This window comes from Lemur catta, chromosome 4, assembly GCF_020740605.2.
Source record: "Lemur catta isolate mLemCat1 chromosome 4, mLemCat1.pri, whole genome shotgun sequence".
Classification (NCBI taxonomy): Eukaryota; Metazoa; Chordata; class Mammalia; order Primates; family Lemuridae; genus Lemur; species Lemur catta.
Window position 1 is genome coordinate 31027224 of NC_059131.1, and position 275293 is coordinate 31302516.

At 39.4% G+C, this 275293-nt stretch overlaps 3 protein-coding genes and 1 long non-coding RNA gene across 7 annotated transcripts; 1 reads left to right on the forward strand and 3 right to left on the reverse strand.

The window, feature by feature from the left end:
- Nucleotides 1-6407: 6407 nt before the first annotated feature.
- LOC123636431 lies at nucleotides 6408-8092 on the reverse strand. Its single transcript, XR_006734532.1, has 3 exons — nucleotides 8071-8092; nucleotides 7257-7310; nucleotides 6408-6676 (listed from the first exon to the last, which is right to left on the reverse strand). It is a non-coding gene; the product is annotated as an uncharacterized LOC123636431 (long non-coding RNA).
- A 57705-nt stretch (nucleotides 8093-65797) lies between these two features.
- On the forward strand, nucleotides 65798-214119 carry EML4 (EMAP like 4). Of its 4 annotated transcripts, XM_045549473.1 has the most exons (24): nucleotides 65798-66093; nucleotides 137061-137237; nucleotides 148717-148843; nucleotides 152093-152266; nucleotides 154142-154270; nucleotides 154830-154855; nucleotides 155057-155089; nucleotides 164793-164916; nucleotides 166184-166333; nucleotides 168920-168989; nucleotides 170226-170336; nucleotides 172626-172721; nucleotides 177779-177913; nucleotides 178035-178170; nucleotides 181991-182142; nucleotides 183943-184068; nucleotides 184153-184284; nucleotides 185018-185085; nucleotides 196502-196590; nucleotides 198208-198305; nucleotides 206546-206633; nucleotides 207161-207259; nucleotides 210459-210589; nucleotides 211299-214119. In XM_045549473.1, the coding sequence occupies exons 1-24, from the start codon at nucleotides 66069-66071 to the stop codon at nucleotides 211770-211772; spliced, it is 2970 nt and encodes a 989-aa protein (XP_045405429.1). In that variant the 5' UTR covers nucleotides 65798-66068; the 3' UTR covers nucleotides 211773-214119. The 4 variants fall into 4 exon arrangements, with proteins under 4 accessions (XP_045405429.1, XP_045405430.1, XP_045405431.1 ...); XM_045549474.1 differs by lacking the exon at nucleotides 155057-155089; XM_045549475.1 differs by lacking the exon at nucleotides 210459-210589 and having other exon boundaries at nucleotides 211299-211877.
- Nucleotides 107192-107365, reverse strand: LOC123636623 (60S ribosomal protein L39-like). Its single transcript, XM_045549083.1, has one exon. The coding sequence runs from the start codon at nucleotides 107363-107365 to the stop codon at nucleotides 107192-107194; it is 174 nt and encodes a 57-aa protein (XP_045405039.1).
- Nucleotides 214120-231914: 17795 nt separating the features above from the next.
- LOC123636840 (cytochrome c oxidase subunit 7A-related protein, mitochondrial) lies at nucleotides 231915-243505 on the reverse strand. Its single transcript, XM_045549477.1, has 3 exons — nucleotides 243358-243505; nucleotides 234297-234425; nucleotides 231915-232785 (listed from the first exon to the last, which is right to left on the reverse strand). The coding sequence occupies exons 1-3, from the start codon at nucleotides 243427-243429 to the stop codon at nucleotides 232645-232647; spliced, it is 342 nt and encodes a 113-aa protein (XP_045405433.1). The 5' UTR covers nucleotides 243430-243505; the 3' UTR covers nucleotides 231915-232644.
- Between the last annotated feature and the right edge of the window lie 31788 nt (nucleotides 243506-275293).

The following is a 275293-nucleotide window of genomic DNA, read 5'->3' on the forward strand; positions in this document are numbered from 1 at the left end:
CCAGCCCCTGTCTGCTAAGTAAGGTGGCTGTGCCCTTACATTCCCCAGAGAGAGACTAGATAAACAAGAGGGGGCAGGGGAAGAGGGAGAGGAGGGAAGGGAGAGGTGTTGATTTACATGATTCCGTGAGGTCTCTTCCAGCCCTTGGGTGTCCTCTTCTGAGTTCTCTGGCCCTTCAAAGGAGAGATGGGGAAGCTCCTGATGCAGGACCCAGTTGGCAGCCCCACAGTCGGGAGCCTGGGACACTCTAAGGCTATCCAAGAGTGACCACTGATCCTGGGATGGGGTGACGTGGACCCAATCAGACCTCAGGATGGGGGCCCATGCTCAAGCAGCACCCAGCTCCTGGGAAGCACTCAGAGGTGAGCCGCTTCCTTCTCAGGGATTTCTTACAGGACAGGAGGCAGCAGAGGCCCAAGACCTTGCAGTCAAGGGCTATGGCCCTTGTTCTGTGATAGGAGCTCTGCAGGTCTGTGATAAAGTATGTGAGGTGGGGTAGTAATTGGTCTGATTATTGGTTTGCCAAGTATTTTCAAGAACATATGGGAATGCAAAGATAAGCAAGACCGAGATTCTCTGAGAGTTTGTGATTTGCAACAAGGATTGTGGAAGAGATTGGGAAGGATCGCAAAGGCATTTGTTAATGGGGGGTGAAATAGGATCTGTAATTAAGGTCTGCAGTGGAGTCTGTGATGGGATTGGATTTTGGGGGATATAATGGGATGTTTGGGGGAGTAGTCCATCAACTGTAAAATGGGAAGATACTGGGGTGTGTGATGGTAGGTGTGTATAGCAAACAGGGTATGTGAAGGGCCAGGAGGTTGTTAGGATGGTTCACTGACAGCAGCTTTTCCAGACAGCCCAGAGGAGATCAGAGTCTTCCTGTTAATAGGGCCTCATAGCACCTTTTATTTGTCGCTATAACACTTACCACCATTGGAATGAGTCCACTGTTTTGCAAGTATTTGCTTAATGTCTGTCTCCCTTACTAGGCTGTAAGGGCTGTCGCGGGAGTTGCCGTGGAGGGAGCATTGGATATTGCTCACTGCTGTACCCGATCCTGCTCCCTACCCCAATTCGTAGTAAGCTCTCAAAAATCATTGGTGGAGGCAGGATCTATAACGAGCTTAGCTCCGTGGTGGTAAAAGTGGCCAAGCCCCTCCCCAAATCCAGACCCAAATCGTGCGGGGCTGCTCAATGTCCTCAGAAGCAGCAAGGACTGTGTGCTGTGACTCCCGCTGTTTGAAGGGAGGTGTTGCCATCTGGTGGCCAAGTGGGAGAACTACGCTGAGGAGGCTCCCATCCGGCTCCAGTTCTAGTAGTCTCCACTGACCCAGGGGCCAGCGTCCACCAGCCACCCCTAAGCCCCACCACACAGAAATCAGCCCCAGGTTTCCCCACTGCCTCAGGAGTCGAGCAGGAAGAGTCCAGAAAGGAGAGATCATGCAGGTCCCGTGCTGGACCTCCCCTTCATGCACCCCTCCATCTGCATGGACACGGACCCCCGCTGCCCGCCCTGGGCGCCGCCCCGCTCCTCTCTGGCTTTGAACCCACCCCTCTTCCTGGGAAGCAAAGAGCTCAGTGTAGGGGCGCGGGCGGCAAATGAAGCTTTGACTCTACGGTTTACATATGAGAAATTTCTCATCATCTCGGGTTTTACTTGGGGTTTGACCAAAACATGACCAGAAATAGGCGCGGGGACAATTTCATTGGGACTCTTTACGTCCAGCCGGGCTGCTGCCGTATCTGCGTGACGCTCACTGCAGCGCTCTGGGCCGTGGGTGCCGGTGGGGACGTTCCGGGACACCGGACTTGTGTCCACATCATACCCCCTCCTTGACAGATGAGCGCATTCCCCAGCAATTAACCTTTTCCTCCTCCTCTTCCACTCTGTCCTTGAAACCAAAGGGTGGCTCACACTGCAACTGGGCCCAGACTTTCTGAAAGTCCAACTTTCAAAACAAGCTTATAAAACAGAGAAAATGGAGTTTTACGTGTGATACAAAAGGACGAACTGCTTTGCAGTGTGAGTCACTACAGCTGCGCTGATTCAACAGATATCGGTGGCGCCCTCCTGGGTGCCAGGCACGCTTCTAGCCCCGAGAAAATCAGCAGGGAATGAACCCCTGCCCGGGGGAGCTTCTTTCACCACGGAGCTCCTCATCCTGTGTCCTCGTCTGTAACCTGCAGAAACCGCATCAGAGAGCAATATGCGTGTGAGAGCTGGAGGAGAGGATCGGACACGGAAAGGACTGGTGCGCAGGAACACAGCTGCTCTGTAGATCGAGTACGTGTGTGGCCTCTGTGTTTATATCGTCTTTCTATTTCCATGCAATATGTTTTATTTGCACTGTTGCACTTGGGTGGGGGACAGTGGTAGTGCCCCAAAGCCATCTCATGGGAGCATGCCAGCTGAATGCCAACAGTGCACTGGCTAAGTGAACCCGGAGGCATGGCAGTCACCTTGTCACCCCCCAGTCAGGAACCTAACACATTCTATATGTGAATTCTGAGGCTGTCATAGCCGGGGGTGTTGTCCCAAGGACAATGGAGCATCTCCGAGTGCCCTCCAGCAGAATGCTGCTCCCTCAGGGTACTGCCTACATCCTGGGCACTTCACAGAGTCATTGCAGACTTCCTCGGGCTCCCACAATCCCATTCTCTGCTGGCACTCAGTGCGGCCAACGCACAGCTCTTGCCAAGGTGAGGAATAGTTACCCGCCCCCCCCCCCCCAGCACTATGGCTCTCTGCATTGATCTTCCAAGGGATGGCCAGATTCTTTCAACTTCACTAGAGTAATTTCTCTTCAGTAACTTTTAAAATGTTCCCCCAGGGCAAAGTTGAAGGGCATAGAATACTGCCCACTGATAATGGCACCTTAAAAGTATTCCCTGGAACAACCTTGAGGATCCTAGCACCTTGATCCTGCCTGCCCTACCTCGGGGTCCGTGCTCCCCAACCCTGCTCCCCAACTTGGAGCAGTTGATACCAAGAGAGGCTTCCTGCAGCCTTGACCTCCACCACCTTCATTCTGTTTGGTCCTCATCATTGATCCCAAATTTTTTGTCACTTTTCCTCCCAGAAGGCCCATGATTTTTTTTTTCCAAGACAGGGTCTCCCTCTGTCATCCAGGCTACAGTACAGTGGCGTGATCACAGCTAACTGTGACTTTGAACTCCTGGGCTCAAAGGATCCTCCTGTCTTAGCTTCCCAAAGCGCTGGGCCGAGGCCCATGATATTTTATCCTTGTATCCCACAATTCTTACCACACATGGATAGAGTCAGCCTCCCCAGGGACATTTACTGTAAATAGATAGTCAAGATACAGGGAGAGGATCTTTAAGTAAGTTATTAGTATCAATAAATAGAGTAAATCACAATAAAAGAAAAATTGGTAGATTAACAAAATAATGCACATACTCATAGTCCTTTCTGTAATAAAAACGACTGAAAACATAAAAGTGAACGTCCTATGTGTGTTCTAAGGTGAAAAAGCTGGTACCATTGATAGGAAAAGCACTTTAAGGACTAAAATCGGAGGGAAGAAGCCCATCAAACAATCCTGGCTACAGTGCTGTAGGCAAGCCTCCTTCAGACCCCGCCATGGGGTTAGAATCTGGTGCAGATATCATCATATGTGAATGTAACAGAAAGGCGGCAATTACATTTCTCAGTTGTCCTCTCAGGGAGGGTATGTGGTTGGAAAGAACACTCTGAGAAGCTGCTTGGGTGGAGGTATGGGCAGAGGGTCAGAGGAGGCAGACCACTGAGGGTAACAACAGATGCTCAGATGACAAAGGATAGAAGACCAGCTGTGCTCTAGGGAGACAGGTTTTTTTTTTTGTTTGTTTGTTTTGTTTTTTTTTTTTTTTTTTTTTTTCAGACAGAGTCTCGCTCTGTCACCTGGGCTAGAGTGCCCTGGCCTCGGCCTAGCTCACAGCAACCTCAAACTCCTGGGCTCAGCCTCCCAAGTAGCTGTAATTACAGGTACGTGCCACCACACCCAGCTAATTTTTTCTATTTTTAGTAGAGAAGGGGACCTCGCTCTTGCTCAGGCTGGTCTTGAACTCCTGACCTCAAGCGATCCTCCTGCCTCAGCCTCCCAAAGTGCTAGGATTACAGGCTTTTGTTCAGCTCGGTGGATGTGCACATTTGGGGCCAGGGTGCAATTGCTCAGGACACTGGAGGGGAGGCTAGGACTGCAAGGAGGAAGACCAGGGAAGGAGCCACTGGTGGGGTGTGCAGGAAAAAAGAGGGAAGGCCCAGGGTCTGGCAGGTAAATATCTAACAGGGATTGGCTCTTCTGCCCAGTAGCTAGAATACTTGAAAGAATATTGTTCCAACCTTAATAACAAAAGAAAATTGGATAATCTACAAAATTCATAACTTTTCTTGATCCCACCAGGGAGCTGGGGTTGCAATACACCTGAATAGCCTGCAATCTAAGGACAGACAGGTGCTTCCAGGGAGAGAAGGGTGCCCGCATGGGCTCACCTGCAGCAGAGCAAAGGAGGAAGAAGTGTCAAGCACCACACAAGCTGGCAAGAGTTCAACTAATTGCCAAATTTTTATCAAATTGCGAAAGGCTGAGTGTGGGAGAGTATGTGAGTAGAGAGCTTCAGGGAGCTGCACAGATAAGAGGAGTCTGCACCCATTCGTAGGCTTCTCCCCATGGGCCTCCATCAGATACTCACAAGAACAACCAGGTAGGGAAGGAGATGTGAGAAATCCTGCCTTAATTGTGCAGGCCCAGAAAAAGTTGGTGCTGCAGGAAAGGGACACAGCCCACCCAAACCGTGTTTCTATGGAGATGGAAAAAAGCCTTAAGCCACTGGGAAAGGCAGCAAACCCTGCTATTCCTAGGGCACAGGCAAAGACCCATTCTAGCTAGGGGAAGGAAAAAGAAAAAAAAACCACCAATATTGTCTACACCTGGGATAGGGGCAGAAAACCAACCTGGACCCAGACCATTAGAGGTCCTTCACAGCCGTAAGAGGGGCTGGATGGCTGACAAAACTCTGCCACTGAGACCCAAGGACACAAGGCTGCCTGAGCCTGGGGCTAGACCAGGCCAACAGAGAGGAAGAAGCAACAGAGGTCCAAGTCAATGGGGGCATGGAAATAGGTCCCCTCTGAGGCATAGGCCAGTAGGGAAAGCTGAAAGGTGAGGGTAGGTCAGAAACATTGAGAAAAACCTTTCAACAACCCAGTACCTGCCCTAAGCGCAAAGTAACATGTAGAGAAAGTAAGGCAGCAGAAGACATATGCCCACTGAAAGGCATAATATGATTTACCTCAGTCTTCACTGTTCTGAGACACACCCAAGAACAAAAAAAATAAGTGTCCCACTCTAGAGAGATGAAGCAATCAACAGAACCAGATTCCAAGATAAGCCAGATATGGGAATTATCAGACAAGAAATTTAAATTAGCTGTGATTAATATGTTAAATGTTCTAGTGGAATAGACAGATGACATGCATGAACAGATGGAAAATTCCAGCAGAGAGATGGGAACTACAAGAAATAGTCAAATGCAAATGATAGAAATAAAACCATAATAAGAGAGATTAAAAATGCATTTAATCAGTAGATTTGGCATAGCCAAAGAAAGATTCAGTGAACTTAAAGATACGTCAATAGAAATTACCAAAACTGAAACACAAAAAGAAAAAAGACTGAAAAGTTTAAAAAGAATATAGCCGGCAAGAGCTGTGGGACAGTATCAAATAGTTTAAAATATTTGCCATTGGACTTCCAGAAGGAAAAGAAAGAAGGAAAAAAAAAGAAATATTTGAAGAAATAATGGCTGAGAATTTTCTAAAACAATAAAAGATATCAAATCACGGGTCTGAGAATATCAGAGAATCCCAACCAGAATTTTTTAAAAAACAAGAATGCACCTAGATAAATTATATTCAAACTGCTGAAAACAAGAGAAAATTTTAAAGGTAGCTTTATATACACAGGAATAAAGATAATAATTATAGCAGACATATTATCATAGACTATTTATGCCAGAAATCATGAGTTAGGTGGCTCACGCCTGTAATCCTAGCATTCTGGGAGGCCGAGGTGGGTTGTTTGAGCTCAGGAGTTCAAGACCAGCCTGAGAAAGAGTGAGACCCCCATCTCTACTAAAAATAGAAAGAAATTATATGGACAACTAAAAATATATATAGAAAAAATTAGCCAGGCATGGTGGTACATGCCTGTAGTCCCAGCTACTCGGGAGGCTGAGGCAGGAGGATTGCTTGAGCCCAGGAGTTTGAGGTTGCTGTGAGCTAGGCTGATGCCACGGCACTCTAGCCTGGGCAACAGAGTCAGACTCTGTCTCAAAAAAAAAAAAAGAATCATGAGTTAGGATTACATCCAGATGCACATAACACAAAACAATTTGCAGTGGCTTAAACACACAGTTTATTTTTCTCACATAAACAAGGAATCTAGAAGTAGTATCATTTGTTCAGCTGCTCCAGTGGGGTCAGGAGCAACATCTTGGTTATTCCTTCATGGTTGCAAAATGGCTGCTGCAGCTCCTCTGTACACATTCAGGGCAGTAAGGAAGGAGGACAGGTGGCACCAGCCGCAATTGTCTCTTTGAACAGGTAATGAACACACCCTCCCAGAAAGCATTTCCAAATATTTCTCACTGGCTCTAACTGTGGCTCCCTTCCCTGAAGGGAGAATAGAAAATAAGGAATTTAGGGCATGCAAGGCAGCAAGAACTTCTGGAGTTCTGAGCTGGGGAATGACATTGTCAAAGAGGGTTTTAGGAATATGGAGCCTACGGACAATGAAAAAAAAATGGAAAGGGAAGAACTAGAAACAGAGTTAAGAGGAAATTGCTGAAGTGGAATGAAGACCTAAACTGGAAGGAAGACAGCAGAAATAACAAAGGGCTTAATTTAAGGGACATGTCTACTCACAGCTATAGGCATAGAGATGTGTTTCTGTGCTTTCATGTAACTGTGCACCATTCTCACAGAGAAATGAAAGTCAGTGTGCATTTCTGTGTATCTTCCTAACTTCCTTTTGTCCATGAATGTGTCATTTATTCAGCAAATGCTTAATTGAGTCCCCACTTGGTACGAGGCATTGTGTCAGGCAGTATAGGAGAACATGAACATGAATCAAACACAAAGGAGATTATAGATTAGAAAGGGAGAAAACATATGTTACCAAATAGCTAAAATTCAAGTTAGTAAAATGATAAATATCACAAAGTTATGAAAGTTCAGAAGAGGAAGCAGTTACCTTGGCTGGAGAGAAAGGGGTGGCTTCCTGGAGAAGGCAGCACTTGAGCCTGGTCTTAAAAATTAACAGGACAAGGATGGGCAAGTGGAATATGATAACAGAGCTTTCTTGGCTAATTGGCTATAAAGGGTGGTGAAAAATAACCCTGGAATAAAGTGGAGCTAATGGATTTTATTTTGTAGACTAGCCAGTATTTATTGGACTCCCACTAAGGCAGAGGTACTATGCTAGATCCTGGGTTCCTACATGTGATTGTACCCTGTGTTTTCATGTATGTGTGCCTGTTTTGAACGTGTATGTTTCACTATGTGTACATAGCTGTGTCTATATATGTTTTAATAGTTGGTGTCTTAGTGGGTAAATTTATTAATACATGGAAGTCCATGTGTATGTGTCTACATGTGGCCAGAAGATGGCGCCACAAAATCATAACTAGCAGGGAAAATTCTCCCTCTTCCAACAGAGTAGCATCTCAGACACCATCGGGCCTGGGAGAGACCACCAGGCCCTTGTAGGGTCTGGGGATCCGTTTATCTACTTCAATCATAAGCATTATTCCCCCATTGTATTCCCATGCCGAGCACTAGCTGACAAATTGAAGATACTCAGTATGTCTAGAATGAATTGGTGAAATGCTAGCATGCCCCATGGGAGAAATGGGAGCTAGGGACATGCGGGAAAGGACAGAAGTATGGACAAGGTGGCCCATCAGCAAAAACCCCACAGGAAGTGGGATTTCACAGCACACTCAGAAGTCACGGAGGGGTCAGGAGGGGATGTGTGAAGAAACAGTCAACAAAATGGGGTGTCCGACCTGATCCTTTCCTTCAGGTCGGTGGACTGCTATTTAGTGCCGAGTGAGTACCAAGACCTGTGCAAACTGCTACCTCTGCCCTGCAGGAAGCTTACAACCTAGGTAGAGAAATAAAGCTCATAGAAAAGTAACAACCAACACAATGCTCTCTGCGTATTGCTGAGAAAGTTCCTTCCTGCCCCACATGAGAAGTGCTCTGTTAAGGACAGAGCCACAGAGCCAGAGGAGGGTCCAGCTGGGTCTGCTCAGAGACCTTTTGGTCCAGAGGTCTCTGCCCAGTGCCCCCCTGGCCCCGGGCACCACCTCCCCAACCCCCTCCCACCCCACCTGACTTAGGAGACTGTCTCTCTCTCTCCTCCATCAGCATGGCTGGGCTAGCCCAAGATCTCGCTCCTTTTGGAGCCCAAACTTGTGATCTCTCCCCCTCCCTCTCCCCATGCCAGGGCAAGTAGCCTTCACCAGCCTGGCCAGGAGGATGAAGGCGTCTGCTAGCCCATAGTAACTACTGCTCTGGCCATTTCACACAGGAACATAGATACCATCTTCAATATTCTCTTTGCTCCCATAGAAAACGGAAGCTCAATTTTGCAGCAAAAACTTTGGACCAACAAAGCCATAGTCAATGGGACCAATTTCAGGTCAGCTGCACACTATGAGGGGCTGGGTCTGATTCAGTTGTTACCATGGTGGGTCTGGCTGCTTCCCTGTCTCTCCCCAGGCCTCCCCATTGCCTCACTCCTTTCTCTGAGCTTCCAGCAGCCTGTGGTGATGGATCTGTCATGCCCTTGCTGGTCAAGGCCTCCACATAACCCCCCTGATGAATTCCATATACCTCAGTCTGGTGCTCAGGGCCCTCTGCAAAGTGGACATACCCCCTGCTCCAGGAATTTCTCCCATTACTCCTCTGTACCCACTTGTACCCTACACTCCCAGTTCCCGGATATACTCACACATTCCCCTGCACCTTTATTGACGCCACTCCCTCCCCCCCCAATGTCCTCCTTCCCCATCTCCACCTGACAAATGACCATCACCTTTCAAGGCCGACTTAAGATGCCATCTTCTTCCTAAGGCCTTTCGTGCTCCACCCCAACCTGATAGGGCTTCTTCCCCTCTCTCAGCAATTGTTATCCTTAGCTTCATCATCTTAATGCTTTATTATTATTTGAATACCAGTTTCTTCTATTCCACTCTAAGCTCTGCAAGGGAAAAATCTGTTTCCCATTCACCCAATATCCAGCAACGGGTTTGGCATGTAGTAGGTGCTCAAAAAATGCAGAGGTGACACTACAGCCGAGTTTGCTGTGAGTATACACGGCTGTACTTCAATGCTATGAGACACAGGTCCAAGGAACCACGAGTTCCAACAGGTACACAACACTGACGTTCTTTCCTTAATAAGATGAAAAGAACAGCTACACTGAGTGCCTACTAGGTGCCAGGTGCATCCTGGCCCCAACTCCACCTGCATTAAGCTCCTGGCCTCCTCGATCCTCAAGGACTGACCACGCAGAAAATCTGTCTCCTTCTTCCCTCCCCTCTCCTCAGCCCTGCCTTTCCCCCTTCCCCTTCCCTTCTTTCCTCTGCTATTCCATAAAACCCTGGAGCAAAAATAGAAGGGCTGAGGGAACCCAGCCCCTTGTGAGCACTGTGATGAGGAAGTGATTATCAGTGGTCACTGTCTTGGTCAGTTCCTGTTTCTCGAGCAAAGATGCCAAAATCTGTTCCTTTTTCTTGTGAAAAATGTAGGGGTTTTGACTTCCAAAATTCCCAGAACCAACACTGTCACTGTGAGCTGGCTGTTTCCATCTGCCTGTGTCTGTATAAGGGGTCTGCCAAGGCTTCCTGAGCCTGCTCCTCGTGGGTGAGTGTCCAGGGTCAGCCTTGGAAATGACAACTCATTCCCCCCCCCCCTCCAGTCCCACAGACGCCCACCAGGTCTGTCTGAGAAGGTGCAAGTGTATTAGGACAAGCCTGGCTCAGGCCTCCTGTCTCCTCCCAGGGCCTTGCAGGGGACTTACTCTGAGGAGAGTCCCCCACCCAAGCCTAGGTCTGACTACTCAGAAGCCCCTGGAGAGGGTGGAGATTTAAGCTGGCCACTTGGACTCCAGTCATGTGGGTCAGTTTGGGAAATTCTGTCCCTGCTCTGTATCTGAGCTTGAAGCCATCCTACTCTGGGGCCAGCAGACACAGCCACCACCTTTCCTGCCCCCAGCCTTGGGCCAAGGCACTACCTCCCAAGCCCAGTCTCATTTGGAATGGCTGGCCTGCACCACTTCATATGGAATCAGAGCCTCCTAAGCCCTGGGCTGAGAAGCGAGGTGGGCGTGGAGAGTATTGGGGGTGGAGGTGGGGCAAGGGTGGGCTGGGGAAGCAGGCACATAGCAACCAAGCCAAGTTCACAGCTTACAGCCAGGTAAGGAAGAGAGTGAGAGTGGAGGTTGGCCTTAAGGTTAGGGTCAAGATGTGAAGGTCAGAGTGGCCTGCCTTAAGGTAGCAGGTAAGAAGAGGGCAGGGTCTGGCTAGCAGGTTCTCTGTGTATGCAGGAAGCAAAGATTAGAGCTTTCTAGCAGGATCCACACCTGGCCTGCTTTTCCTCGGTTCTCTGCTTCTGTTTGTACTGTGCCTGCCCAATTCCTTCCTTTCTCTCATTCATTTGTGTAACAAACACTGAAGTGTCTTTGCTATAAGGCAAGCACCATGCTAGACAGTAAGTCCACAAAGATACATTAGATTCAGCCAGTCCTTGCCCTTGCGGTGCTATTGTTGAACTGGGGAGATAAATTTATAATCAAGGTGGGTCTCATTTGGAACTTGAAAAAAAGTATAAGGAAATATTCACAATCCAGTGCAAAAGGTCCAATAACGGTGCTGTAGAAGCAATAACGGTGTCATAGAAGCAGATAGAAGGAGCAGAAGATGTGGAGGTCAAGGAAAACATCATAGAGAAGACGTGTGGGCTAGAAGCCAGACTCGCTAGCCAGAGGAGAGAGAGAGGGCCTCCCTGGCTCAGGAAAAGCTAAGCAGGAGAGTGTGCATGCAGCAGTCTGCAGTGGTGACAGTTTAGGGGTGCAGGCAGAAGATAAAGCCTCTCCAAATGCCATTCCTGATTGGATCAGGCATTCCAACAGAAACTAAAGGAGGAGAGAGATCCTGGATCCACAGCCCTTGTTCCAAGAGCCAAGAGCCACCCTGCTAACAGAGGTTGTATGGGTTGCAACTTACAGTTCTCCATCCACCCTTCCCCTTCCCAATTCTCTACCCAAATCATGTTTTTGCTTGTGTCCAAGGGAAGCTGGCCTATTTCTCAAGCTAAGCTGACCCCAAGAAGGTTTTCTATCCACTTCTCATGCCTCCACATCCCAGTACTCAGGCCCAAGTCATACCCTCCTCCGGCCCTCACTGTCCTTGCTCTCTCTCTCCTACCCTGCACCCCACCAGTCCTCCCCTCCGGCTGCACCACCTGGCAGCGACAATCTCCTGAGGGGCCAGCCTCTCCCTCACTGCAAGTCCCATCCCTCCAAGCCAGCTCCCTGCCTTGTCCTCAATGCCTGTGATGAAGAAAGGCCTACATGGGCAGTAAGCCTCAAGGCCTGGCCCTGGAACACTGGGGACATCAGTGGCCAAGGCTTTCCAAGAGCCAAAGCCGGACCTGAGGAGGCCTCACTGCCCGGAGCACAGCCCAGGTCCTCAGCATCCTTCGCTGGGGCCCACGCATGCCGTGCGCCACCCCAGGAGCCAGGGCCTGAGCACGGATCAGCAGGGGCGGCAGGACCGCTCTGCAGACGGGTGACCGGGCGCCCTGTCCACCGCAGGCCTGAGCCAGAGACCGGGAAGGGGGCAGGAGTCTGTGCCGAGCGGAGCCTGCGCCCCTTCACGTGCTCCCCTTCTCGAGCTTTTACGTGGCTCTGGAGATCCAGATGCTGGCAGTGAGGAGCAGGAGGCGCCCAGTGGGAGGTGCCCGGGGCTGGCGGCCGCGACAGCCCTCGCCAGCGTCCCGCCGGGGTCCCCCGGCCTCCCTCCGCGCCCCTCCCGGCCCGGCTGGGGAGCCCCGCCCGCCCCGAGGCCCGCGCGAGGCGCCGCGGGAGGAATTCCAGCCATTTCCTCTGCGCCGCGCGGTATGTGGCCTGCTCGCCGCCCGACCGCAGCGCGGGCCAGTCACCAGCCGCGCCTGGCAGCTGCCCCGGCCTCGCTGTGCCGCTCGGGACTCCCGGCCGGCCGCCCCCTCGTCCCGGGCCGCCGCACCGGCCTTTCCAGCAGCCCCGGGCCCGTGCGGCTCCGCCGGGCGCTGGCTCCTCCCCGCCCCGCGCCGGCCCGCGGCCTCGCCGCCCCCGCCGCGCCCCCTCCCCGGCCGCCGCGGAGGGGCAGAGCGGCCAGAGCGCCCCTGGAAGTCCCCAACATTCGAGTCGGAAACTGCAGTTGACGTCCCCTAGGGGCACGTCCCTTTGCCTTTCAAAGACTCAGTTTCTCCATCTGTGAAATGGTGACCTTAGCAGCAGTGCCTACCTCATCTGTGCTGCCCCGAGGTTAAATGAGAAGAGGGAAGAGCTGAACAGATGTCAACGCTAGGGTCGTTTCTCTGGGCATCACTACTGTCCTTTGCTTTCCGCGCAAGATCCTACCGCCCACCCTGCCCTTCGCCCCTTCTCCAGCCTCCGGGGCGGGCGGCGCAGCCACGGCGGGCGCTGCAAGCCCCCAGAGCAGACGGCCGCGGCCCGCAAGGCTGAGGAGTGCTTTCAGGTCCGAGCCTTCCTCGGGGGTTAGCTTCGCCCTCTCCTCAGTCACTAAGTTCTTGAAAGGCCCAAAGGACAGTTATTTACATTTTTTTAAAGTGATGTCATCGCAGTCTAAGAGCAGCCAGACACGTAGTGGTTAGAGGAAGTTGAAAGTGCGGACAGCAACGATGGGTTCGCAAACGTGGACTCGACCGTTTCGCGTCCGCAAAGAGGATCCGGCACCACGTGCTCTCCGGGCTCCTCTGTCCAAGGACAGATCCCTCGGGAGAAGGAACATGTTTTTCAGCCTTCAGCTCGTGGGAGGAACTGCGGGGGAACCGAGAGAGCCAGAGCCGGGGCGACTTGGAGGGTGGGACCCGCTCCCCCACCGCCCACACCTGCCTCGCCCCCGCCCACGGCGGCCGCAAATGTAACGCTACGTGGGGCTGGAAAGCCCCGGGCCGCACCAGGCCTAACCGCCGCCTGCTTTGCAGACGCAGCACCGAAAGCTGTTCTGCCTCAGTGTTCCCCCAGACGGCCCCTTGTTTTGATTTTGTAACTTCATTCCAGCCAGAATCCCCAGGCCAAGAACCAGCCCCTTGCAGCGGGAGGTGCCCCCTCATTCCCCACACACGCTGCAGCCACCGGCCCCATAAATCCAGGTGGAGACGGGTCCAGAAACACAGGTGCTATAAATATCCTAGTCCCGTCCGGAGACTGAACTTTCAGGCAGCCCCTCTCCGCCCACCCGCCGCCGATCCCAGCTCTTCCGGGCCCCGCAGCGCTGCGGGCGGATCTCCCCGCCCTGCGAGGCGCGGGCTTCGGTGTCAGAGGCCTGGCTTCTCCTCCTCCTCCCTGGAGCCCCTGGGGGCCCACCCTGGGGGTTGCCCTTTCCTCCGCTTCCATCTCCCTGACTCCCAACCGCTTAGCCCTCCCTCCTCCTCCTTCCCCCTCCCCACTCCCCTCGTATTTTTAGATGGCTTTTCCCAGGGACCCCACACTGACCGACTCCTCTTTCTAGATGGATGAGGGATGCTGCTTTGGGTTGGAAGGCAACAACCTAAATCAGATGTTTACAATTTAAAATTTGATTCTTAATTTTTAATGCACTTTTTGTTTGATTGAAAAACAGGCTGGAGGCAGAGTAGACCTAAAAGAGGGTTAGAGGAAGAAGCTGAACACATAGGCCGAGAGGGGATATAGCCCAGCTGGAAAAGAAAGGTGTTCTCCCAGCAGGCTTCACCCCAGAAACTTAGTGAGCCCAGTCTCCTGGGCCTGCGACTTAGTGGGGTGCAGTTCACTGAAGAGGAGCATGTTGGGCAGCAAGAGATTCCACTGAGAAAAAAAGTTAATGAGGTCCCACTGCCTGGAGCTAAAGAACTGGCACAAGGAGGGGTATTCAGAGTCCTGACGGCTTGGGGGAAGAGCAGAAGGAGCCAGGCAGGTTTGAAGATGGTGAAAGAAACAGATCTAAACCCCTAGTGTTTAGAAGTTGCTACAAAATTAAGCTTTGACTAAATAAATAGATCCCTATTGTGGAGGTGGAAAAGGTATGAAACCTTTCCTCACCCATCCTAAGGATCACTCCTATAACAAAAGACCAATTAACAAGAGAAAAGCACGATAAATTTATTTAATCAAAGTTTTATGTGACACGGGAGCCTTCAGAAATGAAGACCCAATGACCCAGGAAAAACTGTCTCATTTTAGATTTAGGTTTGGTGAAGAAAGGACAGCCGTGTAGAAATGTGATTGGACAAAAGGGTATGATCTAATGATGATAGACAGGGGGGAAACCCTGCAAGGCCTGTCTGTTCAGATTCTTCTTGGCCTTTCTGGGCAGCATTCCTTCCTCCCAGGTATGGGGCAGGAGCCCTCTGGAATGAGTGTCTAATGACCTATCAGACAAGGGAGGTCAGAGAATTTCTTAATGATCAGTTCCTACACAGAAAGGTGGGGGAAAACTGGAATACTCTTTCTAGGTTTTATGGCTTGCTTTGGGGGAAAGGGGTTCTATGTTTTATGACCTGCCTGGGGGAAGAGGAATTCTGGTTTCTGTGACTTGCTTTGGAGAAGAAAGAGGTTTGGGAGACATGAAGGCAGGAGAAGGTCAGAGAGAGAGAGTTTGCTTCTGAGGCCATCTAATGTCCTTTCATTCAAAGTACTTAGTTTGCCAAAGCACTGTACTTTAAGGGTATCATTTTCTGAGCCCCAACACTATTTAAAACATAGTGGGTAAGTCTTCTAAAAATGAAGTCACATTCCTTTTCCAGTGTGGGAGCTTATACTTTAGATACTGCTAAGGAAGCACTTTGCACGTTCTATCTCACTGTAATCCTACTTAAAAGGTACAATTAACTCCCTATTTTACAAATTAAGAAACTCAGGTCAGAGAAGCTAATTAACTTGCCCAAGGACACCCAGTTAGTGGAGGAGAGGCTAACCCAGGCATCTGATTCCAGAGGTCACGTGTTAAACCTGTGCTGTGGGATAATAAGCTCCACAGGTGTCTCTGATCATCTGATAAGAGATGGGCATGATTTCACTGCAGTCTTCAGACTTTCTTTCTTTCTTTCTTTGAGACAGAATCTTGCTCTGTCACCTGGGCTAGAGTGCCATGGCATCAGCCTAGCTCACAGCAACCTCAAACTCCTGGGCTCAAGCAATTCTCCTGCCTCAGCCTCCCAAGTGGCTGGAACCACAGGCACTCACGACCAGGCCTGGCTAATTTTTTCTATTTTTAGTGGAGACAAGGTCTCGCTCTTGCTCTGGCTGGTCTGAAACTCCTGATCTCAAGCAATCCTCCCGCCTTTGCCTCCCAGAGTGCTAGGATTACAGGTATGAGCTTCCTCCCCCCTGCCCCCAGGAAGACTTTCTTGTTCCACTCGCCTACCTTTAGCAGACCTGAGTGATTGCGTTCTCATTGAACCTGATGGTTTTCCTGAAGGACCCAGGGAACCTACCCAGTATATAGAGGAAGAAACTGTCCATAGGAACAGGATTCCAAATGGACAGGATCCAAATCACCAAGACCATAGTCAGCCCCAGACCAGCCCTTCTGGTGTGATTTCAGGACCACAAGGCAGTACACATGGCATTTTTGCTAAAAATCAACCATGAAAGGACCACTGTCCTTAACACAGAACCAGATGTGTGCTTAAATTATACAAGCCACTGATATTTCACCTTGCGCCAAGGGGACCCAAACATATATCTGCCTCTCCTAGAGGAGTTGTTGTTGTTTTAAGTTGAATTAATTAGTAAAAATTCAAAATCGAAAGATTGCACCAAAATACCTGGATTTTATAGCTTCTCCCCCTAAGTCTGAAGATCTGGCCACACTGACATGTATTCTGTAGTCCACCTCAGTCCCATCATGTCTCTTCTTCCCACTCTGCTGGTTGGCCCACCCCATCTCTCTCACTAAAATGCAAATAATCTCTAGAGAGATAACTATTGAATCTAACTAGTCACATCCCAGAATGGGGATCTTTTCCTGAGTGCTGGTTAAGGGAAATTAATTAAGGCAAGTTAAGGAGAGAAAGCAGGGCTCCCCCAGACCAGGGGCCAGGCCATGTCAGAACACAGCAGAGATTTCCAGGGTTCCAGAAAACCACAAGATGAGAAATTGGTGTTCAAACAGCTGTCGTGAAACTAGAGTGTGTGACAGAAACATCACCTGTTTCCCAAAGCTCATCCTTTCATTTCATTCAACAAACACCCAGCTTTTCTTAGCATCCCGGGCCCCCTTCCCTGCACCTCTTCCGGAAGTGCCTTGGGTAACAGAGGCAAAGCCTGGAGATGATTAGACGGCTGCCGACTCAGGCTATGAGCGAGCCCAAAGGAATGGGTTTGGCTTTAGACCAGGGCGGAGCTAAGACCAGAAGAGAAGCTGAATGAAGATGAGGCCCAAGTGATTAACTCGGGTCTGGGCAGCCAGGAATTGAAGCGAGATCTCATTCACCAAGATGGTGAGCAGCTGTGTTCTCTGAAACGCAGACCACATGAGTGAAAATTGTCTTCCCCGAATTTGGAGGCTCTTCCTGCCAAAGCAGTCTATCATGCAGATCCGGAGGGACGGAGTGAGGGAAGGTTTTATACGGAGATGTGGGAATGGATGAGAAGTCCTTAGGAGGACCCATCTGATAGACCTTGGAACGAACGGTGTCAACCTTCCCCAAAGGCTGGTCTGGGAGGGTTTCAGCTCTGTGCATATTTGAACTCAGACTTTTTTTGGTAGTAGCCCATGTGACAAGCGTGTCAACAGAGCCCCGGATGTGTACCCTGTTGTGGCAAGGGGGGCGGATATGATGAAGGACTTTTAGGGCTTTTAGAGAAACAGGAAATTCAGTAATTGGAGAGAGAAAAAAATCTATCTTTTAAAGCCAGTGGATAAGATGGCAGAGTCAGAATCGTCATAACTACTGGGACCAGCTTTTGGAAAAGGTGAAAGATTAAAGAACAAGAGAGGAGGAGAAAGGGCCCCTCCAGGGAGCTGCCAGGCTGGGTCAGGGGTTCACTCTATTCGAGAGCTTCCCCTAACCTTCCCCTTCACCATTTGGTGGGAGGAAGTCCCTGAAATTCTTCCTGAACCCCAGAACTCACAGCCTTGCTGGTATCATCTGTGTTGCATCCGAAGGAATTCACCTCACTGTGTCTTTGCCCCTGTCAGTGTCAGTCCTGAGAGGTCCCTGGCTCCCAGCTTGTGTCATCTCTAGCCCACTAAGCCCCAAAAGGCTTTGTTCCCTATTGTGTGGCTTTCTCCCACCCTCCCCAACTCCTGAATCTTCCTCCATGCCCTCTGGAGTTAACAACCCATAATTAGCAAAATCTCCTTTACCCTCAGGGACACCTGGCTCTCCCCCAAGCTCAGTGCCCTTTCCACTGCCTTCTCAAGCAGGGGCTGTTTTTCTCTCACAGGTCTGTCGCCAGACCTGGAGGTGAGAGAGGTGCCCTTCTCGCTCCTCATGGCCACTGTCAGAAGCATCTCCCTGCTGTTCCGTAGACCCTTGTACCCCACATTGAATTTCATATCATCAGATTATATAAATCACTACTGTCATCTGACCCCCAAGGATCATCTTTCAATTATTTTAGATCCTGGTTCACTGTTTCTCTCTCTCCATGATGTACTGTCTTAACCCTTGGTGACTGTAATATCCACGTCGATGGCCCTTCCAGTACCTGAGTCTCTCAGCCCCTCCATCTCTCCTCCAATGCACTTCCCTCCACTCCACTCGTAGTTGTGATCACCCTACAACTGCAACCTCCCTATGATCTCCATTTCATGCATCCCACTGTCTGACCTCCTGTCTTTCCAGTTCACCTCTTCACCCGATCCCAGCCATCCTTTGACCATCAGAACAACCATCGTCCACTGTTGTGCACCCCTGTGACGTTCCTGTGCCCCTCCTGCCCCAGTGTAAATGTCATTCTTTAGCCGCTATAATCGTCACCTTTTCTGAACACCGTCAAATCTTTGCTTCTGTTTTTCTCTGTCATACTCACCTGGCCTGGCATAGACTTAGTCAAATCCAGCTCTCTGCCTACTGCACACCTCCACACCTGCAGCTGAACGTAGCTAGAGAGCAACACACAGCCACATTGCTGATCTCACTTTAAACTCATGATGACAAAACTCAATCTGGCCTTTACTGCTGACCAACAGTCACGTTCCCTGGTCCCTTCACTCACCATTGCTCCTAGATGACAGTTTCACACCGTCTTTTCCCTTCTCAAACCCTTAATACTTCCTTCCCACCCTCACTGTCACCTGATAATTGGATTCTTTTTTCACTGGGAAAATAGCAACAACAGAAGAGAACTCCCACCACCACATTTATCCCGGACCAGCAGTTGCATCTTCATACTCTCCACTATTGCCCACCCGTCAAGGCCGACTCCTCCACCTGTGCACCCAATTCCATCCCTGTCACCTACTCAAGGACATTCAGCAATTCTTCCCTTTCTCTCCTACACCACATTGTCTCTCTCTACTGGATCATTTCCGTCAGCACACAAGCATGCTATTATTTCTCACATCTTAAAAAAACAAAGCTTTTTAATGACTGTACTTCTGTTGGCAGCCTCTGCCTCATTTGTTTGCTCCTGTTTAGGGCAAACTCCTCAAAAGAATCATTTATATTAACACCTGCTGTGTCCAATTCTTCTCCACTTCTCTCTTAAACCAACCCCAAAACAGGCTTCTATATCCATTTCTCCACAGAGATTGTTCTTGCCAAAGTTACTGTGACGTCTGTGTTGCTAGATCCAAAGGTCAATTCTCAGCTCTCATCTTATTGATTACTAGCACCAGATGTAATCAACCACTTCCTCCTCCTTGATATAGTTCCTTCACCGAAGTTCACCTCAGGACATCTCATTCTTTTGGTTTTTCCTCCTACCTCACTGCTCAGAGTCGTCTTGGTCTCTCTTCCTCATTCCTTCTCTTTTCCCTGACCCCTGATGCTGAGGTGTCCAGGGCTCGGACCTCAGTCCTCTACTCTTCCTTGTCCACCTCTTTTGATGGTCTCGCCCAAATACAGGGGTTTCAACACCATCACTGTGCCATCACACCTGACGGCAGGTCTGTTCTTCCAGGTGCTCAGGCCAAAAGCTTAAAGCCACCCTTGACTCCTGCTGTCCTCTCACATGCACATCAGATTTTGCAGGAATTAATGCTACCTTCAAAATACATCCAGAATCCAGCCACCTTGCCTCCTTCATTGCTGCTGTCTAGTCAAAGCCACCATCACCTGTCACTTGGGTTACTGCTATGGCTCCTGTCAAGTTTCCCTCCTTCTGCTCTTGGCTTCACGGCAGCCACCGTGATCCCTTTTCAATGTACCTTAGATCGTATTATTTCTCTAATCAAAACCTTTCAGTGTCCTCTCTCCCCATTTCTCTTGGGGTGACTCTTCAATAACTCCCATGTCTCTCTGTAAAAACCAAAGTCATTACAATCAGATCCTCCCTTATCTGCACTCTTCACTCACCACTCACGTCTCTAACCTACCTCTTCTGACCCTCTCTTCCTCATTCATTCCTGCCTCCTTGCTGTTCCTCAGACACACTAGGCACGTTCCTAGCGTGGGGTCTTTGCTCCAGCTGTACCCTCTACCTGAACACACTTGCCCCAGGTACCCACTTGATGAACTTTCTCATTCCTGCAATGTTCCCATCTCACCTTCGCAGTGGGGCCCACCCAGACCACCTGCTCTTTCCACTATACCCCGACACTCCTGATCACCCTTAATCTGCACAGTCTTGTTCTTTTGTGTCCCCATGGCACTTATTAAGTCTAATATACTGTGTATTTTAATATTTGTTATGGGTATTGCTGAGTGTCTAGCTTCCCCCTCCCTGCAAGGATATTTGTCTGTTTTGTTCACAAACATATACCCAATGACCAGAATAGTCCCTGGCACATGTAGGGAGACAATAAAATTTTTTTTGAATGAGTGAAAAGAATCTAGACACAGAGAGAGTTATTTCTTTGGCCATGAGAAATGGCTAGGTGGCCGGGGCGCCGTGACTCACGCCTGTAATCCTAGCACTCTGGGAGGCTGAGGTGGGAGGATCGCTTGAGGTCAGGAGTTCAAGATCAGCCTGAGCAAGAGCGAGGCCCCATTTCTGCTAAAAATAGAAAAATTAGTGGGGTGTAGTGGTGCATGCCTGTAATCCCAGCTACTCAGGAGGCTGAGGTAGGAGAATCGCTTGAGCCCAGGAGTTTGAGGTTGCTGTCAGCTAGGTTGACGCCACCACAGTCTAGCCCAGGTGACAGAGCGAGACTCTGTCTCAAAAAAAGAAAAAAAAAAGAAAAAAGAAATGGCTAGGACAAGAGCGAAGGGGAGAATGGAACTAGGATGAGCACCTACCTGGAGCTGACTATAAATGCATGATTCATGAGCAAAGTCAGGTCAGGTTGAAATGAACAACTGAACTGTGCACCTATAATTACCCAATCAAGAAAAAGAGAGAGAGAGTGTGATGAGATCTCCCATATGGTAGGTACATGCACATCAGATTTTGCAGATTTTACCACATAAAGGGTCATGAAAACCTGAGCCAATGAGACTGGCTACCCAATTCCCATCAATAACAATTCCTTTTTAGCTGCTCTCCCAGCTCTAAGTGAGCTAATTACATAGTTCGACCGAGAGGCACTGGAGAGAGCAAAGGCTAAAGGACAGGACCTCATGAGCAAGGTCTTTGCAAAAGATGATTCTCTTCTCCTGTTCCCCCAAGTGCCTTCTCAGTAGAGGACATGCGGTACTAAGTATTTTGAGCAGTGCCTGGGTCCATTTCCTCAGAGTCCTGCAATCCCTGGATGCAGATGGATTAACAGTTCTGCCTGCCGGCCCCACCATGGCGCTGTTACAGAGGTCTTCTGGAGGCCATGCTTTCCTTTCCCACAGGGATCACAGCCTCCAGGCCGACTGCCAACATATCCTGTCTCCTGGGATGCCAATGTTATGCAAGGAGCCTCTGCACTCAGCATAAAAGGAAGCTCCTAAAGGCCTCCAGACATTTTGGTTAGAGACCCCGAAATGTCAGGCCAGGCCACGTTGCTGCCCCCGGGGCTTGAGGCCCAGTAGGATCTGGGCCAGGAGGCCCTACCTGTCCCGAGGGAAACTAGAACCCCGGAGCCTTCATAGTCTCCTGGCTTCACTTCACAACATACCTAACCGACCCCAGGCATCTCATAGTTTCCAAAGGGCTTCTGGCAGAAGTTGCAGCAGATCCCTCTTGACTAGACATGATCATAAGACCCCAATTCACATGAGGGACACAAACCAGATAGCAGTGCCTTTTGCCAAGATGGGGGCAGGCTCAGCTGTGCCTTTCAAAGTAAGGAATGTAAGTGTATTGATGGAGGTGTCCTAGGGCTGAGAGAGCAGTCGGTAGGCACTGAGGCAGGGTAAGCCCACGCCATTTTCTCCATAGAATGGATAGGTTCATTCACAAGGAAGGTATTCATGTTTGTGCAACCCAAGCACAATAGGGAGCCCTGTGTGGTTCAGAGTAAGCAAAAAAAAAAAAAAAAAAAAGCACAGTAAAAGAAATAACTCTCTTGCAGGAAAATGCAATTTAAATCAGTTAAGATATTTACCTAGTCTCATGAAAAAAAGTCAAAGGGGTAAGTATAGTTAATACACAGTCTAATATCTCTTTCTTCCACTCATAGCTGCCCCATTTTGTTCCTCCTCACTCTCCCAAAACTCAGCCCATTCCTCCCTACCTGTCCTCTGCACCTGCATTTCACACACACACACACACACACACACACACACACACACACACACACGCACGCACGCACGTTTGTCCCTTTCCCAAACTCCTTTAGTTCCCAAGTCTGGAAAGAATCTGTGGATAAAGGAAGCCAGATACTACAGTAGTTAAGAGCACAGGCTCCAGGGTTAAATTGCCTATGTTTTGGATCCTGGCCTTAAAGACTTGGACAAGTACAAGTTACTTGCCGGAGCCTCAAGTTCCTTGCCTATAATATGGGTATCATGAGGATTAAATAAGATATTATAATACGTGTAAAAATGCTTGGCACAATGTACTCAATAATGTTAGCAACCTAAGTTAAGTTTTAATGAAAAGTAACTGATGGGGCAATTTGCATCAGCAGATCCAAATATTTTGATAAACTGGGCAAAACAAAGATGAATTGGCATATGGGCAAGTGTTCAGCTTGGTTCTCCAGATATCCCTGCAAATGTGGCCTGGGGTAGGAATTTTGGGGAGAAAAACAAGCCATAAAGCTCTTCTGACGCCAGCAAAGACTTAAGGGGTCATTTGGGCCACACTCGTCTTTGTTCCTAGAGATTTAATATCTACCTAACTATTAAATGGCTGTGATTTGGAGGAGAGAAGACAAGAAGAGGAATTGCTTTCAGCTGGCCCCTCGTCTTTAAATAACCAGGGGTACAAAATGTTTTAAACACAAAGGAGACCATGTGTAAAACATTAGTTAAATTCAGATATAAATCTAGTCTTTGACCAGTCCAGAGTTAATCAATATGCTTTTATGCTCTCTTTGAACTTCTGAGTTTTCTGGCAACAACAAAAATCCCAAACTCGATCCCAAACCATAGTCCAGACAGCCCAGCTTCTACACTCCCTCCCTCGTGTCACATACTGTTGACAGAACTACTCTCGTTACCACATTCATTCCAGTGGTGATTCAAATTCTTCTGCAGAAATGGACTTGAAAGACAGAAAATTGCCCCTGTAATCACGTAATAAGGAATCCTGGACGAGGGATACAGAGCTATGAATGTGGATTTACTCTCAGCCTTTATGGATGCCGGTTTTTTTTTTATTATTTTCATTGAAAATCATGATGAACTAATTTAAATAGCAAGGTAAACTGAGATGGAAAATCACCCATAATAAGAATTTCAATGAAACTATAGACTGGCCTGTTTTAAGCACATCAAGGATGCTTTGTTTAAATTATAAATATATGCATTTGAAATGTGTTCATTTAAATGTGTCAGTTTTAGGCAAAACTAAACTGTTCTAATCCTTTCCCCAAAACAATCAGGAATTTGATTTGGAAAAAAACCATGTAGTCTGATTTCCAAAGCAGAGGGAGAAGTAAATAGTGGGTGAACAAGACCGACCCAAAGGCTATAGCCAGCTTCCCTAGAAAGATTCATGACCACGCCTCAGTACTGTCCTGCAATTTGTTCCAACAGATTTTACTATGACTCTAAATCATTAGAAGCAACTGTTGCTGTTACCAGCGCTATCTTTGCCTCAAAAAGAGGAAAATTCAGAACATGCAATATAATCCTCTCCAGGAGAGAAATCAGCCCATTTGTCATACGGACTGAAAACATCAGCTAAGAAGTATACTAAACGTTAGAGTTTCATACCTCAATGTCATATATATTTTGAAAAATAAATACAGTGAGCACACACAAGAGGTAGTTGGATGCACCAAGTGGCTTAAGCTGAATTAACTGAATATAACCTACAAAAACCATTCTATCTTTTGCAAATTCTTTCCAGAAAAAGGTAAGAAAAATCCAACCAAAAGCATTTTTAAACATTCTGAGCTATTCACAGCAAGGGAATCCTCACCCTTACCAGATGTATAAACATTTATATAAGGCAGGGGGTTCGTTACTTGGAGAGCGTGATCAAAGGCAGTGCTAACACAGTGTTCTTCCCTTTGACTTGAGTGACCTCTTCCCTGTTAGGGTCATCATTGTTTCACAGTGTCCCAGGGACGAAAGGACTTTGAAAGGTCATTTGCCTTGAGACCTAACTGGCAGCATTGGCATCACTGAGAAGCTGGTTAGAAATGCAGAAGCTTGGGTCCACCCTGCTCTTACTGACTCAGAATCACCATTTTGACAGGATCCCCAGGTGATCCTTGTGCACATTCCAGGTTAAAATATGCCACTCTAGGTCACTCTCCTGTCTCTGCGCAAAACTGGGCATGACGGATGAGTACTCTTATTCAGCCAATTTTAAGTGCTTTATAGAGCGCCCTGTCTGAGTCACTGAGAGGAAAGGGGAAATATACTTGTTTAAGGAAGTCTTGCATAACTTAACAAAGTTAGTAAATTCTTCAACATAATCAAGTATGTATTTTTGGAAGCCCTGCAGATTAGGTCAAAGTAAAAAGCAAAAACGGAGCAGGTCTACAGAGCAAACTCCAACAAAACAAGGGTAGTACAGAAGCTGAGTCTATGAGGCATGGGAGGAGCAATTTCACTAAATTATCAGATACAAAATCGTCTCTGCGCTATGAATGATTTATAGCCCTGGAAGCTTAAAGGCTTGAGTCTCTTGCTGTATTTCACTTCAGATTAGTAATTTTTATCTAGTGCTTCCCTGTGGCTTAAAATGAAGGCCCTGGAACTACTAAAATGAAATTATCTGATGATTTGTGTGGTTATTCTGTAGTTGTTGGGTGAGTTTCATATTTGTAACAAGACTGGAATTTGGACAATAGAAAACTTTCTGTGGGTTAATGGCAGCTCGACCTGGAAGCCAAAAGCTGAAGGGCTTAGGATAGTTATATATGTGCATTCCCGTGGTTGTCAAATTTAGCTGCACCTGGATGATGTTTTTTAAAAACAGCTTTCTTGGAGTATAACTGATACGTAATCAACCAAACATACTTCCATGTACAAGTGGGTGAGTTTTGATAAACATCATACGCCTTTGAAACTATCACCACAACCATACTAATTACCCCCCAGATTTCCTTATGCCCCTTTGTAGTCCCTCCCTCCATCCTGCAACCATGGATTTGTTTTCTGTCACTATAGTGTGCATTTTCTAGATTTTTATATAAATGAAAGCATATGGTATGTACTTTTTTGGGGGGAAGCCTGGTTTCTTTCACTCAGTGTAATTGCTCTGAGAGTCATCCATGTTGTTGTATGTATTAATAGTGTGTCCTTTTTATTGCTGAGTAGTATCCTATTGTGTGGGTGTACACGTTTTGTCTAACCATTAACAAATGAACATTTGGGTTGTTTCTCCTTTGGGGCAATTATGAGTAACACTGCTATAGACATTCATGTAGAGAGATGAGCAAGTTTCCATTTCTCGAGATAAATACCTAGACATGAGTATAGTAAGTGTATGTTCAACTTGAAAAGAAACTGCCAAACCATTATCCAAACTGGTTGTACCATTTTGTTGGCCCACAAGAAATGTATGAGAATTCTAGGCCGGGCGCGGTGGCTCACGCCTGTAATCCTAGCACTCTGGGAGGCCGAGGCGGGCGGATCGCTCGAGGTCAGGAGTTCGAGACCAGCCTGAGCAAGAGCGAGACCCCGTCTCTACTAAAAATAGAAACAAATTAGCTGGCCAACTAAAATATATATAGAAAAAATTAGCTGGGCACGGTGGCGCATGCCTGTAGTCCCAGCTACTCGGGAGGCTGAGGCAGTAGGATCCCTTAAGCCCAGGAGTTTGAGGTTGCTGTGAGCTAGGCTGACGCCATGGCACTCACTCTAGCCAGGGCAACAAAGTGACACTCTGTCTCAAAAAAAAAAAAAGAATTCTAATTGCTCCACATCCTTTCTAGCAGTTGATATTGTCAGTATTTTTTTTTTTATTTTAGCCATTCTAATAGATGTGTAATGGTGTCCCCATTATGGTATTAATTTAAATTTCCCTAATGAATACTAATGTTGAAAAATCTTTTTATGTGCATATTTGCCATCCTTATATCTTCTTTGGTGAGGAGTTTTTCAAGCCTTTTGCTTATATTTTAAACCGGGTTTTGTTTTGCTTTGTTTTCTTAATTGTTGAGTTTTAAGAGTTCTTTATGTATTCTGGAAACAAGTCTTTTGTCAGATACATGACTGGCAAATACTTTCTCCCAATCTTTTTATTCCCTTAACAATGTCTTTCAAAGAGCAGGAGTTCTTAATTTGATGAAGTCCAGTTTAGTAATTTTTATGGATGGTAGTTTTGGTGTTATATCTGAGAAATCTTTTCCTAATCCAAGCTCATAAAGATTTTCTCTTGTTTTCTTCTAGAAGTTTTTTTGTTTTTGTGTTTGTTTTGTTTTTTTTTTTTTGAGACAGAGTCTCACTGGGTTGCCCCAGCTAGAGTGCCGCGAAGTCAGCCTAGCTCACAGCAACCTCAAACTCCTGGGCTCAAGTGATTCTCCTGCCTCAGCCTCCTAAGTGGCTGGAACCACAGGCACACACCACCATGCCCGGGTAATTTTTTCTATTTTTAGTAGAGACGAGTCTTGCACTTGCTCAGGCTAGTCTCGAACTCCTGACCTCAAGTGATTCTCCCACCTCAGTCTCCCAGAGTGCTAGGATTACAGGTATAAGCCACCATGTCCAGCCCTATTTTCTTCTAGAATTTTTATGCTAGGTTTTGTGTTTAGGTCTATGATACATTTTGAGTTAATTTTTTTATATAATGCAAGTTGTGGAATGAAGTTTAGTTTTTTTTTCTATGAATATCCAATAGTTCCAGGACCATTTATTGAAAAGACTGAACTTATCTACTGAATTGCCTTTGCATTTTTGTTTAAAGTCAGTTGACCATATGTTTGTGGGTCTGTTCTGGATTCTGGATTCTGTTTCACTGACATATCTTTATACTAATATCACATTGTCTTGATTACCATAGCTTTATTATAAGTCTTAAAATCCAACTTTATTCTTCTTCTAAGAAAAATATGCATTCTAGAATAAGCTTGAATTTTAAAATAAGTTTGGCGATTTCTGGGGGGAAAATCCTACTGGAATTTTGATTAGGATTGCATTGAATCTATAGATCAATAGAAATAGATCTATTTGGGGAAAACTGACATCTTAACACTGAGTCTTGCAATCCATGAACACAGGATCTTCTTTTATTTCTCTCAGCTATGTTTTTTCAGTGTTCAGGTCTTACATTTCTTTTGTGAGGTTTATCTCTAATATTTGACATTTTTATTCTATTGTAAATGCTATTATTTGTATGATTGTAATTTCCAACTGTTTGTCAAAACTATTTAGAAATACAGTTGATTTTTATATTTATCTTTTATCCTGCAGCCTCACTAAACTCACTTAGTTCTGTAGCTTTTTTGTAGATGCCATAAAATTTTCTACGTAGACAATTATGTTGTCCAAGAATAAAGACAGTTTTACTTCTTCTTGTCCAATCTTGATTTATTTTATATTTTTTTCTTGCCTTATTGCACTGGCTAGAACCAGTAAAATGTTGAATATGGTGACACAGTAGACAACCTTGCTTTGTTTGTGGTCTTAAAGAGAAAATATTCAGTCTTTCCCATTAAGTATGATGTTAGCTTTTGGTTTTTCATAGATGCCATTTCTTCAATTGAAGAAGTTCCCCACTTTTTCTAAGAATATTTTTTTCAAAAAATCAGAAATGAATCTTGGATTCTGTCAAATCTTTTTTATGCATCTATTGAGATATCCATATGGTTTTTCTTTTTCAGTCTGTTTTTTTGTTTGTGTTTTTTTAGAGACAGGGTCTCGCTCTGTCACTCAGGCTGGAATACAGTGTTGTGATCATAGCTCATCACAGTCTCAAACTCCTAGGCACAAGCAACCCTCTTGCCTCAGCCCCCTGAGTAGCTGGGACTATGGGCACATGCCACCACACCTGGCTAATTTTTTCTTTTTTTGTGTAGAGATAGGGGTCTCACTGTCTTTGCCCAGACTGGTCTCAAACCCCTGGTTTCAAGCAATCCTCTGGCCTTGGCCTCTCAAAAGTGCTGGGATTACAGGAGTGAACCACTGCCCTTGGCCTTCTATCAGTTAGCATGGTGAATTACAGTAGTTGACTTTAAAATTTTAAACTAATTTGCATTCCTGAGATACAGTTATAATATATTATCCCTTTTCTATATTGTTAGATTCTATTGGCTAAAATTCACTTAAGAAATTTTACATTTACACTCATGAGGGATATTGGTCTATAGTTTTCTTTTCTTATTATGTCTTTGTCTGGATTTGGTATCAGAGTAATACTAGTATTATTGGTACCAGTAATGCTGGTCTCACAATGAGTTGATATGTTTCCTTCTCTTCAATTTACTTGAAATGTTTGTGTGTGAAATCAGTATTATTTCTTTCTTAAATATTTATATAATAGAACTCACAATCTGGAACTGAAGTTTTCTTTATGGGAAGGTTTTTAACCACTAATTCAATTGCTTTAATTAATATAGAGCTATTCAGGTTATCTATTTCTTCTTGAATAAGCTTTGGTAATTTGTGTCTATGAAAAAATTTTCCCATTTCCTCTAAGTTAATAAAATTTATTGGCATAAAGTTGTTCTTAATATTTCATTATACTTTCAGAATATTTAGAATCTGTAGTGATGTCTTGCCTCTCTCATTGCTGACATTGGTAATTTGTGTTTTCTCTCTCTTCTTTTTCTTGTCAGTTTGGCTAGAAATCTACCAATTTTACTGGTCTTTTCAAATGTCTAGATTTAGTTTCATTGATTTTTTCTATTATTTTTCTGTTTTCTAGTTCTTCTCTGATCTTTATTATTTACATTCTTCTGCTTAGGTTAGGTTTAATTTGCTCTTTTTCTAGTTGCTGAATGTGGAATATGAAGTCATTAGTTTAAGACCTTTCTTATTTTCTAATATAAATGTTTAGTGCTATAAATTTTTCTATAAATGTCTTATAGTTGAACTCACAAATTTTGATATATTGTGTTTTCATTTAGTTTCAAAAATTTCTTAATTTCCCTTTTGATTTCTTCTTTGACCCATGGGTTATTTGGATGTGTGTAAATTTTTTCCAAATAACTGGATATTTCCCAAATATGTTTCTGTTATTAATATCTAGTTTAATTCTACTGTGGTCAGAGAAAAAACTTTGATTTGAATCTTTTAAAATTTCTCAAGGCTTAATTTTATGGCCTAGAATATGGTCTATCTTGGAAAATTTTTTGTGTGCACTTGAAAAGAATATATTCTCTGATGTTGAGTGGATGTTTTCAAATGTTAATTAAGTCAATTTGATTGATAGTGTTGTTCAAGTCTTCTATATCCTTACTGGTTTTCTGTCTACTTGCTCTCTCAATTATTGAGAGAATGGTATTAAGATCTCCAATCATAATTGTGGATCTGTTTATTTCTTCTTTACACTGCTAAACACCCCAATGCCAAGGCCACACACCACACCAATTAATTCAGGCTCTCCGAGGGCATGACCCAGTCATCAGTATTTTCTTTTTTTACTCACTTGAGTGATTTCAATGGGTAGCCAGGTTTGAGAATCACTGCCTTATGCATTCCATGTTACGGATTCAACAGATGCAGAAAATAAGAAGTAAGATCTACTAGATGCCAGAAACTGTGCTCGATTATTTTGAATTTGTCATCTTATCTAATATTCATGTCTGCCTTTAAAGTAGGCATTATTCACTCCCACTTTACAAAAACTGAAACTGAATCTTGGACACTTGTCTGTGTTCACACTGCTGATTAGAGAACGTAACTGGGATTTAAACACAGGTTCCCTAACTCAAAGTTTATTACTTTTTTTTTTTTTTTTTTTAGTGTATCACAGCTACTTACATTTTGTTCTGTGAGGTATGTTTATTGACTTGAATTCTATCTTTATTCCTCTCCTATCTCCCTAACATAGTGTTTTCGGTTGTGGGTATGAGCTCCATCTAACCCAAACCTTGTAATTTTCTCTGGACCTACCACACTGTCTGTACCCTGGAGATGATTCTAGGGTTTTTCTTTTTCCTCCTGAAAGATCTAAGTATCTGGGTTCATCTGACTACATAGTAGTCATCAATCTGCCTTTTTATGGTCCATCCACAACCTAAGTTTAAATCAGGGTGTAATTAACCCTGACACACAGGCTCCTCTCCAAAAATCTTCCCAGGCTGCAGACTGTCAGCCTGCTTCACTCCATTAATGCACAACATTGGCAGCCAGGGACCAGATTTTGCCCTGAGCTACCCACACAAGTTTAGAGCAAGATTATGGGAGAAGAACAGCTTGGGGGTGGATGCATCTCCTATGTGTAAATGCTATTTTGTTTGAGCAATTCCAAGCACTGGTATGCTAAGATTAATAAAACTTGGCTAAGGATTAATTTTTAAAAGTCAGGAATGATTTGAATCATTCCTCCTGGTGAGTTGCTCAGCTGCCTCCAGGGAGAGGATCAGTTGAAAAAAAGTGGACCATTGATGTTTGGGAGAAATGTACATTCCAAAGAGATAAAGAGAAAGGCTAATGCTGTGCCTCTTTAGTGCACTTGAGCTCTCTCTCTGCTTTCTTTGTTTTGGTTTGGATTTTTGTTCACACGTATCCTCAGCCTCAGTATGCACTAATGAATCCATGTGAGTTTGTTCCTTTTCATAAATATTCAACAATGCAAATCCTGCCCCAAAACTGTCTCCTTTGACCTATTTTCTATATGTTGTCTTCAGATCTCTTCACCTGACTTTCCCCATTACTGAAAAGTCACATTTTGACCTCAAGATTTCACAGTTGCTGATGTGACTTCCTCTATGCTTGGAATGTTTTCTCAGTTACTGCCCAAAGTAAAAAACAACCACAACAAGTTAGGGCTTGAGTATTTTTTTTAAAAAAGGAATTATTTGTTACTAAAACAAGTCTACAATAATACCAAAAGTATTTAAAAAGAAAAACATCACCTATAGTTCCGCCACTTCCTACAACCACTTTCTCTTCTCCCAAATTTTCTTCCCGTCTCTATTGAGATATGGAAATATTTTACATACTTATAATGCTTATATAATTTTTGTGTACCACTTTTTGTTTAACAGCAGCTAATAAACACTCTTTCTTGCCCTTGCATGGGCCTCCTAATTGTCTTTTCTTGTGGTTTTATGGTTTTTCATGGATATGCCATAATTTGTTTAACCATTTCCCCTGCTGCTACGCATTAAATTGTTTTCAGTTTTCACTGTATGAGTGATTCTGCTATAAACATCTAGTATATATGAAGACTTCTCCCCTTCTTCTTTTGAATTACTTCCTTGGTGGAAATTTCCAGGAGGGCTATTACCACGTTGAAGGGTTTGAATGATTTTAAGGGATGACGAGCCCTTAAAAAGGCAGTATCGCCGAAGTTCATAACCTCTATCATATCTTGATTTATAAAATTAACAATGGCACGGAAGAGCCAAGGTCCTTCCTAAAGCATCATTCACTGTCCACTCTCATACCCCAGAACGGTCCAGGCAATACCAAATAATTACATCTACATCATCTTATTCTTTATTCTACTGAAGCCCATTTAAAAAAAAAATAGCCAATTCCTCCCACATTTTAAGTGATGAGTGTTTGGAATAAGTCTTAAGAAACGCTAGAACAAAACCATGGAGAAAACCAAAGATCCACTTTCTGAGATAAATCTTATCTTAGAAATGAAATGAAGGGATACAATGCGTGTGGCAGGAGGGGCCGTGGGGAGGGGGTTCAGGTCAGATATGACTGGAACGCCAGTGTCACAGTTGTCTCCTGTGAGCTGGTCTCTGGGAGCTGGGTCAAGGCAGCCGAGTTAAAAGCCAAACACAGACAGCAGCTGTTGAGGATGTAAAGTCTCTGGGCAGAGTGGATAGGGAGCTGGGTGTGGTCACCCAGAAGCCAATTTCCACCCCACCCTACAGGCCCAGTGATGGGGGCTGAGAAGAGAGAACTTCCCGTGTTGCATTCCAGGCCTCTTTGCTGGGCTCAGTGAGAATGTGGGAGGTTGGCTGCAAGCTGCCTGGCTGCACGGCACACACCTCCCTCAGTGGTGTCCCTGCTGGAAGGCACTGAGGCTTCTGAGAATACCACATCCGGAGAGCCGGGAGGCAGGAGCTACAACTGCCACATGATCCCAGCTGTAGCCCTGGGTGTAAAATACAAGTAAATCCCACTAATGTCCTCCAGGGACTGAGTGACACTGCAAAGGGTTTATGTGGGCTTTTCCTACATTGCACAAATCGGCGTTGAGCTGCATAGGTGACACTGTCCCCTTCCGTGATTTCCCAGAACGTTTGTCAGGAACCCTGTGGGCTGCATCACTGAGCAGGGAATCTTCATTATTCATTTCAACATCACTTTTCTTGGAAACCCTGACTGCTCTACTCTCCAGAAATAATCCATCAAACTTTCCTCTTTGTTGAAGTCATACTGCAAGAACTCCCATAATCAAATTCCCCACATTAGGATCCCTGCTTTATTATGTAACTACAGAGTCAACAGGGAAAAGAGTGGATCAGACACTGACATCTTGTTTTCTCTCTCTCTCTTATAAGTTTTTATTATGAAAAATTTCAAACAAATGCAAAGTGAGAGACATGGAATAAAGAATCTCCATGTGCCCTCCACCCAGCTTGGACAATCGCAGGTGCCAATCTTGTTTCATCTATTGCCCCACCCCCACTACTATGCACACTATTTTTTTTTCTGCTGGAATTTTTAAAAGCAAGTCCCAGACACAGAGCCATTTCACTCATACATACTTTAGCATGCATCTCTAACTAATAAGAACTTTCTTTTTTAACATAACCTCTGTAGGCATTCGTATTTATTTAGTATCTGTTGGTATCTACTTAGCATTTAGTATTAGTGCAAGGCATTATAGTAAAATTCTCCATACCATATACTTCATGAAATCTCAGCTTAGCAGAGAAACACCCTGGAAATTCATGAACTCCCCAGGAGAAAGAAAAAAATGCCCCAGCCCTGAGAACATTGCTATTTGCATTTTACTCATGAGGAAAAGTGCTCAGCTAGCTCAGGGTAAGCTGTGGAGAGGCTGTGGGCCAGGAGCCCTCAGAGTTTACAATACGAGGCATGTCAGAGCCTGACTTTGCGCCATGCCCCCTGGATATTCAGGGTATTAGAAGAGCATCGCTTTCTCATCTGAAAACTACCTTTTTTCCCCTTAAACTACCTTATACTTATTACTTGAAGTTATATTGTCAAGGTAAAAACACACAGCTTCTTGGAAAGGTAGTGCCTTAAAAATAGACACCACTCAGCCAAAGTTTTGAAAAATCCAATTGACATTTGTACTAATGAGGCTTGTACACATATGGAGCAGAGGGGAAATGTTGCCTCACACAAAAGCAATCTCAGTATAAGTATTTCTGTTTGCTGTGTGCTCCTCCTTTGCAATCTCTGCACCTAATCTATATATCAAAGCTCAGGGGATTTAGGCAGAATAGCTACGTTGTGTTGACTTATTGAGTCATAAGTCATAAATCATAGCTTGGAGTGACCCTTTCCCTCAAGGAAAGACTGATAAGGCCATCCTGAGTCACAAAGATCCCACATAGCCTTTGGGCTGCTACCTGTGGCCAGGTCCTCTAACCCCAGGCTCCCAGATACCAAACCCAAGTCAGCCGGCATAGATAGTCACAACGTGCAGTTGATTTTCCCTTCAAAAGCTCTTGTGCCTTCTTATTCTTGCCCTCTCCCAGGTTCTCATCACTTTATGCAAGATTATGCCAGGGACTGGGACATGTTATGCAAAGGAGGTGCCCGGAGCTGCAGCGTGGGTGAGGGCTATGCCTAACAAGAGGGCGTTCACTAAAGATGAGCTGTTTGCATCTGCTTTGGTGGATGCTCCCTCCGCCTGGAACACCCTTTGGATGTCTGCTTGACTTGCCCCTCCGCCCACTGTGCTTTCAGCTCTCTGCACAAGTATCCCATTATCTGAGGGCCTTCCCTATCCCTGCATCAAAGGGCACACTCACTGCCACTCTCGAGCCCTTTATTCCCTCTTATTAGTCTCTGTCCCCTTTATCGCAACCTGATCCATATTGATTATTTGTTGTCTGGGTCATTGCTGTATCCCCTACACCCAGAACGGTGCCAGGCATATGGCACAGAGTCGATACACTCGTGCAGAATGAATGACCTCCTTGAGGGCAAGATCTCACCCTCTTTTCTACCGCACACGACTGATCCAAGTGGGCACTAATTACAAAACCCTCCTCTTTGGAGGAAGGCTCCACAGGAAGTCCACAGGGAGACACGAATGAGCTTCTCAGAGCCAACACCCCAAAAACCTAACTGTTCTGATAGGAATGCGTATTTCTTAAATCTGTATCCTCTGTGACTGCTACAGAGCTTGTGACAACCAGCTGATAACCACATGCTCTGTTCCTGTACTTTGTTCCTGGCTTTCAGGGTCTATGTGAAGCCTCCCAACAGCCTGATGCTAACGAACTTTCAAGCACGTACACTTTAAGAATAATATATCCCTCTCAGAAGGACACCACCGAAAGGTGTTCCTTCAACAACAGAAAGATTTATTATGCTCTTCCCCCACAGAAAAACCACAGGAATATTTCCTTCTTGACTGCAGCAGCGAGTTCCAAGTTTCATTAAAGAACCAGCCAGATGCTTCCTCCTAGCTTGTGTGGGAAGAAGTTAAGATAAAGAGCGTTTGAAACTCTACCTCTGCACACCTGACTCACTTTATTCCCTTCTGACAGGTCTTCTTCCTGTTTCCCCAACGTCAGGGACGTAGAGCTGTGTGACCTATCTCCGCGGGAAGCTGGGGCTTTGGAACCTGCCTGGCCCCTCTCCCTCTGGTATTAATAATAGATGGCTCTTAGCAAATTGCACATCTGCCATACACCAAGCACTGTGCTTTACAAATTGTCTCAAAGTCTTAACTCCCAAATTAGAAAAGAACTGTAACCTGAGTGTGTGCTGCCTGGACAGCCCCTGTATTCCTAGCAACAGAGTCTATCTTTCTGCCTCTCTCACCAAGAATCCCCTTTCTCCAGTGTGTTTGCAGAAAGAGAGTTGTTTTCTCATCCCCAGAGCCAGTCCACGGTGCAGCCTGTTCCTCTGCTTTCACCTGCTCCTAAACTCCACACCCAGCCAGGGCCTCTGCTCACTGGCCTACAGGTCCTGGCCTGGGACTCAGGGCTGCCACCTTCCCTTGCCTCAGGGGTGCAGTAGGCAGAGTAGTGAGCCTCAAGAATGTCCACATTCTGGAACCTGTGACTGTGTTACCTTACATGGGCTTTGCAGCTGTGATTAAGTTAAGGACCTTGAGATCGGGAGATTATCCTGGATTATCCGGGTGAGCATGATGTAATCACAAGGAGCCTTATAAGGGAAAGAGGGAGGCAGGAGGGTCAGAGTCAGAGAGGATGGAAAGATGAAAGCAGAGGTTGGAGGGATGCAGGGAAGGGGCAAAGGAACGCAGGCAGCCTCTAGAAGCTGGAAAGGGCAAGGAAACGGATTCTCCCCAGAGCTCCAGAAGGAATGCAGCCCTGCCAACACCTCGATTGTAGGTCTTCTCCCTCCAGATCAGGAAAACAATGAATGTGTGGTGTTTTAAGTCACTAAGTTTGTGAATAATTTGTTATACTGGCAACAGGAAACTAAGCAGGGACACCACGTTATTCCAGGTGCTGGAACAGAGCAGTGAACACAAAAGGCAAAAATCCAAGCCCTCCTAGTGCTTATATTTTAATGGGGCCCCCCTTCATGGTATCCCCACTCGACAGGGTTCACCCAACCCTTGTCCTTCTTTTCCAGATAGGATAATCCTGTAAAACACAGATAATCCACACCAATACATTTCTCGCAGTCTGAGTTACTCAGTTAGAAATCATGCCTTGCAGTTAGGTGATTCCCAGAATAATGCATGGTAGGCTTCATTTCTCCAGTTCGTACTCTTTTCAGCGTCTCTTTGCCAACATGAGGTCAAGATATCCCTCCTCATTCTTCCTGTGGTCTTCTGATCTCCTGTGAGTGGCTCTTAGATCACATGCACACACCCAAAGACAAGCAGTCTCAGCCTCAATCCATATTGGCGAGGGGATCTTCCTACAGGCAGCATATTCTGCCCAACTAAATAAAGATATACCTTTGCTGTTGTTATGCAGAGCAGCTCCAGCCCACTGTCCTCAGCCCCTACCCCACCTGTAGACTGTGCCTGGGACCCACCTGGCCCCAGAAAGGCTGCCCATCACTGTGCCTTTCTGCATAGAAAGATCTTTGCTTATGATCACCACCCCTGCTACCCAGAGAACTGGTACAAGCTGAGTGGATGTCCTTTTTTGATACACTGAGTTCCATCTAATTCCTACCCAAGACTGAATCGATGCCCCCTGTCCCCCATCCATAGCAAGCCCTTAAGAGTTCTGGGATTTTTCTTCTCTTAGTTACAGAAAGGAACCCCCAAGTATAAGTACCTCTTTTTAATCACTTATGAAGGATCCTTTCCTCCTCCTCCTCCTCCTCCTCTGTCATGCATGAGCTTTTCCTAACAAAGAACCAGGACCATTCCAATCAAGCACAGGCACCTCAAGTGAATACTTTTGATTAAAACAAACTTTAACTCTGGGGACTGAGGAATTTCAGAAAGAATATTTGTTGGCTGTAGAACCATTAGCTATATAATGCTGGTTTCAAAGTAATTATGGTAAAATAAAGAATAATATACTTATTATGTGTTTACCAGGTACCAGGGACTTTTACTAAATGTTTTACTTGCCTTAGCTCATTTAATCCTCATCAGTGAGGTTGGGACTATTATCCACATTTTACAGATGAGGAGATTGAGGCTGGGAGGGGTTAGGAATATTGCTCCAAGATCACACCGCTATCTGGTGGTAGAGCCAGAGCTCAAACACTGGACTGCCTGACAGTCCGACCCTAACCACTCTGCCACACTGCTGCTTTCACATGCTTTAGTAACTGGAAGGCTGTTCAGGCTGGTGCCTTCCACCTCCATGTCTATTTTAAACTGAAAATACTAGGAAAGCATTTAATAGGAATTAAATAGGAAAGGAAATTAACAGGAAAGGAGGGACAAGACAGGCTCATGACCAAATTTGACCACCATGAGAATTATAGAGAGATGAGAAGAAACCTGAAAAGCCCTGAACAAAACAACAACAAAAATTTTTTTTAATTATACCTAATTGAGCAATGGTAAGTTTGGAAATTTGTGGTTTACTGTCAAGAGTGGTGTAGGGACTGGTGGCAATATTTATTTTGAAAGTGTCAAGGACTGCCACCACCATTTAGATGCCTTTAATAAATGAGAGTCTAAAATACCGTAAAGAGAATCCCAGCAGAGACTGCAAGCCAAGAATCCTTGGCTTACAAAATAGTGGGGGCTGCTTCTTCCCAAGTTACCATGCACAGAAGCAAAACTTGGCAGAATCTGAAACAAAGGATTTTGATCCTGTTCCTACCATTGCTTCCAGAGAAGGAAGCAAAACAAACCACTGGTTTTATCTACTACAATTCCTGAGCACCAAGACCCTGCTTGGAAGAGAATCCCACCCTGCTCTCTGCCCAGAAAAATTAGCCCCTCAGGAGGCAGCCCGAAAAGACCTAAGTGCAGGGCCGGATTTTTCTACCTCTGCTTATTTTCTGCAGAGTTCTGTTTCTTGAGGAGACTTTCCACATACAATCAAGCTGCTACTCTGACACCATTTTCATTGAGTAATTCATGGTGATGTCACACCAGCCAGGCACTAGGGGAAACCCTGGTTTTTATGGGTTGGCTCTTAATTTAGGAATTTTTATTTTCTGACTTCCCTCCCTTTTTCACTGGACTCCACTGCTTTTGAGGCAAGATGCCTGAGTGGTGAAGTGTTGCCTGCTTTTGAGAAAAGGAATTCCTGCTGGTTGAGAGGCAAATGGTTGAAAGAGGCAAGATGCCTGTTTTGTAATAGTACATCTTAATTGGAGAGCCGGGGAAAGAGGAAGGATGTGTGGGGCTGCTAGGGGCTTGGTTTCTCGAGCTGAGCAGAGAAGATGGGCTGGGAGCATGAGGACTCACAGCCACCCCCTGAAGCCACAGTCCCCCGTACCTGGGGAGCTGACCACCTCCTCCCTGGCACCTGGGCAACCACATGCAACCCACATCCCCACTTTCCTGCCTTGCCTCTTTGCTGCTCTATGCAGCAAGACAGCAAAGGCGAGTTTGGCAAAGCTTGCCTGTAAAAGCCTAATCCAAACAGCATGTCCGCTGAGCTCAGCGGGTGACTCATGTGCAGTGATGTGTGAGGCCAGCAAGCAGAGATTAGGATCTGGCCCGCCCGCCAGCCTGCCCTGCACTTCCTTTGATCAGCTCTGATGGTTTTTAATTCTGCAGAAGCAGCTTCCTGCCAGCAGCAAGCAGCTCTCTTGGTGGAGGCTGGAGCCCCATCTATGCTGACCTACTTGTCAGAAGGGAGGGAGGCGTGTGCTGATGGCACAGGGACTGACATCCTGGGCTCACAGCCCGTGCGGAACCGAGAAGGGAGCTTCTTTCGCTGAGGTGCCCATGGTGACATCAGAAGCTTGTTCCTCAGCCAACACCGGCAAGGCCATGCGTGTGAGCAGCCCAGGCTCTGAACCTGCTGCTGGCATAGGTTAGAATCACTGAGTAATAAAGAAAAATGGGACTCTCCCTAGGGGACTTTTTTTTGGTAAGCTGGGGCATCTCTCAGGACAGCATCTGGCACAAAATGAAGGGCTCTCTGGGTTCTTCAGAAGTACTGTTTTACATCTGTTTTGCTCAAAGTGGAACACATTCGGAGTATATTACTTTCTTGAACTGTTCTTCCTCTGTTGGTTGGAATGTGTTTGCCTCTGGAGTCTTCCAAATCCTCTCAATGACCTCTGCCAAGTAGAGCACCTGAAATCTGGTCTCATGCTTTCTCATTCCCTCTCTTCCACCATCTTGCTCTCTCCTTTCTTTCTCTTTTCCCAGGAAGTACAGCAGTGATTTTGCCCTTAGCTGCATGTTAAAACCACCCTAGGAGGGGGGTGTGGTCTAAAAAATCCCTAGGCCCAGGCTCCACCCCAGAATAATTCAATCCAAGTCTTTAAGGGTAGGACCAAGCAGCAGTGGTGCTTAAAGTTCCCATTGTACAGCCAATGTTATGAGTCACTGAGATCTTTGGGTCCATTGGCATCAGCCATAAGCTCTAAGAATGGCCCTTCTCTCCTTATCTGTCCTCCCACTGCCATTAAGTTTGAGGGTTTGGGGACTGGTGTATACTTTAACCAGGTCAAGGTAAGATATCTGGATGGGATAACTAGCCTACACATTAAGAAGGATTTGTTCATCTGATTAAAAGTATTTACCATCCTGCTGAGACTTAGCACAGACAATGAACATGAGGGAATACAGAATAGAAGGGTCGTGACAAAGAAGTAGGGAATGATTCAGCACACAGAACAATGACTGATCCAGTGGGAATTTCTGGGAGGCAGGTTTGTCTATGGTAGTGAAGAGCAGTGGGCAGGGCTTCTAGATGAAACAAGGATCTGCTAGTTAGATTTTAATTTCAGATAAACCATAAGTAATGCAATATTTGGGACATACTTATATTTAAAAAGTATTAGTCATTTATGTGAAATTCAAATTGGACTGGAAATTCTATATTTCATTTGCTAAATCTGGAAATTCTAGCTTTGGGTGGTGGCTGGAGAGGAGAATCTCCAGCATATGAGGGAGTGGTAGGTCTCACTTGTATGGTCCTGCCCCCCAGGGGGTCCGGGGAAAGCATGGAGGCATTGTCCCAATGACTAGGGATTGCTACTGGTCCTTGGTGGATGGGGACCAGGAGGCTAAACATACTTCAGTAGGTGGGATAGTTCCAATTAAGAATTATCCCATCTAAAATGCCAATAGCATCCAGATCAGTCTCACGTACTTCACCATTTTACCGAGCACTGACGCTATCATCCTCATATAGTTGATCCCCAGAAAGCAATGTACCAGCTACTCAGAGAGGTTCAGAACCTGTCCCAACCAGGCAAAGAAAGAGTCAACCAGACAAAGTCTCAGGTACTTACCCCAAAGCCTCCTATCATCCAAGCCAAATCATGTAGCTGGTCCAATGATATGAAACCCTGAAACTGGCTCTAAGCCTTAAAAGATTACTATAAGCACCACCTCCTTCAGGAAGCCGCCTTTGACTTCTCCAGTATTCACTGACCTGTCTCCTCAATCCTTAAAACCCTTTTTCTTTTAATTTAATACTTGAACATATTCTGCTAATAGTTCCATGTGTGCTAGCCTGTAAGTTAGTGTCTCCAAGTAGCCTGGAAGTACGACAGTGATTCTAACCTTGTAAGAAAGTGAGATCAACTTCTGGGTGACCTCTGGTGTAACCGAAATGTGAAAATAGGCGAGACAGTTAAAGTAAAGATGAAAATGAAGATGAGAAACCATATAGAGGAAGGAGAAGACCAGGAACCAGAGATAAGATAATCTTGTCAATGGATGCTAAATTAAAGTCTGGGCTTCCTGACAGTTAAATCAAAAAAGGGAAACACAATTGGTTATGTCATTCACTCTTACTGTATGAAAAAAACGAAGCAATATCAGCTCATGAGGAAATGTAATCTTTATCCTCATGCTAAATTCTAAGTGAAATTTATCACACAGATCCTAATAGTCAGGACTCTGAGAAACATAATGGACAATGTCTTCAATTGAGTTTTCAGAAGATGCAAAAAACAGTGTTTTGTTTTGTTTTGTTTTTCTGATTATTTCTTATGATTACCCTCTAAGAAAGTCGGGACTACAGCATTGAACCTTGACTCGGTGAAGGCATTTTTATAAGGAGCTAAGCTAGCAATTTATTGGTTTCTAGTGATCTTATTCATAAAGGGGCACTTGGAAGTTTTCAACTGCCCAGAGCTTTTATGAAGGCTTCCTGTGTGGCTCTCCTGGGAGCTTCTGTCTGCCTTAAGGAGAAAGTGGGATGGGGTGAAAGCTAGGTTTGTGGTGAGGAGTAGAAGAAAGAATGGGAGCAGGCACATTCCACTTGCCACCCTCCCCTCCTCTCCCCAAGCTAGAATCAGTCAGGATTACGCACCCTGCTCAGAAGGTGCTTCTCAGCCACATCCCCAGGAAAGGAATAAAGGAAAACAGTGTGTCACCAAGGACGCACCCAGGGTAGGATCCTACGAATGACTTGAGGGACTGCCTGACCCTGTGGATTATCCTTTAATGAGTGCTACATTTTGGGGTTAGTTTGTCTCTCTTCCAAAAGCAGGGAACAAATAATTAGATGACTCAAGAAAGAGTTTCCACTTTTGGTTTTAATTGGAGCTCTTTTTTTAAAAAACCAACTTCTCTAATGGGTGGGAGACTAAAACAAACAAAAAACAAACCACAGATAAAACATCCCCACTGGACAACATCAGTGAGAGGAAACTTTGGCCTGGGGCTTTGAGGCCCAGGAGCTGTGGGTTGCTGATTAACACACATGTCCCCTCTCCCTGCCCACCCACCCCCATCTCAGGTACCAGCCCTAGCACTTGGTGGCTAGCAGTGGCAAGACCATGATGACCCATCATATGTCAGGACCCATAGATTATCAAAAGTCTAAGCAGCAGGCCCAGGATGAGAGGTCAAGGCCAAAGGTACAAATCTGTAGCACAAGCTTTTGTCTTTTCTTTTTAGATGGCAGCAGCTTCTATTTCTTTCCTTTTGGTGTGAAAAGGACAGCTAGAGCAGGCAGGGCTGGTCCAGGTGCAGGTGGGGAGACTCAAACAGCCTTCCCACTGCTCCTTCTCTCCTTACTGGGGATAAGAGGGGAATCCTGTGGGAGAGAGGGGGCCAGTCAAGGAAAAGTCTTTTCCTTCTTCTCTGCAGAGAGGTCAACCTGGTTGTGCTGCCCTTGCTTGCCTAAGGGGGTTGCTTCTCAGGTCAGTGGATACTGGGCTTAGTGCTGGAATGTGTATACTGAACTCGTTTCCAATTCTCTGGCCAGCCAGAAATGTTGACCCAAGTTCTCCCCATCACATGGGATTAGAGGAAGGGGGTTTAGGCAGGGTCATTTTTGACTACTCAGCATCTGAACTCCCATCCCATGCTTAGGAATTTACCACTTCATTAATCCTGGTGCCCTAAAAAAGAGCCCCAAGGACCAGATGCTTTCTTTTCCAGTCTCCTTTGTATGTAGGACATGGGCACATACCCAAGACTTGGCCAAGCAGATGCACCTGCTCCAGATGGAATCAGAATTACTGCCACCAATAAATAGGGACCCCTTTTGGGTGGAGGCTGCAAGGCTACAAAACTATACAGGCTCTCAGAGCAGTGGTATTCATGGCGTTATCCAGTGTCCAGGGCTGAAGACGGTGGCAGTACAAGTGGGGGTACAGCATTGGGCAGTGGTGGCAGTGGTATCCTCGTCTTGCCCTCTATGCTGTAGTTGTGCCCGAGGCTTTGGCTATGATCTTGAATTCCTGGGTCCTGTATATTCTAAGCCTTCCCCAGTGATTCTATAAGTTGCCCAATAGCATTTTAACAAATTCCTTTAGTGCTTAAATCAATCAGAGTTGGTCTCTGTTGCTTGCAGCTGAGAACTCTGACCCTGTCTAACTATAACTGGCTTCAGCCAGTCGTTTGCAGATGCTTTTTCTCTTTCACTGCCTGCATTCTTCATGCCTCTGCCCTCTTGGCAATTCCACAAGTAATCCAGAAAAGGAGGAATGAGCATGCAGAGAATTTAACCACAGCTGGGAAGCAAGCCAAGAGAACACTGAAGAACTTGAATATTAGATCCCTTACTTTGTTAGGTGGAGTGAATGCAGGATTAATGGGACAGAAGGCTGTGAGCTGTCCATCATCTTTTATTTTTTTTAATCTCTAACTTGGTTATACAATGATACAATGATTACCCATGGCATTTAAAGACCCACGAAGGCATGGACCAAGTCTGCCTCGTTTGCCCCAGTACACAGGTCATTCTAGGCACTCAGTAAATAATAGTAAAGGGACAATGATGGGAGTTTGGAAGAGGAACTTAATATATCCTCAATGTCTCTTTAAAAAAAGAATTGACTGCACTGAGTGGGAGCTAAAGATTAAGGCCTGTGAGTCGAGCCAACACTTCAGATATTTGGTGGTGTTGATTGAGGAGCAAGAGCCTGGAGCTTTAGCCATCAGACAGTCAAAGGCAGAGACAACACACTCCCAAGCAGGCAGAGCCTGACTTGGGTCTAGCCCAGACAGAATGTTGGTCCATTTCTTCTTGGAAAGGGGCCCCAAGAATGCCTGCAAGCTCAATTGAGATAGCTCTCCAAAAAGCGTTTTGAATCATTTTCAAATGCATTGGCAGTCCCAGAGAGTCAGTTTGAGTCTAGAAAACCAAGGGCAGGATCGTAGCTACCTTACCCATAAAGTGACTTCGATGCATCTCTTGTAGTAAGCCTGGTTTTGAGTGACACTCTTATTTGGGATTGGGTCCTCAAAGGTGCATTTGCTACAAACGGATTTAGGTAGTAATTCTTGTTTGTGGGATTAACTACTAAAACTTTACCTTAGACAAATCTCTTAACTAACTTTTCTAAGCTCTCATTTCCCAATTTTAAAATGCCTGGTTTTAAAATATAAGGTTTGGACTACCTCACTCACCAATTTCTTATCTAAAATGTGACATTTCTATCATTTCCCTTAAGGACAAGAGTCATGCATTCTTCAACATGCCTTTCAGCACAAGTACTTTACAGGCCCTCAGTGTGCCCATGTTCCAGAAACACCTACGCTAGATTCCCCCAGGAGCCACCCCAAGCCAGGACCAAGAACTAGCAGTGGTAAAGTTAAAAAGAGAAAATGCTGGCATCCTGTGACTTATAACTATCATCTACGTAACCTGTTACAGAACCTTTAACCCACTTTTTGTGCTTAGGTTTTGCTGCGGGAGCTGGATTTCCAAGGAACCTACTTCTAGCCCAGGGTGATTTTTAAATTCACAGTGAACAGGAGAAGATGGCTAAGGGTGACACTCCTCACACGGCCTGGGGCTGAGGGAGGAGAGAACTGTGAAATAGCATCCACAGGGATGTATTTTAAACCTGTGCTGTCCAACTCGGTTTTTACATGTGGAATCTATGGCAATTGCTTTTGCTCAGCGAGGGTGCTGCGACTGTTTTGGTCCTTGGCTTCGAGCGATAAGCAGATTTGAAGGTCATAAATGACAGCAGACAGGATGGTCCTCTTATTTCCTTTGCTTTCTCCCTGGGGAGAGGAAAAGAGAGACAAGACCAAAAACAAGTAAATCCCAGCAGGGGGAGCTGAGAGGAGAGACTGGAATGGCAGCAGACTTGGGAGCTCAGCCCGCCTGCAAAAATCTGATGCCCTGCATTGCTGGAGGAGAGAAGCCAAGTCTTCCCAAATCCAGGCGCCCCAACATGATTGCGAAAGCCACACCCATCAGCCCACAGAGAGCCAACACTGCTGCAGAACCAGTGAGAAATCTTGGGAAGCTGCCCAAGTTTCCGGAGACATCTTTGTAAAAGCTACCTTTCTCCCTGGGGGATGCTTGAACTCCAGCACAGGGGACCCAGAGCTGAACATCTTTTTTTATTTTTAAAGGAAAAGTTAATTTCAGAACTTTTGTCCTTAATTGTGTTGTAGGGCTACTTGCCAATTCCTTCTGCCACTAGCAGCGGGCAGGGCTGACTGAGCCAGCACATAGGGACTCTCAATGAGCTTTGATGTCAACAGAGGTAGGCAGGGCAGGCCCGGGTGGAAAACCGTGAAGTCAGCAGAGTTATCTCCGGCACTCCTCCCTTCCCCTTGTTTCCCCTTTCTCCACCCATTTCCCCCCTCTCCGCTTCCAGCTTCTTTTCCCAGGGGACCCTGTAACATGAAAACCCGCCGTCATAAGATACGAGGGGGCCAGCTCATGGCTCCAGCTATCAAAGTCTGCTTTTTTTCCCAAGTCTAAAACAAACAAAGGCGTGCATTCCATACATTTCCTAAGAAAAGAGAGTGAGTACAGAAACCTTGTCCTTTGTGCTCTCTCCGTGAAATCCCAAGAGTTTGGGGCCTCAACTTTGAAGCTGTCTTCCTGCCTCCTGGGGTTTTAAAAAATGATTCAAAAGTGTCTCAAACCAATACAGCTGCTTGGTTTATGGCTCAGATTTGAACCACAAATTATAAAATGATAAATCGCTGCTCAAGTCTCTTCCAGGAAAGACTATGTTGTTGAGATTAAGTTACAACCTCATGGACGTATGAGTGAGTCTAGCTGCTGACTAACTCTCACACTCATTTTCCTGTTGGAGACGTTTTTTTCTTCCTGAACGCTCACTGTTTCTGAAGACTTTAAACAAAGAAAATGACTGAAGGCAGGAAAAACATCAGGGACTTCTTAACCCACGGAGCTTTGTGCTTTATTATGTAATGGCTGCTTTCATTTTATGAGAATCAAAGGAAGTTTGAGAAATATCTTTGTTCTTGAGCATTTAACTGCCAGAGAACAGTGAGAAATGGCTTCACGTGGGCAGCAACACGCACTTCAAACACCGATTGGAATGTGAGGTGTGTAGTAAATCAAAGCTGTTTTAAGGAATTTAGGTCTTAAAGTATCTGTTCAGTGATTTGGGCAGGATTGCAACATGAATTACTGTATTTTGTTCCCATGAAAATCAATTCTTTGGAATTCTTTTACAGGGTCTCTTGCTGCAGAGGAGCGTAGCAAGTAATTAGGGCACATGCATGCTTTGCTGTAATGATGTGCCCTGCCAGAGCTCTGGCAGGCAGCAGGAGGAGGAGAGATGGAATACATACTTGTTTGAGGCAGCTATCTTGCCTTGCTTCAGGCTCCGTCACACTGACCTCATTTCAATTACCTGGGGCTGCAGGAGGCAGCTCAATCATCCATCGTGTTTCTCCAGTGCAGTACCTTGGTTGCACAACTATGACCCGGTTTCTCCAAGGCCACTCAAGCCTTGAGGACCATCAGACCATGAGTCATAATCACGTTAGCACTTACTCCTAAATTCACCTCCTGTTTACTTTACATCTTAGACCCTTCCATCCTCCCTTTCTTGGGGTACTCGGGTCCTGGGTGGCAGTTTTCATTTTGTGATGTCATTTCACTTTATTGACCCCCCACCCACCAACACCCAAGCCCCTGCAGGCCTCATCACAGCTACGCCTGTCTCTGCTTTCCTGAAATCAGCCCTGCCATCATTGCTGCTGCTTTTTCTGGGATACTTCAAGTTATGCAGAGAGTTCTTTTCCTGTGATTATAGCTCTTTCTTCCAATTTTGACTAGTCTGGCGTCTCTATGATTATAGCTCATTAGGACTCCCAAGGCTAGAGAGGCACTTTTTTTAAACCTCTGCCTTGTTTTTATTTTTCAAAATAACATTTATTGTAACTTATTTTTGCAGAGAAGTGTAAAGAAGAAAGCAATAATGGTCATTAATCTCACAGTCCAGATAACCCCTAATAATATTTTTTTTTTAAAAACGTAACACGTAGACATGAGGAAAAAATTAAAACAGTAAAAAAAAATGTATAAAAGGGGAAATAAAAGCTCCCTCTTCTGCCCTGAATCCCTCCCCAAAATATAACCACTATTAATATTTTTTGTGCATCCTTGTTACTACATATTTGTGTATGTCTTCTAACGAGATTTTCCATAAAAGAGATCTTACCGTGTTTATCTTCTTGCATCTTGATGTTTTCACCTAAAATGCCATCTCAGAGATTTTCCCAAACCTGTACAACAGACATGCTCCCTACTTTTAACGTCTGTGCCTTCCAAGTGAAAGGTACTCAATTAATGTCACTCCTGGCCGCTTTCTGTTCCTTTATTTCCTCTGCCTGTTGAGTGCAGAGTGACTGATCTGAATAACAATTTTTGGAGGGTAAGCTAGACATGCTAGGTTCAATTCTGACCTTTTCTTCTTAGGATCGAGTTGCCTAGAGGGAGGGCCTTCTGCTCCTCCAGAATTGGGCACAACTGGAGAATGTTCTGCCCTTTCAGGGTTTCAGTAGTAAGAAGGCCATTTTTCTCTCACTTAATACAAGATAGCACACAGTACAGCATCCAGCTTAGTCTTTATCAGAGATATTTCAGCCTGCATTTTTAACTCCTTTGATTTCTCATTTTGTTCGGAATCTGAGCAGGGAAGAAGGCTGTTATTTATTGGGCCTTTTCGGGGTCTTCAAATGTCATTCCATATTTGGATGTATCAAAATTTATTTAATCAGTTTCCTAATTATGGATGTTTAGGTGGTTTCTAGTTCATTGCTCAAACACTCCGGTGAATGTCTTTATACATATGCCTTGGTGCACTTTTTGCAAGCACATCAAAAATTTGATTACTTATAGTCGAATTGCTAGACCAAAAATGTGTATCTTTGTGTCCCAAATAAAAATGGGAGAAAAAGATTACCTCAATCTTAATGGAAGTTGGGAAGGGGATGCCTAGCTAATACACTGATAATTATAATGGCAGTGGTTGGGCACAGTGGCTCACACCTGTAATCCTAACATCTGGGAGGCCAAGGTAGGAGGATAGCTTGAGCTCAGGAGTTTGAACCAGCCTTAGCAAGAGCAAGACCCCAACTCTACTAAAAAAAGAAAAAAAATAGAAAAGTTAGCCAGGTGTCCAGTGCCCGGTTGTAGTCCCAGCTACTCTGGAGGCTGAGGCAGGAGGATCGCTTGAGCCCAGGAGTTAGAGGTTGCAGTAGCTATGATGATGCCACTGCACTCTGCCTGGAGTGACAGAGTGAGATTCTGTCTCAAAAAAAATAATAATTATAATGGCAGTAATTAATGTTGATCTATTTCTTGCTGTTTGCCAGGTTCTGTGCTAAGCACTTTATATATACAAATATTTTTTAATCCTCATAACCTTATGATGTAGTGACTATTATTATCTCCATTTTTTACAGTTGGGGATGCTGAGATCAAACTGTTAAATAACTAGCCCAAGGCAAAGTCACATAGCTAGTAACTAGTAGAGATGGAATTCAAGTCCATGTTTGTATAATTCCAGAGCCTACTTTTTTTTTTTTTTTGAGAGACAGTCTTGCTCTGTTGCCCAGGCTAGAGTGCAGTGGCATCATTATAGCTCACTGCAGCCTCAAACCCCTGGGCTTAAGCAATTATTCTGCCTCAGTCTCCTGAGTAGCTGAGACTACAGGTGCATGCCACGACGCCCAGCCAATTTTTTTCTATTTTTAGTAGAGGCAAGGTCTTGCTCTTGCTCAGGCTGGTCTCGAACCACTGAGCTCAAGCAATCCTCCCACCTCAGCCTCCCAGAGTGCTAGAATAACAGGCATGAGCCACCACACCCAGCTAGAGCCTATACTTCTAACCACCAGACTAAAGGGTGTTCCCCATGGAATAGGGTGGGTGTGGTAGCCTGGTCTAGCATTTGAAAATGTGTGAAGACCAATGGTTCAGCTCACATATATGTACATAAAATAGTAATTAAGAATACAGAATTGCGGCCAAACTGTATGGGTTCAAGTCTTAGCTTTGCCTTTTAGAAGCTGTGTAATAAGTACCTCAAATTCCTTATCTGCACAATGGAGATTTTTTTTAGGAGGATTAAGTTATTTAATATTTGTAAAGGAGTAGGAACACTGTCTGGCATCGAGTAAGTGTTTCATAAGTGTTTGTTAAGTAATATGAATTCATTTATTTTACAAATATTTTAAATTCCAAAAGCAATACATGAATTCATATTTGTATTATACTGAATAATTGAAACAATATACAAGTATATACTGAAAGTGAAAGTCCTCTTCATCTTAAGCATCTGCCACAACCAGACCCCACTGAATCCCAGTCTTTAGAAGTTAATGGTTAGTGTCTATGCTTTCAGGCCTTTTCCAAAAATGTATTTATCTTTATATGTACATAGTTTTAGTTGTACACAACTGGGATTATACCACCAGGAAAGCAGCTTAGCATGGTGATTAATAAATGGACACTGAAGCAAGACTGTCTGAATTCAAATCCCAGCTCATCTACCTTCCAGCTGTGTGACTTTAGACAAGTTTTCTAACCTCTCTGAGACTCAGTTTTCTCATTAATTTCCACAATGGGAAAAAAACAAGTATTTTCTTTATTGTGGATATGAGTTAATACCTGTAAAGTTCTTCAAACAGTGCCTGACACATAGAAAACACTCACTAAATGTTAGTTCTCATACTTATGCTTCCATATGCTGCACTGGGACTTGTTCTCTCTCGCTTAATAATATATCTCAGGGGCTATTCCACAGCAGCATATATAAATATACCTCATTTTAAAAGTGGCTACGTAATGTTCTATAGTATAACCGTACTGTAGTTTATTTAGATTTGCCCCAATTTGGGTCGTTTCTAGCATTCGTGCCCTTTCTCATCTGAGAATGTAGAGTTCTAGAGTCAATTGCTGGTCATCAGTATATTCTACTTTATTTATTTAAAAAACCCATATATCATTTACTACGTCAGCCAATGTCCTAACCACCTTATTCATTTAATAATTATATTGACATTATTAAAGTGGAGCTATTTAATACGTGTATTACAGATGGGGAAACTGAGGCACAGTGCAGTTTAGTAACTTCCCCATGATTCCATGGCTAGGAAGGGGAGGGCTGGGATTCCAACCCTGGTAGTCTGACTCCTGAGTCCATGCTCTTAGCCACCACACTCTGAACGTCTCTTCTCTGTTCTAAAATCTATGTCTGCACTTCATTAAAACCTTGAACCTCATCTCATCATATTTCATGCCCATATTACTGATGGGAATTCAGCATCTTTGGAATATACTTAGGAATAAACAAGTAATCTAAAGGGCAAAATGATTGCTAAATCAACTTGACCCATTAAACTACCAAGAGCAAGCCTGAGGACTGTCCCTGACAATAGCCAGGCAGCACTGGGAAAGCTCACCAGGGATGACACCAGCCCTTACCTTCAGAGGCCCCAGGTCTGGGCTCTCAACCCTGCATCTCTGTGCCACTCTGGCTCACTGAGCAAACTCACCATACAGGGCAGCAGACAGCCTTAAAATAAACAAACATGTTTGCGCTGTGCCCAGTTATGGAACAGTGTATATCCAGTTAGGCAGTACAAAACTCATGTAAATGATCTTTCCTTTTCCCAATTCCTGCTGTGTATGAGTCTTTCACAACGGACTCGGCTAACTCAAATTCCTAAAATGCTAAAGTTCAGAAAGCCTGGTAAAATATCAAACTCTCCCTTCTCTGTCCTCTACTACTGCCCCCATCCCTACCCTCAGGCTACTTTAGCTTGTAGACATGTGTATGAAATGCCCTTTTCTTTAAAGATATGGATGAGATATTTCTTTTGGAGTATGTCCAGACAATCTGGCAAATGCTCACCTGGCATTAGCCACAGGGAAGCATATTTTTTTTAAAAAAGTCACATGGCCGGGCGCGGTGGCTCACGCCTGTAATCCTAGCACTCTGGGAGGCCGAGGCGGATGGATCGCTCAAGGTCAGGAGTTCGAGACCAGCCTGAGCAAGAGCGAGACCCCATCTCTACTAAAAAAATAGAAAGAAATTATCTGGCCAAGTAAATATATATAGAAAAAATTAGCCGGGCATGGTGGTGCATGCCTGTAGTCCCAACTACCCGGGAGGCTGAGGCAGTAGGATTGCTTGAGCCCAGGAGTCTGAGGTTGCTGTGAGCTAGGCTGACGCCACGGCACTCACTCTAGCCCAGGCAACACAGCAAGACTCTGTCTCAAGAAGAAAAAAAAAAAAAAGTCACAGGAACAAGAAAAAAATTAAGGCAGACTATGGGCCTAATCTCTTCAGAAATCAGAATAGCTTTCCAAATGGAAGACTTTATGAAACTTGATGGGTTTTTAAAACATTTTCTTTGCTTTGTTAATGAAAAAAATATGTATACCTACACATTTTAATATTTTGGAAAGTTCTTATGTCAATGATAAGAGTTTATATTTTAATTTCAAACATGATTTCTCATTCCAACATACTAAAGCCTTCATTTTTCCTTTTATAAATAAACTTCTGTCTTTGGGTTATGTCCTTATAAAAAGTAAGTACTGCTGGGTATGGTGGCTTACACCTGTAATCCCAATACTTTGAGAGGCTGAGGTGGGAGGATTACTTGAGGCCAGGAGTTTGAGACCAGCTTGGACAATGTAGGAAGACCTCATCTCTACAAAAAATTAAAAATTAGCTGGACATGGTGGCACACACCTGTAGTCCCTGCTACTCAAGAGGCTGAGGTGGGAGGAGTTGGAAGCTCCAGGGAGCTATGATTGTGCCACTGTACTCCACCCTGGGAAACAGAGCAAGATGCTGTCTTTTAAAGAAAAAAAATGTTTTTAAATTAAAATTTTTAAAAAAGTTAAGTACTTAAAGCTACTCTTCCACCTATTCCAAAGCTTAACTTGTGGCTCAAGGAGCTTCCTGTCCTGTTCCAGCTATGACATGTCAAAAGTAGACCAGGAAATTGTGGACAATTCTCTACACTCTATGAGTCTTTGCTATGTCCCCAGCCCTTTGCACTTTAGGAAATAGTGAGGGAGAGGGAGAAAATGGGGGAAGGCTCTCATAGGAACAGGGAACAGGGCCTTCTCAGGGACTTCTTTCTACTCCTTTACTGTTCATATCATCCAGGGGAACAAATTGCCTACGCTACGTATGTTTAATCCATCTTCTCTCACAAGGAAGTAGTTAAGCAAGGAGAGGACTAGGTTGGGATGGGACAATGGGCTTGTCATACCCTTGATCACAGCACATAAAGCTGGAGATTGAATTCAGGAAACTATATCCTAGCACAATTGCTAAGACCAAAGACAGAGGTTGATTGCAAAAGAGGTGATCCATTTTTCATTAAAAAATCAATCACCATGCCTTCCTTCCCAATATCATTTAGTGAAAACTGCTCTAATTCATGGCCGCTGCCAAAGAAGTAGATTCAGCAGCCCTGTTTGGTACCATGTGATCTAGCTCTATGTTCTCAGGGTTGATTAGACCAGAGATGGGCATCTGATTCAAGGGCACTAATCCGTAGAATGGCTAGATTCCCATGACCTGTAGCCAGGTATGGAAACATACACCAGGTCAATCAGAGTCCCTCTCTCAGAGAGGTGGCATGAAATCAAAAAGAGAAGTTATCAGACAGAACAGGAAGGACTATGGCTGAACTATATCTATAATAATGAAATACAGTGAAGACTTACGAATTTCTAATTGCTGAAGTCTGTACAGCCATCTCAAATTAAGAACTAGCTTTTATCACTAGTTTCTCTGAAGGCAGCCCATTATGGTTTCTGTTCTTGGGTTTCTGAAAGCTTCCATTATCTTATCATGTGTTTTTCTTAACGTTCTTATACTTGAGCTAACTGGAATCAGTGTCTGATACTTGCAGCCAAAATAAAGCCAAACTAAAGCATATCAAATAGGCAGGCAAAGATGGAGCCAATCTAAAGGGCACTGAGGAATCAGGAAAGTCTAAACCAGAAGTAATAGAAGTAGGTGACTTTGTTAAGCCTCATGAGTTTGCAAATGATGTCACTGAAACTAACTCAAGTTGATGAAAGAGGAAGAAAGGAAGGAATTCATATATTCTTATGGAAGCTACTGAATTAGCTCAAAGGCAGCCAGGACTCTTAAAACTAGGGCCAGACAGTTCCTCAAACTGTTAATCATAGAGTTTTTACCATATGACTCAGCAATTCTACTCCTATGAAAATATATGTCCATACAAAAACCAGTATTCATAGCAGCATTATTCATAATAGACAAAAAGTGGAAACAACTCAAATGTCTATAAACTGATGACTGGATAAGCAAAGTGTGGTATGTCCATACAATAGACTATTATTTGGTTATAAAAAGAAATGATACATATTACAAAATGGATAAACCTGAAAACTTAATGCTAAGTAAAAGAAGCCAGACACAAAGGGCCACATATTGTATGATTGCTTCCATTTATGTGAAATGTCCAGAATAGAAAAATCCATAGAGACAGAAAGTAGATTAGTGACTGCCAGAGGCTGAGCAGGGAATGTAGAGTAATTGCTAATAAGCTCAGAGTTTCTTTTGGAGGGGATGAAAATGTTCTAGAATTAGATATCGGTGACGCACAACTCCAAATATACTAAAACCCACTGAATTGTACACTTTAAAAGGTTAAATTTTATGGCATATGAATTATATCTCAATAAAGTTATTATTATAAAAATAATATATATATCAAAACAAAACAAAAAAACAAATGCCACAAAGTAGAAAGCCAAAAAGAAACCATATAATTCTCCCTCTCTCTCCCCGCAATTCCCCTACCTTCTCCTTCACGGTGAACATCTATTTCATTCTTACCACTCCACAAATCAGCTTTCTTAGCTTTTCCAAGCACATACTAGACAGAAAATGGCTACCCCATAGTTAAAAATTTATGTGTTGTGACAGAGACTGGCCAAATGATCACCTACACATTTTCTCTTCTTTCTGGGTATAGGACTGGACTACATTTCCCAGCATCCCTTGTAGTTAGGTGTGACCACTTGATGAGTTGTGACCAGTGGAATGTGGGCAGAATTGATGCATACTATTTCCAGGGCTGACCCATTAAAAACCTCCTGTGCATGCCTCCAGCCTCTCTTTCTCTCTTTAAAGACTTAGAAAATAGTTAAGCCACTAGGTGACAGAGTCTGGGTACTTGATAGAATGTGGGGCATAGCATTTCCCCCAACTCCATCTTCCATTGACCTACACTGAAGTATGGTATGACTGACAAATAAACTTAAGCCACTGAGATCTGGGGATTGTTTGTTATAGCAGTTAGCTTACTCTGACCAGCACATATGTATCCTCTGTATAGGAGACTCACCCAGATTGACTGGGTTAATCTCAATTCCAGTTTGAAATCCTCAGGTGAGAAAATATTATTGGCCCAAAGTGAGTCAGATGGTCCTCTTTGTTCAGTCAAATGAAGCCAGGACTTGAGGTCACAGAACATGGAGTCTCCTGGCGGCCTATCCATGTAAGTGGGCAGCATTTCTTAGAAAAGAGAGGTCTACTATAGTGGTTAAATGTGCGGGCTTGTTGTGAATTAGGTAGACAAAGGTGCAAAAGTCTGGAGTGTCTATTGGTTTCTTTCCCCAACACACACACACACACACACACACACACACACACACGTTCTAGTTCCTAATTATAAAGGTAAAGTTCCTTTTAAGCAATTTGAAAAATCCAAAAAAAAAAAAAATCTAAGTCATCATTATTTAGTACCTTCTTCCCTCCTTACTTTCCGTTTCTTCCCTCCCTCCCATCCTGCAAGACAGTATAGTATAGTAGGTAAGAGTAGTTAAATCTCCAGAATGTGATGACCTGGCTATAGTCCAGCTTCCCCGCTAGACAGTGTTGCTATATATATTTTGAATATGTATATATTCAGGAGGGTGAGACAAGCTGCAGTGGCAGGCTGAGAGCAAAAGAGAGGCCCCGCCTGCCATGTGGGGAGTCCCTGTAAAGAGCCTTAGGGGGGAAATTCAGGAGTAGTGATATCTGGTACTCACTTTTAAATTTTCTTTTTCTGCACTGTAATTCCTTTATATAACCCTCAAGACTGTAAAAGTTTGTTAAAATTGCAGCCCTGTGTTAGCTGTGTTTAGGGAAACAGAAAGGTTTCCACACTGCATGTTGAGGCAGATGATAGAGAATGACAGTCAGCTAGAAAAGCCAGTCTGAGATGGCCAGAGGTGACTGGGGACCGGGCTGGAGCAGTGCTGCAGAGTGCACTGGGACCAGGTAAGCAGGATGAGTGGGGAATATGCAGAAACTTCCTGGAGAGTCTCAGAAATGCCTGGAGAGGATACCGGGCTGTTTGTGGTCATACAAGATGAAGAGTAAAGTATATGAAAGGTGATCCAGTAGGGCTGGGAAACCTGGAGAATCTCTCTCTCCTCCCTGCCCCTTTATACAAGTTGTGTGTTTGTGCGTGTATAGAATATATATCAACATTGGGTTTATAGTATTAAGATATAGATAGCTTTTATCCTAGTTTTTCACTTAACTTTATATCATGAGCCTTTCTTAATATTTTTTAATATTATTCAAGTATATAACAAATATATAATGAATAATGGCCTCTTAACCTATTGTATGATTATGATATAATTTATTTGACTAATTTCAGTTATGGGACTTTTATTTTTTTCAGTTCACTTTTACAAATAATATTTGCAGTGAACATTCTTACATATTCCTCTTTGAATATTAAAGAAATTATTTCTCAAGATAAGTTCTCAAAAGTATGTTTTCTATGGCAAATGGTATGACCAGCTTTAAGGCTTTTGATGTAGATTAACAAATAGCCTTGTAGAAAAATCATACCCAGAAGAACTCCATAACTACCTCCCACTCTGAAATTATATGGCTATACATTTCATCATATCATGGGGTTACTTGTACACTTGGGGGATGAGCTGTGCTCATTTAAAGAGGCTGAACATGATAGACACAGGAAGGCATTTGCTTATTTACCAAGGATTTCACCCAAGAAAATATGTCTCAATTTCCATGTCAAAAGAACTGCTTTTAAATTATTAACACAATCGTCTTTCTTTAGTAGTTTTGGCTGTGGAGAAACATTGATGTTCCTTACAAAGAGAGCTCTCTAGCTGACCTCACAGGGGACTTATTCTTAATCCTACTCTTTCTACTTTGGAGGCAAGGTGAAATAATCCACCTTTTGGCAACATGATTGAGGGAAAACCTCTCCAACTTTCTCAAATTTACCCTTGCAAGTAGGTATCCTGGCTTTAGCTAAATGCCTACTAGGGCTTACATATATACATATATGTATATACATATATACATATATACATATATGTATGTACATATATATACATATATTTTATATATGTGTGTGTGCGTAGTTTATTTGTTTGTTTTTTCAGTCCCACTCTGTCTGGAGTACAATCGTGCAATCATAGTTCACTGTAGCCTCCAACTCAAGAGATCCTCCCATGCCTTACAGGCGTGAGCCACCATGCCCAGCCTTATATAACATATTTACAGTGACAATGACTTTATGTTAGATGGCAATGGGATAGAAACCCAGAACCAATATTCTCACTAATTGTTTCTACTTTATATAGAATAAATGTCGTTATGGAAATACCAAAGGGAAAATGTGATAGGGGCAGGGAAACCATTTATGGTACCAGACTGACTTATCTAATGATGTCCAGTAGAACATGAAGGGTTTCAGGACTGGTTGGATGTCACGGCCATGAGATGAATGTTCCAAGTGATATGTTCACACTCACACCAGCTGTCCTGGCTCTCTCTTAAGTGCATACCTCTGTTCAAGGATAACTATGAGCAGCTCAGAGTCCCCCAACACCCCAGGTGGGCAGGAATGCGTAGGGCACAGTCCACTTTGAAACATCTACCCTGTTGCTGACCCCGCTTCTAAATGGGGGAAGTGTGGATCAGGGAAAATATCTATACAAGCTGCTCAATTAGCCTATTTTAGGGGAAGCAGTTTTTCTCTGACTTCACTAATTCATGGAAAGTAATTCTCAAGAAGTACATTAGAGCTCTTTTACTGTTTTTAACAATACTTTTCTTGACTACCAAAGTAATGCATGCACATTGTAGAAATAGAAAAAAGAATAAAGCAAAAAAACATCCATAATCCCAGAATCCAGAGTTAACCAGTATTAACATTTTAGTAAATTTTTTATTCTCTTATTTGTAGATCTATACACACATAATCATCTCTTTTGTAATCCTGAGAGCATACAGTGGTACTATTTTGTAACCTCTTTTTTTCATTTAATAAAATGTTAACATTTTCCCACATCATTAAATATTCTTTTACAACATGATTTTTATAGCTGCATAGTATTCTAACTTATGGATGTAGCATTATTTATTTAACCATGACTCTTTGATTGCACATGTAAGTTGTTTCTGGTTTTACACCATTAAAAATAATATTGTGAGGAGATTCCCTGGTAGATAAACCTTTTTATGTAGGTCTGATTACTTCCTTTCAGCTAATTCCTCAGTATGAGTCACATTTTGGGGGTATTGATAAATAGTACTAACTTGCCCTCCAGAAATGTCAACCGTTTTACACACCTGTATACGAGAGTACCTGTTCCCTGCCTCCTCCTCTAAATAGTTTTAAAAAAAGAAAAACTTTTCCAATTTGATTCCTGTCAAATGGTGTCTCCTCATTTTAATTTGTACTGCTTCATTCTTTCTTTTAGAGCAGTTTTAGACAGCAAAATTGAGAGGAAGGTACAAAGATATTTCATATATGTGTTGTCCTCACACATCTGTAGATTCCCCACTGCCAACATCCCCCTCCGGAGTGGTACATTTGTTACAATCAATGAACCTACTTTGCCACATCATTATCACCCAAAGTCCATAGTTTACATTATGGTGTTGTACATTCTGTGGGTTTGGACAAATGTATAACAACATGTATCCACAGTTATAGCATCAAAGTATTTTCACTCCTCTAAAAATCCTCTGTACTTTGCCTGTTCATCCCACCCTATCCCACAACCTGTGATAACTACTGATCTTTTTTACTGTGTCCATAGTTTTGCCTTCTCCAGAGTGTCACATAGTTGGAACCACACAGTATGTAGACTTTTATGATCGGCTGCTTTCTCTAGTAATATGCATTTAAGGTTCTTCTGTGGATTTTCATGGCTTGATAGCTCATTTCTTTTTAGTGCTGAATATTCCAGTGTTTGGGTGTACCACAGTTTATTCATTCACCTACTGAAGAACATCTCAGTTGCTTCCAAGTATTGGCAAGTATGAACAAAGCTGCTCTAAACATCCATGTACAGTTTTTTGTGTGTATATATTGCTTTTTAAATATTCTTGTTCTTGTATAGTTATGGGTGATTTGTATTTCTCCTTTTGTGAAATGCCAGCTCATGTCCTTTGCCGTGCCTACATTTCTTGACCTGTGGTCTGGGCACTTGATGAGCCTGTTTTTGTGCAAAATACTGGATGAATGAGACGACCACCTGCTCTTCAACAACAGGAAGATGCTTTTCCCACAACTTTGGCCCTGGGAGGACCTTGGGCTCTTCCACAGGAATATCTTCTTACTTGTGGGTGAGGACAGCCCATCTCAAACCATGGACTGTCTGTACCTGGGCCATGGTTCACCTCACGGGCTGGCACAAAAATGCTACCATTTTGAAATAAAAGTCTCAGTTCTGAGGTAATCTCATACTCATTTTAGTTTTATAGAATAATAGATTCATAGATTCTCCAAAACATCAACCATCACAGATTTAGATAAGGGAGGCCTTATCTGAAAATGCCATTCAGTTAAGTGCAAGTCTCCCAGGCACTTAAGAATGAAAGACTCCTATTCTGACTGGGAGGACTTTGATGATGAGCATCATTGGTTTATGCAACTGGAAATGCTCTGCTATTACAGGCCATTCACATGTTGATGGAACACTTGGTGTGGGCCAAGCAAAGTTTCAGGCTAGGAAAAGGGTGAGGAACCCTACAAAAACCTTTTTGACCATATGTCAGGAGACACACACCCCTATGTGCACACATGTGCATTCTGTTTGCATGTACATGCACATGCAATTATTTTAAAAAGAACCTAAAGGGAATGACATGACAAAAAGAAAATTATTCATTTTAAATTTCTTCCTGTTTTTTTTCCAAAAATAATTTCAGACTGTTTAAAGGCAAATTAATACAGTAATACTCCTAAGAAGCTTAAAGCTGCAGTGACTGTCCTGATGAACCTATTATGGGCACTAAAAGACTGCTTCCCTAAAGTCTGCAGGCAAAAAAGGAAACTGCTTCTTAAACTCATTGGAAAGACTTTCTGTGCTTTAATTACATCTACAAAGGACTATAAACTATGGGTGGGAAACCTCCAGGTCTTTAATCTTATTATTACAGTCTATGTGCTTCATTGCACTTGAAAACCACTTATGACTTCTTACATTTCTAGTGAAAATTGATTTTTAAATGCCTGTTTTTTACTCATAGAATTTTGACCCTTGGAAAGAGAAAGATTTAAAATAGAACAATAAATCTTACATTTTATGTTTATTATTGTTTAACTCAGAAACAACTTGATATTTTTATAAGACTTCTTTACAATGTTTTGATACTTTATCTGATAATTTGATTATTAAAGTTTGGTGTTGTAAAGGACCACAAACTAGTGAATTTCTTAAAATGTACAGTTGAGATATCATCTAATGGTACACCTGAAATTAACTTTCTAGTTAATCAGATTTTGTTTTATCAAATCATTCACAATAGCTCACTGAGGTTCCACTGGAGTATGGGACAAAATATATATAGATGAGGAATATTTGACTTACTGCTGTATGGGAGTTAAATTAGCAAAAGAAATAGACTTTTCAGAGAAGAACAAGACATGAATAAGAATGAGAAATTGTTATCTAGGGAATGGTAATTATATTAGCTTATAGTACAAACAAGCTAAATAATGGAGTAGTAAGGATGGCATATAAGTGAGGAAGAAGTGTCTAGTAGGTAACTAAAGAAGAGCCTTGGAAATCAGGTTCTCCAGCCTGTAGATATAGGAGAGAGGACTTGGTCACCCTTGCTTGCAAGCATACTCAGGTGCCCTCAGTTCTGAAAATTTGCTTCTTTATCATACTGCAGCTCAAGGTCATGTTCTGCTTCTGCTCTTCTTTATTCATTCCTTTAACAAATATTTATTGAGCATGGACCATGTGCCAGGTACTTTTCTAGGAGCTGAGAATACAGCAGTGAACAAAACAGACAAAAAATCCTGCCAAACTTCTTCAGACTGTAGCCTGTATTTTGTCTGTCCATGATCCCCCCACCCTCCCAGTCTTTACCCCTCTGCAACCTGATTTTTCCTCCATCATCACGATAAACAGCTCTCTAAAGATCGTTGATCTCCTAATCACTAAATCTAGTACTGCTTTCTCAGTTCTCATCTTCCATGGACTCTGTAGCATTTAACAGCATCCAAATTCCACCATTTAAAAAACTTTTCGTTCCTTTGGTTCTGTGATATGACACCAGTGCAATTTACCTCTGATTACTGTTACTGCTTCTTCCTGGACTCATTCTCTTGCCTCCTAAATATTGGAGGTCCCTCAAGTTCTACATTCTGCTCATTTCCATTTTCTCTCTCTTAAATCTTTTCCCTTGATGATTTCTCATGACTTAAATCATTGGCTCTAACTAGAAGTACCCAGCATCTATTAATATATTCCCAGATCCTACCGTCTCCTAAACCATAATCCCACATTTCAAACTCTGTGCTGGAGGCTTCCATCTGGGCATCTGGTTATAATGGCAAGCACAATCTATTTAAAACTGAAGGCGGCATTTTTACCATTCAGGGTTCTCAATCGCAAACAACAGAAACCTACTCTGGCTAATTTAAGCAGAAAATGAATTCATTGAGAGGATATCAGGTAGCTTACTTGGTCAGCAGGAAGACCAGAGGACCAGGAACAGAAAATGGGCAGAAACCCAAGCAGTCTGGGCTACAAAGGGCATGACTAAGTTCACCCCACAGGAGAATTCTGCCCTGGAGCTGGCTGTCCTCCTTCCTACCCTCACACAGGATCACTGCTGCTCTTCAGTCTCTCTTCAAGTATGGTCCTTAACTACTAGTTTTTGTGTTGGTATCCCCTCCAACCCACTAAAACACCTAGGTTGGAGCATCCAATTGGCCGCGGTCACATGCCTGGGCCCCAGCTGCCAAAGATGACCTCTGATTCCCTTGGCTTCACACAAAAGGCAATTAATCACCATATTTTCTTTTCTCTAGTCACATCAGTTCTTTAACTTCTCATTTTCATTTAATGCTGCCGTCATTCTCTCCATCACTGGGAGCTGAACTTGGATAACCTATTTCATGCCTTTCTCTTCCTCCACTTCTGAAGTAATCAGTCACCCAGTTCTGTAAGAGTTTTGTTTGTCAATCATTCATTTGTTGTTTTCCTTCACGCCATTTTTTCTTGGCCTTTCTGTAGCTTCTGTTCCAGTACAACAGTCTCTTAATTGGATTCCCCACTTCCAGTGCCTCTTCCAATTTACCTACACGTTAATCTTGCTAAAGTAACACTTGGATCATATATATATCACTTTGCTGCTAAAACTACATTGTTGATAAATATCTTGGTCTGGCATTCAAGGATCTCTACAACAGAACTCTAATGACACTAAAAGGCAACCTGGTGCAGTGAAAAGAGCTTAACCTTCAGATGTGGACTGATCAGCTCATAACCTGAGTTTCCCACTTTCTAGCTGTATATTCTTTTTTTTTTTTTTTTTTTTGAGACAGAGTCTTGCTTTGTTGCCCGGGCTAGAGTGAGTGCCGTGGCATCAGCCTAGCTCACAGCAACCTCAAACTCCTGGGCTTCAGCAATCCTACTGCCTCAGCCTCCCAAGTAGCTGGGATTACAGGCATGAGCCACCATGCCCAGCTAATTTTTTCCCTCTCTCTATATATTTTAGTTGGCCAGATAATTTCTTTCTATTTTTAGTAGAGACGGGGGGTCTCGCTCTTGCTCAGGCTGGTCTCGAACTCCTGACCTCGAGCAATCCACCCGCCTCGGCCTCCCAGAGTGCTAGGATTACAGGCGTGAGCCACCGTGCCCGGCCCTAGCTGTATATTCTTGAGGCTCATTTTCCTAGTCTGAAAAATGGGGAAAATGAAACCTATCTCTTAGGGCACTTGTAAATAAGAGCTTTGAAAGGTAAAATTGTGTTATATGTTGTATTTAGGTTGCAGCATCAACCCACAGATGCTTATAGTTGACAATATTCAATTTCAGACTTGTCTGGCTCAAAACCTTAAGTAAGGTTTTCATCAGTGTGGTTTTAACAGGGGCAGGTTAGGATCAGCTTGCTACATGTTTTAGGGGCTGAGTGGCAATCTAACCATCATTTATAACATTGTTCCTAATTTCCAACAGCTGACTTACAAATGACCTTTTGGAAGTATTTTATTTGCAAGTAGAGAACTTCCTGCGTTATTAAATTTTGAGAATTGAATTTCCCTGATTGGCTGCTTTCCACTCTAATATTGCTATTTAAAAGTATTTCGTTGCAGAATTGCAATTTTTTAAGAGGCTGGTATGAATTCTTCATGGGGAAAATATATATAGTTATGATGGACACATGACAATTATTAGTTATTATCTCTAAGGCTTGCCCAACATCCGGTAAATGTGATGAAGCCCTGGCACATAAAAAGAAACTTAAAAGCTGGTTCCATAATCTCAACAAGTTTAAACCTCATTTCATGGCATAAATTCTGGGTTGGCACTGGGAAAACTTAGCTCTGCAGCTGAGGCTGGTTCTTGTCTCTCTGCTGGTCATGGGTGGCACCATCAGAGCCACCAAAATTTGCCTCAGTGGGCATTCATTCACTCACTCATGCTTCCACGCAGCAAGTCCCTCAACTGATGATCCCCACAAGATAGATTTCAGTCTCTATAAGCTCTTGGCAAGAATTTACAGCACTGATAATTGCTTGATTCTTCTCTGAAGTAAGTCTGGAAAGTCTTAGGTGAAAGATAACAATTGTGCCAAGATTGGTAAAACAGTTATTTAATAAGTATGATATTTTAAACCAGTCTCTACAGATACAGTTTGTGGGTGAGTATGTGAGTTAATATGTACTGCAACATATTTTATATTTTTTGTTTTTGCATCTTTAATGGTCTTAAAAAAATCAACACATGCTGATATGATTAAAATAATATAAAAGTGAAATTCCCTGTATTTCTCCTCTACCTTTTTCTCCTCCTGCTTAATTTCATTTCCCAGGGGCAGCTACTTTTTGCACTTTGGGGTGTCTCTTTTCACACACTTTTTTTTCCTCTTGCGATAATTTTGAAGTTCACCCTAGATATTCTTGATGGTTGGAAGTTAGAACAACATTGCTATTTAACCTCTTACAGATTTTGGAACTCTTTTATACACTGCGTATGTTAAATGTATTATAAAACCAAAGAATCCTTTTTTTCCACTCTGATATTAATTTCTTATTTTGAATGCCAAAGAAAAACATTTGAGTTTTTTTCTCTATCATATTTATGCTTACATGGACTATAGGTTTATACAATCTACATAATTCCATGACTATAGGGTTTCATTTTTAAAATAACATTCAAATAATGAAATGAAAGGAGGTGAAAACCCAGTATATTAAAAACAACTTAATTTCTCCTGACACTTCTTTTAAAATGCCTGAGGGAGAGAAAAGCAAGCTGACATAGTTTATAGTTACTTTCCAAGGTCATCTAGTTGGTGAGTAAAACACAGAAATCAATATGGGAATCTTAATTGCTTCAAATGTTAGGTCAAGGCTTTGACAATAGGTGTTTCATGTCTTCACAAGTATTTTGAAATTCCTCTCACAATATCATTTTGACATAGAGGAGAAGGTAAGTATGTACAGAGTCAGTATTCTGTGTATAAAGAGAACGTTGTAATTTTTTATTATTTGATATAGCTATATTTAGGCTTTTGCAATAATTGGGCTCCTGAAAGATGGTGCATATTTTATCTTTGCCTGAATTAAATTATACTTAAGGGGTTCAAAGTAAAGGGCAAGGGTTGCTCTGTATTGATAATAATCTAAAGACAAATCCTTTGTTAAGGTGAAGAATCCAAACCACCATCCAGTAATTAGTAATTGTTTATTTAATAGTACATTTGGATTTTTGTGTGTTTGTTTGATGATAATGTTCAGCTATATTTCCATTTTGAGAGATTTATGTTAAATTCTATTTTATTATTTTACACTTAGTTTGTAAGATCTAATTTGATAAATATTAAACAGAAAAATTAATTCTGGCTGCTTTAAAACAGTAGGGCATTGGTTGTTGAAATAACATATTTAGATTGACTAGTTTTCAGAGTTCCTTTATGTTCATTATTCAGTAAGTGTATATTGACCAGTTGTTCTGTAATTTGCACTAAGTATACACTGGTGAGCAAAAACAAACACAGTGTAAGCCTACTTACAATAATAACACCAGCCATTACCAAGTGCTTACAACATAATGGGCTCTGTTCTAAGTGCTTTATATATATTATCTCATTGCATCCTCTCAACAACTCTATGAAGTATAGGAATGTTGCCATCCCCATTTTACAGATGAAAAATCTGAGGCACAGAGAGATTAGGTAATTTGTTCAATGCTACATAGTTAGTAAGTGGTGGGGTTGGGATTTGAATCAGTATGATCCCAGAGTCTGCAGGTACTTCTCCAAATTCTAAAAGCTTTCCTTGTAGTATACAGTCTAATAGGTGTGACACTTATTGAATAATTATTCAAGCAAATGAAAAATAACAATGACTCTGATGAATGCCATGAATGGGGAGTGTGGCAGAAACCATTTGGGTGTCACCAAAACATTTCTCTTTTTCTTCTGGATACACAGACTACATTTCTTAGCCTCCCTTGCAGTTAAATGTGGTCATGTGATTAAGTTCTGGTCAATAGAATGCGGACAAAAGTGACAAACAAACCTCCAGGTTTGGACCATAAAACAGATGTATACCAACATACGAATGCAAGTTCTCATTCTCTTAATTGACCTAAGGCAGGGAGTGTTACATGCAGACATAGAAGAGCAGCTATCAGCAGTGGTTAGGCTTAATAGAAACTTACATATATGAAAATACCAATAGCAGAAGAAACTTTGGGTTAGTCATTTAATTTTGAAGGAGGAAACTTTAGACACCATTTAGTCTATAACCTGAGTTTACTTTGGCTACCTTATGACTAGTCTCCACATAGTATTGTATTCAGAAGTAATACAGATCTAATATTCAAAAGAGAAAAATAATTTAGATTTTTAAGGATTTTTAAAAGAGGCACCAAAGGGGAGAATTACAGTGCAGGAATGTTGAACAATCCTTTCAACGATTTAACTACTATAAGCCCCTCTCATCATGACAGTTGCTGCCTTATATTTCTTATCTCCCTTCTTCAGTCTGTCACTCTTTCCTGGAATTCGCTTTAGTATGATTCTCTTATTCTCCCCTAACTCAGTTTGGTCCCTGAGCACCTTACATTCTCCTTTTGAACCATTACTCTAACGGGCACAACCAAGTCCCCCAGGAGGGACTTCACAAACCATAGGAAGGTCTTTAGAAGGAAGCTTGGGTTCTAGTTCTGCTCCATATCCTTGAGCACGTCTTGTGTTTTCTAAGGCTCACGTAGAAATGTCCTCCTCTTAAGAAAGGGTTGGGCAACATGAACTCTTGGGTCCTGTCCAGCACTAAAATTCCTCGCTTCTGCTCTGTCCTAGGCCCTGCGGCTGTGGCAGTGGAAGCCTCAAGCCAGTCAAGAAGCCTCGCCCTCATCCGTCTCACCCTACTGGAGGAGAGGGAGAACATTTCCCCCTTTGTTGCTTCTTTAGTGCCTTTGTAGGACAGATGGGGTGACCATCTCCCGGCAGGGTGGCTCCAGACTTGGGCTCCGCGGGCTCAGCAGGGAATGTGGGGGTAGAGGATCCTTCGATGCACCTGAGTATTCCAGGCCATAGGCTACCCTTCACCCCCACCCACTCGGAACCAGCTGCAAGACAAAGGTCCCCGGCCCTCAGCAGGGGCACCGCGCAAGCGCAACCACCAGCCCAGCGCGAAACAGACAGACTCGGAGGCCGAGGCAAGGTGAGAGGGAGGGGTCGGCAAGACCCCGCCTCCGTGTCGTCACGTGGGGGGCGGGGTCGGAAGCGTGACGGCGTGCGCGGGGCGGGGCTAGCGCTGCGCGCGGGCGCGGGGGCGGGGCGCGGCGCGGTGCTCGCTGCAGCTCCCAGGGAGGGAGGCCGGGCAGGCGGCGGAGCGGCGCGGCTCTCAACCTGACGGGGAAGTGCCCCGCGCGGACGCTGCTAACTATCCCGGGGCGGACGGACGGTCGACGGAGGCGGGGGCTGGGAGCCGAGCCGGGCGACCTGGAGAGCCAGAGGGTCAGGCTCAGCGTCGGCCACTCTGTCCGCTGAATGAAGTGCCCGCCCCGCTGAGCCCCGAGCCCGGCGTTTTCCCCGCAAGATGGACGGTTTCGCCGGCAGCCTCGGTGAGTACGGCTGGGGAATCCTGCCTCTCTTGCGCAGGGTGGGCACCTTGTTCCCTCCACTCACAGCCCAGGCCCTGCTCTCCACCCTGCCCCTCTGGGTGGCAGCAGTTCCACTGCACATGTTCCCTTCGAGGCTGCCGCCCCTCCACGGACTCCAGTGGACTGAAAGCCCCTCCCCCCCCCGCCCAGCCCTCCTCGGAGCCAGACCCTCCTTTCCTCCCAGAGCCCCCTCCGGTGCGGGGCCCTCCTTCCCCCAAAGTGAGAACTCCTCCTCCCCCTCTCAGAGAGGCCCCCAATAGCTGGTACGCCCCTCCCGATACACTCATGGCTCCCCCCACAGACTTTCCCTTCAGGGTTCGGACACCCCTTCTTCAACCAGGCCCCTCTTCAGGGTACAACATTCCTCCCTCCTTCCACATACCGAGCTCTCTTTGGGGGTGGGGACAACCTTTGCCCACACAGAGGCTTTCTTTTAGAGTAGGGGCTTCCATTCCCTCTTCAGGAAGGGAGCATTCCCCACCCCGCAGTCTTCACTTTAAATTTAGAGATGACTTTTAAGTATCCCTGTGAGTAACTGACAAGTTCCCTTCACTCCCCCGACTCTGAACATTTTGCAGAGGTGGAAAGACCCAGAACCCCTGAAGCATCATTTGCTTAATACAGGAAAGGAAGAGGTGCATCTGTGTTGGGGGACCCTCTTTAAGAGCGAAAGCAGAAGTGTTGTCTGGCTCTGCATGCGTGCATGCTGGGGAGAAGTAATTCTGCCTTATGAATCCATAGGAAAGGGGGCCTCTGTTAGGGAAAGAAAGGATTCTCCATTTTTGGAATATGTTGTCTCTGTGGAATGGAGAAGGGAAGAGGTTATAATTAAGTAGGCTGAAGTATCTTTTCACTGTTCCCTTTCACCTGAATAAAGGTAGTAAATTTTGTAACTGGCTAGGGGAATCAGAGCTCCAGGCTGGTACTCTGTGCCCTATAACCTGTATCTGGAATTACTGCTATTCTTTGAGGCCATTGGAATCTGGTTACAGTAAAGATTGAGCTCAACTGTTAAGATGGTGAGAGAAACAGTTTCTGCTTTGGCTGATACTGCAGTTATGTGATACCTGCTGCTGGATTTGTATTTTGAATATTTTGTGTGCAGGTAGCTTGTATTCAGATGTCTTTATTTTCCATTTGTTGGTAATAGATCCCTAGTTTGTTAATGTTCATGGATCAGTGAATGATATGGCCACAGGCCATACCTTAACTACCCAGTGTTGGGATTAGATAGATTTTTAAAATCTAAAGTAAAAAAGTAAGTCAAAGAGCAATGGGCTTAATATAGGTACTAAATAGTAAAATCCATAATTTTGGCCTTGACTTTTTATTAGGAAGAAAAATCATTGTTATTAAAGTGCTTTGAGAGTGGAAATCCTAAAATAAGAGGCAACTAAGTATTACTCTTTCCTCCCTAAAGGCACCTGTTGTCTATTATCTAACCTTTAATGTCTTATAATTCCTTACATAGTAAGTTTGTTTCATTCTTGGGCTCCTTTTCATTGGTTCTTTTTTAGCCTCATGCCTGGATTTATTCACTAGTTCATTGAGGAACTAGTGAATAAAGACTTGTCCAATTTGGCCATTAAAGGGGTGATCATATACTAGGGTAAAAATTGAGTGTCTTTTTGGGGGATATTGTCAGGCTGTGAGATCTCTGTAGTGTGTTGGCTCCTCAGCCTTCAGAAATGGTGAGATCACTACTCACTTTTACTTTTCTGGGGTTGGTTCCGGGGACTTCTGGAGGGCTTGCCAGAGCTTCATCTTCTGTGTTTTGAAGGGAGTCTTTCTCACCAGTTGGAGCACTTAAGTTTATTTTGAAACATTGGAATATGCTTTGTTAAATAATTTTATCCCTTAACCAATTTATGAGGCAACTGATGAGAAACTTGACAGGTAAAGATGATTTGCAGTTGGGGCTCCGGCTCCCACTTTTTATGAAGAGTGTTATTGCTGATGTTTTAAAAATCCTAATGTTGGATTTTTAAAATTCATTTGATGCCATCTTTTGGGTGATATATGATGAGACTTTTCTTTTCTTTAGATAATGGTGTTAATTAGGAGCAGGGGAGATATGCCTTTCTCTAAAGAGAGAAACCTGTGTCAGGCAGAGAGGGAAGGAAATGGTTCCTGGCAGTATTTCTGGAGCTGCTCCTGTAGAAGATACTTCTCAGCAGGAGCTCTGTGCTTTCTCTTTCTGTCCCCTTTGTAAGAGTAAAACTAGGCCCCATCTTAATTGAAACCTTAAAGGGTTGAGGGTGGGGGAGGAGTAGTGCTGGTATATTTTCCTGGTAGCCTTTAAGCAGAGCTCTTTGCGCAGCTCTTGCCAAATTGCTTGTTTCTGTTCTCTGCAGTTAACTAGCCTAGAGCTTAGAGTTACATTGATTTTTATTTTATCATCAGGAGAGCCATGAATATAAAGACAAACACTTATACTCTAGTAGATGTTTAAAAACTTTTTTTTTTAACCAAACAAGAATTCAAAACATGTGAAGTTCTTCTGGGGTACAAGCATTTATTTATTCTCAAGGAAGTCTACGTGTGTATCTTCTTTTACATACTAGATGGGTTCTCGAAAAATTGTGAGAAAACTACATTTTTGTAAGCAGAAAAATTGAATGCTTTAAAAACAATGATTCTAGAGGAGTTGAATATTTAAGGGAATATGGTGGACCATTTTGTAAAGTGAAAAACTTTAAAAATTCAATCCATACCCTTGATTATTGAGTGTTTAAGAAAAACACTGCATTATGTGCATTTTATAAGATGTCTAATAGCAATTAAGATTGTATGCAGGCCTTTTGAAATCATAGAGAGGAATGCTAGGCAATTGACCCATTTATAAATGCCACATTGAAGTTATATACTACTTCAATAGTTGCGTTGCATTACCTTTGTTTTACCTAAAAACTGAAGGATGGTTTTAATCTCTGCAGCTGATGAATTTCAGGCAGTTTGTGAGCAGGTGCTTGTACTCTGGAATTTCCCTTAGGTATTATATCTTCTGGTTCATGAATTATGGTAACTTAAAAAGGCAGCACTTTGGAAACAATTTTTTTTTAAACTTAGGTGAGAAAAGTAGCCCAAATTACCTTGATGTCTTGTCTCTAAATCACTGCATACATATACACATAAAGAATGCATATACAGTATATGTTTTAAATTTCATATCTGTGTACATATGTGGGAAACTATTGATACCGCTTTTCTTATGGATTTCATAAAGCAGGGACTGGGTGCATTTCATGCTTAATCTATTTACAGTCTTTTTTTCATAATAAAGGTTTTAATTTTAAGACTTTCATCTTGGAACTAACCTAGAGGTTAGTCAGTGTTTGCACTTTAAAGAAAGTGTATACTTAACCATATCAGCTTCTTTAAACTTTTTCTACCTCAAAAGTTAAAAAACACAACTCAAAACCCTTTTTTCCCCTCAGAAGAATTGTAGTGAATGAAATTGTAGGGCTAGTATCTGTAAGAAACATAACGTTCTGGGTAGAGAATATGAATATTGATGAATAGTAACAGTATGCTTCAGTTTAGGGACTATTTTAAGAACGTCTTTTAACATCACATTAAAACTTTGATTTCTCATCACATATATAGTCTTTCTTGAACAATGCAGTATATGATTTTTAAATATTAATCTAGTCTAAAGCATTCTTTATATATTCACATAAAAATGTTTCTCATGTAATAACATTGGGGAGGTTTTTTTTAAACAACTTTTAATTTCTTATTGGTTGCCTCTCGAAGGGCTCAAGATAGGCTTAAGTTATATAACATGATGTAAATAGTAACTCTCCAGTGGTTAGTAGAGCATCTCTAACTTGAGTTTAGCTGGAGTATTTCTCAACATCTATGTGGATTAACACTGGATGTGGACCAGCAATGTGCTTGGTTGTTCTTATGGGAAGAACAAGTAAAAGACACACTTCTTGTTCTTTAGGCGCTTACTGCCTTCCTGGTTTTGAATAGGTACTGTCTCTAGAGATGTTTTAAACATAAGTAAAGTACCAGAAATTGAGGGTGGGGGGGAAGCACTATTTATAATGCTGTGCTGTGTATCAAGCAAGTAACTTCTGAAAACATTTGGAGATTGCTAGATTTATCTCTATAGAGCCTGGCTTTTTAAAGCAATGAAATAATTTATTTAGCAGTCCAAATTGTAGGGGATAATATTACTAGTTCTTTTTCTGTCTTATGTTTAAATTTGAATAACATGTAGAAAAACTGTATTTTATGTGTGGGAGTCCATTTCTATAACATGTAAAACTTCAATGTTCGTGAGAAACTTGAGAAAAACATTTTGATTTTAAAATAGATGAATTCTAAGACTTTTAAAAGTTTAAGGAAATAGGGCCGGGCACGGTGGCTCACGCCTGTAATCCTAGCACTCTGGGAGGCCGAGGCGGGTGGATTGTTTGAGCTCAGGAGTTGAGACCAGCCTGAGCAAGAGCGAGACCCCGTCTCTACTAAAAATAGAAAGAAATTATATGGACAGCTAAAAATATATATAGAAAAAATTAGCCGGGCATGGTGGTGCATTCCTGTAGTCCCAGCTACTCAGGAGGCTGAGGGAGGAGGATTGCTTGAACCCAGGAGTTTGAGGTTGAGGTGAGCTAGGCTGATGACACGGCACTCTAGCCTGGTCAACAGAGTGAGACTCTGTCTCGGAAAATAAGAAAAAAAGTTTAAGGAAATAATCTACTTAATTAATTTACTACCTCAGTGTGGAAGATTCCCAAATCTATAGTGTATTTCTAGGTCTGTATATGATCTCGTTTCTTAGCTAGCTTTCCTCAAACTGTTACAATGCCCTAATTTTGTATATTGCTTTATAGTTTACAAAGAGCTTTTTATCTCAGTTGATCTGCATACCAACCTTGGGAGATAAATTATTAGCCTTTTATAGATGAAACTGGGGTTTAGAAAGTATGCTTTTTAAAAAATTTTTATTTGAGTCTAGGGTTTTTCTTTTTTGGAGGAGGACTAATTTGTGGGGTTAGTTTTTCTAACTAAATTAGTAGGACTAATTTGTGGAGATATTATTTTTAAATAATGAAAACTATAAAAGAAACGAGTAGCAAAGTAAATGATCTTTAGCTCATTGGTACACAACTAATGTTAACATGTTGACATACTTGTTTTTAGTCTTTTCCTATGCCTAGTTTTTTAATAGTTAAAATCACACTATAGATAATAATTTTGCATTCTGGTTTTTTCATTAGATTGTAACCATTTTTTTTTCCCCCAGTTGAACTGAGATTTTTCTAATGGAGTCCAGTGTTCTTTTCTCTACCCCATTACTGATTCGTCATAATCCTTGGGTATATCAAATCTAACACACCTGAATCTGAACTTCTCTTTTAAATCAGCTTATTTTCCTTATTTTCCATGGACTGTAAGTATCACCCAGCCTTGAAATCTCACGTTGGATTTCTTGCCATTTTTGCTGACCATGTTAAAATCTCTTCTCAGACTTGCCAATTCTTGTCACCTTTTCTCATCCCTTTTCTTTTCTACCATGATAATTCAGATACTTATTATTCCTTGCCTGGATTATTGTGTAGCCTCAAGAATCTGCCGCTCTCCAGCTTATTTTGTACAGGGCCCTCAGATGAGTCTTCCTAAAGCTGTGCTTGGATTGTGCCATTCACCTCAGATTGCTTCTTTGCCTTAATGACTAAATTCAAACACTGCCTCTTCTCAAGTCCTCTGTTATCTCTTTCTACTGTCCTAAAATGTTCTGGTCAAAATGACCTATTGTTTGTTCCCCAGATTTGGTTGACACTTCATATTTTTGTCCCTGTGACTATTTTTAGAGTCCTTCAAGACCCAACTCAATATTTGTTTCTTTTCTTTTTTATTTTATTGAGACAGAGCCTTGCTATATTGCCCAGGCTGGTCTTTTAGCTCTGGGCTCAACCAGTCCTCGTGCCTCAGCCTTATTGTGTCTTTTCTAAAAACCCTTCCTTATTTATTTCCTTTCATTCCCAGCCCAAAGTATTCTCCCCTGAACACTTGATAGAAACACTCTTAGATGTCTTATAGTTGTAAGATAGAAGTAATTCTTACAAATCTTAAAATTATTATGTCTTATTTCCCTAAGCCAAATTATACACCTGTTGAAAGATGACACTCCCGTGTGCCTTTGAAATCTCACAGTGGAGATTTCATGATCCAGGAAAATTTGTAGGAAAAAAAATTCAGGGATTAGTGTATAGTTGGCAACTTAACTTTCACCTTCATACAACATTTTATAAAAGAATGACATTTGAAGACCAAAAATAAATAATATATAATCTCAGAATAAAGATTTTAAAAGTTATTTAAAAGATTAAATAAGTCATTGTGTTCTTTTTTTTTTTTTTTTGAGACGGAGTCTCGCTCTGTTGCCCGGCTAGAGTGAGTGCCGTGGCATCAGCCTAGCTCACAGCAACCTCAAACTCCTGGGCTTAAGCGATCCTACTGCCTCAGGCTCCCGAGTAGCTGGGACTACAGGCATGCGCCACCATGCCCGGCTAATTTTTTCTATATATATTTTTAGTTGTTCAGATAATTTCTTTCTATTTTTAGTAGAGACGGGGGTCTCACTCTTGCTGAGGCTGGTCTCGAACTCCTGACCTCGAGCGATCCACCCGCCTCGACCTCCCAGAGTGCTAGGATTACAGGCGTGAGCCACCACGCCCGGCCCATTGTGTTCTTATTTTTCTCATTTCATCTGAAATACATGAAACATTCTAGACTTTATTGAGAATCTGATAAAGAACTCTGCTAGGTTCTAGGGTAGTGTTTTGAAGTGCAAGTCATGTACACGACCTATTAAGGGATTTTGAAATCAGATTTTATGTTGGTCAAGAGTTATGTTACAAAAATGAGGAGAAAAGGAAAGAAAAATGAATATAAAATATCAGTGCTTCACATGATAGTGTTTTGTGAAATTTTAAAGTTCTGTTATATGTGTTTGCCTTAAATTGCAGTATAAAGTCTATTTCTTTTTGTGTCACAGTCAGATGAAAGGTACAATTTTAGTGGTTAATCCGTATCTTTGAGAGACTAGGTGATATATATGAAAAGGTGGATGAGCAATTGGAAGTAATTATGAATTGTGTGCTATGTCTTTGTAAAGTTTTTAGAATCTGAATATGATTGGAATATGTTTAATATCAATAGCAGCAAAAAGATATCTATAGTTCTAGAATCAGTGCAGTTTAGGCAGAGTCAATATATAAAAATGTGGTTTTATAAAGTTGATAGGCTAGTGTATATTTACTTTGCAAAAGGATTATTTGCTTTGAAAGTGGATTTACTGTAGTCTTTTAGCTTTCCTGATGGAGTTGTCTGTGTCTTGACTGGTTCCCCACTTCCTTATTAAGCTGTTTAAACTATATGAAGTCTTTAAGGCATGGCTCAAGTACATTTTTTTTTCTGAAAGCTACCACTGATCATTCTAATCTTGACATTAAAACCATTGGATTATAGTGCTCCTAAAGTGGAGAAGACTGAGCACTTACACCTAAGGGATCCGGGAGTGTAGCCAAACGTTGATGTCAATTTAACTTTAAAATTCATATGATTATTTTGCAACCATTATAAGGATTGGTTCAGACAGGAATGCTAAATCTAGGGGGATATTTTGATGAGGAACAGGACGTCTACATAGTCTTAAATTTGTCTCCATATATTGCTTATTAGTTGCAAGGGGAAAAACAGTAACTCTATGCAGTGGTGAAATCAGACGAACACCTTGAATGCATGATCAAAATAAATACCACCAGTGGACATTGTGTGTCTCTGGATGTGATGCCTGAGGATACAATACTTAGATTGTTTTCCAGCCATGAATGCATAGCCTGAATCTAATCATGAGGAAACTCTCAACACCAAATGGGGAATATACTATTTTTTAAAAAGTAGAGGAGATGTGTATGTATATATGTGTGTGTGTGTATATTTATATAAATGTTATAAGACAAAAAAGGCTGTGGAAATGTAACAGATTAAAGGAGACAAAGAGATAACAGCTAAATGCAATGAAATTGTATACTGGATCTTGTATTAAGAAAAAATACAATAAAGGAAATTATTGGATCACTTGGCAAAATTGAAATATGGATGGTAGACTAGATTGCATCAATGTTTAATTTACTGAAGTTGATAACCATCCTAAGGTTATGTAAGAGAATGTTTTTATTCTTAGGAAGTGCACACTGAAGTTTTTAGGGATAAAGGGCCATGATTGTAACTTGCTCTCAAATGTTTCAGAAAAATATAGGTAATATAGGCTGGGCACAGCGGCTCACGCCTATAATCCTAGCACTCTGGGAGGCCGAGGCGGGTGGATCGTTTGAGCATAGGAGTTCAAGACCAGCCTGAGCAAGAGCGAGACCCTGTCTCTACTAAAAATAGAAGGAAAATTAGCTGGACAACTAAAAAATATATAGAAAAAATTAGCCGGGCATGGTGGTGCATGCCTGTAGTCGCAGCTACTCGGGAGGCTGAGGCAGAAGGATCACTTGAGCCCAGGAGTTTGAGGTTGCTGTGAGCTAAGCTGATGCCACAGCACTCTAGCCCAGGCGACAGAGTGAGACTCTGTCTCAAAAAAAAAAAACAACAAGATAATATATGTTTTATATATACATGTACATATGTATATACATATAAGGAGGGAGGGAGGTAGAGAGGGTGCCTGCACGTATGCAAATAAAGCAAATGGGTAAAATGTTAACAACAGGCGAATTTGGCAAAACTGTATGTATATTCTTTGTACTATTCTTGTTCTTACAGCTTTTCTGAGCTTGAAATTATTTTCAAATGAAGTTTTTAAAAAAATCATAATAACTTTGCATTATACTCCATAATACAGCATTTTAAAAATACGAAACTATCTCCTCTCCCAGAAAATTCCAGGCAAACCTTTGCAATAGAACTGTGGCTCCAAGAATATGTTCCATGTATATATCATGTGGGCTTCCTTTTATCCCTAGGCCTCAGTTTGAGAAACATGTCTCTGGGCCAGAGGTAGCTGTGGTTTAGATTTAGTTGATAGACATGTTTTAATTGGCCCTTTTGAGTGTTTTAAAAATCAGGAAATAGGCCGGGCGCGGTGGCTCATGCCTGTAATCCTAACACTCTGGGAGGCCGAGGCGGGAGGATTGTTTGAGCTCAGGAGTTCGAGACCAGCCTGAGCAAGAGTGAGACCCCGTCTCTACTAAAAATAGAAAGAAACTATATGGACAGCTAAAAATATATATAGAAAAATTAGCCGGGTATGGTGGCGCATGCTTGTAGTCCCAGCTACTCAGGAGGCTGAGGCAGGAGGATTGCTTGAGTCCAGGAGTTTGAGGTTGCTGTGAGCTAGGCTGATGCCACGGCACTCTAGCCTGGTCACCAGAGTGAGACTCTGTCTCAAAAAAAAAAAAAAAAAATCAGGAAATTTCAGAGAAAAATCTGGGTTTTTGGTTTCTGTTGCAAAACAGAATAATAATCTTGACATTCTGTACTTGTATTCCAGATGGTCTATATATTCACTAAGTGGTGTGTCAGGTTAGTGGCTTCAGTCCCTACATTACACCGAGCTTGTTTCAGTCATTTACTTTATTTTCTGGCCTGTATATACATGTTTGCAACCTTTACCTTGTCTAAGAGATGGTGAGGGTGTCTGTCCTTTTTATACCCATAATGATTTGAAAATTAAGTTGCTGAACTGATACCCTGTTACCCCTAACATTTTCGTGTTTATTTCCTACGAACAAGGATATTTTCCCCATAACCATGCTACAGCCAACAAAATCAGGAAATAATTTTTTTTTTTTTTTTTCGAGACAGAGTCTCGCTCTGTTGCCCGGGCTAGAGTGAGTGCCGTGGTGTCAGCCTAGCTCACAGTAACCTCAAACTTCTGGGCTTAAGCGATCCTATTGCCTCAGCCTCCCCAGTAGCTGGGACTACAGGCATGCGCCACCACGCCCAGCTAATTTTTTCTATATATATATTTTAGTTGTCCAGATAATTTCTTTCTATTTTTAGTAGAGACAGGGTCTCACTCTTGCTAAGGCTGGTCTCCAACTCCTGACCTCGAGCAATCCACCCGCCTCAGCCTCCCAGAGTGCTAGGATTAAGGAAATAAATATTGATACATGATCACTGTCTAACCCTCAGACCTACTCTAGTTTTACTAATTGTCTTAAAAATGTCTTTTATAGCAAAAGGATCCCGTTCAGAATTATTAATACATGTTGAATTTAGTTGTCATGTCTCTTTAGTTTCCTTCCATCTGTTATGCAGTTCCTTAGTCTTTTGGGCTTCATGACCTTGACACTTGGGAAGATTGTAGGCCAGCTGCCTTATAGAATGTCCCTAAATTTGATGTTTTATCCTGATTCAAATTATACATCTTTGGCAGAAATGCCACAGAAATGAAACTGTGTTTGTCTCATTGCATTCTGTCAGGTGGCACACAATTTTGATTTGTCCCATTACTGATGGTGTCCATTTTGATTATTTGATTAAGGTAGTGTCTGCCAGGATTTTCCACTGTAAAATTACTGTTCTTTTTTCTTTGTAGTTAATAAGTATGTTGTAGAGGCCGGGCGCAGTGGCTCACGCCTGTAATCCTAGCCTTCTGGGAGGCCGAGGCGGGTGGATCACTCGAGGTCAGGAGTTCGAGACCAGCCTGAACGAGACCCCGTCTCTACTAAAAATAGAAATTATCTGGACAACTAAAAATATATATAGAAAAAATTAGCCGGGCATGGTGGCGCATGCCTGTAGTCCCAGCTACTGAGGAGGCTGAGACAGTAGGATCGCTTAAGCCCAGGAGTTTGAGGTTGCTGTGAGCTAGGCTGATGCCACGGCACTCACTCTAGCCGGGCAACAAAGTGAGACTCTGTCTCAAAAAAAAAAAAAAAGTATGTTGTAGGAGGTGCTTTGTAGGAGGTGCTTTAAAACTATGTAAATATTCTGTTCCTCATCAGACCTTCAACTTATTGGTGTATTTATAGCTATATGGATTCAGGTTTCCTGAGTTTTTTCCCAATGGATTATAATATGTTACTATTTACTTTGATGCTCAAATTGGCTCTGTTTTGGCCAGTGGGTGCCCATTCAAGCTGGCTTCTGTGGTTTTTGACATGTTCCCATTATTCTTTTAGTACTTTCTTCCTTTCTGATACAATAAAATGATTCAGGCTCATTTTATACTCTCTCTGCTACAGCCCTGGAATCAGCCATCTTTCCAAGGAGCCCCAGCTCTTCTCATGGAGAATGTATTTAGAAGCCAAGCTGTGTACACTAATTGTGCTCACTGCCATCAGATTCCTCTCTTAGCAGTCAAAACTAGGGAATACATGTATGTGCATATGTGTGTGGTGATATATAGATACATTCACATCTGTATTTATTTATTTATTTATTTATTTATTTTTATTTTTACAACAGCATAGGGTTCATTTTAGTTTTCTCCCTTTACTTATTTATTTATTTATGCATTTTGAGACAGGGTCTTGCTCTGTCACCCAGGCTGGAGTGCAGTGGCACAGTCAGAGGTCATTGCAACCTACAGCTCCTGGGCTCAGGTAGTCTTCCTGGCTCATCCTCCTTAGTGGCTAGGACTGCAGGCATGCACCGCCATACTTGGCTAATTTTTTTATTTTTAAACTTTTTTTGTGTAGAGATGGGTCACGCTTTGTTCCCCATCCTGGCCTCAGGTGATCCTCCCATTTCAAACTCCCAAAGTACTGGGATTACAGATGTGAGCCACCGTGCGAATTTCCTCTTCTTATAAGGAGATACCAGTTATGTTGGATTTAGGACCCACCCATGTGACCTCATTTTCACCAATTATCTCTTTAAAGACTCTCTCCAAATACAGTCACATTCTGAGGGACTAGGGGTTAGGACTTAAATATATGAATTTTGAGAGGGGACACAATTCAACCCACAAGAACATGTATTTTATGTAATTTTAAATAAGTTTCAGGTGAGAGTTTGAATTATGTCATTTTAAGTTAGTGAATATTTTTTATGGTTCTCTTAGTAATTTTGTAACTGCATAATATTTTATCTTATAGTTAAAAATGTGTTAAACATGGACTAGATCATTAATGTAAACTAGTTTGAAGGTATTTGCTGTCAGTAAGAAGTCATTCAAAATCATATTTCTTACTCTTATGTTTCTATATTTAAATAATCAATAATTATCTTAGATCAAGTTACTGTTAGATGGTGTGTGTGTTGGGGGAAAATTGGGTAAAGAAAATATATTTAAGCAGCAAAATCAACCATGTCTTTTTCCACTTAACATAATGATCTTTCCTTCTCAGCAAGGATAAGTATAAACTTTAATGCATCATATTTCATTATTTGGACATCTGGTCAACTTAAGCTGTATACATAGAACATAATTTAACTTATTCTTGATGACTGATGGTGTTTATTATGAGTATTAGACTTGGAGCCTTTAAGAGCTGTTTGTATGGGGCCATTTATTCCATACATTAAATGACTATAGACAGTTACGACTAGACAGTTTTATAACTGTCTTCCTTGTTGCTTGTCACCTAGTGTCAGTGTGCTTTACCCTTTTCTCTCTTTGTTTTTAATATCTCACTTGAGTTTATATTTCTTAGAAGAGAAAGCCTCTTCTTTAATTATCAAGCCTAAAATTTGACAGTAATTTCTTAATATCAGATATCCCTAATTGTCTCATAAATGTTATTCAACAGTGGTTTGTTTACATCAGGATTCAATACATTGACTGCCACACTAGAAAAAAAATTTTTTCCCCCTGGGGCCATGGTGTTTTATTATGAAAATAGAATAAAAACTTTGAAAACAAAATGATCCTTTCTAATTTTTTTTTTTTTGATACAGAGTCTCGCTCTGTTGCCCGGGCTAGAGTGAGTGCGTAAGCGATCGTACTGCCTCAGCCTCCTGAGTAGCTGGGACTACAGGCATGTGCCACCATGCCCAGCTAATTTTTTCTATATATATTTTTAGTTGTCCAGATAATTTTTATTTCTATTTTTAGTAGAGACGGGGTCTCGTTCAGGCTGGTCTCGAACTCCTGACCTCGAGCGATCCACCCGCCTCAACCTCCCAGAGTGCTAGGATTACAGGCGTGAGCCACCACGCCCAGCTGATCCTTTCTAATTTAATGAAAAATTTGTTATTTTTTATTGTTTTCTGTGCGTGCGTATGTGCCACTTGGAAAATAGTTCACACAGCTCCCAAGATGAAGAGACGTAAGTTACATATGCCTCACAAGGCCCTGGACTCAAAACTAGCATGAATTAAATATAACTCACATGGCAGTTAATGTGTTAAACAAGATCCATACATTGCATTTGATTACTGTGACTCAATCTGTGTATTCCATTGCCCTTCTTTTTTCCTTTGCAGTTTGTTGAACTATGTCTTTTATAGAGTTTAACACAGTGTTAATTATATATATCCTTTAGTGTTATTTAACATGTTTCTTTGTCTTCTGTATGCCCTTTAAATTGAAACCCATGGATTTGTTATATATTTGCTGTATTTCAGTCTGCCACAGCTGTTGTTCTTTTTGATTCTCAGATTTTCCCATCTTTGGCTTGTGGGAGCACCTTTAAGTTGGCGTCTGAGTCCTGACCCTAGTGGTCTTTCTGGCTTTCTGATGGGACAAGATGTTCCAGACTTACCTTTTACACATCCTGCTCCAATCCGGCAATCAGCTATTTCTCCAAGAAGTTGTGGTTCCTTTTATCATGAAATGATATTCTAGCCTCTAGAGGTACTTGCTGCTACTGGCTAGATTAGTGTTTCTAGTCTAGCCTTTCTTTTTGTTTCCTATCTTAAATCTTCTGTGGGCTGGGAAACTAGGTAACAAAGCTTGTTTGATTTATATAAGGATTATTTTGAGCCTCAAAAAAGAAGAACTCTGAAATCAAGGCCTATCATTATTTAAATTATATGGTATAGCACCTACAATGATGTGTTCATGCTTAATAAATATTGCTAATGTTTGTGATAATGTGAATAACAAGATACCAGATATTTCTCTGAATAAAATGATTGACTTCTGAATGAAGTTCTTAACAAAATGAATAAGCTTTTAGCTTACAAACCTGATAATATATATGTGTGTGTATATATAATATTATAGACCATTTATGCTCTCTATTTTCTTTTATATATCTATATATTATAGACCATTTATGCTCTCTGTATTTTCTTTTAAGATTATCAGGTAAATCTGTGGATCAGTGAGGTATTAGTATATTGCAGTCAAATAATGCTGTATTATATACACCTTGTCATACTCCATAGTAAAAATGCACTTCTTTTCTCCTTTTTAAAATCTTTTTCCAGAGCGTGTACTTTTTCTGACTTTACAAATTGATGACTTCCAAAAGTTGAGATAACTTCCTGTTTTAAAGCAGAGCTGTTCGGTATTGATATCATTTTTCCTGAAATCATTTTTGACTCCTGCATGCTGATCTTGAATTGACCATGCTGATCTTTAAGTGACACTTCAGAGCAAATGACAAAATTTGTTTGCATTTTTCTTTGAACTGTCTGTTCCAGAAAAGTGTCATAACTAACTACTGTTGACAAGTGAGTGGGAGGGGATGTTTTTAGTTTTTTAGAAAACTTTGAAGGATATCCTGTTTTCAGTTTAGTTGGGGCATATAACCTTTCACTGCTTTGAATACTTCTTGGCATTCATCTTACTTCTTTGATCTCCTGTTACCATTAGTGTGGCAATATTGTGGCACAAATGATTTCTCAAGTTTTAGGATATAGTATTGTGGATTATTAGAGATAAGATATTGGGGAACAAAGTTTAGAATAAAGAGAATTGATTGGAAAAGTAATCAATATTTGACTTTTTTTGAACTTTTTAGTTGTGAATGTTTGTGAATGGGATTTAATTGACTATATATGTGCTGAAACTCCTTATCTTGGTTCATTAGTGCGTACTATTAATAATATAATGAGACTGAGGGTATGGAGTTTAGTTTTATATATGTCACTTACAATTCCTGGTGATAGAATAGATGTACTTTTATTAAGTAGGTAAAGTTTTGATTAGCTTCTGTGGATCATAACACTGTGCTAAGTGTGGTGGAAAATCGGTGAATGAGCCACTCAATTCTTGCTCTCGTGAGGCTTATAATTCTGTGGAGAATTCAGGGAATATTTATTGAATGCTTGGTATGTGCTCAGCATTCTTACAGCTAAAAACAAAGCCCATATCGATCTTGCAATTAGGTTTTTCAAATACAGAGTGATAGGAATTGTTACAGTGAAGTATAGGAAGCTTTGGGAACATGGAATGTTACTTTAGGCCTCTACCATCCAGCTTTGTTTTTTTTCTTTTTCTTTTTTTCCCAGATGCATGTCTTTTGTTTAGAGTTTAATCAGAAAAATAGAGATCTGGTCTCAATGTTCCTTCTAGCTGTTAGAAACAGCTTAGAGGAATGACATTTACTTCCCCATCCCCCCTACTCCTGAACACTTGAGAAAATGACAGGACTACCAGTAGAACTCACTTGGGTTGCAATTTTCAACCTACATGGGTTCCATCATCAGCTGTGCCCTCCTGATGTCATTCTGATTTGAGGTAGTGAATTCAAGGACTTCTATCCTCTCTGTTACATGTATAAATGGTAGTTTTCTATAATGTTTGCTTGTTGTATGTCTTTATGAGTCTTGTGATCTGTGAGCATCCTAAAGCATGCTTGCTTTAGGAAGTAATAATTGACATTATAATTTATGGACTACATTTTAAGACATTTGATTCGTATGAATAACTTACTGAAAGGGGGAAGCAAGGCAAAGACACTATGATGTCAGGAACTATGTCAGATATTTTACATAACTATAATAACTTTCTAAAGGACCAAAAACATCTTAATTTTAACTTAAAAAATACCCTCAAGGGTAACTGTTAAGTAGATTGAATAAACTTGAACCTATTATTACAACCCTTCATTTGGGGATTATGGTTATAGTAATATCTCTTGACAGCTTTTTGGTGACTGAAATTAATCATGGCTCCCAGAATGAAAATCTAATAGTTTAACGCATATTTATTAAGCAAATACTACGTGCCAGATGTTGGTTCCATACTTGGAATATGTTAGTTAACAGAACAAAAATCCCTGCTCTCCTGAAGCTTATAGTGAAAAGAAACAATAAACAGTTTTCATTAAATGATTCAGTCTTAGGAGGTCAGTGACTCCTATATAAACATTAATGCCTGCATTGTCAATTATAAACATATTATTCCTTTTTTTTTTTTTTGAGAATAGATGTTGGTGAGCTAACCTGTGGGGTTTGATTGTGTCAGATAAGCTTAGAGAAAAGTAATCTTGGGGATGCAACAATGGGTAGTTAAAACATTGACAGCTGTGCTAAGGCTGCTTTATCATACCTCATAGTCACTGTATCTGATTTTATCATAGGTTTTTGAAATACACATGCACACACACACACACTTTCCTAGGTTTCTGTTCTCAGTTTCTTAATTTTTTTGTTTTATCATTCATATTTAAGGTCTTATGGTGTACTACTTTTATATGTTTGGGCATATAGTTCCTTTCAGTTTTAATATTTTTTTCTTATAGAAGAATTTGACTGTATTTCAGTAAAACCTTATTTTTTTTTTCAGGTTAGTGATTGTAGGTCACTGTTTATCAATCTGGATTCAGGACCCCTATCCAGTTACTAAGGAGAATTCTCGGGATGCTGTGGAGATCTTAAAACAGCTGTTTGTGGGTGGTGGTGACGGTAGAGGCAAACAGTGGGTTGTGTGACTGGGATGAAGTCACCTCTTCCACCTTCTGGCCCTCTTTCTTTCCGGACTATAACACCTACTTTGGTACTTAAAGTGGTTTGGGCTATTTGCTGTTCCCTGAAGAGTTGTTTAGTAGTATCACCTATAGGTGGTTGATTGTTAGATTTTTTTTTTTTATGACACTGTCAGGGGTGTGATGTGACTATGTCAAAGCAATGAAGAAGGAGCTGTTTTAGTAGTTGGAAAACCATTGATACAGTTTTAAGTGTTCTGACTCACTTTTCAGCAATTGTTTTAATGTTTCTAATCTCTCAGCATTGTCACTCCCCACTAAGAATTTTTACTCACTTCAGGTTTCTGTCAGATAAAACTCTTAACTTGGTATCCAAGCTGTCCTGCCACTTGGCTCCAAGTTACCTTTCTAGCCTTACCTCTTACTACTACCCTTTTTTGAATTTTATGTGAATTCCCTCGGTATCCCTTTTCTTGCTACCTTGTTTCTTCTTACACCATTATTTAATATCTTCCCTTTCTCTTACTAATTCCTATTTATCAAGAACCAGTTTAAGTACCACCTCTTCCTTTGACCACATCGATCTGCAGGGATTTTTCCCCCTCTTTCCTGAATTCTTGTAGCACTTTTGGTTTTACTCAGAGACCAATCATATATTTGCCTTATATTGTTAAGTCATATACAGACTTACATTGTTATTTAGCTATTTTGTGTTTATATATCTTGTCTCTTCAATTAGGCAGTAAATTTCTCAAGGACAGGAATGTGTCCTGTACTTGGTTGAATTTTTATTGCATCTAATATACTGGTTTTTGAGTGACAACTGCTCTCATATTTAATACCTAAACACTTTGGCTGATGGGAAGAACCATAAGATCAGTGAATTGATGTAATTCTCTTAAACTTTTTATGTAATCCAGTTTTTTTCCCTTGTGCAGTGATACATCTGTGATACAGTGGGAAAACCACTGGTCCTGGAATAACATAATAATACCTGAGTATATATAAATGAAATTTATATTTATGAATATATATTTATGAAATTCATATATATTTATGAAATTCGCATTTCAAAATCCTTAAAGTTTTATGGGAACACAGCCACACTCATTTGTTTAGGGATTGTCTATAGCTGCGTTTACACGACAGTGGCAGAGTTGAGTAGTTGCAATGGAGAGCAAATGGTCTGTAGAGCCTAAAATCTTTACTGTCTGGTTCCTTACAGAAAAAAGTTTTCCATCCTCTGTTTAAGATAAACTTGTGCTAGAATTGGGATTTAATCCTAAGCAGTTAGAAAGCATGAACTGAACATAGCTTGGGGTCTTTAGGGAACTGCTAAGCAAATATTAGTAATTTAGTATAGTGAAGAGAGATGAAGGCTAGAGAGATAATCAAGGGCCATGTCATTGAGGAGCTTGAATATCATAATTAAGAGTTCGGCTTTGGTCCTGAAGGTGATGGAGGAACCACTGAAGAACTTTTTTAAACAGAGGAGCAACATAATCAGATTTTAGGAAGTTCAGTCAGCTGGTATTGTGGAGAATGAATTGGATCAGGCAATGCTGAAAATAGGAATATCAATTTGAAGCTTTTGTAGTAATCTAGGAGAGACATAATAAAAGGGCCTAAAACAAGTCTCTCTTTCTTCTTCCTCATTAGTAGGATAAACATATGGACAGATTTAAAATTAAGAAGGTAAAATCGACAAGACTCTTACAAGTTAGACAGTTTATGCATATAATCTCAGGTGCTCATAGTAATTCTGAATGTTATCACTGTTTCACAAATGAAAAAGGCTCAGAGAAGCTGTAAGTGAAATAACTAGAGTTTGAACTTTAAAGTCTGTGCTCTTTTTACTGAACTTTGCTATGTCTCATTTTACCTGGGAATAGTGCTACCTTGCCTACTTTGAATCCTTTTTCCTATTTTCCAAATAATTTATAATTGCCAAAGAAAAATATATAACTAAAATAACTTTAAGGAGGTCCTGAACTATGTTTCTGTGCACTTTTTCTGTGTGTAGCAAGCACAGGTTTATTCATTCTGGATGCAGAATGAATTTGACTTTTGATATTTTAAAAGTTCTCCGTTTACATTTGAAAAAAATTCTTTTAAGTATAAGGTAAATGTTTTTAATGCCTTAAGTTGACAGACTTGCCATATACCCTAAGGAAAATTAAGGAATGTGAAAAACAACAAAGATAAAGACACATTCCTAAGTGTATATGAGAAAGTGTTTTTAGAGCATAGTTTTGAGACTCTCTCTTCCTCTGCTTATTAATCTGTTCCTACCTCACATCACTGACATTTTGTTTAACCCTGGACAAGGTAATCAGCTATTTTTGTCAAACTTCATTGGACTTGTTTAAAACTGGGTATACTTTTTTCCTTGGGAATTTGTCTGGCATTTTTGTTATCAGATGAAATGCATTTTTGATAGTAAATTCTCACAGACATTTGTTTTAAAACAGCATAGAGCATCTCATTTCTTGGTTTTAGTGAAAAAGAGTAGAACTGCAGAGTATTTTTGAGGTTTCAAAATGTTTAAATCAGCTTTCTTGAGCTATGCTTTACCTACGGTAAAATATTCCAAATTTAGGAGTATAATGGGTCTCGAAAAAATATATATAGTTGTGGATCTACTACCACAATTAAGATTAGAACAGACCCAGGAGTGGTGGTGCACACCTGTAGTGCTAGCTACTTGAAAGGCTGAGGTGGGAGGATCACCTGAGCCCAGGAGTTCAATCTAAAAAAAAAAAAGATACAGACCATTTCCATTACCCTAAAAAAGTTCCCTCATGCCTGTTTATAGTCAATCCCTTCCCTCCACCCACAGTTCCTGGCAACCACTGATATGCTTCCTATCACCATATTTTGTCTTTTCTTGAATTTCATATGACCGAAATCTTATAATCTGTGGTCTTTTTTTTACTTAGCATGATGCTTTAGAGATTCATCCATATTTTGTGTTTTAATAGTTTATTCCTTTTTATTGCTGAGTAATATTTCATTCTATGACTATACCACGATCAGTTTATTCATTCCCAGATGATGGACATTTCAGTTGTTACCAGTTTTTGGCTGTTATGAGTAAAGGTGCAATGAATCTTTGAGTACTCATCTCTCCCCAGCTCCTAGCAACTATTAATCTATTTTCTGTCTCTATAGATTTGCCTAGCTGGTGCTCATTTATTAAAAATTGATTACCTTATTATTAAGTTTTGAGAATATTTTACTTGTTTTGGATACAAGTCCTTTATCAGGACAGGAATGTGTTTTGCAAATATTTTCTCCTGGTCTCTGGCTTGCCTTTTTATTAATTAACAGTGTCTTTAGAAGAGTGAAAGTTTCCTGTTTTGATGCAATCCATTATATAAATTTATTTTGACGAAGTTCAACTTATTATTTTCTTTGTAGTTCATACTTTTTGTGTCCTATTTAAGGATTTTTTTGCCTAACCCAAGGTCACAAAGATTCTGTTCTATCATTTTCTTCTAGAAGGTTATAGTTTTAGATCTTATTTTTAGGTCTGTGATGCCTTTAGAGTTAATTTTTATACATGGTGTGAGGTAATGGTCAGGGTTCATTTATTTGTGCATTGATACCCCTTTGTTGAAAACATTGGCCTTTCTCCATTGAATTGCCTTAGTATCTTTGCTGAAAATCAATAGATCCACATATGTATGGATGTAGTTCTGGACTCTGTATCCTGTTCTCTTGATTTCTATGTTTATCATTAACCAAATACCACATTGTCTTAATTACTAGAGTTGTAAATGTTTCAATTAAAATTTTTTATATTTGAAAAATAAAGGAAATAAATTTAACTCTAAAACCTTGCAGACAGAGAAAATGATTGTAATGGTTGTTAGTTATTAACATTTTATATTTACTTTAGAGTTGACTTTTTATTTTTTTTGAGACTGTCTCACTGTGTTGCCCACGCTAGAGTACAGTGGTGTCATCATAACTCACTTCAACTTCAAGCTCCTGGGCTCAAGCAATGCTCCTGCCTTAGCCTTCTAAGTAGCTGGGACTATATAGGTGCATGCCACCATGCACCATGCCCAGCTAATTTTTCTTTTCTTTTTTTTTTTTTTTTTTTTTTGAGACAGAATCTCATTCTCTTGCCTGGGCTAGAGTGCCGTGGTGTCAGCCTCACACTCCTGGGCTCAAGTGATCCTCTTGCCTCAGCTTCCCAGGTAGCTGGGACTACAGGCACGTGCCACCAGGCCCGGCTAATTTTTTCTATTTTTAGTTGTTTGACTAATTTATTTGTATTTTTAGTAGAGACGGGGGTCTCGCTCTTGCTCAGGCTGGTCTCGAACTCCTAAGCTCAAGAAATCCTCCTGCCTCGGCCTCCCAGAGTGCTAGAATTACAGGCGTGAGGCAGCACGCCCAGCCCTATTTTTTTGTAGACACAAGGTCTCACTCTTGCTCAGGCTGGTCTTGAACTCCTGGCCTTTAAGCAATCCTCACAACTTGTAGAGTTTACTTTTAAAATTACTTTAGAGAATGTGATTTCCCTTGATTTACTAACAGTCTTAGGAGTTAGATAGAGCAGGTGTTAATATCCATGTTTTATAAATGAGGAGACTCTGTAAGATAAGGTTTAAGAAGACTGGTTTGAGATCATACAGTTAGTGTGATAAAGCACTAAAGCCCAAGTCATGCCTTTATACTGTACCATACTTCTTTCATTTACTTCTGTTTTCTTATGTTGAATGTTGGAGAATGAGTGCTTTATGAATGATTCAATCACTAAATTTCATTTAATTAAACTATAGAGCTATGTGAAGACAATCCATTTTCTTGGTCACTAACATCACAGTTGGGCTTTGTTTTTGTTTAGTGGTTGTGTTTTACATCCGGAATAGGTATTCATAGTTTCATTTTCAATTTAGGAATGCAGGAAAGAAGCAGCAAGATTTGTTAAATGAAAGCAGAAAGATTCCCTGAAAAAATTATGTGAAGAATTGAAGATATTCTTGCCAAAATGAGAACAAGCATGATAGAACTCAAGTTTTAGATCATTTGAGTGTATGTATGTTATCTATATTCTCTTCTGTTGCCAGACCTTCTGTTCCTTACAACCTTAAGTGCCTTCCTTCTCATTCCCCCTACAATGTCAAATCATAGTTAGGAGGGTTTTGTTTTGTTTTTAAAGAGATGGGGTCTTGCTCTGTCACCCAGGCTAGAATTCAGTGGCATGACAGCTCACTGTAGCCTTGAATTTGTGGACTTAGGTAGTCCTCCTGCCTCAGCCTCCTGAGTAGCTGAGACTACAGATGTGTACCACCATGCCTGGCTAATTTTTAAAAATTTATTTTGTAGAGATGGGTGTCTAGCTATGTTGCCCAGGCTGGCCTCGAACTCCTGGCCTCAAGCAGTCTTTCCACCTTGGCTTCCCAAAGTGCTGAGATTACTGATGTGAGCCACCATGCCTGGCCATTTAGGAGGTTCTTACAGAAGTGGTGAAAGATGATGTGACTGGGGTTTGGGCAGTAGTGGTGAAACAAGTGGTAGGATTTGGAATATTTTGAAGGGCCTGTGGATGTGCTTGGTGAATGCATGCTGTAAGGGATGAAGAAAAGGAATGAATTATGGATGACTGTTGGTTTTTAGCTTGATCAACTTGGTAATAGTATTTACTGAGGTGAGGAAGACTTAGATGAATTGGATGAACTACACAGTAGATGAGGGGAAATCAGATAGAAGCTATTATAGCACGAGAAATTTTTCTTAAGTTTTGTTTTTATAGAAAGTGATATTGCATCTCAGACATTGGGAAGGTAGAGACAAGATGAAATTACTTATGATCCTACCTTCCTGATACAATTATTTTAAATGTTTTGATGTGTATCTTTATAGTCAATGTGTAGGGGTTAGCAAACTTTCTGTAAAGGCAGCTAGTCAACTCTATTGTAGCATGAAAGCAGCCATAGACAATATATAAACAAATGACTATGCTTGTGTTCCAGTAAAACTTTATTTATGGATGCTGAAACTTTAATTTTATGTAATTTTCACACATTGTAAAATACTCTTTTATTGATTTTTTTCCCCCAAACATTTAAAAACGTAAAAACCATTCTTTGCTCACAGGCCCTACAAAAACAGATGGGAGGCCAGATTTGGCTGCCCAGCCATAGTTTGCTGACTCCTGGCCTTGTGCATTTGTTTTATGATTGCAATCATATCTTACATTGAATTTTATTACATATCTTTTCTACTTAATATATGTTTAAATGTGCATACTTCTTTTATTGAAAATAAAAATGATTACATTTGTTAAATAATAAGCCCTGATGAACTTAGTGTTTACAAAGTACCTTCATATTCATTATTTTTAAAAATTCTTGCAATAACTGTGAGAAGTGTGTATCATGCTTAGCATAAAATAAAATACACATTATGTACATAATTGAAGGTAAGATATACCTTATCTTTAGAACACTCCGTCTCTGCCTCCATTTCTCCGTATATGTTGGCTTTATTCTTTGAAATAAGCTTTCTCCAGCAACGGGGTTGTGGCCACCGTTAGCTCTGGAACCACATCCTCAAAGTTTCCTTCCCTCAGCACTACACAGTTTGAGAAATTCTAGGGCAGGACTTTGGTCCTGTACATCGAATTTTCATTCCACTATTAATCATTATGTACTGAAAGGGCAGGGTCATGTATGAAGATAACAGTTCTCATTTAGAACTGATGTTAGAATAATAGGAGGAAGAGTGAGTAGTTTCTCAAATGAAGGGAAAGGGCAGCACAGACATGGCCACCTGGGGGAATTATGAGTTGAAAAGCCATCCCAAATTGTATCTATTTATATTGTTTGGTTTATTAATTTAGTTTTATGCTCTGTTCATTTACATATTTGTATCAGACTCAGTTGTCTTTCCCATACTCTATTTCTCATTGCCACTTAATTGTTTTATCACCATTTCAAATTGAATTTTAAAAATCCTCAGTTTTGAGTGTCATTTTCCTGAGTCTGGGTCTTATACCTTGGCGAAAGTTACTCTTTTCTTTTTAAAAGTCCATACTCTGACCACAACACTCCTCAAATACTAGAGTGTTTTAATGGCAAAAATCTTAGTCATCTTCTGTCTCTTTTATAGCAACATGAAGGGCTAGATAAGAAATAGATGAGGATCATTTAGAAACCTCAGATGTTAACATGTGAGTGTGTTTTGCTGGAATAACTGGTTTCCACTAGAATTTGAAAACCTAGAAAGATTGTGAGAAATGAAGCAGTTGCTGCTTTCTCAGTTTTCATCATTTTAGTTTTCTCCAGTTCTTATCTAGAGATACTGAGATTTTTGGTGCATCTGTAAAAAACATTCAGAGTTTTGCTAATCTGGAGGAGTAATAGGTGAAACTTGGCAGTTGTAAAACTGCTTTGCAGTCTGTTAGATGGTAGAGTGTATGGCTCCAGGGCTGTGGGAATTGACACGTTTGGCTGGTTGGCTACTTTTAGCCAAATGTTACTCTTTAGCTGCAGCACAGTATGCTTCATACAGTCATGTACCACATAACATTTTGGTGAGTGACAGACGGCATATATAATGCTGATCCCATAAAATCATAATGTGTACTTTTACTGTATCTCTTCTGTGTTTAGATATGTTTACATACACACATACTTACCATTATATTATAGTTGCCTACAGTATTCAGCATGCGGTATAAGTTTATAGCCTAGGAGCAATAGGCTATACATATAGCCTAAGTGTGTCGTAGGCTATACCATCTAGGTTTGTTAAGTACACTTTTTGACCAGGCATGGTGGCTGGTGCCTGTAACCCCAGCTACTCAAGACATTGAGGTGGGAGGATTGCTTGAGACCAGGAGTTCAAGGCCAGCAACCCACCCCAGCTACTCAAGACATTGAGGTGGGAGGATCACTTGAGGCAGGGAGTTCAAGGCCAGCCTGTGGAACATCGTGAGACCCTCCCATCTCTTAAAAATATATATTAAAAAAAAAATTAGCCACGTGTGATAGTATGTGCCAATAGTCCCAGCTTCTTGGGTGGCTTAGGAGGGAGGATTGCCTGAGCCCTGGAATTTGAAGCTGCAGTGATTGTGCCACTGTGTTCCCTGGGAGACAGAGTGAGACGCTGTCTCTCAAAAAAAAAAAAGTACTCTCTATGATGTTCGCACAACAATGAAATTGCCTAACAATGCATTTCTCAGAATGTAGCCCTGTCAGTAATTGTATGGCTGTCCTACAAAATGTGCACACAGTTGTACTGAAGGGAAAATTAAAAGTGGTTTTGGGGTGAAGAATAAAAAGAGGAAAAGCATTTAAAATTAATGTCTGCTGTGTATTTGTTTAAACTGACAGTGGAAAAATTTTTTAGGAAAGAAATTGCTGTTGCAATTTTATTTCTTAAGGTAAAACCCAATCTGATGCTATAGTGAGAACTAAAATGATTTATATTCTTTTAAGTTTTGGCCTCTTTTCATTTAAGTGTGTTGACATTGTTTTCAGATGATTGTAGAATTTCCCTTTTACCATTTTTAATTGGTTTTTATTTTGAGACAGAGTCTTACTCTGTTGCCCGGGCTAGAGTGCTGTGGCAGCAGCCTAGTTCACAGCAACCTCAAACTCCTGGGTTCCAGTAATCCTCCTGCCTCAGCCTCCCGTGTAGTTGGGACTACAGGCACGTGCCACCATGCCTGGCTAAATTTTTTTTTTTCTATTTTTAGTTGTCTGGCTAATTTCTTTTTATTTTTTTAGTAGAGACAGGGTCTCGCTCTAGCTCAGGCTGGTCTCGAACTCCCGAACTCCCAGATCGCTCAAGCAATCTTCCCGCCTCGGCCTCCCAGAGTGCTAGGATTACAGGTGTGAGCCACGGTGCCTGGCCCCCTTTTACCATTTTTAGGGCAATTCATGTTTTACTCATTTCAAATCATTTGTAATTCATCATTACAGACTATATAAACAATGCAAAAAGTGATCATAAACTTTTAGTTTCTAATGTTATTGATTTATTGCAAACTGATATTTGGTGAAAGCAACCAAGTCCTTTTGAATATTATAAGATTAGGCAAATTATATTTGTATATTTTTCAGTTATTTACTTTTCACTTCAAATTTTTTCCGACTGGTTTATTTATATATTTATTGTTAACTTGTTGAATGTAGGTACTCTTGGATACAAATCCTTTGTCAGTTATATATTCTGTGAATATTTTCTCCCACATTGTGGCTTGCCTAGTTATTTTCTTAATGATGTCTTTTGATTGAATAGGCATTTGTAATTTTGATGAAGTCTAATTTATCATTTGTATTTTAGTGCCAGTAGTACTTTGACTTTTAGGTTTGTGATCTACTTCAAATTAATTTTTGTGTGTGGTGTAAGATAAGGGTTAAAGTTAATTTCTTTCCTTAGTAATATCCTTACGAATGGCAACAAACAGCACTTTTTGTTAAAGACTTTGCTTTACTTACTAATTAAATTTACATTGTAAAATTACTAGTTCTTTTCAAATATTTACATGGTTAGCTAACCCATTAGTTATAGAAACTATGTTTTTGAGGTCAGAATTATGGGTTTATTTCTTCAGGAGCCAGTTAATTTGGCTTTATTTTATGGCTGTCAAGCGTATTTCTCCTAACCTGCTTTAGTATTTGGTAGATTTGTGTCATTGCTCTGAAGTAAGGGAGCATAGGATAACTCCATCGAGCTACCAGATAAAACATTAGCATATACACCCTGCGTGATAATTCACTAATTTTGTATGAAAGACAGTACATTATTACATTTTTAAGGATACAGTATTCATAGTAATATAGTGCCTAATGTGATATGCTCAGTTTTTATATTATAGTAAAGTAAGCAAAAACACATTACTTGTAGTACATACTAGGAAATAATTTTTTAGAGTTTTGTATAGAGTTGGAAATTTGACACTATGTAGATTTGACACTATGAAGTCCATTTGTTGTTTACCCATTTGTGGGTAAGTGGGTAAATGATGATAATTATAAAAATTTAAGACATAAGAAAATTTAAAATGTAAGTCTATGCATACTTCTGCCCATATACAGACACATTACATAAACTCAATCATTGGCTTACATTTCTGAGATACCAGCATTAAACATGAGTTATCTTTTAAGAGGCTGAATTTGAATTATATTACTCTGTTAGGATTTGTGCCAGCTTTTGGTTAATCATTATCTTGTTGATTATGTTTGGTTCAAGATGACTCATTTTGCAAGGAGCTTTATTGCAACATTACATATTTACTACAGGAAGCCTGGACGGAAATGGAGCATCAGGTTATTGGAGATTTTTTTCCTCCAAGCTTTATTGCACCAAGTGTTATTAAAGTTAATTATTTTTCAATAACTGAATTCTCTGTAGAACCTAGTACTTCATTAACCAAATGTTGTTACAGGGTCAGTTATTCCCTTTTCTTGGCAGACAAATGTGTCTTTGATGATTATTTAAATATTGGTCATACTGCCAGATGGAATATTTTATTTTCATCAAATTGAGTATTAGAATTGACTGAGAATTGTGGATTCATAGAGATTTGAGATTGAATGTTTCTCGTAAAATTTACTAGCTTTGGAAGCATGGGCAAATACTTCTCAGCCTTAGTATTCATTCAGTCATTAATGAGTGAATTCATACATTCATTCATTAATGAATTTGGATAAAAATATTTACCTTGCAAGATCAGGATTAAAAGGACATATAAAAGAGTATCTAGCACTTAATATGTGGTTAATTCAGTGCAGTGTTGTTATGATGATTGTCATCTGGTGACACTTGTTTATAGAAAATATTGAAGTTAAGGGTGCCAATCATTTGGCTCTTTTCTCTTCAGGTTCTAACAGATACATAATGGACATGGCATAAGGCAAATACCCTGATCTTTCTAAATTTTAGACTCTGATAATAGCAGGATTTGAGAACACAGTGTGGCTCTAAAGACGAGTTGAGAGTCTCCTACAATCACCAACAAATCTATAGACTGTGGGATTCACCTGTGGGGAGAGTTCAATCTGCCATGTCTACTCTGAATACACTTAATCTGGCAGCTAGCAGGAAGATTACAGGCCTGCCTTATGCACCTAGTCATCAGCCTAACAAAGAGTCTGGGCAAGAGCTGGAGTGAGATAGGAGATGGCCCTGTTTTCTATCCAGTAACTTCAATCCTTGTTACAAATGAGGTCCAAGGAAAGCTTTGGACTCTAACCCATCAAATTAGTAACTACCTGCCGCCCCCGCCCCCGCCCTGACCCATCCGCACCCCCAGAGGAGCAGGCAGGGGTTTGTGGAATAGAGAGACTGGAAAAGTTTTCTGTAATACCTAATACTGTAACCATCCCTGCCCCCACCCTGCCCTGCCCTCTGTGGGAAAGAGAAGGAACGTCCCATTCTTTATCTTTATAATATAAGATGAATATGAGTGCCTCTGGACTTTGAAAAAGTAAATTTCACTTATTTATGTACAGTGTTTTTGTAGGCCACAGAATAAATACAGTATAAGAGCTATGCAAAAGTGAAACGCAGCCATGCTAGAGGATTCTAAGTAAATGTTGGCTTAAGGAATTAAATTGTGTCTTTTTAACTTGTTAACAGAAAAATTGATGATGGTAAAGAATAAAAAACAAAAATATAAATGTAGGCAATAAAGATCACAAGATGATAAGAGTTGTTTGCAAAGATATATTTTAAGAATTTTACTTAGCTAAATAATAGAATACTTTTTAAAAAATGAAAATCTCCATCAGTAAATCAGAAACAGTCTTTAGAAAAAACTAAGGCAGGTGTTATAAACTGAACATAAGTTGTAAATCTGTTCCATAAATGAATAACTTTAATTTTGAATATCTAGGATATATATTTTAGTAGTGGATATTTTATCTTAAAAAACATACATGAGGCCGGGTGAGGTGGCTCACGCCTGTAATCCTAGCCCTCTGGGAGGCCGAGGCGGGTGGATCGCTCGAGGTCAGGAGTTCGAGACCAGCCTGAGTGAGACCCCGTCTCTACTAAAAATAGAAATAAAAAAATTATCTGGACAACTAAAAATATATATATAAAAAATTAGCTGGGCATGGTGGCGCATGCCTGTAGTCCCAGCTACTTGGGAGGCTGAGGCAGTAGGATTGCTTAAGCCCAGGAGTTTGAGGTTGCTGTGAGCTAGGCTGACGCCACAGGGTCTATTTTTAGTAGGGACAGGGTCTCGCTTTTGCTCAGGCGTGAGCTCCTGACCTCGAGCGATCCTCCCACTTCGGCCTCGCAGAGTGCTAGGATTACGGGCGTGAGCTACTGTGCTCAGCCTCATTACAAAATTTTCCTTATACAAAGGAAAATAAAGTACATTTAGCTACAGTGTCCCGTTTTCCGCATGTATGGTGACTTTTGGGACACCCTGTATTTATATCCTGAGGGCAAATGACCAGTGGATAGGTCAGATGTGAGAGAGTGGGCATGTATGACAGGCATAAGCCCTCTACAGATAGTAGTAGGGGGTGTACACTACCGAGCACTGGGGGAAGGATTGGTTTAACCAAAGAGACGCCTGTTTTAAGGAGTCGGGAGAAAAGGATGTAAGGATGCTAATTTGTGGAAGGGTATTTCTACCTGAAGTTTTCTATTTTTTTCTTTGTAAGAGGAAGTGAGGATATATAAGTATGGGGAGGAGGTAGTAGAGATGAAAGCTGGAAGAGAATTGTGAAGATTTGAAATAGTTACTGAGGCTAATGGGAGTTGGAGTTCACTTGGGAAATGTAGAGACCAAGATGAGTTTGATGACCACGGATTTTGTGGTAGCCTCTGTTGTGGGTATGCATTCTCATTCCCTCCCCCTCTCTGTCTGTCTGTCTGTCTCTGCAATATTCGTGTGGGAACAGAAAAGCTGGGTAGTGGAGTTGATCTGATATTTTGGGGGAACAGAACTTGAGAAAGCAGAGTGGTGTGGTGAGAACTAGGGGCCAAAAGTTGAAGGTATTGCAATGAGTGGTTGAAGTAATATGTCTTGGGGGTAGAGGGGGCGTCTAGGCTGGAGAGGGAACTAATTGAAGCTAAATAAAGGTTGATAGATGGGAAGAAAATGGAGGAGTAATAACACCAGTTTCCATGAAGCTAAAGAGTATAATGTGATGGGAAAGAGATAAAGGATAAGAGCTTGTGTTATAGACCAAGATAATGAGTTATAAGATTTCAAATGAGCAACTGTTCTGCTTTAAAGTGATAAGTATCGCATGGAGGGAGCATCATTTGTGCTAGTCTAAAAAAACAGTTTTAACATAGTATTATTCCTTAGTGAGATGAACAATGCTGGGTGAATAAGACTGTTAAGATTTAGAATAGAGGTGTCAGTACTGTGTAGACATGGGTAAGGAAATAAGAATTTCAAGGATAATTACTTATGGCCTTTGCTATACACATGGCCTATAAGCAATAGATAGCAGTCTTTTGTGAATTTGGTGTAAATGCTTGTATGGATAAATGTTAATTTGTGGTTGTCAAGCATATTTAATCAAATTCTTATTTGCTGGAATCAGATGCTATCTTTTTGTCTTGAACTCCCTTTCTCTCATTGAAAAGATAGTTTTAGAAATTCTGGCACTAATTCAGACTGAAACTTTCTTTGTAGAGGCACTAATACTCAAGTTCAGCAGTTTGTGTCTAAACATAATTCTAAATTCATATCTAAAGAAATGTTTTAAATCTTTTTGTCATTTTTTTTTTTTAGAGTTTTTGCAGACACTGTTATGATAGTATTGGCATGCCTTTTATTGAATCTTTGGTGAGAGAAAATAGCACATAAAGCAAAGGACTGAAATTTCTAGTGCTTTGCAGGAGAAAGTAGGGGAAATAGGCAGGAAATGAGGGCCCACTCACAGCACAGTTTATTCTAGGTTTCTTTGTCACCTCCCTTATTCTCCATGGGTTGCCTGCTGTATTCTTTTAGGGGGACCCTGATAAACTGAAGTGAATTACCTCCTCTAATTGTTGACTGCATCAATCACATGGCAGTGGTGAATTTTAAGTGCTTTTAAGTGAAAGATACCTATATTCTAATGTCCATCAATAGATTGAATTTCTAAAGGTTTTGTGAACTGTGCTAATTTTCAGAATCTTTTTGTTGGTTGCATGCTAGCTGAGAATTATAATTGTGAAACCATTACCATCAAAATGTAGCTATATAATTAAATAAATATGTAATTATAATTAACAAATGTGTTGAGCACTACTTTGTATCAGAATCTGTTTCAAGTCCTTTACATGTATTGACTCAAATCCTCGCAGTAAACTGTGAAGAGTTAGTGTTGTTATCCTCATTTTATAGATGAAGAAACTAAGGTTTGGGTTAAGTAACTTGCCCAAGGTCATATGGCTAGGCTCAGTGTATGCCAATTTTTAACTTGGTTTATGAAGTTGAATTTAAGACTGTTAAAACTTCAAACTTAAATGCAAGTGGTGTGATACGATGACACTTTCCAAGATCCAGCAATCCCACTTTTGGGTATATATCCAAAGGAATTGAAATAAGCCTGTTGAAGAGATGTCTACACTGCCATGTTCATTGCAGCATTGTTTACAGTAGCCAAGATATGGAAACAACCGAAGTGCCCATCAACAGTTGAAGAGATTTTTAAAATGACATATATACACAATGGAATAGTATTCATCCTTAAAAAGGGAGAAATCCTTGATTTGTGGTAACATGGATGGACCTAGAGGACTGTACTAAGTGAAATAAGCTAGGCACAGAGAGACAAATAACTGCATGATCTCTTGTGAAATCTAAAAAAGTTGCACTCATAGAAGTAGAGTGTTGAATGGCAGTTAGCAGAGACTTGGGAGGAGTTAGGAAGGGGAGGCATTGGTCAAATGCTACATAGTTTCAGTTAGGACAAAATAATTCGTTCTGGTGATCTGTTGCAAAGCATGGTGTCTGTAGTTAATAACATATATTTCAAAATGGCTAAGGGTGGATTTTAAATATTCTCACCACAAATAAATGATAAGTATTTGAGGTGATAGATATGGTAATTGGCCTGATTTGATCATTCTACTATATATACCTGTATGGAAACATCACATTGTACCCCATAAATATATACAACTATTATTAATACTTGTCAATTAAAAAACAAATAAAACTTAAACTTTTCATAAATATCATTTAAAGGAAAGTTTATTTTTTTCTCTCATGGTCCAATAGATATAGTTTATCTTTCCATCTATGGTAGCCCTGTTTTTGTTCATCAGAGGATCTGAAATAAAAACATTTTTGAATCTGCATTGCATATGGTATTATGTAGTTTTTCTGAACTTGAATAAATTTGGTTTGTCATTAAGCAAGCCAAATGTCTTGACATAGCTGTAATTAAAGTTATGAATATAAGGAAGTTCACATGAATTTTATATAGATTTTATTTATAGTACAGTGGATGGTATCATTACCTATGGAAGCAGCTGTACAAGGTGGTTATGAAGTCTGGAATCACAGATTAATCAACCATTTATATATATATTTATTTGTTTCCAGACTTTATAGACACCCTCTATTTTATGGAGGGTTTTTTTGTTTGTTTTTTGTTTTTTTTTTGTTTTGTTTTGTTTTAAAAAACATGTTTTGATGTGAATTGCAGTTACCTGGACATAAAAAGGGGAAAAAAATCAGAACAGCGATAAAATGATACTATACTTTTCGGCTATCGATACAGTGAGAAGGCCTGGACCCCAGCAGTTTGTTAGAGAGATTCCCCTGTAACTGTAGTAACTACAGTGGTGATAATAATGAAAACATGATAACATCACCAGTATCTATTTAATACTGTGCATTAAGGTATAGTGCTAAACATTTTGTATTTATTCCTTTATGAGATAGATACTGTTACTATCTTTCTTTTTAAAAAAAATCAGAAATGTAAGTTTTAGAGCCATTAAACGACTTTGGACAAGCTATATATCCAGTTAGTGACATAGACAAGTTTTGAACCCAGTGCCTACGGCTTAATCTCTTGTCTACTATATACTATATGGCAGGGCTTGGCAAACTTTTTCTGTAAGGGGCCAGGTAATAAATATTTTAGGCTTTGTGGGCCACATGGTTTCTGGTGGAACTACTCTACTGTTTTGTAAAACAGCCATAGACAATACTTAAAAATGAGGCTGTGTTCTGACAAAACTTTATTTATGAGCACTGACTTTCATACAGTTTTCATGGGTCCTGAAATACTGTCCTTCTTTGACTTTGTTTTTCAGCTATTTAAAAATATAAAAAAATGGCCGGACGCGGTGGCTCACGCCTGTAATCCTAGCACTCTGGGAGGCCGAGGCGGGTGGGTCGCTCGAGGTCAGGAGTTCGAGACCAGCCTGAGCAAGAGTGAGACCCCCGTCTCTACTAAAAATAGAAAGAAATTATCTGGCCAGCTAAAATATATATAGAAAAAATTAGCCGGGCATGGTGGCACATGCCTGTAGTCCCTGCTACTCAGGAGGCTGAGGCAGTAGGATCGCTTAAGCCCAGGAGTTTGAGGTTGCTGTGAGCTAGGCTGACGCCACGGCACTCACTCTAGCCAGGGCAACAAAGTGACACTCTGTCTCAAAAATAAATAAATAAATAAAATAAAGTAAAATAAAATAAAAATATAAAAAAATAATTCTTAGTTCTTTGGTCATATAAAAATAGGTGATGGGATTAGATTTAATTTTGGGCAGTAATTTACCAACCTCTGTTTGAAAGGCTTGCTGTAATTTTTCTTTTTCTCCCTCTGTCGTAACAGAAATAGAGAATTCTAACATTTTAGAATAAACTAGTATTGTTAGGTATAGTTACAAGTTGGAAATGAGTCTAGGTAAATGTTCTTTGCATCAGATATTCATGAAATGGCTAAGATTATGAGACCCTTTAATATTACAGTTTTTCCTATTACTGTATCATGTTTTTAGAAATTGTAAATATTCATCTCAGTCATTTGCAATAAATTGCCATTTTGTTCCATAATCATCAAAAAAACTTTAATTCTAGGCCTTTTCTTTTTGTATGTTAGGTGCTGAGGTAATTTGATTCTTTTGTTAAGGAAAAGGTTGTTAGAAATAAAATGAAGGGTTTTTAAAAAAGATGATTCATGCAAAATTTAAAAAATTGGCTTCTTAGATTACAATTTGACATCTATAAACTCAACCTTGTAGAGTGCGTTTAGTGTAAGTTTGGCTTATGTACAACAAAAAACACTTCCAGATGGTGATCACTGATATATGATTCTGAATTAGAATGCTTAATGAAAACTTTTAATGTTAACAAATCAATGCTAATAAAATAAAAATCTGTCTTTACCCATAGTGAAGTTTATCAGCAAAATTTTACATTTTTATATTTGGTAAGGAAAAGAGATATAAGTAAACTAATTTCACTTTGACCAGTAGCAATTATAGGTGTGGAACATGTTGCATTTAGATGGTCTTTTAAAGGATTGGCCTTGAGTCAACTTCTCTGGCTTGGCTAACCGATAATAAGCACTGAATGAATGTTTGATTTTAAATGCTATGCAGTGTGACTTGAATCAGTAGGCACTCAAATGGAAGAATCAAAAAATCTGTTAGTGCAAAAGGAAAGGTTTTTTAAAGGAATTGTCAAGTTGAGTGAATCCCATCCTAGAAAGAAATGGAGAAATTGTTATGTCAGAATCATTTAGTAGTTGGCTATAGCCTATAGTATGAAATACAATTTTCTTTGGGTTAGAATTCAGAGCCCTCTGTAATTTGGCCCCAGCCTTCCTTTCTACCCTTGATTTTTATTCTCCTTTGTTAATAGACTGTGTAATCGATCTCTGTTACTCATTTATCAATATTATGGTAGAATATTTGTAATTCTACCACTTTGGAATTTTCTTCTTTATCTTTTCTTCCTAGCCATCTTCTGCTTAGGCTTAAGACCCAAATCAAATCTCTTTTCTTTCAGTGGAATCACTCTTGTCCATCATAATCTTTTTCCCACTGCCTACATTTCTAGCACTTACTGCCTCTGTCACTCATTTGACAGTTACTCTTATAGTGCTTTGTGACATTTCTTACAAAAGTAATATGTATTTACTTTTGTCACCCTAGCTAGATGGAAAACTCTTTGAGAATGGAAACCATATCTTGTACTTGTTTTGTATCAGACACAGTGTAGTAGGTGTTTGGTAAACATTTGATATGTCCTGAAACTTGGGAGAAAAATTAAACTTAATGAATTGCATGTTAGTGTATATGGAATTTTTTTCTACACTACATTTTTTGTTTCTACTTTATTTTTTATTTTGAAATAATTTAAAATATATAGAAAAGCTATAAGAATAGTACAAAGATCTCCTGAACATTCTTCACTCATATTGACAGTTAACATTTTTGGCATATTTGCTTTGTTATTTTCTCTACGTATTTTTTTTTCCTGCTGAACCATTTGAGAGTAAATTGCAAATATAATGCCCCTTTATCCTAAATAGTTCAATGTACATTTCCTAAGAATAAAGACACCAGTTATACAGCCATAGTACAGGAATCAAAATCAGAAAGTAAACATTTGTATATTACTATTTTAAAATCCGTAGACAGTATTTAAATTTCACCAATTTGTTCCAATGACATTCCATTTAGTTTTTGTCTCTTTAGTCTTCTTGCCTTGTTTAATGTGTAACTGAACTGTTCCTGAGCCTTTTCCCCCCCTTTTCCATGACATTGACATTTTGAAGATTACCAACTATTTATTTTGCAGGATGTCTGTCAATTTGATTTTATCTGATGTTTCATCATGATTAGATTTTAGGATATGCATTTTTGGCAAGTATACTGTATAAATGATGTGTCCCCAGTGCATCATATATATTAATTTGGTAAATAATAAAATTTAAATCATCACAGTGAATGATAATAGTCACTGGTGTGTTTGAATAGCATAGTGATCAAGACAGGCTGGGGCTCAAATTCTGATGCTACCACTTATTGGTTATGTAATCTTGGGCTTAATTTCTACATCTGTAATTTCAGATAATTTAAATACCTTTTTGTAGGTCAAAAATAGTTGCATATTGGCAATTTTGTATGGGTCTATTTAGCATTTATAGATTTGTGAGATGAAATGAGACAATGCCTGCAGCACCAAATGTGTTCCATACACATTAACAATATATTTATTATTATTTTTTTTCAATATAGTTCTGTGAAAATTGTGTAAAAATATGTCAGCATGATTGTTGGTTACATTCTAAAATTATTTTTGAGTTGAATTTGTAACACCTCCTCTGATACTGTCATTTGTAGTTTTACAAAAGTAATTGTCAAATACAACCAAAAATTCTATAAATATATGTAACTACATAATGCATTCATATACAACATCCAAATATATATTAATATCAGATATAACTAATTTTCACATAAGTAGTTTTAAAAATATAACTAATACCTCAAGAGTGATTGAAGTGTCTTAGGGTTATTTGCCTCTGCTCTGAATGACCTAGGACTATACTCTTTCACTTCTTGTGTCTTCTTAAAAATGCTGTTTTCTCCTTGCTATGGCAGCTTCACCTGAACCACTTTTTAATTTGTCACTTTTTATTTGCTAAGTGAATTGGAAAACTAGATTACTTTGGTTTGTACACAGTTCTAATAAACTTAGTTAAGGGGAACTTAGGAAGGCCAGAGGAACCTTCCTGGAAATAATTGAAGTGGTTTTCATGCTTAGTACTTTATGGTTTTAGTTTTGGCTTTCATAGGGTCCTTTTCTGCTGACTTTCGGGTCCTGGCTCAGTTCTGGTTGGTCAAACTTGAAAAATGACTTCTCTCTGAGTTTGGCATAGTATAAAATGCCAATTCACCTTTGCTTTACTGATGAGTAATTAACTTCCTAATTGTTTTGTTTTTGGACAATCGTATTTGATGTGTAGTTGTGTTATTTGTAGGAAGTTTTTCCTCAAATGTTGCAATATAGATTGGTAATGGAGAGTCCTCTGAAAATGGCAGCATTTGGAAATGAGTGTGGTGCAATGTTGATAATCCCTGAAAATCAGACATCACTACACGAGAGGCTGCTTTATGATAACGACTCAGATTTTCTATTTCATCTCTTCATTGGTGGACAGAACAAATTACATTTGTTTACCATCTTGGATTTCAACCCCTGTTTGAAATTTACCCATTCATTCTTCCTCCTCACCCTGGGAGGGAGGTCTTATATCTTCTGAATAGCAAGGGTAGTGACTTAAAAATATAAGGTTAGTAGACGGTAGAGTGAGTATTCAGATTTTGAGAGAAAATTTTATTCTCATACCTACTTTGAAACCTGAGTAATTTTGCGCCACATCGTTCAGAACCAGATTTTTTAAAGGTTCTGGTTTTGTATATGTGTTTATAGTGGGAGAACTAAGATAGATTTATATTTAAGATTTTGTATTTGCAATGGTTAAATGTTGTTTTCTTTGCAATATATTTTTGATGCCTGTTTCCTTTCTTTAGACAGATACAGAAAACCACACAAAACAAATGGAAAGCTTAGTAAATTATTATGACATGAACATCCTTGTAACCACAATCCAGAACAAGAAATAGAACTTTGCCAGTCACTCCAGAAGCCACTACATATGCCCATTCTAATCACAGTCTCTTCCAAAATTATCTACTAATCCCGGCTTTTGTAATAATCACGTCCTGTTTCCTTATGGTGTTATCCCCTAAGTGTCCATCCCCGGACACTAGAGTTTAGTCTTACTTTTTATTTAAGTACTTAAAATGCATCTTTATTATGATCTGATTGTAAAGGAATGAGAAATTACAATAACAAATATAATCACTAATATTATGATGGTACTAAAAACAGTTATTTGGAAGCTCAAGGCCCTACATAGCTAAAAACATGGTTTTAAAACATGAAGTAATGTTTAGACACTTGTGTTCATTTTTTGTTTTTTTTCTTTTACACCAATACCACAAAGCATAAGAGTACTTTAACTTTCCTTCAGCATCCATCTTTTCCAAGAGAACATATTATGTTCCTTCTTATGTTGATTAACAGCTGTACATTGCTTTACAGTTAATAAAACAGATATTCATGATCTCGTTTAATCCTCGCAACAGTCTTATGGGCATGTTCTTCCCATTTTATAGGTGAGGAAATGATAATATAACTAGTAAGTGGTGAAGCCTTGATTGGAAAAGATTTCCTTTTAAGTGGTTTTTGAATTTCAGTCATCTGAATACCTTCATGATTTTTCCTAGACTCAGTTGGTACTATTTCACTTGATGATTTTATTTAAGATGACTTTTTTAATTAATAGATTCTATATAGAACAGTTTTAGATTTTTACGTAAAAATTGAGTAGATAGCAGAATTCCCACATTCTCCCACCCCACCTTCCTTTATTATTAACATGTTATATTTGTATGGTATATTTGTTACAATTAAAAAATCAGTAGTGATACATTGTTATCAACTAACGGCCATAGAGCCTATTCAGATTTCCTTAGTTTTTACCTAATGCCCTTTTGCTGTTCCAGCATCCCATCTCATTGTCATGATGTGTCCTTAGGCCCTCTGCTGTGACAGTTTTTTCTGATTTTCCTTGTTTTGATGACCTTGACAGTTTTCAGTATTGGTCAGGTGTGTTGTAGGATGTCGCTCTACTGAAATTTGACTGATGTTTTTCTCCTAATGAAACTGGGATTATGAGTTTTGGGGAAGACCACAGAGTGCCATTCTCATCACATCATATCAAGGGGTACATGCAATTAACATGACTTATCATTGGTGATATTGACCTTGATCACCTGGCTGAGGTAGTGTTTGTGAGGTTTCTCCTTTATAAAGTTATTTTCCCTACCCCCTTCTTTTACTATACTCTTTGGAAGGAAGTCACTGTGTACAGCCCACGCTTATGGTGTGGAGAGTTACATTCCACCTCTTGGAAGGCAATGCGTCTATGTAATTTATTTAGAATTCTTCTACAAGAGAGATTTGTCTCTTCTCCTCTGTTAGTTAATTTACTCAGTCATTTATTAATATTAGTATAAACACATGGATTTTCTTTTGTTTTTTATACTTTGGTTTATGATCCAATACTACTTTATATTGTTGCTCAGATTGTTCTGGCTTTAGCCATTGGGAGCTCTTTCGATTGGCTCCTGTGTCCCTTTGACATACCCCCACCATTTTTTTTATTGAGAATTTCCTTACTTTCTGTCACTGTAAAATGACTTAGTTTTTAGATACATTTATTTTAAGATTACATTTTATACCACTCAATAGAAAGTCAGTTTATGGAAAATATTTATGTTTATCTTAAAAATTGGATGTGTTTAAATATTAACAAAGTGTTAGTGAAGTACTAGAAACTGAGACTTTTTCCTCAAAGTAATCAGAAGGAGAGCCACTTAAACTTCTGTCTCTCATATACTTCACTAGAGCTTGCTGCTTCCTTTGTAAGTATAACTCTTTTTTAGTAGTTGTTTCAATATTGACTGGATATACTTCTGTGTATTAAGTACTAAATGGCATGGGTGAAGCTTACGAGTTTCAGAAAGGAAGGATCCAGTGTTGAGTAGAATAAAAGAAAGATCTTCTTCGGAGAGAGACCTATAGTGGATCCTGAAGATGGGAAAAGGGGTGGAGGGTGAAGTCATTTCTGATCAGAAAAAATGAATGAGCATTACTTGTAGAACAATGAGGAAATTGGCTTGGGTGGAATCTTGTGTTGATATAAGTGGGAGTAGTTTGAAAGTATCTGAACCATTGGATTAATATGGTCTGTCTTTTGTGATAAGATTTAAAGTCAGTGCTTTGAAGTATAGTATGTCTAAAGGAGTCAGTTCTAATTATGAAAGATCTTGGATATTTAAAATCTGCAAATAAAATGTCATTAGAGAGGTTGAAACCTTTGTCCTTCCAAGAAAGTTATATACTTTCTCATTGGAACATTGAAATTTAAATTGTATAACTTTGTTCCTGTTAACTGCATAGTGTGTTGCCAGTGTTCTGACTAGGATAAGATTTACCCTTTGTTTTGGTGGGTAATGTAAATTTAGGCTGGCAGCACATGGTAATATTTTCTTCCCCGACACAAAATAACCCACTTTAAAAAGGTATGTAAATATATTAATATATGTAACAGGTTTCTTTAGTTATTGTGGTCCTCAACTACTTTGGAGCCTTTTTGGTCATTTGTTAAAATTAAATGTTTTTGTTGGCTTTTAATTTCTTAATAAAAATTTTCTAATTTACTGTGTCTTTTACTTACAAAGTAATGTATGCTGTTTGAAATTTAACTAGTGTATATTTAATGTCACTTTTAATGAATTAAATATTAAGACTTCCACATTTACCTTTCAACAGCCATTTAAAATTTTTATTTTTTTCAGCATTTTAAAGAGAAGTTAGGGAGATATGTTAAAAACAGACTCTGTAGCAGATGTTGTTAGTGATACATGTTTTATCACAAGAAATTAGAATAGAATATTTTGTTAATGTTTAAGATTGTTTTGGGGGACCTGGCATTTTTAGCAACTTTTCCTCCCCCCCAACTAGTCACTGCTCAAATTGTCTTAATTTCTTTTTATTTTATTTAGAACTTCACCAATTAACAGATCTATTGGCATGGCATCAAAAGATATATTTACCACATGTACACATTATTTAGTACTATAGTAAAGGAGGTTATTATCCCCTTCATTTATTTCTTTATCTTCATAGCATTTTCCATTGTTTCTCCAATGGCAGAATTGTACCATTTATTGTTTAGCACTTGGAAATAGGAAAATATACCTGTGGATTTTGTTTTTTTTTGGTCAAGGTCTTACTCTGTTCCCTAGAATAAAGTATAGCTCCCTGCAGCATCCAACTCCTGGGCTTAAGTGATCCTCCTGCCTGAGCCTCCCGAGTAGCTAGGACTACAGGCACACACCACCATGACTGGCTAATTTTTAAAAAATTTTTGTAGAGATAGGGTCTCGCTCTCTTGCCCAGGCTGGTCTCGAACTCCTGGCCTCAAGTGATCCTCCCACCTTAGCCTCCCAAAGTGCTGGGATTACAGGCATGAGCCACTGCACCTGGCCATACCTGTGGATTTTTTTTTTTTTTTAACAAAAGGTCTCACATATTTATTACTGAACCAGCTTAGTAGTACAGAGCATATAAACAAAGAGAAAGATCACTTTTCCCAATGAAACGTGTCTATCCGGATAGTAGTGACATTTCCAGCTTGACATGGTAAGATGATAGTGACCTTGGTACAGCATAAATATGTGTGCCATTATATCATGTGCAATCCTTGTAGACCCAGCTTGGTTCTTCTCCAATGTCTCCTCTTGGAATTGTACCTGATTTTATTGCCAGTTTTCATACGAATTCGTTGGGGAATGGGACGATTTTGCTTCTGTTTCTTGGCCAGAAACCTCTTGATTCTGAAAGTCTTGTGAGAAGACATGGCAAGGGAGAGTCAACGGGACACAGCCTACCTGTGGATATTTTAAAAGTAGCTACCAGAGAAAGAGGAGTTGACAGTACTGTGTAATGGTAAGGCACTGGACTAGGAGTCTGGAGGCCTGCATTCTACTCCTGGCTCTGCCCTGTGTTATGTAACCTTGGAAGTCAGGAAACCAGAGTCTTAGAATCTACAAGACTTATTCATACCTAGTCTTGGAAGTTATACAACTTTTGTTGGTCAAAAAGCAGACCACAAGGCCAGCCCAGATTCAAAGGAGGGGACTGCACATGGGTATGAATACTAGTAGGCGCAGTCCATTAAGGGATCATCTTTGGAGTTTAGCTGCACTACAGAATCTACAAATCTATAACTTGCATAGTAGATACAAAACTTTTAAAAAACAGAATTGTGTTCAAATCTTATAATCCAAGATGATTTTCATAAAATTTAGCTACTTTTATATTTTTATGTCCCTATAAAAGCTTCCAGAGTACTCTGCAAATTTATTTATATTTTCCCTTGAATTGTGTGTACCTCAGATACAAATTTTGTTTATCATGAAAAATGCTGAACAAGCAGAAAAGATGAAAGAATTTTACAGTGAACACCTAAATATCCACCACTTAGATTCTATAATTAACATTTTGCTGTATTGTATTACCACATATCTATCCATCATAAATCTATCTTTTTGTGAATTTAAAAGTAAGTTGCAGGTACTCAGATACAGCATTAAATTATTATACTTTTTCCTTCCAATTAATATGTCATCTGTTCTTTTCCCATTTCATATCTTTTTATAGTTACTGCTATTATTAATATTTTAATATGTGAAGTTTTAAAGGTTATTACAGCCTGATAATTAAGAGTACTTGACATTTCATTGAATGGCTGGACCACTATTTTTTTTTTTTTTTTTTGAGACAGAGTCTCACTCTGTTGCCCAGGCTAGAGTGAGTGCCGTGGCGTCAGCCTAGCTCACAGCAACCTCAAACTCCTGGGCTTAAGCGATCCTACTGCCTCAGCCTCCCGAGTAGCTGGGACTACAGGCATGCGCCACCATGCCCGGCTAATTTTTTCTGTATATATTTTTAGTTGTCCAGATAATTTATTTCTATTTCTAGTAGAGACGGGGTCTCACTCAGGCTGGTCTCGAACTCCTGACCTTGAGCGATCCACCCGCCTCGGCCTCCCAGAGTGCTAGGATTACAGGCGTGAGCCACCGTGCCCGGCCTGGACCACTATTTTTAATCTCGCCACTATTGGACAATTAAGTTGCTTTCCAATTGAGAAAAGCTGTTGAACCAAATGAAATATTAGGCTTATTGTCTAAAATTGGTTATATGCAAAGTTTATCTCACCTGTCTAATTCACAACCTTAAGTGAGAGTTGAAACTGGTGAAGTGACAGAGAACCAAAGTAGCTAGAAGAAATAAAGATCGACTTCATTCCTGATTGACTTTGAAACTGCATCAGGAGCAAAAAAGAAAGTTAGAAAAAAAATGTAATTTTCAACTGTTATGAAACATTTTTTGTTAAGTAAATTTTCATTTTTTGCAAGTTTTCTGACAGTTATTATGCTCATATGATAGGGCTTAGTAAATTTCTTATTTAAAGTTTACCTTCAAGTTTCAGCATATTAGAAACCTTTGGTGTTAAATACAAGATATGTATATTATATGTAATTATATGTATATCATATTCCCTATAAATTTTGTTCCTACTTTTTGTGGAACTCCTCTTTGCACTCTAGTAAGGTGTAGCGACTTGCTATATTGTATACTTACATAAGTAGTAGTTTCTTCAAACTTTTCTCCTAGCTTGAGCATAATTAGCTAATTAGAGAGTGTTATTCAAACAAATTGAATTCTATGTTAGGGATACAGAGCCTTGTAGAAGATAATTTAATTGAGTCCTCCTACATTGAGACAGGATTATACTTAACCCATCAAGGCAGTTGAGTCTCTTGGTTTATTAAAAGATTTTTCAGAAAAAGCAATTCTTGATTGCCAACATTTATTTTTCCTTTACTGCTTTAGTGTAAAAAAAAAAAGACCAACTTATCTAACCTACATTCTTCATGTTATAGATTCAGTACATTTCTTGTTGTTTACCCTCTATGGAAACAGATGGTTACTATTTTTCATTTAGTGGCTTTAAATACTTGAAAACAAACATTTGTCTTTTTGGCTTTGCTATGCTTAAATTATGTACGTAGTAAAAACTTAACACATTGACTGCCACACACAAAAAAACAAACAGAAACTTTCCCTTGGGACCATAGTGTTTTATTACAATAATTGAATAAAAACTTTGAGTGTAAGTTAAAGGTAAACATAAATAGAAAAGCGAATTTATTGATTTCTATTCATTTAATCCATGTTTTTAGAATTAAATTGTTAATTGTAACAATAAGATCAACAAGTAGATTTTATATATGCTTCATGCGGCCCTGGGGTCAAAACTAGAGTGAGTTAAATACAACTCTCATGGCACTTAATGTGTTAAATGGAGCTTTCTACCCATGAAAAAGATGCTCTCTAAGGATTCTTAAAATATGCTTCTGGCCTACGTTTGGTCATATTTGTGTGTGCATGTATTCATTGTCTTAATGAGTAGTTAGGTAATTTGAACTATATTGCTTGATTGTTGGGACCGTCTTTAGTCTTTAGAACATATATCAGATCCATCCACAAATATAGCCAGTCTCCTCACTAGCAAAAATGGTCTGGATCTGATCTGCTTTTGAATACGTAGATTTACTTTGGGGAAGACATGAAGAATCTGATCTGGGCTCCGATCATCTCACTTTTGGATGATTCTTAGAATATTAGATTGATCTTGTGATTGAGTAATTTATGAGTCTGAGGCAGATCTGGGGTGTTCCTAGAAGATTGCATAGTCTGAAATGAAGTGGGCTCTAGAACATTCCAGGTATTCTGCATTGAAAATTATTACTTGGATCTCTCGTGTATATGGATCTTCCTGAGCCTGTCTGAAGAGAATAGAATATGGAGGAAAGGAGAATTAAATTTGCCCTGTCATGTTTACTTAAGTGTTAGCCTTTCATACTTGGTTCCTATTCACACAGCACAACAAAATTCCATACTAGGAGTACATGGATGCTCCTTGAAATATTGAAGATGCTTCACTTTGACCATAAGAATATTTGAAGTTTGGCGTTCAGTCAGTACTGTGGTAGTGGCTGCTGCTTTGTTTTTTTCAAAGTCAGTGAAAACTTTTTTTTAAAAAAAGAGTTGGGGTCTGGTTATGTTGCCCAGGCTATATTCAAACACCTGGGCTCAAGCAATCCTCCTGCCTCAGCTTCCTGAATAGCTAGGACTGCAGGCACATGCTACCATGCTGGCTCAGTGAAAACTTTTAATATAGGTATAATACTGTTACATCATGCTTATTATGAATTTTCTCCAAAATTTAACTGAAACACATTTGCCTGTTACATCAGTGCATCATTTATGCACTAATGAGTCTTGACCACGAGGAAACCACAGTGAACATAGAAACAGGTCAGTTCCAAAGCCAAGAGTAAATTTAGTTGTAGACCTTTAATTGATTAATTATAGCAAAAACAGCATCAAATGAGGAAGAATCCTTTTCATATGGAAATATAATTGACCCTTGAACAACATGAGTTTGAACTGTATGGGTCCACTTATATGTGGATTGTTTTCAACGAAATGTGTGCTGGCAGGATGCCAAACCTGTGTATACTGAGGACTGATATCTGTGGGTTCTGTAGGGCCGTTCACAGGACTTGAATGCACAGATTTTGGTATATCCAAGGGTCCTGGGACTGATCCCATGTATACTGAAGGAAGACTGTCGATGTTTTTGAAAAGGTCTACCTTAAAGTTTCCAAGTTCTGTTATTCTTTAACTTGCTTTAGTTTCTACATTTAACTTTTCTTTTAGCCTAATTTTTATAAATTGGAAAATGACAGGTTGTATTTAACATAAAGTTTTCAAAAATCAAAAGTTTTGTAAAGTGTGTGTTTTGGGATTTTTGTTTGTTTTCTGTTTTGGTGCAGGATCATTTAAAATGCCTTGCAGCCAGGAAGAGCTGCCTCTAAATTTCTATATAGGAAGGGCTTAGGGATGGCAATTTCTTTGGTGTGGGAGTGTGTCTTGAAGATTTGTTTTGAAACTGCTCTTGAATAAAAAGCACATTATTTTCAGTCATAGTGTATGTCCTAGATCATTCAAAACAGCAAAGTTCTCCAAAAATGGTTTTATTCATATATAATGCATATATAACACAGTTGAAAAATAACAGTTGTCTGTATCAAGCACAGGCATACCTTGTTTTATTGTGCTTCGCTTTATTGGGCCTCACAGGTACTGTGTTTTTCACAAATTGAAGGTTTGTAGCAACCCTGTGTCAAGCAAGTCTGTAGGTCCCATTTTTCTGCAGCATATGCTTACTTCCTGTCTCCATGTCACATTTTGGTAATTCTTGCAATGTTTCACACTTTTTCATTATTCCCATTTGGTGATCTGTGATCAGCCATCTTTGATGTTACTGTTCTAATTGTGTTGGAGTATAACACAAACCACACCCATACGAGATGGTGAACTTAATCTATAAATGTGTGTGTTCTGACTGCTCCACCTTGACCGGCTGGCTGTTACCCTCTCTCTTTCCTTCTCCTCAGGCTTCCCTGTTTCCCTGAGACACAACAGTATTGAAATTAGGCCAGTTAATAACCCGACAGTGACCTCTAGGTGTTGAAGTTAAAGGAAGAGTCGCATGTCTATCACTTTAAACCAGAAGCTAAGAAATGATGAAGCTTAGTGTGGAAGGCATGTTGAAAGTTGAGATAGGCTAAAAGCTAGGCATCTTGTACCAAGCAATCAAGTTGTAAATGCAAAGGAAAAATTCTTGAAAAGTGCTACTCCAGTAAACATTTGAATGATATGAAAGTGAAAGCCTTATTGTTGATGCAGAGAAAGTTAGTGGTCTGGATAGAAGATCGAACCAGCCAAAACATTCTCTTAAACCAAAACCTAATCCAGAGCAAGGTCCTAACTCTCTTTAATTCTATGAAGGCTAAAAGAGGTTAAAGAAGCTGCAGAAGGAAAGCTTGAAGCTAGCAGAGGTTGGTTCATGAGATTTAAGGAAAGAAGCCATATCCTTAACATAAAAGTGCAAGGTGAAGCAGCAAGTGCTGATGGAAAAACTGCAGCAAGTTATCCAGAAGATCTAGCTAAGATCTCTGATGAAGGTGTTTACACTAAACAATAGTTTTTCAATGTGGATGGAAGACCCTTCTATTGGGAGAAGATGCCATCTGGGGCTTTCATAGCTAGAGAGGAGAAGACAATGCCTGGCTTCAAAAGATGGGCTGACTCTTCTTGTTAGGGGCTAATGGAGCTGATGACTTTAAGTTGTAGCCAGTGCTTATTGACTGTTCTGAAAATCCTAGAGCCCTTAAAAATTGTGCTAAATCTGCTCTGTATGTGCTCTATAAATGGAACAACAAAGCATGGATGACAGCACATCTATTTATAGCATGGCTTACTGAATATTTTAAGCCTACTGTTGAGACCTACTGCTCAGGAAAAAAGATTCCTTTCAAAATACTGCTCATTGACAATGCACCTAGTCATCCAAGAACTCCGATGGGGATGTTACAAGGAGATTACATTTGTTTTCATGCCTGCTAATACAACATCCATTCTGCAGCCCATGGGTCAAAGAGTCAGTTTGACTTTCAAGTCTATAATTTAAGAAATATGTTTCATAAGGCTATAGCTAGCTGCCATAGAAGTGATTTCTTTGGTGGATCTGTGCAAAGTAAATTCAAAACCTTCTGGAAAGGATTCACCATTCTAGATGCTATTAAGAGCATTCATGATTCATGGGACGAGGTCAAAATATCAACGTTAAAAGGAATTGGAAGAAGTTGATTCCAGTCCGTCATGGATGACTTTGAGGGGTTCAAGACTCAATGGTAGAAGTAACTGCAGATGTGATGGAAATAGCAGGAGAACTAGAGTTAGAAGTGGAGTCTGAGGATGTAACTGAATTAATACAATCTCATGATAAAACTTGAGTGGATGAGGAGTTGCTTCTTATGGATTAGCAAAGAAAGTGGTTTCTTGAGATGGAATGCACTCCATCTGAGAAGGTGGTGAAGATATTGTGAACATTGTTGAGATGACAACAAAGGATTTACAATATTGCATAAACTGTTAGTAAAGCATTGGCAGGGTTTGAGAGACTTGACTTCAATTTTGAAAGAAGTTCTACTGTGGGTCACATGCTATCAAACAGCATCACATGTTACAGAGAAATGTTTCATGAAAAGAAGAGTCGATTGATGTGGCACACTTGACTGTTGTCTTATTTTAAGAATTGCCGCAGCCACCCGCACTGTTAGCAGCTACCACCCTGATCAGTCAAGCAACCATCAGCGTTGAGGCAGGATCCTCTACCAGCAAAAAGATTATGACTCACTGAAGGCTCACATGATTATTAGTATTTTTAGCAATAAAGTGTTTTCTAATTAAGGTATGTGCATTTTTTATACCCAATGCACACTTAATAGACTATAGTATAGTGTAAATATAACTTTTATATGCACTAGGAAGCCAAACAATTTGTGTAACTTGCCTTGTAGTAGTCATATTTGCTTTATTGCAGTGGTCTGGAGCTGAATCTCAATTATCTCCACGGTATGCCTGTATATACTTTGTCACTTGAAAGAAAATTGCAATTCTTTGGGTATTTTTGATAGGCTGCTAGAGATAATGGGGGCGGGTAAAGTCACCCATTAGCTCCACCATTGGCAATAATCCATTTTGTTCCTTATTTATGTTGCCACTGCCTTATTTAAGCTACCATTACTTCTAACCTACACAGTTCAAACAGCCTCTTGTCTGTTGACCTGCTGCTAGTCTCATCGCTTTCAAACCCTTCCTTTGCCTTAAATTTATCCTCCAGTTAGCCACCAGAGGGTGAGCACTTAAATTGCAAATTTGATCTGGCCACCCTACTCCTGTCCTCCAATACAATGGTCTTTGGAATGAGATGTGTAAGATGATTTATTTGTAGTGAATGAAAAAATATTAATGAATGAATGAGACAGGGTTTTGCTCTGTCACCCAGGCTGGAATACAGTGGTGTAATCATTCATAGCTCACTGTAACCTCGAACTCCTGTGCTCAAGCAATCCTCCTGCCTCAGCCTCCTGAGTAGCTGGAACTGCATGTACATGCCACCACACTTGGCTAATTTTTTTTTTTTTTTTTTTTTTTTTTTTTTTAGAGAGATGGGGTCTTGCTATGTGTTGCCCAGGCTCGTCCCAAACACCTGGCTTCAAATGATCCTCCCACCTCAGCCTCCCAAAGTGCTGAGGTTACAGATGTGAGCAATTGTAGCTGGCCCAAAGTTTTAAATTTGCTTTTTAAACCTAAAATAAAGGAAAGAAATTATGCCTTACTAATATTGAATAGGAGGATTGTCATGTACCTTCATTTAGTCTGTCTGATAGTCAACTCTCACTGGAGGAAGAGTGGGAGTTCTACATTACACAGAGGTTGAGGGTGGAACTCTCTTTCGTTGACTCTCAGTGTATTGAAGTATATTGCCATTCACCTGTACCTGGTTTGGTAAATTTATTGGTTATATTACCTAATTCTCACAAAATAGATACATGGCTTAAAAAGATTTCTTCAAAGAAATTATAGATTTAAAATAATGTTGTTAAGTCAAGCATGGGAGAACAATAAGAAATATAGCGGCTGATCCTTCTATTCTTAGTTGAAGCTCCTTGTCAGTCACAATATATGCTTAAAAACAATGATCTAATCAGATCTGATAAGAAATCATCCTCTTCAAAGTCAAATTTATTCAGAAAACTTTTTTGAAATACAGATGAATCTTACCCTATACATATATTTGCCTTAAGACATTAACTAATGATTGAAGAACCAAAAAGGAATTTATTTGCCATGTCTGATTCACCACTTCAGGTATCCATAAAATTCAAACATTTTAAGCATCTTTTGGGGGATTAATTCCTACTGGGAAAATAAGGCAATGTGTGGGAGTATGTAGAAGTAATACAAAATTTTGACCACAAGATTAAAATATTTGCTTCAACGGGAAGAAATAAATACGTAATTTTTTTTTTTTTTTTTGAGACAGAGTCTCACTCTGTTGCCCAGGCTAGAGTGAGTGCCGTGGCATCAGCCTAGCTCACAGCAACCTCAAACTCCTGGGCTTAAGCGATCCTACTGCCTCAGCCTCCCGAGTAGCTGGGACTACAGGCATGCACCACCATGCCCGGCTAATTTTTTCTATATGTATTTTTAGTTGTCCAGATAATTTCTTTCTATTTTTAGTAGAGACGGGGTCTCAGGCTGGTGTCGAACTCCAGCCTGACCTCGAGGGATCCACCCACCTCGGCCTCCCAGAGGGCTAGGATTACAGGCGTGAGCCACCATGCCTGGCCTAAATACATAATTTTGAAGCATAAAAAAATCAATGGAATTATGAAGCTATTGCTGTCAGCAAGGCATCTAAGATATCATTTGTTATTCCACACTTCTCAAATTCTATTTTTTACATGTTTTATAATGTTACAACATATTAGCATAATAGTATATGTATAAACATATACATATATTGGGAATGTAGGCTCAACATTTCAAAACCTTTTTAGAATTGCCATATAACACCTATAAGCATAATCCAGGTCCAGAAAGAACATACTAGACACTCTTGAAGGTACTCACTTCCCCCTTGTGCTTTTTCCAGTTATTACCCCCCTCACATTTCCAAAAGTAATTAATATCTTGATTCATGATAACATATAGTTTTACCTGTTTTTTATCTTTATATAAGTGGAATCATAAAGCATTTATACTTTTATGTCTGTTTTCCATTTTTCAGTATTATGTTTATGATACGTGTGTAGCTGCAGTTCATTATCATTTCTAAATGGTATTTGGTTATATGAATATGCTGCAATCTAGTTCATTCTAATATTGATGGATAGTTGGTTTGTTTTCAATGTCTGACAATTACAGATAATGCTGCTCTGATTCCTGTATGTATCTCTTGGTACACGTGTACACATTTCTGTTAGGTATAATCATAGGATTGGAATTTCTGGGTCGTAGGGAATACGTATATTCCATTTTTATGGATAATGCTAAAATTTTCCATAAAGGTCGTATCAGTATATAGTCCCACCAGGAGGTTTCATAGTTCTTGTTCCACATCTTCACCAACACTTGATATTGTTAGTCTTTTTAATTTTAGCCATCTGGTGAGTGTGTAATGGTTTCTTATTGTGGTTTTAGATTGTATTTCCTTTATTCTTTGTAAGGTTAAGCACCTTGTCATATATTTATTGGCCATTTGGACATCCTCTTTTATAAAGTTCCTGTTCAAATCTCTTGTACATTTTTCTATTAGACTGTCTTTTTCTAGTTGATTTATAGGTATTCTTTATATATTCAGGATATTAGTCCTTTTTCAGTTATGTGTTCCAGCTATGTTCTCCTACTCTAGCTTACCTTTTTTACTTTTAATGGCATCTTTTTATGAATAGACATTCTTAATTTTAAGATTCTTTTCACAGTAGTGATTTCTGTCTTGTTTAAGGAACTTCTGAAAGCTTTATTGTTTTGTCTTTCACATTTATATGTACAGTCCACCTGGAATTGATTTTTTATATGCAATGAAGTAAAGGTCAGGTTTCATTTTTTTCCCCTTTGTATGGAGATCCTCTTGACCCAGTGTTGTTTATTGACATGACTCCTGTTTCCCCAGATGTCTAACATACCAACTTTGATCTGTAGGTGAGTGGGTTTATTTTTAGATTCTCTTTTAAGTTCCATTTGTCCATTTGTCTATCCTTATCTTAATTACTATAGTTTTATAATAGATATTTGATATCAGGTGGAACAAGTACTTCTACCCTTTTCCTATTCTTCAAGAGGGTTTCAGTTATGCTTGACACTTTGCTTTTGTATATAAATTTTAGAATCAACTTTTCAAATTCCATGTGCACCACTATTGGGATTTTTTTTCTGTATTGCATTAAATTTTTACATCAATTTAGGTAAAAGTGATATTTTTTCATTGTTTCTTCAATTTATGAACATGTTATAATCATTTTATTTAGGTCTAATTTCTTTCAGTAACCTCTTATAGTTTTATGTGTAGATGTCTTGAACACCTTTTATTATTTTTATTCCTAGGTGTTCATTATTTTTTAGTACTTCTGCAAATAGTATCTTGTTTTAAAATTTCTTTTTCTGTTTGTTGCCAGTATATGCAAATACAGTTGACTTTTGTAAATTGACCCATATCCATTAACCTTGCTAAACTCATTTGTTAATTCTGATAAGCTATCTTTTTATTTTTGGGATTTTTATATAAACAGTCATACTCTGTGAATAATGATAGTTTTATTTTTTCCATTCTAATTTTTATAGCTTTAACTTACTTGTGTTATTGAACCGGGTAGGACTGCCAGTACAGAATAGTAATGATGAGAGTAGGCATCTGCTATGGTTTGAATGCTTGTCTAGTCTGAAACTCATGTTGAAACTTAATCTCCATTTTAACAGTGTAAAGAAGGTGGGAAATCTGACTATGGTGTTTAAGAGGTGAGACCTTTGGGAGGGAATTAGGATTAGATGATGTCATGAGGATGGGGCATTAGTGGCTTTATAAAAGGAGAAAGTGAGACCTGAGCTAGCATGTTTAGCTCCCTTGCCATGTGATACCCTGCACCAACTCTGCAGAGTCCCCACCGACAAGAAGGCCCTCACCAGATGTGGCCCCTTGACCTTGGACCACCTAACCTCCAAAACTGTAAGAAATAAATAACCCAGTCTCAGGTATTGAGTTATGGCAATAGAAAATGGACTAAGCATTCTTGTTTTGTTCCCTATCTCATAAGGAAAGCTTTTAATATTAAATATGATGTTTGCTGTAGTGTTGTTGTTGTTATTGTTGTTGTTTGTGTGTATGCCCGTTCCAGTTACTATGGCTACATAACAAATTACTCTTAGTGGTATAAAGTAATCACTTATTATGATCATGCATTCTGTGGATTAGGAATTAAGATAGGCACAGGGCAAGGCTTACCTCTGCTCTGTGTTGTCTGAGGCCTTGGCTGGGAGATGTGAAGGCAGGGGGGAATGAATCATCTGAAGGCTCATTTACTCATTTGTCTGGTTGTTGATTCTTGCTCTTAGCAGGGGGCTTCATTTCCTTTCCACCTGAGTACTTCCATGTGATCTCCATAAGGACTGGTATGAGCTTCATCACAGCATGGTGGCTGGTTTCTTCTACAGCAAGCATTCCCAGAGAGAAAGCCAGACAGAAGCTGCATCCTTTTCAGAATCTAGTCTTAAAAGACACATACATAAGCATAACTTTTTTGCCATATTCTGAGTAAAACAATTACAGACTCCCACTCAGATACAGAAGGAGGGTACGTAGACCCCACTGTTTGGTGAAAGTCACATTGTTAAGCATGTGGGGTGGTAGACATACATAAATGCACACACATATTTATGGATATGTGTGTCTTTCTTGCTACAGAGAGAGAAATATAGAAATATGATGTGCCACAATGCCTTTTTATCAGGTTAGGAATGTTCCCTTCTATTATAGTATTTTTAAAGTTATTGTTATAAATGGATGTTAAATTTTATTAAATGTTCTTTATCTCTTGAAATGAATATAATTTTATTTTTTGTTAATCTGATGAAATTTACTGATTGAAATAAATTCAACTTGATTGTGATTTATCTTTTTTATGTATTATCGCATTTGGTTTGCTGATATTTTCTTTACAAATTTTGCATCTTTAGAAGGTTCTTGAGGGTAAGGACCATCTCTTACATCACTTTTATGTCTACCGTGGACTTAATAGAGTGTTGTGCATATGATAGGTACTTAGAAAATAATTTTTTTTCTGCCTCAATCAATTCCTTATCTACAATCTCAGTTCCTTTACTGTGCTGTTGGTGATTTTTAAAAATATACTTTATTGTGGAAACCTTTGTAAAGGTTTTCTGAAAATGTAAACATATCTGTCCTTTAATGAATCTGTGAGTAGTCTCATAGTTTTCCTCAGAAGTATTGTTTCTGTTCTTATAGATTTTTATCATTTCTATCAGCTTCAGGATCCTGTCTTAGTCCATTTTGTGGCTATGAAGGAATTATATAAAGAAAAGAGGCTTATTTGGCTTATGTTTCTGCAGGCTGTACAGGAAGCATGGCACCAACATCTGCTTCTGATGAAAGCCCCAGACTGCTTTCACTCATGGCAGAAGGTGAAGGAGAGCCAGCGTGTACAAAGATCACCTGGTGAGACAGGAGGCAAGAGAGAGGGGAGGAGATGCCAGGCTCTTTTTAACAACCAGCTTTCTTAGGAACTAATAGGGCAAGAACTCACGCATTACTGTGAGGGTGGCACCAAGCCATCATGACCCAGACACTTCCCATTAGGCCCCACTTCCAACATTGAAGATCACATTTCAACATGAGATTTGAAGGGGTCAAACAAACCAAACCATAGCAGACTGTCATTATAAATATGTAAAAATTTTATTCTCTGAAGCAAGAAGTACCAGAAAATTCAGATTCTCTATTTGGGGGCTAAATAAAAATTTAAAGTTGTCCTCTTTAGTCCCTTCTTCTCTGTAACTATGGAGAAATAGAGACATTAACGTACCACTGATGCTGATTAAGGAAAAGACAGTTTCTCAGACTTATTAATAAATATGTCTTTGTCATTTGAGAAGAGATAGTTTAAAAATTATTTTACATATTTTAAAATCATAAATATATACTTGCACATTTTAACAAATCAAAATTTGCAAGATAGCCCTTGTTAACAGTTTCATTTCTGTCCTTCCACATCAGGGGTTGACAAACTGTGGTACTTGTGCCAAATTCACTGTTTGTTTTGAGACAGGGTCTTGCTCTGTCTCTTGGGCTAGAGTCATCATAGCTCACTGCAACCTCAAACTCCTGGGCTCTAAGTGATCCTCCTGCCTCAGCTTCCTGAGTAGCTGGGACTACAGGTGCACACCACTGCGCCCAGTTAATTGTTCTCTTTTTAGTAGAGATGGAGGTCTCGCTCTTGCTCAGGCTGGTCTTGAACTTCCGAGCTCAAGCAATCCTCCCACCCTGGCCTCCCAGAATGCTAGGATTACAGGTATGAGCCACTGTGCCTGGCCACATTCACTGTTGTTTTATATCCTGTGAGCCAAGAATGGTTTTTATATTTTTAAATGGTTGAAAAAAAATCAAATATTTCATGACACATTAAAGATATATGAAATTCTAATTTCAGTGTCTGTAAATAAAGTTTTATTGAAATACAGCCATGCTCATTTGTATAGGTTTTGTCTATGTCTGCTTTTGTGCTGCAACAGCAGAGTCTAGTAGCTAGGACAAAGACCTTTTGGCCTGCAAAGCCTAAAATATCAGGTACCTTACATAAAAAGTTTGCCAACCTTTGTTCTTCATGTATACGTTTTGTTGTTTGCTTTTTCAAAAACAGGACATAAAATATGCTGTGTAAACAATGAATATGCATTATCTTTTACTTACTGGAAATTAGCTTTTTAAAATTTGTCCAGTAATCATGGGTAGCCTTCCATGTTAATATATAGAGATAAAACATTTTCTTTGAATAGCTGCAAAATATTCCATATTTAGATACCGTATTTCATTCACTCAATCGCATTTTGATAGACCTTAACATTTATTTATAGTCCTTTCTCTCCTTACTATGTACATAGTTAGGTCAAAGGGCATGTTATATGTGTTTTTCATTTTAATAGCTATTTTATTACAGATTATGGTTCAGAAGGTTTGTAGCAGTTCACATAAGCACCAGTACAAGTGCCTATGTCCTAACATCCTGGCTAGTATTTGCTATCATTATTCTTTTTAAGTTGCTCATAAGATCAGTAGAAATTATTTTAATTTACAAACCCCTGCTGACTGATAAGGCTGTCATTTGCACCTATAAAGACATGCTTTAAAGGGTCTGAAGTTTAATCATTATGTCAACATTTTGTTTTGCTTTCTGTTTTTTATGAGCTCTTAAATGTCAGCAGTTACAAATTGCAAATTTTACTGTAGACAGTTTGTCCCTGTGACAAGAGTACCATATGAGAGATTTTGCCATACTTGGCCCAGGTCTCTCACAGTATATGGAATACATCCTCACAAAGATACATCTAGATACAGTGCGTAACATCTTTGTTTACAAAGACCATTACATTTTCATTAATGTTTGGACAATTTGAATAAATATGTATAGTAGTCTCTTAAGGAATGCTGGCTCTAGAATATATAGGCTATATTATGAAAAAGTTGAAGTCATTCTTACTACTCCAGACTCTTTTCCTCCCTCATTTGTGCCCTCATTTAGGTGAGCCTTCTGCCGTTTTCGTATACCCAGTAATATCCCTATGAGTTCTCCTTCTAGTCATTTATACCCTTGGGAAAATTTAAATTCTACTTATAGCTTCCGAGGGAATTTATGATTTAAATTATGAAATGAAAGTATTTTGTTGCTTATTGATTGAGAGTTTTTTATTTTGATAATAGCTTTTTTGAGATATAATTCACTCATTTAAAATACACAATTCAGGGTTTTTAGTATATTCACAGAGTTGTGCAACCTTCACCATAATCAATTTTAGAATATTTTTTTGTCACTCTAAGAAGAAATCCTTATTCTTTAGAAGTCACTCACCATTTCCCCCATTCCTTGGCAACCACTAATCTACTTTCTGTTATAGATTTGTCTATTCTGGACATTTCATATAAATGCAATCACATACAACATGTGGTTCTTTTGTGACTGGCTTCTTTTCACTTACTATGTTTTCAAGATTCATCTATGTTGGAGCATATATCAGTATCTCATTCCTTTTTATCTGAACAGTATTCCATTGTATGGGTATGTACCACGTGAATCAGTATCTACTCATCGTTTGATGGACATGAGGGTTAGTTCTACCTTTTGGCTCTTATGAATAGTGCTGCTATTAATATAAACAATCTTACAAAATTTTGTATGGACATAGGTTTTCATTTCTCTTGGATATATACTTAGGGATGGAATTATTGGAATTAATTGGATCATACGGGAATACTGTTGAACCTTTTCAGTAATTGCCACATTGTTTTCCAAAGTGGCTATACTATTTACATTCCCACTGGCAGTGTATGAGGGTTTCAGTTTCCCCATATCCTCACCAGCACTTACTGTCTTTTTTTTTTTTTTTTTGAGACAAAGTCTTGCTCTGTTGCTTGGACTATCATGCCGCGGCTCTGTTGCTTGGACTATCATGCCGCGGTGTCAGCCTAGGTCACAGCAACCTCAAACTCCTGGGCTCAAGCGATCCTACTGCCTCAGCCTCCCAAGTAGCTGGGACTACAGGCATGTGCCACCATGCCTGGCTAATTTTTTCTATTTTTAGTTGCCCGGCTAATTTCTTTCTATTTTTAGTAGAGATGGGGTCTTGCTCTTGCTGGGGCTAGTATTGAACTCCTGACCTCAAACAGTCCTTCTGCTTCTGCCTCCCAGAGGGCTATGATTATAAGCGTGAGCCACCACGCACAGCCTGTATGAAAGTTCTGATGCTCAAAATCTGATCAACATTTGGTGTTGCCTGACCTTATTTACATTTTTTGTTTATTTGAAGGATATGAAGTAGATTTTAATTTGCATGTCCGTAAATACTAGTGAGGCTGATCCATCCTCCCTCCCTTCCTACAAATAGAAGTTTGCCTATTCATATCTTTGTTGCATTTTTCTATTGGGTTGATGTCTTTTCTTATTGCTCTAGGCAATATTTACATATTTTTATGTGTTAATATCTTTTCTCAATTTTTGAGAAATTTAAAATTTTTTACTTTTTGAAGTGGGAAGAATAGAATTTTAATTTGTGCCCTGGGAGTTTAACATTGTTTCTGACAAATTAGTCACTCAATAAATACAGAATGTATAAATATTTTGTGAAAATCTAAAAAATTGTTCTATTTTTAAAGAAATAATGCTACCTAAATTACATAACAAATGAGCTCTAACTGTACAATTATGTTGTTAATTGTACCTTTATGGTACAGTAGTATATTGAATATCATTGTTCTAATGCCCTAGGCACATTTGTAAATGGATTAGAAAGAGTTCTTGCCAGTTTTTTCTTGGTCTGGTAGTCATTTAAAGTAGAGAGGAACTATTAGATCTTCCAGATACACTTAAATTCTAAGATAAAGATGTCCATATTCACATAATTCTCAGCCATAACACTTGGCCTGTGATGGATGGCAGTTGTATAAAAATACACATTTTATAGGCATTATGGAAAGTAGTATGAATGTTCCTTAGAATTTTAAAAATAGAACCACTATATGATTCAGCAGTCCCACTGGGTATATATCCAAAAGATTTGAAATCAGTATGTTAAGAGGTTTGTACGCTTCCATGTTCATGGCAGCATTATTTACAGTAGCAAAGATATGGAACCAACCTAAGTGTCTATCAGTAAATGAATGGATAAAGAAAATGAGTCATATATACACAATGGAATATTGTTGAGCCTTTAAAAAAAAAAAGGAAATCCTGTCACTTGTGGCAACATGATGAACCTGGAGGGTGAGATAAGCCAGATGCAGAAGGATAAATACCACGTGGTCTCACTTATGTGTGGAATCTAAAAAAAAGTTGAAATCATGCAAACAGAGTAAAATGATAGTTACCAGAGGATTGGGGGCTGTGGAGGTGTGGAGAGATGTTGGTTAGAGGACACAAATTTTCATTTAGAAGGGAGGAATAAGTTCAGGAGATCTATTGTACAGCATGGTTTCTACAATGAATAAAAATATATTGTATACAAAAATATATTGTATCTACTAAGAGTAGATTTTAAGTGTTCTTGCCACAGAAAAATAAGGATGTATAATAGTGCATATGTTAAATAACTTGATTTAACCATTCCACAGTGTCTACATATATCAAAGTATCATTTTGTGTACCATAAATACCTACATTTTATGTCAGTTAAAAAACAAAATTTAAAAATGTTAAATGAGGGGATAAAGAAGAATACAAGAACTGTTTACTTCTAAAAATACACGTATAAATTGTTATTCTAGTAGCAGTACCCATGAAATTCAACAAAGGGAATCCGCTCAGAAAGCAAGGTTTTGTTGTCCTTGTACTAAACTTGTTTTTAATTCAGTCTTTTTCCACTTTCATTTTTATGTACATATGAAATAGTGTCCATTCTCATTTTTATTTTTTTTTTTTTATTTTTTTTTTTTTTTGAGACAGAGTGTCACTTTGTTGCCCGGGCTAGAGTGAGTGCCGTGGCATCAGCCTAGCTCACAGCAACCTCAGACTCCTGGGCTTAAGCGATCCTACTGCCTCAGCCTCCCTAGTAGCTGGGACTACAGGCATGAGCCACCATGCCCGGCTAATTTTTTTTGTATATATATTTTTAGTTGGCCAGATAATTTCTTTCTATTTTTTAGTAGAGACGGGGTCTCACTCTTGCTCAGGCTGGTCTCGAACTCCTGACCTCGAGCGATCCACCCGCCTCGGCCTCCCAGAGCTAGGATTACAGGCGTGAGCCACCGCGCCCGGCCTATTCTCATTTTTAAAAGAACTATATCCTACCTGCTTTCTAAATTAACATGAGCCTGTTAAGGCTATTCTTTTTACTACTCTTGCCCTGCAAAAAAACTTTAAACTTACTTGTGGTCCAAGAACTCAGTTTTGTGTGACATATAGCAATATGTATGCCCATCAAATACAGTGGACCCTTGTACTGCCCGGGTTTGAACTGCATGAGTCCATTGATATGTGGATTTTCTTTTGCTTCTGCCACCCCTAAGGCAGCAAAATCAACCTCTCTTCTTTTTCCTTCTCAATGTGAAGACCTTTATGATGATCCAGTTCCAATTAATGAATAGTAAATATATTTTCTCTTCTTTGTGATTTTAATAACATTTCTTTAGCTTTATTGTAGGAATACAGTATCTAATACATATACAAAATATTATATATGTGTTGATTGTTATTGGTAAGGCTTCTGATCAGCAGTGGAATATTAATAGTTAAGTTTTGGGGTAGTCAAAGTTATACATTGATTTTTGACTGTGCAGGTGATTGGTATTCCTAATGCCCACATTGTTTAAGGGTCAGTTTAGTTTTAGGAATGAAATTTATGAATTTTGTTGATACAACTTGTGGTTGATTGATACATTTTGTCTGGGCCTCTTCTTCACCCTGCCCTTTTTTTTTTAATGGGCTAAAATATCTTGTAGTTAGAGTTTATTTAAAATTTAGTATTCAATGCTTATAATCATATCATTTGGGTCATAGCTAAAATCTTATAATTTAGAAGTTATATTTTTGCCCAATACTTTATAGGCTTACATAGTGAGCTCCTAAAGTAGAATCACTTTAAAAAAATTGTCATCAATATTTTTCTTTTAAGAGAAAAATAACTTCCTCCAGAGATCAGACTTTCATTCTTTTCTCTCCTGATAAAAACGGACTAACTTTCTTTGGGTCCCACTATTTTCTGTAAATCTACCAGGGCAACTGTTGTGTTGTACTTTATTATATTTATTTGTTTACATTTCTCTCTGCCCCACTAATGTATGCTTTTCAGGGTTGGAAACTGTTAATATCTTATTTCAAACCCAAACAATGTATGGCATATAATTAGAAGGTTACTAAATGTTAAAAGTGATTATCAAATGAATAACATATATCTTCGTGTTGTTTGGATCTTTCCTGCTAATTCCAGTTTAGTCCATTTTAAACTTGGATTAAATGAAATTTAGTGAATAAATAATTAGTAAAATAATATCTGTTTCTTGTTAATGCTTCAGAGACCAAGTTTCAGTAAAACTTTGATTAGATACCCAACCCTGAAAATCTTACTTATTCTTAAGAATTAAGGCAATCTAGATGTGGATTTAGCAGGCCTTTATTTTGGAACTTTAATGATTTTAGTAATAGCCAACATTTTATAGAACTCTTAGTTCTGTCAGTTCTACATGCGCTTTAGTGATTTATCTAATTTCATTTTTTGTAACTTTATATGTTAGGTGGTCTGAGCCTTTAAAGATGGAGAAACTGGGGCATGGAGAAATTAAGAAACTTGCTCAGGGTTATATAGTTAGTAAATGGTGAAGCCAGTTTTCAAATCCAGACAGTCTACATTCAGCACTGTGCTCTTTAATATTATTTGCATATTAAATAAGTTTTTCGCTTATTACAGATGCACTTTGTATTCCAGAAACAATTTTGTTAATGAAAACTTATATGGTAGAGTATTTTTCTTAAAGCAAGACAGAGACTATATTTTCTACCAAGGGCTACTCATTCACCAGGAGACAGAGAGAAAATGGGAGTGAGTGAGTTTAGGGCTAAATACACACAAAGAGCAATGAGTTTGTCGGAGGAATTAGGAAGGGAGGAATTAAAGTAGATTTTTTTCTTGGATGAGAAATATAAGCATTTTAGCCCATTTACTTATAAAAACAAGAAAAGGAAAAATCTAACAAAGATATTAATAACAAATCTAGAGTCCTGGGTTGAGACCAGTACTACAAAAATATCTAACCTCTTGGCTGGGCTAAAGCTCTAAAACTGACAGCAGTAACAAAAATATACTTCATTTTGTACACATCTGGGCAGAGAGATGGGAAGAGGGGAAAAGAAGGCAGGGAGATAGATAAATAGATAGTCTGTAGGTACAAGAAAGGAAAAAGAGATAATGAGAAAGAAGCAGCCAAAAAAAAGAAATTATTAAGGGAGGAAAGTAGGGTAGAGATGCCTATCTTTTCTATGATACAATCATTAGTGAAAATTGTTTCCTCTAGATCCCCCTTCCAGCTCCATGAAACTTCTAATATGGAGCGTTCTGTTCTTCTAAAGCAACCCCCATTCCTCTGCATGTCACCAAAGCAGTGGGGATCTCTTTCTCACCCGTCTTTGCTGCTGATTCTAAAGTGCAGCCCTAAAAAATCAACCACTGTTTGGAGAGTTACTGCTACCTGTGATGCTTTGCAGGTGTAAAGGAAAATGAAAAATAGCCTCTTCCCTAGAAGGCTTTACAATCTAGTTAGAAATTTTAAACGTAACCTTATTAGATAATTAACAATATCCTGCAGTATTGAGTCAGATGGTATAGTCAGTTCTACACTTACCACTCAGCTCAAGCTCCTTAACCAGCTCTTCTCAGCAGGTGACCTTGTCTCCTGCTTCACAGATAAAAGTTTAGGTAGAACAAAATATCTGTACCTGCTCTCTTCTTTTTCCCTTCATTCTTAGATGAAAGTATGTTTCTTTTCAAGGCTTGTTCTTTGCCTGTATTTTCTGTTTTAGTCCTTCACATCTTACCTAACACTAGAGCTCTGCTGCATGCCATTTCATGTTAGTACAAATGACTCTGTTTGTTCCCTCCCCAAACCTTGTAAATGTACTACTTTTTCATCTGAACAAAAACCCCACCATCATCCTTTTACAACACACTCCTTACCCCTTGTCCCATTTTTCCTCTTTGTCTTCAAGGAAATTCCTTAAGACTGCTTTACCTCCCAGTCTCACATCAGCACATTGCGGTCATGCTGCCGTTCCCATCATTCCATTGAAACTTCTCTCCTAAAGTTTCCCTAATAATGGCCAAAACAAATGGACCATTTTCATTCATTGTCTTTTGATATCTTCGCAATCTGTGACATTATATATCCTTTCCTGAATCTATGACTACTTCTCCGACAGTTTTTATTCCATCTTTTCTACTGGATAATGTTGGCCATATTCTTTTCTCACTCCATACCATCAATTCTCATGACTTCAATTATCAATCATGTCCTAATATAGTTCCCAAATGTAATCTCTAGTTCAGGCCTCTATTTTAAGCCCAAGACCTAGTAATACTTTTGTTACAGTGACCTTAAACTTAGCAGGTCCAAAACTGCACATCATGCTACTCCCTCATTCCCCGCTCTTTTTCTTTTCCTTTTCCTTTGTTCCCTATCTCAGTGAATGTTATCTAACCATTTACTCAATCATTCAAATAGAAATGTGGGATCCTCCACTACTTTTTATTCCCTCATCTAATCAATGACCATATTCCATCAATGCTGTCGTGAGTAACATCTCTTAAATCTGTGTTTTCATTTCTAATTTCTGTGGGTAAATTTATGGCAGTAAATTTTTTTTTTTTTTATTTTCAGCATCTTGAAAAACTTTATAATAGTAAAATACTTGAATGATGAATATGCCTTTCGGAAAAGATAATTGACTATAGTAAAGAGAGAAGATGATTCTTGAGCATAAAAACTAAGATGAGACTAGGACCCACAAGCTTTCTGGCCTGAAATCAGATTTTGATTTGAGAATAGAGGGATGCCCCGGGTAAAAATGAGAAGTGCTCTACACAAATGGAGGTAGTGGGGGGGAAAAGCCTGATATACTTTGATGTGCAAGAGGAGCCTTTTTGTTATGTACTAGTTAGTACCTTGTTTCACAACTTCTTGAAACCCCATCTAGCCTTGGGAGCCTGTGAGCAGTCATTTTAATGGGCTAGATTTATTGCAAAGAAAAATAGTTGACACCTGAATTATAAAACTACAGTCTTACATTTTTCTGGCGATTGAAGAGAAGTGTTAACAGCATACAGTCTGCTTCCAAGCCTCTCACCTATCAATAGCAAGATTTGAATTCCTTCTGAGTCTGTCATGTTTGAAACATGTTGGAAACTCGCCAGCCCACTTAACTCCTGTTAAGCTTTAAAGTAACTATTATATTTTGATGAATCTGTACCAGGAATTAATCAAAAGATAAGTACTTTCCTGAGCCTCAGTTGTAGAAGCACTCTTTTGATGGCTCCCTCTTTTCTGTAAAGGATTTTTGTAAACATTAACCTGGATCGTTTTGCTTCATTCATTCCTCTGTCTTTTGTCAGCCTTGCTCTTAGTGTATCCTTATCTCAATCTCTTCATGTTCACGGTTCTTCGCGTTCAATTTGGTTTAGATTTCATCCGTTTTACAGTATTTTTTGGTGTGTATGTTATAGCCGTCATGTTTCTGTTTTCCTTTAGGTTGGTTTAAATTTACTGTTCTTAAATATTATATAAAGCCTAAAAACAGGAAAATTGAAGAGCAAAACTGCTGATAGTCTTGTTTTGACACTTATCTCTACAAATTTATTCTTCAGTTAACTTTAGAAGTAGTTATAAAAGAATAAATATATGTTGCATTCAACATCACCTGATTTTACATGGTTTTGTAAGACCAAAGATATTTGTAATTTGAATTCCCTTACACATTGACATTATTTGTAGGAATTGATAGTTTAAAACTGGATTATCTAACCACCTATAAATTGTTTATTATTATATTAATAGATAATAGTACTTCGGCAGTTGTAATATTTCAAATAATTTGGGAAATGAGTGCATTAAGAAAAAAGACTGTCAGTTATATTCATTAACTTAGTGAAATGGTTTTAATAAATCACCCATGGTCTTGATATTAGGGTTGTAAAAATCAATAAAAAGTGATAATTCCTTTAGGTTTGTTACAGTTCATGTGGATTTTAAATAAAAACAAAAGGAAAAAGGAAATATGACTTGCCCTGTTGCATACACATTGTTTATTTTATTTCCTACTAGAAAAAATACTCACTTTGGGGACTTTAAACTCTGTTATTTATAGAAACTATTTAGTATGTTTTGTGCTTCAGTTTCAGAAGGCAAAAACTGAGTTTTGTGTTTGAAGCAATAATACCTTATTAACAACCAGTTTAAAGATCAGAAAAGTAGTGCCCAGGGACAACCAAATTATTGTAGTGAATATTCATGTAGTGTATTAATTCACGTGTTTCTGCTGCTGAGATTTAGCCACTCCTCAAAGCAGCCCAAGTTTTTTGTCTGTATCCTATCCCCTTTTGCCTGTGTGCCCTCCTTCAGTTTCTTTGTCTTCCTTTATAAATAAGTAGAAAACTTTAGTTCAGAGAGCAAAGGGGAAGATGAGCTATCTTAAGTTTTATTTGTGCCAGCATAGAAGTGCTTTGTGGTAGGCCATCTGGACTGAGAGGATTTCCTCAGAATGTAAAGTATGTTGTGAGATTTAGAGAGCTGGGATTTGCCTTGGAACTATCTGGGAAGGCAGCAGGAAATGTAGACAGAAATGGTTTATGTTGCTTGTAATGTAGGTGGCAAGAATGGAAGACAGCTTGCCTGGTCTCGCTTGTTTCAGTGTGTGGCTGCTCTACACTTACAACTTTCGTAGGAGTTCAGACCTGTCTCACAGACTTTATTACTTGTGACAAAAGAAGTCTGAGAACTTGAGAATGAATCTAGATCCCCTACTTTCCCTCCACCCCTCCTTAAATATATGTGTCAATAATGGCATAAACATTTGCCTACAAACTTTTACAGAGTACTTAACACTACTCACAAAATCTATTCCTGTTGAGAGGGCAGAGTGGGCTTTGTTCAACTTGTTCTCCTCCCCTCGAAAGAGATGGTCATGTATATGATATATGTTATTTTTAAGGGGAAAAAATAAAAACAACTTTTAATGGAAAACAATTAAAAAGTACCTCTCTTAAATATTAGTAAATCAGAGATTGTGTAATTAAACTGGGCTTTTGCTTCTGTGAAGTCTAACCAAAAACAATTATCTGAATATCTGTTCTTAATTGTGTGTTAAATTAAGACTTTGAAAAAAAATAATTTTAATTATAAATGAATTCTAGTGATAGAAGGAAGTAAAGTTGTTCCTTGGGAGTACAGTAGCAAAATGACTTCTTATTTTCTTTTACTTAACACAACTTCTCTTATAATTTGATCCAGTCGATGAATTTTGAGTAAGAATATCTTACAAGGAAAAACAAACTTAATGTGTAAAAATAGAAAACAATTTAACAACATTATTTATGTTATTTCATTGAGGCCAGAAATGAGATAGTCTTAATTTTGTATAATCATTGCTAACTGGAGTTAATCAGTATTATTGTTTACTAAAGAAATAAAATGCCCAAGTTTTAACAATAAAAATACCTTATTTACTTATTTTAATGTTTTAATCTTTTAAAACTGACACATAATCTTTGTGTATATTTTTGGGGTACAGTGTGATGTTTTGATACTAAAATGCCTTATTTAGTTAAAACTTCTTTGAGAGAAAAATTTTTACTTTTGGAAGTAGACTATTAAGATAAAAAAGAAACATTAATTCCTGCAGAAATATAAACACATCTCCATATGTGCTGCTGTGTTTTTATGAATGTTTTCTTATAGTTTATTTCCAAAAATAAATTTTAGCTGTTGTAGAACACATAGTGTTGATATCTTGATATGGTACTTAAATATTTCTGTCTTTATGCAGCAATATTTGAAGACAATCAATTCCGGTTTAGAACAAAACAATAAAAATAGTTTAAGTTGCAAAATGCTTTCTGACATTAATTCACTAATGTGATAAATGAATTGTAGACTTTGTTTTGTTTTTTAAGAAACAATGTTTACAGGCCAGATCTTCCTTTGTATTGATTTTTGTGTGTCTAATTAGCTTTTGAATATTCCTTTTGAATATTATATTCCTCTTGAATATTATAATATTTATGCTTTTACAGAAATATTTCTATTCACCAGGCATAAAAATTAACCAAACTTGAAGTGAAAATTTAGGTACATTGCTATTTAGGTTTATACCACAGTGTAAATTTGCTTTGCTTTTTTTTAATTGAAAAAAATCAAATTTTGTTTACAAAGTTTTTTTTTTGGTTGAAAATTCATCTACAATAAGAGTACAAGGAAGGAAAAACCCCCTGAAATTCCACTTCTCAGAGATTTATCTCTAATCTCTCAACATATTTGTATGTGTGTGTTTATACTTATGGATATACAGTTCTGCACAAGTAGAACTACAGTAACAGTGTTACTCTGCATTTTTTCTCTCCAAAGTATGTTGTTAAGCCTGCTAAACGTACTTGCTTGTAATTATAAATATATACCCTCTTTTTAAAGAGCTTCATAACGTACCATAGTATAACCTTTTATTTAATTATTTCCTTACTGATAATCCTTTAGGCTAGTGACATTAAAAAAACAAAACTATACATGGTGCATTGTTACTGGTTTCTCATGGTTCTTCACCCATGTTAGCTCCTCTAATTGTCTGCCATTACCATTCTACCAAATAAGGCCTACCCAGTGTCTCAATATAAGTGCTTTAGGAAGGGGAGATTAGAGACCATTGAAATTTTTATTATAATTAAATATTTGTTCTTGGGATAGTATCATATCTCACACCATGTACCTTTTTGAGATGAAGGACTTTTTTTTCATGGGTTCATAGATAACATTCTTAGGGTTATACCATTACCCCTCAAAACTATCATAAAGACCATCTGGGGCTTTTTATGCCACAAAGCCCTGGGGGTCTTTGGAAGTATAACTTTATTTTTATCTGTCTTGAAATTTAATTTGCAAAAATGAGATTCATTGTTCTCCAGAAAATAAAGTGAGTAAATCAGTTACATAGGTTAGTCATCATGTCCCCCATCCACTTTTACAGAAGAGAAAAATCACCCAACTTCTCTCTCCGCCAAAAGTATAATACAATATATGTTTTAATTATATAGATGTTCCATTGTTTGTGTGTGCCTGCCTATCTTATTCTCTGCCTTAAAACCATCAGAAGTAACTATTGTCATAAATTTTTTTCTATATCATTCCCTTGTGGGTTTTTTGAATAGTTTTATTCTAAATATTATTTACTTCCATATGTTTTTGAACTTTATATAAATTTCTCTTGATTTGCTTCTTATACTCCTTCTATTCCTGAGAGTCATGCATGATGTTGCATGTAGCGATAGTTTATTTTTACCATTATATAGTATTCTGTTGATTGTTTATATCATAATTAATTTAGTCATTTTATAGTTAGGTTGCTTTAGTTTGTTTCTGTATTGAACTATGCTCCTGTGAATATTCTTGAACATGTCTCTTGGTGTATGTTTGTAAGACTTTCTCTAGAGGGCCAGGCGCGGTGGCTCACACCTGCAATCCTAGCACTCTAGGAGGCCGAGGTGGGTGGATCGTTTGAGCTCAGGAGTTCGAGACCAGTCTGAGCAAAAGTGAGACCCTGTCTCTACTAAGAAAATAGAAATTATATGGACAACTAAAAACATATATAGAAAAAATTAGCTGGGCATGGTGGTGCATGCCTGTGGTCCCAGCTACTCGGGAGGCTGAGGCAGAAGGATTGCTTGAGCCCAGGAGTTTGAGGTTGCTGTGAGCTAAGCTGACGCCACAGCACTCTAGCCTGGGCAACAGAGTAAGACTCTGTCTCTAAAAAAAAAAAAAAAAAAAAAAAATTTCTCTAGAGCAGAGATTGGGAGACCAGTCACAGAGCTGGTAAGTAGCAAACAGTTTTACTCAGTCAGAGTAACACCAGAGTTCACGCACCAGAGTTCACTACCACAGCTTTTGTCTGATTCTCAAAGAGATTCATGCCCCTGAAAGGTTAAGAGACAAGATTTTAGACAGAAATTATAGAATTTTAGAGCTATAAGGAACTGTGGAGATCAACTACTATGCTCCTTTACATCTCCATTGATTGCTATTGCCTTAGCTAGAGTGACCCTGTAATTGATCAGCCAAACTAGGGAACTTGGGAGTGAAAGAGGAGGTGTTACGATAATATTTATACTGAGATCACAGACATATTTGTCCTGGACAAATTGAGACACATGGACGCCTTAATCCTAGCCTAAACCACCATCACCTTTCACATGCGTTACTGCAGTAGTCTCCCATCTGGTCGTGTTGAATTTACTCTTACCCTATTCCAATCTATTCTCACACAGCAACCAAAATGATCTTTTTAAAACAGAAGGCTGATTATATCACTTAACAGCTTAAACCCCTTCAGTGGCTTTGTGAAAGGATATTTGGTCCTCAGTGATTATTAGAATGTGGCATGAAATAGAAAAAAGGGCACTTAAATTGTGCTTGAGTCTCAGATATCAAGACCAGTTTGGTGACCTTGGGCAAGCTATTTAATTTCTTGAGCGCTTCCTCAAATATAAAATATAGTGTGAGGAAGGGGGTGAGATAATAAATACGAGAGGTACAATGTAAATACAGGGCACTGTTAATAGTTAACTTTGTACTTGTTATGCCCTTGGAAAAATTGTCTGTATCCTATCATAGTATCTATCAGGTTGTGGTAGGATTTTTACAAGCTGAACCACCTTTCATGTGACTATCCAAGTTTCACAAAATAAAAACCTTAGTCATTTAAAAAAAAAATCAAAGTTCACATAGGTTAAATGATTTCCCAAAGATAAAAGTTAGTTATCAAGTTGGTACTAAAACCCAGGACTGTAACCTTGGCATTATAGTCTGATAATCTTTCCACTAAGCTCTGCTGCCTTCCCAAAATAACTAAGTAGGTTACATGTTTATAAAATCATATAAATATTTTATCTGTGATTATAATTTAAAGATATAGCTCATCTTTCATAAACTGAGAACAATTTAGAAAGGCATATTCATATAGTTTATTGGCTTAATCAGGACCTCTGGCTTACAAGTAATGGCTTGCAAAAAGTGAATTTATTAGGTTACGTAATTAGCTGGAAAAAATGTTAAAGTAACTCTGAGAATTGAAAGTCTAGGCTTCAGAGGTTGGAACTGGAGCTCAGGGTGGTCATAACTCTCTTTATTACTGACAGCCCTAGGGCTGCATCCTTATAGCTAATGAACCAAGAAGGAGGATGGGCCTCTGTCTCTGGGAAATTTGGAAGGACTGCATTTGGCCTAACCTGTATCTTATGGCTAATCCTGTGGTAGTATTAGATTGAACCATATGAAATTGCTAATAGTCATATTTATACCAGCTAAAAAGGCCATTTTATATGGTTCAACCTAATAATGTGGCGTGGTTGAGGGGAGAATGAGGTATCATAGATTGAGAAGCCCTATTAGGACCTAAAAATTGATGGAATTCTACAAAAGGAAAAAGCTGCTATTCTTTCTGTTGGAAGAAGGAGAAAAGGAAAGCATTCTGGGCAGAAATAATAGTGACCATAGTCTAACACTGATAGAGAGTACGGGTCAGCTAGAATTTAGCTGGTCCATCATGGAAATGAAAAAGACTTCAAATGTAAAAATTTCTAAGATAAGAGACTGAATTGTTCTTACCAGTCCTTTTCTTAATTATCACAGAGTTTGATACACTGGCCTTTATATAACAAATGTGCCCCAAGCTCTCAAATTAAACCTTCTGTACTTTGTACATGTTCTAGCACCTTCCTCAAAACAATCCTATTTAAAGATAAAGAATTAAGGCTCAAAGAGCTAAAATAACTTGCCTAAGATTATGTAACTAATTAATATGGAACCAGAATTTGATGTCTAAATTAAAGATAAAACCCAACTTTTCCTTCAATACCAGTCCTCAAAGATTGTCAGTGAAATACCAATAAAGGCAGAAGAGAGTACATGTATATGCTTGGGAGGTCTGTTGCTTATGTAACCTTAAATATGAATATTGTTTACTGTGCCATAATGTAATGGTGAGAGCTTTGGTTTTTAAATGCTGAGGTTGCTGTTTTGTTTTGTAAAATTCAAACTTTGAATTAAATTGTTTAGCAAGATCCATGGCACATTATCTCAGTATGAGGAAAAAAAGGCACACTCTGCCTTATTGTCTGAATGACTGACCCAGTTTAAATTATCTTACTCTGGTCCAAACAGCTCTTATGTTAGAATCTAAAATATCCCCTCAGTGTAAGCCAAGGGTGTATTTTACAGTTATTAATATTTCCCCCTGAATGTCCCTGCTTATAGTGAATTAACCAATAGCAGTTGGTTTCTCCATATGTTTGAATTCTGACTGACCCAACGAATAGAATAGTTTGTAATTCCTGTGTTATAGCTAAACCTTATTTAAATGGCCTTTTTGTTGTTGTTGTTATATACCTAAAGCAAATATTAGGTATTTACTTCATAAAAACTATACCTTTTAAAAGAGAGATTGGGGTGTTAGGTGGAAAGAAGCAGCAGCAAAAAGTCTTTTGCTAATGACATAGCAGTATTGCCCTTTGCGGGAGTTGGGAGAGTATAATAGTAAAGGCAGAAGTAAACCGTACTTTCTCATCATTGCTAATGAAGGAGATGGGCTCCCTATCTGATACATGAAGCAAAACAGAAGTGATTTGTATTCCTTTTTTATTTTCGTAGAGAATTTTGATAATATTTATGATCATTAAGAAGGATACTTTGAATGGTTTGCTCTCTTGCAAGTTTTCAGATGTCCACAAAGTGATATATTTAGGGAACACTGTAGTGAGAAAACCTATTGAGGTGATGATGTAAAAATAGGGAAAATTTGACCATGTGTAAAATTTTCATCATTTTAATTATTTGTCAAATGTATTAGCTTTTATTATTTTAAATAATTTTAAAATAGCCATGAAAATCTTTGTAGAAGTTATTCTCTGTAAACATAATGGGGTGCTATGGGGGGTTTTTGTGGTTTTTTTTCCCTTCATCTTATCTGGTTTAGTTTTTCTTACTAGAAAGATTCTTTCTCAAGAAGTTTACTTTAAAAATATTCCATATTTTCTTTATTTTATAGACGATAGTATTTCTGCTGCAAGTACTTCTGATGTTCAAGATCGGCTCTCAGCTCTTGAGTTACGAGTTCAACAACAAGAAGATGAAATCACTGTGTTAAAGGCAGCTTTGGCTGATGTTTTGAGGCGTCTCGCTATTTCTGAAGATCATGTGGCCTCGGTGAAAAAATCAGTCCCAGGTAAAGATAATTAAATGTGTTGTAAAGTAGGAAGAGTCTTGCATTTTGATACATTTTCTTTGAAAATTGAAATTGGGAATATAAAACTAGTTTCTCGTTTGCATTATGTGTGATTTTAGTTTGTTTTTTGTTACCTTTTTCTTTATTCGTAAATCTGAAAGTTTATTCATTATTAAATTGGGAATTTTTGTGTAATATCACTGATTGCACTTACAGGCTTTTATGTCATAGTAGTTGTGTGAAGTTAGTATCTTCCAACTAGGTAATAAATTTACTGAGGGCAGGAACTGAATCTTCTTTTTGTGTCTCCCATTATATCTTGAACATAGCAGGTAGGTGCTCATATTTTTTAAATCGATCCTATTATCATTACAGAAACACAATTTAGATCATTATAGTTTAAATAGCTTTATTTTGAACCCTCTGTGGTCAGTAGAATACTAAAAAAATTAATTTAAGCCCTGAAACTTACTGCCATCCCCAGTACAATTGGAATATTACTTTCCAGACATTGTGAATTTTCAAGGTTGAGAGAAGCAGTGATAGGGACTCTTGCTCTGAGTTTGGAACAGATGTAGTATGGCCTTTTCCTTCCTTCAACCAGTGAGAAAGAATTTTAAATTCTTTCACATTAATCAAGCATGTGAACGTGTATCTTAACTGTTTTCTTGGTAGAGTAGATGGAGATAGGCATGATTATCCCCATTTTATCAGTGGAAAAAGTGAAGATGTTCATTGACTTACCTCCCTACTACAATAAGTTGATGGAAATTGTTACCCTAGGGAGGAGTCTTGCATAACTTCCAAATTCTAGCTAGATAGGAGAGAGTGCAGTTAACCAGCATATGAGAAACAGATTTGGAAGAAAGATTACGAATTCAGTTTCTAAATATTCAGTTTGGGGTATATATGGTGTATAGATAGATACATATAAATAGCTGAATTACAGGTCTAGTGCTCATGTTAGTCTTGGCTAGCAATAAGAATTTGGGAATGTTCAGCTTATGGATGATGGTTGAAGCCATAGAAAGAGGATGTAAAATGAGAAGGCAGACCAGGATAGTTCCATTGGGAGCTCCAGCATTTCAGCGTAGCAAAGAAAGAGTGATTCATGTTGCCAGCTGCTACAGAGAGGTCAAATAAAACAAAGACTGAGAGGTGGCCATTGGATTTGGCACTTACAAGAATATTAGAAACCTCTCCGAAGCAATTTTAGTGGAGTGATAGGATTGCAAATCAAATTCCAGTATTTTGAGAAGCAGCAATGGAGAAGAATTATGGAATTGAGAGCAGCAAATTATAACCAGTCTTTCGAAAAATTTGCCTGAAGGGAATGATGGTAGTAGCTAGAAGAGGATGCTAAATTTAAGGTTCATTATAACTTTTTTTAAATTTATATATTTTAACACGTTATAGACTTGAACAAAAAGATACGTTGAGGACAAAAAGACAGCAGAGGGGAAAGTGATATGGGGAAGTGGGTAATATGGTAATTGATGAGGCAAGTTTCCTGGGAGATTGAGAAGAGATCTTAGAGCAGTTGCGAAACTATTAGTCTTAAACAGAAAGAAGCCTACTGCTTCTGAGATAGAATGGAAAGATAAAACCGAGTTAGAGGTCAACATATATTCACAGTTGTCAGGGCTGGAATTTTCAATCCTTATCACTTTCTCCGCAGGAGGCAGTGATACCCTTTAAGAGAGTAACACAGGTCTGAGTGGTAAAAAAAAAAAAAAAAGGGACTAAATGTTTGGAATAATTAGAGTGGAGAATGGTAGGCCATGGGTATATGAAAAAATGCTCAGTGACCCTGAGGGTATTACAGAAGTGGGAAACTTTGAGGGTGGAGGGGGAGGGTGGGTATCATTCTGCCTGATTTTGTGATTACCACTCTTTGACCTCCCACCCTGAAGCACTCTGGACCTACATGTTAACAGTGGAGAGTTAGAAGAAAAGATTGATCTTTTTCATTAGTGATAGTGAGATAAATGTATCGATGACAAGGAATAAGGGACTTGAGAGTTTGGCAAAACACTTGCTAGAAACCACTTTGGCCAATAATGTTATATGGTGGTTTTTTAATTTTTTTGAGAACCAACTTTGAGGACTCCCAAGACGAAGCCAGGAAAAAAATTTATTTGGTTATAAATTGATTTTTATAAGAGGATTTAGTCTTTAAAGACATTAAAATTTTTTTATTATGCTAAAACAACAGTACATTGTAATCTTGTATTAAGTGAAAAAATTTAAAGAATGTTCTCTTGCGTTTTTTATTTACGGAGATATTTCTGTAAAGAAAACTCTGAAATATTTAAGGGAAATTTAGAGACTGCTTTTTTTATAATTAGGCAGATATATTTTGTATGACACATCAGTTACTTAGCACCTACCTCTAATTGTCATGAAATATAAATATGATTAACAAGCTATAATACCTGTTCTCCAGGGGCATATGTATTTTTTTTTATAAGTTGTCCTCTCTAGTGCTTTTCTAATTGTCCTCATTCGTAATTCCTTTGTTTCTGTAATGAGTCTAGGATCAGTTTTGTTAATGGCTGTTTAGTGCAGAATTACCCACCTCTGGAGCCATGGAGCCACTGTAGCTTCTACATTGGAACTTTTTCTTTTCACATAATACCAACTCGTAATTCTTATTAATAACCTTATTAATTAGAGAGATACTAAGTTTATTTCAATTGGTTCTAAAATTCCACTTCATAAGTTTACTTTGTCCGATATATTCTTATAACATGCTAATGTGGTTACATTCTGAAATGGGGTCCATTACTGATTATTCTTTCAGTTACTTTTTTTTTTTTTTTTTGAGACATAGTCTCACTTTGTTGCCCGGGCTAGAGTGAGTGCCGTGGCGTCAGCCTAGCTCACAGCAACCTCAGACTCCTGGGCCCAAGCGATCCTACTGCCTCAACCTCCCAAGTAGCTGGGACTACAGGCATGTGCCACCATGCCCGGCTAATTTACTTCATATATACCTTTAGTTGTCCAGACAATCTTTATTTCTATTTTTAGTAGAGACGGGGTCTCGCTCAGGCTGATCCCGAACTCCCGACCTCGAGCGATCCACCCGCCTCGGCCTCCCAGAGGGCTAGGATTACAGGCGTGAGCCACCGTGCCGGCCTCAGTTACTTTTTTAAGTGGTTTTTTGTTACATGGATGAATTGTATAATGGTGAAATCAGAGGTTTTAGTGAACCTATCACTCAAATAATGTACATTGTACTTGGTATGTATTTTTTGATCCCTCACCCCACTCCCCCCTCCTCCCTCTGAGTCTCCAAAGTCCTAAATTATACCACTCTGCGTGACCATGTATACCCATCGTTTAGCTCCCACATATAACCGAGTATATGCGACATTTGTTTTTCCTTTCCTGAGATACTTCACTTAGGATAATGACTTACTTCCAGTTCTATCCAAGTTGTTATGAAAGACATTATTTCATTCTTCTTTATGACTGAGTAGTATTCTACTTTAAGTTACTTTGTTACTTGGACAACAGGCAGTGGCAGTCTATAAAATGGATTGATGGGATTATTGATTATATAATCATTTAGGGAAATAATTATAGATGAGCATAATTCATTGTCAAGAATTACTCTATATCCCTTTACTAGAAAAGCTTGCCTGACTGATTATATTTTCCAATACTGATATTAAAACATCAAGAGAAATAAATATTTAAAGTATCGTAATTTTGTTCTGGCAACTCTAAACAGCTTTATCTTAGAGTTTATATACAGTATACTGTGGAAAGTAATTGGAAAAAATATTAAAGGATTTTACACTATTGTCATTTGTGATAGCCTAAAATAGATCAACTATCAGTTTTAACATTAAACAAGATTAATATATTAATGGTATGAACATTTGGAATAAACATGTTATACAAACTATTTTCAAATAAGTGAAGTTTTTCATAAAATGCTTCTTAAAAATGAAATTATTTTATAGGGATTTGTGTTTTTCTTTCCTCACTTAAAAAGTAAAATCATTTATATTAATAATACTGTGGACAGTTTTATCGCATGAATTTTTTTAGCCTCCTGTGAAATTAAAATTTACAGTGTTTACTTTCACATGAATTAGTGACAGGACAATGATCACTATCATCTTCTTAAAGTATTTACATTTTGTAGAGGACTTTTCTTTAGAAGTCAGACTAAACTCCTGTGTATAAATAGGATGGAACCCTTTTATGAAGCTATGGATAAAAGGATAGATCAACTTCCCTTTTGCTGAAGACAACTATTAATATAGTTTTTGCTAGATGGTGATATGAGGGGATATGACTTGGCTTCTGTATGGCTAAAACTAGATGTTAATGATATGTGTTAAGGACTTAATTCTGGTATGTCACTTCATAGTAGTATTGCCATTCAGTAAATGCCAGAATCAGAAACACACTTAACTAGTCATTTTGGTTGTCTTCTTTTAGTTTATCTTCTACAGTGTGCCAGCAGTATTTAAAGCTAAGCCCCATTTTTTCCTGAGTATATTATGCCAGACACTTAAATGAGGTAGAAAGTTTTCCCATTAGTTTTTAAGGAGGCCAGTCATTTAAATTTCTCATATACCTTCTCCTCTGTCAGAGAATTCTTTCCTTTTGACAGCATATGTTCATAATATATGCACCAGTTGCAACTGAATCCTTGCCAAAAGAAAAAAAATTACCTGTACTTTGGAGCAAAAGGGAAGGCCCAGGGAACACTTTGGCAGTTTTAACTGCCAGGAAGACAAATTATGTCACAGCTGGTGCCTGGGAAACCCATTAGGACCTCTTGGGGTGACCAAATGAATGTAATTTGAGAATACAGTCCAGTGGCATTATGTGAAGACAAGCTGTTAGTACACAATGATACAGCAGTAAAAAAGTCAAATTTATCTGAAGGTGGCAGTCAGTCATTTAAATCAGGAAACTGCTGGTTAAACCAAAGTAAGGAAGCATTGTGATTGCCACTTGAGTGATAAAAGAACCCAGAAACAAAATTGAAAGGTAGGGGTCAATTCTCCAAAAGAAACATTCTTAATTTTGTAAAATGCTAGGGTACTGTAAAGGCACCAATCTGTATCATTTGGCTTCTGCCCCAAATAACATTTGAGAGAAGGCAAGTATTGTCATAGGTTTGCTGTAAATGTTGTTGGTAAGTAAATTACATTCATCAGGTTGTCAAAGTATGAGTTTCCTTGGAGGGGGCTTTTACACTAAAATGACTGATGATTGTGGTAGGAGATGAGGGAGTGTCTCATTATTTTGACAATACCTCAGAGACTTGTAAGTTGCTCTTTATGTGTATAAGTAGAGTCATGCATCACTTACTGACAGGGATACGTTCTGAGAAATGCATCGTTAGGCAGCCGCATCATTTGAACATCATAGAGTGTGCTTATACAAACCCATACGGTATAGTCTCCTGTATACCTAAGCTATAGGATATTGCTCCTAGGCTACAAATCTGCACAGCATGTTACTGTATGGAATACTGTAGGCAGTTGCAACACAATGGTAAGTATTTGTGTATCTAAACATAGAAAAGGTATAGTAAAAATATAGTATTATAATCTTATGGGACCACCATCATGTATGTTGTCCATCATGGACCGAAACATCATATGTGGTGCATGACTGTATATTAGTGGAAATTGCCTCAGACCAGCAGCAGTTACCATTTACAGAGTGCCATTTTTCTTTGAGAGTCAAATGCTTCTTTGTCATTTCTATTCAAAATATACTTTTAAAAAACTAATGGCCAGGAGTTAAAAGGACTAAGGGTACATCTGCCTATGAGAGCAGAGGAAAGGAGAAATGTACAGATAATATTAATAATTCCGAAGTCAGAAGATAAAATTTGATGGAGTAAATGCAGTCCTCAGTCTTCTCAAAGAATGAAGGAAGGTAATCAACAGATTGGGAAAAGTGGCAAGGAGTTTGAAAATGAAGAGAGTGGAAGAGGTATACAGTCGGAGCCATAGAGCATGTGATAGAGAATCTGAGATTGGTAAAAGATTTTAAGTATCAACCAGAGTTCTTCCTCCATGGGCCATCTTTACCCTTCTCCTGATCAAAATTTTACCCATCCTTTAAGGCCTCAGAAATTATTTCCTAAAATGATCTATTTTTTGTCTCTTCAACTAATCTTTCTCTTCTTCTAACCTTTTTTCAAACTTTCCCTTTTCCATGGCTACAACTGTCTGTTTTGGCCAAACACTCAGAAAGTTATTCTCCGATGTTAGGTGATGTTACTGCAAATCAAAAGCACCTGAACTAAATGGTACCCTGTAGGAGGGAGAAAGTGGGGATGTGTTCAGGAACGGTTATGTAGGGACCTCAGCTCCAATAATAAATAGATATATGATTCAAAAACCAGGATTTCACTTCTGGTAATGGCTGAATAATCTCTTTTATTTTTCTTTCACTATAAACTTCACAGCAGTTCTTACAGAATGGGGTAATTTGAACAGGATTAGAAGACTTCTGCAAAGTTTCAGTTGATCCATTTTTAATTTTTTTCTTCATAGTAGCATTTTAAGTCATGTTTAGTTAAAGGCTTTAGGGTGGCTCAGTCTTCGTAAGAATATATTCATATTCAGTAGATGATATTTCATAATCAATAACGAAAACCTAACCATAAACTTAAAATTGCTGAGGAAGGAATCACAGCAATCACGTCAGTATCAATATGAAATGTCAATTTAGGTTTGTAATTGCTAGAAATTGAAGTTGGTATGACATTTGAAGCATTGGTAAAAATTCCTGTAATTATTTTTTTAAATGACATTAAGAGAATGCAGAAATTCAAAAGCAACTGAAACAATACTATTACATGTTAAAAGTAGAGATTATGTATATATGTATTATACATATAAAGAGTTATATATGTATATTTTAAACATTTCCAGTAATTTGTTGGCATTTAGCAAATAAAAAACCCACAAGTTATTAAATTCCAAATGGGATACAAAGGACTCATTACTCCTCATGCATATTGTGACCCTAATTGAAATATTTAGAAACTGAAAGGATTATTTCATAATGGGGAGTATAATATGTTTGTTTTTCTATTGGTGACAATTGATAGCTTGGTATGTGTGAAATCTCTTCTTTCTTCTTGAGAAGGGTAAAAGAATGTGAGGAAACCTTTCTCTCTCTGTGTGTGTGTGTGTGTGTGTGTGTGTGTGTGTGTTCATTAGAGAGTGCCTGACATATTTAAAATAAGAAACCAGAAGGTAACTGTTGATCCATTGCCTGTCTCACTACTGCACTCCAGTTCCTCAGAAATAGAACATTTCTACATAATTGATTGCTGAAAGGCCTACATTGTGTATATATGTTGGGGGAGAGGGAGAATATGATAAATTTTAAAATATAATAAAATTATTATTTGTACTTTAGTCTTTGGTGTGGTTCCAAAATTTCTCCAATGTTTTAAATTTTGTTTTCTTTCACAAGTGACTGCAATCAACCAAATCTTTATGAGAGTCCGGCTTAGGCTAAAGACTTGTCATTTTCAACATATAGTACTTGATAATTTTCAATCATATATTGTTGAGACCTACTTTTTCATTCACCTAAGCACTTTCAACTTTCTATTTTTCCATTCTTTTTTTTTTTTTTTTTTTTTTTTGAGACAGAGTCTCACTCTCTTGCCCAGGCTAGAGTACCGTGGCATCAGCCTAGCTCACAGCAATCTCAAACTCCTGGGCTTAAGCGATCCCCTGCCTCAGCTTCCTGAGTAGCTGGAACTACAGGTGTATGCCACCATGCCCAGCTAATTTTTTTCTATTTTTAGTTGCCTGGCTAATTTCTTTCTATTTTTAGTAGAGACAGGGTCTCGCTCTTGCAGAGGCTGGTCTCAAACTCCTGACCTCAAGCAATCCTCCCTCCTTGGCCTCCCAAAGTGCTAGGATTACAGGCATGAGCCACCATGCCAGGCCTTTTCCCATTCATTTTATATAGTAAAGATAAAATATTCAAATAATTGCACAAACATTTCTTTGGGTTTTTAAAAATTGTTACTCTATGGAATAAACTTCATAATTGTCTCAGTAGTTGGAGACTTTCCATTGAAGAAAAAAGAAGAAGCCATTGTATATTTATGCCTCAAAATAGCCCATCAAAAAATACCTTGTCTTTTTGGAATATGCATCTGGAATGTGAATTGAAGAGCCTGCTAAGACTGATGAAAACTATCAGGCATGCACCGCCATCTAATCATGTCAAGATGAATGATTTAAAGCATTTGAAGAATAGAACAGTAAACTGTAGGACTTAGAAATGATGGTGATGTAATCGTTTTTTATACCTAATATAAAATTTAGCACTTTAACCATTTTTGGTGTACAGTTCAGTGGCATTAAATATGTTCACATTGTTGTGCAACCATCTCTAGAACTATTTCATCTCTAGAACTTTTTCATCTTCCCAAACTGAAACTCTGTACCCACTGAACAATAAATTCTGTACCCATTAAACAATAATTCCACATTGTCTTCTCCCCTCCAACCCCTGCCAACCACCATTTTATTTTTTATTTCTATGAATTTGGGTACTCTAGGTACCTCATTTAAATGGAATCATACAATATTTGTCTTTTTGTGGCTGGCTTATTTTAGTTAGCGTAATGTCTTTAAGGTTCACCCATGTTGTAATATGTGTCACAATTTCATTCCTTTTTAAGGTTGAATAATATTCCATTCTATGTACACACCGCATTTGGTTATCTGTTCATCCATCAGTGGACATTTGGGTTGTTTCCACCTTTTAACTATTGAATATTATTGGTGTATAGATACCTGTTTGAGTTTCTGCTTTCAGTTCTTTTGCGTTTATACTCATAAGTGGAATTGCTGAATCAATATGGTAATTCTGTGTTTAGTTTTTTGAGAAACTACCATATTGTTTTCCACAATGGCTGCAACATTTTACGTTCCTACCAGTAAGGTTCCAGTTTCTGTACATCTTGCCAACACTTGTTTTTTTCTGTTTAATTTTTTATAATAATCATCCTAATGGGTGTGATTAATCTTTTTTGATACGAGGTTTGGGGCATTGAAAGAGAGTGTAGAGGGCAGGCGCGGTAGCTCACGCCTGTAATCCTAGCACTCTGGAAGGCCAAGGAGGGAGGATTGCTTGAGCTCAGGAGTTCGAGACCAGCCTGAGCAACAGTGAGACCCCATGTCTACTAAAAATAGAAAAAATTAGCCAGGCGCAGTGGCACGCTCCCTGAGTACCAGCTATTCAGAAAGCTGAAGCAGGAGGATTAGCCCAGGAGTTTGAGGTTGCAGTGAGCTACGATGACGCCACTGCACTCTACCTAGGATGATAAGAGTGAGACTGTCTTTAAAAAATAAAAATATAAAGGGAGCATAGAAAGTGAATTGCAGGCTGTGTGTGTGTGTGTGTGTGTGTGTGTGTTTTTAATAATAGTGGCTAGTGGGGATTTGTATATAATAAAAATTAAGAAAACATATTTCAGAAACTAGCTGTTGTCAAAGCAGTACTCGGAGGAAATTTTTTAGCTATAAAGGCCTGTATTAAAAAATAAGAAAGGTTTGAAAGCAATAGCCCAACTTTACACCTTAAGGAACTAGAAAAGAAAAAAAAAAAAACCAAACCCAAAGCTAGTAGAAAGAAGGAAATAAAGATTAGAGCAGAAATAAATGATGTAGAGAATAAAAAAACAGAATCACTGAACCCCAAAGTTATGAGATACAGTAAAATAGCACTTAATACCCTCTGAGATGGCTGTAATTACAAAAAAAAAAAACAAACCTGAAAATAACAAATGTTAACAAGATATTGTGAAATTGGAACCCTCATCCATTGCTGGCAGGATTGTAAAATGGTGCAGTAACTGTGTTTGGCAATTCCTCAGTAAGTTAAACATAGTACAACCAAATGACCCAGCAATTCCACTCCTAGGTATAAACCCAAAAAAATTAAAAACAGGTGATCAAACAAAAACTTGTACACAAATATTCATGGCAGCACTATTCACTATAGCCAAAATGTGGAAACAGTCTAGATGTTCATCAAGAGATGAGTGGATAAACAAAATATAGTATATCAATGCATTGGAATATTTTTCAGCCATAAAAAAGAATGAAGCACTCCTACATGCTCAGCCTGATGAACCAAACATTGTACTATATGAAAGAAACCAAACACAAAAGGGAACATATTGTATGACTCCTTGTGTATGAAATATCCAGAATAAGGAGATCTATAGAGACAGAAAGCAGATTAATGGTTGACAGAGGCTGGGAGAAAGAAGGCCTCTACAGAGGGTTGACTGGTTAATGGGTATGGGATTTCTATTTTGGATGATAAAAATGTTCTGAAACTTGATAGTGGTGATGGTTGCACAACACTGTGAATATACTAAATGCCACTGAATTGTACATTTTAATGGTTAAAATGGTAAATTTTATGAGTATTTTACCACAGTAAAAAAAAAAAAAGCTGTTGATAAAAGAAGTCACCTGTTTAGCAGGCTAGAACTAAATTTGATGACCAGTAATATTAGCATAATTGGGGGGTTATTATACCTTATATGTGAAAATTTTCCTGGGAAGTTTCAAAAAATAAATGTAATAGGTCTTCCCCTCCTGATTCATTCATTCTGAGGTAGAACCTAGGAATCTATATTATGAAAGCACCTTAGGTGATTATGATACAAGTGGCCCACAACAGCTTATTCTTGACAAAAATGCAGTGTTATACTACCATTTATGGAACACTGTAGGGTGCCAGATATTTTAGTTAGTTTCTATAGGTAAAAGTTTTTTACTCTCTGTGCTTTTATGAAAAGAAGCAAGCAAACATGAGATTGGCTTAATCAAAAAGTTAGATTTGGCTTTTGGGCATGTGAGAAAACTGAGTCTAAAAATTCAAAACTATTTTGTTCTCAAATCTTTAAGTAAACTTGACTCTTAGTAGATGTGACTGTCTTATCTTGTGACTTTGAGTCTTCTGACCACACCAACATACCCATCACACATTTATTCTACTGCTTCTACTGTGTAAGTTAAAGCAGAAATTACTTCATATACTTACGCTTTATTTACATGGAATAACATTCTAGAACTTAACATTTATGGTTTCTAGGATTTAAAATTTATGGTTTCAACAAAACCTGAGCTATTTTGGAAGATCATTGATGAGGGATTTATGGTTTACTTGAGGCACAACTTTTGAATCATGTGCTTTAAAGCTGCTAATGTGTGGAGAGCAAACTGAAGCTAAGAGAATTAGCCACGCTGCATTTTAGGAGCTCAGCATGGCTTTTCTATAGGTTTGTTTTGATGAGACTAAGTCTTGAGACAACAATATCAAGTGTTACATATCAGGGGGAAAGTCTACTCACTAGCTATAAACACTAATGGACTTAATTTTTAAAATGTCAATCTTTGAGGAATATTTTCAAGTTTGATATAAAATTTTTTTGCTTAACTGTCTTTAGGCCAGCCAAGCCTTCGAGAATCTTCCACATCCTGTAAAACCAGTGACAGTGGAACAAACAGAAAACCAAGTTATACCAGCTCTGTCTCAATTGCAAGAAAACAAACTCTTTCATCTGCTGCTAAAAGGTACCCATTTGTAAAGGGGAAAAAAGCTAACATTGCAGAATTGTCTGAATGTGATAGATCAGTCTGCTTTTGAAAAGAATATGAAATAGAGCTGTATGGTATTCAAGTGAGCATGTCCTTTGAATTCTTTAACTGTGAATGTAGAGGTATCTAGCCAATGCTTACTCTGTTTGCATTTATCATACCTGTCGAGTTGTATGAGGAAGCTGTTGTTTCTTACTAAAGGAAGCAGTTTCATTTCCTAGTTTGGTTTTGTTTCTTTTTAATTATTTCTTTTTAATAAGCATTTATTGATAAGTATTGCTATATTTAAAGAAATTGTATTAGGGAATTTTCCATAACAAATGTTATACTGTGGTTGATACAGCATTTTTAAAGGGAAGGCAGAATCTTTGATATATATCTACATCAGTGGGAGGTTAAATGCTGCTATAACTACTATTGTCTTTTTTTTTTTTCTTTTAAGAGACAAGGTCTCTTTTGCCCAGACTGGAATGCAGTAGTGCAATTATAGTTCACTGCGTCCTCAAACTCCTGGGTTTAAGCAGTCCTCCCGCCTTAGGCTCCGGAGTAGCTGGGAACACAGGCATGCACCACCACGTCTGGCTAATTTTTTTTAGAGTCAGGATGGGGAGATGCAGTGAGTGGTGTCTCACTATGTTGCCCAGGCTGATTGCAAACGCCTAGTCTGAAGTGATCCTTCAGTGTCAGCCTCCTGAGTAGCTTGGATTGCAGGTGTGAGCCACGACAACCGGCTAGCTTTTATTCTTTAACTATAAAATTAAGGCTTAATTCAAAATATTATAGCACTGTGTGGGGTGTATATGTTTGTGTGTGCAAGTTAAGGGATGATGGGCAGGAAGGTTGTGGAATTACTGCAATATAAAAGTTTCAGTGGATTACAGATTTGGATTATATATGTTCTTTTCATCAATTACTTTATTCCAATAAAATTACTTATAGGATTTTCCCCCTTTTTTGTAATTCCTAGCAAATTATTCCATGTAGAGCTTAGAGAGACTATAGGAGATCAACTGTTTTCTATAAAGAATGAGTGAAGAGAAACCTTAATGGGATAATGTATAACAATGTACCAATGGAAAATGCTTATCTCAATAAACTAATGCCAGTGATGGAGTTATTTGTCAACATGGATTTATAGATGTTTAACCAAACAGTTGTCTACAAGAATGGTGAAGAATTTCTTCTATAATTCAGTCTTTGAAGTCATTATTACAGAATATAGACTTCCCCCTCCAAAGGATGCCAAAATTTATTACCTATGTTCCACTTTCAGGAGAAAAGGACAAATTATAAGAAAACAAACTCACGGTGGTAATACAATTTTTAATAAACTTCATGTTGTATCCAGGAAAAATTTGGATTCAGCCCATTTTCTTACATAGCTATTGTACTGTTGCTATGTAGTGATCAGTATTATGCACAATGCTGATTCAGCAATCTTAGACAGGGCCCTGTATTTTGCTTTTAGATAACCCAGAAGGAAACTCTCTTTTAGGTTGTACTGGGCCCACGTAAAACTAGTGGCCTGTGTATTCAGGATAGTTTGAAGATCAACAAAGTAGTAACTTCCAGCTCAGTTTTTAGTTAACCTGATATTTTTGAGGTAGAATTATATTTCTTAGCACATTTTTTTAATTGAATATGAAATAGTCAAGGGGTCAGTCTGAAGACAGAAGATACCAGAACTGAATCAGATTAAAAAAGTCACTGTCAAAACAATAACATGATAACATTTTAAACTATTATAATGATTATTGATAGTTAAATTTTACATACTGGGTATATTTGTTTAAAATGTTCTTGAACATACTTCCTTATAGATTATGCAGCTTATAGTCAAATTGCAAAGGATCCTATAGTCAATTAATAGTTTTCTACCTTTTCAGCACTGGAACTCAAGTCTTGATATCATCTGCTTTGTCATATTGTCAAGAGTGTGCATTATAAGTACTGTTATCCAGTGTGATTAGGCAGGAGATTCATGAATCAAGTGTCAAAAGTGCAGAATCTTAAGAATGAAAGAGCAAGCCTCTTATCTCCTTTCTAAATATGTGTCTCTGATCAAATTCCTTTTTGGTTTTCATAAAATAATGCCCATAAATAACTTACCATAACTTTTAGTTTTTTAAAATAACTTTTATTTTCATTTTTTAAGGCAAAATAAGAAATTTAAAACTGGCAAAATAGTAATTTAGAACCTATCTCTTTTTATGAGTTTTAACACATTGACTGCCACACTAGAAAAGAAATTTTTTTCCTTGGGGCCACAGTATTTTATTATAAAAATAGAATAAAAACTTTGAAAACAAAACAATCCTTTCTAATTTAATGAAAAATTTATTACTTTTTATTCTTTTCTGTGCATGAGTTATTCACAGCTCACACAGCACTAGAATCAATGTTTACACTGCATGCCACTGGAGTAGTATGTGACTCATGACATACTTATTGAATTTGTCTCAGAGAATTGAGTCTTGTGCTTTGCGAGGCCCCAGTCTCAAAACCAGCATGAGCTAAATATAACTTACATGGTAGTTAAGGTGTTAAAATTGTGTCACCCACACTAAATTTAACAGGAATTTTTTTTAGTAACTATTTTTATAGTCTTTCTAGAGCATTCAACTTAGTTATCATAGAAATTGCAACTCTCTTTTCTATATATATTTCATCAATTTTTCTTTGTATTTAATTAACTTATGTAATTAAAATAACTACAACTGTCATAAACAGGCCTGGGAAAAAACAAACTCATGGTAAGTTTAAACTTCAATTGGCAGGAGCAGAAATATACAGAAGAAACAGAGAAATTGGAGAATAACCTTTTAAACATGAACATTTAGTTTGTCTTGGGCATGAGTCAATATGCTTTACACTGGTAATGGAAAGTGTCACTAATCCTCTGATTTGGGTAAATTGAGGTCAGTAAGAGAGCTGCTGTTATCCCCAAAAATCTGCCAAGATGGCAGAATTCATTAGAGGCCATTTCTGTCCAGAGGGGCAATCTTCACAGGATATACCGCCTTTGAATTTTTATAAATTCTTCACTGAAGATTTTAATAGCGTCCAGAGTTTTCAAAGTATTATTTTCCTTATTGAATGAAAGTAGTGTAAGTTGTATTAGCTGTATGATTTAGGGTTTTGAATTATGTAATAATCACTTTTCTATCATTTGATTTTTTTATTTGTTTAAATATGTGTTGTTCCATGTTATACTTTATTTTACAGTGGTACAGAAAAAAAGAAAGAAAAACCACAAGGACAGAGAGAAAAAAAAGAGGAATCTCACCCTAATGATCAAAGTCCACAAATTCGAGCATCACCTTCTCCCCAGCCCTCTTCACAGCCTCTCCAAATACACAGACAAACTCCAGAAAGCAAGAATCCTACTCCCACCAAAAGGTTTTAACTGTCCCCGAGTACAGGGCTAGGGAATGGTTGTAATGATACCTAAATTCTGTGACTTGGGAAAAAGTTGGCTATGGATTCCAAGAGAAAAACCTGGCGGCTTTTTCTTTCCTTCATTGTTATTAATATAATCTTCATTGTTATTAATATAATCTGTGTTTTATAGCACATTTGGGGAATAAAGATTTAAGGTCAGAATTTCTCAGTTAAAAGTGGGAAAAAAAACCAAGATAATCTGATGAAAGGAAGGCTGAAATAACCTACTGTAAAACCAAAACAATATTTTTATAATAAAATTTTAGAATACTTTTTAGTTTATACACAACTATGCATAAGTTTATAGCCATGGATAGAAAATGGCATATGTAATTATCCTCACCATATTTTGGCATCATTACAACCTTCAACTTGCAAGGGCCCTTTTCAACAAATGACTCTTCGTTATAGCTGCATCTCAGTTTCAGTTTTGGGTCTTGGGAGGATAAGTTCTTGCTTGAGTAGAGAAATGAACCCATTTCACTTGGTCTTTTCTTTGCTTAAAGGCTTGCTTGAGGGCTTCTCTCTGTGTCCATAATAATTAATATTTTAAAGTTATGAGAGGGGGAGAAGGGACAAACATTCTAACAATGTGTGTGAGCCTGAATTGGGGATCTAAACCTGCATGCTGGGAGTTCAGTGCTACAGCTGCCTTGTAATCAAATATTGAGACAACTTAATTAAATTTGCCTATTTAGAAATGCTGATTCAAGCTTTATGATTAGGTATAAATATATTTTATCATACTTCTGCTTGGAAATCTTAGGACACTATTAAACTATTCCTAGAACTGGCTAGAATTTTAGTAAAATACATGACAGCCATTCGTAAATGATTTATATTTTTATTTGATCAGTTTAATATTTTGCCTCAAGTCTCTGATGGAAATTTGGGAAACCAGAATACCCTTGACTTAATTGATGCATGTTTACTATTTTCAAAATGCTTTGTCTGTGTGTCTCACGCAGATTTCCTATGCTATCTAAATGGTTTGTAATTATTCTGTCTGGTCGCCTGTGGAGTTTTTCTTGGATAATAGCTTATTAATGTTACACACCTTTGGGCTGTATGTGGTTAAAGGTGGCTTTTTATAATTGATGTCTTCAAGGTTCTGATTTAACTTGGAATCTCCTTTGTCCCAGAATCTTTTTTTCAGCTTCTTGAGGTCTCCTGGAAATGTGCTTTCCCTTCTAAATTGCTCTTTGGATATACTGTTGCAAGAAGTGTTGAAGACTGGATGAGTTTGAGGATTAACAAGGCAGTCAAAATATCATTTATGAATAAACAAATTTTAACTATAAATATAGGAAATCCGTGTTGATAATAGCACATTCTTGTATCAAATCTTGTTTATTTCTGATCGTGGGTAAAATTATCCCTAAAGATATAGACAAGAGTTTTACTTTTAGTCAGTTTATTCAGAAATTGTCATTTGTACTATATTTAATTACATGAAGACATAATTACATAAAAAATGAAAATGGCATCATTGTTATTCATTGACTATGCAAAAGTACAGGTGTTTTATAGCTACAAATTATGAGAAATATTACTCAGATTTTTCTGTTAACAAAAGTATAGTTTTTTTAATCAGGTAATATTTGTTCTAGTAAATTTTCTAAATAATACAGAAAATTATAAAACAGACTTGATAATTGCCTTATTTAAATCCTTCACTCATCTAAGCAGAGCCTTTCAACTAATCCTTCCTTCTCTTTCCTGGATTAGCTTTAAGGAAATGTTAATTGCTGCTCTTGTGTTCTATTTAAACTGTCAATTAAATGTCTTTGCTATTCAGAATTTTTCTCTAAGAAATTAATGTGTTTCTTCTAGTATAAAACGATCATCAACAGATGAAAAGTCACATAATCCATGGGAAAATCCAGAAGATAGTCCTAATAAATTATTGAGAACACCTTCAACATCAAAATTAATACCAAAAGTTATTAAAAATGCAGACAAGTAAGTATTATACTGTTTCTATTATATCTGAAAATTAATAATTCTGTAATTATCACATTTGCATGTATAATTATTTATGTCCAGTTCGAATTTTTTTTAAACTCTGTATTATAATTTATGTAATATTTATATAGTAATCCTGTAAGATTTGAGTATTTTTTTGTAAGTTTTTTTTTTTTGAAGAGAGACGATGAGTTCTCGCTCTGTTGACCTGTTGCCCAGGCTGGAGTGCTGTGGCACAATCAAAGCTTACTGTAGCCTTGATCTCCCAGGCTCAGGGGATCCTCCTGAGTTAGCTGGGATTACAAGCACGCACCACATAAGTTCTTTCTGTGCTTTCATAATTTAGATGATCTTAGGGGACATTCATTATTTTATAAAATAGTGTATATTAGTAGTTGAGACCAGTGAAAAACTAAAAAATACTGATTTGTTAATTTCACATCTAGAGATTTATCTAGGGAATGGCCTAGGCATTGAAGCTTTTACATTTTCTTCAGGTGATTCTAATGGTCAACCATATAAAATTATAAAAGTGTTCTTTGAATTCCTTTTTTAGGCATAAAGATGTCATCATCAACCAAGGTAAATTAAACTTATTTTTTAAAGAGTATTTATTTCACTTTTCTATATCAGTTTAATTTTTGCTAATTGATAAGAATATTGACTTACTGTCATTCAGTGTACTCTATTAGTTCGTAGTAATAAAAGAGAAGTACATTGCTATAGTCGTTTATGAAAATGCCCAATTTTTATTGTAAGATATGTCATTTTTGTCTCAACCAGCAAAAATATCAACCCGTGAAAAAAACAGCCAAGGTAAGAATAAGCTACGCAGTTGGTTGCCTTCTAAGTTAATTTCTTCTTGGATCTCTTATTTGGCTTTTCATTATTTATACTACCTGACTTTCCTCTTAACAAAGGAAGTATCATTGTAATTTGGATTAGTGAATCCAACTACATTTTTAAAACTCCACATTATTTCTGTGATATCTAAAGATTCAAGGTGAACAGTAAAAATAAGTATAGCATTACAAAGAGGGATAAAATATTAGAGGGAGTTTTCTCTCTCTCTCTTTTTTTTTTTAAAGATGTACTTAGAAAAGCCATTTAAAAGATTGATAAATTTTAACTCAGTTTCCTGTCTTGCCAACCTCATTGCAAATAATCACTCATTTCTAGATGCTAAGACTGTGAAAATATAATGAGTCTAGCAAACCCATTTCCTCTTAAATTTTTCTTTTATATTAATTGTAATTTCTGGCTACTTGCTGTTGTTGGCTTGTTCTGACCAAAAAAGGAGAGCAGACTTCTTATAAATATGTATTTAACTTAATTACAAAGTAGGTAAGTTCTGTACTTCAGTTTTACATTCTTTTAGATTGCCTGGAAATTTAATTGAAGCATGCTGTTCTAAATGAAAGCATGCCCTTTCTGTGCATGCTTTTCGCAGCTTATTTCTATGTGTCATAGTTATCTTATTTTCTGGGCTATTATGGTAACCAGCTACAGTGTAGTTACAATTTTTGTTAGAAATTTAACTTGATTTCTGTTTTCTTTTTTTTTTTTTTCTTTACTTTCTTTGGTTCCAATTAGAAAGGAAATATTTGTAATCTTCCTTGGATCATTTGTCTTTACATAGAAATTCTAAATGAAGTTGAATTTTGCTGGCATTCTTTTCCTTTAGTTAGGTCTTACTTTCTCCTTCCTTTATAATACAATATAGATTAGATAGTGGTTGAGATACTGTAAGGGGAAAATGAAATTTTATTTACGAAGGCAATTCTGACATTAGGTATCAAAACAATTTTTAAAATAGAGGCAATAAGATATAGTAGAAAGAGCAGTGAATGGGGAGTTGCTGTGTTTAATGTTTGGTCCTAGCTCTTCTGCCTAACAGCCTTGTGACTTAGGCCAAATGACAATGTCTTTGAGTAGTTTTCTAATCTGAGAATAATAACTATTAAACTTACTTCACGTGACTGCTGAAGGATGAAATTATATATATGAAAGTATTTTAAAAATAGAAAACACTGTAACTATAAAAAGGCGCTGTTATTATTAGACGTTTTGCTTAAAGAGCTCAAATTTTATAAAATCCTTATAGGGTAAATGAGAAAGACCTGCCTGCCTTTTCTCTTCTCGTGGATGTTCTTTGGAAGGAGAAAGGAACTCAAGATTGGTATATGAAAGTGGTTTGTGTTGATGACACAATTTTCAAAACTATTCAAGTAAACAGGTTAAAAGGGGAGGATTTTGCTTCAGAAGCATCACTTAACAGGATTTAGCCAGTATGTGGGGAGAAGGATGGAATGAAAGCTGGAAAAGGATATAGAAAAATAAGTTAAATTCTGTTCCAAGAATTTTACCTCAAAAAGATTGTCCCAGATAGTGGAATTTGATAACATAAAATGTTGCTTGCACTGAGCCTCATTTTTGGAATTTGAGTGTATTTTTTTGCCACTTTAATCAGCTATATCCTATCTGGAGAATAGACTCTAATCATGAGAGTGTACCTGCAAGGAGAACTCTTTGCTTCATTCTGTTACGTAGTTCAGGCCTGACTGAGATTGAGGCAAAGGCTATAGAAAGAAGTAGGTAGATTTTAGACGGCTAAGTAATCTCGAGATCATTTAAAGTATATAGGAGGATGTGCTTAGGTTATATGCAAATACAGCACCCTTTTATATCAGGGATTTTGTGTATCTGTAGATTTTGATATCTGCAAGAGGTCCTGGAACCAATTCTCCATGATGACTATCTATTACATTTTAAAATATGGAAAATAAATATCCATGTCTTCATAATTTCTAAGGCAGAATCTGCATGTTCTCATTCAAATTTGAATAATCTTAAATCATTTTTCTCTTGTAGAACTTCTAACTAAAGCTGTTTATTTTTTATTCTTTAAAATATTTTTTTCAAATTATTATTTCTTATTGCTTTCTTTTATGCCATTCCCTCTGATATAAAGCTGTTTAGAATTAGCACATAATTAATTATCTGGTCATACTGAGAACCTGAATGAGATCCCTACTGGAAAGAAATCTGCTTAATTAAGTCCAACTTGGTATAATCATAAAGTGAAAGGCTTTTTTCATTTATTTCATGCTCAAAATAATTCTTCTTTAGTGATTTCAGGGAGTTTTTAAAATACCACCATATTTTGCCTACAAAAAACTTTTCAGCAATATAGCAAGTCTTTTAGAAATTTTATATGTGTGATATTGTTGAAATGGACTTTTTTCCCCATCTTTTCCCAAAGAAAGTCTTTTTCAGGCAGTAAAAACAATGTATTAATAAAATGCTTAAGCAAATTCTTATTTCTGATATTTCCAAATAAGTTTATGACAGAATTGTAAACAAAACAGCAAAGAGAAATCTGATTAAAGGAGGTTTAGAGTCAAGAAAGTAGGTAACAGTAAGTTGGATTATTATTGTAATTAGTATCAGTTGATAAGCAGGTGCACAAGACTTGGTTGTATCTCTGATGTAAGCTCCTAAGGGGTTAGGTTCATGTCTTTGTACTTTCATTGTGTGTTCCCCCTCACTCCTATGTAATTAAGAATTCAGGAAAATTTACCAGCTAAAGAACTCTGCCTATAGAACAAGGAAAATTAAGGTAGCAAGCACTTTAGTACTTGGTCAAATTTTTCAGACCTGGGTTTTGTCCTAGCTACTAAAACTAACTGCATAATATTTGGCAAGCACAGTAACTAGGAATTTTTTAAATCTGTGAAATAAGGTTAGATTATATCTTCCTAAAGTTCCTTTTTTTTTTAATTTGGGGAGTCTACATTTTATGATCTATTTTTACAGCTAGATCATTGAAAGGGGGTGAAATTTAGACTTTATGGTAATTAATACAAATCAGTTTCCCTGTTCAGTATCCAAACATCTTTACAGATTACATTGTTTCATAGAAATTTTAAAATACTAGTTATAACTGTAAAATAACTGGGTCATTAACTGGGACTTGAAATCTTTTTTTTTTTTTTTTTTTTGAGACAGAGTGTCGCTTTGTTGCCCGGGCTAGAGTGAGTGCCATGGCGTCAGCCTAGCTCACAGCAACCTCAAACTCCTGGGCTTAAGCGATCCTACTGCCTCAGCCTCCCGAGTAGCTGGGACTACAGGCATGCGCCACCATGCCCAGCTAATTTTTTCTATATATATTTTAGTTGGCCAGATAATTTCTTTCTATTTTTAGTAGAGACGGGGTCTCAATGTTGCTCAGGCTGGTCTCAAACTCCTGACCTCAAGCGATCCACCGGCCTCGGCCTCCCAGAGTGCTAGGATTACAGGCGTGAGCCACCGCGCCCAGCCAGGACTTGAAATCTTTTGTTTGAAAAAAATACTTTTAAGAAAAGCTTTTGCCTTCCAAAAATGATCTTTGTCACTTTCTATAAAATTTTCATTAATATTTCTACATTTTGGTTATCCTTCCGTTCTTTAACTCTCTGGTTTGGGAGAATAGAACTAGTAGAACTATCTGAAAAAAAGGCTCAAACTAATTAAATATTCTTTAATTTTGTGTTTTTTTAGAGGAGTTAAGTAGCATCACACACTGCACCATTTTAGTTAAATATAAAACTCAAATTCCAGTTTTGGAAAGGCTGTTTAGTTCTAAAGGTTGTAAAATATAAGTAAAAATGGATACTTAAAGTGGAAACTTTTGGGAGAAAAAAATTGTAAGCATTCTAGAAGTTCAGAAGGCTTTCTGCAGGTAGCACCCATTATACAAATAATTACAGTCATAGTCCAAACCTGTAAAGCTCTGCTGTTGTCTTTGAAAGCCAATTTTTCTCTTTTTTAAAATCTCTTAAGTCCAGAGATTTGCTGTAAAAAAAAGCAATGGAGGATTGATCTTTGAGTGAAGTATGCTCAGTACTATTTTCCTTCTCCACTCTGCCTGTATTTTTCCTTTAACTTTGTTACAATCCATGAAAGATGAATACATTTTTTTAAAGTTTTTTTTTTTTTTTAACTTTCTTTTTTAGAGATAGGGTCTCACTGTGTTGCCCAGGCTGGGCTCAAACCCTACTTCTGTTTCACCTTCCTGAGTAGCTGGGACAATAGGTGCATACTAATGCACCTGGCTAGGATGAATAAATTTTGATAAGCTTCCTTAAAGTGTAAAAATAACTTTAGTAACCAGTTATTTATACATGAATGTGAATCAGTAACTGCTTTTCAGTAATACTGCTTTTCTTACTACCTGAGATAACTATCTCAAAAGGATGGGAGTTTTGATTAGGGAATATGATGATCATTTTGCAATTTGGGGGACTTTGTGATATTGGGTGGCCTGAGGGAGATACTGAAGTAGAAGAGCAAAACCTGAGGAAATAAAGGGGCAGCGTTAGGAAGTATAGGGGAAGGATACAGAAAGGAAAGTTACAGCATCAAGTATTTCAAATTTTTGCCTAACATTCACGCTTTCCAGAGATAATAGAGCAGAAACATTTTCCTCTTCTACTCTAGCTGTCAGGGTCCAGAGCCTAAGGTAGTACTATTTGGATTACAAGGAAGCTATATTGCCAGTTTGTTGGACTTCTCTGGACTACCCTGAGGACCTCACCACTGTTTGGCAGCACTGTCCAATAGAAGGAGAATGTATAACACATATGTAATTTAAATTTTCCTAGTAGCCAAAATTTTAAAAGTAAAAAGTCAAAAGTGAGATTGATTTTAATTTATGTAACCCTATGTGGCCAAAATGGTATCATTCTGATGTGTAATCAATATAAAAAACAATTAAATATTTTACTGATTTTTTTCATACTAAGTCCTCAAAATCTGGTGTGTATTTTACATTTCCAGCAGATCTCAATTCAGACTAGCCACATTCCAAGTGTTCAGTAACAAATGGCTATCATTTTGGACAGAGCAGGTCTAGAACATGGTTTTAGAATGAAAATGTTTCCAGTGTTCTAAGTAATAGACAACATTTTGGAACACAGTCTAAAAATTAATTTAACCTCTCTTAGCTTTAGTTTCCTCTCCTGTAAAAGTAGGTAGACTAGGTGAGCTTTAAGATTTCATCCAGGTTCAATAATATGTGTCTAGAGAAATGATATAACAGCTTTTATCAATAATCTATAGAATTTCTTCTTTTATAATTAAACTATCACTGATTACATTCAACTAAGAATATATAATATATTTTGTTTGAGCATGGGTAGTAAGTTCTAAAGCTGAGATTCAAACCAAGGTCTGTATCACAATGCTTGTGTTCTCTTCACTCCCTCTCAGTCCCAGAAATTTTCACAGTGCCAAGATTAGAGATTAATTACATTTAAGTAAGTAGCAGCTTCCTTATTGAATATTGATAGCGCTATACTGTGTTTCCTAACTATCATGAGGTGGGTAGTTTAGTAGTTTCTTTATTTCACTTTCTTTTTCTGGACCACCAGATTTTATATTAATGTTACTGATCTCATACTATGATCAGTCCCACTGCCCATCCCTTATCCTTGACTTTCCTAGGTAGTTTACAGTGAGCACAGCCAGAAAGTAGCATTGGGGTAATACAAACATTGATTATAAGTCCTTTGACTGTAAGATCAAGAAACTTGAGAATCTCAAGAAAAAGTTTACAATTAGAATTTGACAATAACTGGAGGAAAGAGACTCTTCTTCATCTGTGTATTTTACCTGATACCCAAGATAAAGACTGTCATCTTAAAAGAAAGTTTACAAACTGGTGACCTGTGTGCTGTGTGCAGGCCAAAGGTGTGTTTTCACACGATGTTTTCCCTTTTTTAGCAAGAGAGAAACATTTAAAAATTGGAGAGATTTCACAATAAATTACAGATTTCCTATTTCTCTTGAAAAATGAGAAAATCAGTACTGGGCCCATGTCCTTCATAGAGCTGACACTAGCTGCTGCCTGCCTGAGATAGAGTGTGGTGTATGCCAGTGCCCCCAGCCCCAGTCATTCTGTGCTCTCTCACTTCTCTCATTTGCATTTCCTACAAATGAATTTGTGACCCATTTTAAAGTGTACATGATAGAATCAGCAGATTTCTAGGTTATTTGCCTACACTTGCTGTTCTGTGGACAGTCACTTTAAAGCTTATGAAGAGATATTACAGTGCACTAAGTTATATAAGCAATTGCTAGACAGTGTTTCGAATGGTCACAAGTCCTCCTCAAGGGCAAGGGAATAAATATTTGTCAAGGACCTCATATTATGCTTTACAGTGTGTTGTCTTATTTAATCAATGACAATTCCAAGCGGTAAACATTATTGTCATTTTACATATTAGGAAAGTGAGGCATATAGCTGGGACTCAAATCTTGGTCAGTCTTTTCCAAAGCTCATGTTCTTTCCACTATAATATGTTGGCAGGAATTGTTAGAATGTTTAGTTATATACTTGATCTCCAACATGTACTACCAGTGTACAGGCAGGGAAAGCATTTTCATCTTAATGTTGCTAATCCTTACCCCTTCCCTTCTAAGTGGCAATAGAAGCATCTGTTAAATGTCATTCAGAAAGCATTTAGGATGTACACCTCTGTTCAAAGATCCTGGGAGAAATTCCAAAGGACAAGAGATCTGCCTTCAAATTTTTATAATCTTAAAAAAAAAAAAACTAGAGGGAAAATTATATAATAAATTGACACCTAAAAGAGTAAACTATATACAGTGGAGGAAAAGGAAGTACAGATAAGGATGATTGCAGAAGGGGGATATTTACAGCTGTTAGTCATTTAGTTATCATCAAAGTCCAGCTATGCTAAAAATCATCAGGAAGCAGAGCCCACTCTTAGATTCAGAAGTAATAAAGACATATCATGTGGTGGTAAAATCATAGCGTGGGAGGTCTTAGCCTGTTCTTAGATCAAACCCTGAGGCCAAGCACACTGTGAGTAACAATAATAAAAATAACTTGAACTTCTCACCCATAACAAGCACGATTTTTAATCTGACTGAAGAAATACTTGCAGACATTCAGCAAATAATTTATCTTTCCTTCCTCTTCATGGTTTGCACCATGTAAACTACTGGATTATTATGTACTCTTTTCCTTAGGTAGCTTAAGTCATTATTGGAGATCTTGATGTTGTTTTAGCCTCTAGTTGATGATCATATTTTCAGTCTGGTTCTAATGCTATTTCCATATCATAATAAACAAGTTGGCAATTGCTAGACATTTCCTATGCTTTTGTACTAGTCCTTTACTTCTTTCCTTTTAGGTTGGTTTGTGACCTTTTCACAATTGCCATTAACATTTATTAAGTCTACCTATATGTAGATCACCAGGATGAGTGGGCTTTGTTTGTTTTTGTTTTTGAAGGAATAAGAAACAGTCCCATCTGTTTGGTGAAGTATTGTTTCCCTCTGTAAAAGATTGATTTGATTCTAGACTTTAACATTTTTATCTTTAGACTATTGCAGATCTTATAAATAACCATTGGTTTATATAAATAAAAGATGTTTTAGAACCTGTGCTGCTACTAAGAAAACTGTTTCCTAGCACTGTCTTGAAAATTTTAGTGTATTATAATCCCATTAAATTTAACTGTTTAGACTCAATGCTGGTTGTAGGCACAATTGTAAAGTAAGAGAAGCTGGTCCTCTACCTTTTAGCTCCACTCACATACTGAGTAGCATAGCTATTAGTCCCCTTCTCCATGAATTTATGAAAATGTTTGCTCCTCTCCTCATGGTATAGTCTGAGGTCATGTTTTTGTTTTTTATTATAGTAAGAACAATTAATATGAGATCTACCCTCTTAACAAATTTTTAAGTGTATAACACATTATTGTTGACTATAGGTACAATGTTATACAGCATATCTCTTGAGCTTGTTCATCTTGCTTGGCTGAAACTTTATGCCTATTGATTATTAACACTTCCTTTCCCCTTCCCCCAACCCCTGGTAACCACCATTCCACTCTGATTCTATGAATTTGACAATTTTAGTTACCTCATATAAATGGAATCATGCAATATTTGTCCTTTTTTGACTGGTTTATTTCACCTAGCATAATGTCCTCAAGGTTCATCTATGTTGGCACACATTGCATAGTTTCCTATCTTTTTAAGGCTGAATCGTATTCCATTGTGTATGTATACCACATTTTCATTATCTGTTCATCTGTCAGTGGATGTTTAAGTTGTTTCCACTTCCTGGCTGTTGTGAATAGTGCTGCTATGAACGTAGAGCACTAATATGTTTAATCTGTTGATTTCAGTTCTTTGGAAGATACCCAGTAGTGGAAGTGCTAGGTCATATGGTAGTTCTGTTTTTAATTTTTTGAGGAACCTTCATCCTGTCTTCCATAGCAGCTGTACCATTTTGCATTCCCACCTGGAGCATGCAAGGGTTCCAATTTCTCCACATCCTCATCAACACTTGCTGTCTTTTGTTTTTTTGATAATAGCTGTCCTGACAGGTATGAAATAATATTTGATTTGCATCTTTCTGATGATTAGTGATGTTGAACATTTTTCCATATACCTGTTGGTCATTTTTATGTCTTTGGAGAAATGTCTAAGTCCTTAGCCCATTTTTAAAAATCAGTTATTAGTTTTTTTACTATGAAATTCACTACATCCCAAATATATGAATTGCTTTTATATTTTGGAGATTAACCCCTGCCTAGATATATAATTCACATATACTTTCTCCTATTCTGTGGGTTGCTTCTTCATTCTGTTGATTGTTTCCTTTGCTATGTAGAAGCTTTTTAGCTTGTGAGGTGATGTTTTTTGTGTGTCATTAAACATCAGTAGGTTTATCAAGTAGTGTGGTAGACATGGTTGTCTATCCAAATAATCTCTCCTTTTCAACTATTAGAAAAACTTCCATCATGAAATTATTTTCTTTTGTATTTTCCTACCTCAGCCTTTCTGGCCTTGAAGAAATGTGTCAACTTAGAGAAATTATATATTAATTGTGAAACTATTCTCAATTAAGGAAATGGCCAAGGTTGTTTTTCCTACAGCATTTTGGACTAGGTCTTTATAGAATCACTTTGTTTTTTTTTTATTTATATATATATAATTTTATATATATATATGTGTGTGTGTGTGTGTATATAAGCCCTCTGTATCCATGGATTCCACATCTGTGGATTCAACCAACCACAGATCAAAAATATTCAGAAAAAAATTTTGTCTGTACTAAACATGTGCAGACTCTTTTTTCTTATCATTATTCCCTAAACAATGCAGTATAACAACTGTTTACATAGCATTTACATTGCATTAAATGTTACAAGTAATCTAGAGATGATTTAAAATATACAGCAGGACATGCATATGCAGATACTATGCCATTTTACATCAGGGACTTGAGCATCCATGGATTTTGGTATTTGAGAGAGATGTTCCTGGAACCAATCCCCCATAGACAGTAAGGGACAATTGTATAACAAAAAAATTATATATGAGAATAAAACTTTGAAGTAGTTATTTTTGTCTTGTTTTTATTGTATCACATTAATAATCCACTTTTCTATGATTATACAGAAAATACATGTGACTTAATTTTTGTCTTGTGTTTCAACAGAAGGAGAATATGTTAAAATGTTTATGCGAGGTCGGCCAATTACAATGTTCATTCCTTCTGATGTTGACAACTATGATGACATCAGAACAGAACTGCCTCCTGAGAAGCTCAAACTGGAGTGGGTGTATCCTTCTCTATCATGGCAGCAAATTTGTTTGCTTTGTCTCTAGTTTAAGAAAAATAAGTTTTCCTAATCTCTATTAAAATTGTCTTTGTACCACAAAAGTAAATATAAGGAACATAACGACCACTAGAGAAACTTAAAAGAAGATACCATCTCCAATCCTTTCACATATTTATTTTGCTGTTAGCAATGTAAAGCCATCAAAATTAATGTCTTCTGAAAGGGCAAACAGGTATTTCATGAGCATCACGGCAGGTACTTGTGGTGTAGTAGAAAAGACACTGGACTGGAATTGGAAGACTAGTGTTCGAGTTTTGGCCCTGCCACTCACTCCCTATGAACTGTAACTTTCTTCACTTATAAAAGGGGCTAATAACCCCTACCTCACAGGGCTGTTTGAAGAATTAAATAAGAAAACATTAAACATTTTGTAACCTGTGAAACTAAATATGGTATGAATCATCTTATTAAGAGCTCAAATTAACAAGGCTGATTCTAATTCCAGAATTAACTTCTCAGCCAGACTTTTTTGTTGTTGTTGTTAATGGTGGTTTGAAACAGATCTTTCCTAATTTCATCTAGAAATTCTCACTTCTCTTAGAACCTCTAAGAAACTCAGGGAAGCAGACAAGAGCTAATAGTTTGAACTTTGCTATCTGCCTCCATTCTCCTACACCTCCTCCCACATCTCTTGATTCTTCCTTTAGGCAGAAATAGGCCTGGAAAAACTCACCAATCCTGTAAATCTGTACAACTTACTTGTAACAAACATTCTGCCTATCAAACTGTGCCTGCCTGTCCCTTATTCATCATTTAGATCCAGCATAAATATCAGATAGTCCTGCTTTGTTCCTTCCCTTCTCTCTCCATCTAAGCTAGGTCCTTCATGTATGCTTTCTCCTAGCATCCTGTTATTTTTCTTTCCACAATTTGTAATTATTTATTTGGTGATTACTTCTGTCTTCTTTGCCAGAGCATAAGTTCCAGGGACATAGGTTCCTTGTGTACTTTGTTCAGAATTGTATGTTCAGCACTGTGCCTGGTACATATTAGGGACTCTATATTTGTCTGGTGAGTGAGAAAACTAAGATTTAAACATATTAAAAGACTCAGGGTTGCACAAGGTATAATGGCAGGACATGAGTTTTCTAGGTCTAGTCCAGTCCTCTTTTCATTATACCTTCCTGATTCCCTTAAGTATCTGTGAAAAAATTATTAATTTAACACCTTGAAAATTATTAAAAACCTTGACTCTTTTTCTTTTAAGATATGGTTATCGAGGAAAGGACTGTAGAGCTAATGTTTACCTTCTTCCTACCGGGGAAATAGTTTATTTCATTGCATCAGTAGTAGTGCTATTTAATTATGAGGAGAGAACTCAACGACATTACCTGGGTCATACAGACTGTGTGAAATGGTTGGTATCATTTAACATTGCTTTATTTTGTTCTTTCATGCCCTCATTTTTAATTTTTTAAATTTGGGTTTTATTGAAAATGATTTCTTAGAGAAAGTGCAGAATGTAAGAATATTATGGGCATTCTGTAGAATATATTTAAAAAGAAAAAAAAAGGACTTAGAAGTCCTCCAAAATGGTGGTTGTGGTAGCAGCAGCAATAAAATATACCTCCCATAAATCTCAGTTAAAACTTCTGCTTTCTCAAATCCCTTATAGCCCTTTTCTTCTTTCGTTTATTATATGAAATATATGTGGGGCAGACTGGACTTTTTCACATTTCTGAGAGTGATTATTGGTTACTCAAGATTTATTGAGGATTTGTCCTTTGTATATAAATTTGGGGCTTAAGGCTTTTGTTTTTGGAAGAAAGAAATCATGACTAAATAAGGATCATAAAAGTATCCCATAGGATATCAAACTGTAAAAATATAAGAGCCCTTTTAAATGTTTAGGTATTTAAACTCAATAAATTTGTTCTTTAGCTAAATTTATTCCTTAAATCTATTGTTTTCCAACATTTAAAACCTTCTTTTGGCTGGGCATGGTGGCTCATGCCTGTAATCCTAGCACTCCGGGAGGCCGAGGCAGGAGGATCGCTCAAGGTCAGGAGTTTGAGACCAGCCTGAGCAAGAGTGAGACCCCGTCTCTACTAAAAAATAGAAAGAAATTATCTGAACAACTAAAAATACATATAGAAAAATAGCTGGGCATGTTGGCACATGCCTGTAGTCCCAGCTACTTGGGAGGCTGAGGCAGAAGGATTGCTTGAACCCAGGAGTTTGAGGTTGCTGTGAGCTAGGCTGACACCACGGCACTCTAGCTCGGGCAAAAGAGCAAGACTCTGTCTCCAAAAAAAAAAAAAAAACCTCTGTTATGTCTATACCGTTGTGGCAACTATATCTTTATCTAGAAAAAATTTAATATATGACTTAAAATATATGAATGTCAAATTTTTAGAGGTAATTAAAATACTGCCTTTTACACTTGCGGAATCATATATGTGCAAAATTATTTATTGCAGCATTGTTTGTGATAGTAAAGATTATAAACAGCCTAAATATCTTTTGGTTGGGAACTAGTGAGGTTGTGTTGTGCCCGTAGGTCACCATGTAACTGGGAAGAAAATGAGGAAGTACTTTATGTATTAATTGGAAAGATCCCTAAGATATATTCCTAAATACAAATATTTAAGAGCAGGAGAATGTGCACAGTGGTCTACCATTTGTGTAAAAAAAGAGGTGGAAAGTAAATGTTTATCTTGGCTTTTCACGTATGTAAAAATTTCCTAGAATTATTAATAAAAAGAAACTAATTACAGTGATTACCTGAGTAGGAGCCGCAGTGGGTAGGGATAAAGGGGTAAAGTTGATGAGATCTTAGTAGATGTGGCAGGTGGCAAAGAGACTTTTCTCAGTATATCTTTTATAGCTGTTGATAGTTGAATCATGCAAATGTATTAACTAATTCAGAAATTTTAATTTAAAATTTTGTTTAAAGAGATCTGATTCTGATTCAAGCAGCAGAGACGGGGAAAAAAAAAGAGGCAAGACGTTAATGTGTTTAATTTTTAGTTACCTTTAATGTAGTTGACCTCAATACAGGACATAAACTATTTAAATAAGAAATGGACTTGTTTAAAGAAACATTTTGGTAAACTCTAGCCTCTTAAAGAAATTAAAACAAGATACCATTTATAGCAATTAAATTATTGAAACATTTTAAAAGATATACTTGTGAAACTTTTAGAACATTTTTATTTTTATGACAATTTAAATTGATCCTACTCTTTGGGAAAATAATGAGCAATACATACAAAGAAACAAAAAAAATGTATATTCTTATATGAAGCTTACAACTTGGTTGCAAGATACAGAGTCTAGATAAGGACATGAAGACATCATTTTTAAAATTTTGCTACTCACTTATATGTGTACTGTGAGCAATTTGGGCACATATGCTACACTACTTTCCATTTTTATTTAAAAATTCCTTGCTCCGAGTTTAACTTCTTAGCATTACGAACTAATTAAAAGGTTGAAGGCACTATGTGTGAAGATGTTCACTGAAGTTTTGTAGAAAAGTAGAATTAGCCTAAAAGATGGGATAGAGCTGTTAATATGTTTAACAATAATGTTAAAGAATTATGTAGGAAAATGAAAAAATGCTTATATTTTAATAGGTTAAAATTATACAGTACAATATTACATCTTCACTATAATAAAACCATATGAATATGTATACATATGTGCATGGACTAGAAAGGTACTTGAACAAATGAAAAGAGTTTAATTTGTTAGCATGCCACAGTTGTGATATTTTCTTTGCATTTAGTGTTCCATTAATTCGTTCAGCTTAACAAAGAAAAGGCACAAATGAAAACTTAGAAATCTTCAGATAATGGATGTTTGATTTGCTAAAGAAAACAAGTATGTCAAAATGAGGTTTTTTAATGACTAAAAACTATTGGTTTGAAAAATGTCAATACGAAGGTATGTTTCTGCTGTTTTCCTGTATTTAAAATTGTTGTTAAACACTGCTTTTTAGCCTTGCTATACATCCTGACAAAATGAGGATTGCAACTGGACAGATAGCTGGCGTGGATAAAGATGGAAGGGTGAGTGGCACAGTGTCATACATTCTGTACCTAGGGATATTGCTATTAGATTGGAATTGATTGTAATTTTAACCACAACTCAATTATTTTATTCTTTTAAAATTTAAAGAATTTTTACTATGAGCAAGGAAAAAACATGTTAGAACCTAAGACCACTTCAAAAGACAAAAGAAAATCATACTACTTAAAATATTTTTTCTAAAAAATAAGTGTTCTCCCTAAGGAAACTATATGCCTGTAAAAATGAGTGGACTGATATGCTCATTATATTTTTCTTTACATAGAATAACTTATCAATTTCTGCTAGAAGGTACTGCAGTTTCCCTTAGTTGGTGGACCTCTTGGTTTTATTTTATTTTATTCATTTATTTATTTATTATATTCAGAGACAGGAGTGGGAAGGTTCTCACTATGTTCCTAGGCTGGGCTCAAGAGATCCTCCCAAGTAGCTGGGACTACAGACATGCGCTACTGCACCCAGTTAACCACTTGATTTTCTGTATTACTAGAACTGATATCATTTCAATAGCTTCAGCTACTAGTTAATATTATTCAGTTGGTTTACATAATAAATTCCTTATTTCTGAGGATCAACAGTAAATATTAATGATGACTGATTAGCCATGTGTATGACTACTCTTGACATTCTCCGGCTTCAGTTTCTTTAAAGAGAAGGAGTAGAAAGGTTCTACTGGATGATTTCTAAGACCTCATTCAGTTCCAAATTCTACTTAAGGACTGTTTGCTTAGCAATTTATTGGACATTGATTTTAATATCATTTTCTCAGGAATGAAGGTAATGCTAAAAGCAAAATATCCAGAGCTAATTTGCCTGAGTTAGAATCCTGACTATCTTGTAGTAGCTGTATAACTTTTGGCAAGTTATTTAAATCTCTGTGTCTCAGTTTCCTCATCTGTTAAGTAATTATAATAGTACCTGTAACTCATAGGACTATGAAGATTAAATGAATTAACATGTGTCATACTTAGAACAGTATGTGGCATATAATACTCAAATTATTTGTTGCTATTATTGTCGTTTCCTTGTTTTCATAGTATGAGAAGAAAATACCTACTCAAGATTCATTGGGGGCATGTCTAAATCTAGTAGAATTTTTATTAGATATTTATCCATTCTTATTACTTTTTTAACATGACAGATAGTTCCATGTGGTAGTGGTATTTATTTGAACTTGCCTGAATACCAGTTAGTCCTTCTATCTTATGTTTTTGCAGCCTCTACAACCCCATGTCAGGGTGTGGGATTCAGTCAGTCTATCCACACTGCAAATTATTGGACTTGGAACTTTTGAGCGTGGAGTGGGATGCCTGAGTTTTTCAAAAGCAGTAAGTAACAGTTTTAATAGATATAAGCAAGCTGAACAAAAAAGCAGAAAAGAAGTTAAGCTCAGTATCCATATAAAGTGATAATTCTGAATTGAAAAATGAGATGCTACCTGTTACTAAAGGACTAACATTTTAACTAAGTACTAAAGTACTTTGATTTAGTTAGGATCCAAGATGTTATACTTAATTATTCTTAATTTTGTTCTGTCCTGAGATAGGATTCCCCTGTAGTAGCAGGAAATGGGTAGAATAATAATACATAGCATAGTATAATTAGAAACAAGCAATGGGATGTGCTTTCACTTAAGCTGGAATCTTAGAACAGATCTATTTTATTTAGAAAATTCACAGACATGAAACTTGGCCAATTCTGTACAAATACTGCCTTTTTATTGTATCATATTAGAGCAATGGAAACAAACCTTTGTATTTCCTAAAATCATTAATTATCTTGATTCTGAATTGATGACAGCATGGGCCTAAAATTTTGTGTCTAACAATCTTATCTAAAGCCTTGAGGCTTTATTCTGAGGGGAAAATAAGACAAGATGTTACTCATTTAAACATTCTTCTTTTTTTTTAATTATATGTAACTATATGGGTTATATATGCAGGCACCCTTCTATATTTTAGGATCCATATTTTTTCAATTTCAAAGATAAATACCCCTCTAGAATTTGTTGGGCCTCATTTATACTTTAGAACAGCAGTCCCCAACCTTTTTGGCACCAGGGACCAATTTCATGGAAGACAGTCTTTCCACAGACTGGGGTAGGGGGGTGGTTCGGGATGATTGAAGCACTTTACATTTATTATGCAGTCTTACCTCTCTGCTAATGATAATCTGTATTTGCGGCCACTCCCCAGCGCTAACATCACCACCTCAGCTCTACCTCAGATCATCAGGCATTAGATTCTCATAAGGAGCGCACAACCTAGATCCCTCACATGCACAATTTACGATAGGGTTCATCTTCCTATGAGAATCTAATGCTGCCACTGATCTTACAGGAGCCAAGAGCTTATGCAGTGATGTGAGCAATGGGGAGCAGCTGTAAATACAGATGAAGCTTCACTCACTCCGCCCCAGAGCTCATCTCCTGCTGTGCGGCCCAGTTCCTAACAGGCCACAGACCAATACCAGCCTAGGGGTCAAGAACCACAGCTTTAGAGTATATTAGCTTTAGAATGTATTCATATTATCTCTTCAGTTCTTAGCTGTCAGCAGCTGTATCCTGGATTATGGGAGTTTTGTGAAATATGGAGGAAGGGATGCTTTTAGAGCAGAAAGATAAATTTGGGTGAATTTAGGAACTTTGCCAGCTTGAAGACACTGCATGTCAAGAGTCCATCCAGTCAGGAATTGGGAGAAAGGTGTTTAGAAAAGGAGATAAGAGGACAGAAAGGAAATACTTTTACTCTTTTTTTCCCTAAAACTCTCTATAGCAAGAACTGTTGTCTGCTTGTTGATACCATTGTTATAGTGTTAAGACTGTCTTGAATTGCCTCATACTCTAACTTTTCTGATAATCATTCCAATACAGGCTAAGAGAATGGTAAAGAGAAGAGAGTAACTTCTGCCTTTCCTCAGTGCCTCCCACTGTTCACTGTTCACTGTTCACTGTAGTCTTTGTTCCATAGACATTACAATGCATATACAACAAATGGTACTAGAAAAAAAATTGTTCAGTATCATCCATAGTTTTCCTTAAACTGAGAGGCTTAAATTATGTGAATGAAAATGGTTTCAGAAAAACAGAAATTTAATTATATTTTTTTACTTGTGTATTCACGTTAATGTAAACAGGTATAGCACAGAAAACTGAAATCAGCAAACTTTAAAGTAGCCATTAATTATAGCTTATTTCATCAAACTATCAAAATTTAGTCAGGAACAAAGTTATGAAATTATTTACAATTCTTCCTGCCTACCTCAAATGAAAATACGTTAATACAAGAAGCAAGAAGGAAGCATAAGATGCTGAAGGGACTAGGATATCCTCAAAATTAATTGCCATCTCTGAATAGTATAAGTGGCCAGATGGCAAGTAGAAATCAACCCAGGGGAAAAAAATTTTAAATAGAAAATATATTTTTAAAAGAATCTTTGTATTTCTGAGGAAAATACAATTTTAGGGAATAATATGATCCTTATGTTTCAAAGAACAATGAGTTTAAAGGGTTTTGGATTATCTTACTGTTGACAGTTTTAATAATATGGTATTTCTTTCTTAGAAAGTCAGCCTTATCCAGGAATTTTTTTAATGCCTTTACTTGATTTTTCTTTAGGATTCAGGTGTTCATTTATGTGTTATTGATGACTCCAATGAGCATATGCTTACTGTATGGGACTGGCAGAAAAAATCAAAAGGAGCAGAAATAAAGGTAAATGAAAAAAATTTTTAATTGAGTATTACATTTTAGAGTACATTATTTGTTTTGCAGGTATTTGAAACTGTATTGCGTATCCTTAAGTTGCAAGAGCAAATCCACTAGCCAAATTTATCAGATTTATTGATTTGTCTTATGGTATTAACATTACAGTTACACAAGATAAAAATAGTCAAGCAACTTGAAGCAATGTCAGTATTTCAGACAACATTGTGCTGCTGAAAAGCCAAAGTAGATGAATATCTAATTTCAAAATTAAGATTGGACACTCCACTTGGCTACTGCTTCTTTAATATGTAATTTTATTCAATCTTTAAAGCTTTAGAAATCTAGAAGAAAAATTCAGCCATAGGAATATGGCTGATGTAACTGAAGGGCTTATATAGTAAGTTTTCTGGTCTTAATTAGGTTTGTAAGATTATTATGGAAAATGCTGTAGCATTTATAATTGCTATAGAATAGAGTTGATCACTTTGTGTGGATCAGGCTGTAAGTTGCAGGAAGAGAGTGTAAAGTTAGCGTTGCAGCTGCGTTTATACGGGTCAGAAATGGTCGTCTTCCTCTGACTGGGAGAGAATTCATAGTGACCAAATGGCTTTGGGAGGCCTATGACATACTTGCCATACTTTTAAATAACATATTTCTCTCCACCTTTTCTCTTTTTTTAGCAGTTTTGTTTTGCGTGAACTTCAAGCTTTCAGCTTGTTGGTCAAAAAGTTATTTCTTGTTTTTTTCATGTGTAGGTTAATCTTTTGAGAGAAGTAGAGTAGATTTGGTTGTAGTTAAAAGGAATGAAAGCTGTCAGAAAACCTCAAACTTTAAAAAACATAAACGAAGACATAGATTGTCTTCCAGTTATCATTCAGAGTAATTGAACATTGAAACATAGAGTAGTTGCACCAATGTGAAATATATAAATTTTGATCCTTTGTAATAAAGTCTACCAGGTAAAGTTTTGTTTTCTTCCTGCTGGCCACTCCTAGATCTCCTTTCCAGTACCAAATTGTTGGTGTTCCTCAGAGTTTTATTCCAGATCCTCCACTGATGCCATATACTGCTCCCATGGCCTTGGTTACTATCTATCTGCTGAGTCTCACATTAGTTATCTCCAGTCCAGATCTCTCACAGGTTTAAACCCATATTTCTAGTTGCCTGCTAGACATCTTTATTTGAATGTCCTCTACCACAAGTCAAAATCAGTATGTTCACATCTAAACTAATCATCTTTCCCAGTGCCCCAAGCAGTTTCACCCCTCAGTAATTGACACATTTTACCTAGCTGCGCAAGCTAGAAACTTGGGCATCATTCCTGACTCCTTTTTCCTCACTTCTTACATCCAAGTAGTCAGCAATTATCCTAAATGTCTGCATTATAACTCTTTCCAGTACAATTGACTGCAAAACAGACGAAGCTATTAATAACTTAATCAAAACAGAGACTTTATTGACTCCTGTTTAGGGGAAGAAGAGAAAACCCCTACTAAAGACCAGAGGGGGCTTATCCCTGTGCATTGACCTTATTCTACTATGGATGGGCTCTATCCTTGCTTAAGACACAAGAATTTGGGGAATTGATACATAACTTTTTAATTTATGTAAGTTTAAAATTCAGAAAGGCAACTTTAAAACCTTACTGATGAAATTTTGAAAGACCTCATTAAGAAGGGATTTGCATACATGGGGAAAGACAGTAAAGATGTCACTTCTCTACGTACTGATCTATATACATTCAACCTGTATGCATTTTAGACTATTCAACATAGTCTAAAATGCCTGCCTGAATTTTTATGGAAGTTGACAAACTGAATATATATGGAAATATGAAGGGGAAGAATAGTGAAGACAATTGTGAAGAAAAAGAATAAACTTGGAGAACTTAAACTATGAGATATCAAGACATCTAATTAAGACATTGTGGTAGAAGGATAGACAGATCAATGGAAGAGAATAGAGAATCTAGAAACAGCCTACACAAATCAGTTGCTTAATTTATGGCAAAGGTGGCAATGCAGTGGGCAAAGAATAATGTTTTCAATGAAGGTGCTAGATTAATTGGCTATACATATGAAGAAACGTTAAGCTTGACCCCTACCTTACAGCATTCACAAAAATCAGTTTTAGATGGATTATGGATCTGAGCATGAAAGGTAATAAACAATAAAGCTCTTAGAAGAAAATACAGGAGAACACCTTCATAAGCAGATTTCTTAAATGAGACATACAAAGTACTAAGTATAAAAGGGAGAAATGATAAATTATATTAAGAACTTATTTTCATCAAAAGGTACCTTTAAGAGTGTGAGAAAATATTTGCAATACTTATTTCCAACAAAACTCTCATGTTCTGAATAAAGAACAACTATACTTCTGTAAGAAAAAGACAATCCAATTTTTTTAAATAGCAGAAGACTTCAGGTATTTCACAAAACTGAGTGTCTGAGTGGTTAACAAGCATATGAAAAGGTACTTAACCTCATGAGCGATCAATAAAATTCAAATTAAAACCACAGTGAGATACCACCTGTATCTTCCAAAATAGTTTACATGAAAAAGAAAAAAATACCAAGGTTGATGAGGATGCAGAGGCATTGGCACTCTCATACACTGCTGCTGAGCATGTAAGTTGGTACAGCCATTTAGGAAAACTGTTTGGCATTACTTACTAAGGTTGAACATGTTCATACTCTCTGACCCATCCTGTTCCTCTCTTGGTATATAAACCCAGCAGAAATATATACACATGTTCACTAGAAGATAAATAGTGATGCTATTTATGGTAGCCAAAAAGGTGGAAACTATCCTAATGCCCATCATTGGAAGAATGGATAAATCAATAATGTGGTCTTTTCATACAAAAGAATACCATACAGCAAGTTGAATGAACACATTACAACTGTATGCGCCAAACATGAATGGATCTCAAATGTAATGTTGAGAAAATAAACCAGACATGGAGGAGGAGGAGTACATTATGTATGATTTCATTTAAATAAAACAGACATAACTAATTTGTGCTGCTAGAAGTCAGAATAATGGCTAATTGAGTAGTAGGTGGGGGAGATAGTGACTGGAAAGGGGATCCGGGGTGTTTCTGGAATGTTAGTAAGGTTTTGTCTCTTCCTCTGGATGCTGTACAGAGGTGTATTCAATCTGTAATAATTTATCAAGCTATTAGATTTTGTGTGCTTTTATATATATGTATTATACATCAATAAAAAGTTAAAATATTCTGTAACGCAAGGCTCATATATAAAGTGATTTAATTTCATAGATTACTTCAATTTATGTCTTGACTATCTCATCACTAACACCATGGGTTGTATATTGGGACTCTGTAATTATAATAGTTTTATAATAACTTGATATCTCAGTTTGACAGAAGATTCAGCCATCAAGTAGTTCTGATTTTTGTCCAAGTGAAAACTAAGGACTAATCCAGTCAACCTTCAAAAGATTTTGTTGTTCTGGAGGAGATATAACTAATTTTTGCTTTGGGACTACCACATTATATTTAAAATTTACTTAGACCTGCTAAATATATATAGTTCCATACTAATCACTGTGGAGAATTATATAACAACAATGTGCTATCCTTTTCCTTCATTTTCATACCTGAATTCTAGTTTAAGAGAAAAGGCACTCAGATTACATTTCATTAGTTGGATTTTATTTGTGTGCTTGTGCAAAGGCCCTCTGCCCAAATGTTAGTAACAGAAATGTAAAACTTGTGGAAATATTGAAACCATGGGAAAAGAAAAAAATTTAGATCAACTCTTCATATTAGTATCATTTTATTTATATAATATAAAATTTATTATGTTTAATTCATTTTGTTTATAAGATTACCATGTTTATTATGTTGGTTTGCAAAAAAGAAACACTTCCATATACATAAAGTTTTTTGCTATGTTAAAAAATGGGCATTAATGATCATCCTACAAGTTAACACCAACTACCAATAAACAGCTTTATGGGCATGTAGGTAGGTTTTGCCTCACTGTTAAGTTTCAATAGGTGATTTTACCATAAAATATCAGTTTAGCAAGAATTTAACTATGATTTACTGAAATTATAGAAACATACTGTTTTAGAAATGATACCCTCAATATAGATCATTCTATAAGTGTTTTAAACTCCTCTCTTTTCTAAGTTTTTGAGGAAAGAGAGTATAAAATTATAGCTCTTTTGGAGTTCTTCTGTTCTTGTTTTTGTTTCTATAGGAATCAGTAGTGACCATTCTAAATCTACTTTTTAAGGCTTCAGCCAGGATGAATCTCTAAATTATTAATAGTAATATTTTGTTGAATGAATGAATAGTCCATAATAACAGCACAAAGAAAGATAAGACTGTTTCTTTTTTATCAAACTGGTAGTGTCTTGGCCGGGCACGGTGGCTCACGCCTGCAATCCTAGCACTCTGGGAGGCCGAGGCAGGAGGATCACTGCAGGTCAGGAGTTTGAGACCAGCCTGAGCAAGAGCGAGACCCCGTCTCTACTAAAAATAGAAAGAAATTATCTGGACAACTAAAAATATATGTAGAAAAAATTAGCCGGGCATGGTGGTGCATGCCTGTAGTCCCAGCTGCTTGGGAGGCTGAGGCAGGATTGCTTAAGCCCAGGAGTTTGAGGTTACTGTGAGCTAGGCTGATGCCACGGCACTCTACCCAGGGCAACAGAGCGAGACTCTGTCTCAAAAAAAAAAAAAGAAAAGAAAAAAAAGGTAATGTCTTTAAGATAGAATTTATATTGCTCTTGGAATTTATAGTTTTAGTGTATTTTCCTGAATGTGCAAGAAATTAAAATAATCTAAAGCCATATAATTCATATAAATTTCTAGTGCAAAGTTTCTATAAATAGATAACATAGAAGGTAATATAAGGACATCAAATTTTAATTATTCTAAAAATCTATTAACATTTTTCAGAGAAATAGATCTTGGAAAAAAGGCATTTCCTCAAAACTTTTCCATCTTTAATTGTCAATGGCTGTGATTGATACTTAATGGAGATAAGGACATACATTCATCTAAAGCTTTATTTCTCTTTTCATAGACAACAAATGAAGTTGTTTTAGCTGTGGAATTCCACCCAACAGATGCAAATACCATAATAACATGTGGTAAATCTCATATTTTTTTCTGGACCTGGAGTGGCAATTCACTAACAAGAAAACAGGGAATCTTTGGGGTAAGAATCAGAATGTTATAACTTCATTAGGTGTATAAAACTTAAATGTTTTTAATTGTTGAGTAAGAATAAAATCATCATACCAGAGGGAAAACTGAAAATTCTCATTGTTTCATTATAGAAATATGAAAAACCAAAATTTGTGCAGTGTTTAGCATTCTTGGGGAATGGAGATGTTCTTACTGGAGACTCGGGTGGAGTCATGCTTATATGGAGCAAAACTACTGTAGAGCCCCCACCTGGGAAAGGACCTAAAGGTACAGTGTTCTCATATTAAACTCACTCCTTATAATTCTCACATAGTACTCTTGCAGTCCCATCTCTTGCCCAGACCAGGAGAGAAAGAGCTGCTGTGGAACAATGTGGGAGTCACCAACAGACCTGTTGTTCTTCATAATGATCTTTTTTTTTAAATGGAATTATTTACCCAGTTACTTATTAAGCATATATAACCTACCATTTGACTATACTGAACCTTTCTCTTTAAGAAGTTAATACAAAATAATTAGAGATGGTACTGATATGTGTTAGTTTTAAAAAGTATAAAGGCTGTGTACTGGGCTGGTTCTGGGCTACTGTGAAAGCATTGCCATGTGGTAAAATGGGAGTGGGGAGGGTAAAGGAACAAACTCATAGTTCAGTCCCCTTCTTCGTTTTCTTTTTCTCACTTTAGGTTCTCTTCCTGGCCCCAGTAGTGGTCCTTAGCATTGATTCCTCTTTACCTCAAATCAATTTTCCTCAAAAATACAGATACATATTTTTTATTTTTAAGTTCCATTTGTATCCAGATATACAGGTTCACTTTGCCTTTTCCTATGGTAAATGAAAAAATTAGAAGAAGAGCATTGAAAATAACCTCTTTTCAACCCCATTTTTCCTTACTGTTTAAGAGCAAACTTTGAAAAAATGTTCAGAGTACCATGTACTTTCTTCAAAGTAGAAGGTAATGGGAGAAAAATTGGAGACCCAGTTCTAAAACCAGTGAGCCAGGAGCAGAGAGAGCAGTAGAAATAGAACTAGTTAGGCCAGTCAATCCCTGAGATTCCACCTAAAACAAAAAGAGAAAGGAGATGATGGTGAACCAACCTGAAGTTCCTGAGATACTTCCCTTGGAGACTGGCAGAGCAACAGGTCCTTTCTCTAGTTCATCCACTTCACCTAAACACACTCAAACAACTCGTTATCTCTGTCCTTCTGGAGTCCCTGCATCAGACCATGGAAATTGCCCTAAGTGATTTATGAATAAGGGAGTCTCTGTTCCCCTGCTCAGAAAGAAAGACCCAATTTACATGTCTGTCTTCCCCAATAAACTTTCTGAGGACTAGCACAATATCTGGTATTTGGTACTAGCTGTTTGAAAACTATTTGTCAGGCATCTTTTTAAGAGATTTTAATCTTTCCTTTGGGTGTCAATTTAGGAGTAAAAGTTGAGTGGTATTGATTAAAGCACTGTTTTCACTGAAATGTGGAGTTTAACATTATAATTATTTTATGATTGTACAGATTTTTACACTATATTTTTTAGGAGATATATATAGATGCTTCTCAACTTCTGATGGGATTATGTCCTGATGGACCCTTTGTAAATTGAAAATATCTTAAGTTGAAAGTGCATTTAATACCCCAACAAATGCATCGTAACTTTGAGAAATAAGTCCAGATGCTCCTCAACTTGCGATGCAGTTACATTTGTATGAGCCCATCATAAAGTCCAGATGCTCCTCAACTTAGGATGGAGTTATGTCACAATAAATCTATCATAAAGTCAAAAAATAAATTGAACCATCCTAAGTCAGGGATTGTTTGTACTAAAGTAATGGTTTAATTAATGTTTTTCAAATCCATTCACCTGAATTTCTAAGCTTGGCAGTTGAATTGAATTAGACATAGTCAGAAGTGAAAAAAAAAAAGCCTTAAATTGTATTGCCATTGACTCTCTATCATTGGCCATGCATTCTTAGCCTCCTTCATTTAGTTTAGGTTCAAAATTTACATATGAGAAGGATGGCAATAGGTTGAGGGTTCTTAAGAAAAAAGAAAATTAGAAGAACAGTATTACTGACTACCTTATTTCTCTCACTCATTTTTATTTTTTCTCTCTGTCTTTTTTTTCTCCTGGGCACATTGGTTTGTTCTCAGAAATGCCAAGAACAATAGTATATTAAAACACACTTGGCCGGGCGCAGTGGCTCACGCCTGTAATCCTAGCACTCTGGGAGGCCGAGGCGGGTGGATCGCTCGAGGTCAGGAGTTTGAGACCAGCCTGAGCGAGACCTCGTCTCTACTAAAAATAGAAAGAAATTAACTGGCCAACTAAAAATATATATAGAAAAAAATTAGCCGGGCATGGTGGCGCATGCCTGTAGTCCCAGCTACTGAGGAGGCTGAGGCAGTAGGATCGCTTAAGCCCAGGAGTTTGAGGTTGCTGTGAGCTAGGCTGATGCCATGGCACTCACTCTAGCCAGGGCAACAAAGTGACACTCTGCCTCAAAAAATAAAAACAAACAAAAAAAAACCACACTTATTGTTCACATACCCTCTAACACTGAGCAGAGTTTAGGTATAAATGTGTCCTTCATTAGCGTTGATATTTGTGTTCAGGTCAGGGGCAGGGAGAGATTCAGAGGTTTTTATTTTGGTTTTTGTCTGAAAAATTTGTGGTTGAGCCTCTGTGCAGAGAAAATCTGCCTGTGTACAAACAGGAAACAGGAAATCTAATCTTGTAGATTGCTGGGCAAATGAAGTGGCCTGTGTTGTACTCTGCTACATGACTGACCCTACTATGGGCAAAGTTGCTAAGAATTTTCTTTCTTTCTGTATATTTGGGGTTTTCTGTTGGCTGTGAAGGATTTGGTAAGTGCAATGAAATAAATGTGCAAGTCCAGACCAGCACAGGTGCCCACACTTTCCATTTTTTAATTCTTGTCACCAAATTTCAGTAGATCCAGTTTGCATATTCCCACGTATGACATTTCTGCACCAGTGGCAGTCTTACCAATCAAAATTCAAGTGTATGTGACATCACGTCTGATAAAAGGACATGTTTGGATGGCAGAAATATAATTCCATTAGCTAATCCTTTTACTCTAGTAAATAGGAAACAAAAACCAAAACTGTATTTTGTATGCCTCATAAACTCTCTGTATATATTCTTCTTGGCTTCCAAATCATTTTTTCCTCAAGTGTAAATTAACAGGTAATTTGCATTTTTTATTTCTTCAGTTGGTATGAGGTATTTGTTATTTATTTCTTACCTATATAAAATAGTTCAGTTTTTTTTTGAGACAGAGTCTTGCTCTTTCCTTTCTCCCTGTCAAATATACCTATCTATTAAGAATATGTACCACTAACACTGTCACAATGAGATAGTCAGCTGTAGCTGAATTTTTTTAGGATGCAAAAGCCCTGCAAATTTTAGTTAATTTTTTAACTATAGTAGCAGCTCAAATAGATGAGTAAAAAAAGAACAATCTCAGTGTAACGGCTTTATTGAAATATAATTCACATACCATAAAATTCACCCTTTTAAAGTTTGCAATTCAGTGATTTTTTTTGTTTATTCATAGAGTTGTGCAACCGTGACCATTATCTAGCTTCAGAACATTTTCATCACTCCAAGAAAGAAACCCTGTACCCCTTAGCAGTCACTTTCCATTCCTCCCTCCCCTCAATCCCTAGGCAACCACTAATTTACTTTTGGTCTCTATGGATTTGCCTATTCTTGACATTTCATATAAATGTAATCATATAATACGTGGTCTTTTGTGATTGGCTTTTTTCACTTAGCAAAATATAGCATGTGTCAGTATCTCACCCCTTTGCTTCTTTTTTTGGTTAGGAAAATGTTTGAAATATTTTCAGAGTAAAAAATTATTGTCATAAATGCAAAAGATTTTATTAAATCTTAAGCTTCACTGACTGCCTTGCAGAAGACTTGCTGAAAATAAATTTTTGATTATTGAGTTATATGAACTTTCTGATTATTCACTTTGTAGTTCTGCTGAAGTTTTCTTTCGAAAAAGACACTAAAGTCTGATGGTTATCACTAGTGTTTTTATTTCTCCCTCATCATATTAGGTGTATACCAAATCAGCAAACAAATCAAAGCTCATGATGGCAGTGTGTTCACACTTTGTCAGATGAGAAATGGGATGTTATTAACTGGAGGAGGGAAAGACAGGAAAATAGTTCTATGGGATCATGATCTGAATCCTGAAAGAGAAATAGAGGTAAGGATGGAAACGGAATATAAAAATATTAAATCCTTTTAATGCATGTATTTTGTCCCACATTAAGATAACTTATACTTTTCTGGGAAACCAGTGTACATTCTTATAATTTCATACCCTCTTCACAGAAAACAATTGGTTATTGCCTTTAGGATAACTTTGTTCAAAAAAACACAAAAGGACCATTCATTAAACAAAATAATTTGAAAATTAAAAAGATTAGACAGAACAATTAATTTGCTTATTTATTTCTGAGACTTTTTTAGTGATCCAAAAATATAACCATACAAATATAAAATTCAGCATTCATTCATGGAATGCTGTATCCAAGTCCAGGGTATTCAAAATGACCAGTTTAATTTTAAAACTTTTAAACAGTTTTTAAAATAGTGCACTTAAAAATAATCACTAATTCTATGTGTATGTGTCTGCTTCATGGCATTGACCAAGTGTATCTAGAAAACCTGACAAGTGTAAATTATGTGCCTAGTGAAAGTTTGCTACTTGAATTGAGGTCTCAGGGAAGTGAAATGGTTAAGAATAATATTTTAGATAAATGATTGTAAAACAAGAGCAAATCTCACAGAGTATAATATAGCTTCTGTTTTTTGGTGATTTAAATTTTGGACTTATGCTCAGTGTTTTTTCTACACATAACATGCTTTCCAGTTTTCTCTAAAGAAGAGGATCCTGATAGTACTGCTCTTGGCTTTTATTTCCAAGAAGATAGATAACAAAGAGTTGCTTAATCACAACTTTAAGTTCATAGTGGAAATGCCAGTTCCAGTACTATTTCTTTTCTTCACAGATAACTCATATCCTTTGTAATCAAAAGGTATACAAATCTAGTTCACTCCCTCCTTTTCCATTTCTAACAAATTTGGATTACTCTTAGAATTCAATTCTTTATATTTTTAGGAGTCATTTTAGATCCCACTTTATAAAGGAAAAAGAATTGCATTATTTCAGAAAAAAATCATTCTTTGGTGTTATTATAATATTAATATAACATTCACTGAGAATGTTCCAGGTAGTGCATTAAATGAAATTGATCTCCCAAGAAGTCCTATTACTTATAATACTTTACAATATAGTGTCTTTTAGTTTATTAAGAAATTTCACATTTTTTAATTTTTTTGTTTGACATATTGTAATTACACATATTTATGGGATATAATTTGATGTTTCCATACATATATATGTTGTGTAATGATCCAGTCAGGGTAGTTAGTGTATCTATCACCTCATTTGTCATTTGTCATTTCTTTCTGGTGAAAACATTTTTATATTTTGATCCTTACAACAATCAAGAGTAGGTAGAACATGTATTAATATCCCCATGTTACAGATAAAGAAATTTTTCTTAGGCTAAGTGACTTATCCAAAGCAATATAACTAGTAAGTAACAAAATCAGACCACATTCTTCATGTGATGCAATAGAACTTACTCCTTTCCCTACTGTTAACCCTTAACTCTTAAAATCATATAAAATGTAAATTTAAGAGTTTTAATCCAGTCTGGGTAACGTAGTGAGACCCTGTCACTGTAATATACATATATATACACACACACATACATATATATACATAAATTTAAAATTAAGTCACAGAAAGAATGATTATAATAATGCATTATGACTTATATGTAATAAAATGTAATTGAGTTTACCCTGTTATCTTCAGATTTGGAATTCTGTCTCTTATTACTCCATAATTGCTTACAGCCATAAATGCAATTTCGGATAGTAATTAATGCATGCTACTGTGTATATGATGACTTTGAAAATTTATTTTTTTTAGGTTCCTGATCAATATGGCACAATAAGAGCTGTAGCAGAAGGAAAGGCAGATCAATTTTTAGTAGGCACATCACGAAACTTTATTTTACGGGGAACATTTAATGATGGCTTCCAAATAGAAGTACAGGTAAGCTATTACTGATAATTATTAACTGATTATTTTTGATGGTACCTTTTGGTTTTTATAACAAGGAATGTCTTTCATTTTCAGGGTCATACAGATGAGCTTTGGGGTCTTGCCACACATCCCTTCAAAGATTTGCTCTTGACATGTGCTCAGGACAGGCAGGTGTGCATGTGGAACTCAGTGGAACACAGGCTGGAATGGACCAGGCTCGTAGATGTGAGTGAAGCAAGATGTGATTAATAATCTCCCCACAGAAACTCTTCACACTGACAGTCAGGAGCAGCAAAAGAAAAAGGACTAAGCATTGGTTTAAACCAAGTGTTTATATATGGTTTAGTGAAGGGGTTGGGGGTAAGAGGGGAATGATTAGTCTCAAAGTATAAAATGAACCCACTTTAAAGAAGCAAATTAGCAGGGTCAGAACTCAATTTTTCTGTCAGTTTCAGCAGTAAAAATTTTCAAGATTTCATATATTTATGGAGCACTAATTATTATTAGAATATTTGGGCCTCTGAGGGTGTTGCAGTTGTATTCCATAAGTGCTGCTCACTAACAGACTCTACTATCTTCTTTTGAGTGGTCTTTTACTGTATTTCCTCCCTACCCCACCAAGATATCCACCTTTTCTAGCCCAAAAGGTGTATACAAGTTCTTTGCAGACTCTAAAGAACTGTACAAATGTTTGTTGTTATTATCCTTATTGTTCCACTGCCTATCCACAAGCTGGTTGTCTTTTTCCCTCACCCCTCTGCCAGCATATCCCCTTCATGCTCTGAAATTCCTTTTCCTCTCATATCCATGTGGTATTTCTCATTGGCTACAATAAAGTTCATCAGAATTCCATGTTTATATGATAGAAGTTATTTTCACATATGTTTTTGTTACTGTCCCCATAGATCTAGGGAGACTTTCTCATGTACTCCCCAACAGCTGTCTGTCTCTCTTCTAGGAACCAGGACACTGTGCAGATTTTCATCCAAGTGGCACAGTGGTGGCCATAGGAACGCACTCAGGCAGGTAGGGTCTTTAAGTGAGCTGAGTAATCTGAAATTGTGGGATGTTTAAACCGTTATTCAGGAATGTTCTCAACCTGATCTGGAGAATTAATCTCTTAAATGGCACACTAATATGCTTGTTGCTCTATCTGTTATATATACTCATTTAATCATTTAGTAATTATTTATTGAGCGCCTGCCATTTGTTACATACTGTTGTGGGCATCCAGAATGCATCAGAGAGCAAAACAAAATTCCTGCTCTTGTGGAGCCCACATTTTTAGTGTGTATCAGGAGTGGAAGCAGAATGAAAATAAACACTGTAACTAATTATGTTAGAAAATGTTAAGAGCCATGTGAGGGGAGGGAGAATAGGGAATAGGAACGGGGGGATTGGGAGAGGGCATAGTTGCAGAATGACGAGTAGGGTAGTCAGGATAGGCTTCATTGAGAAGGGACAGTTAGCAGACTTGACTTTCATTTGTGAAATTAGAAGTATGAGAAAATTTCTCTCCTTGTTGTCTTTTATGCAGAGAAGGAATTTGAAGCTGATATAATTCCAGTTGATAATTTATAAGTTGTTTATGTTGTAGCTTTTGCTGTCCTGTCTTATTTGAATGCTACACATGTACATAATAAAGGTATATTTCCTGAAATCATCAATGACCTGTCTTACAGACCTTGTATAGCACATTTCCAAGGTTGTTAAGTAACGTATGTTTATTATCTGTCTATTTTTAATTGACTTCTATTTATTGCCTCTGCTAGTAGGTAGCCTTCATCACAATTTCTTTTATAAGGAGGCAGGGGAAAAATATGAAGTTATTTTTTCCTAAATTAAACCCATTTAAAAAATGTGGAATGCTTATTCTTCATGGGGTGAAATTATTGTGAACACATTTATATAAATATCATTTTTATGTGACTTAAATATTCCCAGTCAAGCAATTCAATTCTAACTAAATACAGTTATTTAAAAATTTTTTGTAGCATGTAGAGGTTTCTTTTTCCCCTCTAGTTGTTAGATACAAATTAATACCTCTGCAATGTGAAAGCATTCAAATTCCTTCTCATGTAGGGCTGCAAAATCTTTCAGAATTATGGAAAAACAGATCTCTAAAGTAAAGATAATTGAATTGTTGATATGTAACTAGAGATACTATTTGGTTCTGAAAAAATATTTATCAAGGCCGGACACGGTGGCTCACACCTGTAATCCTAGCACTCTGGGAGGCCACGGTAGGAGGAACGCTTGAAGTCAGGAGTTTGAGACCAGCCTGAGCAAGACTGAGACCCCATCTCTATTAAAAATAGAGAAAATTAGCTGGACGTGTGGTGCGCGCCTATAGTCCCAGCTACTCAGGAGGCTGAGGCAGGAGGATCGCTTGAGCCCAGGAGATTGAGGTTGCTGTGAGCTGGGCTGACGCCACAGCACTGTAGCCCAGGCAACAGAGCAAGACTCTGTCTCAAAAAAAAAAAAAGGAATATTGGAATTAAACTGCTTGGGAGAGCACTTGGTGATAACTTGCAAATATAGAAGGCTTTACTATATCAGATTTTCCCCAAAACACATGTCAGTAAAAGATTATTATGGGGTTTAAAAGCATTTGAGAGTTAGACCAAATAGAAAGGTATATGACAGGTTATGTTGTAGGATTTCGAGGAATTATTTTTTTTAACTTCAAAAAACTGGTCTTAAGTATATAGGAACCACCTGAGCCATGGTGCTGATCTTGCTTTCAGAAAACCACAGAGGCATTTACCTCAGATCTATATTTTTGGCAACTAAACAGATAATCACATATGCTAAGGTCATCTAAATAATAAATACCATTTATCCAGTATCTGATGATAGACCTTGTGCTAAATTCTTCTTATATATTACTTTTAATTTCACAAGTGTTCTATAAAGTGTTCATTAACATCTCCATTGCATAGACAGGAAACCAAGACCCATCAAAGTTTCAGTCACTTGTAATTGTGCTGGGATTTGAACTCAGGTTCTGTATGGTTCCAAAGCTTGTCTCTTACCTGTGCTCCTCCAATACTCTTTGAGATGTTCTTATCGTGTTTTTAGCGTTCCTTAGAAATATTGTAAGGAAGGTTTATCTTTGATGGTTAAATCATTGGCTGACATATTTTAAAAGCACATACTGTATATACAAGGAGTTAAACACTAAACAGAGTGTAAGGCTAGAGCAGTTTGAGTCATGAAAACACATTGATTGGATGGAGGGAGGTGTGTGTGTGCAACATACACCCTCCATCCATGTATACATACATACAGAGCCCCAATTTTTAAGGAAAAATTGGTCTGATTTAAACTCGCTGAAATTACTTTGTAATATTTATATAGCTGTAAAGTCATCACTGACAAGCTTAAAATGAAAAGTCACTCAATTTAAGTAACTTAAGCTAAAATTAAGCTAATTGTTTCCTTCTGGAGTTGTGAGTAGAAAACACTTTATAAGTGAGAATGATGTGTGATACTAAGAAATGCTGGCAGTCAGTCCAGTCTGGTATGGAGATGGGGATTGCTTAGAATCAGGGGAAATGTAGTTGTCAGTGTTCATTCATAGTTGTCAGTGTTCATTCTGTGCATAACTCCTGTCTTTGGTTTCATATCTGGTTAGGTTCTACTGATCCTTGGGGAACTTTCTCATTTGTTTTTATTTTTGTCTTATGTCTGTGAATACCTGCCTATACTGTCTAAAACTGAAAATGCTTAATGTAGCCATTCAGATTATTATCACTGACCCTAACCCTGAAAAAAGTCACTCTTAGGGCTAGGGATGTTTTTTAGTAAAATGCAACACATGTCTAAATTGTGTATGATGCAAAAAAAGTGACTAGTAAAAACTTGAAAGATATCTTTGTGTCCAGATCTAGATATCTTCTACTTCATATAGCCAAAGAGTAAGCATAAGTATGAATAAATTATCACAGTGACAAGTATAATTATTTTAAAAGAATGTATTACTAATATAGTTTTGAAGGGAAAAAATTAAATGCATAGCCCTAATTAGACATAGTAGTTCTTTAACATGCATAATGCTCACATAGGAAGGAGATACAGATACAGATATATAAAATCTTGCTATATTACCCAAGCTGCATTTGAACTCCTGGGCTCAAGCAATTCTCCCTTCCCACCTCAGCTGGGACTACAGGTACACACCACCTGGCCCAGCAAACACAGGAAGGATTCTTTTTAACAACTTTATTGAGATACAATTCATATAACATAAAATTTATTAATTTAGAGCCAGGCACAATGGCTTACGCCTGTTATTCTCAGTATTTTGGGAAGCCAAGGGAGGAGGATCGCTTGAGGCCAGGTGTTTGAGACCAGCCTGGGCAACATAGCAAGGCCCCATCTCCAAAAAAAAATTTCACCAATTTAAAGTATACAATTCGATAAATTTTGTTAAGTTTGCAGGGCTGTGCAACCATCCTCAGAGTCTAATTTCAGAACATTTTCACTAACCAAGAAAGAAATCCTATACCCATTAACAGTCATTTCTCACTATCCCACCCATTTCCCCTTACCACTAGGCAACTGATCTACTTTCTCTTTTTACAGGTTGTCTGTTCTGGACATTTAATATAAATCATTCAATGTGTCAACTTTTGTGACTAGCTTCTTTCATAACATAAAACATAATGTTATGTTTTCAAAGTTCATCCACATTGAATACTTCATGTATAGCATGTATAAGTACTTCATTCCTTTTTGTGGCCAAATACTATTCCATTGTATGGATATGCCACCTTCATCAATTGATGGACATGGATTATTTCTACTTTTTGGCTACTATGAATATTGCTGCTGTAGACATTCATATGCAAATTTTCGTGTGAATGTATGTTTTCAATTCTCTTGGATATATACCAAGGAGTAGAATTGCTGGGTCATGTGATAATTTTATGTTTAACATTTTGAGGAACTACCAAACTTTTCACAGCAGCTGTACTGTTTTACAATCCCACCAGCAACGTATAAGGTTTCCAGTTTCGCCACGTCCTTGCCAATACACGTTACTATCTGTATTTTGATTATATTCATCCTAGTGGGTGTGAAGTGGTTTTCCCTTGTGGTTTTGATTTGCATTTTTCTCATGGCTAATGATTTGAACAACTTCAAATTGGGTTATTTTTTTATTGTTGAATTGTAAGAGTTCTCACATATTCTGGATACAGTCCCTTATCAGGTATATGGTTTGCAAATGTTTTTTTCTCATTCCAAGGGTTGTCTTTTCACTTTCTTGTAGCTGTTAGTAGCAAATATATTTTTAATTTTGATGTAGTCCAATTTATCTATTCTTTCTCTTGTATATTGGCCATAAAGATTTACTCCTATGTTTTCTTCTAAGAATTTCGTAGTTTTAACCCTTACCTTTAGGTCTCTGATTCATCTTGAGTTAATCTTTGTCTATGGTGTAACCTGGTAGGTGCCAACTGTATTCTTTTGCATGTGGATAAACAGTTGTTACAGCACCATTTGTTGAAAAGACTATTCTTTCTGTATTGAATGGTATTGGCACCACTGTTGAATTGACCGTAGACACGGGTTTCTCTCTGGACTCTCAGTTCTATTCCATTGATCTAGATGTCTGTCCTTGTGCCTGTACCAGTCTTGATTTATTGTAGTTTTGTAGTAAATCATGAAATAGGGAAGTGTGAGTCCTCCAATTTTGTTCTTTTTCAAGATTGTTTTGGCTATTCAGGATGCATTGACTTCTCACATGAATTTTAGTGTCTACTTGTTAGTTGCTACAGAGAAACCAGCTGGCATCTTGATGGGGGTTAGTTTTTTCTCTATAGATCAGTTTGGGACATGCTGCCATCTTAATATGTATTAAGTCTTCCAACTTATGAATATGGGATGCTTTTCCATTTATTTAGACCTTCTATTTCTTTCAATAATGTTTTCAGGATATAAGTCTTTTACTTTTGTTTTTTATTTTGGTTTTTGTTTTTGTTTTTAATTTTTTAGTGAGTTCCTTAGGATTTTCTATATATAAGATCATGTTATCTGCAAATAGAGATAGTGGTCTTCCTTTCTAGTTGGGATGTTTTTTATTTCCTTTTCTTGCCTAGTTGTCCTGACTAGTTAAATGTTCAGTACAATGTTGAATAGAAGTGGGGAGAGTAGACACCCTTATCTTATTCTCCATCTTAGGGGGAAAGCATTTATCCTTTCACCATTGAGTATAATCTTGGTTATAGGTTTTTCATAGATGTCCTTTATCATGTTGAGAGAATTTTCTTCTATTCTTAGTTTGTTGAGCATTTTTAATCTTGAAAGGGTGTTGGACTGTATCAGATGCCTTTTCTGGTCTATTGAGATAATCATATGGTTTTTGTCCTTTATTAATATTTGGTATTACATTAATTGACTTTGAGATGTTAACTTTGTACTCCTGGGATAAATCCCACTTGGTCATGGGTATAATTCTTTTTATATGCTGCTGGATTCAGTTTGCCAGTATTTTGTTGAGGATTTTTACATCCATATTCATAAGTGATATTGGTCTTTAGTTTTTTTACAATTTCTTTGTCTAGTTTTGATATCGGGGTAATATTGGCACTAAGGGCTTTAGTAAGGCTGGTATCTCCTAAACTTAAATGAAGATTTCAAGCATACAAATGGATAAAAATTAGTATATACTAGTAATTGTCAATCATTAGTTACCAAAAATCTTAGATTTATTGAACCAATCACTATAAACCATTTAATTAATAAATTATACTTAGAAGTACCATACTTGGTTTTCAGATATGATGTTTTCCCATTTTTAAAAAATTTGGGGTTTTTGGTGGGATTTAAAGTTCTTCATAAAGCTCACAATACATATAAACCTGTACCATTATGAATTTGAAAGTTTGTAATCTAAATTATTGATAAAAAATTCTGCTTGATTTTTCTAAGACCCTAATTAATCCTGCTTCCCCTTTCTGTTTTTTGAAATCAGTTTCTCAAAAAGTTTAATCTTTATATTACCTCCAGACCTCAGGAAAAGTACAACAGGTTGAGCATCCCTTTTCTGGTCTTGGAACCAGAGTGTTTCAGATTTTGGATTTTTTTGGATTTTAAATATTTGCATTATACTTGCCAGTGGAGCATCCCTCATCGAAAAACCCAGAATCCAAAATGCTCCATTTCCTTTTGGCATCATGTTGGCATTCTAAAAGTTTCAGATTTGGGAGCATTTCAGATTTTGGATTTTCAGAGTAAGGATACTCAACGTGTACTTTTCTCATTCGGATGTCAGGTCTGTATCAGCTCAGACAAAAATATCCAGGCAGTTTATACGGTGCCTACTCTGGTCTTGGCTGGACTAGTTCTATTTCCAGACCAACATACAGTATTTAAGGAAGGAGTTTTTGCCATGGTCATTAATTTATAGGCTGGCAAATGGAGTTGAGAAACCCAGAGTTAGAGAAATCAATAGGTTTGTAGGGGGCAGGGACGTAAGCAAAGGTTAAGGCTGAACAGTGCTTCAAAGAAAGAAATCCACAGAATTGGGTCAGTATAGAGAACATATATATATCATATTGGGATGGAAAGGGGAGTTAACACCAAATTACAAAAGGGAAAAATTTATTCTCTTTTAAGAAAACATTTCTCTTTAAGACTGAGAGATGACCTAAAAGAAGACCCAGAAGTTTCTGGTCTGCATGCTAGCAACAGCTTTGACAAGGAAGCAAGCTAGAAAAATAAGTCTGGTGAGTAGGTAGGTAAAGAATTTAACTTAGTTTTTGACTTGGAATTACAGAACCCTAGATGTGAAGAGACTTAAAGTGATCCAGTTCAACTCATCAATTTTGGTGGTGGCTACAACCTTGGGCAAGCCAGCAATGGAGCTAAATACTGTGATCAAATTTTAGCCAGATAATATTGACTATAAAGGTTCTGAGCCTAAGAAATGCTCCTTCTGTTGAAAAGGGAGATATCAAAGACATATTAGTATCAACTGAGGCTTTCTTCTTTGACACAATGAAAAGAGAAAACTTCTAATTAAAAGAGAATAAAATTTTCCCATATGTAATTTGGTATTATTTAACATAGGCCATGGGTACTCTTGAGCTCATTTCCCAGGGTGCACAGTGTCTTTAAACTCTGTCAGCATGCATCTCACTGGGTTCTGCTTTGTTGTAACTCCAGTTCTGAGTCACTCTTCAAGTACTTAATGAGCTCCTGCAACTTGCAAAGCATTGTAGTAAGATGCAGTGAGTGGCACAAAGAAATATAAGACACAGTCCCTACTCCAAGTAGATCATAATCTAATTAGGTTATAACCTAATTACATGCTACGTAAAAAGATAAAGAACATCTCATTAGTAGTTTAGCATACTTGAATAAACAGGCACTAATGCTGTTAGATGAACAGAAGGTTGCTGTGAGCCTGAGTGGTCAGAGACAGTTTCACACAGGAGGTGGGATTGGGCCTGGCCTTGAAGGAGAACTTAGATCCTGAAGAGGCAGGGAAGAGTGAGGAGGTCCCATGAAGCAGGAGGAATAGATTGAGAAAATGCAGGAAACTCTGAGCATAACATACTGACTCAACCAGAACATCCCTAAAGGCTTTTTTTTAAAAAAAAAAAAAAAAGAGAGAGAGAGAGAGGGGTCTCACTCTGTAATGCAGGCTGAAGTGCAGTGGCACAATCATAGCTCACTGTAACCTTGAACTCCCTAAAGGCTTCTTGAAGCCTGAACAGTGAAATCCAAACTGTTTTGTTTACCTTGCCTTTAAAGCCCATTAAAAATGTTTCTCTCACCACTCTAGCTAGAATGGTCGTCAAGTTACCCTTTATATACATTCTAGCCATTTTTGTAGTTTCTTATCTACTTCTGTCTGCCTATTTATGTCCCATCTATCCCTGCCATAGTTGATGTGATAAAATCCTAGACCACCTACACCCTTGGGGATTTTTGCCTGCTCTGTAATAACTTCATTATCCTTGTTACTATCCATGTTACTTTAAACTACCTATCACTTTGTCTCCCCCATTAGATTTTGTAAACTCCTGTCTCCTTTCCTGATTCCTAAATGTTGGTGTATCTCAAAGAGAGAGCACTTTCCATAGGATCACACCCGTCCCTGGTGTGATACAGTGAAAAACACAAAGGCCAGAAGCTTTGTCCTAGCCAGTAACGAGTTGATGATTGGTCAGGTGTTTTGACATCACAGGATTTCAGTGTTCTTATTTTAAAATAAGAGGCTTGTTTTGGGCTTGGCTTTTCTTTTTTTCCTCGTTTGTTTGTTTGATTATTTTTTAAGAGACAGGGTCTTGCTCTGTTGCCCAGGCTGGAGTGCAGTGGCGCCCTCATAGCTTATTGCAACCTCCGATTCCTTGTCTCAAGTGATTCTCCTGCCTCATTCTCCTGAGTAGCTGGGACTGTAGGTTTGTGCCACCATGTCCAGCTAATTTTTTTCTATTTTTTGTAGAAACTGAGTCTTGCTATGTTGCTGGTCTCAGACTCCTGGCCTCAAGCAATCTTCCTGCCATGGCCTCCCCAAGTGCCCTCCTGTGTTTTGTCTTTATTTTTCTAATTATAAAAGCCACATTCCTATTTTTATAAGTAGAAGATCATAAGTGGGGGTGGGCAGGAGTTACAAATCTACTACCCAGAGGACACAATTTATATTGCGATGATATGTATTTCTGTAACTTAACATCATAAATAGACATATATTCATTTAGGAACTTTAAGGTACTTCCCAGCTCTAAAATCTTATTTTTTGGCACTAAAGAAATTGATACGTCTTTTTAAAAAGTCATCAAGATAACGATGGTACTGTCTTTTGGTCTTGTCTCACAAATCTGATTAGTTAAAATAAATGGCCAAAGATTTCCCATCTCTGGTATTTAGCAGTTATATTTGGAAAGGTCCAATAGGTCTTTTAGGCCATATGGAGCCCCATAATGATTACAGATTACCCTAAATCAGAAGGTGGGTTCTAATGTATATACTCTAGAATAAGAATTCAGTGAAAACTTAAGTATTTGTTTATTTGTAGAAAAATCTCCTTTGCTAGAGGATTTGTTGTTAGGAACAAAAGTCCTGAGCCCAAAAGTGTTTTCTGAAGGTAAAACATAGCCCATGCAATGAAAAGGGTGGGAACTCTAAAATTATTGCTAGGGGTCTATATGGAAGTTGTATACTTTTAATAACAAAGTTATTGAATTGTTACTAAAAATTATTTACCAAAAGTAGAAGAATTAATCTCTGAGATGTAATTAAAGAAAAGTAGGCAGGTTTTGGAGGGATTTGCTTTGGGGATTTTTTGGTTTTTGGTTTTTTAGGGGATAGCTGCTATCTCTACCCAGTAAATGACCAAGAGTTTTAGGTTTCTACACATGTTATACCAAAACAGACATTCTGGGGTTTGATTACATTCGAAGGGAGTATCTAAAAAGGAAAAATTGTATGCAGTTTTCCTAGAAAGATTAAACTGACTTAAAAACGGTCTTAAAACAGTGTTATTAATAGTTGGGGCCTCTCCAAAATAAAAATTAATAATTTTTAAATGTATAAGAGTGTGCAATAAAGTTTCCATAAACTCATTAAAAGCTTGAAACCTGATACTTACAGAGCAGCTCTGTATCTCACTGTCCTTTAGGTGTGTCGTTTTAGTCTCAATTGGAATATCATTTTGTTTTCTAACTCTGGAAAGGCACTTGAAATCAGCTTTGGCATTTCTTGGCCCAGAGGAATTTCATGGAGGTAGCCATAAAAATTGATTAATGAACTATATTCTCAGAAGAAACCTAGGAGTACTGTCCAAATGCAATAAAGTATGTTTCTTGTGCACCTTTTGAAATGGAAATGATCAGTAAACACGCAGCATATGACTTCCTCATACTAGTTTCCTGCTTCATTGGCCTTTAAACTCAAGTATTCACATATGGAAGCTATTTCTCTTACCTGAGTAGATGACAGAATTTATCACTTAGGTTAGCTGCCTAGAAGTTTCAGCCCATAGCTCACAAGTTACTGAAATTCATTCATGAATGTATTTAATTAGAAAGGGATTTCATTGATAGGTGCCCTTTTCTCTCCTAAATATTTCTTTTAATCTATAGGAGAAATATTTAGGAGAGAAAAGGGCACCTATCAATGAAATCCCTTTCTAATTAAATACATTCATGAATTGTCCCTTTCCAGATGTTATAATGCTTCAAAATTAAATGATTAAAATTAAAAATTAAATTATTGCCTCATTTTAGTGGCAGAATTTTTTTTCATCTGAATAATTAAAAGTAAAATTTGCTGCTCGTTTTGTCCTATCCAGTTATATGAGATTACGACAGTGATTTTTTTTTTTTCTATTCTTGTCCTATTCTCTCCACCCCAGCCATTTACTTCCTGTACACTGTGCTACTATTAAATACCTCTTGGCTTTTGTCATGTTCAAGGCTTATTTTAAATTTATTTGTTCATTTCTTCATTCTACAAATATTTAGCCTATTCTGATCCAGGCAGTGCTCAACTGTAAACTCTTCCAACCAGCTATGCATGTTGTCTATAACCTGCCCTCCTGTCATTTATCCTGCCTTATGTTGCCTGTCCGTAGTTTCCATCTTTGCTTTGTATCCTGTGTCTCACCATTCTCTTCTGGAGGACTCATCCTTTCCTTCAAGTGCTCTTAGCAACAGGTCTGATAATAGTCATTTATAACATAGTTGGATTTAAGTCATTGTTTACCTCTCAAGAGACATTTGCATTTTGATTTTTCCTATAAATATGAATGAAAAACTCTCTTATTCAAAGAATTTAGAGCTTCTGTGTGCAAGTGTTGAGGGTGTTGGGTGCCCCTGCTGGTTCCTTTGAAATCACACCAAATAAAGGGTTCACTGCTTTTCCTTCCCACCTTCACACTGTCCATGGACATTCTGACCTCCCCGGCTGTACAGCTGCTACTCCTCCTGCCTAAATAGTCTGTACTTTCCTTCAGTGTTCAGCTCAACCCATAGCCTGCATCTTCCCCAAAGATTTTTCTATGCCTGCCGTCATTCATTTTCCTTGTGTGAGTTCCTCTATTACATCTAGTCACCATTACTGAGGTTGGCATTTAATCATTCTTTCTTTCAATTGCCTCGTTTCCTTTTTCCGAACTTCAGTGTAATCTCCAAGAACACTGATCCTGTCACTTTATTTTCTATTTAAACAGTACCTAGCAAAGAGATGTAGTTGGCATTCAGTGAATAACTAAATAGAAACGAGAATATGCCTGGCCCCATGTAAGTTTATGTGTATTGTATCTAGCAGCATTTTGCAAAGTGAATTCATCCTTCATTAGAAGAAGAAAACATGTAATGCTTAGGGCTATCATTAAAATTTCTTAAAATTTAAAAAAAATAGGGGAAAGCAACCATTTTTTCTATAAATGCTAATTTCTGAAGAAAATTTGATTTTTACTTCTTAACAGGTGGTTTGTTCTGGATGCAGAAACCAGAGATCTAGTTTCTATCCACACAGATGGGAATGAACAGCTCTCTGTAGTGCGCTACTCAATAGGTAGGCAAATTTATCCCCATCCCCCAATCCTGCCATTGACAGTACTTCACTGTAATTGCATGTTTTTATTTCTGATAAAGCTGACTCCTTTTTTCTCTAGAGTTATTAAGTATTAAATATGTTTCCTCCAACATCACATTAAATTCTGCCAGAAACTACAAAAGATCTGCTAAAGTTAAATAACATTCTAAATCATCAAACAAACATAAATTTAGAATGAACTATTGCAACTGCATTGGCAATTGAAAGCAGAATAAAGTTCAATCAAATCCCTTTTTTTGGAACTACACACACTTAAAATTTTGAATAGGTATTAGGCTAAATGTTATATATCTAGTTAGCAACCTTTCTTTTTTTTGTTTTGTTTTGTTTTGAAAGAGACAGGTCTCACTGTCACCTAGGCTTGAGTGTAGTGGCACAATTGTAGCTCACTGCAGCCTCGAATTCCTGGGCTCAGGGGATCCTCCCACCTTAGCCTCCCAGGCTTCAGGGGATCCTCTCAGCCTTAGCCTCCCAAGTAGCTGGGATTTCAGGCACCAGCCACATTGCTCCATACCTTTCTTTGGATACAAGAGAATGTAAAAGAAATTATAGCAATATTCAAAATACAGAAATTTTTATAGGCCCTTCACGTCCTTTAGAATCTAGTTACACTGTTGTTGGTTACATAGTAATGATTAGTTTTTTAATTAGATAAAATATTTAGCAATTTATTATAAGAATTTGATAAATTCATTTAGCCTGTTTTGAATAATAATTTGTACTTTACTCAAAACATTGATTAAATTCCCATAATATTCCAATTATCTTGTCCCATTATTAATGTGGTTTTGATTCACGCTGTTCTTCCCTAGAGTTAGTGTGACATTTTCTTATATTTGAAAATATATTCCAGTAGTTGTTGGATCAGCATAGGGTCCAAAGGTCTTTTTTGATTGCTTCTCAGTTGTCTCAAAGGAAGCACAGAATACCATTCTCTAAATTGAACAGGGAAGAAAGAGTACGTACTTTAGGCTATAAACCTAGAAAGAGTCATCTTGAAGCAAAGTTTTTCTGGGGTTTTTTTGTTTTGGTTAGGTTTTTTAGTGCTGTAGTAGCAAATAACCATCACAAATGTAGCAGTTAAATCCAAAAATCAAGTGGACTTTATTCACCATTTGTTATGTGCTTAGCACTGTGGTAAGTACAATGGAGGAGACCATAAAAGAGGGGAACGTTGTCCTTTCCCAAGAGCTCCTGCCCTGTAATTGGAGGGATTGTGTGCTGGCTGAACTAAGCAGCTGTACACCAGCTTGCTGTGTTAACACTGTACTTCTACACCTGCAGGCAGGGTAGCCTCTCTGGGACCAGTTTTTAGCCAACTAGAAGGAGACGATGCTAGAGTCCAAGGCCTTTGAGCACCTCCAGGAAGGAATTGTGTATTGGACTAGATGACTATTTATTTTTCAGTAAGCATGCTTAATGATAGGATTCATTCATCAACCACCAAATAACAGCAACATTGATGAGATTTACCAGCATTTGGGAAATATCATTTAGGATAGCTCCAGTAAAATAACAGTAAATAAATCTGTCAGTATATTCCTGTAGTCAACACTTTGTCCTGTTTCATTCTAGATGGTACCTTCCTGGCTGTAGGATCTCATGACAACTTTATTTACCTGTATGTAGTCTCAGAAAATGGAAGAAAATATAGCAGATATGGAAAGTGCAATGTAAGTAGTGAAATAAAGTAAATCAAATTGTAAAATTATTGGGAAATTTTACTTCTGTCAAAAAGAGAATTAAATGTTTACATTGATGTATCAATTATTTTCTACTGTTAGATGCTTTAATCTCTGTCTTTGAAAACTGATATTACATGACAGCAGAACATTGTAGTTTCCCATGTACAACAGAAAGACATCTCCTTTTGATAGAAGTTTAAAAATTTGTCAGTCTCTGACTAGTTTTAAGATGGTTTCTTAAAGTTATTTCCATAGGAAACTCTTAGAATAACTTTTTGAAAATGGAGTGAGTCAGAAATAAAAGGATATCTCGCTTTTAATCTCAGCGTCCCATGTCCCTACCCACTCCCAACACCCTCCAATGTTTTATGTCACCTCTCTGCCACTAAAAATACAATAATTTATATGGAGATTTGTTTACATTTAAAAGAGCTAACAGAAGGATGTTTCCTATAATTTGTTGCCCCTTTTTACCTTGATTAGGTTATAATTATGGGGTGAGGGTTGGATTGAATTCTGTAGACATACTCTGTATGGCAGGTACTCCACTAACTAAAGAAATGGTCTAGGAGTCAGGAATATGCACAAGATATGTTTCTTTGTCCTCAGGAAATACAGTCAAGCTGAGGGCAGGACAAGGAAGGGTAGGCAGTGTAGCATAATGGTTAAGAGCACAGACTGTGGGCCAGATTACCTGTATTTGAATCCTTCCTTCACCACTGACAAGCTAATGTGACCTTGAGGAAGTATTTAAACCTTTTACTTCAGTTTTCTCATCTATAAAATGAGGATACTTGTAAAAAGTATCTACTTCATAGAATTAAAACAAGTTAATGTTTATGTTAGAATTAAAACAATGTTATACTGCTTCACTTGACCAGCCTTTAAAAAAAAAAATGTTATAAAGTACTTGGGATAGTGCTTGGCACACAGTAAGTACTCAATAAATGTTAACTATTATTTTTATAGAAAATGAGGTTACTTTGTATATATGTTAGGAAATTAGAATTAGCAAATCGTGATGAATTAGTAATACAGACCCTTTAATGGTCTTTATCACCAATAACAGTTCGTTTTAAGGGAATAAATAAAAGAATTAGTTTTTAGAAGGATATACATCTTATAATAAGTAAAATAAACTTCAGTATGGGTCTGAAATTTATTTTGCTTACCATATATAAGCAAAAATAAAGCCATTTAATATTTGAGGAGGAGAGACTTGTTTATTGCATATTTTGTGCTATATGTTAAAACCAGCCCATTTATAAACTGGTCTGCAAACAGCCTTAGAGTTTTAGAATTTACCTTAAAATATCTGTGTTTGCCTTAACAATTATAAATCATTATCCATTATATTTATTTAAATACATCTTTTAACTGATTTATCAATGTAATGTTTGTAATATGGAATAATATACAACTTGATCAAATGAAATGTTCCACTCAAAGGAATTTTCAGATTACTGAAGTTTTACCCTACCAGGCCCCAAATTTTTCTGAACTATTTTTTAATCTCAACTTTTTAAAATCCGTCTCTTAATAAACAGAGAGTATATTAAATATGATTTAATCTTGTGGAATCATAAAATATTATAGGCAGTACTGTAGCACTTACTTAGCTAAACCCTCATTTCAGAGAAGATTAATGACTTGTCATTGGCTGCATCTTGACATAGTGGCAGATCCCGGAATTGAACACAGTTCTCCTAACTCTTAGTAGAACAAACTTTCCAATGTATAGTAATGCCTTAGATTTTTCATTATGTATATTATTTTACTGTGCTATTACAGTACAGCTGATCCAGAAAACAAACGGAGCACTGGGTGATCAGAATGACCTTGGAAGTGTTGAGAAATGGCAACTTTATCAATTACATGAGACTTGTCCTACTATGATTAGTCAGCTTTTATCTTTAGAATGTTTGAAAGTATTATTTCAGGATACCCTTAGGAACTGTTAAAGTTTACAGTGCTGTTTGAGGCTATAACGAAAGACTCAGCTACTCTAATTATCTTGTTTTGTGCTTTGCTTCCAGCTGTCACTTCTCTTTACTGTCTGCTTTTGCCAGCTGGTCTTATATATCCTATTAACTGCTTTTATCTATTGTTTCCTATTATATAGAACAGACAAAACTGGGTTAATGCTGGCTCTGCTGCTTACTAGTTTGTGACTTTGAGCAAGTTAATTAACTTCTCTGAGTCTTAATTTTATTATCTTAAAAATGGAGATTATAATGGTTCCTACTGCAGCATTGTTGTGAAGATTAGGTCTTTCGTAAAACGTGGCGACTAGGACTACTCTCAGAATTCCAGATACAAATGCTGTTTTCTATTTTATTTCTAATAACTTTCCTGTTACTTGTCAACATTTAAGTGACCAGTGTAGCTACAGAAGCATACTGGGCTTAGAGCTTTAGGAAATGTCCTTCTAATAAATTATAACTAGTGATAAGCATTTGGAGTCCCTCTTCACGGTATCACTTTATGTAGAAATGTCACTTGAAAAGATGGCTGGAACCCAAGGATGCAAAGCAGCATTTCTTGGTAGAGGGCAGCTGGCTGATGCATGGGTCCCTAGTGAATGATGACATCTGACCTCTTTACAGGCCAGGGCCTTGCTCTCAACCTCAAAAGCTAAGAAACAAGACAAGATCCATTTTAGAGAGATGGACTTATGTCAACCAAGTTCTCCAAAGCTGGTCTATAAATATAAAGCATCAATTTACAAGAACTGTAACTGGTAAGGCCACTAAATCTTAGTTTCGTCTGGCCAACCAAATTTTCTCTTTATAGGCAAGCCTTAGGAAACTGACTTTAATCAGAATACTGGTTTATTCATATAAAATAAGACATATAAATGCCAAGGGGACAGGACATAAGCATCCTTCAGCCAGTGCATTCCTTCCCTTTAGGGAAAGCCCATGTGAAACCAAAGTATAATCAGAAAGTGAGCAAATCTGGTGCCTATATCCACAGTAGAGCAATAGCTGCCACTGGAACTTGTCTTGGTTCCGGTCCCTCTGCCCTAGTCATAGGTGGGTACTACCCCCATTTGTCTCTGTGACCGCCTCCTCGTCTGAATATCATGTTCTTTGAATAGAGTCATACCTGTAATCATCTTATACTCTAGCGTTGCCAATTTTGGAGCCATTATGACTCTTCTTTGCTTTTTTCTGCTTTTATCTATTTTATGTTAATTTTAAAATTTAACTCCTGGCAGTTCCACTAGAGTTTCTATAAACTCACAGAACTTTACTCTTCCATTCATTAAAACTTATTTCTGTTTTTTACTGACCCCAAATAGCTTTCATAATCTTTCTGAAGTTTATCATCTGCTTAAAATTTCAGTATTTCAAAAAACTTCGCATAAACTATAAATTTGGAGATTTACTGTGTATTCCCTCTTTTAGGTATTCTTTTAAAACGTTAAATCTGATCTCAAAAGGACTATAATATTTACATTTAGAATCATAAAAATTTTCCCATGTAAACAGCAGAAGAGAGCATTACCTGGTCACCTTCCTCTTTTGAGAAATAAGAAAAGTGAGTTCATTTACCACAATCCTTTATTGTGTGTTCTGACTCCTCTGATCAAGCCAATCTCAAGTAATCCCATTACCTGACAGTATAAATGTATGAATAAACTAATCTCCAAAGGTGATAAAGACTAAAACTTTGATGTGTCTCTGATCAAACCTTAGAACCCTGGAAAACCTCAGCATGTGCTAGAAGAGCTTAGCCAGAGCATTTATAGGTTAACCTTTTTTCACATACCTTATCACTTCCTTTTTCTCTCCCTTTTCTAATCTTTGCAGGGGATGTTTGTTTGTTTGTTTGAGACAGAATCTGACTGTTGCTCAACTGAAACACTATTTCCTAACCTCCTTTGCAGCTAAGGGTGGCAGAAGTCATTGAGTTAGGGCTTCCAGTAACACTCTAGAGAAGCTCTGACCCTTTCTGCTTAGAACTAGGATGTGATGGCTGGAGTTCCAGCAGCATCTTAAGATGCTGAGGACAGTAAGGAGATGGAATAGAAAGGATCCTGAGTTCTTGATGACCTCTTTTAAATGAGGCCATATCCCTAATTTGTTTAAGTCACTAGGTACTATATATAATTCCTGTTATAGTAATATTGAATTCTACTACCTTACTGAAATCCTGTATTAGTTTTATGATTTATTTTCTTGGAAGTTCTAGGTAGACAGTTATAAAGTGTTTACTCTTCTTCCTCTTTTTTTTTTTTTTTTTTTTGAGACGGAGTCTCACTTTGTTGCCCGGGCTAGAGTGAGTGGAGTGCCGTGGCATCAGCCTAGCTCACAGTAACCTCAAACTCCTGGGCTTAAGCGATCCTACTGCCTCAGCCGCCTGAGTAGCTGGGACTACAGGCATGCGCCACCATGCCCGGCTGATTTTTTCTATATATATTTTTAGTTGTCCAGATAATTTTTATTTCTATTTTTAGTAGAGATTCTTCCTCTTTTTGATGTGTATTTCCAATTATCAAAATCCTGACAAAAAGAAAATTTGCTTTTACCAACACTTTTTGCCTACTAGAAAAGATTTTATAATGTTTTTTAATATATAGCACTGCAATTTCGATATACTATATTATCTCCTGGGCTACAATCTTTGTTTTTTGTGGTTTCTTTTGAGACAGTGTCTTGCTCTGTTGCTCAGGCTAGAGTGCGGTAGCATCATCATAGCTCACCACAGCCTTTAACTCCTGGGCTCATGCAATCCTTCTGCCTTAGCCTCCCAAATAGCTGGGAGTACAGGCGCATGCCATCATGCCCAGCTAATTTATTTTTAAACTGTTTTTACTTTTTGTAGAGGTGACGTCTTGCTATTGCCCAGGCTGGTCTTGAATTCCTAGGCCTCAAGTGATCCTCCTGCTGAGCAAATGAAGCCTCTTACTCTCCCTTCTGTACTACTTAAAAATTAAAAAACTCCTTTAAGAGTTAAAATGTACTTAGTTTGTACTAAACCTATTTTTGCATTGTTTCTGAAGTGACAAAGATTGTGCTACATTAAAACTAAATGCCGGCCAGGCATGGGTGGCTCACGCCTATAATTCTAGCACTCTGAGAGGCTGTGGTGGGAGGATCTATCTTCTAAAAAAAATAGAAAAAATTAGGTGGGCATGGTGGCACACACCTGTAGTTCCAGCTACTAGAGAGGCTGAAGCAGGAGGATTGCTCGAGCCCAGGAGTTTGAGGTTGCTGTGCGTTATGATGATACCACTGCACTCTAGCTTGGACAACAGACTGTAGACCTTGTCTCAAATAAAAAAAAGAAAATGGTGTGGAAAAAAATCCCATTCACAATTCCAACAAAAACAGTAGATGCTTTGAAAATAAACCTAGCAGTAAACTTGGCACAGGAACCCATGTGAAACATTACTGAAAGACATAAACTAGGGACTGAAAGAATTAGACATAGCATGTTTCTAGATGAAAAGACTTGATAAAGATATCTGTTCTTTACAAACTATTCTCTAAGTTTAATGCAGTCTTATTTAAATTTTCAACACGGTATTTATAGGCTTGATAAAATAGTTCTAAAGTTCATCAGAAATTTTCCACCTACCACAGAACTATCACAGTTGGTTGGGAATAGGCAGATAGACATAGGCAGATAGACGAATAGAACAGAAAAGAGACTCCAGAAACAGATCCATGTTTTTCTGGAAATTGACTTAATAATAAAAGGGGTATTTCAAATCAGTAGAGAAAGAGTGTACTCTTTTCTACCTGCATTATCTGGTATGTCAGTTACGAGCCACAACTTTGTATTTATAACATTAAATACAATTCAGTTCCCTGGGAGCACTGGCCACATGTCAGGTACTTAGAAACCACAGATGACTAATTGCTACCGTGTCAGACTACACATAAAGAACATTTTCATCACCGCAGAAAGTTTCATTGGACAGTACAACCCTAGATGATGAGGGGTCACTCAGGTACCTACTTAGGACAAAAGTTAGATTCCTCACTCTAGGCCTTGTTATTATTTGTTTTTAATTCCCCAGGTAATTTTAAATCAGTTGCAAACCACTGATTTAGTTGATGATCCTCCATTCAATTGGCAAAGATTTAACTCAAATATTTCTAAATTCTTTCAAAGTGTAGTATTCCTCCGTTCCTTCACTTGTAATGATTTTTGTGGTTAGTTACACCATTTAGCTACTTAATGGCAATAATGAAAGGGCCAACTTAGAAAACTTTTCTGTTTCTTTTCAAGGTGATTACACTAGAATTTGCTCCCAGTTGTGTTTGTGCCCAGGGGGTGAAGTTTGAGGCTATTTTTCCCCAAGCTGTGCATATACTCTCCACGGGTCTGTGAGTTGGGTGGGGCAAGGACACACTGAGGTGGTATCTTGGGAGGTAAGATTACAGACTCCCAACAATTGCATTTAATTGTTTGCTTATTTATTGGCATCGATACCGGGGGGAAGATATTCACTGTTTTCCGGTATGATTTCATAACTTCCCCAAGGTCTTTTCTAAATGTAGGGACTTTTCCTACTCAGGAGTCCTTTTTGAGAATACTTCATATTGATTTACCTTCTGAACACATTCTGTGTCCAACACAGATATGACTTACATGAATATTATGTATACATACAATGCTTTTGATGCTCTTCTAAGTAATGCTGTTATAGAGGCTTTGCACAAAGATGCAGATAATACTTTTAAGTATTTCTGCGTTAGGATGAATACTTCCCAAAGGACTGTACTTTGCCATGATTAATCTGGTTAAACCCTTCATTCATGTAGCAACGGTTTTTTAAATTTTTTTTACAAGTATGGCTTCCCTAGACAACAGAGCTGGGCATCAGGTACATGTGTACTATGAAAAGGATTGTATGAACCCCATCCCCCTGCCATACTAAAATATCCAATAACCACATGCATCTTTTTGGCTCTGAAAATTAATTTCTTGTTAAGTTGGTAGGTCACTTGTGTGTCTATCAAGTGATTCCCATTCTGTTTTCCAATATACTGTTATACCTAATCTCTGGTGGTTTCAGAAGGCTTTTACAGTTCTCAAATCACCTAATCTAAACTCATTTAAATATGTAAATTTCACATGCAGCACTATGGTGGAGATTATAACTCCAGAAAGGTTTGAGGACATACCATTAGACTTTGGAAGGGTACTGGAATATTTAGAATACCTTGTGTAAATCATTTAAAAATACACCTAAGGTACATTGAATTTGTTAAAAAGTAAAATCACGTGAGCAGAAAGCTAGTAATTCAAAAAGTACACTAGGAATTAAATGTGTTTCACCAAAGACTGTAGGAGATAAAAGTGAATTCACATCTCCATTGACTTTGGTAAACCATAACATCTGTGTAATTTGTATCAAATAGTTTACTGGAAGTCATCAAATGCTTTTATGGGAAGACAACAAAATTCAGCATTGAGTAGTTTTTTGTTTTAATTCCCACAGTGTTAATAAATCCTAAGCAGAAAAAGATCACTGTTTTCCTGTTTAAGGAATGTTTTAAGGAGTCAGATGATTACAATGGGTCCAGCTGTTCTGAAGGAGTGCAGTGTTGGGTGACTTTACCCCCAGAACATTTTTTGGAGAGAGGAGTTTTTCTAGGAGACTTTCATATGACTCTACATGGGTGCCGTATTCCTCAGCCTCTGAGGTGTACCACGGATAGTCAAGACGCAGCACAGGACAACTGCATTCCTTGTGCACAACTTGTAAGCAATACTTCATTCTCAAAAATGAAGAGTCATTCTAATAGGGACACCAGTGACTTGAAATAAGGCCTGAGGGTGTGATATCTTTTGCATTGTCCTTTAAGATACAAGTTTAAGGAGCTATCTTTCTTGGAAGTGTCTAGATAGGTAGTAGGTACTAGTTTCTGGTATCTATGTAGAGAGGCCAACAGGATTCTCCCAAGTTCCAAATGCTTAATGTTTCCATTGTGGTGAGATCCCTTTAGTTCCAAATTCTTGCAGGAACTCTTCATGTGTCACTGGCATCTTCACATACCTGCATCTTTGGTTGCCAATAAAATAGAATAAAAAAGAACTACAGATCTGCTGTAAGAACTATTCAGTTCTAGAAGCTGTGATACTGCTCCCTATCCTTTAGGAATTCTGACAGATGGGTATTCAGAAAACAGTATTGGTTAACTATTAAACTATTTATCATTCAAAACTGTAAATGCTCTCTAAAAGTTGATCTGTTATTCATTCCCTAGGGACATTCCAGCTACATCACACACCTTGACTGGTCCCCAGACAACAAGTTTATAATGTCTAACTCGGGAGACTATGAGATACTGCACTGTAAGTATGAATGATCACAGACGGGCTCAGAAGTGTCCGTCAGGGGCACTAATGAACAGGCTGCATGGAATTTGAATTGTGCAGGAAATGCATGCCAGCCTCCCTAACCACACAAAGCATATATTACTCTGAGCTAAGTAATGAGAATCTCGAACGTGGTTCACTTCTCCAAAAAAGTAATGAATTAATTTAATGGTGTAGAACTGAAGGCAAAGAAATTCCTCACCGAGATTGATGCTGCTCTGAATGGTGTTTTGCATTTAACAAGTTTTCCTGGAGGCAGGGAGGAACATAATGGATGGGCATTTATGCTTTTTAGAGGGGGAAAAACTTCCATGGGAAACAATTTGTAGTTCTGTAAACCCTGTTAAAGTAAACACTTTCTTTTCCTTTTTAAATGTGTCTTAATGTTTTTCAGTGTATGGATTATAAATACAAGTAAACGTGGCTAGTTTGAATCGAGATGCACTTTCAAATACATTTGTACACAAGCACTATGATTATACTTCCTGTTTCTAAATTTAAAGGGGACATTCCAAATGGCTGCAAACTAATCAGGAATCGATCGGATTGTAAGGACATTGATTGGACAACATACACCTGTGTGCTAGGCTTTCAAGTCTTTGGTAAGAACGTGACACCTGATATGGAGAGGCGGTTTGTGGGGTTTTTATTTGTAGTATTTAATTGCTTCAATTTATAAAGGAATGTATTTCTTTAGTTTTATCACTATTAACACCAGTTTCAGAGAGATTAAAAGTATTAAGAGTGAACTAGTATGGGATTTGTTCTCTGCAGAATCCAGCACTTTTGGTCCCCAATACATACGAAAGACGATTAAAAGAAATTTACATAGTAATACATACTACCTTCCCATTTTTTTCCTCCAAGTGAAAATTAAAGTTTTTAAGCTTGTAAAGGCTTTTTTAAAATAGCTTTATTGAGGAAAATAGCTTTATTGAGGTATTCATATATCATACAATTCACCTATTTAAAATGTATGATTCAGTGATTTTTATGTATTCACAGAGTTGTGCCAACCATCATCAAGATCTACATTTAGAATATTTTCATGGCCAGGCGCGGTGGCTCACGCCTGTAATCCTAGCACTCTGGGAGGCCGAGGCGGGCGGATTGTTTCAGCTCAGGAGTTCGAGACCAGCCTGAGCAAGAGCGAGACCCCGTCTCTACTAAAAATAGAAAAGAAATTATACGGACAGCTAAAAACATACATATAGAAAAAATTAGCCGGGCATGGTGGCACATGCCTGTAGTCCCAGCTACTCGGGAGGCTGAGGCAGGAGGATCGCTTGAGCCCAGGAGTTTGAGGTTGCTGTGAGCTGGGCTGACGTCACGGCACTCACTCTAGCCCAGGCAACAGAGTGAGACTCTGTCTCAAAAATAAAAAAATAAAAAAGAATATTTTCATCACCCCAAAAAGAAACCCTGTACTCAATAGCAGTCACTCCCCATCTTTCCTATCCTCTACCCATCCAGCAACCACTAATCTTACTTTACAGATTTCCCTATTCTGGATAATTCATATAAATGGAATCAATACAATATGGGATCCACGGAGACTAGCTGTTTCATTTAGCATAACACTTTCAAGGTTCATCCGTGTTGTAACATAGATCAGTACTTCATTCTTTTTATGGCTGAATAATATCCCATTATATGGGTTATATACCACATTTTATTAAATCCATTCATCAGTTTATGGATACAAGTTGTTTCCACTTCTCAGCTATTAAGAATAATGCGGCTGTGAACAATCATGTATAAGTTTTTATGTAGACATGTTTTCATTTCTCTTGGGTATATACCTAGGAGTGGAACTGCTGGATCAAACAGTAACTGTATGATTAACCTTTTGAGGAACTGCCAGGCTTTCCAAGGTGGCCACACCATTTACATTCCCACCAGCAGTATACAAGAGTTCCAGTTTCTCCACATCCTTGCCAGCCTGTGTTATTCTTTTGCATGTGGATGTCCAATTGTTCCAGCACCATTTGTCAAAATATAAAGGCATTTTTAGTAGACATTGTTTAAAGATAAAATTGGGGGATTATTCCTAACCTGATGTTTTAGAAATCTGCCTCTGTGATAGCTTCCTTAAGCCTTCCTCAGTCTTTAGGTATCATTCTGAAAGGGTTAGAAGATAGATGGAAAAGCTAAAACAATACAGCCTTGTTTGCAAAGAATTAAAACACAATGGCTGGGGCCAGGTGCAGTGAATCACACCTGAAATCCCAGCACTTAGGGAGGCCAAGGCAGGAAGATCGCTTGAGCCCAGGGATCAAGACCAGCCTGGACAACAGAGCAAGAACCCCATGTCTACAAAAAAAACCCCTTTTTTTTAATTAGCTGGTCAGAGTGGCACGTGCCTGTAGTCCTACCTACTCAGGAGGCTGGGGTAGGACAATTGCTTGAGCCTAGGAGTTCGAGGCTGCAGTGAGCTATGATCATGCCTCTACACTCAGCCTGGGTGACAGAGCGAGGCCCTGTCTTTAGAAAAAAAACCACACAGTGCTGTTAAACCACACAGTGCTGTTAAGACAGAGAAGCTTAATAGGTTAGGAAGAAATTAGAAACAAAATAATCCTGACTTGTCCATAAATAATATTGTTATTCAGGGTGAAAATGAAGCGGTGGCTCATAGCTGGCAACTTCCCTGGTTATTTTAATAAGACAGTATTTACTTACTAATTAGGAGATATCAGTTTAAAGGTTTTGGTATGTTTTTAGCAAGTTTACCAAAAATATTTGTTCTCTAAAGTAGCATTCAACCACAGGGAGCCAACATCTCAACCCTTAAATGTTCCATGATTTTCTTTCTTTTTTTTTTTGTTTTTTTGAGACAGAGTCTCGCTTTGTTGCCTGGGCTAGAGTGAGTGCCGTGGCGTCAGCCTAGCTCACAGCAACCTCAAACTCCTGGGCTTAAGCCATCCTACTGCCTCAGCCTCCCGAGTAGCGGGGACTACAGGCATGTGCCACCATGCCCGGCTAATTTTTTTTCTATATATATTTTAGTTTTCTATATATATTTTTAGTAGAGACGGGGTCTCACTCTTGCTGGTCTCGAACTCCTGACCTCAAGTGATCCACCCGCCTCAGCCTCCCAGAGTGCTAGGATTACAGGCGTGAGCCACCGCGCCCGGCCAATGTTCCATAGTTTTCATCTAGCCTAATAGAGGTTTGTGAAAATTATGTTGAACATAATCACGAGTGTCTTATGATGATTCAGAATAATTAAATTTTATATGTTTTATCTTTGGACATAAATAATGTTTCCGGGAAAGTTCTGTGGGATAGCATGCTAGACCAGTGCGTGGCCCATGCATTTCCATAAGAAAGAAACTCTTCGAGGTCTTCCTGGAGGTGCCAGCCTGAAAGGAAACCTAGAGAGTCCACTTTGAAGACTTCATGCTGTGGCTTTATTTTTGAAAACCTTGTTATACAAGTAACTGATACCTTCTCCTCCAACTAGAGACACTAAAAAGGAAGAGCTTATCAAGCTGAAACTAAAATTATTAGCACCACCTGCTGGTTACTGTTGACTACTATTGAGTCAGTAAGTTTTCCATCTTGAGGCTATTTTGGTTTAACTTTAAGGTTTGATTTTGGATAAAAGTTCATCATTTCAATGAAGAAATGATGTTCTTAGCAGTGCTTAGCTGCTAAGAAATTTGTAAGGCAAATGTTAGCAGCTAAGAGTTTGAACACAGATAAAAGTTAATCAGATTCCAAAATGAAAGAAACATGTAACATCACAGTTATATTTTTAGGCTAATTTTTCTACATCCCTGTGTTTCCATGTCAAAGGTGTCTGGCCAGAAGGATCCGACGGGACAGATATAAATGCACTGGTGCGATCCCACAATAGAAAGGTGATAGCTGTTGCCGATGACTTTTGTAAAGTCCATCTGTTTCAGTATCCCTGCTCCAAAGCAAAGGTGAACTCATTTTAATGGAAACTAGTGTTATTGGGCCTTTTGTTTGGGGATGATTTTGTGTCAGTGGCAACAACATATTTGTAGAGTTACTAATTACTCTCCATGCTACTTGGACGCCCAGAGGCAGGGAAGGTAGGGCTGTGTGAGCGTCCACACAGGCACTGCTTCTCTTTGCCTCCCTCCTCGCTAAGGCTAAGAGAGCTGTAGAAGTGGCAATCGATGATGTGGTCTCCTTTTTGTTTATTGTCCAGTGTCTTTTATTTTAGCAATTTTAAATTTCTCCTAAACATACTAAAGTATTTGCTAGACACACAATCAACATTATGAAACTAATGGAACTATTTCCTAAACCTCCTATTATGCTGCCAACCTAGTAGATTCTGCCCTAGCCATCTCAAAATAGTAGTTAGTAAGCTCTGACAAGTATACTACCCAACATTCAGAAGAGATAGACTTCTAGTTATTTTTTTAAAACATACAGTGTCAAAGTACAGATGTCCAATTATTCTGTCTTGTTTCTCCTATGTCAAGTGATATCAAAAGGAAATTACTTGCCAGCCTTATTTCTGAGATTTGATGACTTGTAGCTTTGACTTACCTGTTTCCCAAGCCGTTACCTTCCTTATCTAGTGACCTCCATTTCTGTAGGCAGCCCAGGCATGTAAAGAATGAGCTTAATTTTCCTTTCTGTCTCATTTGTTTCATGTAGGCTCCCAGTCACAAGTATAGTGCCCACAGCAGCCATGTCACCAATGTCAGTTTTACTCATAATGACAGTCACCTGATTTCAACTGGTGGAAAAGACATGAGCATCATTCAGTGGAAACTTGTGGAAAAGTTACCTTTGCCGCCTCAGAATGAGATTGTAGCAGATACTGCTCTAACCAAAGCCCCCATCTCTTCCATTGAAAGTGTCGTCCAAGCTAATACTCCCACACCACCTCCTTCCCAGCCCTTAAATGAGACAGCTGAAGAAGAAAGTAGAATAAGCAGTTCTCCCACACTTCTGGAGAACAGCCTGGAACAGACCATGGAGCCAAGTGAAGACCACAGCGAGGAGCAGAGTGAAGGGGGCAGCGAAGATGTTGGTGAGCCGATTGATGAAGAGCCATCCGAGAAAAGTGAGAAGCAGAATGAAGCTGCTCCTCTTGAGGACCAGCAAGACCCTTCACCCCTATCCTAACACGTTGGCTTCAGCGCGACTCTTTTCTCCTTCAACTGCATGTGATTTTGTGGTAAAGTTCAGGTAACAGGATGGGCAGTGATGGAGAATCACTGTTGATCGAGATTTTGGTTTCCATGTGATCTGTTTTCTTCAATAGTCTTATCTTCAGTCTCTCAAATGCAGACAACCTAAAGGTTCAGCTTGGTGTGCATTGAAAATTAACCAAACTGAAGAGTAGGGGAAGACTGAAACATTATGTCTCAGAAATTACTGTGTGTGTAAGTGGTGTGATGTAAATACTGGAAACAAAAACAGCAGTTGTATTGCTTTTGAAAATAAACCCCTTGTTACCTGAACGTGTTTTCTTCAGGAACAACCAGAAGCATCACAAACACTGTTAACTCATCTACTGGCTCAGACTGTACTACTTATTTTTCCTGAGGCAGAAAAAGAAACCGGAAAAAAAATGTGCTCTTATTGAGATATCCTCCCACCCCAAATGTCTAATGGAAATTTTTTAATTAAGAAAAACGTCAGTATTGCCAAGTGCAGTGGTATTGCCTTCTTGAATAATAATGCTGTTTTCTTACACTACCGGTGGATGTCCAGATGTGCTCTTTAGTCTACTATATAGGTGCTGCCTTTTCGAAGTCATAATGAGGAACAGTCCCTTAATTTCTTGTGTACAAATCTAGTTTATCCTACAACTAAGGGAACATTGGTTTGTTAAAGAGCTTTTAATGTATATTAAACCATTGATACTCAGAAATGATAGATTCCTCTGAGGAGTCCTTTACTGGCCTAAACATTCTCAAATGTTTGGTATTCAAGTGAATAGAAGAAAAAAAACCACATGCCTTTAAAACTAAACTGTAACAGTTAGCTAATTTTAGCTTAGCCTTTTCATCATAATTTGTTCCCTCAATAATAGGAGAAATATGAATATAGTAAGTTTAAAGGATTTAATTGGTGCTTGAAATTCATTGGTTTAGTTGTAATTTTTATACAAATTAACTGTACTGAGGGATAAGATTCTGCAAATTACAAATTCTTTTTTTTACAGAAGTATAAAAGTAACAGTAATTTTTTATAAATTGCATATGTAACAGACTTGCTATATAGTAATTTTTTTCTAGTGGAATTGCTATAAGCCTTGCAAGTCAAATGTGGCTATCCTGCTATTTGGGGCAATGCATGTATTATTATGCATTGAAAAGTTGTTTTTTTAAGTTTTGTTGGCCAACTATGTTTTTCTTAAGTACATGTTTCCTACTTTAAAAATAATTACAAATATGCATTTCCTATATATTTGTTTATACTCTGATTATAAAAAAACTTTGTTTGATTTTTTTACCTTGCTGCATTGTTTTGATACTTTTTATTTTTTTGGTCAGATCATGTTTAAAAACTTTGGATGAGTTCAGAAGTCTTAAGTATGCAAGCGTTTACGTGACTGCGCCATTCCAAAGTGCATCGGAACTGTCGTTCCCTTTTAGTATCTTCTCAGGAGTAATACAAATCAGGTATTTCATCATCATTCGGTAATATGAAAACTCCAGTGAACTCCCAAGGACACTTACAACATTCATATTCACATGCTGTATGGAAGGGTGTTGGGTGTGTGTGAGGGGACGAGTGGAGACACTTATTCTATGTTTGTGTGTATCTCTAGATAAGAAGATATGCACCACATTGAAAATACTCAGTGTAGATCTGTGTATAGATATATGTCTGTGTGTATCTCTTCCTTTTGTTTACAACTGTTCAAAAAAAAAAAAAACACCTCAAAGTAGTTCTCTTCAAAAGAAGAGATACAGATTCCAAGCAACCCAACTTTTTTCAGTATGTTCTGTACATAGTTATCAGAGCACCAGTAAGTATCAGGCCTACATATTCACCTATTAGCAGTGCTGATTAAATCATCAGGTCAGCATGTGCTATTCCCTGCAAGAAAGATACTACGAGATGAACGAGCATTTCTTTAAATACCTGGGGGATACAGCTCTCAGTGATAAGCAGGGAGTTTACTTGAGGACATCAGTCACCTTTGGGGTTGCTATGTACAATGAGATTCATAATCCGGATACTCTTGGGTGGTAGTTTTAAAAGACACTACTAATAATGCAGAAAGCATTCCAGCTATCTAATGCTGGCAACTACTGTTTAAGGGTCAGTTAAATCTGTGATAATGGTTGGAAGTGGGTGGGATTATAAAATTGTAGATGTTTTTAGAAAAACTTGTGAATGAAAATGAATCCAAGTGTTTCATGTGAAGATGTTGAGCCATTTCTATCATGCATTCCTGTCTCATGGCAGAAAATTTTGAAGATTAAAAAATAAAATAATCGAAATATTTCCTTTGTCTCCCTAAATGTGTCTTAACTCTTTCTTCATTTATACTGTTAGTTTCCGTGACTATTCAATTATCAGAAGACATGACAATTCAGAAGGAAACATTTATCAGTTGACCACTCCTGGTGCTGTGGATAAAATCATTCTGGTGGTAACAGACTCTGTCTCATACTGTTAGAGGAAATTACTTCTGATCTATGCTCCAATTTAATAGGGGAATAGCTTAGTTTTAATTTATTTCATGTCTGCTTTCTCTAATGTTTAACATTTAACAATCCTGGTGATCTTGGTTACGTGCCTGACCAGGCTGCCTCCTCGTGTTAGCCTCTGTGAAGTACTTGAACTCAGTAGGCCATGACATTCTCTGCTGTCTCCCGTCTCTCCCATGTTGCTTAGTAACACGGATCCTCTGTATACCACAACCATAAATTGGCTGCTACAAATTTTCTTTATGAAGAATAATAGGTTGAGAGTATTCCAAACATTGCCCAGTTTTACAATCATGGAAATGAGATTTACATCATTGCCTTATTCATCTTTGGTGACCGTATGGTTCACAGCCACTTACATAGTAACCCGTGAAAGGCTACCCTGGACTATGAATTCCATTTTCACTGATTCTGAGACACAATGCCAGGTGAACCCACTAAAGAATGTGATTTTTCTTAAGGAAATCCAGAAAAACTCATCTACAGGGGAATAATGATGAATTAGATTTGGACACATCAAACTTCTTATGTTAGTATAACTTCTAGAAGGAACTTGATTTCTACCTTTAAGGTAGAATCAAGAGAGTAGGGACAAGAACATGTTTTTTAGACCAAGACGACAAGCCGAAGAGCAGATATGTAGGACTAGGATCAAGAAGAGCTGCCACCAGAAGAGCACCGATTGCAGGACAAGCATCCCCAAACTGTTAGTGACTGGGAGGCACTTTTGGAAAGGCGATAAGGGAATTTTTTTTTTTAATAGAGACGGGGGGGAGGGGTGTCTCACTCTTGCTCAGGCTGGTCTCGAACTCCCATGTTTAAGTAATCCTTCCACCTCAGCCTCCCAGAGTACTAGGATTATAGCCGTGAGCTACGGTGCCCAGCCTTGATAAGGGAAATTGAGAAGAGGATCTGTCAGTCTCGATCCTTAGTCCAGAAGTAGGTGAATCTGCTGCACACAGTGATGCTGTACATGTGTCACTGACACCAGGCCCTGATGGAAAAGTCCCCTTTGTCCAAGACTGTAGTCTTCAGGGACCACAGAAATAGATCTCTAAGTGTTTTTCCCAAAAAAACAATAGAGTCAAGCCTTTAGGAAGAGGCAGCTCCTGCTTTCCTCACAGGGGCTCAGGTAATACTAACTCATTTTGTTCTAATTGGTTCACTTTTTCCAAAGGAAACCTGAATTTCTACTCTACCTTCCTTCATGAATCCCTATACCTTAAAAAAGCTAGTATAGGCCAGGCGCTGTATCCTAGCACTTTGGGAGGCCAAGGTGGGAGTATCCCCTGAGGTCAGAGTTCATGACCAGCCTGAACAACATGGTGACCCTGTCTCAACAACAAAAAAAAAAAACAGAAAAACTTAGCTGGGCGTGGTGGCACGTACCTGTAGTCCTAGCTACCCTGGAGGCTGAGGCAGGAGGATCGCTTAAGCCCAGGAGTTTGAGGTTGCAGTAATAATGACACCATTGCACTCTAGCCTAGGCAACAAAACAAGACTGAGGAAACGAAAAACACAAAACCTCTAATAAAAAGAAGATAAACTTCCCAGCCAAAGGAACAGAGAGGACAAATAGAAAAAGTTTAATTATCTCCTCTGGAAATACCAGCCTGTTTCATTTCTATGTCCATGGTCTCTTCATGAGTGATGTTCTCAGAGACCATGGTTTACTGAATACTTTTAAGAATTTACCAATCCAGGCTGGGCGTGGTGACTCACACCTGTAATCCTAGCACTCTGGGAGGCCGAGATGGGAGGATCGCTTGAGCTTAGGAGTTTGAAACCAGCCTGAGCAAGAACGAGACCCCAACTCTACTAAAAATACAAAGAAGTTAGCCAAACAACTAAAAATAGAAAACATTAGCCGGGTTTGGTGGCACATGCATGTAGTCCCAGCTACCCAGGAGGCTGGGGCAAGAGGATCACTTGAGCCCAGGAGCTTGAGGTTGCTATGAGCTAGGCTGATGCCACAGCACTCTAGCCTGGGCAACAGAGCAAGACTGTCAATCAATCAATCAATAATAAAAAAGAATTTACCAATCCAAACAGGGCCATATTCATTAGTAGATGTTAATGTACTATATTTTTAAAAGCTAAACAATTCATTTGTTCCTAAATCCTCACCCCTGTATATCACAAACCATCAGTATTTAAAAATCCATGAGCCTTGTTGAATCCTGATTTCAAGCAAATTATAGAAAAAAACATGAGACAACACTTACTAGACATTTGATAACATTAAGCAACTATTAATTGTTAAAAGTATGATAATGTTATTGCAGTTATGGGTTTTTTTTAAATAAGTGACCTCAGTCAGTTTTAAAACAAAATTACCAATCCAGCAATCTGGCAGGAAAACTTAAGGGTACCACTTCTACATGTCAAAGAACAAAAATGTGGATAGGCTAAAAAAATCAAAAAACCCAGGTGCTCAATGGCTAAATACGGTGCAGCCATATAACTAGATGCCATTCAACCATAATAGCTAACAATATCACTTACCATGTATTAATTCAGTCAATCCTTTCAACAGTCCTGAATTCCATTATCTCCGTTTTACAGATGAGGAAACTTGAGGCACAGAGAAGCCAAGTAACTTGCCCAGGCTACTCTACTAGCAAGTGGCTGACCCATGATTTGAAGCCAGGTACTCCTGCCTCCAGAGTCCATTCAGCTAGCCAGTGTGCTCTCCTGCTGTAGAATATGTATACTGTAGAATAATGATGATTCTTACAAAGAAAGAATGAGATGTGTTAGACTTCTAATAGAAAAGGTTCAAGACTAGCATAGGGAAAAACTAGAAAAAGTAATTAGGCTTTGGAAAAGACTGCTTTGAGCTCTGAACAGAATCACCAAGTCAAAGGGTCCCATCTCGTGCACAAATCCTCTCCTCCTATCCCTGCAACTAGAGCACGGGGCAGAGGAGCTGCCAGGCTCTTTCACGGTACTGTGACACTTGCTGCCAGCAACTCCCTGCTCTTCCTGTCTTTCCTGACCATAGGCATGAGTCCTCAGTCCCTAATGCTCAATTTAAACCCACTGGTGTGGAGACACTGCTCCCTTATTTTCCAGACTTTGGGCAATTTCCATTTCACCGAGTTTAGCGTGACAGCTTCGCTCTGTCATAGTGCCTTTTCCACTATGTCCTCATTCCCCATCCCACACTTTGCATGGCAAGCCTGGGGACTGGGCCAGCCCCATGCTCAGCCATGGGGCTTTGATCTGTCTTCTCTCCCTTTCAGCAGTGTAACCATGCAGTCCCAAACATAGCTTTTCTTAGGGAGCCATCCACTGACAGAGATGAATATGAACAATTGGTGATGCTGATGACTAAATATCTCAGTGGGATTCAGCAAAATCGGCTCCAGAGGCCAACTTCAACTCCTGACAGTGTGTATTTTCACAAGATCTCACTAAAAGGAACTGAAAACAAAGTGGGTGCTGTAGGAAATGGCCCCAGGAAAGAAAAATAACTTTTTAGTAAAACACAAAGCCCTCAGATCTGTTGGTCCCATTTCATTGTTGACTGAACGCAAAGTCACCAAGCCAGAGTGCCTTCTGGGAAAGATCACAGGATACTTTGGAGCCCGTCCCTGTGCAAATCCGCTCGCCCCACCCTGCCACCATCAACAGTGATTCCCGTTTGGCCAACACTGGGTGGAGGTGACTTGGTAACCTGGTCACAATCAGGAAAACCAGAAGCTGGCATTCCCTTCCCTTGTCAACTGTAGAGCTCTGTTTCAATTAACGTAACTAACTGGGATATCCAAATAAGGCAGCTCCTCTCCTACAGGCTCTTTACAAGAAAAATGGATTGTGCTGCTACCTTCAAAGTGGTAGCCAGTTTGAATCCTGGGGAGTTTCTGGGGGACTGAGGAGCCAGAGGAGGCATCCATTCATCAGACGTACACTGAGAACCCTCCTAGTGCAAGGAACTGTGCTGGGTTCCGCACGGAATCCCAAGATGAGAAAGATTCAGCCCCTGCCCTCACAGAGCACACAATCTAGAACGGTGGTAAAAACAAGCCTTGCACATTTTAGAACTGATACATAGCAAAGTCCAGTTCTCTTAAAATTAGAAAATTCTAACTAGATGCTATCATGTATAATTTGAAATGTGAAAAGTAAATTATTCCTACTAAGGAGCCTTGGATTGGCCATCTATTGAAACCATCCATCTCCTGCTTAAATTCTAAAACTGAAATATCCAAAAGGTTAAATTTGATACTTAAAAAGTAATGATGTAGGCCAGGCGCCGTGGCTCACGCCTGTAATCCTAGCACTCTGGGAGGCCGAGGCAGGCGGATTGTTTGAGCTCAGGAGTTCAAGACCAGCCTGAGCAAGAGCGAGACCCCGTCTCTACTAAAAAAATAGAAAGAAATTATATGGACAGCTAAATATATATATATATATATAGAGAGAGAGAGAGAGAGAGAGAGAGAGAGAGAGAGAGAGAGAAAATTAGCCAGGCATGGTGGTGCATGCCTGTAATCCCAGCTACTCGGGAGGCTGAGGCAGTAGGATTGCTTGACCCAGGAGTTTGAGGTTGCTGTGAGCTAGGCTGATACCAGGCACTCTAGCCCGGGCAACAGAGTAAGACTCTGTCTCAAAACAAAAAAAAAAGTAATGATGTAGAACCCATACAGTGGAATACTACTTAGCGATAAAAGGAACAAACTACCATATGCAACTTTGGATGGCTCTCAAGGGCATTATGTATAGTGAAAAAAGCCAATCTCAAAAGTTTACAAACCGTGTATTTGTTTATATAGCATTTCTGAAATGACAAAGTTATAGAGACAGCACAGATTAGTGACTGCCAAGGGACAGAGATGGGAGTGGCTGTAGTACAGGGGGTTCCTTTGTGGTGATGAACAGTCTATATGCTCATTATGATGGTGGCTGCATTGAGTCTATACATGGGATTAAATTTTACAGAATTACACACACGCACACACAGGAATGCATGCGGAACAGGTGGAAACTGAGTAAGGCCTGTAGTCTGTATTACCATATTGTACCGATGCCACTTTCCTGGTCTTAATGTTAAACAGTTATGATAGCACCTCCTGTATTATCCCGGATAGAGCTGGAACCCATTCCACTAAGTATCCCAAGAATGGAAAAACAAGCACCACATGTACTCACCATCAAATTGGTATTAACTGATCAACACTTAAATGCACATATAGTAATAACATTCACTGGGTGTTGGGCAGGTGGGCGGGAGGGGATGGGTATATACACACCTAATGGGTGCGGTGCGCACCATCTGGGCAATGGACACGCTTGAAGCTTTGACTCGAGTGGGGCAAGGGCAATATATGTAACCTAAACATTTGTACTTCCGTAATATGCTGAAATAAAAATAAAAAATATTATACAGTTATATAAGATGTCACCATTGGGGGAAGCTGAAGGAAGGGTTCACAGGACTCTGCTTTACCACTGAAACTTCCTGTGAGTTTTACTATCTCAAAATAAATTTAATAATGATGCAGAAACTTTACCTTCCCTTTATCTTTTGAAGGGAACATAGAGAAGAAAATTGGCCTTACTACAACAAAGCCTTCTTATTATGTAATAATATTTCTGCCCTTGTGCACCTGAAGTGCTCCACTGACAGGTCAAAGGAAACGCTGCTGCCTGGGGAGCTGGGCAGCGTCTGCGGCTCTTCGAGCCCCCGCTCGCCATCCCACGTGTGAGTGGGAGAATTGCGAGCTCTGGCAGGCAGGGCACCCAGGCAAGAGGGGGGTGAGGGGGACAGGTGTAATTGTAAAAACTCAGCATCTGAGACAGCGGGGACGAGAGACAACAGGGAGCACTAAGGATTCATCTTCTGGTCCACCCCTCTGATGGCAGTTAGTTAATATATAACAGTAACTCCCCACTCTCCGGCCACAGATGAGGGCCTTTCAGTGATTTGACCCCAATTGCTGGAGCATTCGGTACCTGTTCTCCCTCCTACTTGTTTTGCTTCTGATTTGCTTTCCTGTCATTGGTACTCAACTCCCTCCTTCTTGGAAAGCCTCTCCTGAAGCCATCCAGGCCCTGCCTTCTGCTCAGGTGCCCCTCAGGTGTTTGGGCTGAATCACTTTCCCTTACTCAAAATTAATAAAACAGAAAGGAAAAGAATTTCACTCTCTCTTCAGCGGGCCCTCCTAAGATTGCTGCAGAGCTGAGCTTAGGTGATCAGGCTTTCTCCTTAGAGTGACAGGCCCCGGCTTTAATGGAAAATCCATTGCTGCCCATGAATATCTCATCACCAGAATCATTAGCAGGAATGATTGCCAGGCTTTGACATTTCCATTTAGAAGATGAATTAATTCTGAGCTGAGCCAAGAATCCCCTTGTCAGGACTTGAGCCCTCACAAGACCCTGAGCTTTGGCGGAATCCAATTCCATCCCCACCCGATGGGTTAGCCCTATCCTGGGGGCAAGTGAGGAATCTCACAGCAAAAATCTAACTACTGGCTACAACAAAAAAGGTCCCAATGAACAGTTTTAACTAACTGAGGATAATTACTTGATTCTGTGAAAGCATTTTCCATGTGAGTAGAGATGAGTTCAGGTACTATCTGTCCCGCCCCGAGGCACATCCCCCAGGTCTCAGGGAGGAGGAAGAGGAGATTAAGGGCCTTCCCCACCAACAACATCCAATCCAAAGCCCCTGCTCATGGGCTTTCCCCCCACCTGCTCTGTGAGGAAGCAGCTTTCGCGGAGCATGAGAGAGTGAGCGATCAGCCATCCTTGCATCAGAGTCCAGGCAGGCCATGCCCTCCACATCACCGGCGAGGCCCTCTCACAATAAACCGTGTTTGCAAGGGGAGCCATGAGCAATGCGACAGATTGCTAGGAAAGCCTGCAGATGGCTTTATTAATAAAACTGCCATTCATAGGCACCAAAGCTGAAGTGGTTTCTATGGGAAACTCTCACATTAAAACGGAAGGGTTTTTTTTAAAGCAAATTATAGTAATTACATTTTTTATTAAAAATTATCAAATTTAAACATGGGGATTTGCCTGGGAGGGCACTCGGGAAACCAGAGATGAACCATTTGCACTGCTGGGAGCTATGGACAAAGCTCGGGAGGTTTCTCAGGGATGCCCTTGTGCTGAGCATCCTACCAGTCTCCTCACTCCTCCATGCTGACTCGACATCAGGGTCTGTTCTGTACCACTCGTCCAACAGCTTGAGGGACGCACGCTAGTGGTGATCATGAGAGAGCCGGCAGGGCAGACTCCATGGCCACAGCCCATGTCCTGGCTTGACCTCTGGGCATGTGAGTGACTCTAGTCATCATCTTTCTTGAACATCCTATCCTCTCCTATCACTACTCATTCCAGGTTTCTTCCCTTCTTCCTTCCTCTTTTCTCTCCCTCCTTCCCACCTTTCTTATTTCTAACAACCTTTTGAAGGCACCACTTACAATAAAGTGCTCAAATCTCGGTATATTTGTATACATACATACTTATGTATACACCCATGCGACCACCACCCAGAGGAAGGTACAGAACTTTCCCAGCACTCAAAGTCTGATCTGCCTTGTCCCTCACAAGGGAAACTTCTATTCTGACCTCTATCACCGTAATAATTTTGCCTGGTTTTGACATTTATGTGAATGGAATCACACAGCGTGTTCTGTCCTGTGTCTACCTTCTCTTGTTATACCTGGATGAGCCATCACAGGCTCTTTTCCTCTCCATCCACACCTGAAGCATCGGCATTTCCCCCATTCTACTTCCTCACTCTTCTGTAGCCTCTGAACAATGTCACAGACACCCATGGCCACTGCCACCTGTACACTAGCAAACCCTTCTCTCCAGCCCTGCCTGCCTACTGGGATTCGCTGCCTAGAGGACTCACAGGCAATGGCTTTTTCCAACAAAATCCGCCCTGCCTTGTTTACCCCAGGCTCAGCACCTCCATTCACCCAGAGGCCAAGTTGGGTCTTCATGGGAGCCTCCAGCTGCCTTCCTCCCCCTCACCTCCCACGTGCCCTTGCCAGACTGGGTTCGCACTGGCCTCTTCGCATCCCTGGGATTCACTGCTCTTCACGCCCACTGCCGCTGCTCCCCAGGTCTCACCACAACTCTTCATACTCCAGGGCCTTGTTCTTTCCCTCTCCATTCTGTCCCCTACACTGGCACCATGTTTTCCAAAGAACCACAAAAACCAGTGGATTCGGTGCTTATCCGCAACACACACACTTACTGCTTACCAGCCGGAGTCCCAGCTGCCTTTGGCCCGGCCCCAGGCAGGTTCTTCAGGAGGTGGCCTGAGCCTCCCCGTCTCTAGTCGTGGATCCTGCCTTTCCTCTCTTCTCCCCCACCCCACAACCACACCCAAGATGCTCTCGCACATCGGGACGTGCTCTTCCCTCACACCAAATGGCCTTCCCACTGCAGTCTTCTGGAAACCACTACTCGCATAATACACGATGTAAACAGTGCCCCTCTGGGAACTTCCTGCCACCACTCCTCATCTTCCCAGGTGCTGGCTCTGCCTCTGGACGGTTCTGTCGCACTCTGATTATGTTCATCATTCAGTGAGCTCGGAAGGCCAGGAGCAGTGTCACCTTGCTCCGTGCCTCTGCTGCCCAGCACATTACAGAATCAATGATTTTGCTTTAAGGGCTACTGATGGTGACAATGGGGCAAGTAGTCAGTATCTCTGACCTCTGTTAGACCTAAAGCCAAAGAAAACAAATCTCACCTCTGGCATCCTGGGTTTGGGGTGAAATGTGCCACCTTAAGGAATCCTGCATTGGCTCAGAGATTCTGTCTTGGTTGTAACACGTCACCATCCATAATCAGTCGAGAAAACAGAAAAAATATGCTGGATGACAAGGCATAGGTAAGTCCTGCAGCAGGGACACGGTGCTTTATCCCAGAGTGCTCCCCCCACCCCTTCTGCTATGGCCACTAGACGGGAGCCTGGGAGTGCTGGTTCTCAGGACACTGACGCTGCAGACAGGCGCAGGTGACAACTTGGGAGCCACCCCCTGGCAGGAGCAAAGCCACTCACACCCAAGGCATAAAGGCTCAGAGTGAGCTATGGCATGTGAACAGCAGCGTGCTCCCCACCTCAACCAGTACAAGGCCCACCCGGGAAGACCATGCCTCCCTCAGCACCCAGAGCCTCCCCAGAGGCCTGGCCACGTGAGCCACCTCAACCGTTCCTTCCCTTTCTCTCTCACAGCCAGGGGACACCTTTTCACAAGTTACACGTTTCAATCCAACACTCAGCAGGGCGTACTCAACCAGTGGCTCCTGCCGCGCTTGCGGCCTACTTCCCACGGCTCGGTTCTCTCCGACGAGAGGATAAACAGGTCCCGGCGAAGGGAGTGATGGGCAGGACAACACACTGAAAGTTATAAAACCAATTTTCCAAATCAACATTTGCTTGATTTCCAAATCAAGAGGACACAGTTCCAGAGGAGAAAAGAGAACTGCTACTAAGGATAAACAACGGTTCCTCTGTGTGACTCAACATTAATTACAATGACAACTAATTGAAAGCAATTTAATGTTGGTTCATGAAAGGTTAATAGAATTCATGTTTTGAGGATGCTGAATGAAACACAGATTTAGCCAGAAACACAAATCTAACCTTTATTCACTTTAATTATTCGGTCAGAATAATTTCCTGGGAACAGGTTTAGTCTCTGGATGGCTCTAATCAAACAATACTGAACTTTAAGTGGACATCAGCTCATTCAGCTTCAACTCCATTTCAAATCAGTCTGCTCAGTACAACATGGAGGCTTTGTGGCCTACACAGGGGGGGAGGACGGGAGGGGAAGATGGGCTTGGAGCCTGCCAGGTTTTAACAGATTCTGGAACATCCTACATCATTTCCCACCCTCTCTAGCGGGAAGCCTCTTCCATAACCTGTGCCAGGGCCTTTCTAAGAAGGGCCCAGGCTGAGCTGAGCAACCAAGTTGCCTCCATCCTTGGGTTTTCCCACAGTCCTGAGTGTAGCCCCTGTTGTGAGGGGCTTAAGTATGAGCTTGGCACAGCCAGAACCCTGAAGTGAGTCCGAAAGGAGCAGACTGTGCTCCAGTTCCTCCGCTCTACTCCTGCCTGAATGCCCTCTCCCCACGTCTCTCCCTCTCCCTAGGAGAATACTGAGCCTTCTGCCTGGCGAGATTCCCTTAGGAACCACCCCAACTTCTGCACCTGCTTGTCCTGGCACTTCACCCAGGCACCAGGTGCCAGCCTGCACAGCCTCAACCTCTCCTCTTCTGCCCTGGAAAACCCAGATCCCTAACTTTGTTTTACTTTACTTTTTAGTGGTCCCAAGGCCCTACTGCAATGAACTTCAGCATCCTCCTAAAACTCTTCCTGACTCGGGGGCAACCCCATTTCTCCCAGCCTGAGGCACCTTCAGCTGACTTCCACGGGAATGTGATATTTGGAGTTAGCAAAGATTCCAAACTGGCTAGTACATGTTGAGTTGTATGAAGGACTTGTGCTTTGGCCCTGAGGTGCAGCCATGTGACCATGACAGATCTCAGCATCACAGACAATGTCAAGGCAAGGGAAGGCATGATGTCCCCAAGGACTGTGTCAGAACTTGAGAAAAAAAATATTAATATTATCTAAAGAATGCTATTCCCAGCCATTCTGCTTGGACCCTATTTTCCATTAGTATTTTGCAGCAGCTTTCTTGGAAATGACCTCCAGTCAACTCTGGACTCCGAGCAAGCCCATCCCAACACAGCCCGCAGCACACTGCACCCTGGGCACCTTGGAGCCACAGAGGGGTCAGGATTCCTAATTCAAGCTTATGTAGGTGACAGCAGCTGACAACAGAGGGGACTGCAAATGATCTGTCCCACTCTCCTACCTCAAGAGGCGCTGAGCCACCCCAATTGCTCCTGTTCATCTAACGAGTCAGCTGGTGCTGCCTTCCACACTGTAGGGGGCCGACCTGCCACCAAACAGGCATGACGTGTATTTCTCAGAACAGAACCCAGAGCCAGGCTTCCCTCCACCCCCGCCCACCCAGGGGCAGCCACCTCGAAAGCAGCCAAACCCCATCAGTCACACAGAGCTCCCAGATCCGGACAGGTGACGGATAACTGCAAAATTCCTCAATAACAAGAGTGTTTCTTAGCCATATGGTCTACCAACCCTAAGAGATTGAGAAGCACTCTGTAAAGGACCCTAAAAATGATTTTCTTAAAAAAGTTTCCTTAAATATAATCATCAGGCTTGTTTACCAAAGGCAAGGGTATCTGATTCATCTTTGAGGCCCTCACACCTAAAAGTGTGTGCTTTTGCACACTAATTAAATGTCCAGAAGAAGTAAAGGATTCGTGGAACTCCTTGCTGACCGTGGGTCAGGGAGGCCCTTGAGAAACAAGAGTGACAGCCAGTGAACCTGACAAGAGGGGCACTATGGACAGAGCCCCACTTCTCAACCAACATGAGCAGTCTGTGGCACTAGATTAGTGACCAGCCTAGGATGTATGTAGTCAAAATGTCAAGTAAGTGTATTAAATCACCGGGACTATGTAGTATCAGAATTTCTCAGTGATCAATGTTCATTGTCCCAGGTGTAACCTCTAGCTATTGAGGATCAATGGGCCAGAAAGAGAGAGGTTTGCAAAGCTTCCAACCATAAGAAAAATCCAAAACACAACTCAGGAATCACAAACCTCAACACCAGACAAGCCAGGAAAGCCTACCCAGGGCCATACACATGAAAGGGAGAAAAAAATATATAATTAAAAGGAAGCTGGCCACCATTATAAAAGCCATGCCAGCCTTTACCATGCCACCGACAGCTGCCCACCAAAGTCACACTGGACGAGGGCCAAGAAGGAGAGAGAAAGCTAGTCAGACCCTGAAAAGGACTTTGGCTGACAGAGAAAACAAACAGAGGGATAAGTGGGTACTTCTTTAAAAGGAGAAGTATAAAGTAGCCATTTTCAACTTTTCTTGCTCTTGTGTACCCTAAAAATTTTTTTGATCAATATGTACCCCTTTGCATATTTAACCTTAACATTAAAATTTTTCATTTTAAGCCTAGTTACAAAGAGTACAGTTTCCGTTGTATTATAACTATTGGTTAAACTATTAAATCACTTTTATAAATGTATCCAGTGGAATATAAATACCACTGCAGTTAGACACCCACTTTCTTGTTATTGAAAATACAAATGTCTATTGAACAGTCAGAAATTTCTTCTTCAACTTGTATTTCCATTTCATTCCCATACCTAGAATTATACCCCCCAAATTTTACCCCAATGTAATGTAACTTTAGGGTTAAAAGTCTCTTATTGATTATACATAATTCTCTATAACATTTTGAAATTTCAGTTTGGTTAAATTTTCTGTGACCATAAAGCTTTCAAAGTGTTAGAAATATTTTTATTCTGGCCAGGTGCGGTAGCTCACACCTGTAATCCTAGCACTCTGAAAGGCCGAGGCGGGAGGATAGCTTGAGATCAGGAGTTTGAGACCAGCCTGAGCAAGAGTGAGACCCCATCTCTACTAAAAATAGAAAAAAAATTAGCCAGTCAACTAAAAATAGAAACAAAAAATTAGCCGGGTGTGGTGGCTGGTGCCTCTAGTCCCAGCTACTCGGGAAGCTGAGGCAGGAGGATCACTGGGGCCCAAGAGTTTGAGGTTGCTGTGAGCTGGGCTAATGCCACGGCACTCTAGCCCAGACAATAAAGTGAGACTGTCTCAAAAAAAAAAAAAAGAAAGAAAGAAATATTTTTATTCTGGATTGCAGTATTACAATTACTATTAGTACATATTTGACCACAAGAACAGAATATAAATATTGAAAACTATTAAATATGATAAAAGTTGTATTAGAAATGCATCTCAATTAGAGGAACAGAGGGAGGTAGTTCAGGTTTCCATGGATGAATCTTGCTTACTATTAAAATCAGACATTTTCAGTACCAATTCAATTCAATATCCATTTTTTATTTTTACTGATGTAAGCACCAGGAAACCTTGTTTTCAAAAATAAGCAGAAAGGAATGAAGTTTTGTGATAGGAACATCAGTGAATTCTTTGAATTCTTGAGTTATAACCAAAAGTCATGCAGTGACCTATTATCACAATTATTTCTTAATGATCAACTGACAACTCAGTTGCTTCCTCCCCCAATTTTGTTAAAAGCAAGGACTCACAAAACTTCTAACTTGCTAAAGGATTTGTTACCCAGTCATTAGAGTCACATACTTCCTCACTATTACCAATACTTGCAGTTATCCCTATGGTGCCCCAGATGGTTTTTACACTCTGTGGCAACACAGCCAGCCTGACCGGAATGGCTGAGGGTGTGCCTTCCTTTCGCAGAGTGCAAGAACATCATAAAGCTCCCGCTTAAGCCAGATGTTTTCTCCAGCACCTCAATTTTAGGAAGTGTAACGGAAGCTGAGGATTTAAAACTCAATTCCTTTAAACTATCCTTGTCCAGGTACCCCATGCAGTCTTCATGAACTTCAGTTACATGAACCCACACTGCTGACCTGGAGCAGGCAAAGAGTGACTGCCCCTCTGTTAACAGCATTTCATCCACACAGCATCGACACGAGCCAAACCCATGAGAGGGAGGATGGTCACTCTCTGAGTAAACAAACCAACCAGGCAAAGGTTCAAAGTAATGTGCTTAGGAATAATCCTAACTCTGAGAATAAAACGAAAGGCTCTCAACTGTCAGTTAAGATCCAAGAACAGGACAGCATGGGCTCCTTCACTGCATCTGCCCCCAGAGCCTGGCACCAAACAGTTGACTGGCCAGTGGGGAACACCTGACCCAAAATGGGCCAATAGCATTCTCTCTCCTGGAATTTAGGGCTGGCTGCCAGTAGCTGGACAACCATCTATAACCCATGTGCAATGAGAAACACAGAAAGCTGGTCTACAGAAACAGAGAATTAAACAGCTGCACAGCCAAGAGAGTGACAGAAAAGACAACCACCTTGGTCCTAAACATAACCCTTATGAGGCCCCAGCTTCACTCAGGTTCTGGAAAATCCCCCTTTCTGCATCAGCTGGTTTTACTGAATTTCTGGGACTTGAAGAAATCAGCCCACTGGACCAATGACATTTATATATAAGCCTTATCAAAAAGTACCCTGGAAATAAGTGGACAAAGTAGATGAATGGACAGTTCACCAAAAAGATATATAACTTATTTTTAAAAATACAGAAAAATAAATTTTTAAAAAAAGATATTCAACATAACTACTTACAATAGAAAGGCAATTTAAACCACAAATAATTTTTATTACTTACCAGATTGGCAAAGATCAAATTGTAATAATACATTCTGTTGGCAAAGGTGAGGAGGAACAAGCCCTCCCAACACTGCTAAATAGGAACGCAAACCAGCACTGTATCTCTTAGTGAGGAACAGCTATGGAAATTGGAATACACATCCTCTTGGCCTTATTAGGCCCCACTTCTAGAGATGATCCTACAAATATATTCAACAACATGTAAAATGACATCTAAAGAAGTTTATGCATTAAAGCAGTATTTATAAAAGCAAAAAATTTAAAACTAGTCATCAAAAAGAGACTACTTAAACTATGATGCATCATAAAATGGAATACAATGCAAAAACAATGAGGCAGAGAACAATCTCTAAGCTACAAGTGAGTTTTGGAAAATACCAGTTAGGCAAAAATAAAACAGACAGACGAGGAAAATGCATCTACCTAGATTCATAGACAATACCTGAAAGTAAACAGAGGAACCTGGAGTGAGCATCCTGTCTGTCAGAAAGTAGGGAGATGCTCAAAGACTGCTAGGGGCATGTCAGTAGAACACTGAAGTCAAATTTGGGCTTCATTTGGGCATCAAAATGAATAATGGTAGAGATGATTATTACACATTGAATAAGGAAATTACAGTAAAATTTTTTCAAAGGGGATGCCCATCTTCACAGAACAATGTCAACAACGTGGAAGGAATGACAGTTGAAAAAAATCACTTTTTCACAACCACCTTAGTAGTAAATAATTCAGTCAAGAATCACCAGTGAACACTAACACTGAGTGCAGGACTGTTGAGGACAGGTTATTAACAGTCTCAAATATCACCCCTCAGAGTGCTTATTAATTACAAAGGGCACAGGGTATCTTCACAAAGAAGAAATCTGGCAAGTAACATCTTAACTAAATTATCTAATTGTAAATCACCAATAATGGGACAAACTGGTATCAAATGCTACCTTGATGAGGAACCTTTCATAGATGAGGACACCACATCATCCAGGAAGGATTCCTGACAAAAATGTTTAACCTGAAACCAATAATGAGACACTCAGACAAATCCAAGTTGAGCGATGTCCTACAAAACAACTTGCCTGGACTCTTCAAATAGGTCAGTATCAAGAAGGGCACTGGGGACTGTTCTGGATAAAAGGAGGCTAAGAGACATGACATTTAAATGTAATGTATGATCCTTAACTGGATCGTGGACCCAAAACAAAAACAAAAACCAACTATAACTGCTGGTGGGAAAGTAAATGGTAAAGCTCAGTTGGAGACAGGTCTGGCCATTCCCCAAAAAGTTAAACACAGAGTTACCATATGACCCAGCAATTCCACTCCTAGGTGTATACCCAAGAGAAATGTGCACAGAAAAATTGTTCACTATTATTCATAGCAGCATTATTCATAACAGCCCAAAAATGGAAATAACTCAAATGTCTATCAAAAGATGAGTGAACAAAATGTTGTATATCGAAATATGATTCAGCCATCAAAAGGATGAACCTCAAAAATAATATGAGAGAAGCCAGTCATATACATCACATATTGTATGATTAAATTTATACAAAACATCCAGAAAGGGCAAATCCAGAGATGAAAACTAGATGAGCACTTGCCAATGGCTGGGAGGTGGGGTGGCTGGGAGCGGGGAAAGGAAGTGATTGCTTATAGGTTTCTTTTTAGGGTGATAAAAATGTTCTAAAAATGATTGTGGTAAGGGTTGCACAACTGTAAATATCAATGAATTGCAAACTTTAGATGAACTGTCTGATGTGTGAATTACATCCCAATAAAGCTATTATTTAAAAAAACTCAGCTATAGGAGGCTGAGGTGGGAGGATCACTTGAGCCCAGGTGTTCAGGGCTGCAGTAAGTTACGATCCCACCACTGCACTCTAGCCTGGGTGACCCAGCAAGACCCTGTCTCCAAAAAACAACACAACTCTAAAGGACACGTTATTGGGACACCTGGGGAAATTTAAAAATAGACTGTATATTAGACGGTAGTAGTGTTATCAACATTAACTTTATTGAGTTTGACAACTGTATTACGGTTACGAAGGAACATAACTTAGGTGATACCTGCTAAAGTATTTATGGCTGATTCATAATTCCATAACTTAATCTTAAAAAAAGATTCAGCAAAAACCATGTATATGCATTGTGGGTGCCCATGTGTGTAAGAACAAAAAAATGCAAACAAAGGTGGCAATATATTGATAACCAGTGATCTAAGTACAGGTGTATATTGCACTATTCTTTTTTTTTTTTTTGAGACAGAGTCTCACTCTGTTGCCCAGGCTAGAGTGAGTGCCCTGGCGTCAGCCTAGCTCACAGCAACCTCAAACTCCTGGGCTTAAGCGATCCTACTGCCTCAGCCTCCCCAGTAGCTGGGACTACAGGCATGCGCCACCATGCCCGGCTAATTTTTTCTATATATATTTTTAGTTGGCCAGATAATTTATTTCTATTTTTAGTAGAGATGGGGTCTCGCTTTTGCTCAGGCTGGTCTCGAACTCCTGACCTCGAGCAATCCACCCGCCTCAGCCTCCCAGAGTATTAGGATTACAGGCATGAGCCACCGCACCCGGCCATATTGTACTATTCTTAACAGTTTTTCTATAGTTTGAAATTTTTCAAAATAAAAAGAAGAATAAAATTTAGATTACAAGATTCAGACCATATATATATAATAATAAATTTATATATAATAAAATTCCACCTTTTTTCAGCATTAATATAAGTGAAGCCTACCAATCATGACAGCATAGGAAATTAGTGTCTAAATTGTCCCTTACAGGCACAATTCACTAAGGGGCAAGCAGGTTTCTAATAAAGAACCATATGGGCAGGGCACAGTGGCTCACACCTGTGATCCCAGCACTTTGGGAGGCTGAGGTGGGAGGATTGCTTGAGGCCAGGAGTTTGAGACCAGCCTGAGCAACATAGCGAGACCTGGTTTCTACAAAAAAATTTTTCAAATTAGCCAGGTGTGGTAGCATGTGCCTGTAGTCTCAGCTACTCACGAGGCTGAGACAGAAGGATTGCTTGAGCCCAGGAGTTCAGGGCTGCAGTGAGCTATGATCGTTCCGCCGCACTCCAGCCTGGGCAACAGAGCAAAACCATCTCAAAAATAAATAAATAAATAATATATATATATATGGTAATCATCAACATGCTACTAGGCTCCTGTTACTTCACATTGAGGAACAATCTTGTAAAGATTATCTGGTGCCTAATTAGAAAGAAAGAAATTAGACAGACTCAGGTTTAAGATGCTTCTAGTGTTCTGAAATTATTCTGAAAGTTCATTTAATTTAAAAAAAACTTCAAACTTGAAATTTTTCATTCATGTATTTATTCCACAGTCAAAATAAATCATAATTTAAAGCCATAACATTTTTAAAAGACAAAGGAGAATTTGTGGCACAGCCGCATTAACAAAACAGACAGCAGTCTAAAGTGCAACACTAAACAGGTGTTCTCTGTTCCCATGGTGGAATAAATACACAACAATTACACAGAAAATTTCACTAAAGATGTGAGATGAGGCAAATAACCCTTTGAAACGAACTGCCTGACAAATAATTTCTATTAACATTTTACTGCAAAATGGAAAAATCCCCAAGGTGACTACTAACTCGAACCCCCCATTTCATGCACCTGGCCTTGGTGTCTGTCTTCCTTCCTCAGTCACATCCAAATTCAGAAAGGCTTCTGCACCCCATGTTCAAAAATGCAACCCTAAGTCCCCGAGTTCCTCAGCACAGACAGATGTTAACGAGCCCATATGCAACCTTCATCCAGAACCTCCAGGGAAATCAAGAGCACAAACACAGGAACGTAGTGTCATTTCTTAAAACAATAATTTTAACTGTCAAATGAGCTCTGACAAGCCATATACATTTCATAAACATACCAAAATATTATCTTCATATCTTTGTTTTTCTTGCAAAAACATTAAGTCGGCCAGGCCATCCAAGTAAAAAAGAAATAAATTTCACAGAAACAATGAAAATGGAAATTCAAAGGGTTTATGCCAAAAAGCAAACCAGTCCTCTTCAGCCTAACTCATTTGTTTTTGGGTTGTGAAGCCATGTAGAGGGCAATCAGGCAGTAGATGGTCCCTCCCACAGTCAGCGCCATGGTGGTCCGGTAAAGCATTTGGTCAGGCAGGCCTCGTTTCAGGTGGATAGGCACACCGTCGGATTTCTTGAAAGCGAGAATTAACAAGGGCATAGTTGATAAGAAAAAGATTTTACAATTTCAGGCTAACAAAGAACACATTTGTCTACTTTGCAACTAATTCATCAACGCATCACAATGGAAAAAGCCCTAATCCATCAGAATGCTAACTGAAACACTAGTATATTTTCTTATAGCTGAAGCTTGTAAATCCAAAGTCATCTTCACAATGCAGCCTCAGGGAGCATGCAGAACACAAATTCCAACTTTCTAAGGCATTTATCACATATCCTGCTTAACTAGGAAAGGGGCACCGGTGAATTTTTTAAAAGGAAAAGGTAATCAGCAGCTAAACAGAAGTACAAGCACAAGAAATGTTCTCCATTTATTTTTACATTTAGTTTGGCTTCTGATCATGAGTGCACGAAGTTGGAGCACATCAGTTCAATTAACAGGTTCAAGTCCATTTTGTATTCAAATGCCTTCTTTCCCTCAAACTGTTAAACCCCCATTTAATAATAACCAGACTCCATAAAATGTTTAATTCATTATTTTTCTGTCTCCAAAATCCCTCTCTACTCCATCTTAAAGACTCCAAACGCCCTCTCAAATGTTACTTATCAGATAAAAAGGTTCTAAACTGATCAAAACACAAGTGTTCTATTCCCAAGACAAACCTGAATCTGGGCATATTTTTCAGGGACAAGCTACCTGGGGCAATAGCAGCAGCAGGCACTTCCACTCCCATGGCACCTGAGATTTGGTCAGGTCACTAACTTTTCAATACTTTATAGGTAGATTAACGTTAATAATTTTTAAATTCCAATTCTGGCTTCTATGGATCAGCAAACAAACAGTGCCTCCTCTACTTCCAGCAACAGCTCAGTAAATTTTAATATCAAACAAGCACAAAACAATTAGAATAGTCACTGTCATTAAACATGCTACTGCTTCTTCCCATGCAATGGTTTCATGGAAAAAGCTATATATGCAATCTGCATACCCTTAAATACTGATGAGGACATTAACACCTTTCCCTCTTTTATCAGTATCTACCCATATAAAATTCTATTAGTTTACAGCTCAAACTAAAATCAAGGGAATTCTATGTAAAGAAAAAGGAAGAGGTTAAGTAATAAACTAGATTAAAACTCAGTTTCGGCCAGGCATGTTGGCTCACACCTGTAATCCTAGCACTCTGGGAGGCGGAGGCGCAAGGATCACTTGAGCTCAGGAGTTCGAGACCAGTCTAGGCAAGAGCAAGGGCAAGACCCCCGTCTCTACTAAAAATAGAAGAAGTTAGCCAGGTGCAGTGGTGAGCTCCTGTAGTCCCAGCTACTAGGAAAGCTGAAGCAGGAGGATCGCATTAGCCTAGGAGTTTGAGGTTGCAGTGAGCTATGAAGACGCTACTATACTCTAGTGAGGGTGACAGAGCAAGACTCTGCCTCAAAATGAAAAAAAAAAGACTCAGTTTCATAAGGGATTTTTTAAGCCTATTTATTTCACAGGCTTCTCTGTCCTGGAGTATCTTCCCTCACCTGGAAAAACTTCTGCAGCTCTGGAACTTTGTTTTTCCCAGCATAATCATACGCAGAATCGGAGGTCAGTTTAGTTGGTGTGGCAAATATGATAGGTGGTGCTTCTGTGGAAACCACAGGCTTTAATCCCTGTAGAAAAAAAGGAAAATGGCAAATTGGAAGTATGTCTGAACAAAGCTTTCAGGGTGCAGGCTGTCTGAAATATTGGAGGCAACCATTCACACACAAGAGAAGGAAAGTCTCCCCAACTCTGCATTACAACGCCTTTAGTTGATCTTCAAACTTTTCATAAAACACCCCAGTCCACGTGCCCAGAGCAAACCCTGTCAAGAACTCCCTGCCATTGAGATTGGGGTTGTGGGGGTAGAAACAACAAAAACAAAGGCCCAATCTGAGCTTCCAGAAATGCCTATTGTGTCTATCTTCTTATCAAACCAATAAAACATTTATAATCTGCTAGGAACTTTTGATTAAATTTCATAGGGGACTTGCCTATCCCTTTTCTCTTCTGGATGAGCTAATGTACTAATATAGAATGTCTAACCCTAAGGCGAACTTCAGAAACTTTTCCAGACACAGTAAAGAAATATCTCAATCTGGAAGCCTGTAATGGTTTAAAAAAAAACATACACAAAAACAAAAAAACACTTGTCTTCCAGGACCAGAAAACAAAACAAAAAAATTATAAAGTAACTGAACTTTCCAGCATAAACAAACCTGTAAGTTAAAAACATATATAGTAAAAATAAGAGGGAGAGGGGATGGAAGGAAGTACCGACACAAACTACACAACATGGATAAGCCTTTAAAACATTATGCAAGTGAAAGTAGCCAGTCACAAAAGACCACATGTATGAATCCATTCATAGGAAAGTCCAGAATAGGGAACTCTAGAGACAGAAGGTAGATTCGTGGTTGCTCAGGGATGGGGTGGGGAATAGGCGATAAGAGCTGAAGGTGTAGGTTTCCTTTTGGAGTGATGAAAATGCTCTAAAATTAACAGTGGTGAGGGTTGCACATATCTGTGAATACACTAGAAACTACTAAATTGTACACTTTACTTGGGCAAATTGTATGGTATGCAAATGTATCTCAATAAAGCTGTTTAAAAAAAGAAGAACCTAAGAGGAACTCTGGTTTTTCTTCTGAAGGAGTAAACCTACAGTGACAAATATAATAGATGGTTCTCCAAAATAACCTGCAGATTAAAATAAGGAGCTAAGAGTTACAAACCAATAAAATCATCCTTGTATATTAAATTCTAACTAGGAAAAATAAAGTTTTAAAGTTGGAAAGCAGAGTTCAATCCCAGTCTCTTCACCTTACAGACAAAAAAGGAAACCTCTTGCCCAAATTAATATAGTTATCAGTCTCCTAATTCTTGTCTCTCAAAGAAACCTAAATTATAATTGACAAGGCCTACTCTAAAGATCAGATATTGAAAACCTCAGTGTTACTCCCACCAGGTAGGCATTAGGATCAAAGGGGCAACAAAAAAATATTAAAGTAAACTTGGCTTCTGTTTCTTCTGACACAGTCCAGTAAATGAGAATGAACCACAGTCTGTTCTCTGTAATGTATTCACTCATTCAACATATATTACAGAGCACTCTGTACTAGAAATACACAACGTATAAGACTGCCACAATCTCTGCCAACACAGATACTAATGTTATAGAATAACTGCAGCTAATATCTATCTAGCCCTTGTTATGTGCTCAGCATCATGCTCAGCATTTGCCATGCATTACCTCATTTAGACCTGACAGCAACTCTAGAGAGATACTACTGTTCCCATTTTACAGGAGAAAACTGGATCAGAGAAGGTACCTTGCCTAAGATCATATCAGAAAAGATAAAACAAACTTTTAAAATTCAAGCCTCTCTAAAGTCCAGAGCCCTTTTAAGTATTCCACTACTCACATCCCACCTTCCCATCAACTGTTGCTTAAAAACAACAAACCATCTAAAGAGAAAGTTTGGTAAGATGTTGGCCTGCATTTAGTAATATAACACTCAAAACAGAGACAGGGCGTCAGAGAGGCCCTACTACAGAGATAATAAGGACCTCTACTTGAACTGGAGAATGTTAGATACTCCTTTACATCATTCTGGGAGCTCACTGTATTTTCTCCTTACAATGATCATTCCCCTTGAATGCAAAAATTTAAAAAACCCTTTCTACCAAGCATCTCCAAAATTGGTTTGAAAGTAAATTCATGTTCTGACAGGACTAATGGGGGTATTTTTAGAAGGAATTAAACCTAACTGTTTTGTGTTGACCCATCCAGTGATTCAAAACTACAGCCAAGTTTCTGAACAGTATCATCTGAAAACAGGAGTATCAACCATCTTAACGGTTTTAAATAATCCCATGTGTCCATTTACAATATTGTGACAGTTTAGAATACAGAATTTAAAGTTACCTATCTCGTTACCTAATTCCATCAATTATTATGAATTGTATATTCTCCAATCTTTTATATGCTTATTTTAGTAATTTTATAGTTAGTCTAAAATCCTACATTCTTTTTTTGTTTCTAATAATCATTTTTTTCAGATTCCTACAGTATCCTTAACTGTCAAGTTGACTCTTCACAACTCTGTAAATGAAGTATTATCAGCCCATATTATAGATAATTAAAACAAAGCTCAGAGATTCCATAACAGTCAAATTCACATGTTTGTGGTACCCCATACTATCAATACATACTATCAATAATTCAGCTGTCTTGGCCCCACAGGTAAAGGGAATGAATACCGTGGTGATGTACTTCACCTACCCATCATTAACACACAGACTGCCACACAAGAAGAATTTTTTTTCTGTGGGGCCACAGTGTTTTATTATGAAAATAGAATAAAAACTTCAAAAACAAAACGATCCTTTCTAATTTAACGAACAATTTGTTATTTTTTACTGTTTTCTGTGTTATATGCAAATAAATTGTCAATATTAATTGTAACAATAAGAGTATCAACAAGTAAGATTTTCAAGAACCAACTGCAGGGTTTTGCACAGGGGGCCACCCATCGTGTAACATGTATGCTGCAGCATGGCAGCATGCGCTGGCTGTGCACCACACGGCTCCCGAGGTAAGGAGATATGTGTGTTACATATGCTTCACGAGGCACGAGGCCCTGGGCTCAAAATTAGTGTGAGTTAAATGTAACTCCCATGGCAGTTAATGTGGTAAACCTCTGAACAATTTACAGGTGGTCAACATTCCAATGTTTCAAAGCCACTAGATCACCAGCACTAGGTTTCTCAAGAGTGGACTGGACCAAGAAGCTTTATTTATAGGAAGCGATCCAGAATAAATCCCTTTCACCTGTGCCTATTCCAGGACTGTAGCAGCCCCAACCCAGAATTGTGAGCCTCAGATATGTTCCTCCCCATCTCAATAAATTACAATGTCATCCTTCAAGGTACTCAGGCCAAACCTTGGAATGATTCTTGACACCTCTCACACACACACACACTGCAAATCCTTTTGGCTCTACCTTCAAAATATATTCAGAATTTGACCACTTTTCGCCTGTCTCCACCAATCCGCACTCTAGCCCAAGCCCCTGGATTTTTACAACAGCCCTCCTAGCTGGTCTCCCCACTTCCACCCTTTCTTGCTGCCCTGCAGTCTACTCTTAACGCAACAATCAGTGATTGTATTAAAACAGAGGATGCTGCAGCTCAGCTCAAACCCTCCCAACAGCCTCCTATCTCACCAAGCAACACCCAAAGTTCTTACACTGGCTCTCAGGGTTCTACTAGATGCATCCCCTTCTTCGCCCTCCTTATTTCATTCCCTCCTCCCCACCCCACTGAACTAGCTCCTTAAACCTCCCAGGCACAGGCATGCTTCCTCTGCCTAGAATGCTCTTCTCCAGGTATCCACATGGCTTGCACTCTTTCTTACCTTTGTCAGGTCTTTGTCCATGTCACCTTCTCAGTGAGACTTTTCTAACCACCCTTTTTAAAAATGCATGTCCTCCCCCTTACCCTCCTAACAACCTATTCCCCTTTCCTGCCTTATTTTTCTCCATAGCACTTATTACTATCTAACACTATATATAGCATCTATACATATACCATCTATATTCTACTTTGTTTACTGTGTCTCCCCCAACTAGAATAGAAGCCCCATGAGCACAGGATTTTGGCATGTTTTGTTTGCTGCTCTTATTCCCCAAGATTTAGAAAAGCAACTGGCAAAGAGAGCACATTCAGTAAATATTTGTTGAACATACAAATAAGCTAAGGAAGGCTATAGCTTGAACACAATGTAGACTTGAACCAAAGTTATATAAATCAGCACGTGATGGCAGAGACTCCAAACTTCCCAAAGCAAGGAGAAAACAACTGAAAACTGTTCCTAAAAGAAGTGGACCATAGATCAAGTAAAAATCACAGACTTTACTTTTTTTTTTTTTTTTTTGAGACAGAGTCTCACTTTGTTGCCCAGGCTAGAGTGAGTGCCGTGGCGTCAGCCTAACTCACAGCAACCTCAAACTCCTGGGCTTAAGCGATCCTACTGCCTCAGCCTCCCGAGTAGCTGGGACTACAGGCATGCGCCACCATGCCCGGCTAATTTTTTTCTATATATATTTTTAGTTGTCCAGATAATTTTTATTTCTATTTTTAGTAGAGACGAGGTCTCGCTCAGGCTGGTCTCGAATTCTTGACCTCGAGCGATCCACCCGCCTCGGCCTCCCAGAGGGCTAGGATTACAGGTGTGAGCCACCGTGCCCGGCCCAGACTTTACTTTTTAATATTGACTCTCCTACCTCCAAACTTGATCGACTGCCCAAACGTTTTCCATTTCTTCTATCTCTTAGGTTTGGGGAGGAGCGTGGAGAAAAAGAGCAGAATTATCTCCCACAATTTTAATTTTTAAATGACAGAAACCTATGTATGACTCCTTGTACTCTGATTTAGGACTGGAAACCAGTTTCAATCACAATGATTCAATTCATTTCTAACAGCAAGCTAGATATCATCACTTCCATGTCCCTCTGATACCTGACACCTGACATGTCCAAAATCCACTCACAGGCCAACTTAGGAAGGAAGTCCCTGTCTCTGTGAAAAGCACCAACACCTTCCCATTCGCCTGTCATCCTGGAGTCCTTCCTGGTCTCCAACATCTTTTTCACTGGAGAGGACAAACTCTACCACAGCTTTCTGAATTAAGTTGCTCTGTAACTTTGTACTCATTTCTCACAAAATTAAGTCCTACTATCCTAGGCCCTTCCTGATCTACCTCCGTCCTCCACAGTCAAACTTAACCTGTTCGATGATTGTCCACCAGTCCTATGAACTTCCTCCATATCACAGGTCCCTTTATCTAGAATATCATTCTGCCATCTTAACTAGGAGAAGAACTGATCATACAGTAAAGTAATGTTTCCCTTTTTAACAAACTTACAGTTTTCTGAAGTGGCTGCACCACTTTGCGTTCCCGCCAGAAACGTACGTAATAGGGTTCCAGTTTCTCTACATTTTCACCAATACTTGTCTTTTTGAGTATAGGCATTCTGGCAGATGTGAAATGGTATCTCACTGTAGTTTTGATTTGCTTTTCCCTAATGACTAAAGATGATAAGCATCTTTTTTTTTTTTTTGAGACAGTCTCACTCTGTTGCCCGGGCTAGAGTGCCGTGGCATCAGCCTAGCTCATAGCAACCTCAAACTCCTGGGTTCAAGCGATCCTACTGCCTCAGCCTCCTGAGTCACCGGGACTACAGGCATGCACCACCATGCCCGGCTAATTTTTCTATTTTTAGTAGAGACAGGGTCTCGCTCTTGCTCAGGCTGGTCTTGAACTCCTGACCTTGAGCGATCCTCCCACCTCCGCCTCCCAGAGTGCTAGGATTACAGGCGTGAGCCACCTTAGCCCGGCCGATGATAAGCATCTTTTTTTCTTTGAGACAGAATCTCGCTCTGTTGCCCTGGGTAGAATACAGTGGCATCATCATAACTCACTGCAATCTCCAACTCCTGAGCTCAAGTGATCCTCCTGCCTCAGCCTCCCAAGTGGCTGAGACTACAGGCGCACATGACGACGACCAGCTAATATTTCTATTTTTAGTTAGAGACAGGATCTCACTCTTGCTCAGGCTGGTCTTTAACTCCTGAGCTCAAGCAATCCTCCTGCCTCAGCCTCCCAGGGTGGTAGGATTACAGGCATGAGCCACCTCACCCAGTCTGGTAAGCATCTTTTCATGTGCTTATTGGCCTCAATTTTATTTGATACAGGACACAGAAAGGTTAGAAAAATTCTTTTCAATCAACCACTGGAAAATACCCTCCAAACAACTATTTGCCATCAAGCTGACTTATAAATCTCTACCTGTTCTATTATTACAGAACTAGCTTTTCCATATTAGGTATTTAATGCATGTTAGGTTATTCACTTAATACTGAAAGTGACAAACATCTTCATTTTACAGTGTGCTAATGTTTCCAAGAAAGGAAAAGTTGAAGTACTCCTAATTATTAATATGAAAGTCAAAGCACCTAGTTGAGAGGGTGCCTGTCACAAGGTCTCTGAAATTTACAATTCATATAAAGCCCACACAGTATCACTTCAACATAACTTAAGCAATCTTTAAGTAATTAATAAGTTTGAATTCTCAAGAGAAACACAATCCAAAAGGTGCTAGAAATCTGAAAGCCCTGTCTATATCAAACACATGTCAAGGTAATCTCTAAGTGCCAGTTTTATTCCAATATGTCAATTTTTCGTCCAAAATTTTATTTTTTCCTTACTAGACAACAAAACCTAGATTATGCTAAAGCTCTAATAAAAAAACATCTACAACCACCACCAGAATAAATTGTGATATAATCATACAATTAAACCCTACAGCAATAAAAGGGACTATGGGTACAGGTATCATGGATGAACCTCAAAAATACTATATTTAGAAAAATAAGCTTTACACAGAAGAGTACACACTGTGTGGTTTCATTTGCATGAAGCTCAAAAATAGGCAAAACTATCTACAGTGACAGAAGTCAGTAGAGGAAGGTGGATAGGGATTGACAGGGTAGGAGGGGAACTTCCTAGGGATGATGTAATGTTCTATATACTGACAGAAGGAGGGGTCACACAATGCATGTGTTTTTCAAAACTCAACAAACCGTAACATTTAAGATCCATGCACTGAAAAATAAAGTGTATAGAAGCAGATATTATAGAAATGGCTGTTTTTCCACATAACCTGTAAAAGAAATTACTGTAACACTGCTGATGATTCCTTCAATTCCTTCCTTACAACTCATAAACAATTTGGTTTCAGTGACACCACGCTGGTTTCCCTTCTAATCCTGGACTATTCTTTTGATAAATTTTCCTTCTCCACCCTCCCTTCATGTTTCTGTAAACTAATTATCGTCCCACATTTCTTTCCTATATACTCCCTGCATGATCTCTCCACCAGACTCCACCACCACAAACGGGCTGAAGATGACCACATCTCTCTATTAAACTCCGTATCTAAAACCCAGCTGCTACTAGGCACGACATATCAACACAAGCTCAACACTTACAAATCCTAAATTCTTCTTCCCCATCCCCACACCTGAAAAAAACTTGCCCTTCTTATCCTAGATTGAAATCATTCTTAAACATCTTCCCCTTGAGCAAGCTGCCGTGTCCCACAGAAAATGGAGACGATAATGGAGCCCACCTGGGCCGCTTACTATTCTAGTCCAACTGCATCTTATTGACCCTGCCCACACTACTCTGTGAGGATGAGAGATATATACGATGTTACCTCACACCCAGCTTGTAGAGAATAACTAACACTCACCAGAACCAACCACCTGCCAAAACTGCTAATCGCTTGACACACACCTCATTTAATCTGTACTAAAGCTGCCCTGAATGAAACTAAGCTCACAATAAATTAACTCGGCCAAGGTCACACAATTAAGGCAGCAAAAGCCAGGTTTTGAGCCCAAATCCTTCTGGGGCTCTAAGATCCCCCCATCTTTACAACACACAAGCTAGAGATTGTATACCATGGAGTTCTATTCAGCCACAAAAAACCAACGGTGATACAGCACCTCTTGTATTATCCTGGATAGAGCTGGAACCCATTCTACTAAGTGAAGTATCCCAAGAATGGAAAAATAAGCACCACATGTACTCATCATCAAATTGGTTTTAACTGATCAACACTTAAGTGCACATATAGTAATAACATTCACCGGGTGCTGGGCAGATGGGAGGGGGAAGAAGGGGATGGGTATATACACACCTAATGGGTGCAGTGTGCACCATGTGGGGGATGGACACGCTTGAAGCTCTGACTCGGGTGGGGCAAGGGCAACATACGTAACCTAAACATTTGTACCCTCATAATATGGTGAAATAAAAAAGAAAAAAAAAGAAAAAAGAAAAAAAAAAAAACTCCAATTGGTAGAATCTGAGTGAAATCGGAATACTTTTCAGAGCACCCAAATAATAGGCATCTGTCAACCATTTTACAGTTGGGAAAGTGTAATCTTGTTGCAGGTAACTTCCAGGCTTCGCGGACATATGAAGGAACCCGTTAAGTCTCCCAATCCGGGTCATACAGTCCCTCCCACCCAATGACTTCCGCAGGTGCCGTCATCCCCGCTCTCCAATCTCATGCTTAGGTGAGGTTGACTTTTGGACTGTGGCATGGGGTGACAAAGGGACGTTGGAAAGGCCGAGAGCCAGACCTCTTCAAAGAAAGAGGGAAAGAGCCAAACCTCGGACTCAAGATGGGTCACTTTCTGGACCCCACGAGCCATGCCTCTTAGACAAGCAACGATCCCGGGGGTCACCTTGACCCCTGCAGACAGACAGAACTTCCATAATGAGCCAGTCCCGGCAGGAGAGAAACTACACAAAGAGGAGTCTCAATGACCACAGCGAGCTGGTGTGGAGAGGCGGCGGGAAGTGCGAGGCGAACCGAAACGAACCGAACTGCAGGCAGAAGCCTCTCCGGGCTCCAACGCCGCGACTGCCTGGCGCGGGAGCTCGGGCAGCCACTCCTCCTGTCCAAGCTGGCACGGCGCGACCCGTACCTGCGGACTATAGGCGTCCGAAGCCCATGTTCCCACCAACTTCTGCGTGAAGCCACTAAACTTGTAATACATGACGGTCGGAGTCCGACTTTCCGCGTCCGCTGCCTCCGCGACCGCCCTAGAAAAGGACCCCGCCTCCTCGATTGTGGTCCCAAGGCTCAGCGCAAGGACCCTGCTCCAGGAGTTGGGCTGCCCAGAGATTGCCTGATTTAAAACATGTATTCTGACGCCACATCAGGGAACCAGAAGCCGATTTCTCAGGACCCCAAAATACAAAACTAGCTCTAAGTACAGAAAGCCCCTGTAGTGGGGCCTTTGGAAAATATGAAGTTCCGTCTTTCCCCCATTTCTATTTGGGCAGTGCCACGACGCCTTAAGGAACGCGCAAGCGCCCTACGGACTAAGCCCGAAGGCTGAGGCACTGCGGGAAGGTGGGGCGGGCTCTGGGCGGGACCTGAGAGGGGAGGGGCGGGGGAGGGGCGGGGGAGGGGCGGGGGAGGGGCGGGGGAGGGGCGGGGCTAGGTTGAGGTTGGGGCCAGGTGAGAACTTTACATGCGGAGACACCGGGTCCCGCGGGGCAGCTACTTGGTCCTTGGGTTGAAGGCTTCTCTTCCTTTATCAAACTTTACTTGCTGGTAGTCTCATTTCTTTTCTCCCCACCTTGATCACCTCTTGAAGCACCCCGGTCTTGCTCAGTGTGCCCAGGAATATGGACCGGTCGCCAGGCTTCCCCTGGCAACCTGGGACTGTGAGCAAGTAAGAAAATTTGGAAGCGCCGCCTGTTTAGTACCGAGGGCTGTTGTGGGTTTCGCCCCAATAATATAAAAGTAGCCTCCTGGGCTTTGTGCAGAGGAAATACACGTAGTGACCTAAACTTCAGGCACCTGGGTGTAAATGTTGCACAGTTTCTAAGAATTGGTTTTCATTCTCACCTGAGTTCTTTGGGAAGTGGTTACTCAATCTTTCTGGGCCTCTGCTCTTTGAGATAAATGAGGTGGGGGGAGGTGACTAGAAACACTTGCAAAATCTGGACCTTGAGCCTGAAGGATCTGGGACTACCACTTTCAGTTCTGGTAGTATTCATTTCAGGTAAATTTAAAGATGTCTTTTAAGGCTCCACTATGTGCAAGGTTATAGATGCATTTGTAATGCATTTATGAAACCATGTGGCAAACTGATGGATGATGCTAACTAACCTTTATATAACATTTTCTATAAACTCATTTAATCTTCACAACAATCCTATGAGGTAGGTACTATTATCATCTCCATTTTACAGTACAGGAAAATGAGGCCCAGAGAGGCTAAGTAACTTAGCTCAGCGATTAGCAGCAGAGCTAGTCATCGGGCTCAAGAGTCTGTACTCTTAAGCACTGTATTACAAGTAAATAGATATAAATCCATTCCAAGAAGAGGGGGATCCAGGCTGAGCACTCCAGAATGAGGGTGTACACCAGTGTCTTGTCTTTGGCAAGTCTAAACCCAACACCTCCAAGTATTCAGCACTGCCATATCTTAGAGAGTAAAGGTTTCAGCAGATTCATATAAGCTAATCCAAAGTTGCTGCTTTTACAAAGCAGCATTGTGATATAATGGAAAGAACCTGCGATTTGGGTTTGGGTCCCAATTTCTCCAAGGCTGAGTGATTTGGGACTAGTCATTTCCATTTTCTAAGCCTCACTTGCCAATTCTGTAAGGTAGGAATCATAATCATCATCATATCTTTCCTGACTAGTGTTCTGAGAATCAACAGTTCAGTAAGTTACAAAGCTTACACTATGTTAAGTTGGTGATCTTACCTTTGGGTCATTTCCCTTTTTCATAGTTGGCTGTACATAGGATTCTTAGTTACCATTTTTTCAACCAAATTTTTCTTGGTTACTGTAATCTAAACTAATTAAAAACTGGTATCCTTCCTACCAAGAAAGGGGAATGAACTTACTAGCAAATACTGAGTGGAAAGAAAAGCCTTTCATAGAGTTTAGATTGGAAAGAGAAATGAAATCATTTAGGACAGCTACCTGTCTCCACCCTACTGTCTTCTGGACATGTTTTGGAAGAAGAAAGCAGAGAATGTTCCCCAACTTTTAGCAGAACTAAGGTGTACCAGCTTCTTGAGGTATAAAGTGCCTGTCAACACTGGTTATTTTCTTAAAGTTCCTGCCATCTGATTTTAGATCCTGCAAGACATAAATTAAGAATCCCGAAAATGTTACAACAGCCGGGCTGTTCAGTGGGAGATAAAATGTCAGTAGCAGAGTGTGGGTTGGGATGTCACATGGAGTGGCTGATCATGGGAAGATTTTGTCTCATTTCCCAAATAAAAAGCAGCACACTCTGACAGTGCTAAGGCACCCTATTCTCATTCAGATTTGCATATCCCACCTAACATCAAAGATGTGATTTTTTTTTTATCATAATCCCTTCAGGTTGCTCCCCTGATCCTATTCTGAGGGAAAGTGACCGCAACTCAGAGTGCAGAAAAGCTTGCCAATCCCCAAGTGAGTGCCAGTGCCAGTCTGGCTCCAGGTGAATCAGAATGCTGCTGCTTCTCCATTTATGAGGGCTGTGTGCTAATGGCCTCTGGCAGGCCACTCTGTGAAAGCACTCAGGGAATGGATGGAAAAACCAATATAAATTTTAAATTGGGTTATACCAAATATAGATAGGAACTGCCTTGTGAAATAGTTCTTAATTTTTTAAATTCTCTAATTTTCCCCAAATTGACTTTTTAGCAAGACACTTAGTAGGTCTGGCAGATTTAAAATATGTAGGCCCTGTGGTAGCTGAGGTCATTGTGGACTCCTCCTTCTGATGCCTTCAAGCCTTTCCTGTCTTCAGGAGGGCTCATTTATCCCCTGGCTTTGGTGTCACCAGTTGGGAGCAGAAATATCAGTAATGAACATTGGTTCTGGGCTCATTTACCATAGGAAAAGTGCCTCCAGGACATAGGCCCTAAAAAGCCCTGCTTTCCCCCACTTTACTGTTTCTTTGCTGCCAAATCCACAAACTGAAGAACATTTTTAATCTGGGGGAGGATGATTATGCACATGCGTTTTGCCCATTCTAAGGTAGTTTCCCTGATAGAAAATGGAATATATATAGTGCAGTGTTATAGTGAAGTGTTATTGTTTTTTGTTTTGTTTTGTTTTGTTTTTGTGGCTTGTGTCTACTCTCTCTTTGGCAAAAAAAGAAGGTAGAGGAAATACATTTTCCCAACATTTAAAACTGCTAGTGATACCCTCGAGAAAAGCATCCCAAGTATTAATAAAATATTTAAAAAACAAAATGGAGAGCTAAACTCACTTTATAATACTCAGGATGATGAGTCGTGCAATTATAATTTTCATGTGGCAGAAATCTTGGGTGTTATCTCTTCCTGTTTTTGATAAATAAAGTTCTATCTGGTATGGAAATTTTAAGTTGGTCCTTAAAACTTGAAGTCTAGATTACATTGATATTGAAAACCAAACCTTTGTTATAGCATGGTGTTTTTACAGCAAAAGATTTGAGGGTCTGAGTTCTGCATTTCTTGGCCAAAGGAGGGGAGATGGCAGCTGGGATTGCAGTTGCTGGGACAGCTTTATTGCAGTTTAGGATAAACATATTGACATCAACTCCCTACTCTGACCTTCTCATTGTTGAATGTCAATACAGTGTGTGAAACTGTCTCACTTTTGCCTGCCTGCTTTTCGTTTTGTGCAAGTCAAAAGCACATCCACAGAGAATATGGATTTAACTCAAATTTGACACATCACATTTCATTTCACTGGTTAAGAAAGGCTGAGATATGACTCATAATTTATTTTAAATCATTTTAAATACACTTAATTATGCAAAGAAAAAAGTTGACATTCAGAACAAGATTCAGGCTATTTTACATTGACATCATCTATAAAAATACAGTACATACCATGTTGTCCTATGCATACAGTAAAAGGATTAGCAGTAGCCTTCTCCAGTTTTGGGGACAAAGGGTAGTTCCTAATCACTGGGATTCCCACTCTCTGCATCACATGTCTATAGTGTTGAAATATTTCACAGTGAGTATGTATGACTTCTATAAGCCAGTATTCACACACACAAATAACACAGAGTCCCCAAAAGACAAAAATTAGAATTTTTAAAATGTTTGCATGTACTTATACCCCAAACTACCAGTTAACTTAGAATATTCTTTAATCATCCCCATATAGATATGAGGATCTATTAAGTGACAATCTCCAAGTGCTAGGCCATGAGGAGGGTGACATGAGGGCCATTCTGCCCATTACAGCTAACACTGTAGTGGTTCTTCTTCACGGGCTGTTGGAGAAAAGAATGAATGAATGAACAAATGAGAACAAATGAACATCACCTCCACATATTGCTGTAAGAAATGAGCAACCACTCTGGATAGTTATTTACATGGGTGCCCTGACAGCCGTGGAAATTGATGACCAAGCGGAAAAGGAGCTAAAGAGCCATACACCTGGGTCTCTAAAATGTCAATTGGATCATTTTCCTTTGAGGTAGTAAAACTTTTTGTCTGTAGAAAAATCTACCTGGATCTATTCAATATTGAAACGTAGGTGCTCTATAGCCATTGAAAGTCAGTATGTCCAGATTCCAACCCTGCACTAGATTTGTGACCTTTGGCTAATTCTTTAACCTCTCTCAGCCACAGAATAAAAAAATTCAACTTAACAGGGTAATTGCAAAGATTAAATAAGGTGATATGTGCTGAAAAGGCTTAAAGAAAATATGTAAATACCTGGAAGTCTATATAGGAAATAATATTGAGTAAAAATGACAAAATTGGATCTATAGTCACTGATTTAACCAAAAATTAATTTAGCATGATGTGAAGCATTAGAATTTTAAGTGTATTGGAGTTTGTGTTTGTGTAAAGTTAGCTGGTTATAATAAAAATAATAAACCTAAAAATCTTTCCATTTCCTCAGTCCCCATCCCTTTCTCTTTTGCTTTTCTCTCTTCCTTTCTCTTTCCCCCAAGAGTAGTAAATGTTAGTTAAGGTCATAGGACAGCCAGACCAGAGCTGTCAGCTGGATTGGATCATGGTAGGAAAACAGCCACCAAAGATAAGGAATCTGTGTTGAAAGCCTGAAGGCCAAAGTGAGGAATCTGGTGTCCCATTAAAATAACAGCTGACCTTTTAGCATTGGCATTGAAACTCAAAAATCAGATCACTTCCAAATGCTAAATCCATAATTAACTTGCCTCTCCGTCCTCCTCAGATTCTTAAACAGTGGAAATTTGGCATTCCTTTCGTCTTCTGAAGAGGGTGACAGCTACATAGGCTACACTGACCAACCTAGGTTTGAATCCCAGCTCTTCCTACTGACAAGCACAGTTACCTTGGGCAAGTTACTTCCCCATTCTGGGTCTCAGAGGTGAAGTGAGGGCTCTAAATCACAGGATTATCTGTGTACTACCATGTAGCCAAGGTACCAGCACGTGTTCACTAGTGCCTGGGCACAACCTGCCAGGTGATTCTAAAATGGCTGACTTGGGGAGGAGGGCTGGGGAAATCAGCCTGCAAGAAATGGACCAGTCTATAGCCTGGGAAACAATGGCCATGAAAAAAAAAGGGCTAGGAGGAAGTTATAAATCTGCAGAATATATCTAATGGAAGGCAAATCTCCCCCTTAAAACAAAGGGAACTGGAGAGAGTATGACATTTCGAGAGCTACAACTGAGAAAAAGCTCAAGTCTGGGGCCCTTAGCTTGGCTGTGCCCTCCACGGACGTCCCCCACCGGTACTCTGGCCCAGGAGAGAAATGTGCTAAGGAGCCCATTCTAAATAACCCAAAGGTCTCAGCAAAAGACTAACAATGCTGAAGCTGGGCTTTCTGACAGTGGGGAGAGTGGAAGGAAGACAGGCTTGTTGGCGTTTCATCGTGTGATCCTCGCATCTTTTCCACCCTGCAAACTGCAAGGCTACCCCATCCTCTTCCCTAGCACTTCTGTATCCTCACAGCAGCCCACAGATGCGCATCAGAGAATGACTGCATCTATTATAATGTAAGCCGTGGTAAAGGTAAAAATCAAATTGAGGTGTTTGTGTGTTATCCCCCCGAGTAGAAGCAAGCACTCTGTGAACACACATAGCCTTGTTTCGGCACAGATGTCAGGAACGCAGAGCCTGTAAATCTGCCCAGGCAGTTCTGTTCTTGAATCATTAAGAACAACCGAGTGGGTGGAACAAGAACATGAAATTGCTGTGTGCACTCGTGTTTTGTTTATGGAGCAATCATTTCTAGACGTGTTTTCTTTTTTTATGAAGAATCTTTTCTATGTTTGCCTTTTAACACCCCACCTTCCTTCCTGTCCCCAGCTCTCCCACACCCACTAAAAAGAAACATCGAGAGCATCACAGAAATCTCTGCAAATTTAAAGAATAGGTTACTTTAAGTGTCTCTCTAAACCAATTCCGTTTACTCAGTCAAAATAAATGATTTAGTAATATGAATAACACAGGTAACAGTTGAATCTGAACATTGTGTTTTGTTTAAAAAGTTCAAAACAACAGCTCCTAAATCATAAAAATCACTTGTCTTTTTCCGCTGTCATTGTGCTATGAGGACCTTGTTAACCCAGTGAACTGAAAGTTCTTGTGATGCTAATTATCATCAGTATTTAATTAGTGGTTTATGCCACAAGATTCTTTACTTCACTGAGCCTCAGTTTCTTTATCTATAAAATGGGAATAATATCTACTTTGTGAGTGCCTAGCACATAGTAAACACTCATTAAACTGTAGCAGTTACTGTTATTACTAATAGTAGTACCGGCTGGGTGGACAGGATGGAGTAGGGTTTTGCCAAATCCTGTCACTCCTCTTCTCTGAAAAGCCCCAACCTTGGCACATAGCAGGCATCCAGTGATGGCTCTTAGACTTATCTTGGTGATAATAAACCCCAGTTAGTGCCCAGGCTTCCTGGACCCCCAGCAGTTTCCATCCACCTCCCCACCTGCCCAGCTGCTCCCTCCTCCGCCCCTAGAAGGGGTTTGTGTGTTAGCTCTGGTGCTGTGTTTACCATCTGGGTGGGTCTCACTCTATGGTTTTTTCTCCTGTTGTTTTTGGCTTCTCCTCATTGTCCTGCCTGGCACACAGCCCAGCCACATTCTCTGTGGCATATCACCGGCATGTCCCCCTGTTTTTGGCATCAAGCTTGCTGCTGGAAGCAGAACATGGTGGCATCAGGTGCTTTAAAACAGGGAGAGATTGCATTAAATTTTCTCTCTGGCAAATGAGCTTGGTTTTTAAAAAATGTTCCATGGAATGGATCTAATAACTCAGTTCCATGATAATTTCTTCTCTGCTTGCTCTAATTGCAAAGAATACTTCCAGAAACAATGGAGTATTACAGCTTTTCAATAGGCTAAAGAGACTGCATTTACATAGGGCTTTTATCCAGAGGAGGGCTTTTCAGACTTTACCCACAACACAGCCAGGTTCCAAGGAAACTTCCCCAGCAAGGCCAGGGCTGGTCCTGCAGAAGACCCAGGAGGCCGACTGGGTGTCATGAGTCTCCAAATCATGCCCTCCCCAGGGACATTCTTAGCAGTTTCCACGAGAGGTACTTTGCTTTTTGATTTGAAAGCCTGTCCAGCCAACATTCAGGTCTAGGACAAGATCTTAACTTGAAGAAAGGCCTACTTTCTTCAGGCTCTGGGACTGCCAGGGGCTGTCTGTCCCCAGCCAAGCACACTCTAGGAGCTGATCAAATTAGAAAACCGGGGGGAGAGGGGTGTGGGGGCACAGACTCTTGCAAGAGAGCTGTAATGCTGTCAATCAACTAGCGCTTAATTTCCGGTGGGTTGTAAAAGTGCCATTTATCCTGCAAGCTGCAGGGTGAGCAGCCCAGTAGGATTCTAAGTTAAATGATGCAGGAAGAACAATTCTTGGTGAGGATTTTGTGCCTCAATTAAAAACAAAGCAAAAAAAAAAGACCAAACCTATTTTTATATTGATTGCAAATATTGTAGAGAAGGAATCTCTTCCCCTTAAACTCCCTTGATGAAGCCACAGGTTGCCTGATAGGTCACAGGAGGCCTGGAACTACTCAACGCCCCTCCTGGGCACAAACGGAGAGTTGCTACTACACCCATATGGGGCTGGGCTCTGCAGGCTGCCCGGCCAAATTTTAGCCACTTTGGCACTGTCCTGCCAATAATGGGATGGTCCCCAGGGAAAATGGGTGAAGTCAGGTGCAGAAGGATCTGGGTGAATGGATCACCGGGCAGTTAGGAGCAGGGAGGGAGCAGTGGCCCTAGAACAGCAAAGCAGTTGGCAGAAGGAGGCCAGATATGGCTCTGCTGCTGTCGGACATTTGTACCTTCTCCTGGGCTTGCAGACTTCCCCTGATTTAGAAAATCATGGGGAACTGTTCATTTCTAAGAAGGGCCGCGCAAGAAAGAAACAACTTCATGTAACCCTGTAACTGGAGCATTGGTGGTGGGGTCTGTCATTTAAATTCCTTATAGGATACAAAAATGTTATTCAATAAGTACTACCAAGTTGCCATCCAATAAAAGGTTCCATGATGAGGATAATGTTCTATGTCTATGCGGGCCAATACAGTAGACCCTGGCCACATGTGGCTGTAGAGCACTTGGAATGTGGCTAGTGCAACTGAAGAACTTAATTTTTAATTTGATTTCATTTTCATTTAGATAGCCACATACAGCTAGTGGCTATCCTGGGTAACACAGGTTTAAGGGGATGAAGGTGTGAGGGAGAAAGCAGACTTAAGAGCAATGTCCCTATTTGTCCAAGTCTCCAAAGAAGGAAATCCAACTCATTTGCTAATGAATTCAGGCCACAGGAGTAAGATAATAATTTCAATTTGTATTAAAAAGTCTGTTAATTCCTGTCTAAATGTTGAACCACAATAGCGTCTCTTTTTCACAATTTCAGTGGGGAAAAGACCATTTTATGCTTCTGGAAAATAGAAGTGTCATTCTCATCACGTGGCCAGCATTAGTATCTCCATCTTCTAGCCACGCAGGGTCTTGCCTCTGTAGGCTTCTAATGTCATGCTATGATTTTTATAGCCAGAGGCAAAAGCAAGTTCTTCTGTTGCTAATGACAGGTCGGGTTTCCCACCCTGATTTAGACAAGCACTCCATCCAATAGTTCACTGCATTTCAACATTTCTTTTTGCAAAGCAGCAACTTAATCTTCTGAGAAATGTTTCATGTGTGGCTGACTGCTGTTCAACCAGCTCACATCGGTGGATGTGTCACCCCTAGGCCTGGGCAAATCCCCTGAACGAAGTGGCCTCTGCCCACAGATAGTGGGCACCAGGGAAGGGGCAGCACACAGCTGCCCCTGTGGAGCAGGCCCTGAATCCCTGGCCTCACCCCTTGCAAGGGCCAAAGATCAAGCAGAGAGGGCACAGGTAAGGGGGAACGAAGAGCAGGGCACAGGCTGGCAGCAGCAGGCCAAGTGCTTGGCAGCAGGGAAGGAAGAGGCGGATGAGGCTCTCTGGGTTAAAAACACACAACTAAAAGGTCCAGTAAGCCGGCAGCTGGGAGCCACATGTCTGAGCCAAACAATAAGCCTTTAAAACTCCACAATGCTCAAGCACAGCACAACAGCACTCTCTGAAGTCATAGCTCTGCCCTGGTCTTGTGAAAAGCACCAAGGACTCACCCTGCGGCAGCCGCTCCCAAGCAGCAGGGCAGGGGCAGGATGTCCCAGGCAGCTGGAGGTGCCGAAAGCAGGCAGACACCAGCTCAGCCTCTGCAGGCCTGGACAGGCAGCTCAGCCAGGCCTGCTGCATTGATACATGACCCTAATGAGCAGGATAAACAGCATTTGGGGCCATTTGCTGTGAAATGGACTGGAATATATGAGAAATCAGCCTTGTATGGGCAAAAACCACACACATCAGCAGAAAATAATGTGCTACAAAAGTTTAAACTGAAGACGTGCCATTCTGAGAGTGTGGAGGCGTTAATGCTTACGTAATTAATCATTTCATATTTGAAAACTGGGATTTTTTCCCCTTTAATTAATTAGCCAGTAGACTCGTTATAGTACATTTTTCATGTCAAAAAGGCAGTGGGTTCTAAGAGAAGGGGAGGCCACCGGGAAAAAGTGACAGCATGTTACAGTGTGCTGTGGAAAGTACAGGAACCACCGTTGTCCCTGCTCAAAAAAATCCCTGTGGAAGGTGCAGAAGCCCAGAACTGGGCAAAATCTATGGGACTTATCCAAGTCCCATGAATGCAAGACTTGCTGATGCTCACATTTTTCAGAACCTGCATTTAGGTCCTAACCAAGTGTTGTTGCCTGCTCGGCCAGTGTGTTTGTCTTTTACTAGAAAGAGGGTGCATGATGAGGGCTAAAGATTAAACTCCGAAGCCAACCATCTGGATTCCAGTCATGACTGCAACTTATCAATGCTGCACTTTAGGCAAGTCACTCTTAACCTCTTTGTGCCTCAGTTTCCTGCTCTGTACAATGCAGATAATGACAGTTCCTACCTCAGAGTTGTTGAGAGAAGAAAATAAAATAATGCATATAAATTGCTTAGATCCCTGGCACATGTTGAAGACTCAAAAATAGTAGGTTTTATTTCTAGAGGAGTTGCACTTCTTTGTGGAACAGAAGACCACCCTTGACTTTTTCTTCACAAAGCTCTGTGTGTGTGTGTATGTGTGTGTGTGTGTGTTTTAAAACATACCTAACAAAATTGACTATTTGAACCCTTTGTAAGTGTACAGGTCAGTGGCATTAAGCACATTCACACTGTTGTGCAACTGTCACCACCATCCATTTCCAGAAAGTTTTTATCTTCCCCAACTGAAACTCTGAAGCCATTAAACACCAACTGCCCATTTTTTTCCCCCGCCCCCAGCCCCTGGCAGCCAGCACTCTACTTTCTATATCCATGCATTTGTCTACTCTAGGAACTTCATATAAGAGGAATTATAATACTATTTGTCCTCTGTGGCTGGCTTACTTCACTTAGCGTAATGTTTCCAAGTTTCACCCATGTTGTAGCATGTATCAGAACTTCATTTCCTTTTAAGGCTGAATAACATTCTGTTGTATGTTTATACCACAGTCTGCTTTCCACTCACCTGTTGATAGACAGCTGGGTTGCTTCCATCTTTTGGCTACTGCGAGTAGTGCTGCGATGAACATGCATGTACAAATTATCTCCTCGAGGCCGGGCGCGGTGGCTCACGCCTGTAATCCTAGCACTCTGGGAGGCCGAGGCGGGTGGATTGCTTGAGGTCAGGAGTTCGAGACCAGCAAAAGCGAGACCCCGTCTCTACCAAAAATAGAAAGAAATTATCTGGCCAACTAAAATATATATAGAAAAAAAATTAGCCGGGCATGGTGGCGCATGCCTGTAGTCCCAGCTACTCGGGAGGCTGAGGCAGAAGGATTGCTTAAGCCCAGGAGTTTGAGGTTGCTGTGAGCTAGGCTGAAGCCACGGCACTCACTCTAGCCCGGGCAACAAAGCGAGACTCTGTCTCAAAAAAAAAAAAAAAAAAAAAAAAAACAAACAAATTATCTCCTCAAGTCTCTGCTTTCACGTCTTCTGGGTGAATTCTCCCATGTGGAATTGCTGGATTTTTTGAGGAATCACCATATCATTTTCCACAACTACTGCACCATTTTACATTCCCACCAGCAATGTACAAGGCTCTTCACCAACACTTATTTTCTGTTTGTTTGTTTGTTTGTTTGATGATAGCCAACCTGATAGGTGTGAAGTGGTATCTCATGGTGGTTTGACTTACATTTCCCTAGTGACTGGCGATGCTGAGCATCCTTTCATGTGCACACAGCTCTCTGACAGCGAGAGCAATGGGAAGAGCAGGGCAGAAATCCGTTGGGGCCGGGCGTGGGAACTGCCACGAGCAGGGAATACAAGCCCCCTATTCAGGGCCAGGACAGGCCAATCCTGAGAGTTCCCAAGGATGACTGCTGATTCAAAACTGGGGCAAGTCCAAGAAAAAGGAAGCTAGACAGAGAGAAGGAGCTGTTCTGAGTGAGCTGTTGAAACTATATAGATAGTCCAGAAAGGCAGAAGATGCTCATATTTGTGTTCCAGGTGGAAGGATGATGCCCTCCCAGGACATTTGGGGGCCTGGCCTCCCTCTGCAGCTCTGAGTGGGCCCAGGCAGCTGGCTCCTCACAGCCTCTGCAGGGGGAAGAGAGATAGGAGCCCCTTCCCACACACACCCTCCACCAGAAGCTCCAGACTTCGTCCTGGGCCCCGCAGGAAGCAGACGAGGATGAGAAAAGGCCACTGAGCTGTCCCGCTGTGAGGCTCCATCCTCGATCCTTTCTCCAACCGTGCCACGTCGCTAGTACTGCACCCTGCCTCCTGCTGCTAGTTTTCTATAGCTACCTGAAATTAACTTGTTTATTTCTTTGCTTACCTTTTAATTGTCCCTCTCCCTCTCTGGGTGGTCAGCTCATGCAAGGAGAGACTTTGTCTCGTTTGCCTGGCACAGAGCAGGAGCTCAGTAAATATTTGTTGAGCAAATGGATGAACTGTTTCCGATACGTTTCCTCCCTACGAGCTCTGGTCTTCCTCTTCTCTCAGTCGTGGGGCTGGAACCTCTGACTTCTCTCTCTTCTCCAACTCTACCACCACTTCACCTCACACTCAGTTTTTTCATGGAAATGTCTCTCCTTTCTTTTTTTTTTTTTTTCCTGAGACAGAGTCTCATGCTGTTGCCCGGGCTAGAGTGCCTTGGCGTCAGCCTAGCTCACAGCAACCTCAAACTCCTGGGCTGAAGCAATCCTACTGCCTCAGCCTCCCGAGTAGCTGGGACTACAGATATGTGCCAACATGCCCGGCTAATTTTTTCTATATATTTTTAGTTGTCTGGCTAATTTCTTTCTATTTTTAGTAGGGACGGAGGTCTCACTCTTGCTCAGGCTGGTCTTGAACTCCTGACCTCAAGAGATCCTCTCGCCTCAGCCTCTCAGAGTGCTAAAATTATAGGCGTGAGCCACCGTGCCCGGCCGAAATGCCTCTCCTAATCTCTTCCTTCTCTGGATGCTGGCCCTCAGCCCTGGGCCAGTTACAGTGGCCAAGACTTCAGTCTCTTCCTCTCCAATTTACTGCAAAACTTTTTCTGCAAATACTGTTTTACCACATCTTCCCCTAGTCAAGAATCTGTACCCACTCACCCAGTTCTGATGCGTCAGCGTCTATGGAAGCTAAAGCCTTAAAAAGGTATAAACTCTTTGACCCAGAAATTCCACTTCTATGAATTTGTGTTATGAAATAATCATAATTATATCCAAAGATGTATCTTCAAAGGTACGCATTGTGGTGAAAATAGGCAATTGGATAAATAAATTATGATACATCTGCAAAATGAAATACTTAGAACCTATTACAATGTCATGCTGTAGAATTCTTGACACTGGAAGATGTTATTAATGTACTGTTACATTTTATTTAAAACAGAAGTATTAGTTAAGATACATTTTTTTGGTTGTTTGTTTTTGAGACAGGGTCTCCCTCTGTCACCCAGGCTAGAGTGCAGTGGCATCTTCATAACTCCCTTCAACCTCAAACTCCTGGGCTCAAGTGATCCTCCCACCTCAGCCTCCCAAGTAACTGGGACAACAGGTGCACACCACCTCACCTGACTAATTTTTGTGTTTTTTGTAAAGATGGAGTCTTGCTATGTTGCTCAGGCTGTTCTTGAACTCCTGGCCTCAAGCAATCCTCCCACCTCAGCCTCCTAAAGTGCTAGGATCACAGGCGTGAGCCACCACACGCAGCCAAGGCACACTTTTGGATGCTAAAACAAAAGTCAAAATGATAGTGGCTTAAATAAGATAGGAGTTCATGGAATCTAGGGCTGATGAGGGGTCCACAGGGTCAGGGACCCAGGCTCCTTCTCTCTTGTGGCTCCATCATCCACCTACGATGGCTGCTCCAAGCTCGTGTCATCACAGCTGTAGGGGGACAGGGAGATGTGGGTGTAGGGAACATACCCCCATCCTTTAAGGGAATGAGCCAAAATTTGCACACATCACTTTTGCTCACATTCATTAGCCGGAAATTAATCACAGAGCCATGCCTCAGTGTGAGGGAGATGAGAAAATGGATCGTATGCCCACTGAAAGCAAGGAGCTTTGATGCCTAAAGGACCAGGGAGAGTGCGTGTGGGCATAACATAGCACACGGCAGAGCACACGTACACCATGGTGTACACCAAAAGTTTTAGCTGTGATGATCTCTAAATGCTGATTTTTATATTTTGTTTGTGCTTTTCTGTACAAATTCTCTAATGAACATGTATTACTTTTGAAGTCAAGGCAAAAAACGTTACCACATTTCCTGTCTAATTAGTCGAGTTTCCCTGAGATTCTATCTCATTTCCTGCCAGGCCAGTGTCCATTGCAGGACCAGCACAGCCCTGGCTCATTTCGCCTCAAGGCCTTTTAATTACACTGTCCCCAGGGTCCCAGTGCTGCCTGACCTCCTCCCCCAACATTGCCATTCAATTCTCCTCCTTCTTCAGAGTCACTTCAGGATCAAGAGGTTCCCCAACTGTCTCAGGCTTGGGCAATCTTGTTTTCAAAGCGCCTACATCACATCCATGTGCACACAGTTGCCCCCCCCTTTTTTTCTTTTTTAGAGACGGGGTTTAGAGGGGTCTTGCTATGTTGCCCGGGCTGCTCTCGAACTCCTGGCCTCAAGCGATCCTCTTGCCTTAGCCTCCCAAAGTGCTGGGATTACAGGCATGAGCCACAGAGTTCAGCCAGTGCTGCATCTTTGTTAAGCCCTCTGCGGTCCCCCCATCATGTCTTGTGTGAACTTCAACAAGACTAGAAGTGGCCGGAAAGCAGGCGGATATCTTACACTGCTGTGGTCTTCCCTTCAGCCCCCAGGGCCAGCTGTTTCTGAACAGAGTATGACAGAGCCACAGTCAAGAGTTATTTCTGCCCTGCCTTTGTCAAAGAGGATGCAAGAGAGCAGTGGAGGAGTTTCAGCTCAAAGATTTATGGGTTGCATCTCTTGGTATGTGTTCCTTGAGCCTATTAACTTATAAAGTTAAATATAATTACAAATGTTACCAAGATTGCTTTATAAAAATATTTTTCTTTTTACAAAAGCAACACTTATTATAGAAATATTGAAAAATACAGAAAAACATAAAACCAAAATCAAAACATCTATAATTCCACCCCCTTATCCTCCCTTTTCATGGAACATATACAGTAAATAAAATAGGAGTAGAAAAGATCCTCCCAACATCCCAGAGCTGAACTCTAAATTGATAATTTGGCACAAACATGGCTAGATTTTTGTTTCTATAGTTATTCTAAACGTAATACCTCTCCATATTACTATCTCTATCACCTACATAGTACCTACACATAGCATCTATAGAGTATCTGTGTCTATATGGATACAGACAGATAGATACTTTTTTACCAAAGTAAAATGATGTTATAGTGTTCTACAACTGTTTCCTTAACGATATTTACATGTCATCAAGTCTTGCTGTCTTTACACACACATACGTGCATGCACACCCTCGCCTTATCAATATATACCCCATTTGTGTGTGACATGATTTATTTAACCAGGACCCTACTGACGAACAACTGTTTTCCACTTTTTCTCATAAACAGTGGTAAAATGAATAGCTTTGCACATGTGCCTTTTACATACTTATACTAGAAGTGAGATTGCTGGGTTGATAAAGATGCACATTTAAATTTTGTTAGACACTGTCCTTACCTTTCAAAAAAGCTACAGCCACTTCCCCGGCCCACCTCCGGCTCTGTGGAAGGGGCGTGGGCCGCAGTGAGGAGCCCAGCCCGGGTCCCACTCTGGTGGCCATGCTGCCTGCTTGGCCTCACTGAGCCACATTTCCCAGGCAGGAGTGAGGAGGTCAGAACCTACAGCAAAGGTCGCTGTGAGTGGTACGTAGAAGAATCCATCTCAAAGACGTAATGCAATGCCTGGGATACAGTGGGCATGTCACAAAGTCAGCTGCCATGATTATCTCTTAAATTTTAACTAATCTGATAGGCAAAAAATTATATTTTATTGTTGTTTTAATTTGCATTTCTTGAATCACTAAGATGATTACAGCAACTTCTCCTACGATGTTGCTGGCTTCCCAATGATGTATTATTCATTTGGCCAATAGGCCAGTCTCATCACAGAGCTCTGCAGAGCCTCCTCGTGTGGGCCTGTGCCCAGACTGCCCTAGAAAGGACCCATACAGCTGCAGCTGTGCCTCCAGGGGGCCTTGTTTACTAGCCAGACCACCCTCAGAGCCACACTGTGGCTGGACTTAGAGTGCAGGGACACTGGAAGTAGTCAGGGTCAGAGAGGCTCAGTTTTCTAGGGGACTGGGAACCTCAGGGAGGATGTCAGGAGGCCTGGGGACTTGCACCTACCCTTGATGAAGCCATTGCCCAGTTCAGCTATTGGTAGGGTTGGCAGACTTAGCAAATAGTAATACAGCACACTCTGTTAAATTTGAAGTCAAGCTGGGTGCAGTGGTGCACAACTGTAATCCCAGCTACCAGGGAGGCTGAAGTGGGAGGAAGATTACTTGAGCCCAGGAGTTCAAGACCAGGCTGGGCAACATAGTGAGACCTTGTCTCCAATGAATAAATAAATAAGTAAATTTGAAGCCAGATAAACAGCAAATAACTTTTCAGTACAAGTATATCCCAAATATTCATCAGTCTAAGTGTCCATCAACAGAGGATTGGATAAAGAAAATGTGGTATATTTACACATGGAATATTATTCAGCTGTAAAAAGAATGAAATCATGTCTTTTGCAGCAACGTGGATGGAACTGGAGGCCATTATCTTAAGTGAAACAACTCAAACACAGACAAATACTGCACATTCTCACTTGTAAGTGGAAGCTAAATAATGTGCACACATGGAGGCAAAGGGACAATGGGGACTGAGAGGGCAGTGAGGGGCTGGATGATGGGAGGTTGCCCATTGGATACAGTGTGTGTTATATGCACTGAAGGCCCTGACTTCACCACAATGCAATATATCAATGTAGCAAAATTGGCTGGGCATGGTGGTGTGCACCTGTAGTCCCAGCTACTCTGGAGGCTGAAGCAGGAGGATTGCTTGAGCCCAGGAGTTGGAGGTTACACTGAGCTACAATCAGGTCACTGTACTCCAACCTGGGTGACAGAATGAGATTCCATCTCTTAAAAAAAAAAAGGAGCAAAATTGCATTTGTACCCATGAATCTATACAAATAAAAAATAGTTGGGGCAGGGCGTGGTGGCTCACGCCTGTAATCCTAGCACTCTGGGAGCCTGAGGCGGGAGGATTGCTTGAGGCCAGGAGTTTGAGACCAGATTGAGCAAGAGTGAGACCCCGTCTCTACAAAAAAAAAAAAAAAAGAAAGAAAGAAAGAAAGAAAGAAATTAGTTGGACAACTAAAAATATATAGAAAAAATTAGCCAGATGTGGTGGCGCACTCCTGTAGTCCCAGCTACCTGGGAGGCTGAGGCAGTAGGATTGCTTGAGCCCAGGAGTTTGAGGTTGCTGTGAGCTAGGCTGACACCATGGCACTCTAGCCCGGGCAACAGAGCAAGATTCTGTCTCCAAAATAAATAAATAGTTGGGAAAAAAATTTTTTTTAAAAATACAAATTTACCCTTCTGTAGAGGTTGTACTAATTTACATTCCCAACAGCGTATAAGTGTTCTGTTTTCACCACATCCTCGCCAGCATCTATTGTTTTTTGACTTTTTAATAATGGCTATATTCTGACAGGGGTAAGGTGGTATGTCATTGCGGTTTTGATTTGCATTTCCCTGATGATTAGTGATGTTGAGCATTTTTTTCATATGTTCATTGGCCATTTGTCTATCTTCTTTTGAAAAATGTCTGTTCATGTCTTTTGCCCACTTTTTAATGGGGTCCCACTGGCATTTTGATTTGAGTTAACTAATATTCTCCCCCTTCTCTCACCGCTCACTTGTCACAATCTTTATACAGATATCAATTTCCAGTCACAGCGCATCAGGATCCATCTCTGATCATTAATGGTCTCTTCACAAAAGAAAACAAATCTCAATCATTATAAATGCATCAAGTTCATTTTGTTAGGATGAACCTTTTTCCCTTTTATTTTCTTGTGATGAATTTTGTTTCATCTGACTATTTTCAGACAATGCATACCCCATATCTGTGTTCATTCTTTGGTTCTTGAGTTAGGCCCATGAAGAAAAAGGCCATCAAACCAGCTGTCATAAGTGACAAGACCCTTCTGAGTGTGAAGAACTCAAGGGAACTGCCAGGCTCCATGGCAGCAGAACACCACCCCTTAGGGTCCATGATGAAAAAATAGCTGGTCCCTGCCAGTTGTCCCTGGGGCTACTCCCAGGTGCAAATGCAGATTAACAATCCTCCCCAAGACATCCCAGTTTGGGTGGATAAGGGTTTGTAGATTAAACCAGAAAGCTTGCAACCCAAAGGCAGCAGAGTCACCTCTCCTGTCTAGTTTCTTGAAAAGAAAGAGAAAGAATGGGGAAAATTTCTTTTCACTCATTCATCCTACAAATTCTTGTTGCATGTCTAGTATGGGCCAGGTACTGTGCCAAGCACCCACTCAGAGATGAAAGGTGAATTTTTTTCCCCAGGAGGAATAAAATGCACGATGCCTGGGATGCTATCTGGTCAGCTCTGAAATGGAACAAGTAAGAGGTGAGGAGGAAAAAGACAGAAAGGGGAAGAGGGAGTGAATAATCCCCACCCACGAGAAATATGGAGACCACAGCTCACTGCCAGGGGGCTGACCAGTACCTGCTGTCTCATTCCATCTAAAACCTTAAGGAACACAGTGTTTCCATAAATAAGCATCACACACTCACACATACACACTCCAGAATGTTCTGCTCGCCTGCCACATACAGTGGGGAATGAGTACATTTTTGTTTACTTTGGCAAATCTAGAGTCTCATCACTAGCTCTGCCTGGCAGACGCTGGGCCCTGCCATGCATATGTCCCTAGTGTGGGGGCAGGGGGAAGGGGAGGCCAGCCCACTAAGGCAGCCAGAGCTCAGGACTGGGGTCCCCTGCTAGCTGTTCCCTGACTATCCACCATTCTGCCCTTCGAATGCACAATCTGTCTTGCAAAAGCAATCAGCATTTCATTTTCAGGGGATAAGCACCAAGTGCAAAATATTTACCAACTGGAAGTTAAGCTTTGGCACCAAATTGGTTGCCACCTCAGCACATCAAATTCAGTGAGCTGTCTCCTCGTCTTGGCTGTGCTTGTAATCATCAGCGGCTCGGCCTGATCTCTAGGTGAGGGAGTTGGAGGGAGAGCGAGAGGGGCGTTTGGTAGGATGCGCTGTTGGCAGACTGTTGACTCAGATCATCCCCTGAGCAGCAGAGGAATGGCTGGCTCTTCCTCCACTAAAGATTTCGCTGTCCCCACCCCCCGCCCCCCACACGCACACTCTGAGAGCGGCAGGAGACCACTCTGCTCTGACAACTTTCTCTGCCACTGACATTATCTCCTAATTATCTTCTCAGCAGTGATGGCCTGGTACCAGTCCTCAACTTGTGCAAATGATTATAGTACCCGATCTGACTGGGAGGAAAGGAAATTCTGCAGTTCTTTGAGCTTTTCGGGGCTGTTACCATTTTCCCAAAGGGCCTAAATGTTATAATATTCACAACAATCAGAAGGGAAGAAACACACACATTACTTTAAAAGACTATTACTCAGAAAACAACACGTTTTTCAGCCAGACGACTACATTGACCTAAGAGGGTAACTCTCGTCCTCAGCAGAGCTTCCAAGAACCAGAGCAATTAAGTAAATGGCCTGAAACAGAACCGAAGGATGGCAGACCCATGTGTGTTTCATGACGTACACTCTGGGTGGATGCACCACAGTCTTCAAAAATGATTTTTTAAAGAACAAATTAGTTTTCCCAACAGCCTTGCGGTGTGCGGCTCCAGTCTATAGCACACTTTGCTGGGGAAGAGGCCAGTTTGGTCTGGAAATGAAGGTTGACTTCACTGAGCCTGTCACTGTGTGTCGGTCCTTAGGGATGGAAGATTAGAAGTCGCACCCCGGCTGGACGGCTGGACGTGGTGGCTCACGCCTGTAATCCTAGCACTCTGGGAGGCCGAGGCGGGTGGATCACTCGAGGTCAGGAGTTCAAGACCAGCCTGAGCGAGACCCCGTCTCTACTAAAAAAAAATAGAAACAAATTATCTGGACAACTAAAAATGTATATAGAAAAAATTAGCCGGGCATGATGGCGCATGCCTGTAGTCCCAGCTACTCAGGAGGCTGAGGCAGGAGGATCACTGAAGCCCAGGAGTTTGAGGTTGCTGTGAGCTAGGCTGACACCACAGCACTCACTCTAGCCGGGGCAACAAAGTGAGACTCTGTCTCAAAAAAAAAAAAAAAAAAAAGAAGTCGCACCCCAAGCCCCCTCCCCAGCCTCAAGCGCTTTCTTCCACTGGTCTCTGGTCACTTCTTGGTGACCTAAGCCAGTTTCTGGTGGGCTAACCCTTCTCCACCACCAGTGTGGAGCCCATTGGTCAGACAAATACGGCCTGACTCCCACCCCGCCCTTGCCCTGTTCCCTGGGAGGTAAAAAAACAAAACAAAACAGATAAACAGGGTCTGAAACTGCTAATGCTTGGTTGGCTTCCTTTGGTTGCATGAACACAGAATCCTGGCTGGCCGTGCTGGTGGTGTAAGGGGGAAACTGACCAAGGGCTGTGAATGGACCAATGCTTCCACACGAATGGAAAAGCCACCCTAGGGTCTGCAGGCCTGACACCTTGGCATAAGGACCACACATGGAGTTACACTGCAGGTCAGTAAGCCGGCCCCCAGCCCCTTTCCTCCCTGGGGACTCTCTGAAGACAGCCTTGGTGAAGGGCAAAAGCCTGAGAATTTGGCACAATGCACACGGCAGCAGTTTTCAGTTCTTGAATAAATGAACAACAGCTTTTAGAGCTCCAGACTGGAGCAGCCGTGTGGGTTTACTATACCTGGGATCGGGGGTGGAGCTCCAGTTGTGGTTTGACTCTGAATCTACTGGGAAGTTGTCTAAAATCCACCTAGTTCTTTGGAGCTGTTTTCTTTCATTTTGCAAAAACAAAGTTATTAGAGCAACCTCCTTAGTCGTCAGCTTACTGGTCATTAAACTCCACAATGGATCAGACAAAAGGTGCTGTCTAACTTAAAAAAAAAACATCATTAATGATTCTGTTACCGGCTTTATGAGAGGAAATGTGGGAGAGAGGTATGCTGCAGCACTCCAGCTGAAATGCTCGCTTCCCTTCCACGCGTGCAGCAGCCTCTCCAAGCCTTTCCTCTCCCCCTCCTGCCCACCTGCCTCCCCCCGGCTCTGCGGGGTGCCAGCCGGGCCAGTTCCTGGGTGTGGTCGTCAGCGTCAGCGAGGCTGATGCTGCCACTCCAAGGAAGCTGGGCCCCGTGCCAAGAGTCATTTGTAGCTTCAGGCCTCCACTGTTTCTTGTAAATAATTGGGGAATAGATGCCTCCCCAGTGAGGAAAGAAACGAAGATTTGCTGGCCAGTTACAAAGCGTCAAACAGTAGCAGAGAGAAACTACAATCCTGGTAAAGAAATAAAGTATTTGTCATCACCCAGGATGTGCAAGACTGAGCCTGGCGCTGAAGATGCCAAAATGAAATGTTGCCAGTGCTGCCTTTGAGACGCTGCTCGGAGACCCAGTCCTTACCCTCAAGGAACGCACAGCCTCAGACTGAGGAGAGGTCACCATCGACCCGCTGGGACAGGAGGCCGAGCCCGGGGCTGGGAGCTGCAGAGGGGGCCCTTCCAAAGGCAGGGACTGGGGAAGGATGGAGGCTCAGGCGTCTGAGCAGGACTAAGATGCCTAAGATTTCAGCAGGAGGAAGGAGGTGACAAGGGCAGGTGATGTATAAAGTCACAGTGTCAGCCAAGTGCAGGAGGGTTTCAAGGTGTCAGGGAAGAATAACCCCCACAGGACCTGCGTAACAAAGACAAGAGAAAAGCAAACATAGGTTTATTAATATGTATCGTTCATGTGTACATGGGAGACACCCAGGAAATGAGTAGTTCTCAAAGAGGTGGCCTTCAACTCCAGCTTATATAGCATCTTCTCAAAGAACAGTACGTTTTTAGAGAGGTGACAAGGCAAAGGCAAAGGACTTTGAGTCTCTAGGGGCAGCAACTTGGGGGAAGCCAAATAAATGGCAAATAAAGGTGAGCTAGTAAGGCTTGTTAATGTAGATTCTTCTGGTACCATCCCAGGTCGATAAGCATCCAAAGTTGTCTTCGGTGGGTGACCTCTGTCCTCCCTGGTAGAAGGGGGAGCAAGACACCTTTTGTCTCCATAAATCTAAGTCCTGCTTTTAGGCAAACAGAGCAAGGGCAGAGGGCTTTCGTGCATCTGCGTTTTCTTGTCTCCAGCTCAACAGTCCTCCATACTTCCGGGCTGCATGTTCTGGTCTCCCATAGAGGAAGCCAGCAGGGGGGCAGCGGGGGTCCGGAGAGATGGGCTGTGTCTCCAGCTGAGCCACTCGGGGAGGGTCCTGGAAGCCACACTGCAGGGTCTGCAGCTGATTCTGCTGCAGCGGGCAGCAATGGGGAGTTTGGGAGTGGGAAGGCCTCCGTCAGATCACTCTTCCTTCCTCTGGCGCCAGCCTCCCTCCCGTTCTTGGTGGGGCCTTCTCACCTTCCAGGTGTGAGGGGGCAGGTAGGGAGGAAGAGATGCTGGCCCTGCCTCTAGCTCTTGCGAGCGTTCAGGGGAAGCAGAGATGAGGGTTTGCACATCTGCGTCAGTCCTGACTCTGATCACACTGCCCCATTTTGTGACACCAGGCCAGTCCCCCTCTGGTCAAATGCCAGAGATGGCTCCCAATGATTATGACAATTAAAATAATCCCCCTCACATTTCCACCCACCTGACTGCCTTGGGTAACAATAACATGTGCACATGGCTGTCTCCCCAGAGGACTGTCCTTGCCTTGACAGCAGGTATTATTTTTGTCTTCAGCTTAGCATCTCCTCAAGTTTAGCATGATACCTTGTATGTTTCAAGCACTGACATACATCTGTGAGTGCACATATAGTACCATACTGTTTATTTTCCTACTTTACAAGGAAACTGATTATTATTATTATTATTATTATTATTATTTTGAGACAGGGTCTTGCTCTGTTGCCTGGGCTAGAGTGCAGTGACGTTATCATAGCTCACTGCAACCTCAAACTCCTGGGCTCAAACGATCCTCCTGCCTCAGCCTCCAGAGTAGCTGAGACTACAGGTGTGTGCCACCACACTCAGCTAATATTTTTTGTAGAGACATGGTCTTGCTATTGCCCAAGCTTGAACTCCTGGCCTCAAGCAATCCTTCTACCTTTTCCTCTCAAAGTGCTAGGATTACAGGTGTGAGCCACTGCACATGGCTCAAAACTCATTATTGTTTAAGTTCCACAGTCAGAGCAGTAGCAATCCTCATGCCAATAAAAATTGTTCCTGGTTCTTCCATTTAGTCACCTTAATTTTTACTTAACACTTCGAGCATTAGGAAATCTAGCAGAGCACCAATGTCTGCAACTGTTCTTATCCACTAATACAACAACTGCAAAATCCCTAAGAGGATTTAAAAATATTTATCCAAGCTCATACTTGCCAATGCCGAAAAAAATACATAAATAGATAGGGCTGAAGCTAGATCCCAACACTGGAAGATCGTAGCTGTTGCAGCTCCAGCAAAGCCATTTTCAAAAGCACCAACTTCCATCTGGGACCTGCATCCAGGCTTCCCCTTGCAGCCAGGTGTGTGCACAGGAATAAATCAAGGCTTGTGTTTAAGACTATCGAAGCCTGCACAGCCTTTGGGGTTTCAGAAAACATATGGCCCCGAAATAGCTTGTGGTTGGCATGGAATTGGGAGAATGTAACATCTTTCTATTTCTAATATGAAATTTATGAGGACCAGAGTTCGCCTGGGGTGGGTCCCTGGAGGACTGGGTCAATTCTCTGAATCCGACTCACAAGATGTGCTAGGTGGGAGATGAAAAAGAATTCTCAACACAAAGATTAGAATTGTTTTAAAGAAAAAAAGTTTATTTTACTTCCTAGGGGTGGGCAGGGCGCAGCACAAGTGAAAGAAAAGAGAAGGGCCGGCAGAGAGGACGAGGGGTTTGGGGTTTTTATGGGGACAAAGACAAAGCAGCTGTGAAATGGCTGTGTCTATTTTTCCTTTTTTTTTCTCTTCTCTGTGAAGCTGGCTCATAAGGGTCCTTGGAATGTGATCTGTCGAGAGTGGGAGCTGGGGGGGGCGGGTAGTTTGCACCCCTGCTGTCCACTGGGGGCTCTTCAAGGTTGTTAAATTCTTAAAGAGAACAAGTTAAGCCACACAGGTAATCAAACAAAGGGGCAATTGTGCTGTGATCTTTCCCTTCAAAGGGGCAATTATGTGCTGTGCGTTTTCTCTTTTTTTTCCTCTGTTAGACAGTTTATTTTTCTCTCTGTTAGATAATTTATTAGCAAGGCCATCCTTTCAAGATGGACAAGGATTGGTGCCAAAGAACGAACTAGACAGGCAGTACCTGATAGCAGAGTTCAGCAATGGTCTTGAAGTTGAGAGGCCCCGTTCCTGGCTCCACCACCACCAGCCATGTGACACTGGGCAAGTCACTTAACCTCCCAAGCCTTGCCCATGTGGAATGATATTACCTGCCTTGCTTACTGCTTGTGACAGCCAACTAAGTTAACATATACAGATGTGTGTATTAAACCATAAATCGGGCCGGGTGTGGTGGCTCATACTTGTAATCCTAGCATTCTGGGAGGCTGAGGCGGGAGGTTTGCTTGAGGTCAGGAGTTTAAGACCAGCCTAAGCAAGAGTGAGAACCCATCTCTACTAAAAATAGAAAACATTATCTGGGCAAGGTGGCGTGCACCTGTAGTCCCAACTATTTAGGAGGCTGAGGCAGAAGGATCACTTGAGCCCAGGAGTTTGAGGTTGCTGTGAGCTAGGCTGATGCCACGGCACTCTAGCCTGGGAAACAGAGTGAGACTCTGTCTCAAAAAATAAATAAATAAATAAAAATAAACCATAAATCACTGTGCAAATTGAACTATCAATTATCGGTGATGCCAGGGATGAAGGGGCCATCCCCTTCCTGAGCCCCTGTTACACACGGAGACCGACAGCAGGTTGACTCCATGAGGAAGTGATTGTTGGGTGATATCACCACTCCCGCTCAGACTGTTCCCAAAGGAGATCCAGAGAGTTGTGTTTCTTTTTGTCAACAGTGAATTGACGCCCTAAGAATAAATTTGTTGTACATCTATTGTTCTTTAAAAAATAAAGCAATTTATATTCACTACAGAAAAAAAATGAGAGAGCAAAAACAAGAAAATTTAGAATACCCACTGTCTTGGTCGGCTTGGGCTGCCATAACAAAATACCATAGACTGGGTGGCACACGCAACAGAAATGTACTGTTCTCACAGTTGGGCCCTGGCTCTTCCTGGCTCCAGACACAGCCCTTCTGGCTGTGTGTTCACATGGCTTTTCCTCCGTGTGCCCACATGGAGAAAGAGCTCTCTCCCTCTCCCTCTTTTTATGAGGCCACCAATCCTATTGGATTAGGACACTTACGACCTCATTTAATCTTTATTACCTCCTAAGGGCACTGTCTCCAAATACAGGCAGACTAGGAGCTTCAACACATGAATTTGTCATGGGTTGGGGGACACACTTCAGTCCACAGCACACAACAACCTCACCCACCTAGAGAAAATCATGATTTATACCTTGGTATATCTTCTCCCATTCTTCTAAGCACAGAGATTTTTTTAAAAAGTGAGATCATACCATGTGGATTAGTTTGCAACCAGCTTTTTTCACTCAATAATACATGGTAACAGTCTTTCCACATCTTCGAATTTACTTCTCCAATGTCTTGGTCACTTTGTAAATTCTTCAGTGTGGCTACACCGTCGTTCCTGTGGTCTCTAATTTTGGCCTGTTTGGTCTGTTGCCAACCATCCCCATAATTCAGGGTGCTGAGATTAACACAATTGACTATTTCCTTAAGACAAGGAAATTCATTCCTGGGAATGAATTCATGGGTCAATAGGCAGTCATACTTCTAAAGCTCTTGATGAGTGATGTCAGAACGTTTTTACCTATTTATACTCCTATCAGTAATAAATGGAAATGTGGCCTCGATTTTTTTTTATTTTTTATTTTTTTATTTTTTTGAGACAGACTCTCGCTCTGTTACCCAGGCTACAGTGCCGTGACATCAGCCTAGCTCACAGCAACCTCAAACTCCTGGGTTCAAGTAATCCTTCTGCCTCAGCCTCCCAAGTAGCTGGGACTATAGGCATGTGCCACCATGCCCGACTAATTTTTTTCTATATATATTTTTAGCTGTCTAGATCATTTCTTTCTATTTTTAGTAGAGACGGGGTCTTGCTCTTGCTCAGACTGGTCTTGAACTCCTGACCTTGAGCGATCCTCCCACCTCAGCCTCCCAGAGTGCTAAAGATTACAGGCGTGAGCCACCGCGCCTGGCCTCGATTTTTTTTAAAATAAACTTTTATTTTGGAAAGAATTTATATCTACAGAAAAATTGCAGTGCTAGCATGGAGAGCTTCTATACACCTTCACCCAGTTTATCCTAATGCTGATATATTACCTGGCCATGGTTCATTTATCAAAATAAAGAAATTTACATTGGTATATTACTATTAACTAAATTGCAGACTTTATTTGCCTTTCACCAGTTTTTTTCACTAAGGGTCTTTTTCTGTTCCAGAATCTAAGCTAGGACACCACATTGTATTTTGTGTGGCATCGCTTTTTAAATCTTATTTGTTATTGACTGCAGGGAAGTCCCTGGTGTTTTGGGGGCTTGTTGTCGCTAATGCTAACTCCTGGTTATTGCTCATTGCTTTGGGGTATAACTTGTTGCAGCCTTTATTTGTTCCATCAGCAAAGTTTACTGTTGTACAGGGCAGTGAGGGTGATTTAGAGAAATTGACCATTGTGATTTACTTCCTCAAACTTTGTAGAGAGCCAAGGGGGAGGCTCCTTATGTGGGAAAGAACATATGTGTGTTCCTACTGGGTCTCTCATGTGAATGCCATGCAGGAAACCTTTATAAAACAATAGCACCACAATTGGATTTTGTTCTATATTTGGAAAATTTGGCCCTTCATTACAAAGCAAGCTGATGCGATCTTATTTAGCTCATTCTTTTGCTCATCTCCTGTAATCATTAAATTACAGAGCCATATTTCCAAAGCTCTAAGAAAAAAAATGGATTAGAATAAAATCTTTTACACTCCTTTAGAAGAGCTCTGGATTCATTTATGATCGGTGGATGCAGAGCCCAGGGAATGATCTATTCTAAACCATTCTGGGTGAATGATTTGCTTCATTTTCCATGCCCTACAATGTTCTCTTTCTAATGTGGAACAAGGATGGTGCCTTTAATATATTCCGGTCCTGGATGTAGCCCGGATTGCTGCGTGACCCTGTCCCCAGGGGCAAGAGCGAATGAAGGAATGAGAAGGCATGAAATACACAGATGATCAGGAGTAAGAAAATAAAAGCCAGGAAGACAAGGCTGCTGTGTTGTTTATCATACTCCTTTGAATGAGGCCATTTTGATCTTGTGGGACAGCTCCTCGCCCTGTTCAGACTGTCAAATCGAAAAAGCCTTTGTTCTTTCCTTAGGAAGCTTGTTTCTCTTAGGTGACTCAAAAACTTAACAAATACTCAGTGGGCTATTAGAACAGTTCTCAGACCAGCATCCACGGGCTGAGTTATCTTCGCAGCTCCAAATCTGTCTAAAACCATGATTGATTCCCTTATGTTTTCATTTTCTCTCATTTTCTCTGAGAATCCAATTTGGACTCTTTTCAGCAAGGTTCCTTGAGGAGACCTATTTGTTTCTCTGAGCAGTCCAGTTTGGGCGTAGGATCTCCCCCAGGCTGTCACCAACCCTCTCATTCAGAAGGAAGTTGCTGTGGGTCGAGCTCAGGGGTTTACGTGGGGAATCTTCAGGAAGATTCTGGTGAGAGCTGCTGTGACTGTTTTCCTCCCAGGCGGCTCTGCCAGGATGCGGCTCTGCACACCAGATTTGCATTCCAAATACAGGACCCATTTGCCTCATTATGTTTTGTGTCTTTATTAGGAAGGAGGGGGAAATCAGAGCAGAAGAGCATCTCTAAGATGGTGCTATTGAAACCCCCCAAGGAAGCCATACCCTGCCCATAGAGCCCCCAACACCGTCCTCCCTGCTGTGACTAGGAGTCAAGCCCCTAAGGGCTGCCTAAGGGCCCAGAGCAAACTGTCTCTCTTAGCTCAGCTCAGATAACTCAAAGCTAATTAGCATGAGCTCAAACTGCTTCCAGCACCTTCTAGCTTGCAAGAGTATCCTTAAGATTGGGTTATTTACAATCGGCTTGGGGACCAAGGATTGAAAATTATAAGCTAAAGTGGCAACAGGAACAGCCCCAATTTTTCTCTACAACTTCCTGAGAAAGCTGTCCTTCCCAGCCTCCTCATTAATCAAGACAGTGGATGTCTAGCACACTCCATCTCTCTTTTTTCACACTTTGTATCTCTTATGTTTGATTAATTCAATCAATAAAGATGGTTTGATGATGCCAAGTGCTCCTATTAGTATCTTAAATTTTGGCCCCTAATTTTTCCTACCATAGACATAACAGAATCTATAAAGATCTCTTTATTCATAACAATTAGGGTATTTGAAATTGGCTAAAGAATCATTTCAGCAGTTCAATTCCAATGAAGTCAAGATGTACTGAAGCTCATGCCTAGGGAAGTGATGCTAAATGTTGGAAATGCTTTATAGGCATGAACTCAAGAGGCTCTCTCTGCCACCACCCCCTCCTCTAATGTGTGTAGGGAAAGGGGACCTGCCCCCAGCCCCCATCTGGTCTTAGTCCTTGCTGCAGCCTACATCTCCCTGCCCTTTCAGGTCACCTAGTTCCCTACGCCAGTCTTTGCTTCTCCTTGGGCCTTCGCTTGTGCCACTGCTGGTCACAACCTGAAACTCCAGGACCTCCTTCCTTCACGTCCTGGGTGTCAGGGGATGGGTGGGCAATGCCAGGGGTGAGCGGTGCTTCCTGCCTTGTCCTTTGGTTTCTGTAATACAGGACTGTGGTGGGTGGCAGATTCAGGGGTGATGCTGCACAACTGTATCAGCTAGGATTGGGTTCGGCTATGTTTATGCAGTTTGAGTCAGTATAGCACAGAACTTACAAGCCCAGACTGTTATTATTAAGCCCAGATTAATTAAATTTAGGGAAGTTAGTTAATCTCTTTGTGCCTCATTCCTCATCTGTAAACAGAGATAATAATAGTACCTATTTCATAGAGTTGGTGGTATGAGGATTAAATGAGTTAGCATATAAGCCAAGCACTTAAAACAGTATTTGATGTGTCATACATGATTATGATGGTAATACAAGGGGAAAAAACCCAAAGAATTTTATTTATCTCTTACATTAAAAAAAAAAAAGGCAAACAGCCCAGAGCTAGTATAGCAGCTTCATAGTATTGTTAGACCCAGACTTTTAACTTTCTGTTCCCTCTTCAAGGTTACCTCATAACACAAGATAATTGCTGGAGCTCCACTCATTGCATCCAAACTGCAGTTTGGAAGGAGAAAAGGCAAATGGGCAAGTAAGAGATTATCTCAATGGAGTAAATTCCCTTTAATGAGCCTTCCTGGGATTCTGACATAACACTTCTCCTTCATTTATTGCCCAGAACTTGATCACACTCCTGCTTATATCGTATTGACCAGAACTGGGACACATGACCATGACATGCTGCAAGGGAAGCTGGTAGACGCTCTTCATCTCAGCTGAAAACGTGCCCAGCTGAAAGCTACTAAAAAGGATGGGAAGAGTAGACACAGGGAGAGAGAACAGTATCCACCGTGACGCCACCGCACAGCAAACAGCCTAAAGGTGAGTTTCAGGTGTCTCTTTTCCAAAGCTCCTCAGCCAGCCCCTCCCACAGGAAGTTTTCCTCAGCTCTGTCTCTCCGCACGCCCTAACTCACCTGCATCACTTTAGCTCTGGTCTTCTCCAGACCCTTGTCACACCTGCGCCCTTCTCACATCTTCCCCCTTCTCCCTCATCTCAGACCACTCACTGCTCTCCAGAAACCCCGAACTCTCCACAGTGCAGTGATGAGCAATTCAGCTTCCTCTTGGCATTGCTGCTCTCACCTGAATGCCCAGGGCCCTGCTATGGCTGGGGCAAAGCTTTCTCAACCGAAACGTTCATCAGAGCAATCCGAGCATTTTTCTACGTCAAAGAATGGATACAGCTGGCAGATTAAACACACGTTTTTACTCCTGCTCTCTCCCCACACTCCTCTGCAGCATCAGTAAAGGGATCTGGAAAGGATACAAACCAACAAGGATGAAGAACGGGAGAGGAGGTAACAGCAGCAACATTTTGAAAATTGGAAAGCAGATGGAGAAGTGGTAAGTGATTTAGCCATTTCTAAGAAAGCCAAGTGGTAAACCAGCAAGGTAGAAAAAACAAAAAACGCTCCCTTTTACAGCGCACCCCCAAAGGCTCAGGAATTGGCAGCAACGCCTCTTTTTTTTAAAACCTCTGGTAGAAGCAGTGAAGGTGGAGCCAGAAGCAGGAGGATTGGTGGGAAGACTGGTTAAGACGCAGTTTGAACCCCCAGATCCCCTCTCCCAGATGACAATCTCTCCCCTAACCCAGCAGAAGACTAGACGTTTATTCTCTGGAGAAAATAGGGAACCTCAACCAACAGGCATTGTGTTTTTAACGGGAACCCAGGGGGATCGAAGGATGTGTTGGATGTTGAATCTCCCAAACTCCTTCCACAACTGGCTTCCAGGAATATACCCTCCAGGTAGAAAATCGGAAGCATCTTCTTGGGAATTGTGATTTATTGACATCGGGGTACCTTAAAGAACTGGACCCAGCCAGTAAGAAGAGGCCCCACAGTACCCAGCAGGGATTCCCATCAGCCAGGAACGCTGACATTAAACGAAAACCTCTCATGGGAAAGAGATCGAAACAAACCAACAGAGACCACATTGGGTGAACAAAATTAAAAACAAACAGAAAGAGGGAATGAAATACAGAGGATAAGAGAACTGTGAGAAGACAATCAGACCAATCCAGGATGTGGGACAGGTCACAAGACCACTGGCCAGATCTCTTCAACAAGTCAATTTGACAAAAAATAAAAAAGGTCACAGGGGGACATCTTCTATATAAAAAAGACATGACAACCAAATGCAATATGTGGTACTTGACTGGATCCTGGTTATAAAAATAAGTTATAAAAGATATTTTTGAAACAACCAGGGAGATTTGCATATTAAAAATGCATTTAATATACTTAACCTACCAAACATCTTATTAATAATAAATATGCTCAGAACACTTTCATTAGCTTATAGTTGGGCAAAATCATCTGACATGAAGCGTATTTTATAACAAAGTGTTGAAGATCTCATGTAATTTATTGAATACTGTACTGAAAATGAAAAACAGGATGGTTGTATAGGTACTTGAAGTACAGTTTCTACTGAATATCTATAACTTTCACACCACAATAAAGTTGAAAAATCATTAAGTAGACCCATAGTAGGCCAGGGGCTATCTGTATTTATATGTGAAGCATAATGATGTGTATAAATTTCTTTAAAATTTTGTCCATATTTTCTTTAAAATGACTCAGGAAAAACAGATCAATCAGATACGGCAAAATATTAAAAATTTTTGAATCTAGGTGAGGGGACATATTAGGATTTCATTGTCCTATTTCTTCTCTTTTCCTGTTTTACATTTTTATAATAAAAATTAAAACCAACCAACCCAAAACAATCACAGAATGATAAAAT

What these genes read in the sequence shown, in the direction of transcription:
- EML4 (XM_045549473.1), top strand. Translation starts at nt 66,069, where the DNA reads ATGGACGGTTTCGCCGGCAGCCTCG. An exon ending in CCGTGAAAAAAACAGCCAAG is followed by an intron (nt 155,090 to 164,792) that starts GTAAGAATAAGC and finishes GTGTTTCAACAG; the next exon opens with AAGGAGAATATGTTAAAATG. An exon ending in CAAAAGGAGCAGAAATAAAG is followed by an intron (nt 172,722 to 177,778) that starts GTAAATGAAAAA and finishes CTCTTTTCATAG; the next exon opens with ACAACAAATGAAGTTGTTTT.
- LOC123636623 (XM_045549083.1), bottom strand. Translation starts at nt 107,365, where the DNA reads ATGTCTTCTCACAAGACTTTCAGAATCAAGAGGTTTCTGGCCAAGAAA.
- LOC123636840 (XM_045549477.1), bottom strand. Translation starts at nt 243,429, where the DNA reads ATGTATTACAAGTTTAGTGGCTTCACGCAGAAGTTGGTGGGAACATGG. An exon ending in CGGACGCCTATAGTCCGCAG is followed by an intron (nt 234,426 to 243,357) that starts GTACGGGTCGCG and finishes TTTTTTCTACAG; the next exon opens with GGATTAAAGCCTGTGGTTTC. An exon ending in AGCTGCAGAAGTTTTTCCAG is followed by an intron (nt 232,786 to 234,296) that starts GTGAGGGAAGAT and finishes CTCGCTTTCAAG; the next exon opens with AAATCCGACGGTGTGCCTAT.